The sequence below is a fragment of the Acinonyx jubatus genome, chromosome E3 (genome assembly GCF_027475565.1).
Source record: "Acinonyx jubatus isolate Ajub_Pintada_27869175 chromosome E3, VMU_Ajub_asm_v1.0, whole genome shotgun sequence".
Lineage (NCBI taxonomy): Eukaryota > Metazoa > Chordata > Mammalia > Carnivora > Felidae > Acinonyx > Acinonyx jubatus.
The window spans coordinates 38,647,617-38,891,409 of NC_069398.1; the positions used below are offsets into that span (position 1 = coordinate 38,647,617).

General features: G+C 58.4%; 23 protein-coding genes and 2 long non-coding RNA genes across 77 annotated transcripts in view; 17 read left to right on the top strand and 8 right to left on the bottom strand.

Annotated features, from left to right (window-relative positions):
* The window catches only part of LOC106978723 (serine protease 22), a 23,497-nt gene extending 14,138 nt beyond the window's left edge, over positions 1-9,359 (top strand). The window contains exons 3-10 of the mRNA XM_027043506.2: positions 408-509; positions 2,394-2,609; positions 5,124-5,368; positions 5,888-5,914; positions 6,254-6,425; positions 6,665-6,942; positions 8,097-8,254; positions 8,912-9,359. Coding sequence (XP_026899307.2) covers positions 2,524-2,609; positions 5,124-5,368; positions 5,888-5,914; positions 6,254-6,425; positions 6,665-6,942; positions 8,097-8,254; positions 8,912-9,142 — 1,197 coding nt within the window. The 5' untranslated portion in view covers positions 408-509; positions 2,394-2,523 and the 3' untranslated portion in view covers positions 9,143-9,359. The remainder of the gene's footprint in view (positions 1-407; positions 510-2,393; positions 2,610-5,123; positions 5,369-5,887; positions 5,915-6,253; positions 6,426-6,664; positions 6,943-8,096; positions 8,255-8,911) is intronic.
* Positions 9,360-10,611: 1,252 nt separating this feature from the next.
* Positions 10,612-12,924, top strand: LOC113594941 (uncharacterized). The gene is made up of 3 exons (XR_008294468.1): positions 10,612-10,983; positions 11,545-12,011; positions 12,120-12,924. It is a non-coding gene; the product is annotated as an uncharacterized LOC113594941 (long non-coding RNA).
* A 2,144-nt stretch (positions 12,925-15,068) lies between these two features.
* LOC113594810 (uncharacterized) lies at positions 15,069-18,653 on the top strand. Of its 2 annotated transcripts, XR_003415253.2 has the most exons (4): positions 15,069-15,637; positions 16,346-16,587; positions 17,426-17,638; positions 18,012-18,653. It is a non-coding gene; the product is annotated as an uncharacterized LOC113594810 (long non-coding RNA). The 2 variants fall into 2 exon arrangements; XR_008294587.1 differs by having other exon boundaries at positions 15,069-16,587.
* A 4,014-nt stretch (positions 18,654-22,667) lies between these two features.
* Positions 22,668-32,576, top strand: LOC128313657 (uncharacterized). 2 transcript variants are annotated; one of them, XR_008294657.1, is made up of 3 exons: positions 22,668-23,110; positions 24,833-25,008; positions 30,780-32,576. XR_008294657.1 is itself a non-coding variant. In XM_053213386.1 (2 exons), the coding sequence occupies exon 2, from the start codon at positions 27,091-27,093 to the stop codon at positions 28,234-28,236; it is 1,146 nt and encodes a 381-aa protein (XP_053069361.1). In that variant the 5' UTR covers positions 22,668-23,110; positions 24,833-27,090; the 3' UTR covers positions 28,237-32,576. The 2 variants fall into 2 exon arrangements, 1 of the variants encoding a protein (XP_053069361.1); XM_053213386.1 differs by having other exon boundaries at positions 24,833-32,576.
* ZG16B (zymogen granule protein 16B) lies at positions 24,428-26,531 on the bottom strand. 2 transcript variants are annotated; one of them, XM_053213387.1, is made up of 4 exons: positions 26,055-26,531; positions 25,895-25,974; positions 25,571-25,676; positions 24,428-24,910 (listed from the first exon to the last, which is right to left on the bottom strand). In XM_053213387.1, the coding sequence occupies exons 2-4, from the start codon at positions 25,944-25,946 to the stop codon at positions 24,559-24,561; spliced, it is 510 nt and encodes a 169-aa protein (XP_053069362.1). In that variant the 5' UTR covers positions 25,947-25,974; positions 26,055-26,531; the 3' UTR covers positions 24,428-24,558. The 2 variants fall into 2 exon arrangements, with proteins under 2 accessions (XP_053069362.1, XP_053069363.1); XM_053213388.1 differs by lacking the exon at positions 26,055-26,531 and having other exon boundaries at positions 25,895-26,047.
* Positions 32,577-35,813: 3,237 nt separating the features above from the next.
* LOC106978724 (testisin-like) lies at positions 35,814-40,393 on the bottom strand. Of its 6 annotated transcripts, XM_027043499.2 has the most exons (7): positions 39,877-40,097; positions 39,732-39,761; positions 39,618-39,644; positions 39,254-39,422; positions 38,454-38,737; positions 36,411-36,565; positions 35,814-36,144 (listed from the first exon to the last, which is right to left on the bottom strand). In XM_027043499.2, exons 1-7 carry the CDS (start codon positions 39,941-39,943, stop codon positions 35,908-35,910), a joined length of 969 nt encoding a protein of 322 aa, XP_026899300.1. In that variant the 5' UTR covers positions 39,944-40,097; the 3' UTR covers positions 35,814-35,907. The 6 variants fall into 6 exon arrangements, with proteins under 6 accessions (XP_026899300.1, XP_053069630.1, XP_026899301.1 ...); XM_053213655.1 differs by having other exon boundaries at positions 39,254-39,644; positions 39,877-40,328; XM_027043500.2 differs by having other exon boundaries at positions 39,618-39,761.
* A 2,775-nt stretch (positions 40,394-43,168) lies between these two features.
* LOC113594936 (serine protease 33-like) lies at positions 43,169-48,302 on the bottom strand. The gene is made up of 5 exons (XM_027043498.2): positions 48,131-48,302; positions 47,543-47,705; positions 46,707-46,984; positions 44,983-45,149; positions 43,169-43,814 (listed from the first exon to the last, which is right to left on the bottom strand). Exons 1-5 carry the CDS (start codon positions 48,249-48,251, stop codon positions 43,545-43,547), a joined length of 999 nt encoding a protein of 332 aa, XP_026899299.2. The 5' UTR covers positions 48,252-48,302; the 3' UTR covers positions 43,169-43,544.
* Positions 48,303-52,105: 3,803 nt separating this feature from the next.
* LOC106978725 (testisin-like) lies at positions 52,106-62,193 on the top strand. The gene is given in 10 exon segments (XM_053213293.1): positions 52,106-52,145; positions 52,181-52,429; positions 52,624-52,697; positions 52,699-52,796; positions 52,943-53,066; positions 53,068-53,078; positions 53,667-53,917; positions 53,920-53,946; positions 61,288-61,442; positions 61,866-62,193. Coding segments are annotated over 10 exon segments (1,263 nt in total). The 3' UTR covers positions 62,100-62,193.
* A 148-nt stretch (positions 62,194-62,341) lies between these two features.
* On the top strand, positions 62,342-68,175 carry LOC113594934 (serine protease 33-like). 5 transcript variants are annotated; one of them, XM_053213653.1, is made up of 8 exons: positions 62,342-63,451; positions 63,647-63,826; positions 64,265-64,382; positions 65,604-65,715; positions 66,086-66,112; positions 66,263-66,808; positions 67,004-67,173; positions 67,328-68,175. In XM_053213653.1, the coding sequence occupies exons 4-8, from the start codon at positions 65,667-65,669 to the stop codon at positions 67,484-67,486; spliced, it is 951 nt and encodes a 316-aa protein (XP_053069628.1). In that variant the 5' UTR covers positions 62,342-63,451; positions 63,647-63,826; positions 64,265-64,382; positions 65,604-65,666; the 3' UTR covers positions 67,487-68,175. The 5 variants fall into 5 exon arrangements, with proteins under 5 accessions (XP_053069628.1, XP_053069627.1, XP_053069624.1 ...); XM_053213652.1 differs by having other exon boundaries at positions 63,647-64,382; XM_053213649.1 differs by having other exon boundaries at positions 64,265-65,715.
* Positions 68,176-72,770: 4,595 nt separating this feature from the next.
* Positions 72,771-77,307, top strand: ELOB (elongin B). Of its 2 annotated transcripts, none has more exons than XM_053213658.1 (4): positions 72,771-72,954; positions 73,306-73,440; positions 74,431-74,536; positions 77,138-77,307. In XM_053213658.1, exons 2-4 carry the CDS (start codon positions 73,318-73,320, stop codon positions 77,248-77,250), a joined length of 342 nt encoding a protein of 113 aa, XP_053069633.1. In that variant the 5' UTR covers positions 72,771-72,954; positions 73,306-73,317; the 3' UTR covers positions 77,251-77,307. The 2 variants fall into 2 exon arrangements, with proteins under 2 accessions (XP_053069633.1, XP_026899298.1); XM_027043497.2 differs by lacking the exon at positions 72,771-72,954 and adding an exon at positions 72,969-73,161.
* Positions 77,308-77,812: 505 nt separating this feature from the next.
* Positions 77,813-95,958, bottom strand: SRRM2 (serine/arginine repetitive matrix 2). 10 transcript variants are annotated; one of them, XM_053213645.1, is made up of 15 exons: positions 95,831-95,958; positions 92,285-92,556; positions 91,298-91,405; positions 90,953-91,117; positions 90,703-90,780; positions 90,197-90,259; positions 90,066-90,098; positions 89,826-89,876; positions 89,545-89,637; positions 88,695-88,890; positions 80,909-87,594; positions 79,886-80,173; positions 78,687-78,800; positions 78,458-78,568; positions 77,813-78,373 (listed from the first exon to the last, which is right to left on the bottom strand). In XM_053213645.1, the coding sequence occupies exons 2-15, from the start codon at positions 92,524-92,526 to the stop codon at positions 78,364-78,366; spliced, it is 8,238 nt and encodes a 2,745-aa protein (XP_053069620.1). In that variant the 5' UTR covers positions 92,527-92,556; positions 95,831-95,958; the 3' UTR covers positions 77,813-78,363. The 10 variants fall into 10 exon arrangements, with proteins under 10 accessions (XP_053069620.1, XP_026899292.2, XP_026899291.2 ...); XM_027043491.2 differs by lacking the exon at positions 95,831-95,958 and adding an exon at positions 94,922-95,153 and having other exon boundaries at positions 90,197-90,256; XM_027043490.2 differs by lacking the exon at positions 95,831-95,958 and adding an exon at positions 94,922-95,153 and having other exon boundaries at positions 78,458-78,565.
* Positions 95,629-110,056, top strand: LOC106978773 (uncharacterized). The gene is made up of 5 exons (XM_053213294.1): positions 95,629-95,647; positions 95,721-96,239; positions 102,134-102,278; positions 102,792-102,929; positions 108,685-110,056. The coding sequence occupies exons 1-5, from the start codon at positions 95,629-95,631 to the stop codon at positions 108,704-108,706; spliced, it is 843 nt and encodes a 280-aa protein (XP_053069269.1). The 3' UTR covers positions 108,707-110,056.
* Positions 110,057-122,627: 12,571 nt separating this feature from the next.
* On the top strand, positions 122,628-132,840 carry FLYWCH2 (FLYWCH family member 2). Of its 2 annotated transcripts, none has more exons than XM_053213885.1 (3): positions 122,628-122,763; positions 129,519-129,956; positions 131,612-132,840. In XM_053213885.1, exons 2-3 carry the CDS (start codon positions 129,626-129,628, stop codon positions 131,713-131,715), a joined length of 435 nt encoding a protein of 144 aa, XP_053069860.1. In that variant the 5' UTR covers positions 122,628-122,763; positions 129,519-129,625; the 3' UTR covers positions 131,716-132,840. The 2 variants fall into 2 exon arrangements, with proteins under 2 accessions (XP_053069860.1, XP_026899289.1); XM_027043488.2 differs by lacking the exon at positions 122,628-122,763 and adding an exon at positions 123,499-123,638.
* On the top strand, positions 123,516-164,774 carry FLYWCH1 (FLYWCH-type zinc finger 1). 10 transcript variants are annotated; one of them, XR_008294776.1, is made up of 12 exons: positions 139,005-139,278; positions 141,003-141,119; positions 150,520-150,627; positions 151,381-151,821; positions 152,093-152,554; positions 153,631-154,056; positions 154,188-154,451; positions 158,232-158,495; positions 159,479-159,751; positions 161,175-161,239; positions 163,683-163,815; positions 164,338-164,774. XR_008294776.1 is itself a non-coding variant. In XM_053213881.1 (11 exons), exons 2-11 carry the CDS (start codon positions 141,086-141,088, stop codon positions 163,688-163,690), a joined length of 2,370 nt encoding a protein of 789 aa, XP_053069856.1. In that variant the 5' UTR covers positions 139,004-139,278; positions 141,003-141,085; the 3' UTR covers positions 163,691-164,774. The 10 variants fall into 10 exon arrangements, 9 of the variants coding, with proteins under 9 accessions (XP_026899285.1, XP_053069859.1, XP_026899286.1 ...); XM_053213881.1 differs by having other exon boundaries at positions 139,004-139,278; positions 159,479-159,776; positions 163,683-164,774; XM_053213883.1 differs by having other exon boundaries at positions 163,683-164,774.
* Positions 164,775-171,888: 7,114 nt separating this feature from the next.
* On the top strand, positions 171,889-176,516 carry KREMEN2 (kringle containing transmembrane protein 2). Its single transcript, XM_053213125.1, has 8 exons — positions 171,889-172,409; positions 172,650-172,824; positions 173,835-173,926; positions 174,027-174,151; positions 174,349-174,502; positions 174,866-175,387; positions 175,469-175,547; positions 175,788-176,516. Exons 1-8 carry the CDS (start codon positions 172,313-172,315, stop codon positions 175,996-175,998), a joined length of 1,455 nt encoding a protein of 484 aa, XP_053069100.1. The 5' UTR covers positions 171,889-172,312; the 3' UTR covers positions 175,999-176,516.
* An 837-nt stretch (positions 176,517-177,353) lies between these two features.
* PAQR4 (progestin and adipoQ receptor family member 4) lies at positions 177,354-180,904 on the top strand. Of its 2 annotated transcripts, none has more exons than XM_027043475.2 (3): positions 177,354-177,870; positions 179,252-179,473; positions 179,636-180,904. In XM_027043475.2, the coding sequence occupies exons 1-3, from the start codon at positions 177,705-177,707 to the stop codon at positions 180,067-180,069; spliced, it is 822 nt and encodes a 273-aa protein (XP_026899276.1). In that variant the 5' UTR covers positions 177,354-177,704; the 3' UTR covers positions 180,070-180,904. The 2 variants fall into 2 exon arrangements, with proteins under 2 accessions (XP_026899276.1, XP_026899277.1); XM_027043476.2 differs by having other exon boundaries at positions 177,731-177,870; positions 179,178-179,473.
* A 17-nt stretch (positions 180,905-180,921) lies between these two features.
* On the bottom strand, positions 180,922-189,970 carry PKMYT1 (protein kinase, membrane associated tyrosine/threonine 1). 5 transcript variants are annotated; one of them, XM_027043435.2, is made up of 10 exons: positions 189,800-189,966; positions 189,350-189,497; positions 184,765-185,269; positions 183,467-183,960; positions 182,697-182,803; positions 182,410-182,582; positions 182,167-182,324; positions 181,835-181,955; positions 181,253-181,351; positions 180,922-181,169 (listed from the first exon to the last, which is right to left on the bottom strand). In XM_027043435.2, the coding sequence occupies exons 3-10, from the start codon at positions 185,113-185,115 to the stop codon at positions 181,149-181,151; spliced, it is 1,524 nt and encodes a 507-aa protein (XP_026899236.1). In that variant the 5' UTR covers positions 185,116-185,269; positions 189,350-189,497; positions 189,800-189,966; the 3' UTR covers positions 180,922-181,148. The 5 variants fall into 5 exon arrangements, with proteins under 5 accessions (XP_026899236.1, XP_026899233.2, XP_053069098.1 ...); XM_027043432.2 differs by having other exon boundaries at positions 181,835-181,950; positions 189,358-189,497; positions 189,800-189,934; XM_053213123.1 differs by having other exon boundaries at positions 189,358-189,497; positions 189,800-189,934.
* A 768-nt stretch (positions 189,971-190,738) lies between these two features.
* On the top strand, positions 190,739-198,430 carry LOC128313638 (elastin-like). Its single transcript, XM_053213295.1, has 10 exons — positions 190,739-192,068; positions 192,900-193,582; positions 196,339-196,368; positions 197,032-197,067; positions 197,398-197,430; positions 197,515-197,556; positions 197,593-197,610; positions 197,909-197,941; positions 198,048-198,101; positions 198,312-198,430. Exons 2-10 carry the CDS (start codon positions 193,420-193,422, stop codon positions 198,428-198,430), a joined length of 528 nt encoding a protein of 175 aa, XP_053069270.1. The 5' UTR covers positions 190,739-192,068; positions 192,900-193,419.
* LOC106978728 (elastin-like) lies at positions 198,139-206,146 on the top strand. Of its 7 annotated transcripts, XM_027043472.2 has the most exons (28): positions 198,148-198,552; positions 198,639-198,671; positions 198,756-198,797; positions 199,115-199,174; positions 199,890-199,919; positions 199,994-200,026; positions 200,114-200,149; positions 200,353-200,382; positions 200,466-200,498; positions 201,119-201,154; positions 201,507-201,536; positions 201,629-201,661; positions 202,421-202,456; positions 202,627-202,659; positions 202,744-202,779; positions 202,863-202,895; positions 203,007-203,042; positions 203,359-203,490; positions 203,764-203,808; positions 204,114-204,155; positions 204,270-204,302; positions 204,731-204,790; positions 204,870-204,899; positions 204,978-205,037; positions 205,171-205,284; positions 205,551-205,595; positions 205,695-205,748; positions 205,977-206,146. In XM_027043472.2, exons 3-28 carry the CDS (start codon positions 198,776-198,778, stop codon positions 206,000-206,002), a joined length of 1,158 nt encoding a protein of 385 aa, XP_026899273.2. In that variant the 5' UTR covers positions 198,148-198,552; positions 198,639-198,671; positions 198,756-198,775; the 3' UTR covers positions 206,003-206,146. The 7 variants fall into 7 exon arrangements, with proteins under 7 accessions (XP_053069103.1, XP_026899273.2, XP_053069102.1 ...); XM_053213128.1 differs by lacking the exon at positions 204,270-204,302 and having other exon boundaries at positions 198,139-198,552; XM_053213127.1 differs by lacking the exon at positions 200,466-200,498 and having other exon boundaries at positions 198,149-198,552.
* Positions 206,147-212,974: 6,828 nt separating this feature from the next.
* CLDN9 (claudin 9) lies at positions 212,975-217,989 on the top strand. Its single transcript, XM_015076498.3, has one exon. It carries the CDS (start codon positions 216,821-216,823, stop codon positions 217,472-217,474), a length of 654 nt encoding a protein of 217 aa, XP_014931984.2. The 5' UTR covers positions 212,975-216,820; the 3' UTR covers positions 217,475-217,989.
* Positions 217,990-218,199: 210 nt separating this feature from the next.
* CLDN6 (claudin 6) lies at positions 218,200-221,801 on the bottom strand. 6 transcript variants are annotated; one of them, XM_053213327.1, is made up of 3 exons: positions 219,757-221,112; positions 219,389-219,504; positions 218,200-219,256 (listed from the first exon to the last, which is right to left on the bottom strand). In XM_053213327.1, the coding sequence occupies exons 1-3, from the start codon at positions 219,818-219,820 to the stop codon at positions 218,816-218,818; spliced, it is 621 nt and encodes a 206-aa protein (XP_053069302.1). In that variant the 5' UTR covers positions 219,821-221,112; the 3' UTR covers positions 218,200-218,815. The 6 variants fall into 6 exon arrangements, with proteins under 6 accessions (XP_053069302.1, XP_014931986.1, XP_053069301.1 ...); XM_015076500.3 differs by having other exon boundaries at positions 219,350-219,504; positions 219,757-221,111; XM_053213326.1 differs by lacking the exon at positions 219,757-221,112 and adding an exon at positions 221,497-221,801 and having other exon boundaries at positions 218,200-219,504.
* Positions 221,802-221,895: 94 nt separating this feature from the next.
* On the top strand, positions 221,896-224,046 carry TNFRSF12A (TNF receptor superfamily member 12A). The gene is made up of 4 exons (XM_027043428.2): positions 221,896-222,056; positions 222,833-222,937; positions 223,183-223,317; positions 223,403-224,046. The coding sequence occupies exons 1-4, from the start codon at positions 221,963-221,965 to the stop codon at positions 223,456-223,458; spliced, it is 390 nt and encodes a 129-aa protein (XP_026899229.1). The 5' UTR covers positions 221,896-221,962; the 3' UTR covers positions 223,459-224,046.
* A 244-nt stretch (positions 224,047-224,290) lies between these two features.
* On the bottom strand, positions 224,291-225,626 carry HCFC1R1 (host cell factor C1 regulator 1). 3 transcript variants are annotated; one of them, XM_015076507.3, is made up of 4 exons: positions 225,494-225,625; positions 225,137-225,193; positions 224,898-225,023; positions 224,291-224,668 (listed from the first exon to the last, which is right to left on the bottom strand). In XM_015076507.3, exons 1-4 carry the CDS (start codon positions 225,586-225,588, stop codon positions 224,533-224,535), a joined length of 414 nt encoding a protein of 137 aa, XP_014931993.1. In that variant the 5' UTR covers positions 225,589-225,625; the 3' UTR covers positions 224,291-224,532. The 3 variants fall into 3 exon arrangements, with proteins under 3 accessions (XP_014931993.1, XP_014931994.1, XP_014931992.1); XM_015076508.3 differs by lacking the exon at positions 225,137-225,193 and having other exon boundaries at positions 225,494-225,626; XM_015076506.3 differs by lacking the exon at positions 225,137-225,193 and having other exon boundaries at positions 224,898-225,086; positions 225,494-225,624.
* A 262-nt stretch (positions 225,627-225,888) lies between these two features.
* THOC6 (THO complex subunit 6) lies at positions 225,889-228,927 on the top strand. Of its 2 annotated transcripts, none has more exons than XM_027043426.2 (13): positions 225,889-226,030; positions 226,819-226,934; positions 227,040-227,104; positions 227,197-227,300; positions 227,381-227,418; positions 227,502-227,550; positions 227,674-227,745; positions 227,837-227,939; positions 228,041-228,090; positions 228,179-228,241; positions 228,342-228,452; positions 228,539-228,673; positions 228,758-228,927. In XM_027043426.2, exons 1-13 carry the CDS (start codon positions 225,992-225,994, stop codon positions 228,836-228,838), a joined length of 1,026 nt encoding a protein of 341 aa, XP_026899227.1. In that variant the 5' UTR covers positions 225,889-225,991; the 3' UTR covers positions 228,839-228,927. The 2 variants fall into 2 exon arrangements, with proteins under 2 accessions (XP_026899227.1, XP_026899226.1); XM_027043425.2 differs by having other exon boundaries at positions 226,020-226,160.
* A 35-nt stretch (positions 228,928-228,962) lies between these two features.
* Positions 228,963-236,469, bottom strand: BICDL2 (BICD family like cargo adaptor 2). Of its 2 annotated transcripts, XM_027043423.2 has the most exons (10): positions 236,331-236,469; positions 234,713-235,008; positions 232,224-232,439; positions 231,998-232,114; positions 231,775-231,921; positions 230,727-230,918; positions 230,475-230,624; positions 229,886-230,016; positions 229,538-229,658; positions 228,963-229,452 (listed from the first exon to the last, which is right to left on the bottom strand). In XM_027043423.2, the coding sequence occupies exons 2-10, from the start codon at positions 234,992-234,994 to the stop codon at positions 229,291-229,293; spliced, it is 1,518 nt and encodes a 505-aa protein (XP_026899224.1). In that variant the 5' UTR covers positions 234,995-235,008; positions 236,331-236,469; the 3' UTR covers positions 228,963-229,290. The 2 variants fall into 2 exon arrangements, with proteins under 2 accessions (XP_026899224.1, XP_026899225.1); XM_027043424.2 differs by lacking the exons at positions 234,713-235,008; positions 236,331-236,469 and adding an exon at positions 232,659-234,673.
* Positions 236,470-243,793: the final 7,324 nt, after the last annotated feature.

Below are 243,793 nucleotides of genomic sequence, written 5' to 3' on the forward strand. Positions count from 1 at the left end.
GAGCTCCCCTCTGCTTCCTGGTGGCGGAGAAGTGCCCAGCCCTTCCCGGCTGGTCTCGGTCTCGGTGTCGTGGTCAGAACAGGTTCCAGTGGGTCCCGGGTGGGAGGGGGAGGGATGCCGGAGTGCTGGGGAGTCCAGCTCTATTATGAGCTGGTCAGGTGGTGGATGACGCTCAGGGACATGCAGGGCAGAACTTCACAGTGGGCCGTCCGGGGGTGGGGGAAGGCCTGTTTTGTGGCCTTTGGTGGTATGTCCATTGTCCCGTCGTGCACGGCTGGTCTCAGGACACTGCTGTGATGTGAGCTCTTGCAAACTTCCCACCAGCTTCACCATCAGCTCCTGCTAGCCAGTCGGAGCCCTTGGTAACACATCCCCGTGGTAAACGTGCAATTGTTTTTTTTAAATAGGCTCCGTGTTCAACGTGAGACTTGAACTCGGGACCCTGAGATCAAGAGTCGCACGCTCTACAGACTGAGCCAGCCAGGCGCCCCAAACATGCTATTTTAAAGGTAAGCAGGCAAAGCAGAGGGGGTTCCAAGTTTACCTGTGACCAACTCTTACTCACTAGGCCAAGTTCTTGTGCATGGAGAAGGGGGGCAGTAGAGGGGTTTTCCACCAACCAGAGAAGCCGTGTGTAGCCTGGGAAGTTGGGAGTGGAGGTGAGGGGTTCTGGCCCCTAGGGTGGGCCGTCCAGTGACGTTTCTGCAGGAGGACTGACCACCTTCCTCCCCGGAGAGTCCCAGCCCAGGCCGATGGGTTATTTTTCCATGAGAACCATAGGAGTCAATAGGGGAAAACGGGATCAGCTCTAAGAAATCCAGCGTACGGCCAGCTTTTCTGAAGGAGGGATAGGTTGTGGATAAATCCGGACTGAGGAGGCTGTGAGGAAAATGTGGGGCCCGGGGTGTGGGAGCTGGGCTCGGGTGAGGTGGGGCTCCGAGTGGGACCTGGGACCTGAGACGGGGTTGGAGCCACTTTGGACCTGAGTCTCCAAGAGGCAGGGAGCCCTGTGTGAGAGCTAGGAGAGTTCGGGAGTGTGATTAGACCAGGGGAAGGGCATCCCCAGTGATGAAGCCGCGGTCAGTGAGCAGTGTCCTCGAGTGTCCCCAGGGCCTCATTAGTGCCCAGAAGACCTCGCCCGCAGACCAGCACAGCCTGACGCTGCTCACGGGGCCCTGGGCGCCTCGCGACCACCAGCCCTTCAACCCGAGCAGCCCTTGCTCCCTCGGTCGGTGGTGGCAGGCAAGGCGGGGCCGACCAGTGCTCCTCACAGATGGATAAACTGAGGCCGGGCTTGGAGGAAGGAGCCCGTGTTCGGCCGGCCCCTTGGGGCGCTCCGCTGGCTCGCGTGAGGGCGGCTGGCACAGCCGGCCCACGGCCGGGGAGACCGGGGCACGGGCGGTGTCGCAGGATGGGCTCGGGTGGGCGGAGCCACATGCAGCTGGGGGGCCACTCCGACCCGGGGGCCCACGGGTGCCGCCACTTCCGGCGTTCACGAAAGAGGACATTCAGATTTTCTCCCCCGTTCTTTCATGTGGAGAATATGCCCGATTTGCCGTGGTGACCATCCCGAAGCGCCCACATGGGTCCGAGGCGTTGACCACCTGCTTCAGCTGCACACCTTTCCAGCTTCCCCGAGCACTCTGCCCCCGCCCCCACCCCCACTTCCTGTCTCTGGGCTTGCACTTGAGGGACCTCGTGGAAGTGGAACCCTGCAGTATCTATCCCTTTGCGCCTGGCCCTTCACCGAGTGTGACGTCCGCCAGCTCAGCCGCGCTGTAGCCGGTGTGGAAGCAGGTGTGCAGCAGTCCGTCCTTCCTGTGGCTGAATGGCGTGTCTCACTGGGTGGAGGGACCACGGCTTGCTTATCCCTTCGCCCACTGATGGACATTTGGCTGTTTCCTCTCTGCGGCTCCCGTGCCTAGTGCTGCCGTGAACGTGCGTGCCGGTCCTGCTTGGGCGGGCACCCGGGGGCAGGCCAGGTGCCACCCGGCACCCGCCGTGAGAGCTGTCAGCCCCCTCCCCACACCCCCCGGGGCACCTGGTGGTCCGGCGGCCTCTGCCCCTGTGCCCATGAGCTGGTTGATCCCTGGCCCTGGAACGGCCTCCCCACTTCTCCTGCCCCCATTTCGTCCCCTGCACAGGGAGGCCCACTGGGTGGGGTCGGTCCCCGTGCCTGTCCTCTGCCCCAGCTCGGATCTGCTGTCCCACCCGGCAGACCCTTTGCTCGCACCTTCCCCGGGGCCAGAATGACCTCTGACTACACCTGGAAGACTCAGCTGGAGAGACCGCCATCCTCCCTGCCCCCGTCCCCCTCCCGGTTTGGTTTCCCTGTGACTGTATCATCCGTCAGACTAAACGACTGATGGATGGTGTTTCTCTCTCTCCTCCAGCGTCCCCAGCGTGCGGGCAGGGGCGGTCTCCGGTCTGCTCGCCGCTGTGTCTCCAGCATGCCCAGGTGTGAAATGGCGTTGGTGTGCCACTTCGGGCTGAGCCCCGCCAGCCCCAGCTGCCACTCGTGCGATGCGTCCTCAGCCCTCTCCGTCCTGCACAGCTCGCTGCAAATCATCGGTGGCCCTGCGATGGTGTGACAGGCACCGGGTGGCAGGGTGGGTGGCAGGTTGGGCACCTGGTGCCCAGGCGAGGACATGCCCAGCCGGCACTGCTGGTATGGCTGCAGCATCCAGTAGGCGCTCCGTAAATGTCTCCAATGGATGTCAAGTCACGCCGGGGCCCCCACTCTCTGGGAACTGGGGAGCCGGTCTCTGGGGCCCTTGCTGAGCCCTGGTGCCCGACAGCCTTCACTGCCTTCTCAGGTCTTCCTGTGGCTCCTACCGGGTCCTTCTCCTGGAGGCCCTCTACCTGGCCACCCTTTTTGGGGACCAGTGACATCTCAGGACACGTGTCTGTCCCTCGGGTGACCTCGGCAGTGGCCCAGTTCTCAGGAAACGTAATAGGACACTGGGGAGGCTGCATTCTGGGACAGCTGGTCCCTGGCACAATCCTCCCGACACCTTGCCACGCTTGTTTATTCATTCAGCAAACACCCACTGAGACCCGGAGTGCACCAGGGCCATCCTAGATCCCCAGGGTGTGCTGGGCCACCTGACACTGCCCCTCCCCTCGGGGCGGGGGGGGGGGGTCACAGCTCCCAGCACCCAGCCTCTTGTGGCCCTCCAGGGGCCCTGCCCGCCTCCGTGCTTCCCCACACCCCCTCCCCCGTGCTGAGACTCCTTCACCATCATCACTTGCTCACCTGCCTCCCACCCCTGGGGAGATGCCTGCTGCCCAAGGGTAGGACCTGTGTCTTATCCGTGGTGCCCCAGTGCCCAGCATGGGATCTGACATACAGCCATGGCCCAATAAATGCTTGTCGAGTGAGCCGGGGAGGCCAACCACCTTAGTTTCGGGAAGGCAGCGGTTTGGGGGAGCCTGGGGGAGCCTGGAGTAGAGACAGCCCAGGGTGGTGAGCAGGCGGCGGGGTGGGGGGGCACCCACAGAGCCTGCCCTTCACCTTTGCTGCTTGGCATGGGTGTTCTCCGGCAGCTCCCTGCCCCCGGTCCTGGGACAGAATAATGCATCAGCTGGGGGCTGTTCGGGGCTCCTGCACCCCCATCCTTGGCTTGTATTGGGGCCGGATGGGACAGGGGGCTCGCCCTGATGAGAGGGGGCGTCTGGCTGTAGTTTAGCCCCGAGTTGCCTCCTGCCCTTCTAGCCGAAGCCGGAAGGGGGCAGTAAAACACACCAGCGATCCCTTGTGGCTCCGGGGAGGTGGTCGGCTGCAGGCTCCTGCCACCTCTCAAAGCCCCAGGGTCTGAGCGGGGACAGCACAGGGGTCACCCCTACCCCCAGGCTGTGGGGGAGGAGCATGTTGGCCAAGCCGGGGCGCTCCAGAAAGGCTGAGGCGGTCTGCCCAGCAGGGTGCGCCAAGTGTCTGCTTGGAGGGCCCCCAGCTCCTGCCAGCACCCTGTCCTGCGCCCCAGCCTGGCTTCCTCTCTTCTCTGAGCCCCCCTGCCCGCCCCTGCCCGCGTCTGCACGCCTCTCCACTGCTCCCACTTGCCCTCCGGGTCTCCGCTTTCTGGGCGGTCTTCACCTGCAGCCCCGCCAGGGTCAGGTGCCTCCCCGGGCCCTTGAGGCCCCAGCCCACACCCCTCCGCTCCTAGGACCCTGGGTGAAAACCATCCATCCCCTGGATCAAGATCCCTCGGGATCTGCTGGGTCCGGTTCAGTCTCCCGCCTTCAGATTGGGGTTCAAATCCGGCTCTACGTGTCACCACGAGCCTGCTCGCCCCCAGCCTCAGTTTCCTCAGCTTCAGACCGGGGACAGTGAGGGAATTTGAGGAGGAGGGTGTGGCGAGGCGGGGCACCTGGTACACTCTCCTCCCGCTGTGTCTCCCACCCCTTCCCGGTGCGAGGTTTGTTGATCGTGTGAATGAGAGGACGAATACGCAGTGGGTCTAGGACCGGAATCCGTCTGCCCTCCTGGGGGTGGGGGACCCCGGGGCAGCACCCACCCGGGCTCCCTGCTCCTGCATAGCCCAGCTGCCCTTTGACCCTTAGGCGTGCAGGGGGCCGGGCCGGGCTGTGGGAGACGGTACCCCAGCCCTTCCCAGGCAGCCACGTCAGTCGGCCACCTGGGCACCTGCCTGGGTTTCCCCGAAGTCCAGGTGAGGGGTGAGTTGTTGGGCACCCGAGTGACAGGACCCACATGACAGGTGGCCACTGGGGGCCTGATTCATGGCTTTCTGGGAAGTGGGTTAACGGAATCCCAGGGCCCAGGGCCTGGTCAGGCCTCCTGGCTGAGTCACAGTGGCCCCTGGAGGAAGGAGCCGTTACTGAGCCTCTGGGCAGCCCCGTGTTCCCAAGGCCCCGGGACCTCCCCATGACCCCACACCCTAAGTCTTCCCTTCCCCACACAAACTGGGGACCATCCCAGTCAGTGTCAAGGCCACTGGCCTGCACCACTGGGCCTGGGTCCTGCTCCTCCAGAGGCCAGATTCTGGGCCCACAGCTGGAGCCCAGGTCCTGGGCCCCCAAACCAGTCCACTGCTGGTGGGGGGTGGTAGGGATCTCAGCCAGAGCCCCCACCTGGGCCCCCTTAACGGCCCATTTCCTCCCCACAGTCCCGCCCCACCTGTGACCTACAGCCTGGGGTGGCCAGACCGAGCCACTCACTCACTCGGGGGACTGGTCCAACGGCATTCCACCTCCCGGGATAAAACCTGGGGTGACCTGTGGGGAGCTCTGCACACAGCTCTCCCAGCCGCGCCCGCGCCCCCACCGGCCATGGTGGTTTCCAGAATTCCCCCGGCCCTGGGTGGAGGCTGTCTCGGGATCCTAACCCCCCTTCTGCTTCTGGCTTCTGCAGGTGAGTCCTGAGGCCCCTCTGCGCCTCCCTCCTCTGTCCCCCAGGGCCACCCCCTCCCCTCCCCCTACTCAGCACTGGCCCTCCGGGCCCTGCCGGGACCCATCTCCCCCTCCCCCTCGTGCTCGCCTGCTCTCAGCCACGTCCGGTGGCTGCCAGCAGAGGACTGCACGGAGGCTGCAGTCCACCGCCTCCTCTTCCCTCCCGGCTCTTGGGACCATGAGTGTCGTTACAGGCCTCGGGCTCGGGGGTTGAGAGGGTCTCGGGCCGGGGCAGGTGTGCGCTCCCCCTCTCTCACCCGCCCCCACCCCCACCCCGTGAGAGGTGTCAGGCAGGTGGGATGGAGTCCTGGCTCAGGTTGCCCGACAGGAAGCTGGTGGGAGGTTAGGGCCCCGGCTTAGGGCCGAGCCTGAGGCTTCCGTCAGCCCTGCCCAGGCTCCGGGAAATGCCCCGCCCTGGAGAGACACCCCGGGCACCCGCGCTCCTCTCTGCTGGCCTGACCCTTCCTTCTCTTGCCCTCAGCCTCCCTCCGTGCTGCCAGGATACCTGGTGAGTTGGGGGGGCCCTGGGGGAGGGCTTGAGGGGAGGGGCTGCATCTGGGTCTGTCTGTGGGGTAAGCAGATCAGAAGGGGGCGGTGGGGCCAGAGGGGAGTCCAGCGGGAGAGGAAGGCAGGCACCAAGGAAGGCCCAGGAGGCAGAGCAGAGACTCTGACTCGGAGGGGAGGGGCCCAGGCAGCGGGGGGAGCACCAGCAGATGAGGGGAGACGGGTGGCCAGCTCGTGGGGAGGGAGAGGAAGAGAAGGGCCGGGGAACGAATGGTGTGGGGCGTGGGCAGGGTAGGATCGTTGTGCCCCTTGGATGACAGAAAATGTGACCCTCGTCCGCCAGCACCCCCAGCTTGTGGGAAGCCCCAGCGGCTGAACCGGATCGTGGGCGGCGAGGACAGCACTGATGCCGAGTGGCCCTGGGTCGTGAGCATCCAGAAGAACGGAACCCACCACTGTGCAGGCTCCCTGCTCACCAGCCACTGGGTGGTCACTGCTGCCCACTGCTTCAAGGGGTGTGCACGACCGGTCCCCTCCACTTGATGCCCCAGGTTTCCTGCCCCGGACCTGGGCTCCCCACTCGGCACCAGCCCCCGGGTCTTTGTCTGGCCTTGGGGCCTCTCATAGAGGAGAGCGAGCCTGCTTCTGTTTCAGGGCCTTCAAACGCATGTGGTCCCCCAGACACTCCCTGCCTGACCCTTCCCCACCACCCCTGGTTCCTGGCTGACCCCACCCCCTTTCCTGTTTCCCCCAGCAACCTGAACAAGCCGTCCCAATTCTCTGTGCTGCTGGGGGCCTGGCAGCTGGAGAGCCCTGGCCCCAGGTCCCAGCAGGTGGGTATCGCCTGGGTGCAGTCCCACCCCGTGTATTCCTGTAAAGAGGGCTCCCGTGCAGACATCGCCCTGGTGCGTCTGGAGCACGCCATCCACTTCTCTGAGCGAATCCTGCCCATCTGCCTGCCTGACTCCTCCGTCCGTCTCCCTCCGAACACCCGCTGCTGGATTGCAGGCTGGGGAAGTATCCGTGATGGAGGTGCGGCTTTTCCCCTGCCACGTGGCCAGGGGGTGGATGGGGACAGAGGGTGGCAGACGCTCAGAGACACAGGTACAGTGGGCAGCAGAGGTTGGAGCCAGAGGCATAGCAGAAGGAAAAAGACAGACTCTTCTTGTTACGACAGGGACGGAAGAAAAAGCGAGCCGCGATCCAGAGGTGTGAAGTCCCAGAAACCTAGGTGGACAATTTTAGGTCCTTTCTAGTTAAAGAGTATCTTGGCTATGTTCTGAGGGAACAACAGCCAGATCAACGAGGCTATTAAGTGATCTAGGAAAGGCTGGAAGGAGGCCTGTATGGGGCCTGGCTGAGTACATGAATGTAAAACAGCCCTGAGATTCCAAAGTGGGAACAGGCACCCCCTGGTGGCAGCATGCCATAATTGCAGGCAAAATTCCCAGAAGGAAGTAGGCTCCATAATTGGACAATATAATTGTCAGACCAAGTCTGGAGGTCTGGAAAACATCATCTAGAGACACAAGGCAGATAAAGTAAGAGGCAGAGAAGCAGAAAAAGGTAGGTGGGTAGATAGATAATGGGGGTGATAGAATAGAAAGATAATGAGTAAGCAAAAAGTGTCAGAAAAATGGGATTTTAACCAGATTCCAAAAGAAATCAAGGGAAATGACACCAGGTGTCTGGCAATCCCACTGAGTCTGAGGTTGCAGACAGCCTCCCCATCGTCATCCTGCAGGGCTCTTTTGAGAACTGGAGTTATGAGCTGGGGAGGGCCTACAGACCAACCCTAGGGCCTGCAGTCCCCCTAGGGTGTGGGGGATTCCTCGAGTTCCAGTAACGTTCAACATTAGGGGATCATTCACTGCACCCTTCCTCTGTGGCAGTCCACTTCCTCTGCTGGAGACAGTAGTGCTTGGGGCAGGACAAACCGGGACCAGCAGTTCTAACCGTTTTGTGGGCATCAGGGGACTCGTTAAAGATTCAGAGCCTCACGCGGCTCGTTCACGTTCGGACCCAGTAGGTCCAGAGGTGCGCACTGTCAGAATTTGGGTTTTCCGCAGGCATTTGGGGGTCTGACGGAGTTGATCCATTAACCTTTGAGACTTGCCTCTGAGGGAGAACGGAGGGGCAGCAAAGAGAGGGCTTTCCAAGCCTGACCCTGTCCTCCCTGCCCCCAGTGCCCCTGCCCCACCCCCAGACCCTGCAGAAACTGGAGGTTCCCATCATAGACTCGGAAGTCTGCAGCCGCCTCTACTGGCGGGGCGCTGGGCAGGGAGCCATCACCGAGGACATGCTGTGCGCTGGCTATCTGGAGGGGCGGCGGGACGCCTGTCTGGTGAGCACCTGAGTTTTCCCACTTTTGTCCCGCTGAGCTCCGCCGCTGCCCGCCCCCCCCCATCAGCTGAGACCTGTAAGTGCCCCTAGACACCTGCAGAACCTGGCCTCTGCTTGGCGCAGTCATCCGTCTGTTCGGCCACGCGGCCACGCACCAAATGTGTACTGAGCATCTTGGGCGGGCCAGACCCCACTCTCTGGGAGCCTGCCTTCTCCTCAGGGGCTTCCCATGCCCTGGTCCCCACCGGCTCCATCCCCATGGTGGAGGGCGGCAGGCTGGTAGAATGGTAGCACCCAGGCTTGGACGCTGGAGGGTCCTGGTTGCAATTCCTAGTCTGCTGCCCACGGATGCCAGTCTGGGCAAGCCAGGGCTTCCCTCTGAGCCTCGGTTTCCTCATCTGTAAGGCAAGCAACGGTACTCCCTGGCTTGGGGGCTGTGAGGGACAAGGTCTGGCACAAAGTGCTTCTCACCAGAAGCGAGCCTGAAGGCCTGTCCAGCTTAGCCCTCCCGGCCCCGGTGGAGTCGCAGTACCATGGGGCGTGTGTGTGCCCCCTTGACTCTCACCCCAGGGAGCCGTCCGTCCCCCCATTGTGTAAGGTCCTGGGCTCTGCCCAGCCCTGACCCGCGTGGGTCCCTAACTTTCCCCCCTCTCCGCAGGGTGACTCCGGGGGCCCCCTGATGTGCCAGGTCGAGGGCACCTGGCTGCTGGCGGGCATCATCAGCTGGGGCGAGGGCTGTGCCGAGCGCAACCGGCCCGGCGTCTACATCAGCCTGGCCGCCCACCGCTCCTGGGTGATGAGGCTCGTGCAAGGGGTGCAGCTCCGCGGGCACTCACAGGGGAGGGGGCCCGCAGGGGAAGGCGCGCCCTCCCCGAGGGGCCCGCGTTAGGGACCTGGGGAGACGCGGCGGCCACGCCGTTGTAAGTAAGCCATCTGCCTCCGGGGGGCGCCCGCGTGCCGGCACCGAGCGGCCTCGCAGCCCGCCCGCCAGCGCGAGCGCCTCTGTGTGTATGTATATACATGTTAATAATTTTTACAGTTATTTGTACCCCGCCCTCATATCTTATTTATTCCTCCAATTTCAATAAATTATTTATTCCCCCGTTGCTGTTTTCCTAGATATGACATTGGGAAGCAGGGTACGCTTGGGGTTAAAATGGGGGCAGGTCGGGATGAGTTTGGTCGCCTGGCCAGGGACCCAGGTGTCCTGTCCACCTGCGTTTCAGTGTTCTGAGCCCTGGCCTTTGCACTTCCTTTCTGTGCCCCCCTGCGACCAGGAAGAAAGGAGGCAGGAGGCCAGTGGACCGGCTCTGCCAGTGGAAAGGGGGCGGTCCAGGCCCCCAACCTGCCAGTTGTGTTTCCAAAACGGGGCTAGCTGGGAGAAGCCCGCCCCTATGAGAGTGGGATGTCCCCTCCCTCCCCTCAGAACCAGGCCTCCCGGATTTGGGGCCTCTACACCCCCAGGAGCTGGCTCCGGAGTGACTCAATGCCGATTCTGTGAGTCCTCCAACAAAGAAGGGAGGCAAACAATGAGAGAGCAGGTCCCCAGGCCCTGCTACACCTCGGGCTTGAGTCACCTGGCCTGTGCCTACAGCAGGTGGGACCAAGTCCCAGGCTACAAAGGGATCTGCCCACTTCCCCGCTGGCTAACACCCCCTTCCTCCAGGACTGCCCTCCCCCCCCCCCCCTTCTGCAGCCCAGGCCCTAGCCTCCTGGACCAGCCCCCCATCCCACCCCCGGCCCCACATCTGGAGCCTGACCCAGCCCACCTGGGATTCCCTGCAGTGAGTGAGATATGCGGACCCGGGCTCTGTGGTTGACCTGAGACTGTGAATTTCACATAGTTCACACAGAGAGATTCATTCTAGGGCGCCTGGGTGGCTCAGTCCGTCAAGCGTCCGAATTCGGCTCAGGTCATGATCTCACGGTTGATGAGTTCAGGCCCTGCATCAGGCTCTCTGCTGTCAGCACAGAGCCCCCTTCCTATCCTCTGCCCCTCCCCCGCCTCAAAAATAAACGTTAGAAGAAAAACATTAATTCTAGAGCGAAGAGGTCCAGTCCTGCTATAGGAGAGATGATGGCGCTCTGCTTTCACCGTGTCTCCAACTGGAAACGCGACGTGAGTCTTCGAGAAGGCAGCGGCGGGCAGCGCAGGGTTTTGGCTTGCCTGCTGTTTGGTACCCTCGCACCCTTTGCTGGGAGGACATCTGCTCCTGTAGTTTGGTCGCCCTTCTGTCATGACCAGATCGCAGCGGATGTGGGGGGATTGGTTTGATTAAAAACCAAACACTGAACGGGCCTCCTGCCTGCCTGGGAACCAGCATTTTCCTTCTGCCGGTTCCCACATCACAGGACTCAGGTGAGTGCTGAATCCACATCCCGGCCCTCCCCCCATGTCGCCCTGCGCCTGCCCCTCCCCCTGCCCTCAGCTCTCACCTTCTGCCCCATCCCCACCCCCTCCCCCTCCCCCAATCCGCCCCCTGTTCCTCGCCCCCAGGTTCTGCCCCTGCTCCTTCCCCCATTGCTTCCCCTCCCTCCTCTGCCCCTTCCTGCCAACGGCTCTCTGCCCCTCAGTTTCTCCCCTGCCTGTGCATCTTTCACCCTGCCCTCTGCCCCCGTTCAGTGGTCAGAGGGTCACCCTCACGTGTCATCCGACAGAAGCCGCACGGAGGAGACGCCTAGAAACACCTGCCGGGGTGGAGGAGCGGCCTCACAGGTGGCAGGACACTCGTGAGGGTGGGCTCTTGGGGGCTGAGCGATCAGCCTCCAGGCACCCGCACCCCCCCCCCCAGCCCAAAGGCACCTGCCAGCCTCCGGGAGGAGCCCGAGGGCAGGCCGGGCCCTGGCGTGGGGAACCACACGAGGCTGCCTGCTGCAGCACGTCCGGTGACCCCCTCCCTAATCAGGATGGGGGGTCCCGGAGCTGCAAATGTAGCCCCGCGCCAGCACGGTCCACACCAGGATCGCAGCGAAGCCCCTCGGCCCAGAAACACACCCCAAATCTGCGCCACTCTGGGTGGGGGAGAACCCACTGCTTTGTCTGCACTGGCACTGCCTGCCTCTGGGGGCCACAGACCGAGACCCTTGCAGCTGTCCCCTGAAGGGGACGTCCCAGGGGCCGGTGGCAAGGGGCCGGCACACCCACGTGCCCAGTGGACAGGTGTCTCCACCAGCTTTACCTCCCTCGTGGGACAGACCTTTGCAGAGCTCCCTTACCTCCCCAAGGGCAGAGGCGGGGCCGTCTGGCCACGGTGACAAATGTCATTCCAGCGGGAACTGTCTTCCCTGCAGGCTGTGAGGTCCCAGCAGCGCGTTCCTCCACATGCTCTGTCCTCAGACCTTTAACCCTTGAGGAGACGTCCACCCCCACCCCCACCCCCCCGAACCTCACAGCTCTGCCCTGGCGTCCAGAACAAGCTGGCCAACACACACACACCCCGCGACTTGCTGCCATGGCCAACGCCCCTCCCTGGTGCCCCCCACCTTAGAGACCGGAAGAGTCAGGCACCTGCTTCCACCAGCTCCCACAAGGTCACAAGTGCCCGTGGGACTGAGTGTTGGCCCGGGAGAGGGAAGCAGATGTCCGATGTTTTCTTGGGGAGACTGTCTTTTTCCCGATAAAAGGGACATACTCAGCTGGCATCCTTTCCCCTCTTCTTTCTTCTTCTAGTCTTGGATGTACATGTGATGCTTAAGAGCCAGCAGCCACTTTAGCACCACAAGGCTAAAAGCTGCTGTTATTTTTATAAAAAACGTAGGTATGCATTTTATGTCTTCTCCTCCCTCCCTTTTTTTAATTCATTTTTATTGTATTTTACAATTGTATTATTGCATCTTATTAACGTGTGGGTTACGGTCTTTTTAAGGTTCCCAGACCCAATTCCAGCGTGGGAGGAGGGGTCCCCACAATGAACACTAGACGATCCCCAGATACGAGAGTGCCCAGAATTCTCTGTCCTGACACCGTCCACCCAGGGACAGCGACAGGGGCCACGGGTTAGGGGTTCAGCCCCACACGATCACCCCGCCCCCCAGTGCTCCCAACCACAGGCCACAGAGAGGAGGGTCCTCCTCCACGGGCTCTTCCAGTTGGTTAGAGCGGCTCCCAGAAGTCAGGGAAACGTGCACGTTTACCACCTTTTGGATGGATACGACCCTGTGCGCACGCAGGGTGGAGGGGCCGCCTGAGAGCCACCGGGAGAGAAGCCACCCCCCCCCCCCCCCCCGTCATCTCCGACTCCCAGCAGCCAGAACTGAGACGACAGGAGTGTTTGTCACCCTGTCCGTGGGGTTTGTGACAGCAGCATCAGTGGGAGGCGACCGGAGGCTCTAAGACACACTGCCCTGGATGGTTTGACCTGCATTTCTTCCCCACCTGCTCGCCCGTGCTCGGGACGGTCTTGGGCAACGCCTGTCGTGATGTAATTATTGTTAAATAGAAAATCGCAAGCCCCAAATGGCGTCACTTAGGTCAAGTCTCCCACCTGGAGTCTGGGCCCTGACCTGGGTGCACTTTCCAGCCTGTCCCGGAAACGAAACGAGGCCTGGTCGGCGCCAGTGAGGGCCTCTGCGCCCGGGCCTCGCCACCCACCTCAGACCCCCGCCCTGCCCCTACCTAAGGGAAAGCGGCCTTGCCCGCCGCCATCTTTTCTTTTCTTTTGACGTTAACTCCTTGCCCACCCTCTCCTTCTTGTAAAAAAAACCTCCATTTTGTGCCACTCGGAGCTCCCCGCTGCCCGATCCTTGAATCGCTTAATAAAGCCCAACCGATCTTCAAATTTACTCGGTTGGATTTTGTTCCTTAACGTTATCGATACTCTCACAAGCGTCCCAAGAGTTGGGTGAGTGATGTAGCCCGCCCAACAGTGACTCCACTAACCCAAGGGCCCCGGCCCCTCGAAGCCGCCTGATTTCTAATCTCTAGCTGCTCAGCCCGCGGTCGCCATGGACACCAGCTGGCTATTTCGGACTGGATCTCCCAGCTCTGGCCAGCAGCACGCCCGCCACCTGCCCCGCTCCCTGCCGATAACACAGGGACAGCCCACAGGAGCTGGCCGTGTCTCAGAAGCTGGCTCAGATTTGGGGCATGTGCGAACCCTCTGTGTCACAGTAAACTCCCTCGACCTTTTTGAGGCAAAGGGGACCTGCTTTCAGTCCACTTAGCCCACCGTGTCCCCCGGGTGCCTCCCCTCCTTAGAGGTGGCTGGAACATTCTATGGACAAAGGCTGAGAGGCCCGTCCAGGTTCAATGCCAAGAGCTCAGGGCTGACTGCAGCCGTCAGCCCTGGGCAGAGGGAGCGGACGGTGAGGGGCAGACCCCTCAATCCCGCGGCATCTGTCCGTTAGGGGACAGACCAGCCCCGGGCAGCCTCTAGTTAACGCCTCGGGCAAGCTGACAGCAGCCTGCCGTCCAGAAGGCTTCCCTCCTCAGTCACACACACCCGGGATGCTCTGGAATGTCCCCTTGCCCTGCGGAGTGGCCCTCAGAGCCCCGCTGTCCCTCCCCGCCCCCACCCGTCTGCCTTCCCGGGGAAGGGGCTGCTGGGCCCTTCAGAGTCTGGCTCTCCTGGGGACGTCCTCTCTCACTAATCACCTCCCTGTGCTCTTGTGCTCAATTCTCCAGCTCCTCAGTCCACACGAGAACCCTTCCAGAAGGCAGTGAGGAGGAGACACAAAGGATTCAAAGCAAACAAAATCCCTCAATTACCTGGAGCGTTTGTGCTTAACATGTGACAGTAACCACGATTCCCCCGCGAGCCAACCACCTGGGAGCCTCAACTCCACCCACCAGGCCCAAGGCCTCACCTCCCAGCCATGACCACCGCCCGGGGGTGCGGCGTGTGCGCACGTGTCCCTCACGTCCACCCGTGTCTGTGCGTGTGCACACCTGCGTGCGTGCTATTTGGAGCCCCTTAGAGGGAAGGAGCCTGAGCCAACAGCCAAGCGCGCAGGAAGGTTCTCCCGGCCGAACTTGACTGCAGCACAGACACAGGCCCCTTTGTCTTCTCTTTCTCTGGCCCCCAGAGGCGGTGTGTGGAGAGCTGTAGAAGCCTGACCTTTCTGATTATACAACCCCGCCCCTGCCCCCCACCGACTGCAGCAGACAAAGGAGGTTCTCATGTGCCTGGTGGGGGTGGGGGTTCCTGGTGCCTAGGGTGGGGGTGGAGGGTCCTGGTGCCTGGGGTGGGGGTGGAGGGTCCTGGTGCCTGGAGGAGGGGGGGTCCTGGTGCCTGGGGTGGAGGTGGAGGGTCCTGGTGCCTGGGGGAGGGGGGGTCCTGGTGCCTGGGGGAGGGGGGGTCCTGGTGCCTGGGGTGGGGGTGGAGGGTCCTGGTGCCTGGGGGAGGGGGGGGTCCTGGTGCCTGGGGGAGGGGGGGTCCTGGTGCCTGGGGTGGGGGTGGAGGGTCCTGGTGCCTGGGGGAGGGGGGGTCCTGGTGCCTGGGGGAGGGGGGGTCCTGGTGCCTGGGGTGGGGGTGGAGGGTCCTGGTGCCTGGGGGAGGGGGGGTCCTGGTGCCTGGGGGAGGGGGGGTCCTGGTGCCTGGGGTGGGGGTGGAGGGTCCTGGTGCCTGGGGGAGGGGGGGTCCTGGTGCCTGGGGGAGGGGGGGTCCTGGTGCCTGGGGTGGGGGTGGAGGGTCCTGGTGCCTGGGGGAGGGGGGGTCCTGGTGCCTGGGGGAGGGGGGGTCCTGGTGCCTGGGGTGGGGGTGGAGGGTCCTGGTGCCTGGGGGAGGGGGGGTCCTGGTACCTGGGGTGACCAGGTGGGGGGGCACTGGTGCCTGGGGGTGGGGGAGTGGGAGTGGGTCCCGGTGCCTGGGGGGGGTGGCATGGAGGGGCACTCCATACCTCCTGAACACCTAGCCGCCCTGCCCATCCAGAGGCACAGCTGAACGTCTTTCCAGGGCACCTGCCAGCCACGCCCGGTCAGTCCGTGTACCTGGTGGGCCTCTGGCAGGCTCCGGGACTAGTGACGCCTCCGAGGGGCGAGTCAGGGCCAGGAGCTGCACAGCTCAGTGTCGTATAAGGAGGAACAATTCGGGGCCAACACACGTCTGTCCGGGGCTGAGCAGCTACGCCGATGAGGAAGTGGTTACAATTTACTCAGATGTTCCTGAAGGCTGACAGCTGGACTTCTGCCCAAAGGCCCGAGTGCTTGGCGACCATGAGAAGCGGGCACCGAGCACAGGATAAACGGTCCCTTCTTCCACCTGGACCCCGGGCTCCGGTCCCGCGCGGCCTTCGTCTCTGGACTCGTCGGAGTCCCTGGGAAGGGACTCCCGGGGACAAGCGTCTCTCCCAGCCCGCAGGAGAACCCCGTGCCGCGTGGTGCTGAGGCGCCGGGCACTTGGGGCGCGGGGACACCCGGAAAATGGGAGAGTAACACCACCAGCAGGTGTGCACGAGGGTGTGGAAAGGTGTCTGCCCTGCCCCTCCCCCCACGCCCTGCGTCCTCAGCTCAAACAGGATCCTCTGCAAACACCTGGTTCTGTGTCCCCAAAGGCACCTTCTGCAGCTGGGTGTCCGCTTTATCAAGCTTAAACCCTTTTATACCCCTAAATGCATTTTATTTTTATTTTGTAAGGTTCATGATTTTTTTAGTAATCTCTACACCCGATGTGGGTCTCAAACCCATGACTCCAAGATTAAGAGTCACACGCTCCTCTGGCTGAGCCGGCCAGGTGCCCCTGCCTAAATGCATTTTAAAATGCTGCAAATAGAGGGGTGCCTGGGTGGCTTGTTCAGTTGAGCATCCGACTTTGGCTCGGGTCATGATCTCGTGGTCTGTGGGTTCGAGCCCCGCGTCGGGCTGTGTGCCGACAGCTCAGAGCCTGGAACCTGCTTCGGATTCTGTGTCCCCCTCTGTCTCTGCCCCTCCCCCACTTGCACTCTATCTTCCTCTCTCCCTCTGAAAACTCAACGTTAAAAAATGTTTTAATTTCCTACAAACAAAATCCTCTATACGGACTCATTTGCGTCTGGCTTCTTCCATCCGGTGTTAGGATTTTGAGGTTCATCCGTGTTACTTGAACTTGACTAGTTTGTCCCTGTTTCATCGCTGAGCAGTATTTCATTTTATTTACACTTGGTGCTGTCTCTCCAGGTCCGAGCCGACGAACATTTGGGGGCTGTGTCAGCGCTGCTGTGGACAAAGTGGACAATCGTGCACAAATCTTAGTGTACGTAGAAGTTTCCAGTCCCCTCGGTCACCACCTAGCGGCGGCATGGAGGACGCACGCGGGAGGCATGTATCCGAGTTCATGAGGGACAAGACGGCTTTCCCGAGTGGCGGTGCCGGCCTGCATTCCCGCCCGCAGCGCGGGAGCTGGTGTCTTGGTGTGTCAGGTGAGGAGGGGGTCCGGTGACTCGCGGACACCTCATTCCCGGGGCTCCAGCGGCCCTGCCTGGGCTCACCTGCAGGCGCACAGAGACCACAGACAAGTGCAAACCGCTGTGAGGCTGGTCCCTGGTTCTGTAGGCGCTGGATTTCTCCGAGGCCTTCATTTTCTCATTGGAGGTTTCGAATGTCCCTGCTGCTGTGACATAAAGGTCCTCGGACAAAGAGACGAGAAACATTTCAGGGGCGCCTGGGGGCTCAGTCGGTTAAGCGTCCTACGCTTGATGTCGGCTCAGGTCATGAGCTCAGGGTTTGTGGTTTCAAGCCCTGCGTGGTCCCACTCTGCCCTGGCAGTGTGGAGCCTACTTGGGATTCTCTCTCTGTCTCTCTCTGCCCCTCCTCCGCTCATGCTCGCTCGCTCTCTCACTCTCTCAAAATAAATAAATAACCTTAAAAAAGTTTTTTTTAACGTCGATTCATTTCCGAGAGGCAGGGCCTGAGCAGGGGAGGGGCAGACAGAGAGGGAGACACAGAATCCCAAGCAGTTTCTAGGTCCTGAGCGGTCAGTACAGAGCCTGATGCGGGGCTCGAACTCACAAATTCTGAGATCAAGGCCTGAGGCAAGTCGGACACTCAACCCAACGAGCCACCCAGGCTCCACACTGAGCCTGCTTGGGGATTGTCTCTCTCTCCCCCTCTCTCTGCCCCCTCCCCCACTTTTGCACATGCACACTCTCTCTTTCTCTCTCTCTCTCTCTCTCTCTCGAACTTAGATATTCTTAAAAAGAAAAAATGATACAAAATAAACCGGCTTCAGTCGTAAATTTTATGTGTATTTTACCACAGTAAAAATACCTGCCAACCTCGTACAGCATGTGAACTGATGTGGATGACATCACAGAACGCCTCCTCTGCTGGAAAGCCCCAGAGACACGGGGGGCTGGGGGCAGAGAGCGGGAGCACAGAGAAAATGCCCCTTGCCCAAAGGCGTGGCGGGGTCCGGGCACAGGCCTCCAGGGAGATGGACCCCACTCTGGACCCCCATCCGACTCCCGTGGGGTGAGAGGGAGACCTGAGGGCTACAGGGCACACCCAAGCAACTTGTCCGTGGTCCTCAACCTTGGCCTTCTGCAGTTTGGGGCCAGAGAGGTCTTTGTTCGTGTGTGGATGGGAGGGCCGTGCTGCGCATCGTAGGATATTTAGCGAGTTCCCTGGCCTCCATCCCCTCGATGTCCGTAACGCTCACCCAGTTGTGACAACCCCTTGTCTCCCCACACGCCAAAGGTCGCCTGGGGGCACCGCCAACCCCACTTGGGAACCACTGCTCTAAACCAAGGGGGTTGGTCCTACCCTGGAAAACCTGTGACCCCGTTAACAGCGCTGACAGAGAAATCCCTCCGGCCAGCTGGTTGTCTTGGGTGGGTCTCCGCAGGCTCCTGATGGACACGAGGCCCTGGAAACGCCGAGCGAGGCCCCTCGCTGAGGACTCTGACCTCCGGCCGGTTGGGACAGACCGGCTGGGGGGTTTCTGGCTTCCTCGTTTATGGACGCAGGCTCCGGGCTCTGTCTAGGCCGGGGCTTATGTTGGCCGACACGGACTCCTGCTCCACCGCGGGTAAGGCCCACGCTATCCCTTCCCCTCCCTGGGTCCAAGCTTGCTCATCTGTAAAATGGGGCAGCTGCCGCTTACTCTCAGCAGGACCAAACGATGAAGGAAGTCGGGCCTCCTGCTCCCGCCCACCCCGCCCTGCAGTCCCTGCACTCAGCCAGACCTGCTCCTGGCCCTCCCTCCCTCCTTCCAGGAAGCCGGAAGGGCAGCCAAACCCACAGAGGAGTTCGCAGCCTCTGGCTCAGGCTCGGCCCTGTGGAACCAACAGCCCTTTGTCTCCTCCTGGGGACCTTTCCAGAGAGGACTTAGCCCTTTGTCTGCCCCAAGGCCACCTCCGCCCCCTCCCCTGGCATCACAACAGCCCTAGGAGTCTCTCCGGGCCTCTCCAGGCTGCCCCTCACCCCTGCAACATCCCTCAGCAGGGAGCGCCATGGGCCCTGAGCTCTGGGTGGCGGCTGCGGTGGGGAGGGGACGTGTCGGATGGGGGCTGGTTGGCAGTGCACGGGGCGCAGGCTGGGAGAACTGGGTCAGGGAAGGGGCAGAGGCTGGCTGGGGGAGATGGGAGCCAGGGCCGGGTATCCCTCCTCTGGCATCTCCTCGGTGGGGGGGGGGGGGGGGGGGGAGGGGGGGAGGGGGTGGCGGCAAAGGGCAAAAGTGGCCGCGAGGGGCTGCTCAGGACTTGTCCCGGGATTGAGTTCGGCCTTGGCCACTAACTCCCTGAGTGACCTCGCGCAAAACACGTCCAAGCCTGTGTCTTCAGCTGTAAAATAAGAATAAAGCAGAGATTCGATGTCATGAGGCCTGGCCCGCGGGAAGGCTCCAGCAGCAGGTGTTCGTAGGAGACCTCGGATGGGGCAGCGGGAGCGGAACTTTTTTGTTTTTTCTTTTTCAAGTAAGCTTCATGCCCAACGCGGGGCTTGAACTCACCATCCTGAAATCCAGACCTGAGCTGAGGTGGGTGGGTGGGTGGGCATCTCTCGCCACCCCTCGTTGGCTCTCCCCACGTCCCGCGGGCCCGGCCTGGGCTGCGGGGCGCACCTGTCTGGGGGCTGCGGCCAGGAACTCGAAACCTGAGTGGCCTGTGCTCTTCCCAGGAGGCCCTGCTGTGGAGTCACTTTTAGAGACTGTACCACAAGCCCTGGGGAAGACAGTGGGGTCATTGCTGACAGGTCGTCGAGTCTCTGAGCTCAAGGCTCAAGGCCACAGGACTATGGGAACAGAGCCCCACGGTCCCCCCGGGAGCCACTTAGGGAACAGACCCAGGGCAGTCGCCTCCAAGGCCCGAGACTGCACACCTTCCCTGCACGCGCTCCGGTAAACGCCGGATGCGCGTTCGGTCCGTGTCTGGAGGCTCCTTGTCTTTTCCTTCCGCGCTTCAACATTCTCTGGTGTTCCCCTGCCCCGGCGAACGCGAAATAAAGACTACGAGCAGGTTGCTGCTGCCGCCGTTTCGCTGGCGGAGGCAGCCCTGCACGTCCGCTCGGCCTAAGTGTCTGAGAACTCTGTCTGCGGGGCGCGTCTACACCCCACGCGGAGAGTTGCCGGCTTCTTGCGAGAGCCCGTCCAGAGGCGGAGGCTTCGGGACCCCTTGAGGTGGACGCATATGGGCAGCGCCTGGGTCTGAGGGGGCGAGCTGGGGGCCCAGACCAGGCCGAGCGGGTACAGGAGGCGCTGGGGACTGGCGGGACCCGGCTCGGCCTTGGGAGGTGAGGCCGGAGGGGAAGGGGGGGGCACGAATGACCCGCCTGGAGGCTGACCCGGAGAGGGGAAGAGAGGGGCCCCCGGGAAATGGAGTCTCTTCCAAGCGCTGCATCCCTTGGGTGCCCAGCGTACAAGAAAAGGCAGGGCCCCTCGATGAAAACTTCTAAGGGGCGCCTGGTGGCTCACTCGGTCGAGGGTCTGACTTGATTTTGGATCGGGTCATGATCCCAGGGTGGTGTGGGATCGAGCCCTGCGTTGGGCTCTGTGCTAAGCATGGAGACTGCTTGGGATTCTCCCTCTCTCTCTCTCCCTCTGCCCCTCACCCCTGCTCACTCTCTGTCTAAAAAAAAAAAAAAAAAAAAAATGTGTTAACAATTTCAGGATGCGCCCGTCAGAGCTCCCTGCTAGGCAGAGGCCCTTCTGTGTGGCCCTACAGGTGGCACGCCCGTGACACAGTTCTGGTGCTGTCTTCACGTGGAGTCCCTGAAGCCTGGAGGGAAAGGCTCCCCTCAGGTGCCCTTACCCAACCTCCAGGACCCCTCCCGCCTGACCTCTCCTCCCCAGAGCCTCCCTGAAACCACGCTGTCATTCCCAGACTTCTCGAAGCTCCTCTCCGGTCCTGCCTGCAGCACCCGAAGTGTCTCGGGTTAGGGTTGCCACATCCAGTAAAAGACACCCTGTTACATTTTTTTATCTTTTTCTTTAATGTTTATTTATTTTTCAGAGAGAAGGAGAGGGCAAGCAGGGAAGGGGCAGAGAGAGAGGGAGGCAGAGGGTCTGAAGCAGGCTCTCCTCTGATAGCACAGAGCCCGATGTAGGGCTCGAACTCACAAACGTTGAGATCGTGAGCTGAGCTGAAGTCGGATGCTTAGCCGACTGAGCCACCCAGGCGCCCCTAAACTTTTAAATGTATATTTTTGAGACAGACTGTGAGTGGGGGAAGGGCAGAGAGGGTGGGGGGGACACAGGATCCAAAGCAGGCTCTGCACTGACAGCAGAAAGCCTGACATGGGGCTCGAACTTAAGAACCGTGAGATCATGACCTGAGCCAAAGTTGGAGGCTCAAACTGAGCCACCAGGTGGCCCCACCCAGTTAAATTTGAATTTGAGATGAACAATGAAAAAAATTTTTAGTATAAGTATACCCCGTGCAGTGTTTGGGATATACTTATACTTAAAAAAAAAAACAATATTTAGGACATAGTTATACGTTTATCTATTTAAAAAAAATTTTTTTAATGTTTATTTTTGAGAGAGACAGAGAGAGCATGAGCAGGGGAGGGGGAGAGAGAGGGAGACACAGAATTGGAAGCAGGCTCCAGGCTCCAAGCTGTTAGCATAGAGCCCGACATGGGGCTCAAACTCACAAACTGTGAGATCGTGACCCGAGTCAAAGTTGGACGCTTAACTGACTGAGCCGCCCAGGCGCCCCTGGGACGTAGTTATACTTTTAAAAACTCAATGTTTGATATATACTTTGGTAAAAAGTTATTTGTTGTTTATCTGAAATTCAGATTTAACTGAGTGGCCTGCATTTTATCTGGGAGCCCGCCCTGAGATGTGTCCTGGGATTCGAGAGCAGGAGTCAGCTGAGGTAAGGAACAGTCTAGAGCTTGGCCGGACGACCATCGGGCCATCCCTCTTGCCTCTTTTCTGCTGTTCACCGGTCTCCCTCTCCCACCCGAGAGGTTCAGACCCTCCGGGGACACGGCTGCCACATGCTCCCAGTCCTACTCATGACAACACCAGCCGCCTGCAGAGCCCGACTGGCCCATCTCTGGCCCTGAGAACGAGTGGCCCAGCTGGGGCCAAGGCGCACCTCTGGTCCATTGGTATTAGGTGAGGGGGGACAGGTCAGAGGGTCCCAGTGGGGCTGCCTCGGCCTCAGTCCAGTAGACTGGAGGAGGGGGCCCAGAGAGGGGTAGTAGTGAGCTGGGCAGACCCTGGAGAAGCTGCAGCCCCAGGAGGAGCTTCCCCCAACACTTAAAGGGTCTTTTTTCCACCAGGAGAGCAGAAGGTCATGGCCCAGAACATGCTGAGCCCCAAGTGGGCCTGCTGGGACCCACGGGAAGAGACTCAGAGGCGGCTGTGGGTCTCAGCCCCACATGAGCGGCCCCTGGGGCCCGAGTCTCTGGACACTGAAGGGGAGGGTATATCCCAAAGAGGCCTCTGCATCTTTTCGGAGGGAGCAGGCCTGAGCTGGGGTCTGAGGACAGGTGAACAGAGCACCTGTCCCGGGGACGGAAGTGCACGTGGGGAATCAGGCGAAGCCCCAGAAGCTGGAGGTTTGTTATACGGGGAAAGAACCGGCCCCTCCCGAGGGATGAAGCCGGCTACCTGTCCAACGCGGACAGTGGGTAGACGGCAGGAAGGACTTCCTAGGCGAGGGGCCTTTGGAGCCGGGAGGGAGGGGTGCACGGAGGCCGGGTGTGGGGAGAGGGCCAGGGAGCCAGCCTCCCTCCGGCCTCCAGCAGAAGCAGCCCACGGTGAGGAGGAGCCGTCGAGGCCACATGGGGTGGAGCCATCTGCCAGCCCACGCAGGGTCTGCTGCCTCGCGGAACCCACCTCGCGTGGGGACCGGTCCAGGGGTCCCCCACCTTGACCAGGCAGCCGACGACCCCGCCCGGGGGGGTGGGGGGAGACCCGCTCAGGGAGGCCACCTGCTGGGTTCTGAGAGGGGCCTGGGTCCCCTGCGGCGGAGACCCAGTGACCCCGGTGCTGGTGGCAAAAGGCGAGGCCGGAGCAAGCCGGAGTGCACGTTAAATAAAGGTTCACACACGCGCGCGCGAACCCGCATGGGCCTTGTCACTAAGGGGAGGGGGCCTGGGGCGCGCGCAGCTCCCACGCCCCAGCTCTGGCCCCTCTGCGGTGTCTGTGCGAGGACCGCACCGTGGTGACCCCGAGGTCCTGAGAACAGGTGCGGCATCGCCACAGCGCGGGTGTGCCGGCTGCCCAGGGCGCGCGCGGGGTTCGCCGCGAGAACCACGTGGGACTTCTGGCCAACTGCTCACAAATAAGGACCATCTGGGCCACGGACCGGGCTTTGCAATCAGTGGGCACACCTGCCCCTGAGCTGGCCCCTGCCCCCCGCCCCGTCCTGCTCCCTCGCTTCCCGAATCTAGTCACAAGGCGGTGACCGCCGTGGACCTGGGCGCTGTGTCTTCAAGCCAACACGGTCCCGTTTCTGACCGTCCTGGTTGCCATACCAGGAGCCCTGGGAGGTAAGGTGCCCCCCTGAAGCAGCCAGCCCCAAGAAAGGCCTCCGAGAAAGGGGTCAAGAGTCTCCTGCCGAAAACAGATTTCCCTTGTAGAAATCCACCGGCAAGCAATTAACTATGCAACGGGCCCGCCCCTGGGCGGCATGGAGCAGGGGCCGGGGTGGGAAGGGAAGGCCCCCCGCCCCCACCGTGGCTTTTCCACGCAGCCGGAAGAGTGTCCTGCAAAGTCACCCCCGGTGCTTGTCAAAATGTGTGCGTACCGTCAATGTGAGGGGTTCGGTCAATACCTGTGCTCTCACTGCCGACAGATTAAATGGCAAGACTGAAAACAGCCACAGTTTTCAAGCGGTGAGGGGTGTCAGTTTCAAGATATCTGGACAATGGTGATTGATATAGCAAGGTCACGGGGAACACTGTCTTCAGCTGTCTCTGGCCCTGGCCCTTGCCCGTGCTGGTCCCTCAGGCTGGACCGCCTGCTCCCCTTGTCTCTACAGGGCCGGGCCTCACTCAGCCTCTGGGCTCAGATGTTGCCTCCTTCAGGAAGGCTTCCCGGAAGCACACCCCCATCACTCAGCCTCTAGGCAGGTGCCTATGCACGAGGTTCTGCATGTGTCCCCACAAGCGCAGATGCCACAACCACTGCCACCACCTGTTTCTGCCTCTGTCCCCCCACAGGGGACCCTTCAGCTGGAGACACCGAGTCTCTCCTCTTTTTAAAAAAAAAAAATGTTTATTTTTGAGTGAGAGAGAGAGAGAGAGTAAGTGGGGGAGGGGAAGAGAGGGAGACACAGAATCTGAAGCAGGCTCCAGGCTCCGAGCTGTCAGCACAGACCCCGATGAGGGACTTGAACTCACGAACCGTGAGATCATGTCCTGAGCTGAAGTCTGTCGCTCAACTGACTGAGCCACCCAGGCGCCCCTCTCCTTTTCTTACCCCTGAGTGGCCAGGGGAGCCCAGCATGGACGAGGCCTTGGCCAATGTGTGCCGAATGAGTGAATGACCGACTTCCCTGAGGCCCGGTGCGCACTCAGAGAAAACTGGAATTGAACTCAGGCCATCGGAGGCCAGCTGGATGGGCCTTGGGTAGGGACGGGGTGGGGGGGCGTCCTTGGAGCCCAGACTCCTCCGAGACTGAGGATCTTTGAAGTCCAAGGGCTGCACAGGAAGGGCCTTCGTTCTCGGCAGAATCACCAGGGCCCGAGATGTCAGACCCACCTCTGTCCTCACCTCGCACCCCCGGCCCGGAGGCCTCACACCCCACCAGCTCGGAAAGCTTTGGTCACACCCCGGGACCCAAGGACCACACCTGGAGGCACCATTCTTGCAGAAGCTTTATTTATTCGTGGATTGAAATTTGGGGTCCAGGCTCAGCTACCTCAGTGCCGTCAGCCCAGCACGAGCCACGTTGACCCAGGTTGACCCAAGCCCCATCCCTGAGACCCAGGAACACTCATTTATCTGATGAGGTACTGTTGTTTTGCTGGATCGTGTCCCAGAACTCTAGAGGATAATCCCACGCAAAGCAGAGGCCCGTGATGCCTAAAAGCTTGCACTGGCCACAGATTCCTGTGAGCACTTTCTCGAACTGGTCGGGGTAGACGACAAAGTTCATGCCATCGTCCTTCCCGAATGTGGCATAGCGCCCTGTATCTGTGTGTAGGTTCAGGGACCGGAAATACATTTTGTAGGAACCACTTATCCCTATGATGCGCTCTCCTGGATAGAGGATGAATTCCTGTGGAGTTCCGGATGACGGACAACCAGACATGGTGGTCCAGGAGGGTCCATATCGCACCTGGATACTGGGAGACAGGGAAGCGTTGGAGGGCCAGACCTAGGCTGAATCAGCACTCCCCAGGTGCTCTATCGCCTGGCAAGGGCAGCAGCCCTGTCCCTACAGGTACGTGTCCCCACGCACGTGGATTTGGGCTCCTGACACATACATAGGTCCCGGTCTCAGACCCCTGCCCTGATGCTTTCGGGCTCTGTGATCTTGGGCTCATCACCCGGCCTCTCTGGGCCTGTGTCCTCACCTGCAAAGTGGGAGTGGTTCGGGGGGTGGGGGGGGAAGTCCCTGAGACCGTTGGTAAGGGGAGCTTGGAACACAGTGCCACTCGGGCGGTGCCCCCTGCTGTCACTGCTCACAGTGGGGAGCTGTCCCCGGGCCCAGCTTGCACCTTCTGAGCCCCAGATACTGAGCAGACCAGGTCACAGGTCAGAGAAGCAGGTGACTCCCTCACTCCCCTGGGAGAGTTCCACCAGCTCTGCCCATCGGGGCGTCCCTGACCCCCCACGCCTCCTCCCCCCTGCCCTGCCCACACTCTGTCCCCTACGGTGCTGGCCGCCCTCCCCAGGACTGTACGTGCAGACGCAGCGAAGGCACAAGGGGAAAAGGTGCTAAGCCCTCTTCCCAGGGTCCCGAGGCCGTGGTGATAGGGCTTCGTGGCCCTGCTCCTACTCACCTCTTCAGTATGCCCAAGGAACCTACGGCCACCCGGATTCCGGTGATTTCGTATTCATGGTCTCTGGGTGTGCTGAAGTATTTGCCTCCTCCGCTCCCGTACATCTCTAGATGGATGAAGGGACGGGGTCAGGGAGAGGAGAAACCCAGACGCTAATATGTGGCTCATCCCTGCCCCGGACCGGGTGCCGCCGTGCAGGGACACGGCAGGGTCCTGAGACTAGAGTCAGTCTGCGGTCAGGGCCGGGCCCAGACCCGGGGCCTCCCGGAGCACGCAGGCGAGGGTGGCCGCTGGGACCAGAGGGCGCACACCCGCCAGACTTACGCGCTGCCAAGCAGGTGCTCCACAGGAGGGTGAGTGTCAGCCTCAGCAGCATGGCTTCTGGAAGGTGAGTCCCAAGGCCCCTGGAGAGAAGAGAAGGACTCGGAGAGGAGCCCCATCCGGCCCGGCCAGGCCCCGTCGAGGGGCGCAAACACAGCCTTACCTGGCGGGGAGAGTCCTGTGGCCCAGTCCCGGTCCTGCGGAGTCTTGCTCCTGGACACTCCGCCTGGCCCTATATACCCTCCCCGTCCCTGTGGGCCTCCGTCCAGAAGGAAGGAACAAGGGCCACCGGGGGGAAGAAGGAGCTGGGCGGTGGGGGCTCTTCCTGGGGGAATCCCAGAGCCATTCTGCAGGAGCCTTCCGGACACGCTGTGTTTATTGTCTCGGCCCCACGGCCTACACAAACAAGATGGGACAGTGACAGGTTTTGTCTGTCGCTTCTGGGTCTCTCTCCCCAGCACGTAGACTAGAGCTGCACTTCAGACGTGGGGCGCTTTGCTGAGAGCCCTCCCCAGCTGGGCCAGAAAGGTGTCCACCCCATGGGGGAGCTGCCCTCTGGAAGCCCACAGAAGCTCCCTGGGGCCCGGGCGTCCCTGCGTGGTGCACAACCCGGCTCAGGACCTTATCCAGGCCCGCGTGGAGCCTGCGGTCCCCTGGGCTTCCCCGGGCTCAGGCTGAGCTCCCTGTGACCCTCGGAGAGCTGGGCTGTGTGCCTGGTGCCAGGTGGGAGAGACCCCAGGGGCTGGCCCTCCACGGCCTGTCACCTGGCAAACAGCGCCAGTGTTTGCTTTGTGCAGGGAACGTGTGTGGCTGGGACGGGCTGGCCTCAAGGGGCCTCAGGCGGACCGGACGGCAGAGGTGACGGACTCAGGCACGGATCGGGGAGAGGGGGGTTCTCCAGGCCAGTGCCCCCAACGGCCGCTGGGGTCAGGCCGGGGTCAGGCTTAGCCGGGAGGTGACGGTACTTGTCCGGGGCTGGGGTTCTGAGGCCCCTGCTGCTGCCACCGGTCCAGGCTCCCTGTGACGGGTTGGAGCTGAGGCCATCAGGGCCTCCACCCTTCGAGAAAAACCACCGGGTCGCGGTCATCAACTCGGGAGGGGGCGCTGGAGCCACACGGCGTCCAAATCTCAGCTTCCCTGCTTCCTGGCATCCCGTCCGGGGACCTCCCGTCACCCGAGTGCCGCGATTGTGCCATCTGATGTCTGTGCAGGGGCCCAAAGACTCACGCGTACCGCCAGGCGTACGGGGTGGTTCTTGGCCGCCTCCTTTGAAATTGCAGAATATCAGGAAAAACACGCTGGTGCCTTTGGTGACGAATGACAGACGGGACAGTGTCGTCAGCGGTGGAGTTCTACACGGGCACGAAGAAGGCATGGGGCCGCTCCCGCGGCACTGCTCCTCGGCCCCAGGAACCAGTCTCGGTAGAAAGCAGGGTGTTGGGGAAGGCTCCAGTAGGTCACAAGAAAAGGGGTGCGAAGAATGGCCTCGCGTGTGCGCTGACCCGCTCTGGAAGGGCCGCTCACCTCACTGGGATCGCTGGGATGGTGGTACTGGAGGGTGGGGGGGGGGGGGCCCGTCTACCCGGCACCTCCTGCAATTACAGCAGGTGTCTGGGCCAGGGGTTCGCGGACTGAGGCCCGAAGGCCCCATCCAGCACGCCCGCCCCGCCTGTTTTAGCGCGGCCCATGAGCTAGAGCGCTTTCTCCGTTTTGAAATACTTAGAAAACCATTGAAACGAAGAGTAGCACGCGAAAATTCTACGGCATTCCAGTGCCGTTGCCCGCAGATAACGTTAGGAGCACACAGCCAAGGCCATTCATTTGTGTATCGTCTGGGGCTGCTGTCACCCCACAGCAGCAGAGCCGAGCAGTTGCGACAGAGACTTTGTGACCCGGAAAACCTAACACGTGCGATCTCGGGCCCTTCACCCACAAAGTCAGCCGATCCCGGGTGGGTCCCCGTTGCCCGCCCTGGAGCAGAGGCAGCCTCGTCCACAGCCATTCCCAACCCGCCTTCGGAGCCCCTCTCTGCTCTGGCCTTGGCCCTTCCTTGCGGCCCTGCACCCGTCTCCCTCGGGAGGCCCCTTGGGGCTCAGGCCCCTGCTGACTCAGGTTGGGAGGTAAGGGCTCCCCGACCCGTCCTCCCAATGCTCTCGCCGCTCCCAGGGGCAGTCAGGCCCACAGACGGGGCAGGCGTGGGGCGGAGGGCACGGGCAGCTGAGCCCGTCCACAGGCCCCCAGAACCTGCAGGGGGGGGGGGCCGGGGGCGCAATAGGCCCGGGCGCCCGGCAGGCACAGCTCTGGAGGAAAGGCCTGGCGGCCACACAAAGGGGACTCTGTTCTGATCCTGCCACAGCCGCTGGGCGCTGTCGAAGGTTTTGCTGCCAATTCACGTGCCAGGCTGGCTGGGCTTCGCGCCCAGAGGAGGGTCCGTGTGGACCGGAACTCCGGGAAGCACCACCTGGGGTGGGGGCTGGGAGAAGAGCCGGCCGCTGCCCAGACGACGGGGGTGACAGCACGGGCCCGAAAGCGCACGCAAGGTGCGCGTTCAGAGTGCGTGAACGTGCGCTCACATACGGATGCGTCCTCCCCACGCACCGGGGTTTGCACACGGCCCGCACACACACACACACACACACACACACTCGTGCACACGTCTTTCAGAAGGTCAGCCCTGCCCCCTCAGCTACCTGCCCAGCGCGGCCCTGGGGAGACTGAACACACGCCCTTTGTCCCTGGGGGTGGGGGCATTTGCAAGGCCGTGACCTCAGCCTGCCAGGAGCGGGACACGGGGACTTCTTGCAGCAGGGGTGGGAGGTTGAGTCCGATCTCCCGGCCCTCTGGTGCGGGGCCGGGGGGCACCGCTCTGTGCCCGCAGCCTGAGGCACAGAGGACGAGAAGGCCTCAATGCCCGCTGATGCCACGCTCCGAGCTGAGCATTTTTCTCCACTCTGCCCGGAGAAGCTGAGCGCTTTTGGTGGAACGCCGGGACACCCGAGCGCACGTTTTGTCTCCTCTTTTATGGGATTAAAATCGCGCTAGTGCGAGTGTAGAAACAAAGACGGACCATCCCCAAGCGTCAACTCCAGGGGGGGCAGGACATCCAGGCTCCGATTCCCCGAGGCCGTCCTGGCACACGTGTGCGTGACCCGGTGCATCGGTCGGCTGCGGCTGCTGTGACAAACAGCACGTCACCTCCCTCGGGCCTCGCCTCCAAGGGCCATCGCGCTGAGGGTGAAGGCTTCCGCACATGAATGGGGACACGCACACGCAGTCCACAGCCCTGGTCGCCGTGTACCCGAGACTCCCCTGGGGCTGGCACCCCTCCCCCACTGCTCTCCTGACCTCCTCCCAGGGCCCTTCCCGCTGATGGCACCGCTGACCTTGTGGGCTCAGCACGCTGCCGGCCCCGGGACGTCGCTGCTGCCCGAGCTTCCGACCCGCCCACGTTCTGAGCCTGCTCTCTGCTGCCTGTGTGCCGCCACTCCGGGCCTCCGTCTCTTGCTCTGTGGACGGGCCCCTAACGGATGCCCCTGCGTGAGGTCGTGAGGCAGAAGAGGACAGTGTGCGGGTCTCAGCAATCTGTCTGTGTTCCTGAGGACGCGGTCAGATGGCGCCCCCTGTCCCTTTCGGTATCAGGTGCCGGGGCCCCATCCAACTGGTTTTTGAATCACGCGCTCGGCTCCTTCCCCAGGATGGTCGAGCCCTCCCTGTGTGGGCTGCCGAGGGCAGGAGCCCCGTGGGGGCGTCTCTGGGCTGGGGGGCCGCCTCCCGATAGCGAGCGGACGCCATCCACACCGCACCCACGGGAGGGCCCGGAGCTTCCCAAGACCATGGCTCTCCACCAAGGACAGGGGGTCCGAGTGGACCCGGGCAAGCTAGAGTCTTCCAAGTATAAAGTCAGCAGACATTCTCTCCAACGTTTTACTACGCAAATATTGGAGCCTGTTACAAAGTGGAAAGATTTTCACAGCCGACGCCTGACCTACTCACACTCGGCCAATTACCATGTTATTGTTTTTGCCCCGTCGTGTCAGTGGATGTCCGTGTGACCGGCCGGCCACCCCGCCGCGGGGTCCCGTTCTGGATGCACTGAAACATGACAACCTCAGCTGCAGACCAGCGCCCCTCCTCTCAGACACCACATCACGCGTGTCACGAAGGAGACCTTGTATGGTGCTACCCCCCCCCCACTTTGAAGTACGGTTTTCATGCAAGGGAATCACAGATCTGGAAGTGTCTATTCATGGGGTTGCGACAGACGCACGTAGCCCTCTCAGCCAGGCCTCTTTCCGGCCACAGAGCGCGCCGTCGCCCCGGAAAGCTCCCTCCTGCTGTTCCCCACCTGTCCTCTCGCCACCGGGCAAGCCCGGCCACAGCAGACATTCTTGACCTCGTGCCGGTGTAGGCGCATCGAGGGGACTATCCACTGTTTAGGGAAAAGAATGGGTGATGAAATTAATCTGACCAGGAGCTCCCATGGTAGGTTGAGTTCATTTAAATACGCACCAGTACATACCTGTGGGAACCCTGGTCCCAGTGTGAATACAAAGTCACAAAAGTTAACAACCTTTGCACCAACGAGGACGTGAGGAACAAGATCGGGAGGGACAACACCGGCTTCCCGAGTGTCCTAACAAATGACCACGTCTGGTGGCTCAAGACAACAGAAATGGATCCTGTCCCGGCGCCGGGGGCCGGGGGCCGGCATGCAGGCACCTGCTGGCCGCCGCGCGCAGCCCAAAGTCTCTGCAGAACGTTCCCTGCTTCTCCCAGTTGGTGGCGGGCGCCTCTTGGCTCCTAGCTGCACCCCCCGAGCTCATCTCTCCCCCCGCCCCACGGGTGCCGTTCCCCCGTGTGTGACTTCTCTTTTTCTCTCTCCTGACAGCTCTTAAACTGCTTTCTACCCAAGATAATCCCAAGATCTCTACCTTGATCACGTCTGCAAAGAAAGGCCCTGTTCCCGATACGGTCACATCCGTTGTCCTGAGCGGACATATCCTTTTGGGGGGCCACAATCTAACCCGTTACAGGGCATCAACCGGTCAGCCTGAGGCCTACCTGGGAGCCTCTCCTGAACCCCAGACCCACTGCCCCCGACGTGCAAGTGGCCAGAACCCCACCCCCAGGCCCCCTGAGGCCCTGGCCCCCATCCACCCAACTCCATCTGCCTCTCTCCGGTGAGAGGCCCCTGCCGTACAGCTGGGGCGCAACTCTCTCAGAGAATCATTCTCTTTGTAAACATCTTGCTGTTCTCTGGAGTCTGGAGGTGTCTGGGGGGAGCAGGCACGTGTGTGTCCAGGTCCCCGCCCGGCCCCACCCTACCTATGCTTCCTCCTGCCTGCCCTCGAACCTGCCTTTCCAAACAGACTTCTGGAACAGTGTTCGATCAGAAAAACGGCTATTTCCAGAGGGTGGGGTTTAGGACCTTTTTCGACTTCTCCCCTGTCCTTTGTATGGCTTTGATTTCTTTGGGTAAGACTGGACCGCTCCTACAAAAACAAAATGATGACATTTTTAAAAATTGGGATGCTTTTTTTTTTTAACCTATAAGCTTACCAAGGCCATAGAAGTGGAAGCCCTCAGCGTCAAAAACACTGTAGGAAATAGGCCCCTCTTACTGTGTTGGAGTCTTTCTCGTGGTTTAGAAACCTTTGAAAACAGGAAGCCTGTGTGACCAAAGCACCCATGGAAAAGTTAGCCTAAGAAATGATTAGGAGGGTGCACCGAGATTTATAAAGATTTACATGGAGGTGCTGTTCTATTTTTTTTTTAACCTCACGTATTTATTTCAGGGAGAGAGATAGTGGGGAAGGGGCAGAAAGAGGGAGAGAAAATCCCAGGCGGGCTCTGCCCGGACACTGCTGATGCAGGGCTCGAACTCAGGAACCATGAGGTCACGGCCAGAGCCGCAATCAAGAGTTGGACGCTCAACGGACTGAGCCACTCAAGCGCCCCAGAGCTCTTTTCACAAACAAGTCTGGTTCCGCAATCACAGAGCCACTTGGCCCGTGATGGTAAACGGCCGTCCCGGCAGCGCAGCGGCGTTTGTCAGGCGGGAACCAGCAGCCCCGGGCAGCGTGTGACACATCTTCAAGCTCCCGACCGACCGCGGCTCCTGCACAGGAAACCAGCCTGCTCTGTGGGCAGACGCTCTGCGTGCGAGGCTTTGCACCTGGCCTTCAGACCGGGGCAGGGACAGACCTCCTGGGGGCGGAGAGAAGGGGTCCGACACAGAGGCTGCTCAGGCTGGACACGGAATGGGGCACACGGCAACGGGAGGCAGGGGGCCAGGGTCCTCCTCCCACGGAAACAAGTGTGTGCAAACTGTGTTTCAGGCACCTGAGGTCCCCTGCACCCCTGCATTTCCGTGGGCCTGCTCGGTGAGCAAACATCCAACGAGGAAGCAGCACTCGGTGCCCTTCCGTCCCCTGCAGGGAGCGCCAGGCGGTGTGGACGGGGCGGCCGCAGCTCGCCAGGTGCCCCCTTGTGGCAGAGAGGGCACACGGCGGAGACAGGAGCTGAAAGACCAGAAGCCACCTGATCCCGGGATCCTACAGGAGGGGGCAGAGGGCGGGACTGCCAGAACCCAGCTGGGCCCAGAGACACGGGGCAGCTTCTCACACGTCTCTGGTGAATCTCCCCAGTCGAGGGTTCCACGGGAACCCTCAGTTCACTTCGGGAACACTGCCCACTGCAAATCCTCGTGCAGGTTTCTTTCTTTCTTTAATGTTTATTTATTTACTGGGGGGGGGGGGGGGGGCGCGGCATCCAAGGGGGAGGAGCAGGAAGGGAGAGAGAATCCCAAGCAAGCTCCATGCTGTCAGTGCAGAGCTGGACACGGGGTTCGAACCCACGAACCATGAGATCATGACCTGAGCCCAAATCAAGAGTCAGACGCTTAACCGGGTGAGCCTGTCAGGAGCCCCGACTCCGGAGTATGGCCGGAGTCGCAAAAGATGAGTCCGCAAACAAAAATGCAGTTAGGCGAAGGTCCTCATGCTCGAGCGGGAATGAGGCCCGGACTCCAGAATGAAGCTTCTTTTTATCAGGATAATTGCTAAAAACTACGTGCGTCATGTCAGCTCCGCAAGCGTGTGAATCAATCTAATGGTTTAGCTTTTCAAGGCTGGGTTCCGAGTTCATTGGTTTCTATGACACTAGGGAGGGTCAGGTGTGAAGGAGGGTCCGGCCCTGGACAACGTTAACGGCTCTAGGGGCTCCTTACCGGCCGCGGGGCGTTCAGCTGTGTAAACATGTCCTAAGGCCTTGCGCCTTCTCCAGCCCTTCCCTTTGGGAGTCTTTTCCTTTGATGCTTCTCTCCTGCCTCTCCCACACCCTCTCACAGATTTCTGATGCGTTTTACCCCCATCAGAGTCCTAGAAAGGTCCTACGACAAGCAAACAAAGTTCACTCTCCCAGAAGTCTGTGGGCACGGGATCGCTTTACAAACAACGTCTATTAACAGCCTTTGGAAACAAGAGTCCGTGGAAAACGCGTGAGAAGCCACAGCTGCGGGGCACGTGGCGCAGAGGAGGCCCGTGGCCAGGGTCTCACGCGGGGGCCTCTCGCGCTGGGAGCTGGCGTCCTCGGGCCACCCGGTGCTGATGGGGAGGAGGCTGGTGGTGACAGGTGACGACGATGACAGCTGATGCCTGGCGTTGTCCTCACTGCTTCACTCACTAGCCCGGTTCACTCCCCCGGCGGTGCGGGGGGGGAGCGCAGGTGTGAAGGCACTGGGTGCCGTTCTCACCCCCGCCGCCGGGCACAGAGCGGCCGCGAGACAAACGCCGCCTCCGGCCACCGCGCGGCTACGAGCTGGAGCACACACCGGCTGATTTGGGACCTTGGGTTTGCTGCCCTCACCCCTGGCGCTCCTGATTGTCCTTCGTCGCTTTCCAGGACGAAGACACGTGACTTCCACGCCCCATTTCCACTGCCTTCCACCTCTTAAGTCTTTCTTGCGTCCCTTCTGTCGCACAATCTCCTCACGTGGCCTCACTCCACTCTCTCTTCTGACCGCTTCCGGTTTAAGGACCTTGTGATGACACTGGTCCCACCTGGGCCATCCGGGATGACCTCCCCATGTCCCGTCCTTGGCTCATCTGCAGTGTCTTTCACCACGAAAGTGACATCCTCAGTTTCCAGAGACGGGGATGCAGACAAGCAGGGGCTCTGTGTTCTTGGCCACGACAGGTACGTTCCTCGGGGAGGAAGGCGGGCGACCACCGGGGAGCCTTCCTGTCTGAGAAGGACGTCGTGCTGCCCCTCCTCATTTGTTCGCTGGGTCTAGAGTTCAAAAACCTAAATAACTCTTTCTCAGATCTCGGAGACCCCACGGCACCTCCTGCGAGTGCCGCGCTCCAGAATCCCGACACCGTCGCACGGTCGCAAGCGGCAGCCCTGACGTTTGTCCTTAAAAAGCGGTGCAGGAACAGCGGTTTGGTTGCAAGCAGGTGACCTGAGTCTGCATCTGTGGAGTCCCTTCCGTAAGCCTGAGGAAACGTCACTTGTCCACACACCATCTCAGGAGAGCGAGGGCAGTGGACTCTGTGGAGTGAACCGGGGACCCAGAGCTGCCCCGTGGTGACCCCGGGGCCCAGCGTGGACGGTCCCCCAGGGCTCACTCCCACCCCGGCCCGGACACGTCCAGCATCACCTGCACCGCAGGACGGGGAGGCGGGCGGCCACGGCCAGACCTCCCGGAGCCTGTCACTGATTCCCGGAGGGGTCACGGAGTGTCTCCACCACGAAGGCGCGTGGCTGCACCATCGTTGCTGGGCCACCACAGGCTTTAGGACCGCCCACCGAAGGACCGCAAAGCTAGCGACCCACTGAGAGGTGGCACGAAGGACCGTAAGGTGCGTGACGAGCAGGATGACAGAGCGGAAGGAGCGACGTCACAAGGGAGGTCCGGAGGAAGAGCAGGCGGCCACCAGGCAAAGGAGGGAACATTCTAGACAAAGGGAACAGCATCTGCAAGGACCCCGAGGCAGACAAGAGCTGGTCTCACGGGTGCCATGTGCCAGTGTGAGTGGAGGGGTGAGGGGTGGTGGGAGGCGGCCAGGTCCCTGCAGGGGTGGGGGGCCCAGCCTGGCCACGGGCCCAGGAGCAGCGGGGAGCCACAGTGAGTTTCCAGTGTCTGCTTGCCTTGCCGCCTGTGGACTCGAACCCCTCCCGCCACGATGGAGGGAGGGAGGGAGGGAGGGAGGGAGGAAGAAGAAACAGCAAGACCCACCAGAGGCCGTGGTGGCCCCGAGTGAGTCGGCAGGGAGGGGAGGGGGGCTCTCCGCCTGGTGGGAAGACTTCGGTCTGGTGCGCCCACTCTCCCTATTTGGGGAACCAGGGCCCCCTTCCAGCCTTCCTCCCGGGATGTCGGGTGAGCAAGGGGGTTTGCTTTGAGGGGAGGCCGAGCCGTGCCCCTGCGGCTTCTCTGCTCCAGCAGGACTCTGCCTCTGCTGCCCTCGGTGGGAACCCCCTCATTTGGGCAAACGCCATCGGGCTGCTTCCCTCCCTGCCTCGGTTTCCCTGCTCCTCACTGGGGCCTCCCGGCGTCACCTCCCAAGTAAACTTCCCGCACCCCAGTCCTGGTCCCGGGTCGGCCTTTCGGGGACAGAGGTAGGACCGGGAGCGTCTGGCGTCTGGGTGGAGGGTCGCACCGGCATGAGCACCGGGGGGCTCGGGATGCTCCCCCCGCTGCACCCCGCTCCGGTCTTCCTGGCCCCCAGCGACCCGGGGGTGACTGACGTCCTCCCGTAAACTATCTTTCTGATTGAACCAACCAGAGAGGGCTTTGTCACCCAAACCCGAATGGCGCAGACAGCTAGAGCGAGATTTAGGAGTGAAGGACTGGATCCCGGGGGGGACCGTGAGGGTATCCAAGGAGACACCCGAGGCCACAGAATGCTCTGCGAGGCATCGATTCCAACACGCTAAGGAGTTTATTAGAAAAGGGACAAGGTGGGGGACGGGGCCTGGCTCAGCAGATGGCCCCAGCTCTCAGGACTCCGTTGGGCTCAGGCCGGCTGCGGGAGCCCGGCCCAGAGCACAGCGAGGGGCAGGAGCAGCCGAGAGGGCTCCAGCCTGTGAGTGCTGCCGCGGGCCACCAGCATCCGGATCCAGTTGAAGTGCCTACTGACATTGGTGTAGACCCCGGGCCGGTTGGGTCTACCGCAGCCCGATCCCCAGCTCACGATGCCAACCTGAATCCACACACCTCTCTTTTCGCAGGCCAAGGGCCCACCGGAGTCACCCTGGGGAACGGCGCGGGTGAGCCAGGCCTGGCGGCGAGTGGGCGGGGGGCTCCCAAGGGCCGGTGGAGACGGGAGGGACAGCAGGAGGGGCTGTGGAGCCGGGCAGACCGGGTGCACATCCTACCCCCCACCCCGGAAGTAAACAAGCCTCAGTTTCTGCATCTGTGAAGTGGGGCACTGGTCTCTACCCACTGGGATTGACACACGGACCAAATGAGGCGCGGGCCGCCCTCGGGCTTGGGGCTGGGGTGGAGAGGGACACTCACGAAGCAGGCATCCTTGCCTCCTTGGGAATCGCCAGCGCACACCATGTCCCCCCAGATGTCGTAGCGGACCAGGGGCTGTGTGTACAGGTAGTTACACATGGTGGTGTTGATGATGCCGACCTGTACTTCCTGGAGGAGGTAGGGGGCTGGCAGCACTGCCCAGGGGTCGAGGGGACAAGGAAAGACGGCACCCTGAGCCTCTCTTCTGCCATCTGCTTGGGAGAGATGGCACAGGCCACGGGGGAGGGGGGAGGGACGAGGGTCCCTCCCCTGGGGCCAGCAGCACCCGGCACGTCGTGGGGGATGGACCCGCTGCCGCAGCTCATCGCCGAGGCCCGGCTTCCCTGCGGGCGCGTGCGAATGGCAAGCGGCCCCCGAGCCGGTGGGGAGGGGCCGACACAGGCGAGCAGGGTTACGGTCACTGTGGTCCAGCTGCCCGTCAGGTGCTTCCAGGCCTTTCTTGGGGCCCCCGTGGCCCTCCGAGGGCGCGGCCTGATGGGGACCCACTCTCAGGTAAGGAAAGACTCGGCGGGGAGGGCTGCCCCTCCCACCCCCAGCAAAGCGCCGGGGAGGCGTCAGAGCCCGTCGTGAACCCAAATCTGTCCAATTCCGAGCCACCAGCTGATCCGTCCGAGGACGTCACGAGGATACCACGGTTAACGTGTAGGTGGAGCCTCTGGTCCGCCAGGCACTCTGCTGAGCCCTCAGGTAGGAACCTCTTTAAATTTCAGAACCACGCTCTGTGCTGGGAACCGTTTCACCTTGTTCTGCAGATGAGGAGGCCCAGGCACAGGGGGAGGAGATGCCTGGCCTGGGGTCTCCCAACCGGAAGGAGGGAGAGCTAAGCCTCCCAGCAGGCAAGGGGGGTGGCGGCCAGAGTCACCTGCTACCTTCTAGTACGAGTCGGGAGCCTGGGGCCGGCCCTGACTACCTGTCAGCCTCGGGCCAGGGAGTCTGGTGGCTGGGTCCCTTGGTTCACACCCACTCAGCCCTTTGGGCCGGGAGGGATCTGCAGGGGGAGCAGGGGGGAGCAGGGGGACACTCTCTCCAGTCCCTTGTAAGGAAGGGACAGGACCCCAACTCTAAAGGAAGGCAGGACCAGCGCAGGTTTCTCTCTCCGCCCTGCCAATCCCCGATGTGTGACCTCGAGGACACGTTGTTCTCTCGGTCAGTGAGCCCCGGCTTCTCCACTGACTCCTTCTGGGACCTTACGGCCACTTCTGTAAGTCTCTCCCTTTCCTCATTGATAAAGCAGGTATAAAAATGGCCCTGCCTCATTCGCAGGTAAGGCCCAGAAGAGAGACCTCACCCTGCTCGGTCCTCAGGGTCCAGAGCCTAGAACAGTGCCGGCACGAGGCGCGCCCTCGAGGAACCTTCTCTGCCATCACTGCTGAGGGAGGGGTGCTGCCGGAAGGGGCCAGGCCAGGGAGGAGCATAGGAGCCAGGCCCTGTGTGTGGCGCTCAGGACCCAGGGCACCTCGGGGCAGAGGTGCACGGGTGACGCTTCAGGCTGGCCCAAGGACCGCCCCCCACAGATTTAGTGGGGAGTCAGAGAAAGGAAATACTTTGACGTTGCAAAGACAGACAACAGGCTCAGGACTCCAGGCAAGGAGACAGGGTGGCAAGGCAGGTAGGTGCAGAAGGTATGGAAAAGCCAAAGCGGGGAGGCGGGATGGCTGGGGGCTGGGTGAGCACCCGTGCTGAGCGGAAAGAACACACACAAAACCACTGAGGCCTTTCTAACGCGACCTCCGCCAACCCCGACACCCTTGCAGGCTGGGTGCGGAGCGCGGGCCTGGGCCCAGCTGGCCTCCCTCTCACTGTGGCTTCGGGCTCACAGTCTCTGGAAGGCAGAGGGAACGGGGTGTGGGGACAGGAGGTCCTGCCCTGGCGGGGGGGGGGGGAGGCACTGCTGGGCAGCCCCAGGAGGGACCCAGCTGCACAGAGACCCAGGTGGGGGCTGCTGAAGCCGCTGTGGACGGAACAGACGGCGGAGCCCGCAGCCCCCCCCCCGCCCCACCCCCCACCTGCCCCCAGCCTCACCTTGATCTTCTCCGATGTGCCCCCAGCCCGTCACCCAGCAGTCAGTCTGGTTCTGGAACTCCGAGGAAGAGGCCGCAACACAGACGGGGTGGATGTACTTATTGTAGGTGACGGAGGAGGACAGCTTCAGCAGGGCGATGTCAGAGGATGAAGCCCCCAGATACATGGGGTTCAAAATGATCTCCTCCACCTGGTACCGGTTGTAGTAGGCCTCCAGATTCCAGATAGACGGTGAGGCAGACAGCTCGCCAAACTGCACGGACCACTCAAAGGGATCAGTGTGCCTGGCAGGGGAGGAGCGGGCGGTCAGGGGTCTTTACAGGAGGGAGGGGCCCTGAGCCCACCTGAGGTCTTAGGGCCTGGGGGCAGCAGCGTGCCTCCGCCTGAGGTGTGGTCACCTCAGCCAGGGGGCCGCCTCCCACAGCCGTCCTAAAAAGGAATGAATCGATGCAGGGGATCAGACACTTCCCGTCACCACTGTTGCCGCAGGCCAGGCTCTGTGCCCAGAGCTCACCCACCTCGGTCCGCCCCCGTGGTGCACCTGCACCGGGGGAGGTGGGAGGAGGAGGGGGCGGCTGGTGCTGCCATCCGGGGAGAAGAGAAGACAGAAAAGAACACGACACAAAAGGGCACGGGAATGCTGTAAAGAACGTTCTGGAAAAAACGGAACCGGGTTTTCTCACGTGGCTGCAGCGGGGCCCGGGGCTCGGGAGCATAAGAGAGCTGAATCCGCAGGCGTCAGGCCCGGAGGACGCGTCCCCCCAACCCCGATTCGGAGGGCCGCCCGCCCCCAGACTCACTTTTCAAAGCAGTGCGCGGCCGACAGCACCCAGCGGCGGTTGAGCAGGCTGGCGCCGCAGTGGTGGGCGCCCCACAAGCGCAGACTGCCCTGCCACGGCCAGCGCCCCAGCTCCGAGTCCTTGCCGCCCACCACGCGCGTCGTCGAAACGGTTCGGCGGCCGCAGGGCCCTGGGACGGACACGCGGGCACGCGGCTGAGCCGCACGACCCCGGCCGCCCCACCGGCCCGCGCGAACCAACGCGAGGGGCCCCTGGGAAAACGCGCGCGTCGGGGCCGCGCCGCCCAGGGACCGGGGGACCTCGCGCCCCTCCCCACGTGGCGCGCGGGCGCCGCCCCTCCCACCCCCCGGGGCCCGGCAGTTACACGTGAGCAACGACGAGTTCTCGAAACCTGGGCGGGGAGAGGAAAAGATGAGGCGCCCCTTGCGCTCCGGCTCAGGTGCCCTGCGCGGGGAGGCGCGCGTCCCGGGCGCCTTACCTGGAAACAGCTGGTCCAGATCCTGAACGTCTGGGGGGCCCGGAGGGGGGATGGCGAGCGGCCAGGTGAGCTCCCCGCGGTCTGCACGCGCCCCGGCCGTCCCCCACCACCCCTGGGGCGGCCCGCAGCCCCCGCCTCAGCTCACCCTGTCCCCGGAGCCCCGCTCGCACCAACAGCTGCGCCAGCAGCAGCGCCCGGACGCGCGCGCCCATGGCCGCCTCTGCCGCGTCGCGGCGCCCCCTCTGCTTCCGCCCGCTCGGGGCGCCACCCCGGGGGGGGGGTGGGGCAGGGAACGCCCGCGACGCTGCCCCCCCCCCCGCCCCAGCGGGACCGGTCCGGGTCCGAGGGCTTCGAGCTGGGTACCCCAACCACACCGTGCCCCCAAACGGTTCTTGTCTGCAGCCCTGGGATCCCGGCTGCCCGGCTCGTTGCCCCCCTTCCTCCACCCAGCGCTTCTTCGGGGAAGGGCCAAGGCCGGTCCCCACCAGGACCCCCGTGAGAGCAAGTCCTCACCGAAAGCCCGCTGGGGACCTGGCGGTATTGGGCAGAGCCAGGAGGAGAAGATTCGTGTTTTCCCCTCTTGGAGAAGACTCGGGGAAGTGATGGTCTCTGGTCTCTTCCCCACCTGAGCCCACAGGCAGGCTAGTCCCTGCCAAGCCTGGCTGCCCCCTGGTGGCAGGCTCCCGCCCCCCCATTCCTCTCCTCCTCCTCCCCACCTCCCCCTCTCCCCCCTTCCCCACCTCCTCCAATTTAAATCTTGGAAGTTGAAACCCCTTTCACAAACTTTCTTTCCTGCCGAGGTCCTTGGGGGAACAAAATGGCCCAAATGAGAGAGGCACCCCTAGGCTATCCGTCTCCCAGTGTCCCCGTAACCAGTGACTCTCCTAAGCGAGGTTCTGGGAGGCTGTGCCTTCCTGGTGCCCCCGTCTGTGTCCTAAGCACTACCGGGGTGTGGTGGGATCCACAAAATGATGAGTTTCCCAGCACTGGCTTCTGGGGTCCCTCCGGTCAGGGGAGCCAGCCTGGACTAGGTGTCCCCCCTGTGGGAGCCCCGCTCCAGGGCCTGGCCCCACAACACGCTCAGCTGGGCCTGGGTGGTGAGCGCCCAAGGGATCGGGAGCAGGTGGCACAGGCGAGAGGGTTCCCCGCGGTGTCCTGGATCCAGGGCACCCTGAGAGAGACGCTGGTGACACCCAGGGTGCCGGGTGACACGAAACCTCCTCCAGAGGGTGAAGCTGGCCTGTCGGCACACCTCCTTGACTTCACACACTGGGGTGTCTCCCGCAAGTCAGCTGCAGAGTGGGGGCTGCGGGCATGGGCTCCGGCAGATGGGCTCAGGGACAGGACGGGACCGGGTCCCTGGCACGGGGGCGGAGTTCCCTAAACGGTTCCCCTCTGTGGCCCTTGGCACCACAGCACTTGTAACTGGCCAATCTCCTGTGAGCTCCCTGCGGTTGGGGCCAAGTGTGGCACATGGCCCGAGTCACAGGGCCGGCGACTGCCTTCTGGTGCCTTACAGGGACCCCAGGCAGTCCCTTGTCCACTGCACCCCGAGGGATGGCTGCGGCCCCAGGTCTTGCCAAAACCATCCCGGCTCTCCCAGTGCGCGACAGCCCCGCCCCTCGCCGGTCCCCTCCCCTAGTGAACCCCGGGCTGGCTCCAGCCTGGGGTCGCCTCTCCCTGCAGACTCCTGTCCCAGGTCCCAGAGAGTTGCACGGCAGGCTCCCTCACGGCGGGGCTCGGGGCTTGGTGCTAACGTCACCCCTCAGCGAAGCTTCTCTGCTGGCTTCCCGTCTACAGCGAGCTTGCTGCCTCCTCCCCCTCGGAGGGCTGTTTCACTACAAGCCGCACTTCCTTCCCAGCCGTTTGAAGCATCCACGGCCATCTGGTTTGTCGCGTGTGCATCTGCCCATTGGCTGCGTCCCGGGCCCATGAGGGGCAGTCTGGGTGTCTGTGGAACCTAAGGGGTGATGGAGCAGTAAAGGGAGGGGTGGAAGGAGACAAGGTAGACGGAGAAGAGGGGATGCAGGTTGGCGGAGCCTCTCCCAGGGTGGAGAGGGTCCCTGTTGTCGCCGTCCTAGAGGGACCTCCGGGTCTCTTGGCCCAGGAGGAGTGCTGCGTGGGGGGGGGGGGCGCCAGGGGGAGGCCAGTGGCCCCGGAGTGGCCCCTCCACGTTCCGTGGCGGATGTCTGCCCTTTGGGATACAGAGGCAGGTGTGCAAAGCCCAGGGGGGTCCTGGAGGTCCCTGTCGTCCTCTCCTTCTCCCTATCCTTGCTGCCTCGCCTCCCCCCCACTCCCCCAGGCGCCGGCCCCAGAAGCAGCCTGGAGAAGGCGGGCGGCGGCAGCCGGAGTCCACGTCTGTGGTCACACGTGCAGGAGGGGCTCGCACTCGCCCCTGGCGTGCCTGGCGGGCCACCCAGCACGCTGTTCCAGCCGGCACGCGGCCGTGGGTGCGTGGTGAGCGCAGCGATGACCTCGGTGGTGAGCCCGTGGCTCTGGTGTGGATGCCGGATGCTACTGGGGATCCAGCTCGGGCTCCGTTCCCCCAGGGCCGGCTGCCAGGCGGGAGGCCCGCTCTTCTGCCTGGGGCTCGGGGCTCGGGGCCATCCTTGGCCACAGGCCCCCCATGCCACCCAGCTGTGGCCATCCCGGCTGGGCCCCGGGGCTGGGGCTGGGAGTACCTCCCTGGCTCTCTGGCCATCAGGAGACAACCCTGACGGAGACATACAGGCCCTGTGCGTCCAGAGAAGGCTCCAGATGGGGCTGCGGGGCTCAGAGGAGCAAGGACAGGGGATGCTGCGGAGGAAGCCCTGGAGGGGCGGGGTGGGGGGGGCCAGAGGGGGAAGGGTTCTCAGCATGCTGCCTGCGGGGAGGGAGCCCCTGCCGGAGGTGACCCCTCGGCGGGCTGCCCGTGGGCCGGGGTGGGGACGCCCGGGACGGAGGCTGAGGGTCCCGCTGAAAGGGGCCCAGCCTGCGCTCGTCTCCTCCCATCCCCTGCCCTGGTCGTAGACTGCAGGGGCGTCCAGTCACTCGCACCCCGGCCTCAGGTCCCAGCCCTGTGTCACCTCCTCCAGCTGCCGGCTCACACGTGGCCCCTGGAGAGACAGGCTGGGGAAGGAGGGCGAGAGCCGGGCAGAGAGCTCAGCCTGGCTCTGATGTTCATACTTGGGGTGATGTGGATGCACCCCCAGCCCTGCCATGACCCCACTGTGCCTGGGGATGGGGCTGCTAGAGCGAGCGGGCTTGGGCAAGCCCTGGAGCTTGAAGTCCTCGGTTTCCCTGTCTGAGGAAAGTGGGAACATTAGTAACGCGGACCTCTGAGGCCTGCCGTGAGCTTGTGGTGACACCCTGGGGGTAAAGCTCCCACAAAAAGGAAGTGCATTAAAATACACCCTTCTGGGGCCCCCGAGGCACGGGGCGGGTCACCCATCCTTCTACCGGCTTGTCTTTATTGCCTCTCACATCGACAGGCCTGCAAAGGCACCAACCCAGCACGGGGCGGGGGGGGCAGGGGGGGCTGCGAACCCCAGTTCCGAGAGCCCCAGAGACCCACCACAGGAGCCCCCGGGCGTGGGTGCACCCTGGGACTCAGATGTGACTGGTGGGTGAGGAGTGGGGAAACCGGGCTCTGTCCCCAGGGGCTCACAGGCTGGCAGGGCGGGCAAGGGAAGCTCGAAGCCCATGGGGGATGCTCGAAAGGTGGGGCCGGGCCGTGGGCCGCGGGGTCTGAAGTCGGGGAGATGTGGGTAGGGGGTGGCTTCCTGAGGGACAGAGGCCAGAGAGGGTCCCTGAGGACAGAGGGTGGGTGGCCGGTCAGGCGAGGCCCAGGGAGACGAGCGTGTCCCCCAGCAGATATAGAACCAGCAACATGGCAGGGAAGAAGATCCCGGCAGGGATCGGAGAGAAGTTTCTGGCGTCCGGTGCTGAGCCCTGGATGGTGTTGACAATCCACGCAGTGTAGATGCTGACGTTGATGTACACCCCCGGCCTTTTCGGGAGGGCGCAGTCATGTCCCCAGCTCACTACGCCTGCCTGGGTCCAGACTCCGCCAATGTCGCAGACCAGAGGCCCTCCGGAGTCACCCTAGAGAGGAAGAGGAGTCCAGAAGGGTAGGGCCAGAGGGGCTGGGCTGCTCCCGGGAGGAAGTTCCCAGGGGCCTCCCCAGGCCCACCAACCTCCCTTCCCCACTGCCGGCTAGGTCTAGTGCACGGAGGGTCGGTGGGCTGGGTGTTTCTGGAAGGCAGCAGGGGTCTGGGAATTAGGGGTCAAACCCCTGGCGGATGGAACACCACATTCTCTAAAGAAAACTGCATTTCAGAGAAGGGGCTCTGAGGAGCACTTCTGTGCCGCTAACAAAGTTGCTTGGTTTTTGACGAAAAAGTCTGTGATAATACTAAGGGGGCACGTGAGATAAAGTGTGTTTTGCTTATAAAAGCAGACAAGGAGGGGGCGCCTGGGTGGCTCAGTCGGTGAAGCGTCCGACTTTGGCTCAGGTCACGATCTGGCAGTTTGTGAGTTCTAGCCCCGCGTGGGGCTCTGTGCTGACAGCTCAGAGCCCGGATTCTATGTCCCCCTCTCTCTCTGCCCTCCCCGACTTGTGCTCGTGCTCTCTCTCTCTCAAAATAAATAAACAGTAAAAAAAAAAATTAATAAAAAAAAGCAGACAAGGAAAGACCAAAGCAACCCAGACCAGAAGCGATGTTGCCCCTGAGGACAAGTTGCTCAAAGGCCCCCGAGTGTTATTTTTTTTGGAGAGGGAAAAGACATTTCTGGCCCAAAAAGAAAAGGCTTTAGGGAGAGAAAATACAGTCACGATTTGTTTAAGCGTGTTTGCAAGTATTTCACGTTCTGATAATATTGGTGGGATATTTAAAGCGAGACCCGGTCCAGGAACATTTTTTTTTTTTTCCTTTTCAAATTGCCCTCGGTGTGTATGTATTTGAGAGAGAGAGAACGAGCACGAGCAGGGGAGGAGCAGGGGGCGGGGAGGGGGGAGGAGAGAGATAGAGAGGGAGAGGTAGAATCCCAAGCAGGTTCCACGATGTCAGCGCAGAGCCCGATGCGGGGCTCGATCCCACGACTCTGGGATCATGACCTGAGCTGAAATCAAGAGTCGGACACTCAACCCACTGAGTCCCCCGGGTACCTGACCCTGGTATTTCAAACGACGTTGCCCTCCTCCGCCCTGGGAGTCCTCGGGGGTGATGGGGAGTGGGAGACCCCGGCCCCCGCAGGGGGGTGGCTTGCTCACCCCGCAGGCGTCCTTCTGGCCACTCTCGAAGCCGGCGCAGAGCATGTCCTGGAGGATGACGGGCCCCGGGCTGACGGTGCCGGAATTCTCCAGATAGTAGTGGTTACAAGTCTGGGTGTCAATGAGGGGCAGGTACAGCTCCTGCAGGGTGAAGGGTGGAGGGAGCGCTGCGGGGCAGGGGGGGGGGGAGCAGAGCAGAGCTCAGAAGGGAGGTGACCGCCTCCTGGCTCTCAGCCACTGCTTGTCATTTCTGCCTGTCACTCTTCTGCTTCTCGAGGAGCGGGGACCTGCGTTTGTGTCCGGGAAAGCCTGGCAGGAAGAGCCGCTGCCCCCCTCCCTCTGGCAGCGCATGTCAGGGGTGTGGAGCCCTCCCCGGCGGCATTGGCCTCCCTCCCCGGGCCCGGGGAGCGGGGTAAGCCGGACGCACTGTGGGGTGCAGGGCAAGAGCCAAGACCCTGGCCAGAGAGTGTGGTCAAGTCGCTTCCACAAAATGACCCTTCTCTTCTTGGCCCCCTAACGCTCAGGTCAAAAGCAGGTTGAGTGTGGCCTCTGAAAAATTCATGTCTGGGGCGCCTGGGTGGCTCAGCAGGTCGAGCGCCCGACTCGACCTCGGGTCAGGTCACGATCTCGTGGGGACGGTGCGGAGCCTGCTTGGGATGCTCTCTCTCTCTCTCTGCCTCTCCCCCACTTAGGCGCGCTCTTCCGCTCTGTCTCTCGATACGTAAATAAACTTAAAATTCGTGTCCGCGCAGCACCTCAGAAGGTGACCTTCTGCGGAAATAAGGGCTTTGCAGATCGATCAGTTGAGATGAAGTCATGCGGGATCAAGGTGAGACAGAAAAGGAGAGCCCACAGAGCAGAGGCTGTGGGAAGGTGGAGGCGGGTCCCCGGGGGATGTGGCCATGAGCCAAGGAACCCCAAGCACGTCCCGGAACCACCAGAAGCTGGAAGGAGCGGGAAGGCTCCTTCCCTGGAGCCTTCAGAGGAAGCCCGGCCCTGCCAGCATCTTGACGTCAGACCGTGGCCTCCTGAACTGTGAGAGAACAACATTTCTGTTGTTTTAAGCCCCCCCCCCCCGCTCCGGTTTGTGGTAGTCTGTTATGGCGGCCAAGGACAAGGTGACATTACAGCATGGCACTGACGGTGGTGATGGCTGCTGGCCCGCCGCATATCGAGAATTCACTCTTGCCCAGCCCTGCCGGGAGCTCCCGAAATGCATCACTCCGTGTAACCCTCACGTTAACCCCGCGAGGTTAGCCCTGGAAGCTCTACTTGTCCAAGGGGGGGAAGCCACAGCCCAGCGGGGCTGGTGGAGGTCACCCAGCCACGACTGAGGCCAGGCGAGCAGGCCTTGGGTCCCAAGCCACGAGGGCAGGGGTCGTGTGTAAATTCTGCAGACATATAAGGGGCACCGGCACTGGGCAGTCAGAATGTTCCGGGCCCCAGCCTGGCCAGCATTCCAGAGCTCTGCCGGGGCCTGGCGTTAGTCCTTTGGTTACGGTGTGCTGGGAGGGCAGACCGGGGAGCCTGACGGAGGGTCTGGGGCGGCAGGCTGCTCATTCATGGCAGCATTTCATTGGCTCCCCTCTGCCGTGTGCAGGCTCCACGTTCGTCCTGCATGAGTGTGGTGGTGGGTGCGGCCAGCCCTGGGGAGGGGGGAGGCCCTAGGCCCCGTCAGCATTGGTCCCCACCCAACACCTGCCACACGCTCGGGGTGTCCTTACGTAGATTTGTGGCGACGTTCCCCCAGCCGGTGACCCAACACCAGGTGCCGTGACCCAGAGAGTCTCCGGGTTTGGGGAGGCAGACTGGAAGGATGAGGTCAGTGAAGGTGACAGGTGTGGCCAGCCGCACGAGGGCGACGTCGGCTCTGTTGTTCTCTTCCCAGTACTCGGGATGCTTGATGAACTGGGCCACCGCGCGGAGCTCCTGGGGCTCCCCGGCCTGGGGGTAGGAGGAGATGGAACCCAGCAGCACGAAGTAGGCGGACAGGGGCTGCTTCCTGGAGATGGGAGAGTCGGGGTGGGGGGGTGAGGGCTGTGCCAGGGTCCCATGGGCGGGGACCGGGGACGATCTTGATTTGAGGGTCCTGATGCTACAGATAGACGGCTTTGCGAGCTGTGCGCGTGCCAGAAATGAGAAGTGCCCCGCCCAATCCTGGGACCACCCCTGCCGGACAACCACGCCCCCCTCTGGCGACTGTACCCCAGGCCCAGGAGGTGGTCACCTGCCCAAATGCTGCCCAGCTGGTGAGCGGTGCACTTGAGGCCTTGGCCTCTCAAGGGATGTTTCCGTGTGGGGGCCTTTGGTTTCTGGGAAGCGAATCATTTCTTGGCGGGTGGACAATGGGAGGGCCGGATGGTCTCTCTCCTCCCTCCCTCCCCCCCACCCCCGCCAGTGCCCAGCCTTGAGAACAGGGACCATCCTGGGTGGATAAGTGACGACCCTCCTCCGCCTGTCTCCAGATGGGCAGAAGGCTGTGGTTCACACGGAGAAGGGAGGGGGAAGGGCAGGTCCCGGCCACCCCGGCACACGCCTGTGCCCCCCCAAAGATACTCACTGGTCGAAGCAGTGGGCTGCAGTCAGCACCCAGGCCTCGGTGATCAGGGAGCCCCCGCACACGTGCTGTCCGTGCTCCCTCAGGCTGACCTGCCACGGCCACTGGCCCGGCTGGGCATTCTGCCCCGACACGATGCGGCCTGACACGTGTGGGCGTCCGCACACTGCGGGGTGAGTCCATGGGCCACTTATGCGTGGTCCCCTCTGGGCTCCCCTGGCCCTGCAGACCTGCCCTCACGTATCCCTGCTGCTCGGGGGTTGGCACCCGGTCCCTTCTCCTCAGGCCCCACGAGGTGCAATTCTTTGTGACGTAGGACCCCGTGCTCCAGGGGAGGACTCGGGGCGGTGCCCCGCAGCTGAGCTGGGGGAAGCGGGAGCTGGAGCCCTAAATGGCTTAGCCACGCTCGGCTCCTCCTGGGACAGCCCGAACGTGGCTCGGTGCGGGTGGACGCTGAGGTCTGGGGTGGCTCCCCCTCCCCGCGTCTGGGCTCCTTGGAGGACCTGCCCCGCACAGGCTGTAAGGCGCAGGGCGGGGATCACACATCGGCTGCACCTGCCCCTCCTCTCGGCACCCCGATATTTGTCCTACCTGAATCCAGGCCTGTCGCGCTGGCGTTCACCAGGGAGAAGTTGGGTGGGAGAGCAGGGGGGCTCCCCTGCAGAGCCACAGAGAGGAGGGAGAGCAGGCTGGCGGCGAGGGCCGGCGACATGGTATGTCCCAGCCACCACTTCCGCGGCTGGCTCTTGGGGTCAGAGTCCTCAGACACTCGGTGGGGGGGGGAGAGTAGATGGCTGCAGCCAAGCCCAGGTTCTGGGCTTGTCCTGGGGTGTGGCTGACTCCTCTGCACCTTGCCCTTGGGGCTCGGCTCCGCACTGCTCCTGGGCACAGGGTCCTTGGCCTCCGCTCCCCCACCCTGGCCTCACTGGCCTCGTGGCACCAACCACGCCACCACTTACGGGGCACTTCCTGGGTGCGGGCCTGTATCACCCGTGTCATATTCCTCCCGACTCATTCGCCAGGCGCTATTATGATCTCCCTATGCGGCAGAGGAAGTGGGACTCCCGTGGTGTAATGACTCACCGGAGGCCGTACAGGTGACAAAACCACATACCTCTGTGCTCTGTGCTGGGGCGTCTCGTAAGTACCCTGAGAAGGGGAGGCGGGGGAGAGGAACCGCAGACCCGAGGTCACACCCCAGTCTGCCCCCTCGGGCTTCGTGTTCACCCCGGGACTCTGAAGGGCCCGAGGTGGGGCCAAGATGCCTGCAGAGTGAGAGGGGCCCGTGATCCACGGGGGTAGAGCAGCGAGGAGACGCCCCTGGTATCTCTCCCTGACCGCAAACAGCAAGCGCCTGGATGGCCGCTGCGCTCCCCTCGCCTCACCTCTGTAAAGCCCCGTGGGTGGCCGTGGCCGAGAAAGCAGAGCTGACCAGCCTAGGGCGCCGGGCAGGGAGGGATGCAGGACACTTTCCCTGGTGGCTAAGTTTTCTCCTTCTCTCCACAAGCAGCCGTCCTTTCTGAGGCCCCCGCGCCACCTGGCCTACGCGCACCTCCCTCTCCAGAGGGCTCATTCCCCCTGAGGGGCCATGGTGGGGCTCTGAGCAGCCCCAAATACCTGATTTAGGTCAAAATCATGTTCAGTGAACGCTTTGGCGTTACTGCCTTTCCCACCTACCTGATCTCTTGATTTCTGAGGGGAGAAATGTGAATTTCCTAGTATCTGGAGTATTAAGAACTTAAAAAAAATTTTTTTTTTTTTTTTTTTTTTTGCTTGATGTATTTCAAAGCTCTGTTATTGGGGGCATAAGGATTCGTGACTCATGTCTTTTCAGTGGCTTGTGACGTGTCAATGTAAAAATTTCTGTGTTTCATTCCTTTTCCCCCCAAAGTTTATTTATGGGTTTATCAAGCCCATGAACAGTGAGTGAGATCATGACCTGAGCGGAAACCAAGAGTTGGACGTTTAACCAGCTGAGCCGCCCGGGTGCCCCCCCTCCCCCGCCACCCCGTATTTCATTCTTAAGTCTTGGGTTCATTTTCATCTCGTGGGCAATTTTGTCACCAATTTTGTCACAATAAATATATATATATTTATATTAAAAAATTGGAATTTACGTGCTAGAATACTCGTACAATAGGAAAGCGCTTCTGTTAACAGTATTATCGATTTTTCTGCTTGCAGAAGAAGCTTAATATGACTCCCCTGATGCCTTACGAGGATCAAGGCACATCCTGCCTGCTTGAGATTTTTTTTTTCTTTAGTTTCGTCCCAGAAATTCCGTTTGAGAACCCCTAGGTTATCAGAATTATGTAAGAGCCAGAGTAAAGCTGATTTAAGGACGTCACAAGGGGACTTATCATCATCACAATGAGTGTTGCTTAAAACCCACACCCACTCAATAACCCTTTTTGTGTTCACAGGTCACTGGTCAACTGCTGAGTGTGAGACTGAGGAGGTAAAACACACACAGCCTTGTGCTGGGGTTGGAATGTTTGTGTCCCCTCCGCCCCCCCCCCCAAGTTCATATATGAGAATCCGTATGTTGAAGCCCCAGGTGATGTGTTTAGAGGTGGGACCTTTGCAAAGCAATTAGGACCGAAGGGTGGAGCCCTCATGAGTGGGATCAGTGCCCTTATAAGGCCACGTGAGGACACAGGGCAATGGCAGCAGCTGTGAACCAGGAAGGGGCCCTTCCCAGACACCTTGACCTCAAACTTCCAGCCCAGGAACTGTGAGAAATAAATATTCGTTGTTTATGAGCCACCCACCCACTTTATGGTATTTTGTCAGCCAGCAAAGCATTTGACTCAGAAATGATGTCACATCCCTCCTCTTCTATGTCGGCTCGTCCCATTCCTCGTGTCTGCCGAGCTCGTGGTGGGAACTCGGTCTCCCCGTGGACTTACATAAGCTAGGCCAGTTCACAGTCCCGGACAGATGCCTGGGACATCTGGTGCCAACATCAGGACACCAGTCTGCTGCCGGGGAGTCTAGAACTTGGCCTTCTCTTTGTCGTTTCTCAACCCTCGATTTTATTTTACTTAACACACTTCTTGGTTTGTATTCATTTTTTTATGTTTTATTTATTTTTGAGAGAGACAGAGAGAGAGAGCGCGAGCAGGGGAGGGGCAGAGAGAGAAGGAGACACGGAATCCGAAGCAGGCTCCAGGCTCCGAGCTGTCAGCACAGAGCCCGACGCGGGGCTCGAACCCATGAACCGTGAGCTGAAGTCAGACGCTCAACCGACTGAGCCACCCAGGCGCCCCTTTTCCTGCCTAACTCTTGTTTAGTGTTTGTGAACACTCTCGCAAGAGCTTTCGAAGCATACCAGTTGGTGTCCTCCAAGCTGTCCACTGCTCCGTGTATTTATTCCCTCCGTTTTCCTCGAAGCCGGTCCCTGTATTCAAACAGATCGTTCTGGTGCGTGTGTGGATCTTCCTCCAGTGTTGCTTTATCCTTAGTGGCCGTGCAGTGACAACAGGTTAAGTGAACAGGCCTAGGATGAACCGACCCTCGACCAGCTCCTAGGAAATCACCTCTGAGTCTTTGCAAAGTCTTGCTTGGAAAGAGCATCTTTGTAGACCGGGAGCCTTGGGCCACTCCAGATACTTGATGCTAATAGCACAGTTGATGGGACCGCCTCGGGCCACACTGCGTCACTTGGACCACAGGAGGTGCCCTAGTCTGAGGACTAGGGTTAGCCACGTGGGCTGTCCACCCTGCCTCTGTCACGGAACCCCAAGGATAAAAACTCCAGACACCCAGGCTCACATGAGCTTCCCCGGCTGGCACCCCTTCATGTCCGTTGTCACGCGTCATTGCTGGGAGAATTAAGCTCTGCCCATCTGACTCCATTGCTAAGGGGAAGCTGGAAGCTTCCACCTGGTCTCTCCTAGACTCTGTCCTCCACACCTTGTACCACTGCAGTGAACCATCACCATGGAAATGACAGCGTCTCTAGGTCCTGTGAGTCCTTGTAGTGGATCAGTACTCTGAGGGCGGTCCTGGGGGCCCCAGTTCAGTTGTTCACTCACATCTATAACTCAAAAGACAACTTGATGACTTTGGTGCCCTGCACCAGTGCCCGAGGACGAGGCAGACTGTCTGTAGGCTCTGTGGGGCTGAGTGGGGCCAGCTGGGAGCAGCAGGGAGGCTGGGAGGCCTCCAGGTGGCCCACATCAGGCCATTTCACTCGGGCTCCTGGAAAGGACCGTGGCTTTTAGCAGCAGCCCAATACCGCCAGGCCCCCAGCGGGCGCTCGGTGAGGACTTGCTCTCACGGGGGTCCTGGTGGGGACCGGCCTTGGCCCTTCCCCGAAGAAGCGCTGGGTGGAGGAAGGGGGGCAACGAGCCGGGCAGCCGGGATCCCAGGGCTGCAGACAAGAACCGTTTGGGGGCACGGTGTGGTTGGGGTACCCAGCTCGAAGCCCTCGGACCCGGACCGGTCCCGCTCGGGGCGGGGAGGGACAGCGTCGCGGGCGTTCCCTGCCCCCACCCCCCCCTCCCCGGGGGCGCCCCGAGCGGGCGGAAGCAGAGGGGGCGCCGCGACGCGGCAGAGGTGGCCATGGGCGCGCGTCCGGGCGCTGCTGCTGGCGCAGCTGTTGGTGCGAGCGGGGCTCCGGGGACAGAGTGAGCTGAGGCGGGGGCTGCGGGCCGCCCCAGGGGTGGTGGGGGACGGCCGGGGCGCGTGCAGACCGCGGGGAGCTCACCTGGCCGCCCGCCATCCCCCCTCCGGGCCCCCCAGACGTTCAGGATCTGGACCAGCTGTTTCCAGGTAAGGCGCCCGGGACGCGCGCCTCCCCGCGCAGGGCACCTGAGCCGGAGCGCAAGGGGCGCCTCATCTTTTCCTCTCCCCGCCCAGGTTTCGAGAACTCGTCGTTGCTCACGTGTAACTGCCGGGCCCCCGGGGTGGGAGGGGCGGCGCCCGCGCGCCACGTGGGGAGGGGCGCGAGGTCCCCCGGTCCCTGGGCGGCGCGGCCCCCACGCGCGCGTTTTCCCAGGGGCCCCTCGCGTTGGTTCGCGCGGGCCGGTGGGGCGGCCGGGGTCGTGCGGCTCAGCCGCGTGCCCGCGTGTCCGTCCCAGGGCCCTGCGGCCGCCGAACCGTTTCGACGACGCGCGTGGTGGGCGGCAAGGACTCGGAGCTGGGGCGCTGGCCGTGCGTGGCAGGGCAGTCTGCGCTTGTGGGGCGCCCACCACTGCGGCGCCAGCCTGCTCAACCGCCGCTGGGTGCTGTCGGCCGCGCACTGCTTTGAAAAGTGAGTCTGGGGGCGGGCGGCCCTCCGAATCGGGGTTGGGGGGACGCGTCCTCCGGGCCTGACGCCTGCGGATTCAGCTCTCTTATGCTCCCGAGCCCCGGGCCCCGCTTCAGCCACGTGAGAAAACCCGGTTCCGTTTTTTCCAGAACGTTCTTTACAGCATTCCCGTGCCCTTTTGTGTCGTGTTCTTTTCTGTCTTCTCTTCTCCCCGGATGGCAGCACCAGCCGCCCCCTCCTCCTCCCACCTCCCCCGGTGCAGGTGCACCACGGGGGCGGACCGAGGTGGGCGAGCTCTGGGCACAGAGCCTGGCCTGCCAGGACCGTGGGCTCGGGGAAGCTATTTTGACCGCACCTGCCTCGTCCTGTGCATCTGTTCTTTTTTTTTTAAGTTTTAGAGCGAGAGCGCGCGCAAGCACAATGGGGGGAGGAACAGAGAGAGGGAGAGAGAGAGAATCCCAAGCAGGCTCCAAGTTGAGTCTGCCCGATGCGGGCTTCAAACCCACAAACCTTGAGATCGTGACCTGAGCCGAAATCAAGAGCTGGACACTCAGGCTGAGCCACCAGGGTGCCCTGTTCATTCTTCTTTTAGGATTGCTGTGGGAGGTGACAGGCCGGTTGAGTGACCAGCCAGATCCGACCTCAGGGAAAGGCCCTTCCTGCCCATCCCCACATCCCCCGGTCCCCGGGTTCTGGGATCTTGGCCCATCTTCTCTGGGCTGCCATCATTTCTACACTGGGCGCAGTGGCCCGTGAGAGGAAGTGCTAACCGTGTCCAGGATGAGCCCTAGCAGCACCCCTGCGGCCCCGCCTCAGGGAATGTCTCCCCTCCCTCCTCTGAGGACCCTTGCCTGCTCTCTCCTCCCTCGCCAGACACAAAGATCCCTTGAAGTGGACGGCTCAGTTTGGTGAGCTGTCCTCCAGGCCAACTTTCTGGAAACTGTGGACCTTCTACCATCGGTACAGGGTGAAGGATATCGTCGTGTATCCCCAGTTCAGTGGGACTTCACTCAAGGACATCGCCCTGCTGAAGCTGTCCTCCTCCGTCACCTACAATAAGTACATCCAGCCCATCTGTGTTGTGGCCTCTTCCTCTGAGTTCCAGAACAAGGCTGACTGCTGGGTGACTGGGGGCACATCAAAGAAGGTCAAGGTGAGGCTGGGGGCAGGTGGGGGGTGGGGCAGGGGGGCTGTGGGCTCCACCATCTGTTCCGTCCACAGCGGCTTCAGCAGCCCCCACCTGGGTCTCTGTGCAGCTGGGTCCCTCCTGGGGGCTGCCCAGCAGTGCCTGCCCCCCCCCCCCGCCAGGGCAGGACCTCCTGTCCCCACACCCCGTTCCCTCTGCCTTCCAGAGACTGTGAGCCCGAAGCCACAGTGAGAGGGAGGCCAGCTGGGCCCAGGCCCGCGCTTCCCACCCGGCCTGCAGGGGTGTGGAAATTTCTGGGGTGGGCTCCTCAGAAAGGCCTTGAGTATGTGGGGTTTTTTAAATTGAGATTTAACTCACCTAAAATTCACCATTTTCAAGCATACAGTTCAGTGGTGTTGAGTGTAATCACGGCTGTGCAACCATCACCATCGTCTAGCTCCAGAACATTTTTACCATCTCAGACTGAAACCTCGTACTTCCTAGCCTTTACTCCCAATACCCCGTTTTCCCCTGGCAATCACCCATCTGCTTTCTGTCTCGGGATTTCCGGACTGTGGACATTTCATAGAAATAGAGTCCCACAACGTGTGGTTTTCTGTCCCTGACTCCTTCACTCAGCATATTCAAGGTTCGTGTGTGGTCTAACACGTACCTGTACCCCGTTCTTTGAGGTTTAGTTCACGTAATGTTAATCATTTTATTCCTTTTTTTAAAAAGTTTTTACAGTTTTATTTATTTTGAGAGCGAGCGAGTGAGAGCATGAGCGGGGGAGAGACAGAGAGAGGGAGAGAGACCCCCAAGAAGGCTCCACACCGTCAGTGCCGAGCCAAATGTGGGGCTCGAACCCACGACCATGAGATTGTGACCCAAGCCAAAATCAGGAGTTGGACATGTAACTGACTGAGCTGCCTAGGTGCCCCTAAATTAATCATTTTATTATTTTTTTAAATTAATCATTTTCAAGTATACAATCCCGTGACATTTAAGTTAATATGTTCACGGTGTATAACCATGAACTCCATCAAGTTCCAAAACATTTTCATCCCTCCCAGAGGAAATCCGACAGTCACTGACCAGTCACTCCCCCTTACCCTCTCCTTCCGGCCCTTTGGCAGCCACTAAGAAGCCTTTTGTGTTGATGGATATACCCATTCTGGATTTTTCAGGTAAATGGATTCATACGTTATGTGACCTTCTGTGTTTGGCCTTTTTCACGTAGCGTGGTGCTTTAGAGATTCATGGGTGTTCTAGTATGTATCAGAGTTTTCTTCCTTTTTATGGATGAATAATAGTTCATCCTATGGATAGACCACAATGTATTCATCCATTCTTCCATTGGTGGACTTTTGTGTTGTTTCTGCCTTTTGGATACTGTGAATAGAGCTGTTATGAACATTCATATACAAATTTTTATTTGAACACCTCTTTTCAGTTCTTTTGTGTATATATCTAGGAGTGCAATTGCAGAATCACGTGGTAATTCTATGTTTAACGTTTTTTAAAATTTATTTTCAGAGAGAGAGCAATCGGAAGGGCAGAGAGGGAGAGAGAGAATCCTCAGCAGGCTCTGCACTGTTCGCACAGAGCCCGATGCAGGGCTCAATCTCATGAACCGTGAGATCACGACCTGAGCTGAAATCAAAAGTCGCACACTTAACCGACTCAGCCACTCAGGCGCCCCTGCCCATTTTTAATTTGAGTTGTCTTTGTTGTTGAGTTGTAATAGTTCTTTATGTATTCTAAATACTAAACCCTCATCAGATGCACAATTTGCAAATATCTTCTCCCATTGTGTAGCTCTCTTTGCTGCACTTTCTTGCTAGTATCTTTTGATGCACAAAATTTGCAAAATTTTGATCAACCTCAAATTATTTTTCTTTCGTTGCTTGTGCTTTTGATGTCAGGTCTAAGAAACCAGTGTCAGATTCAAGATCATGAAGATTTACTTGCATGTTCTTGCAGAGTTTTATAGTTTTAGCTCTTATATTTATGTGTCTGATCCATTTTGAGTTGATTTTCGTACATGGTGTGAGGTAGGGGTCCAACTTCATTATTTTGCCTTTAGATACCCAGTTGCTCCAGCACTGTTTGTCACAGAGACTCCTCTCCCCAATTGAATTGTCTCAGCATCCTTACTGATTGACTGTAGATGTGTGGGCTTATTTCTAGACTCTGAATGGTACTCCATTGGTGTGTATGTTCATCCTTGTAGCAGGACCTCATTGTCTGATACCTGTAACTTTATAATATATTGAAATCAGGAAGTGTGAGTCTTCTAACTTTGTTCTACTTGTTCAGTAGTGTTTTAGTTATTTGGGCCTGTTGATACTCCATATAAATTTTAGGGCCAATTTGTCAATTTCTGCTAAGAAGAGCATTGGGGTTTGGAAAGGGATTGCATTGAATTTGTAGGTTGCTTTGGGGAAGCATTGCCACCTTCATTATATTATATCTCCAATCCATAAATAAGGGATATATTTCCATGTATTCAGGTCTTCCGTTTCTTTCAGCAGTGTTTTGTAGTTTTTGTTAATAAGTCTTTGATCGCCTCAATTAAGTTTATTCCTATTTTCTTATTTTTGATGCGTTGTAAATGAAACTTCTTTTTTTTTTAATGTTTGTTTATTTATTTTTAAGAGCGAGAGAGAGCACAAGCAGAGGGTGGGGAGAGAGAGAGGGGGAGACACAGAATCTGAAGCAGGTTCTGGGCTCTCAGCTGTCAGCATAGAGCCCGACACGGAACTCGGCCCCACGAACTGTGAGATCGTGACCTGAGCCAAAGGCCAAAGTCAGACGCTCAACCAGTGGAGCCACCCAAGTGCCCCAGTAGAATAACAGACTTTTGTAGTTTGATCTTGGGTCCTGTAATTTTGCTGACTTCATTTATTAACCCTAGCCCTCTTTAAATGTATTCATTATGATTTCATGTATACACACACACACACACACACACACACACACATATATGTACGTATGTATGTAGATATGGATGATCATGTCATGTATGCATAGAGATAGTTTTACGTCTTCTTTTCCAATTTGGATGTGTTTTATTTTTCTTGCCTAATTGCCCTGATGGGAACTTCCAGAAAAATCTTAAATAAAATGGCAAAAACTGGCATCATCATCTTGTCCCTGTTCTCGGGGAAAGCTTCCCGCCTGTCCCCATTCAGTGTGATGTCCGCTGTGGGTTTTTCACATCTAGTGTTTATCGTGTTGAAAAAGTGCCTTCTATTCCTACCTAGCTTATTGAATGTTTCTCTAATGAAGGAATTTGGATTTTGTCAACTGCTTTACCAGCATCTGCTAAGAGGAGCCTGTGGGTTTTTTTCCTTCATTCTATTAATGTCTGTAGTACATTATACTGATTGGTTTTTGTATGTTGAACCGCGCTTGCATTCATGGGATAAATCTCACTTGCTCGTGGTATACAGTTCTTTTGCTATGCTGCTAGGTTCCGTTTGCTAGCGTTTTGTTGAGAATGTTTGCATATGTGTATTTTTTGTATATATACCTTTTGCATATATATATATATATATATATATATATATATATATATATACACACACACACACATACATATTATTATTACTATTATTGCACTAAGGATATTGGTCTGTTGTTTCTTTTTCTTGCGATGTCCTTGTCCGGGATTTGGTGCCCCCATAATGCTGGTCCCATGGAATGAGTTAGGAAGTATTCCTTCTTCTCCGACTTTTTGGAAGAGTTTAAGAAGGATTGGTGTTCATTTCTTCAGAGGTTTGGTAGAATTCGCCACTGAAGCCATATGGCCTAAGGCTTTTCTTCATTGTGAGGTCCCTGACTACAGATTTCATCTCTTATTGGTGTGTTCAGACTTTCTGTTTCTTCCTGAGTGAGTTTTGGTAGTTTGTGTTATCTAAGATTTTGTCCATTTCATCCGCCTGATCTAATTTGGGGTATAGCTGTTTCCCTTATAGTCCTCATTATTGCTATAAAGTCTGTAGTTATGTCCCCACTTTCATAATCAGTTTTGTTGATCTTTCAAAGAACCAAGTTTTGGTTTATCTGTTGATTTTCTCTATTTTTCTATTCCCTACCTTGATTTCCTCTATTCTCTATTATTTCTTTCTTTTACTTTTTTTTTAAATTTTTTTTAACGTTTTATTTATTTTTGAGACATGGAGAGATAAGAGCATGAACAGGGGAGGGTCAGAGAGAGGGAGACACAGAATCTGAAACAGGCTCCAGGCTCTGAGCTGTCAGCCCAGAGCCCGACGCGGGGCTCGAACTCACGGACCGTGAGATCATGACCTGAGCCGAAGTCGGCTGCTTAACCGACTGAGCCACCCAGGCACCCCTCCTTCTACTTTTGAACTCAGCTTGCTTCTAGTCCCTTAAGCCATAAATCAGGGTATTGGTTTGAGATTTTTCTCCTGTATTATTGTGGACATTTCCAGCAATACGTTTATTCCCTTCTGAGAACTGCCTGCACTGAATCCCACAAGTTTTGCTGTGTCATGTGTTCATTTTCATTCGTCTCAAAGTGTTTTGAATTTTTCTTTCATCCATTGGTAAAGAATATGTTGTTGAATTTCCACATATTTACAAATTTTTCAGTCTGTCTTCTTTTATGGTTTCTAACCTCAGTCCATTTGGAGAAAATGTTTTGTATGATTTCAGTCTTTTCTAGTTTATTGCACCTTATTGTGTGGCCTGACATACCGTCTATCCTGGAGAGTGTTCATGTGTACCTGAGACGGGTGTGGATTCTACTGTTGGGGTAGGTGGTTCTGTAAACTTCTGTTAGGTCTAGTTAATTTATAGTGTTATTCAGGTCTTCTGTTTTCTTGTTCATCTTTCTGATTCTATTCATGATTTTTTTAAATGTTTATTTTAGGGAGACAGAACACAAGCAGGGGAGGAGCAGAGAGAGAGGGAGACACGGAATCTGAGGTGGACTCCAGGCTCCGAGCTGTCAACATGAAGCCCAATGTGGGGCTCGAACTCAGGAAACCGTGAGATAGTGACCTGAGCCGAAGTCAAACATTCAACCAACTGAGCCACCCAAGTGCCCTTGATACTATTCATTATTAAAAGTTGGGTATTGAGGGGCACCTGGGTGGCTCAGTCGGTTGAGCGTCCAGCTTCGGCTCAGGTCATGATCTCACAGCTTGTGAGTTTGAGCCCCGCATCGGGCTCTGTGCTGACAGCTCGGAGCCTGGAGCCTGCTTTGGATTCTGTGTCTCCCTCTCTCTGCCCCTCCCCTGCTTGCTCTCTGTCTGTCTGCCTCTCTCTCTCTCTCTCTCTCAAGACTAAATAATAAAACATTAAAAAAATAATAAAATCTTTTTTTAAATTGTGTTTAGAGAAAAAGAGTGCGAGCAGGGAAAGAGGCAGAGGGAGAGAGAGGGAGAATCTTAAGCAGGCTCCACGTTCAGTGTGGAGCCCAAAGTGGGGCTCGATCCCACGACCATGGGGTTGTGACCTGAGCCGAAATGAAGTCTGACACTCAACCACACAACCGACTGAACCACCCAGGGGACCCTGGATTCTCTATTTTTAATTCATGCTAATTTCTGCCTTTTAATTGCAATTTAATCCATTTAATTCATTTCCATTAAAATTAACTACTGATAAGTAAGGATTTACTTCTACCATTATTCTATTTCTTCTCTATATCTTGTCACATCTTTCAATATCTATATCTGTACTTTATATCCTTTTTATTTCCTTTTTTTGTGTTTCATTGATTTTTATTAGTGGTCTGTGTTGATTACCTTCCCATTTCGCGTTCTGTGTATTTTCTTAGTGGTTGACCTGGGGATTACGATTAACAACTTAAATTTATTGTTTAAAATTTTTTTTAAAACTTGATTTTTTTTTAAGTTGAGAGAGTGAGTGCGAAAGTCGGGGAGAGGGGCAGAGGGAGAGAGAGAGAGAGAGAGAGAGAGAATATGTTAAGCAGGCTTCACGTTCAACACAGAGCCTGACGTGGGGCTCGATCCCACGACCCTGGGACCATGACCTGAGCCAAAATCAACAAACGCTTCACCAACTGAGCCAGCCAGATGCCCCAACAAGTTAAGTTTATAACAATCTATGTCGGATTAATAGCAACTTAGCTTCAGTAGGACACAAAAATTCCGTTCCTTACGCAGCTCTTTCCTCAGAGATTTAGAATTGTTGTATGCACGTGTCTTAAATTATAAAGGAAGGGAAAGACGTGATAAACCAAAGCCATAATAGTCCTGGCTCTCCTATTTACCCCTGTGGTCACCTTTACCAGCGCCCTCTCTTCCTATGAACGGACACTGGCCAGGGTCCTGAAGACCTCCCTTCCTCCCTTTTCTGTTTCTAGTAAGGCAGGTCTGCTAGGGACGAACCTTCTTGGCGTTTGTTTATCTGAGAATCTGTTCATCGCCGCCTCATTTTCTGAAGGACAGCCTGATAGAGAATTCTGATACAGATACAGAATTCTCGGTCGCCTGTTTGATTCTTTCGACCCTTTGAATGTGTCATCCCACAGCCCCCCCCCCCCCCCCCCGCCTCCAGGGTATCTGAGAAGAATGTGGCTGTTAATCTTGGTGGGGATCTTTGATGTGACACGCATGCAGCTTCTCTCTTGCTGTCTACCGGAGTCTCCCCTTCGATACTTTGATGAAAATGTATCTCCGGGTAGATCTCTTTGTGTTTATCCTGCTCGGGAATTGCTCAGCGTCCTCAAGACAGGGATTCATACCTTTTGTCAAATCTGGGGCATTTTCGGGGCGCCTGGGTGGCTCAGTCGGTGAAGCGTCCGGCTTCGGCTCAGGTCATGATCTCGTGGCCCGTGAGGTCAAGCCCCGCGTGGGGCTCTGCACTGACAGCTCAGAGCCTGGAGCCTGCTTCGGATTCTGTGTGTGTGTCTCTCCCTCTGCGCCTCCCCTGCTTGCGCTCTCTCTCTGTCTCTGTCTCTAAATAAACATGAAGAAAAACTCTGGAGCGTTTTCAGCCTGGATGCTGCAGATGAAGTATGTTAATCCTCCACCGTGTCGGTGTCAGCCCTGCCCCCTGAGCGTGCTGTGGCTGAGGGACCTCCCCGGTGGCCCAGCTAGGGGCTGCCATCTTCATTCTCCAGATGGGGACACTGAGTTTCAGGGAGAAGCGGTGACCGCCCGCCCATCCCTTGGGTCCTTCTGTGACATCGTTCATCGCCCATAATGTGAAGGGTGCTGGGCTGGGGGCAGAGGCGTCATCGAGAGCGATGTCCCGGACCCTGTGGGGGCCCCGGGGAGCCCACCCCCCCTCCACGCTCCCCCTGTCCCAGATGGCAGGGGAGGGGCCGCAGCTGTCCTCTTCCTCTCTCTCACCCTCAATCCCTGGCATTTCTGCCGCCTCCTTACCGTCTCCAGGAAGCACAGGTGTCCACCATAAACAACTCCAGGTGCGACTTCCTGTTCCGACGTCCCAGTTTCCTCAGTTACGACCCGGATGACATGATTTGTGCTGGCTCTGAGAATGGCCAACGTGACGCCTGCAAAGTGAGTACGCCTGCCCCCACCAGGGCCTTGCTGGACCCGGGCACCACCCCTCCCCACCTTGGGCCTGGGAGCAACCCCCCTGGTGCCCACCAACCCACCCGAGTTTATTCATGAGAAAACAACCATGGGCCTTATTGCTCCAGCTTGTACAACAAGCATTAATTGTTTTGCCTTCATTGTATCACCTTTGATTCTCACCTGACCCCTGGGGGGGGGAGGGAAAGGGGCAATTTGAGACCGATGCCCACTCTGCAGATGCAGAAACTGAGGCTCGTTTGCTTCCGGGGTGGGGAGTAGGATGTGCACCCGGTCTGCCCGGCTCCACAGCCCCTCCTGCTGTCGCCACAGCTGTCCCTGCCTCTCCGCCAGCCCCTCACCTGCCCCCTGCCCCGCCAGGCCTGGCTCACCCGCGCTGCTCCCCAGGGTGACTCCGGTGGCCCCTTGGCCTGTGAAAAGAGAGGTCTGTGGATTCAGGTTGGAATCGTGAGCTGGGGATCGGGCTGCGGTAGCCCCAACTGGCCCGGGGTGTACATCAACGTCAGTGTGTATTTCGACTGGATCCAGACGCTGACGGCCCGCGGCGCCCCCAGGCCAGTCCCCTCTCGGCTGCTCCTGCCCCTCGCTGTGCTCTGGGCCGGGCTCCCGCAGCTGGCCTGAGCCCAACGGAGTCCTGAGAGCTGGGGCCATCTGCTGAGCCAGGCCCCGTCCCCCACCTTGTCCCTTTTCTAATAAACTCTTTAGCGTGTTGGAATCGATGCCTCGCAGAGCATTCTGTGGCCCCGGGTGGCTCCCTGGACACCCTCACGGTCCCCCCGGGATCCAGTCCTTCACTCCTAAATCTCGCTCCAGCTGTCTGCGCCATTCAGGTTTGGGTGACGAACCACGGAGCCCTCTCTGGTTGGTTCAATCAGAAAGATAGTTCATGGGAGGACGTCAGTCACCCCAGGATCGCTGGGGGCCAAGAAGACCGGAGCGGGGTGCAGCGGGGGGAGCATCCCGAGCCCCCCGGTGCTCATGCCGGTGCGACCCTCCACCCAGACGCCAGACGCTCCCGGTCCTACCTCTGTCCCCGAAAGGCCGACCCGGGACCAGGACTGGGGTGCGGGAAGTTTACTTGGGAGGTGACGCCGGGAGGCCCCAGTGAGGAGTAGGGAAACCGAGGCAGGGAGGGAAGCAGCCAGATGACGTTTGCCCAAATGAGGGGATTCCCGCTGAGGGCAGCGGAAGCGGAGTCCTGCTGGAGCCGAGAAGCCAGAGGAGTACGGCTCAGCATCTCCCCCTGGAGGACAAGGACACCGGGCGTGGGCTTCTCTCCAAGCTGGAGCACCCCTGGTGAGGCCGGGTGGAGGGGGGCAGCCTCGGCCTGGCCTAGGCCCCAGGCCAGCAGGGCAGCCTCCGGGACACCTTGGAACTGCTGAGGCACATTCCCCCCCTCGGCTCCCCACCCCCTGCCCCCAGCTGTGGAGAGACAAGTAGAGGAGTGGGAGGGGGGCCCTCACCACCTCTGTCCCACCTCTGACAGCCTCGAGGTTTATAGGGCGACACGTTCAGGCTTCATGCGCTGTGGCGGCCCTTGAGGCTGGAACTCCCCTTCTCCCTCTTCACAGTGAGGAAACTGAGGCCCCGGGAGGTGGCGGGACTGAGTCACCCCCCTCACCAGAGTTTTTGTCCGCCTCTCACTGCACACGGACCTGCCGGGCCCTACACGGAGGGGCCAGCAGATCCCTGGGTGGCGAGTCCCCAGCCGTCTCCTGGGCATGCCGTGGGGTCTCCTACAGCGTCCGTCCATTTCCACTTCCACAACCCACCCTCCGAGGAGCTGGAACCTGAGGGCGCCTCCTGTCCCCTGCTCCGAGGCCCTCCAAGCTGGCCCCAAGAGGATCACCCACCACCCTTGGTGTCCCACATGTCGCTGGAGGATGGCACTCTTCTGTGCCCTGCACCGGCTGCCCTGCAGCACCGCTCCGCGGGACCCCCTGGCAGGGCCGGGATGGCCCCTCCAGCAGCAGGTAGACTCCTTCCGCTTCCGGGGCCCGGGGCCTGCGTGAGTGGCTGCGTAGGACCACTGGCCCCCGCCTGAGCCGTGTCGCCCACAGGGTCGCGTTTGGAGCCACCTCCCCAGAGGCTCGGAAGGATCCCCGCAGTTGCCACAGCACGCCCCCTCCCCATGCCCGGCTCACCCCTACACCTCCGCCTCTCCCCAGGCTGATAAGGACAACCTCTGGTTGTTACATCAACGTGACGTGGGGACTCTGGCTGCGGCCACCCCAAGCAGCTTGGGATCTGCTGTGACATCACGCACGCGAACCGGATCCTGAAGAGCCGGCCGCCGGCTGGTCTCCCCGGGGCCGCCCCCCGCCCCCCCCTCCTCCTCCTGCCACCAGGTACAGAGGGTGGGGCTGGACATTTGTCACACGAGTCCTGTGCTGCAGGCAGTGGGCTGGGCACTGCCACCGTGACGCGCCCGCGCAGGGCGACAGGCTGTGGAACGTATCTTCTCTTCTCCCTTGATGGACTGTGGTCTTGGGCCATCAGGAGCTGTTTATAGAGTTGTGGTTTTTTGTTTCCATCCTTGGCATTTAGAGACCTTGTAAGCAACAGAATCCCCTAGAACTAGCATGAGTGCAGGAAAGTCATGTCAGAGGCAGAAAAGGCAGTTGGGAGAAGGGCAGGGACTCCCGGACTAGGAGCTCCAACACCGCAGGGCACTCTTTCTCAGTGTGGGAGGTTCCAGGCTCTCAGGCCAGCTGAGAGTCCTCGCCTGTGACCATGGCCATGGCTGCCCCACCCTCAGGCCTCCAATGGGTCTTCTCTCTTTCCAGGGTAAAAGTCCCAGGGAGAGATTCTGGTTGGGTCCGGGTCACGTGTCACCGGGACAGTGGCCCCAGATTGGGTCGTTCGTCCTCTCCTGAGACTGGGGGCAGGTCTGTGCCAGAGAAGGTAGCGTGGACTCAGCTGTGAGTCAGGTCCCCTCCCCGGGCAAGCACATGACATTTCCCCAGGGGCCATTTTTGCCGTGGGACTGAAGGGTGAGGGCTGAAGGGGACGTGGGCCCAGCAGAGGTCTGTGCCTCAGTTTCTCAGTCTGACACAAGGGTTGGGTTTGGGGGCCCTTTCCAGGGGTTCTACTGGCTATTCGGCCGGTTTTGGCCCCTCCCTGCACGAGCCAGCTTCTCAGAATGAGTGTTGTCATCTGTGCCCTCCACCCCGTGCCCCTAGTTTCCAACAGGCAGGGAGCCAGGTCCCCTGCGGGACAGGCTTCCAGCCTTTCGGCCACAGCTCCGCCATCAAGTTTGGCGCCCGCCCCCAGACATGGCTGTGTGTCCCCGGGGTTCACTCTCCCAGCAGCCTCACTGCCCTGGCCACACCAAATCCAAGAGTGGACTGTGTCCCAAGGTCAAGTCGGCTTCTGCTTCTGGTCAAGCAAGAAAGAGTGCTGGCCAGCCCCGAGGCAGCCATTTCCCACTTTGAGTGCAGGGCAGAGTCTGGCTGGGGCTCCTCGTGGGCCGCTCCCGGATTTCTGGACAGAACAGTCGAGTCAGCTGCTCCCGTGACCGGCACTGTAAGGAGCTGGGAGCTGGGATCAGATTCACAGATGAGCGGGCAAGGATTCTCCAGAGCTTCCTGGCCTGACCGCAGCTCTCCGCTCCTGGCTTTGCCCGGCCCTCAGCAAGCTGTCAGCACCGCGGCCCAAGCCGGGCGTCCTTTGACAAACCCAGGTGTCCCTTTCCTACCACCTCACAAGCGCTGCTCAAAGCATCTTTGTTCGAGGCGGGACTGGTGAAGCCGCAGCCCCGCCCTGGCCTCCTTAATCACCCCCTGGCCAGGCCCACACACCCCCAGTCCCTTTAAGCCCCCAGGTCCTGCCCCTGCCCAGTCAGCAGGGAGGGCACCGGCCATGCAGGTAAGAGCAGAGTTCAGGGGCAGCCGGCAGGTCATGGAAATAGGTCAGGGGGCAGGGGCCAGGCTCCAGGGCTCCTGTGGAGGCCGGGGGGGGGGGCCCAAAGCTTGCAGGGGTTGGAGGACAGTCATGGTCCCTGGGGTGCGGGGACAGGGAGGTGCACAGGACCTGTGCCCCTGGGATACGTCCAGGGCCAACCAGGGGCTGAGGGAACACAGCGGGCCTCTGGGGCCTGGGGCTAGGACCCTCCTCTCCTTGCAGGCACCGCCCGGAGTCCAGACCCTGAGCGGTGTCACCCTTCCCTGGCCCAGCTCTGAAGACAGAATGAGGGGGGCCTCCCGCCTCCAGCTTTTGCCGCTACTGTTGCTGCTAGGTGGGTGTGGGGCAGGGGCTGGGGGCTGTTCCCAGTGTCCCGTGTTACCCCTCCCCGGCCTGGTTCCCCTAGAGCACTTTGGGGTTCCTAATCTCGGCTTCAAAGGTCCAGGTTCTCTCCGTCACTGACCTTGGGCTCTCCGAGCTCACATGTGCCCATCTGCGTAAGGGGTACAAGTCCCCCCGCCTCACAGTGCTCTGGGGAGGGTTAAGTCGGGTAACCTGTTGATTGCACAAAAGCCTGGCACCAGGTCGGTGCCACAAATATGTTTCATCCTCCTTCCTAGTCTCTGACCTCCCTCCCTCTCCCTCTCTCCCTGTTATCTGACACCAAATTCATAATCCGGTCCCTTCCCTGCTTCCTCCCCCAGGAGCTCCTGGGACACCGGACTCTGCAGGTAAGGAAGCCTCCGGGCCCCTGGCGCCACCCCTTCCCTAACCTTGGCCCTGCGCCTCTCCCATCGCACGATCCCACGTGCCTGCCAGCGCCCCACCCCCCCCCCCCCCCGGTCTTCCGCCCACCCTCGCGCCCTGCTTGTCCCCTGCAGCCTGTGGGCAGCCCCAGGTGTCCAGTCGGATCGTGGGGGGCCGGGACGCTCGGGACGGACAGTGGCCGTGGCAGGCGAGCATCCAGCACCGCGGGGCGCACGTGTGCGGGGGCTCGCTCATCGCCCCACAGTGGGTGCTGACGGCGGCGCACTGCTTCCCGAGGTCAGCGGGGTGTGGGGGCGCCGCCAGGCCGGCTCCGGGGGATGCGGCGGCCCGGGGTGCCGCGGGGACCGGGGAGGGGCCGCCGTCCGCAGCGCCGCCTCTGTCCCGCAGGCGGGTGCTGCCGTCGGAGTACCGCGTGCGCCTTGGGGCGCTGCGCCTGGGTCCCGCCTCACACCGCGCGCTCTCAGCACCCGTGCGCAGGGTGCTGCTGCCCCCGGACTACTCGGAGGGTGACGGCCGTGGCGACCTGGCGCTGCTGCAGCTGAGCCGCCCGGTGCCCCTGAGCGCCCGCATCCAGCCCGTCTGTCTGCCCGAGCCCGGGGCCCGCCCGCCGCTTGGAACGCCCTGCTGGGTCACTGGCTGGGGCAGCCTCCACCCCGGAGGTGAGGCAGCGGGGGGGAGGGACAGGGGATCCTCCTCCACCTCCCTCTGACCGGGAGCCCCCACTCTCCCAATCCGGGACCCAGCGAGACCTCCAGGGACCCAGACCTCCTCCCGGTCAGACAGGCAGGTCCCACCACTCCTGCTTCCTGCCTCGCCCTTTCCCCGCTCCTATAGTCCCCCTTCCTCCCCCCCAGTGCCACTCCCAGAGTGGCGACCTCTGCAGGGAGTAAGGGTGCCGCTGCTGGACGCGCGCACCTGTGACCGCCTCTACCACGTGGGCACCAGTGTGCCCAGAGCGGAGCACATAGTGCTGCCCGGGAACCTGTGTGCCGGCTACGTCGAGGGCCACAAAGATGCCTGCCAGGTGCGGGAAGCTGCCTGGAGCCCCTGGAACCCGGCTCCCGTCCCAGCTCCCTAGAACCCAAGACCCAGGGGCTGTACCTCCTGGCCCCCAACCCCCAGAAATGCCATCCCAGATCTTCAGAGGGCTGAGATCTAAGCCCGACTTTCTCCTGCAGGGTGACTCTGGGGGACCCCTGACCTGTGTGACGTCTGGGCGCTGGGTCCTGGTGGGTGTGGTGAGCTGGGGCAAGGGCTGTGCGCTGCCCAACCGTCCAGGTGTCTACACCAATGTGGCCACTTACAGCCCCTGGATTCGGGCTCGCCTCAGCCTCTAATGCAGTGAGCTGGAGCCAGAGGCTGGGGTCCCTCTGAGGACCTGCACGTTCCCTCCCACCTTGCCCCTTCCCACTTAAGGCTCATAAGCCTTAGAAAGCTGCGGGGCCATCCGTCTCTCCATCCCCTGCCTCCTCCTTGGAGCTCACCAAACCCTAGCCGCCAGCCCTCCTCCTGGAGCCTCCCCTGCGTCCCAGGGTCTCACACTCCTCCTTCCCCGTCCTGCTCACTTTTACCCTTCTCTGCTCCAGTCAGGGGCCTGGGCACCCAGAGGCGGGCAAGCCAGCTGGTGCCCGGTCTGGCCCGTGTGCCTGCCTTTTTCTGGAGGAAGTCAGGGAAATTCAAAGTGTGAGAGGGATTCGGCCCCAGACAGATGATTCTCCATTGCTGGCTTTGAACATGGAGGAGCTGCTGGCGAGGAGCCACAGGAGAGCGGCCTCCAGGAGCGGAGGGCAGCCCCCGGCGGCGGACAGCCAGCAGGGGGCACCTCCGTGCCCCGACTGCAAGGAAGGGAAGCTGGCCGACAACCTGAATGAGCTTGGGACCCAGTTCTCCCCACAGCCTCCAGAGGAGCGCCCCCCCCCCCGCCCCGCCCATCCCGCATCAGCGTACCCACCAGACCAGGCCCTTGAACCCAGCGGAGCCCACCCAGACCTCTGGCCTGCAGAGTTATGACTTAATAAATTTGTGTTGGTTCAGGCCGCCATGTTGCTGGTCTTTGACTACGCAGCAACAGAAAACATACAGATCGTGCCCTGTTGCATTGGGTCTGGGTGGGCGCGCCATGTACTCTGAAAGGCTCAGGGGCCTCGGCACCTGGCATCATGCCCTCTGGGCCGGGAGCCCCCAGGCAGGCCTGGCCAGAACTCCTGCTGTGCCTGATTGGTTCCGTTGTTGTAACCATACTTGGGGGGAGGGTCTGGGGCTGTGTCCTCCCCGTGGCAGGGGCCCACAGACCCAGGACCCCCCCCCCCACCTGCATCTGGCCCTTTGCAGCTCCCTGCCCACCCTTGTGTGCCTGGGACCTGGGTCCAGTCCCCTCCCTGCCATCTCCTCATTCCCAGGCCAAAGACCATCCATCCCAATAGATACAGCTCAGTTTCTAGAACTGCAGAAGGAACAAGAAATGGAACAAACCCTGGAAACCCCAAAGCCTAATCGTTGGAGCTACGAGGGCCAGTGGAGGAATGGGATGGGGGAGGCCATCATCAAAGGTGCAGCCTGGTGGGGCAGGCCTGAGCCACGCAGGGCAGGCCCTCCACCTGGGGTAGAGCTTCACCGCCCTTGGAGGGTGGTTATCGGGGAGCAGGGCGTCCGGAATGGGGCTTGTCTGTGGACATGTCAGCAAGGGGACCCTGGTGACCGCTGCTGGGTGATGCCGGCCATCCTCGGTGGCTCCCTCCGTCTGGAGCCAGCTAAGGGGCCTTCCCCAGGACGCCTCCCAAGACACTGAGGTGGGAACAAGCCAGGGGCCGGGAGCCAGTCTGCTTCAGCCTGGGACTTGCTGTGACTCGAGTAAAGGGTCCGCATTCAGAGAGCCCTGTGTTTCTGAAGCATGAACTGGGAGCTAAACATGGGAGTCCGGAAGCCAGAGAAACAGGATCTGGGAGTGGAAGGGAAGGTCAGGGAACGAGAAGAGGTCAGCTACTCCTCATCAAGCCCTTACGAGATGCCATGCAGAGAGCTTTGCTGCACCGTCTCATGGGATCCTCACCTGACACCCATTTGCCAGATGAGAAAGCTAAGGCCCAAAGGCACGTGGCTGGTAGATGGCAGAGTGGGATTCCAACCCAGGTGGTCTGATTGTGGAGGCAGCTGGAACGGCAGGGGCGGGGTCACAATTGCCTCTCCACGTGCTGCCCCCTAGCACGGGCTCTGGCCCCTTCCGGCCGCACCAGCTCCATGAGGCTGGGCAGGCGGCAGGTCTCGGCGCAGCCGACTCAGGGGCACCGGGCCCTGTGCTGGAGCATCCCGTCTGTCTGCAAGGTCAGTGGGGGCGTGGGGGTAACCTGGCCCTGCATCAGCCACAGCTGCCTGACCTACCAGGTGACAGGCTGGGAGGCTGTGCAGCCCGGAGGGGAGCACCCGGGGCGGCAAGGGTGGTCCTGGGAAGTCTCAAGCATGGGGGACGCTGCGCTCCTGTCTAAGGCAGGCGCTTCCTGGCTGTCCGCCAACTCTAGTTGGGGATGTTGCAAGCAGACGGCCCAGCCTCCCCCAAGAGTTCCGACTTGGCCTCGGTTTCCCCTCTGTCCTCTGAATTGCTACCACCCACCATGTCGGGCTGCTGGGAGGGCTAAGAGGACGGCTGAGGCCCCCGCCCTTCTGCCCACTGAGCCTGCATGCTGTGCTTTGCACGAGCGCGCTCTTGCTCGCTCTAGGGACACCCGGGAGGTGCCCTCGTTTTCAAGTTCACGCGTGGGGAGACAGGCCCAGAGAGGTTAAGCAGCGCGAGCCCGTAGCCAGTAAGCGGTGAAGCTAGGTTGCAGCTGGGCAACTGACTCAGGCCCCACACTCGGTTGTGCGTCTTGCCTTGTGGCCAGGACAGTAGTTGTGAAACACTCTACAAATGGGAGGCACGCTTCGTAACTACCGGTGATGACAATTACTAATCAACGTTTAACACAAAAAGGAGGGGAAGGCCCACTAGGTCGAGACCCCGCCAGCTTAGTCTGGAGGCCAGAGAAGGGTCCCTGTCTTGAGCGTTGGGTGGTTGAGGTGAGGGGGCCGAAAGGGCCCAGACAGCCTTCCTGTGCAGAGAACCAAGAGCAGTGGGCCGGCCAGCTCACCCACCATCTTGAGGTTCTGGTGCCGTCCATCATGGCCCCAGTGAGGCCGCAGAGCGGGGGCTGGAGGTCAGCCCCCACTCCCCCTCAAGCCCCTCCTGAGCCCACTCCCACGGCAGGAGACATCCTTGCAAGGCCTACAGTCCACCCCCTACAACCGACCCACCAGGTCTGCGGCACCGTGGGGTTCACAGACACACCCAGAGGGGAAGGGCTCATGACGGGCAAGGCCCCTGCCCTACTCGCCACCTCCCCTAGGCCGGGTGACCTCTGACAGCAGAGACCGCCAGAATCGGACACCAGTCATTACCCAAACCCTTGCGCTGTGCCGTGTGAGTTGGCTCATTAATGCTCCCAATGCCTTATGGAATTCAGCTGTGTGTCCGTCCCCTTCGCAGATGGGACAACGGGTGGAGGCTCAGCGCCGTGCCAGAGATCACAGTTAACGAGCTGATATTTGACCCAGGTGGTCTGCCCGAGGGTGGGTGGAGACAGGCGTGAGCCTCGGAGGGAGGGAGTGTGGGCCCACTCAGGGGGACTCCCGGTAGGCATCCTGAGCTGTGACACCAGCAGGGGCAAAGCCAACAAGGCAGGTGTGTACGTGGCAACAGGGCTGAGAGTCAGGACAATATGCCCAGGTGCAGCTGGGTCACAACATCCTAGGTGGAAAGGAGGCCCCTCCTTTCCCCACACCCTGGGCTCCTTTTTTTTTTTTTTTTAAACATTTATTTTTGAGAGGGACAAAGAATCCCAAGCAGGCTCCAGACTCAGAGCTGTCAGCACCGAGCCCGACGTGAGGCTCGAACCCACAAACCACAAGATCATGACCTGAGCCAAAGTTGGACGCTTGCCGCCTGAGCCACCCAGGCGCCCCTTTGGACTCCATCTTTAACTGGCACATTCTGGGAGGTCTGCTGGATGCCTCTGAGAGCGTGACTGGCCTCCCACGGTCCGTCCACATCCCTTCCCTGCCCCATGCTCTCCCTCTTCAGCAGTACAGGATCTAAAGCCTCCAAATCTCTGTGCACAAAGATGCTGAGGTTAAGATGGAAATCTCTGACCTGAGCCGAGGACCCACCACGTCAGTTACTTGTCCACAGCCTCCGGACTCAGGTGATGAAGTCAAGGTCAGCCAGGGGCTGGGGAGCTAGCAGGGAGCAGGGCCTGCCTAGGCTCAGAGAGGGAAGAGTCACAGGAGGGGAAAGGACCTGAGGCGGCTCCAGAGAGCCAGGGGCTAGAACTCAAAATGACAATAATTATGTTCAGTGTTAGAAACCTCTGTTGAGTACCAATTCTTGATGAAAATGTACACACTTGACAAACAGCCATTCCTCGCATCTTAAAGAAGAGGACATTAGACTTTCGCGAGTTTTATCACCCAAAGCTGCAGTCAGCGCCGAGAGCAAGGATTTGAATCCCTCGTGGCCTGAGGCCAGAGCCTGCGTGTGAAAAATTAGTAAACGGAAACCTCGTTTAGTCGGGAGGCCAGCAGAGGGAGTTCTCAGCATCGCAACCCAAGCTGGGACCTCGCAGGTGGGTGCTCTTCCCCAACCCGACGGGGAAGGTTTCCTCCTCTCTTGGCAACGGCTCCGCCAATGAGAGGCTCTCACAGCCCAGCCAATGAAAAGCCAGTATACTTAGACCTCCCACTGTATGCCAATGAACTTTGCTTACGACAGCCCTGTTGCTCCTTGATGACAGTCTCCTTGGTCTCCGCGCTTGCCTATAGCCTTGCTGAAGCTTGCTTGTTGTGGATTGCAACTGTCTGGTATCCCCGGATAAGCCCAGTTTTGCTGGTGAAATAACTCATTTTTTATTTCCTAAGGTTAACAGTTGTCAGTCACCAGCTTGATTCAGGGCCAAGGCAGCAGCACCTTCAGATTCTGCCCCCTCTCGAGAATTCTCAAATTGCAGCCCCGCAACTGCACAGCTGTTTGGCATCCGAGGCCTTCCACCTGCTCACGGGCCGCCCTGAGCCTGACGCGTCCTCAGGGACCCAGTTGAGGCGCTCTCCCTCCAAGGGGCTGGTTACGCCAGAGAAAAAAGCCTCATTTTTTCTCGCTCTAGTGTAACTGCAATCTGGGGCAAGGCAGGACAGTGTCCCAACACCCGGGGAAGTACGGTGTAGGCGTCGGTAGCGCAGCCCCGTAGAAGGGCAGCCGGCCAGGGAAATCAAGCCTACAGGCCCTCCCAGAGCCCAAGTGGACCTAGGTCCCTGGGTCGGGGGGGGGGGGGGTCTCCTCTTTCCTCCGTCCCTGGAGCGAACCATCTTGCACCGTGCCTTGCTTTTCCCCGGAAGTTCGCCGGGCCCCTCCCTAACCCAGGGAGCAGCTTCCTGGGGTCCTTCCAGGCCCGGCCCAGGATGGGCGGGGAAAATGGGGACAGCCCACCCATAGAGGTAGCCGGAAGGTCCAGAATTATCACCTCCTCAGGATGGACGGCAGGAGGCGCTCGCCCTCACACGGTAGCCCAGGTCGCGCTGAGACGCAAAAGTCCTGCCGCCCCGATGACCAGGATGCACAACATTCGCTGACTATTCCTGGGATGGGGGGATACGCTACGCTCGCCAAGTCATTCCCCAACGTCCCCCAAAGAGGGCTGAGCCTGCGCCCAGACTGCTCCCTGACTGCGACAGGGGCGCCTCGGCCTTGCCACTCCCAAGATGGCGCCCCTACCTGCCGCTTCAGGTCTCTGCCCCACTCTCCAAGCCACGGCGCCGAGATGGCGGCCGGACGCGCGGTCTGACCGAGCCGCCGGCGCATCACTTAAAATGGCGGCCGCTGGGCGGGGCGGCCGGGCGCGAGGCACGCTGGGGCGGGCGCGCGGGTTGCCGGGAACGGGGCGGAGCGCGGCCGCGCCGGCGCGTCGAGGGGGGACAGGCAGCCGCCGCGATGGTGAGCGGGCGCGGGGGGAGGGGCGCCGGGCCGGGCCGGGGCCGACGGGGGCGACGGGGGCGCCGGGCTGGGGGCGGCGGGCCGCATGGGGCGGGGGGTGGGGAGGACTGGGCTCTGCGTTCACGCCGGCCCTCCGCCCCCCAGGACGTGTTCCTCATGATCAGGCGCCACAAGACCACCATCTTCACGGACGCCAAGGAGTCGAGCACCGTGTTCGAGCTGAAGCGCATCGTCGAGGGCATCCTCAAGCGGCCGCCCGACGAGCAGCGGCTGTACAAGGTGCGGCCGCGGGCGGGCTTTGGGCGGGGGCCGGGCTGGCGCTGCGCGGCGGCCGCGTCGTTGTTGTCAACAGTGGCCGGAACTCCCCCGCGTGGAGGCGAGGCGGCCTCGGGGGCGCGCGGGCTCCTGACAGCCCTGCTGTGCGTCCAGGAAACTGAGGCTGGGGAGGCGGCCACTTAGCCCAAGGTCGGATTTGAACTCCTTTGCCCTTAATCCTCCGCAGGCCCATCAGAATCGCACCCCTTCACCTTCTCTCCTTAATTACAGACAGTTGGAGGGTGTCACGATGAGTAAAGTCCTCGCCCAACCACTGTATTACTTCCCAGCTTTCTGTGGATGCTCTAAAAGCTCCTCCTCCCCACCGCCTTTAGAAACCAACTGCAGAATTACTCAGCTCCGGTGGCTTGGGGTTCTCGTTGGGGGAATGCGTTGTATTGGTCCCTGATTCGGGTGTCCGCAGCATGGGGTCCCCCACCTAAGTGCGTTGATGAGATTCTGGCTGGAAAGGAGGAAGCTGGCCTTTCACTCCAGACTTTTCTCCCTGCTACCTGTGCTTCTTCACATACTGTGTTCCGTGCTTTCTGTGTGTCTTTCGCTCAGTGAAACCTCCTGGCTGCCCTACAAGGTGGGAATTTCAGTAATTCCCATCTTACAGCTAAACTTCACATCAAAAAGATGAAACGCTTTGTCCCAGGTGGCAGAGCTGGGATTCAAATCAGTCAGACTGTGGACAGACTGCGTCACTGACTTGAAATTAGATTTTCCTGCAGTTTGGGGTGAAAAAAAAAAAAAAAAGATTCCAGAGCCCTAACCCTGGGAGGTTCGGATTTGGAAAGTCTTGGGCGTAGCCCTGGAAACTGTGTTTGACACACTTGGGTAGTCCTGGCCCGTATTTGGGTCTGTCTTCCCTGAATCCTAAGATCCAGGAAAGTCTCTGGGACTTGCCCGTCCTGGGGCCTCTTGTAACACCTTGCCCACCTCTCTCCCCAGGATGACCAACTTCTGGACGATGGCAAGACACTGGGAGAGTGTGGCTTCACCAGTCAGACGGCACGGCCGCAGGCCCCAGCCACCGTGGGGCTGGCCTTCCGGGCAGGTGAGTGGGGCTGTCAGGCAGGGTGGAACAGACGAAGGGGTCGCTGGGGAGCCTGCTCTTGGCTCCTCTCCGCCTCCAGGGCATTGTGTTCCCCAGTCCACAAAGTGTAGGTGGTATCTTGTGATAGTGTGTGTGTTTCTCCACAAAGGGAAAAAAAAAAGAAAACGAGACGCTTGTAGAAATTGAAGTCTACTTCGCGGGGGATTCTAATGTCTATCCCTAGTCATGTTTACAGAGGTCTTACTGAGTATTGGGCCGTCTGCTCTGCATTTTATCTCCGTTCCATTTAAAACACTCCTTAGCCTGCGAGGTAAGCACTGCTATCCTCACTTTGGAGACGTGGACACTTGGGCTTGCCGGCTGTCAAGATTCAGATGCTGACTGCCAGGACCTTTGTAGGACATCACTTAGACCCCCAGCATCTCTGTGCATGCCACACTTGTGCCCACTTTCAGGTTGAGTAACTGAGCCCAGGGAGGTTAGGTCACTTGCTGGGACTGCCAGATCCAGAGTTCGTGTCTAGCCCTTGCCTGCCCCAGAGACTGTGCTTTGTGATCGACCACATCACCCCCTGCCTGATGTTTAGAAACCTGAGGGAGTGGCTCACTCCCCTCCAGTATACCTCCTTGCCCCAAGAGAGGTTTGAATTTTATTCTGTCTCTGGAAACATGAACGAAAGTTCTACGTGGTATGTTTTCACGACTGTGTACCTGGGGCTGTGTGGATGGCTGGCCGGCCCACTGCTCTTGGTTCTCTGCACAGGAAGGCTTTGTTGATAAGTAATTATTTTTCTGGCTTCTTGTGAGAAAACTAGCAAGGGGTGCAGAGGGAGTCCAGCAGTGTGCCACTTGCCAGTTTCGTAAGGATCCCTGTGCCAGGCCTCAGCAGCCATGTCCTCGGGTGGCTGCTTCATGCCCCCCCGCCCCCCTGCCGACTGGAGCTCCTGTCTCCATAGAGGGGTGCGACACATAGCCAGTCTCACAGGCAGCCTGAGCCCCCATGCACCACAGGCCTTGGCCTGTGAGTGCTTAGCAGATGGAAGTCTTAGGGGCCTTTCTGTGGGTTCCCTCTGACCCTCACAGCGATGCTGAGGCAGGTACGGGGCTGGTCCAGACCTCTCCCATTCTGCTTCTGAAGCCAAGGCTGGACTGCCTTCTGGAAGTAGCAGTCCTTCTCTTACTGAACAAAGGCATTTTTGTGTAGGCTTGCAGACACTCTTGGAAGATGTTGATAGACCTATTTTTTGATGGAAGAATCACAACAGAGGGAGTGTCCCTCCGGCCCCGACTCTAGTTTATGGCGTTGAATGTGGGGGTGCCTAGACCCTGGGTGGCACCCCCTCCCCAGGCAGGGGATCGTTGTCTTGACAGAGTAAACAGTATGGACTGAAGCGGCTGTTCTTTGCTTCTCCCACGGACTACTTTTGTTGCGGAAGTACACTTGTGGGTGCCTAGTTGTGTCCTCGTTTAGCTCTTGTGATGACAAGACGATTCTTTCCAACTGGCTACTCAGTGAGGGAAAGGAGTGTTGAATAGCATCATCCAGACCATTTCCAAAAAATGGGAGAGGTGACGAAAGCAAGAATTGTCTGTCACTGCAGACTTAAGGCTTGGGGGGAGTTCGTTGCTACGCTGGGCCGGGTGTCTTCAGCACTGCTCACGTTTGGGGCTGGAGAATTCGGAATGGTGCCGTGCACTCCAAGGTGTTGAGCATCTCTGGCCACTACCAGAGATGGTCATATACCCACTCTCCCAAGGTGTCCGTTGCTAGGCTTGGCCGGCTTTCCCGAGGGGCCTAACAGGTTAAGAACCCTGAGCCAGGTGGAGAGAATAGCGTCCCTGTTAGAAGAAAGTGCAGGAGAGAAGTTACAAAACGGGACTTGTCTGCTCTGCGCTGAGGTGACAGCAGAAACAAGACGGGAGCCCTTCTGCAGCCGCTGTTCTCTAGTTGGGGGAAAGCATCTGGTCAAAGGGAACAGGACTGTTTGTGGCTGGTGGTAGGTGAATGCTCCTGAAGCAACACACAGGCATTGGGCTGCGGGGACTGTTTTTATAGAAGGGCTGGGGAAGTTTTCTCTGAGGGGATGTTGGGGGTGATCTGGATGGCAGGCTAGGGGCCAGCAAATGTGAAGCTCCTAAAACAGGAAGGAAGAGCTTGATACGGGAACACAAGAGCCAGACAAACGTGACGACTTGAGATTTTATTCGGCGTGTGACGGGATGCCGTTGGAAGGTTTGAGGCAGGGAAAGAACCGGCTGGCTCAAGCTTAAAAATCAGTGCTTGGTGTACAGGAGGTGTGAACGGAACAGTGAGTTGGGGCTGATTGAGGGGAGACAAGTAGGTGGACAGAGGCCAGCCCACAGGCTCACCCTTAGGGGCACAGGGTGAGGAGGACCCCACGGATGGCTGGGCTAGATGGAGGGGGTCAGGTTGCTGGTAGGGGTGGGAGGCATCCCAGTAGGATCACAGAGTCCAGGCAGTTAGGCAGGCCGGCCAGGACGAGGGAGACTCACTTGGCAGAGGTGGGAATTGGTTCGGAGGTCCCCCAGAAGCCGGGTGGCTGCTCCCTCCAGCTCTCCCCACCACTCCCCTGTCCACCAGATGACGCTTTCGAGGCCCTGCGGATCGAGCCCTTCTCCAGTCCGCCCGAGCTGCCCGATGTGATGAAGCCACAGGACTCAGGAAGCAGCGCCAATGAACAAGCAGTGCAGTGAGAGGGCTCCTGGCCCGCCCCCGGTGCCCCCCCCCCCCCCAATAAAAGAGATTTGGGCGTCTGCCTGGTTGCTGCCTTTTTCTGCGCACCCTCTCCTGACTCAGGCATCACCTTCCCTGGGACGGGGTCTGCTCCCCTGCAAGGTTCCTCCTCAGCCCCGTGTACTTGCAAGGCTGGCCGTGGCTGTGGGACCGACCCCCAAGCTCCTTGGGTCCCTGCTGTCACACCCACTCGAGCCTGCCCCTCCGGCTGGGGGCAGAGAACCGGGAGGAACCCAGAGCCCCAGGCCAGCCTTCTGCTCAGCCTGGGGACAGAGGTTCCTTCTAGGACTTCCAGCAAGCAGGCTCACTCAGGCTCTGGCGCAGCCTCTGGGCTGAGGGGCAGAGGCCAAAATGTCAGCCAGAGCCAGTGTGGTTCCACGGGGAACCCATCACCTACAGCCAGCCACCTTACCTGAGTCCTCTAAGGCTTTGGGGGCGGCGGGGGGGGGGGGGGGGGCATTCAAAGTGGAAATACTGCTCACTCTCCACCTTCCACCCCTAATAAATAATCTACAGACCCAATTCCTGCATTTCTCATTTTTATTTGACAGAAAAAGTTGCTCTTGCTGTACAGATTTTAAAAAACCAAAATGCCTTTAAGAAACGTGAAGAAAAGTTGGGGGAGGGGCCACAACCTCACTTGGGGGACAGTAGGGGCCAACTAATTTCAACTCGTGCCCCTTCCTTCCAGGAACACCTCACACAAGTTCCCAAGTTCCAACTCCCCCAGAACTTAGGGTTACAGGGGGGCACTGACGCCTCCCAGCCCTTTCTAACTCAAGACCAGGGTGTCCCCAACTGTATCCTCCCCTCCCACAACTCCCATTCTCATTCCCACCCACCCCAAAACTCCCAAAACGTGAACCAGGAAAAACTCACAGAGATTAACATTTCACAGGAACAAAGAAAAAGGGGGGGGGGGGGGGAGCAGGAAGGAGGAAGAGTCCTCCCCCAGGAGGCTGCCAGGGTTCGGGGGTGGGGGGCAGACAAGGACCCCTCCCCACTGCTGGGTAAAGGGGGCACTCCCTGCAGCTCCAGAACTTGGGGTGTGGTGGGATTCCCCCCACAGAGATTCAAGGAGACCTGAAACAGAGGAGACAGAGATCAGTGCCTAGGCCCCAGCCAGCCCCAGAGGTCCCCAGGCACAAGAGCTTGACAAGGACGCACCTGGACGAGCGGTGCCGCACGGGGCGGGGGCTGGGTGTCTCCCTCCTGCGCTTGTGGCCAGGGGAGCGGCTGTCCCCACGCTGGCCTCGGCGGGAACCCCGCTCGCTGCTACTGCAACAACAGAGGACAGTCAGCCCACGTGCAAAGCAACACCAACCTCTGGCAACTTCGAGCCTCAAAGCCGCTCAGAGTGGTGGTGACCAGGCTGGCCACTGACGGGAGGCCTTACCTCTGCTGGTCCCGTGGCGAGGGCTGAGGCGAAGGGCGGCGGCGCTCCGCAGGCGAGTAGCTGAGGGACCGAGAATCTCGGAGGGAATCTATTGGCTTCCGGGGACTACGGGACCTAGGGAGCAGAGGAAGTTCCCATAGCACCACGCTCTTCCAAACCCACCAGCCGGCACTCAGGACCACCCCCCAGGTCCTGACCACCAGACCTCATACCACACAGGGCCAGCCTCAGACCCACCTTTGTCTGCTCACTCACCCATCCGCCCGCACACCATCCACCGAGTGCCCCACTGGGCAGGGCACGGGGTGCAGCGGGGGATGCAAAGAGAAAGACAGTCCCTGCCCTTGGAGGGGCTCAGTCTGGTGGTGAAGGGAGGCCAAGGGAGGCCCGCTCGGCCCCGTGTATGGGAAGCAGCCCCACAAGGACCGATATACGTGGGTCTGGGGACCCGGGGGGAAGGGACACAGGGCGGGGAAAGGGGGGGGGGAGGGTAGTCTTCTCGAAGGTGCTGTTTGAGCGGAGTCTTGCAGAACGAGGAGTTCACCAGGCGGACAAGGGAATTCCAGGCAGAAGGAACAGCATGTCCAAAGGCATGGGGTTCTCCTTAGACTGCAAGGCGCTGGGTATGGCTGGAGCACAGGGCATGTGTGGGGGCGGGCAGGAGAGGAGAACACAGGGCAGGCAAGGCCAGTTGGTGAAGAGCCTCACACGCCATTCCCGCAGAGGTGGGGCTTTATCCTGCAGGCCACAGGGCGTCCCGGAAGGATTTGTGGAGTGGAGGGAAGTAACCAGATGTGCGTTTTAGAAAGATCCCTCTGGCTACGTGTGGAAGAGAATGGCGTGGAGGCAGGGAGACAGGGAAGAGGCTGTGGACAGAGTCGGGAGAAGATGACGGTGGCCAGACCAGAGCCCTGGCGGGAGCAACGGGGAGATTTAAAATCTAGAATCCCTGGGACGTGGGAGCAGGAAACAGGCTGCATGTCAGGGGAAGGGAGAGGAACGAACCTAGGACTCCACAATTCTGACTGGAGCACCCACACTTGGACCCTTTGCCGGAACAGGGCACAGCACAGGTGGTAGGGAGAGAGCCCAACTCCTCCCACACAACCAGACACCACAGTCCACCAGAGACTCCCGGCAGGGATCTCACGCCCAGGGTCACACCCCGCCCCTTCCAGCTCCGGCAAGGCCGCACTCACCTCCGCTCGCCGGGGGGTGGCTTCTTGGGGCTTGCAGGTTTGGGCAAGGCCTGAGGGCCAGGCTTAGCGGGGGAGGGGGATGAAGAAGTAGAGGAGGAAGAGGAGGAGGAAGAGGAGGAGGAGGAGGAGGAGGAGGAAGAGGAGGAGGAAGACGAGGAAGAGGAGGAAGAGGAGGAGGAGGAGCTGGAACTGGAGCTACTGGAGCGCCTCTTCCGCTTGGCCGGGGTCGGCTCCGGAGGACGTCCCTCTCGAACAGCCTCCTTGGGGGCTGGGGTGGGGCTGGGGACCCTGTGGGAGAAGCAGAGCGTCAGGAGGAGACACGCCGCCCCAGCCCCGACCCTACCTTCCTTGGCCTGGAGGAACGGCAGTGGGGGAGGGGTGCCGGAGAAAGGCCCCAGGAGCCCTCGGAGCTGAGAGCCGGCGAGCGCATTCTCTGGAGAGCAGTGGCCCGAGACGCCCCGACCTCTGCTAACACAAGCAACAGGCCGGGCCCGCAGCACAAGGGATCAAGGCTAAACCTCAAGAATGTCCCTGATGGAGGAGGACTAAGGCCCCTGGGCTCAGGTGTGGAAGCCGAGCTGGGCGGTCTCCTTCCCGGGAGAGCCGCGGCTTGGGGAGGCCCCTGCGAGCGGGTTGGCTGGGGGAGGGGCCGTCCTGCCTGGAGGCAGGGAGAAGGATGGGATGACCTCTGAAGATCCTTCCAGCCCAGGGAGTTCCTCTTGAGGTCTAACTGCCATCCCTCCTGCTGTAAAATTAAGTCCATTTCCTCTAGTTCTGTCCTCTGTAGAGACGGAAAACTTATCATTATCCTCTAGAGAATGAACCTTAGGAGACTTTTACCTGTCCCATTCCTCCCCCCGGTGCCCCCACCCCAGCATTCTCTTCTACCCCAGCTTAAGGGTCAAGGTCCCATACCTCTTTCAAAAAGCCAAGAGCCTCTGGACAGAACTTCTCCCTCCCCACCCCCACCCACCCCCCCCAAACCGGCCCCACCCAACGGTTCTGCAAGTCAAGCCCCCTCACCTCTTCAGCGCTACCTCAGGTTGAGCAGGAAGGCTAGAGCCCTCCGAGTCGCTAGAACTGGAACCGGAGGAAGAGGAGGAGGAAGAGGACGATGACGAGGATGAAGAGGAGGAGCTGGATGAGGAGGAGGAGGAGGAACTCCGCCGCTCCTTTGCCGGCTGCAGGGTGGCCAATGCAGAAGGCTGCTGGGCCCCCGTGGAGGCTGGTGTTTCCCCACCCTCAGGGTGGGACACCCCAGGGACAGGGCCAGAGAGCATGCCGTTGTGGTCACCAGCAGAGGATGTGGTCTTTGCCACCGTCCCAGAGGAGAGGGACTGAGACCCTGCTACAGGGGTGGTCTGGGCAAGCAAAGCTCGGGACTGGTCAGAAAAAGCAGATGGCACAGGGGACCTAGCTCGATCCTGAGCTGGAGGAAGAACACACTGGGAGGAAGCCTGGACCATTCTAGAAGCAGGAGAGGGAGCCCGCTCAGAGGTCATTCTAGACTGGCTGAGGGCAGATGGTGGGGTTCTGGAGCCTGGGCCTCCTGGTGGGGTTCTGGATCTGGCTCGGTCAAGAAGTGGCGGTGAGGTTCTACCACTAACACGTTCGTAAGCAGTGAGGGGCACCCGGGGGCTGGTAAGGTTTGCACCAGACAAGGCTGGAGCCATTCTAGCACTGGTGAGGCTTGCAGGTGCCATGGCTGGAGGGGTTCTGGAGCTGGCAATATTCACAGGAGCTGTAGCATGTGCAGATCTAGGACCCACCAGGTTTGCAGGGGCTGCAGCCTGGGCTGTTCTGGAGCTGGAGGGATAGTTTGCAGCGGTCGGGGGAGTGCCAGAGCCGGTGAGACTCAGAGCTGCCAAGGCAGCTGGGGTTCTGGCTCCTGCTAGATTCACAGCTGGGGCTGTAGGGGTGCGAGGGTCAGCGAGGTTCACAGCAGAAGGTGCCACTGCTGTTCTGGGGCTGGCCAAGTTCATGGCTGCTGCTGCAGCTGGCGTTCTGGAGTCAGCCAGGTTCACTGCTGTTGGTATGGCAGGTGTCCTGGCACCGGCCAGATTCATCGCTGCTGCAGAAGCTGCAGGAATCCTGCTGGCAAGACTGGCAGCTGGGGCCGTTCTGAGACTCATGAGAGGCACTGGAGCTGGGACCTGGGACATTCTTGCAGCAAGGCCAGCAGCAGACATGGATGGAGGTGGCCGAGCAGTGCCAAGACTGATGGCTGTCAGGGCAAGTGCGATTCTAGACTGTGCGTGATTTTCTGGCACAGATGTTCTCGGGTGATCAGGAATTCGGGGACCTGGACCATCCATCATGGAGCCACCAGCTTGCTGCAGGACAGACATAGGTGTTCTAGAGCTGCCAAGGGGTTCCAGCATTCCAGGTGATCGACAGCGGTCCAGAGGAGTTGGTGACATGCTAGGACGACTGAAACAGCTCATTCTGGAGCTATTGAGCGCTACCGGAGGGGTCCGAGAACCAGAATGATTTCTCGTTGCCGGAGGAGTAGCAGAACGTGAGCGATCAGAACTACTTCCAGATGCAGAACGTCTTCGGATGGCGGGAGGAGATCTCGTTAAGGACCGTTTGCCCCGAGTTGTTCGTGGAGTACGGGATCTGGAACGGCGACGGATAGCAAGGGGAGAGCGACTTCGAGAACGCTTGCGTGGCAACAATGGGGTCCGAGATCTAGAGCGACGCCGAATAGCAGGAGGTGTTCGGGAACGAGATCGGCGGCGTGTCACCGGAGAGGTTCGAGAGCGGGACCTCCTTCGAGTTACCGGAGATGTGCGAGATCGAGATCTCCTACGGGTGACTGGAGACGTTCTGGATCTCGATCTTCTGCGAGCGATAGGGGAAGTTCTGCTTCGAGATCGCCTCCTGGTCACTGGTGGAGTCCTAGATCTGGACCTTCTTCGAGTCACCGGTGGAGTTCTAGAACGGGAGCGCCGGCGTGTTGGGGTTCTGGATCTTGAACGACGGCGGGTTACTGGTGGTGTTCTAGACCTGGATCGCCTTCGACTCACTGGCGATGCTCTGGATCGAGATCTTCGTCGAGTCACTGATGTCCTGGACCTTGATCGTCTCCGACTGACTGGTGAAGTTCGAGACCTGGACCTACGGCGGCTGACCAAAGGTGTCCTGGACCTGGACCGCCGGTGAGTGGCTGGAGAGGCCCGAGACCGTGAGCGTTTCCATGGAGCTGGTGATGTACGAGAGCGGGACCGCTTCCGACTGGCTGGGGGTGTCCGAGAACGGCCTCTTCGGCGTCGGGAAGAAGTTCGGGAACTCTCCTGCCGGGCAGGTGACCTTGAGTGGTAACCAGAGCCTCCCCTCCGCCGACGAGTGACCCGAGACCTCGACCGGCTCCGCTGTCTTCTCCGCGAAGTTGACTGAGAAGATCCAGACCTATCTCGACGTCGAGTTGTTCTGGTTTTCTCTCTCCTTGAGCGGGAACGGGATCGCTGAAGCCCACGAGGCTTTGGTGAAGGAGAACGGCCTCTCCTTGAAGTTGTCTTAGCACGGGGGGATGAAGCTGAGCGCCGCCGGCGTGAGGATCTTGACTTTTCAGCTGGCTCTGGGGAAGACACTGAAGGACTTCTTCGACGTCTCGGGGGGGTTCTAGAACGGGTCTCTGGTGAGGACGATGCAGAGCGGCTTCTACGAGACAGCCTGGCCTTCCTAGTCAGCTCAGGAGACGATCTAGAGCTGCGACGGCGAGGTGGAGTGCGGGACTTGGTCTTGGGCTCTGGTGATGACCTAGAGCTTCTTCTAGCAGTTCTGGACTTGGGTGGGTGTTCTGGAGAGGACTCTGAACTGCTGCTTCCGTCAGGGGAAGGGCCTCTGCCTTTGCTTGATGAACCTGACCTGCTTCGTCTGGGAAGAGCTCGAAGGGCAGGAGCCTTGGGTTCAGGAGAAGAATCAGAACCGCTCTGTGCCCTGGGTGCCACTCTCAGCTTATCTTTAACTTCAGGGGATGAGCCAGACCTACTACGGCGAGGAGACGGTCGGGCTTTGCTATCAACCTCTGGAGACGACCCAGACCGACTCCTTTCTCTAAGTGGTACTCGTGTCTTCGCTTTGGAATCTGGAGAAGAGTCTGATTCACTTCTTTCTTGAGGGGACGCACTGGGCTTCCCATCAAGTTCTTGAGAAGACCCAGATCGACTTCTCTGTCCAAGAGGAGTCCTAGCCATGGTCTTCTGTTCAACTGACGACTCTGACCCACTTCGTTCTCTCTGGGGGGTAAGACACTTGTTGTTGAGCTCTGGAGATGATGGAGAACGACTCCTTGGCCTAGGAGTCTGGGGCAAAGCTTTTGGTTCTGGAGAAGAATCACATTCACTTCTCCCCCTAGACGGTGTTCTAGGTATATCTTTCATTCCAGGAGAGGACCCAGATAAGCTGTGCCTCGAGGGAGTCCCAGACCCATCTCTAAGTCCTGGAGAAGACCCAGACCTGCTTCTCCTTGAGGGGGTTCTGGGTAAACCGTCTTTCAGTTCAGGAGATGCAGAGCTACTTCTTTCCCTCGATGGTGTTCTGGGTACAGCATCGAGCACTGGTGAAGAAACACTCTGATTTGAAGACATTCCTGCTTTTTCCACTGCATCTGGCGATAACTCAGAACTGCTGCGTCTGGAGGACCTTGTGGATTGTTCTTTCATGTCTACAAATGGATCTGTCTCCAGCTGATTAGGAAAAGATCCATTCAAATCTTCTTTAACCTCAGGAGAAAATCCAGCATTCATTTCTGCAACAGGGCCTGAGTTTCTAAATTCTAAAGGTGATCCAAAGCTATTCTCCCTCGGGGAGGAATTAGACAGCTCTTTATGCTCTGGAGAAAAACGTGGCCCACTCCAAGTTGAGGCCACTGCAGGGACTTCTGCTTCCAAAGAAGTCTGTGACTGGCTTTGGTCAAGAGTCAAAGACACAGGTCTTTCTTCTATTTCAGGTGAGGATTCAAAATTACCTCCAGCCATTTCTTTAAGTTCTGAAGACAAATGAGAGAGGACCTGGTTTGAGGATTCTTCAGATTTCTCGACCTCCATTAATTCCTCATCTTGGCTTGGCTTAGCTGACGTACTTTGGTCTTTTGTATCTGGGGATGACCCAACACCACCTCTTTCCCTTGATGGGATTTTAGGTGTCTCTCTGAGTACTGGTGAGGACTCAGATTTATCCTGCACTGGGAAAGGACTAGATTTGTCTCTTGGTCCAGGAGATGACACAGTAGTATCTTCCTGAAGGAGTAAGCCTGTTTTCTCTTTTGACTCAGAAGGCTCCAATCTACTCTGCCCCAAAAGAGATTTAGAGTCCATGGCAGGATATGGGAAAGAGTCAGACTGAGACTTGCTCTGCTCAGGAGACATTCCAGATTTTAGCCTAGGACTTGACAATTCACTTCTGTCTGGTCTTGTTGGAGATCTGGGGGTCAGCTCAGTGATTGGAGATGAGGACCTGGACCGGCCACCCTTAAGAGGTGTGTGAGATTTGCTCTGCAGAGACGGAGACTCAGGGTGACTCCGTTTCATGTCTGGACTTGAAGTATCAGATCTAGGGTCTGGTGAAGTCTGTGATTGTCCTTTCTGTTGCAGAGAAGAGACAAAATACATTTCTCCTGGTGGTGTGGCAGACTTTACTCCTGGACAGAGAGAGAAGGATCCAGAACTTTGTGCTGGTAAGTCTTTAGACTTCTCTTGGGAACATGGGGACTTAGATCCACAAAGACTGTGCCCTGATGGAGTATGGGGCTTAACTTTAGGGCATGGTGAAGTAGACCCTGAGTGACTTTGTCTTGGTGGTGTTCCAGGTTTCACTTTGGTATCTGGTGAAGAGGACCTAGAACGGCTATGTCTTTGCAACAATCTAGATTCCATCTTGGAGCAAGGAGACTCTGATCTGCTTTGCCTTGGCGGTGTTTTAGAGGTTACCCTACTAGGACTTGGAGAAGAGGAGCCAGAATGACTTTGGACTGGCGACATTACTGCCTTCACTTTGGGCTGTGGAGATGACGATCCCGAGCGGCAACCTCTTGGAGGGGTGCTAGATTTCACTCTAGGAGGAGAGGACCCAGAGCAGCTATGTCTTGAAGGGGTCATAGACTTCACCTCAGGGTCAGGTGATGATTCTGAACGGCTCTGTATTTGTGGTGTCGCAGACTGTTCATTTGCCTGGGGACTTGTTACAGACCCTTGCCTTGGTGGTGTTCCAGACTTCACTTTAGGTTGAGGAGAGGAACTGGAACAACTCTGTCTTGAAGGTGTTTTAGATTTCTGGTTAGAAGGAGGAGAAGAACCAGAACGACTTCGCCTTGGTGGTGTTCTAGATTTAGCTTTCGGCTGGGATGATCCAGAGCGACTGCGCCTTGGTGGTGTCCGAGACTTTTGTTTAGGACACGGAGAGGATCCCGAAAGGCTTCGCCTCAAAGACAAGCGAGATTTTGCTTTGGACCGCGGTGAAGAGAGAGACCTGCTCCGTCTTGAAGAAACTCGAGATTTTTTCATTTCTGGGCTTGAGTTGGACCTGCTCCTCCTCTGCGATGCTCTGGATTTGTTCTTCCGCTCTGATGACGAACCAGACCTGCCTCTTCTTTGTGGTGTTCTAGAATGAGATCTTCCTCGTCTAACTAGACTTCTACTACGAGATCTTCGTCTTGCTGGTGTCCTAGACCGAGATCGTCCTCGTCTTACGGGTGTCCTAGACCGAGATCGTCCTCGTCTTGCCGGTGTCCTAGACCGAGACCTCCCTCTCCTGGCTGGTGTTCTAGAGCGTGACCGACGTCTGGCTGGAGTTCTAGAGCGTGACCTGCCACTTCTCCTGGCTGGTGATCTGCTACGAGACCTCCGTCGTACTGGCGATCGGGTCCTAGATCTGCGCCTAGCAGGTGTCCTAGAGCGAGACCTGCCTCTCCGGGCTGGTGTCCTAGAGCGGGACCTACGCCTGGCAGGTGTTCTGGATCGTGATCTCCGCCTGGCAGGCGTTCTAGAGCGAGATCTAGCCCGGCGGGCTGGCGTTCTAGAACGAGATCTGCCCCTAGCGGCTGGGGATCTAGAATGAGACCTGCCTCGCCTTGCCGATCTAGACCTGCCTCTTCTCTGGGTATTTCTGCTTCTAGACCAGCCTGGTCGCTGAGGAGACCTAGAGCGACCACGTCGCTGGGGGCTTCTGGACCGTCCCCACCTCTGTGCAGACCGGGACCTACGCCACTGAGGGGACCGGGACCTAGAATGACCTCTTTTGGTAGGGGTTCGAGACCGAGATCGCCCCCTCTTAGTGGTGGTAGGGCTACGGGACCTCCCCACTCTTCGAGAAGGGGTATGAGAATGTGACTTATCCCGCTTTGCTCGGCCATGTGAGCGACTCTTGGATGCGGGAGAAGAAGAAATCTCTCGGCGGGACCCAGGAGCTGGTGCAGGTTTAGGACTTTCAGGGGAAGAGCTGGCATGTCGAGAAACTTTGGTAGGTTGAGGGGATGGTGGGCAGCTCTCTGAAGACGACTGGGGAGGTTTCTCAGGAGACTTAGGTGGTGAACGGCCCCGGGTTGGGGAAGCCTCAGATGGGGGGTTCACTGGCTCCTGACTTAAGGTGGTTGTTGAAAGGGGTTGTGGGGAGCCGCCATGTTGCTCAGCAAGGAGCGGAGTGGGAGCAGGTGGTTCTGGGCCTGTGCTGCTCCTTTCCGGAGAGGGGCTAGGTCGAATTGCAGATTTCTAAGAGTGGAAAAGAAAGCACGGATAGGAACATAAGCACCAAAACTTCCCATCAACCTAAACACCAAAACTTCCTATCACCCATAAGAGCCTAACATCCTTGCCAATGAAATTTTTCCTCTACACACCCCATTACAACACCAACTGGTCCTTTACCTCACCACAGGTAGTCATTAACAAAAGATCACATAAAAAGACAACTGGGACAACATGAACAGGCTATCTTATCACTTTAAGTCTCATAACCTAGAAAAAAAACACAACACAAACAACACACTATGTTTTACGATAACCCTAACAAAATACCACGGCAACAGAAAAAAAGTGCATACTTTTACTAAACGGAAAAACAAAGCAGTTTCCCGAAGCATGAGACATCTGACTTCACCCTTGAAAAACACTAAGATTATGGTGCAAAGGCAAAGATTTGCAATTATGATTTATGTAAATAGAACTACAGATAAGTACAGAAAAAGAAAACGAAACCAAGTTTGAAAAGCTTTAAATATAAGACAAATAAATGAAATTAAAACAGAAATTAAGTTCTTGAGGTAATCTAACTTGTACTTTAGAAAAGTAACTCTGGAGGACACAGAAAACGGGACTAAAAAAGCTAAGCGTTTAACGAAGACCAATTACACTGTAATAGCTAAAGCAGTAAAACATCACAATTAGGGCTTCAATCAGAATAGCAACCATAAAATGACAAGTACTGAAAAGACCATTCCAGAGTAGTGTTTTCAAATTGCAGGCCACAATCCAGTGGATTGACAACTTTTAGTTAGCTACAACCAGCATTTAACAAAAATAAACTCTATAGACAAATCTCAAAATGCTAAAAGTGATTTAAAAATACTTTCCTCAAATTGAATGTAAAAGCATAAACAGGATAGTGACGTAAAACCTACAAATAACCGGCGAAGTTTGAAAATGTTAACTCTAGAATTTGCACATGCAAAAAAGACCTTAATAAAATGAAAACTGCATTACGAAAAGAACCGAATTCACTTCTTTAAACCAGTTTACTTCCCTCTTTCACTTCAAACACCCATCCTAACCCTCCAACCCAAAAACATGCATTAACTCAAGACGTAACCTACCTCCTTATCTTTGTCTTTGTCCTCATGAGGACTGCTAGGCTGCTTTGTAGATGGCTCTGGGCTGCTAGGCTGCCCTGTGTTGGTGGTACCTTGTTCCTTAGAAGGTGCATCTCCCTCCCCTCGACGCCCTGAAACAGGGGAAGGACTTCGCCCAGTCAAGGTAATTGTATGGGTCTTTGCTGCCGCACTTCGAGACCTGAGGAAGGTAATTGAGGGCAGGGGAGAGGAAAGAAATCAGCTCAGGGGAGAAGAGGGAACCCCCTCCCAGCTCCCATCCACCTTTCCTGACTATACAAACCCTCTTCCAAGAAGCCTTCTCTTACACACAAGACTCAAGTCACTCATGGAAATTCAAGTCCACTTCACTTTGGTCCTTTTCTTCCCAACAGTCCCCAAAAGCGTTCTCCCTCTACCCCTTTATCCACCTCCCCCAACCTCCCCAAACCCTCCACCCTGCCCATTCCCTACCCACTTCATTCACAACTCACCTCTGAGCCCACCTCCTTCAGGAAGCCTTCCCCGATTAAGGAAGCCAGGGTAAGGATTCCTTCCTCCCCCAGACACCACGAACAAACCACCACCCCCCCTATTCTGGCAGTCCATATACATCAGAACAAAACAAAAAATAACAAAATAAACAAAAACAAAAACAAAAACAAAAAAAAAAAAGAGAAGGGGAAATGTATATGTCTGTCCATCCTGTTGCTTTAGCCTGTCAGCTCCTAGAGGGCAGGGACCGTGTCTTCCGAATGGTCTGTGCAGCGCCTAGCACACCGTGGGCGCTCAATAAATATTAAATTGATTAACCCACAAGTCCCTCTCCCTCCCTTCCTCCTGGACCACCCCTTACCGACTGCGGGAAGTATCAGAAGAGGAAGCAGAGTCAGCAGACGTTGAACGGTGGGCCCGGCGGCTCTTGGGGGCTGGTGTTGTACTACGAGACCTGAAGGAAGGCCACCACCACAGCTCAGGGTGCTATTACGCTTACACTGGATTTTCCTCGTCGGTCCCTCAACCTTCCACCATCAGTCAAGGACACAACTGATTCTCCCCTTTACCCCGCCAGGTAGACTTCACCTAACCTACTGCCTAATAAGCAAATTACCCTCCAATTCACACAAACTCACTCACCGCTTCCGCTTCTTGTCCTTAGATTTACGTTTGCTCTTTGGAGTGGGAGACCTGACAATGGAAATTCAAAATAATCATCTTAAAAAAAAAAATCCAAAATCAAATAAAAAAAATGACAGAACTATTGACAGAAGATCAAGGAACTGAGCTTTACTCTAAGAAACCCCTCCAGAACAGGCAAGGCCAGAAGGGCTCACCGTTCCATGTCACTGTGTCCCCAATGTCCCGAGGAGCTCTTACCTATGCTTCCGTTTTTTGGATTCAGATTCTGACCTGTTGGAGGGGAGGGGGGGGAAAACAACGCATAAACCAATACCTATGCCTGGACTCCTCAAACCTCTCCAGTCACTTCATGTACTCCCACCTCATACCTGTGCTTCTTCTTCTTAGAACTCTTCTTCCTCTCTCGTCGAGGAGAGCTGCTCTCTGACCTGCTAAAGATGGGTTCAGAAACAAAGTCATTCTCCTGGGTTCCTTCTCTGACCCCCCCACTTACAATCCACCCCCAAAAAAGGCTTCTAAATCAACAAACACAAACATCACCAATGTCTCAGACCTAAGCCCAGGACTTATTACTCTCCAGGAAGCAGAAATACCTCTTCCATAAAGCAACAAACCTCAAAACGAAAAGCCCAGTAATTCAAGAAGTTGCTTAGTTAGTTCTTAGTTGGCAAAGCTGCAGAATCAAACCTTCCCCAATGAATAAACTTAATACATTCCTTCCCGTGACTGAAATCTGAATGGTAACTCCCTCTTCCCTGATGTATCTCGCAACTCTCTCCTGCTTCCCAAAATAATTCTCTATTTCCAGAAGGGGGGGGGGGGGGACGACAAGACCGGTCGTCTGCTTATCAAAGTGACATCCCAACTAACTTACCGTCCTCTATCTTTCTTCTTTTTCTTCTTCTTTTGCTTTGGGGTTGGTGAGCGAGAACTGCTGGACTCCCGGACAAGGCTGGAGAAAGATGAAAAGAAGCAGGATGAGTGCTAAGATGAATTTTCTCAGACATTTCAACTTCAAAACAACAAAATCTGAACACTTTGGGAAGGAACAGTCCCCCTCATCCCTAAATAGAGCAGAGCGCTTAGAAGAAAAGCAGCTGACATGCTTTCTTGACCTTGAGTACCTGTAAGGTTTGGGAGGCTCTGGAGCTGGTTGTTTAGCTTCTCGAGCACGACGCTGAGGATCAAAAGAGCTGCCATCTACATAGGAATCACTGATACCAAAGGCAGCACGGAGTCGCTCATTCTTTTTCTCATTCAGTTCTGCCAACTGGTGAGTCTCAGTTACCCTGGGGGGAAAAAGGCAATGGTTAGAAGGGAAGAGAAAAGATCAGGGTTGCTCACACCACCGGAGGCAGCCAAATGAGACTGGGAAGAAACTGGGAGAAAGAGCAGGGAGGAAGCTGAAGAGGAGAAAACAGCAGAAGCAGTGCAGTCCAGAGGAAATAAGAGACAATGAAAACACTCACGCTGGCCTCTGCCCTGGGGTCTCTTCCTTTCCCCCAGGGTTCACATCCTTCTCCAGCAACATGAGTCGAAAGGTAGCCACTTTTTCCTGAATTTGCTGTTCCTCGTACCTGAAGAACAAATCCCTTCAAGGTTAAAGCCTGACTAGGCACTTAACCCAGTCCCAAGTTAAAGTTTCCTTATTCCCAGGAGGATCCCTTCCCTTTCCATGCACACATAAAACTTTTCACTCACTGTCACCCAAAGGGCCCTTCTCTTAAATCTTTCTGATCTTTCAGTGTTCTTTCTTCCCTCCATTTACTATAGCCTCTAGAACAGTGGATTTTAAACAGGCTAAACTCCAGGGGCTAAAAGAGGAAAGCTAAGCAGGCAAAGTTCCAGGTGCTCCTCCTCGACTTCAACAACAGGTATTTCCTGAGATTCCAAAATAAAGTGCATTGTATAAAAAGGGTGCCACTGCTGAAGTTTGAAAACCACTGCTCTAAAAGGTTTTCTCACTGTACTCCTTTTCCAAAATTTCACTTCCCTACCCAACCCATGATCCCCTCTTATCCAGATTAGTATTTCAATTCCTGTTTTCTTGCCTTCACTACCTTCCAAGGCCTCAATCCTTAAATCCATTTACCTTCCTCTTCTCTACCAATGACAACACCTGTCAGCTTCTACTCCAGCTCTTTTCTTGCCGGGTACCTGCTTTCCCACCTCTCCCCTTAAAGCACCTTTTTGTTTTTCAATGGCTTCCCTCTTTCCCCAAGCGTCTTCATCCTAATAATTCAAATTCCCTCAGGCTTTCTCTTGGTACAGACTTTCCTCATCTCCCACCTTGAGCTGTCCCTTAACTCCTCTCAATCTGCTAGCTCCTTTACCTCCTCCCCTCCTGCAACTCCTCTCCAGGCCTCTTCAACAAGCCCTCAACTCCCTACATCCCACCTAATTCCCCCAGCTCTGCACTCACTCAGTGCTTGGCTCTCCCCCAGCCCTCCCCTCACCCCTGCTCTTCCATCATCTCCTCCAGCTCGAGGCATCGCAGCTCCACGCGCCGCTTGCGCTCGTGGTCCAGGATGTCAGGATTAGGCCGCTTCACCAGGGCAGCCTCCAGGCGCCGCAGTTCCTCCTCTCCCTTGTAGTCAGGCCGCTCACCCCGGCGGCCTCGCACCAGGGACAGGTTGCGCTGGACGTAGCCGTTGGTGCCGCTGCCCCGGGGCGTCGGCAGCCCGATCCCGTTGTACATGGCCCCGTGCCCGGGGGGGCACCACCGCTCCTGGGGGGGAGCGGGGAAACACGGGTCAGGGCCCTGACCCCAAACTAACCACTTGCCACCACCCAAATCCCTGTTCTTCACCCCTATTTCAACAGGAAGCTCCAACTAAACTCCTTTATCTGCATAATCCTCCTGGTCTTCTAACAAAAACCCTTCCTTCCCTTCCCCTTCCCATACTCTCTTTCCACTCAATCCTACCCCAGCTCTTACAGCCTTTTCCCTCAAAGGCTAAGAGCCACTTCCATTTCTGTTTGCACCTAGATGTTCGTGTTCCACCCTAAGAAAATAAGAAACCTATTTCTCTCGAATTTTTCCACACTCTTTATTCTCATTTGGCTCCCATAAGCACCAATGTCTCCACCCACTAATCTACTTTCCGACATCTGGCAACTGACTGACTGAGGCCCCCAAACAGGGCACGACCACCACTACCACAAATCTGTGGTACCTACGGGCCCACAGTCCAAATCCAAAAATTCTTTTCAGAACTGACCTAAGAACTTCAGACTACCACGTCACAAACGCAAAACAGACTAAACAACCCCTACATACTTAACACGTGGACTGGATGGTTTCTGACATAAACCAAGAATCCCATGCAGCCTCACACTCAAGAATAAAAGCCAGCATGCATATCAGAAACACAAGAACCTTGGCTACATAATCTTCTTGTACTTTACCTCCCCGAGGAGAGGCCATTTCCCTGATTTCAAATATTTATAAGCTATCAACTACCTTGCCTGGTATCTTGCTCCTTTAATTTCCTTCCCAATAGGATTTCTCACGTATTCGGCAGCTCACCCAAGTCTCATTAGCTCCCCTTAAACATCACCTGTTTGCAGCTCAATGCTCTGATCAAACCTCCTCTGCTCCAACTGTTCCCATTGCCCTCTTCTACATTCCTTGCCCTAAACTTACTCAGAACACCCCCCCCTTCACAGCCCTTCACTAAGGCAAAACTGTCAACTTTCCCTACCAATTCCCTGTTATCTTGTGTTTCTCTTCCAGACCTGCCTTATCTCTCCCATGTTCTCCTCGTGCCTCCTACACCAAGGTTCTATCCTCTCGACCTGTCCCAACCCCAGCATGGCTCTGAAAAGCCCTCAACCCCCTCGATTTTTCTGGTTAGGTTTCTTAGCTACACATTTCTTATTCTTTTCTCCTACTACATATACATTATTTCTTCCTCCATCTCACCTCGTCCGCGACAGCTTCACAGAGCACAAACATGTGAGGGAAAACTACCCCCCTCAAAAACCCCAAGGAACAAGTGAAGAGATTAGTGAAAAATAAGCAAAGGTAGATAAACACGGATACAAAGGAAGCCTACGTTTTTAAAATTCCAGAAGAAACAGCATATCAGTACCTGAAGGATATAGTAAGACAAAATTTTAAGTATGGGGAGATTGAGAATGGAAGGAAAATTGCCCAATTCCAGGACTGCTTGTACCTCTATCCCCCAACTCTAAAGGTTGGGTCCCTGCCCAACCCCAGGAGCAGACTCCAGAGGACTGAAAAATCAGAAAACCACACTAAGGTACAGGAGTGACAAATGAAGCTCAATCTAGGAAAAGCAAGTAAAAATGCACAAAAAAAATGAAAATTTTCGTTACAGCACTAGAAATGAGTTTCTTTACCTTCCAACACTCACTTTCATTTTCTCAAATACCAATCCTCCCCACTCTAAACCTAGGTCCTTCTTTGCCTCTCTAAATCCCACCCTAGTTTCTGCCTTCCTTGCAGAATGCTTCCAGCGTGCAATTAATTCTTCAGCTTAACCATTCACCCACACTTCCATACCACCTCACACAAAAGTCCTCCCACTCCCTTAAGAGGGCAAACCAGCAGCTGCTAAAGAAAGGACATTAAGTCACAACTAATTGGAGAACTTTAAAAAACAAGTCCTCCCCCTCCCCCCTCCCCCCAAGCAGCCCACAGCATCTGAGGCAGTGCTCAGAACACCAAAAGGAAAAAGCGAAGGGGGAACATCAACACACACAGAAGTCACCCGAAACAGCTAACTTCGTAAAACAAACATTCTCAACTAGGGTCCACAGACTGTGAGAACACAAAAGTTATCCAAGATAAAAATCACAAAGCGAAAATCGACTGCAAGACAAAAACATTTTTCCTTTCACTGGGCAATTTATCACGACGCCACACAAAGAGAGACAAGACAATCCTCAATTCAAGACGGAAAACACGCAAGAAACGAAACGCACCAGAAGAGAGGCGGTGGGCGTGCAGGAAAAACGGACACGAGCCAGCCCAGCAAGCTCAGCGACGAGCTGATTCGGGAGCTGGGCCAACGCCACCGAACCCAGGACAATTTCACGTACTGGTTCAAGAAAAGACCGAAACTCACACACTTAAGAGAAAAGACAACGAAACGCTCGTTTTGAATTCTGGGGCCAGACGACATCTTAGCCCAGCGGGAGTGGACACGAAGGCTCAGAAGAGACGGGGGCCAGATAAAGCCTGAAGCGGAGCCCGGCGTTTCCTTCCCCAGGCAGCGCTCCACCGGCCCCGCGAAGCTTTAACTTTGGAGAAGACAATGAAGGAGTGGGGGGCCGGGGGGGGGCACCTACACTCCCTCGTATACCTGGGCCGAGCACGTCATCTTTACGTTAAAACAAAACAAGACAACCGTAGCGCTTGCGTCTCCCTACCGCTTCAAGGCCGCCAGCGACGGGCGCGAACTACCTACGTCTCCAGGGCACCCAGTTCCAGGCCTCCCCTGCGCCGGCTGGGCGGCCAAGGCCTATTTTCGGCCTTGAGGGGTGGGGGAGGGGGCTGCGCGGCGCCCGGGAGTCTGGGAGGCTCCGCGCCGGCCCGCAGGCCCCCGGGAGGGACGGAGAAGCCGAAGGCCTGAGAGGCTCGGGGGGAGGGCCCCAGGAACGCGCCACGGCCACGGCCGCCGCCTCCCCGCCGAGAAAACGTCGAAAGGGGTAGCTGCGGGAGGCCCTCCTCGGCCGCACGCGTGGGGGTGGTGAGAAGCCGAGGCGCGCGCTCCCCCCTCCTCGTCGCGAGCGCGCGCGAGCCCGAGAGCCCTCGGCGGCGCGGGCCGTTGCCATGGGGGAGGGGAAGGCAGGTAAAAGCCCGCGCGCGACGGGAACCGAAGGGAAGGGGGAGGGGAGGCGGGCGAGCGAGGGCGTCCGCGTGAGCTAGGGGCGGCGAGCGCGCGTGCGCGCGGCGGCCTGGACCGTTCTCCGCGCGCTTTGGCCTCGCGCCGGGGCCGCCGCCCCTCCCCCACCCGGCTCGCGCGCTCCCTCACCCTCTCACCCGCCGCCGCCGCCGCCTCCGCCCGCCGCCTCCGAGGGGGAGAGGTGCTGCCGCTGCTCACGCTCCCGAGTCCCTCGGGGCCAGGGGCTGCCGCCTCGCCTCGCCGGTCCGCCTGCCTCAGCCGACACAGACGCCTCGTCGCTTCCTCAGGGGCCGCAGCGGGCTCCGACTGCGCCACTCGCACCCCGCCTGGGCCGCGCTGCACGTCAGCACGACCGACGAAGCGCGTCAGCACGCACCCGCGCGCGTCGCAGGGCCCGCCGGGAACCGTAGTACGTCCCGCGGCACTTTGCGCAGGCGCCGAGGCCACTTCGGGAAGTGTAGTTTCTTAAGACCCAAGGGAGGTTCAACGCAGCTGCCAGGGAACTACGAATCCCTGCGGCCAGTGCGAGGAAGGGCGGGTGAGAGGACCAGAGGGGGCCACGTATTCGGAGTATTTCCGCCGGGGGGGGAGGCGGGGCATGGGGGCCTAGCGCCACATCGAGGGACGCTAGCGCGCTCCTCGCCCTCCCACTTTCTAACCAGAGCATTCTGGGAGTTGCAGTTCGTGCGTGCCGCGGAACCCGTATGTGGCTTCGGCCCGAGGCACGGCCGCCATTTTGTCTCCCCATGTTTGGAGTTGAGGGTCCGAGCCCAGCGACCTAACTGCTTTCCTGTGGCCACGGGCCTCGCGCGGCGAGCCCGCGGCAGCGTCGCACCCGGCCTTCCGCACCCGGGAGAAGCCCCCGCAGACCCTAGGCGGCGGGTACACTCCTAACTTCAGAGCCCGGCGTCAGGCCCAGGGCCTGAGGCAAAAGCCACGGCAGCTGGCCGAGGGGGTTGGCAGCTTCCACCGCTGCAGATAGTGCTGAACCGGGCCGGCTGGCTGCCTTGGGGGATACTTTTCGTACTAGTTCCTCCGGGTAAGGCGGCCGGGCACCGATGCCGTTTTCTACAGAACCCGGGACACGTTAAACGTAGCAGGGCAACAACGTTACAAACACCCCCAAATTCTTCACCCCTCTGCAGAGTGCCTCCTGTTACCTTTTTAAAGTCCGCGTTTGCAACCCGAGGAGGAGTCCCGCTCTCCCAGCACAGCTGAAAGCCGCTGAGCCTCTCAGACCACCACCTGCTAGTCGACCTTGGGCTCGCCCTTGGCCGCGCCCCTACCTCGGTTGGGGGGGGGGGGGGGGCGTCTCGCACCCTCACGAGGTCCCGTAATCAACTGCCGCCCCTTTGACTTTGGGGCTTTGTATTTGATTTTACCAAATACCCGTCTCAGGAGCTGGACCAGGAAGCCCGCGGTTTCGGGCGGGAGCGGTGGCCCTGGGCGCTGTTCTAAACCCGCTGCCTGGAACCCGGCACCTGTGGGTAATGCTCCCGTGAGCAAAAGCACCTCTGAGTAGCCTAGGGAACAGTCTTTCTGGGCCCGAGCTGGTGTTTCTGAAGTTGAGGGTGTAGGGTGGTGGTATCTTAAAACCCACCGCTTCCCCTGAGACTCGTTCCTACCATAATTATCCTTCCCTGTATTTACCTACTGTTTGGGGCCAAGTTCTGCATTTGACGCTCATGACAACCCCATGGGTGAGGGTTCTCCTCCTTTTCCAGTGGGAAGAACGGTGAATTCCCTGACATCCACAGTACAGATTTCAAAATCAGGAAGATAAGATTGACACACTACGTAATTTACAGGCCTTGTTGAAACGTTGTCCATTGTTCCAACAAATCCTTGATAGCAACAGGTTTTCAAAACCATGTATCCATTGCATTCAGTTGTCGTGTCTTTTTTAGACTAATCTGGAACAGTTCCTAATTCTTCGTTTGTAACTCATGACATTGTCACTTTTGGAGAGTACAGGCCATTTATTTTGCAGAATGTGCCGCAAGTTGGGTCTGTCTGATGTTTCATCATGTTTAGATTCAGGTTCCGCGCTTTGGGTGGGAAAAACATGGAAATGAATGCTGTGTCCTCAGTACCCAATATGAAGAGGGACATTCTTCCCAAGAGTTCCATTACTGCCAACGCTGACTTTGATTCATGTGTTGAAGAAGTGGTCAATGTGGTTTCTCTGCTGTAAAATTTCTAGTTTTCCCCTGGTAGTTTTCAAAAAGGAAAAAGAAGAAGTATCTGGTGGAAACAGAGAAAAATGTGTCCACAAACCAAGATAAGGGTTGTAGGCATACTTAGACTTCATGTGGCATCATTACTTCTGGGCCTTCTTGGAAAACAAAGCTGGGAAATGGATAAGATGTGCACACCCCCGAGTTTACGTCTCTAATTCCAACCTAATGCTGCAGGGTTTTTCTCTCCTCTCCTCCTCCTCCCCCGACCCCCCCCTCCCATCCCCCCACCGGTGTTTGTAACTATTCTCCAGCCCTCAGAACTTGGCTCCCGATTCACCCATCGATTGATTGATTTGTTCAATTTCCTAGAATTCCAAAAAGTAGCTTCAGATTTGTTCATCTATGTCTGGAGCGGTGGGGAGCCTACCGATTAGAGTGAAATATTTGTGTGGAGTTCTTTTTGCCTTTAGCTTGGGGGCATATGCTCTGAATACTATATTCAAAAGTTGCTTATGTTACTGTTTTTTTCCTCACCCTTGAGTGTGTGTGTGTTATTCATTTGAAATAATGCTTTTGATTCATTTGTTTCTGTATGTATTACATTTTAGGACTTTTCCTCCCTTGAAGATTCCTCTTCCTTGAAGGTTTGATCTATTTTCTTTTCTTCGAGTACTCGAAGCGATAACTTGATTCCAAAAGGCGGTACCAAAAGGTACGTTCAGAGCAATGGCTTCTCTCTCATTCCCTCCCCACCCCGTGCAGTTCCTGCCAACTAACCTTCTGGAATCAATCTCAGTCCTCTTAGGTTTTTCTTTCCTAGGTTACTCTTTGCTCAGGTGAGGAGGCAAATGTGTATTTTCTTAATTCCCCTTCTTTCCTATGCAAAGTTGCACGCTCTAGATACTTTTTCACACTTCCTGTTGTTCACTTAGCAATATGGCCTGGAAATCATTCCACATCAACTTACAGAGATCTGTGGGTGGACTTCGATTCAATCACTCATTTATGTATGAGCATCTAAATTGTTTCTAATATTTTATCGTTACACACCCAGCTGCCGTGAGTAACCAAGTCAGAGGTATTTTTGTATTGTTGAGGGTGTACCTACAAGAGAAATTTCTAGAAGCAGGATTGCTAAGGCGAAAGGTAAAGGCATGGAGTTTTGTTGGTAATGACAGATTCCTCCCACAAGCAAAATATGAGAAGGCCTGCTTTCCCGCAGCCTCGCCAACAGAGTGGGTTGCTGTATTTCCCAATTTCTGCTAACCTGGTAAGTGAGAGGTGGAATTCAGTGTAGTGGCAAAATGCACACACCCTGAAATGTACCCTTTTAACTATTCACAGGCCGTTCAGTAGCGTTAAGTATATTCACAGTGTTTTGCCACCATCACCACCATCCCTTTCCAGACCCTTTTCATCACCCGAACTGTCCCCGTGAACAATAACTCCTTCTTCCTCCTTCTCCCAGCCCAGTAACCTTTACTCTGTTTTCTGTGTCTATAAATTTGCCTCTTCTAGGTCCCCTATGCGTGGAATCACACACTCTCTCTCCTTTTATGCCTGGCTTATTGCACTGAACGCAACGTTTTCGAGGTTTCTGTATGTAGTAGCATGTGTCAGAGCTTCCTTCTCTTTCACGGTCGAATCTATTCCGTTGAATGTACATTCCCACCTTTTGTTTGTCCGTTCGTTCACTGGTGGACGTTTGAGTTTCCACGTTTGGGCTGTTGTGAACGATGCTACTGTGAATGTTGGCGTACAGCTTTCTGTGTACACGTCTGCTTTTATTTCTCAGGTGTGCACCCAGGATTAGAATTGCCGGGTCATCTGTAATTCCATGTTTAAGCTATTTGAGGAAGCGCCACGCTGTGTTCCCCTGGGGCCACACCATTTTGCGTCCCCACCAGCGGTGCGCGAGCGTTCGTTCCTCCACGGCCTCGCCAGCACTTGTCTGTCCCTGTGACTTCAGCGATGCTGGCGGGTGTGAAGTGCAATCTCGTATCTTTTTTTTTTAATTTAAGTTTATTCACTTATTTTGAGACACACAGAGAGAGGCAAGTGGAGAGGGAAATAGAGACAATCCCAAGCAGGCTCCTCAGTGTCAGCAAAGAGCCCAACATGGGGCTCGAACCCACATACCGTGAGATCATAACCTGGGCTGAAATCAAGAGTCAGATGGCCAACCGACTGAGCCACCCAGGCGCCCCTTGTTGTATCTTTGATTAGCCTTTCTCTGATGACATTGAGCCTCTTGTCATGTGTTTTTTGTTCATTTGAGGATCTTCCTTGGAGGATTGTCTATTTGGGTCCTTCGTCCATTTTTTTATTGGGTTGGTTTTCTTGTTCCTGAGTTACAAGAGTTCTCTATATATTATTGGTATCAATTACTTATCAGATATCTGATTTGTGACTATATTCTCCCATTCTGTGGGTTGATTTTTGTGTTTTGGTAGTGTCCTTTCTATGCATGAAGTTTTAAAAATTTTTTTAATGTTTTATTTTTGAGAGACATAGCACGAGTGGGGGAGAGGTAAAGAGAGAGGGGGACACAGAATTCTAAGCAGGCTCCAGGCTCTGAGCTGTCAGCACAGAGTTCGACCTGGGGCTCGAACCCATGGACCGTGATATCGTGACCTGAGCCGTAGTCGGATGCTCAACCAACTGAGCCACCCAGGTGCCCCTGAAGGTTTTTAACTTTAATGAAATCCAGTTTATGCCAGTGTGGCTTTAGGTGACATGTCACTCATCATGAGTGAGCTTGAACATTGCAGTCTTCTTTTATGGAAATTTACAACGTGGCTAAACTAGCAGGATGCACAAAGCCATACATCCTGAAATGTGTGTGTTAGGTTTATGGTCCACCCTTTGCAAAGTGGCACAGTTAGGCGTATGTGACAATTAGAAAACTGGACCGTAGCAGGAAGGCACAAACTCCCGTTCCACCGATTCTTTAGTTTTAGGACTCCTTCAGAGAGGAGTCGCTCTTGGTCATGCTGGGAGGCAATACCCGGCTCATAGAGGTTTTCTCATGGTTCTTCCTCCCGAAACTGCTTCTCTTGTCATTCCCTCTGGGTAAGTAGCCCCTTCATCCAAGCCAGAAAGCCAGCAGCCTGGAGTCTTACTGACTTGGCTTGCACAGCTTTCCCAGCATGCTGCCCTCTGTCCTTCCCACCGCTGATGCCCACAGGCGGGCCTGGACTCCAGCAATGCCTCCTCTTTAGGCTCCCGGCCTCCAGGCTTCCCCTCCAGCTTTCGGGGGTCCTCCAGAGGGATTTTTAAATTTTCCTTTCAAATTTTGTGTCCCACGTGTAGTGGGTTGACTAGTGTCCCCCGCCCCAAACTTCATGTCCATTCAAAACCTCAGAATGTAACCTTATTTGGAATAAGGGACTTTGCAGATGTAGTTAAGGGTCTCCAGACAAAATTATCGTGCATTTAGGGTAGACCCGAAATCCAGTGACCGGTGTCATCCTAAGTAGAAGAGACAGATGCTGGGAGAAGGCCATGAGAAGATGAAGGCAGAGATTGGGGGGTGTGGTCACAAGCTAAGGAGTGCCAGCAGCCGCCAAAAGCTGGGAAAGGCAGAGAAGCCGCCTCTGGAGGAGCAAAGCCCCGCAACACCTTGATTTAGGACTTGTGGCTTCTAGACTGGGCAAGAATGAATCCATGCTGTTGTAGGCCTCCCAGTGTGGGGCAGTGTGTTATGGCGGCTTCAGGACACTGATACATATCTGTCAGCCACTGTCACTGGAGGACACATGAGAAAACACAGATAAACAGAAACGAGCACAGGCAGTTCCATCCTCCAGAGACGGATACTGTTTAACACTTCAGCGTCTAGCTTGTTAGAGTAATAGTCCTTAAATGCAACCTTCTAAAATGCTTAAGGGGCACCTGGGTGGCTCAGTCAGTTGAGTGTCCAACCCTCAGTTTCAGCTCAGGTCATGATCTTACGGTTCAAGAGATCGAGCCCCACGTCGGGCTCTGCACAGACAGCACCTAACCTGATTGGGAGTCTCTCTTTCCCCCTCTCTCTGCCCTTCCCCTCCCCGTGCACTTTTCTCTCTCTCTCTCAAAATAAGTAAATAAGCGTGGGGAAAAAATAAATAAATAAAATGCTTAAAACTTTCCCAATGCTTTCAGGATAAAACCTGAAACTGCTTGCTAGAGCCTCCCAGACCAGCCTTTTTTGTAGCTGCTTTTCCATCCACTCTAAGAATCAGCTTGCACCCTGCCTCTGCTTGTTCTCCAGGTGGACAGGCCTGGGCTGTGCCTTCAGCCTCCTGTTTCGTGGCCTTGTCGCAGCGCCGTGGATGCACCCTTTCCTCTGGAGCTGAGGCCGCTGGGCCAGCGGAGCCTGAGAGGTGGAAACAATGTCGGTGGCCGCTGGGACAGGGGTGAGTGGGGCCACTCGCATTTCCACCCCTTGAGTCCTGGACCTGGGGCCCTGGAGCTCCTGTTCCAGCCGTGCAGGACACAAACAAATAGGCACCTACCAATCAGAAGTGGCCAAGGAGGGTGTGAACAGGTGGGGAGGGGGGATGTCTGGAAAAGAATCACACCCTGTCCTCCAGAGGGGCACCAGACCCCAGCAGAAGGCTAGCTCCCGGGGCTGATACAGTGCCCCCAACCACTTGGGAGGGTCTCCGGTGTCTCCTTTTGGCCTGGAGGCCTCAGCTGCAGCCCAGCTCGTCCCACAGGCCCGCAAGCACCTTCCTGGCCAGGCCTTGTAGCTTCCAGGCCCCGGCTGGGCTGTGTGGCCTGGCCAGCACTAGCAGCCTCAGCACAGGACGGGCAGGCCAGGCTCTCGGCAAGCAGAGTGTTTGCCTGAGCAGCCTCCCAGCGGCACGGGGGCCCCAAAGATGCCTCAGATCCAAGCCCCTGGACTGTGACTCTGTTCCTGTGCCCAGGACCGGGAGAAGTAAGACACTAGAAAGGAACCTGGTGAGGAAAGGCCACAGGGACCGTCCTGGTCTACAGCGTTTGGGAGCATTGCCTCCTTGGCCGCACACCACACAGCAGCCTTCGTGCAGCACGTCCTGGCCCAGGTCAGTATGTTCCCCCACCCCCGACTCCTTCTTGGGGTGGATGCTCTCTATGATTCAGAAATTTCTACAGCTTTAAAAGCAGTAACTTTATTTTCTTAGGATTGTTTTATGAAAATTCAGATGAATTATGACTACCAGGCTTGGCATCTTTTTATTTAAAAACACTGGGAAAAACAAGAAAACCACTGAAAAGTAAAAGATCAACCCATGAAATCCCGTCACTTAAAAATTACAAAATCAGGGGTGCCTGGGTGGCTTAGTCACTCACGCATCCGACTCTTGATCTCTGCTCAGGTCATGATCTCACAGATCATGAGTTCAAGCCCCACATCAGGCTCCATGCGATCAGCACAGAGCCTGCTTGGGATTCCCTCTCTCTCTGCCCCTTCCCCACTTGTTCTCTCTCTCTCTCTCTCTCTCTCTCTCTCTCTCAAAAATAAATAAACTTATAAAAAATTATAAAATTAGGGGTGCCTACGTGGCCCAGTCAGTTAAGTGTCCAACACTTGGTGTCACCTCAGGTCATGAGTTCAAGCCCCACGTTGGGCTCCACCCTAGGCCCGAACCCTACTTAAAAAAGAATTATAAAATTAGAGGGGTACCTGGCTAGCTCAGTTAGTAGAGCATGTGACTCTTGATCTCAGGGTTGTGGGTGTAGAGATTACTTAAAAATAAAAGAAACCTTACAAAAGAGGCATGTATGTGTGTGTGTATATGTGTATATCTGTCTAGATAGTTAACTATAGTTTGTATATGCATATCATATATATAGTACTATATATATATATCATATATATGTAGAACTATATATATCATATATATATATCCTATATATAGAACTATATATATGACTATAATATATGGAACTATACATAGAACTATATATATAAACATAGATTATATGTATAATATATGTAATATATATATACTATATAGTATACATACAGTATAGTAATATATACATACTATATAGTATATATATAGTATATTATATATGTATATAGTCGTAGACTCTAAGTCTAAAGTTCTCTTTTGGCCAGCAAAAGAGCAGACGCAGGATTCAAACGAGAGATGGCTAACGTCTGGGAAAAAGACAAGAGCCCCGAATAAGAGCCCTTGCCCCATATTTATTCAGATCAGAAGGCTTGCAAACGTGATGGGTGTGTACAGACAATGGGTGTGTTCACACATGGGTGTGAACGTTAACTTGTGGACATGAGCGAAAAGGGGTTTTTTAAAGATATACGGTGTTTGGGGTTTGGGTCAATAGAAAACAAAATCAGGGCACCGGTCAGATGGGTAGATGGTTGTTAACAGCAGACAGGAGGCTCTGTGCCTGTTTATCTTTGCCAGCCTAGGGGAGGTGACAGATAGGGGGAATAACCTCAGGGTTAATAAGGCACCTTTTCTTTGGTTAACCATCTCCGCTCTGGGCTGCTTTGCCTGCAGCACAGTGATCCAAAGTCCAATTCACCATTTACCTAACCTGGCCCTATTCTCCTATAAAAGCAGCTTTCTGTTATAGTAGTAAATTTGGGGTGCTTTCACCCTGAATATCTAATCTTGTTATTCCTGTGTATTGGGCACCTTTGTGCCATTTCTATTTCAGGCCTTTGCCTCTCTCTCTCTATTTTGGGGGCTCTGCACCCCCTCTCTATTTTGGGGTGCATTGCATCTCCCTAATCCTGGCACCTTTGTACTTCCCTATTCTCGGAGTATCTTTGCACCCCCCTTGGAGTGCTAATCTGGTTTACCCAAACTCAGGTGTGGGCATTTTATGACTTTGTATTTCTTTATGCCTTGTTAACCCATTGGTTTAAGCCCGGGGGATTCCTAAGCTTATCTCCACAACGTAAATATATAGATAGATATGGATACGGATACGGATATGGATATGGATATAGTAAGAAAATGTAAAGTGGTCTCCCCCCACCTGGCATCACCTTAGCCCTGCACTGCGGAGCCCCAGAGCCACACGGGGAGCTGCTTGCTGGAGGGTCGCCTACAGGCTGAAGGTCCAGCAGAGACATTCTTACAAATACAGTGTTGGTGCAATTTCGTAATACAAAAAGATGGTGAAAACCTAAATGCTTCTGGAGTGTAGGCCCTGAACGTTGTGTTTGGTTTGGTAATGCAGGTGCCTGACTTAATTTGATTGGCCAAGCATCCGTTTCAAAGAGGCATCCACTGGAAAATAAAAAAAAAAAAATGTGTGTGTGTGTATATATATATATATATCTGGCTTTCTCAAACACATTGCCAGCCACACTAAAGAGCCAGGCCACCTCCCCCAGCTGGGGCTCCTTTGTCCTAAAGTGTTTGGTCGATTTCAGTAACTGACCACTTGGGCCCTTGTCCACCCCCACAGCTTTAAATTCCTACTCTTACTTTTTTTTTTTTAAGTTTATTTATTTGAGAAAGAAAGAGTGTAAAAAAAAAGAGAGAGAAAGAAAGAGCATGATCAGGGGAGAGGCAGAGAGAGAGGGAAAGAGAGAGAATCCCAGGCAGGCTCTGAGCTGTCAGCACAGAGCCCGATGCAGGGCTCGAACTCGTGAACTGTGAGGCCATGGCCTGAGCCAAACAGAGATGCTCAACCAACTGAGCCCCCCAGGCATCCCTCCTGCTCTTATGTTTTAAATTTAGCAATAAAGAGTGAGCTCATGAAACCCTAGGCCCCCACCCTGGACCCCAACCAGAGCAGAACCCTAGGCCTGCGAGCCTGCCCTCCCATGCTCGGGCTCTCTGTCCCTGCTTCCCAGAGACCTCACTGCCTGGCCCCAGGTATGTTGTATAATTTTCTGGTCCTGACGTAATAAGCCTTTTATTATTATTTTTTTTCATAGTTTCCTGATGGTTATTGCCAAAGGGTGTCTTGCAGTCATAGTAAGAGCCACAGGGCTGGGCCAGTTGGGACACCGGTGACTGAGAGGCTCCGACCACACACAGAGCGGCCAGTGTCGCCGGCAGGGTTGCGTGACTGCCCTTGTGGTTAGCTGAGGGGAGCGCGGCTTGCTCACTCACCCCTACCTGACTCGGGAACACAGCCTGGGGAAGCAGCACTGCTCACGGGCAGCCTCACACGCTGCTCTGCGCTTCTGCGTGTCGCCTCTGTTGTGTGTTGCCTGCAGTATCTGACCCAAGAGGTCACAGCCGCCATAATTATCCGCGGGCCTCCCTGGAGCGGTGTGATCGAGGCCATGCGGTCTAATCATCTCGTTAGACCACTAATTATAAAGGCCTTAGTTGGCTATTAATGTGTGTGAGGGTTCTGCACCTCTCAAGGCCAAGGGGAACGGAGGCGGGCAGATTGGATCGCCAGGCTGGCGTCCCTGCCCGCGGAGAGGCTCTGGGCTGAAGGCCCAAGGAAAAGATGCCCGTGGGAGAGCGGGACAGGAGACATATGCCAGTGACCACTGAGTCAGCGGGTCGTGCCCTAACCACGTGTCCTCACCCAGAGGAGTCAAATAGCCTCGTAACCAGAAACCTGTGATGCCACCAGAGGGAAAATACAACGAAGGCCACGGTCTCTCTGTCACTGCTTCACTCACTGCTGTCACTATTCATCCCCTGATGTGGGTCCTATTCCTGGTATGATACCACTACAAAAATTAACGGACAGATGTGAATGCTCTGGACCTCTGGTGCCAGCACATCCTAATATACCAGCTCCTCGATAGGTGCAAACCCCGCAGAAGCTTCCAGGCATCGTTCAGTGCCGTGCATGCCAGCATGCCAAGCCTTGGTGTAGCAGCCCAGAGGCCTGGGGCTTTTCCCAAAGAGCCTGCACATAGCATGCCAGTGGAGGCAGACCCCGATCCCGGGGAGGTCTCTTGGGACGCCCTGGAAAGGAGAGTGGCCTACAAGGAGGTCTCACGGTGACACCATCCAAAATGTTCTGGCTTCCCTGCCACCAAGGGAAACGCTGACAGGGTTATCAAGGCCTCTCGGGAGGAGACAGAGGGAAAGGGAAGGCGAAGGACCCCGGAGCCACGGAGACTCCTACCTGGGCCTCCGCCTCTTCACCGGGATATTTATTGCCTGGCACCGTGCCCGTGCCGAGATCTCTGCCAAGGCCCACAGGCAACAGCAAACATCGAGATGAGGCCCGTCTCCTGTGCAAATTTGGCATGGTCCGATGGGTTTATAGTTTCTATGCCGTGGCAACCAAACGATCCCCTCTTTATTGCCAACCCACGAGAGGCCCCATTTTTTTAATGCACTAGTTTTAATGTTCACTAGTAGTATTGACTAGTACTATTTTATTTTTAATTTTTATTTTAGAGAGAGAGTGCACAAGCAGGGAGGAGGGGCAGAGAGAGAGACCATCTTAAGCAGACTCCATGCTCAGCGCGGAGCCAGACACGGGGCTCCGTCCCACTCCCCTGGGATCGTGACCTGAGCCAAACTCGAGAGTCAGATGCTCACCGACTGAGCCCCCCGGGTGCCCCTCAGGAGACCCCATTGGACTCTGAGTCCAAAGAATTACTCTTCACAGGGCACTCCCCGTAATTATGGGTTGACGCCTCTGCAGTTTAATTGGAAAAAATTGCCTTATGAGGAAATGTTATGTTTTTAGGAATTAAGAAATATCATACATTTGGCAACCTAGAGAATGCTGTGTAGCAGTTCACAATTGCTTACTTCTTAGTTTTCACTAGAAAATAAGTTTTGTAAAGATTAATCATTCTAATTAATATACATAATTTAAACTACTAGAAATAATAAGTAAAAAGAAAGTAATTTTGTCCCATTTTTAATAATCTCTACACCCAACATGGGGCTCGAACTTATGACCCCGAGACCGAGAGTCTCATGCTCCACTGACCAACCCAGCCTGGCTTCCCCAAAGTAATTTTGTCCTAAAGTGAAGCTGATTATTTCAAAATGAAAAAGGAGAAAACCAGAATCACTATTATAAGCGCTATAAAAATAGGCTTGGAGGGGGCAGGGGCACCTGGGTGACTGAGTTGATAAAGCGTCAGACTTGAGCTCAGGTCATGATCTCACAATTTATGGGTTCAAGCCCGGCATCGGACTCTGCGCTGACAGCTCAGAGCCCAGAGCCTGCTTTGCATTCTGTGTCTCCCTCTCTGCCCCTTCCCTGCTCATGCACGCTCGCTCTCTCTTTCTCAAAAATAAACAAACATTAAAAATTCTTTTAATTTCAACTAGTCTTACTTGATACGTTATATTAATGGGAAGCATTTTCAAATAAGAGATAATGCTGTAACTTCTTTCTTAATATCCTTGTATGGATATACGTTATTAACATAAGTGTTCCAGAAATTATCTGAAGCTGCAAAAAATCTGATACGTAATATTATCAGTCATTATCCCAGTTATCACCTTAAAATGTTGTGTGTCCCCAAAATAACCAGATTTCCGTGTGAGCTGCGTTGTAATAAACTTCCATCAGCTCTCTAACCATGTCCATCTTCAAGTCTTTTGTCATTTACAGACAGTTACTGCTGTACTCTGATGCTTTTGGAAAACTGTTTCGTCTGCATAGAAATTCATAGCAAGGACGGACAGGTGCTTTAGAATACAGGTTTCTGAGAACTCTCAGATCGCATCGCTCAACTGCGAAAGAATTTACAGAACTTGAAAGCAAAACCAGATTTGTAAAACCTGCTGACAAAAGGGCAGGATCAACAAGGATTAATTTCAGGGGACGGACGGACCCGATGAGGATCCTTACACGTTTTTATGACTTCTGTTTGAAACGTTGCTGGTTCTTTACTCTCTTGTTCTCCAGATTCAAGGAAACTTTGTCTTAAACCAGCTATGACTCACGGCAGGCTGTGAAGTCTACCTTTGTAAACAAAGATAAAGCAGCTACGTTTTCTCCCTACCTCATCCCTCCAGACTCTGGAAACTCCCAGTAAGTATGCTTATATTTTCATAGCAACGCATTTGTGTAAGTCCAATAAGAATCTGTTCTCCTTGCGACAGGACACTATTGGAAACACTGGTCATACTACCAAGGCTTTGGCTAGAATATCATATCTGAGAACGACGCGCATAGACTGAGATATGACCAGACAGCGCTAAGGAACAAAGAGTGACTGTATGGAACCAACCCTTGGAAAAATCAGCCTGATAACCTTGCCGGGGTTCCCAACAGCCTTATCGTGTGAGTCAGGAAGATTGCCTCCTGACAGGCCCAGGAACCTCACGAAGAGGGACTGCCCCCCAAATTTATAGGTATTCTAGGTAAGATCGGACAGGGAGGTGTTGGCTTGGCTTCTTAGCCTGGAGAGGCTTTTCAGAGTTCCATCTGAGATTCCTTTTGAAAAGTTCCAGGAAAGCAGACTTGAAAGAGCCTGGATGGTCAGTCCCTATTCTTGCTGCACTCACATAAACAAGAGAGCCGAGTTTATTGCAACTAGACTGAATTTGCAAACAAAATAGCCTTGCTACGGTTGTCCTTGCCACAGATCGGAGCGATTACAGAGAGAACAGGTCTGCTTCAGTAACACACCTTCACAGGTATATTCTAGCACCGCGGATTATCTTTGATGTTTGTCTTCACCTAGGCTAGATCCTGAATTCTAGTTTCTTCCAGTAGCCGGCTACAACTCCAAACTTCCAGCATTTCTCCCGCCCTCTGACCTGGGATCCTTGAGACCTAAAACCGCCCATCCCACAACCGGGCAGGCCCAAGTGGGGCGACTCGATCCAAACTTCGGAGGGACCACCACAGCAGCTCGCGGGGGGACAGTCTTCGTGCCTGTTGCCGGTGGGCCCCTCAGGACGGTCACCAGAGACGTTCACGCCACAGACCAGGCACGGCTGCCAGATTGCCGCTGCCCGCCCTCCCCTCACCCGAGGACATTTTGAGCCCTAGATGTACCCTAGTTATCCCCTCCACGTGGCGGCACTCAGAGCTCAGGAACGGCGTTGTCGTCGGCCCCAGTCTTTAACCTCCGTTGCGTCATGTGACGCCGTCACAAGACGTAGGGTGAGTATAGGCCAATGAGGCATTCTGAGAGAGAGGGGCCAGTTTCATACAGGCCTTGTTATGCTTTGAACTACTATTGTTCTATCATGTGTAATGCAGATATTATAATGTTTTTTTATTTTAAGACCCTTGCTTATTTTTTAATATGAAGTTTATTGTCAAATTATGTTATTACTGTCATTATAATTGTTTTATTCTATTACAGTTGTTTTATTATTAGTTATTGTTAATTTCTTACCGTGCCCGACTTACGAATTTTATCGGAAGCATCTATGCATAGGAAAAGCATGGTATACGTAGGGTTTGCTATTGTCTCCAGTTTCAGGCATCTACGGGGGGGTCTTGGAATGTACCCCCATAGCTGGGGGGTGGGGGCTGGAGGCCTGACCTTGGGAGTCCGCCTGCGTCAGCACCTCCTGAAATGAGACACGACTCTGACCTGACCTGACCTGTCCTCAGGACGAAGACCGGTTGGATGAGATATGGAGCAACCTGCCAGCTCCGGACAGGTTCACACCCACTGACGTCAGGTACAGGCCACTTGCAGGCCACCAGCTTGAACGAGGGAAGCCTGAGTGAGGAAGGAGGGCCCACAGTGACCCCCGACTGAAGACAGACCGGCGCATTAGGCGATCCACCTCGAAATATCCGTAAGCCCTAGCTGACCAGTGGATTACTTACACCCAGATCCAGGTGCCAAAAAGGAAAATCCCGCATGTTCCTGTCCCTCCTCGCCTTCCCCCTTTCCTGCAGCCCCCCTCCCCCCTCCTGGCTACTGGCAGCGTCTCTGCAGCCTTTCCCACTGCTCCCCTGCAGTGCATGCAGGAAACTTCTATGTCCTTTTTCCACCTCAGGTGAATTCTTTGACGGCCTCTTCTGCAGGCCCCCACCGGATCGGGTTGCCCCCGACACTAGATGGCCCAAGACGTTAAAATATTTCGTGGCGTTACCCAAATCCTTGAACAGATTCCCTGAGCTGGCCCCTGAGATGACCGACCTATTTTCCTAGCTGGACCCTTCAAGTCTGGGACGACGGCTACAAACTAGATTCCAGACTCTCCTCCCACCTCAATATTTATAGGATTTTTTACCGTAATCCTGTTGAGAAGTGCACTTTCTGGATGACAGTGTGCCCTGTCCCTGCTTTTGGCATATTAGCTCCCCAGGTAGTTCACATCCTCTGATGGAGGCATCAACGGGGTGGGTGCAGCGTAAGCCCCCCCCCCCCCCGCCGTGGTTTCCTTTCTCTTTTTTCTGACTCAGGTGCCCATCTTGAACTTTGATCGCCAAGGCGTCCATTTCAAAGAAGGCTATCTCACAAGAACACATTGCCAGCCACCCTAGGAAAAGGGCCAGGCCACCTCCCCACTCTGCTGTTTTAGAGAGTTCGGTGGACTTCTATAGCTGACCATTTGGGCCACTTTTTTTTCTCTCTCTCTTCCGAAGCCTTAGATTCCTGTTCTTATGTTTTGTGGTTTTTTTTTAATTTTTTTTTCAACATTTATTTATTTTTGGGACAGAGAGAGACAGAGCATGAACGGGGGAGGGGCAGAGAGAGAGGGAGACGCAGAATCGGAAACAGGTTCCAGGCTCTGAGCCATCAGCCCAGAGCCTGACGCAGGGCTCGAACTCACGGACCGCGAGATCGTGACCTGGCTGAAGTCGGACGCTTAACCGACTGTGCCACCCAGGTGTCCCCTGTTCTTATGGTTTAAATTCAGCAATAAAGAGTGAGCCTGCAAAACCCTGGGCCCGCATCCCTGATCCCAATAAAAGCAGAACCCCAGGCCTGTCCGTGAGTGGGCTCTTGTGCACTCTCTCTCTCGCTCTCTCTCCTCTCTCTCCTCTCTCTTCCTCTCTCCCCGCCCCCAACCCCAGCTACCTCACTGTGTGGCTCCAGGGTTGCTGTAGAACCTCCAGGTCTTGCAAATAACAAATGATGGTCGTTGCAAAAGGGCATTTCAGTCCCTGCCCTCCCAGGCACAGTGTCACCTCCTCCAGGACGTCTCCCAGGACCAAAGGCTCCAGCTGCAAGCTCCCAAGGAAAGGGTCTTTGGCCAAAAACATTGGCTGCAGAGATTATAATGAGTACGGGGTGGGGGCTGCAGACTGGGGGGCAGGACTGGACGCCGGCCGGACCTGAGGCTGTATTTACACAGTGAGCTCAGAACTGCCTTCGGCACCACCCCTGCTCTCCCAGCTGCACCGGGGCTAGCTCTCTGGCTCTCTCCCTCACCCTCGGATGGAATCCTTACTCGTCTCACAAACTAGGAACCTTTAAACTGCTTTTATTTCAGAGCAGGTGGAGAAATGAAACGAAATCAGGACCGCGATGACCTCAGAAAAGTGTCACATGGGTTCAGCAAAACCATAGCTTCTCCAATAAGCCTCAGGAGGGAGGAGGGAGGAATGCCCACTCGCGAGTGGGTCTGCTTCCAGGTCTGGTGGAGCCAGAGCCTGCGGGAGCCTGTGGGGTGAGGGCTGGACTTCCTTCCAGGATGAGGGCACAGGGACTGGCAGGGAACCGGCTCCATCGAGATGTGGGGTCCCACAGCGCGTCTGTGGTCAGGACAGGACAGCCAGCTTAGCCAAGGGAGGCCGAGGTGGGATAGGGAAACGTTCCACGTGCAGACATCAGACCTTCCTTCTGAAGGGGCGACAGGGAACAAAAGGTGAGGACCAGGGGCATCTGGGATGTCCAGGAATGCGTGCCTTTGAATTGGCTGGGGGTGGGGGGAGTTGGGCAGGGAATGGCAGTGGGTTAAGCTGCTCCTTTCTGCACCCAGCAGTCCTGGAGTGGCCCGGCCCCCCCCACCCCCCTTCAGCCTGCCCTCTGTGGGTCCTGCTGGGCACCCCAAGGTGGGGGAGGGGTATCAGGGTGATGAGAAACCAGATGAAACTGGTGAACAGGGAAGAGGGGTCAGGGGGCCACTGGTGTGTGTCCTCAGATGACCCAGGGACAGAGAAGAGGGGGCCATGGGCCAGGCCTCGGGCTGCACAGTGTGGGGTACAGAAGGCGGGGGGGCCAGGCTGGCAGCCACTGGAGGTTTTCAGAGGACAGTTTCCCCAGATTGGTCAGGGGGACAGGAAGCTGACCCCAGGAGAATGGTCTCCATCCCTGGGCAGGACCGCCACGGGGGGAGGCCAGGCCGGAAGGTGGCCCTCCACTCAGCTGCTGCCTGCTGCCGAGGCCTCGGCCCCAGCGGAGCAAAGATGTGGGCTGGATGGAGAGGAGCCTGTGGTGGTTCCTGGTGTATTTGGGCCCAGGGGGGCGGTGAGGGGCCCGCGGCTGGGAGCCTAGGAGGCGGTGGGTCCCCCGCAAAGAGTCCTGTGGGGGGTGTGAACATCCCCAGGCCTGCAGAGGCAACTTGCAAGCCAGAGGCCAGGTGGGTCGTGGGACCTCCACAGACACCCCCCCACACACAGGGACCGGCCCGCGGCAGCCCGGTGGGCTCCGGGACAGTCGGCACCCTGGTCTCTTGTCCCGGTTACCCCTTCGGGATGTAAGGTTGACACGTGGCCCTGGCGGGTCCCAGGGGTCTGGGAGAGTCGAGTGTGTAGGAAGAAAGACGACGTGGGGTGTCCTCCCCACAGGGCTGAGCTCTGGTACCTTTGGGATAAGGTGACAGGAGAAGTGCCCCAAATGGTCGCCAGCGTGAGACCCAAGAGCTGCCCCTCTCGCTCAGCCAGGCCTGGCCACATCCAGCCACCCGCTAGGGGACAGGAACCAGGACCCCAGTCATTCCCCCTGTTCGCTCGGTGCACCCACGATGGCCAAAGGCTCCAGGAGCCTATGGGGAGGGCACTGCTTCCCCCTGGTCTGGGACCGAGGACACCTGGGAGGGGCATTGACGGTCACAGGCCAGGCGTCCTCAGGTGACCCGAGGGTCCCCTTGGCTTCTAACGCCTGCCGGGGGTTGCCTGGCCGGAGCCGTGCTGGGGGAGTCAGAGGGACCCTGTCCCTGGAGCCCCGAACCCCTCTGCCGCATGCCCAGCTTGCCCTCTGAGGACCTCCACTGTCCACCTGTTTCCTGCCACCCGCCTTAGGGATGGACTGTGCCGTCCCCATGGCCTGTGGGAGTCGGGGCTGAGAGGGCCCGAGTCACCACCGTGAGGCCACCAGCTGGTCCCTGCAGAGGGTGGAGCAGGGCCAGCCTCTGCCTTGGAGCCCACTCTTCCCGAAGAGCTCTGTGCGACAGGCTACCTCAAGCATCCCTGACTTTTCTCTGGTTCCCGTCTGCGTCACCCTAGGACTCTGAGCCCCGCGGTCCCTCCCCGTCTCCATCCTGTAGGCTCGGCCTGGGCTCGCTGTGCCCCAGCCGCAGGGCCTGCGGTGTGTTTCCTGCCGTGGGTGCCGTCGTTTCTTTCACAGCTCACCACCGTCCCCTGGCACAGGGCAGGGCAGGCCTGGGATCAGTGCCCGGGGGGCCCCACGGGCCTGCTGGCGTAGGCTGGGGAGTACGTGACCTGGCGGACTGGGGTAGCTTGGGGGAGGCACAGGTCAGGTCAGGAGAAGATGGGGCCCGTCGTTGGCCTGAGGCCCGGAGGCCCCTCCCAACCGGCCACCCCACCCTCTCCCCGTGGGGGTCTGGGCCCTGCCTGACCCCCTTGCCTTGCGGACGAAACAAACAAGAGCCTCGAAAGGTGTTGACAGGAATGCTCTCTAAGCCACCCCCACCCCCAGCAGAAGGGGAGGGTCCCCTTCCTCAGGGCAGGAATGCTGTGAGGCAGCATGCTAGACATGCTTTTACGTCTTGGGTCTGAACAAAGTCAACTTTAGGGCAACACAAAAGCCACCGAACACACATTTATTGAGTGCTTACTAAGCGCCTAACCCCTTCCCACAGCTGGGCTCTGAGTCCCAGGAGACCCGCTGCTTCAGGGGACAATTTCTGACAGCGGGGCCTCAGGTCACCCACACACTTCTGTTCCACTTGGCCGCAGATCAGGGCATCCCACGGCCCCCCGCTTGGGTTCGTTAATTTGCCAGAAGGGCTCACAGAACCCAGGCAAACGGTTTACTTGTTAGATCTCCGGTTTATGCTCAAGGCTGTACCACAGGAACACCGGCCGGGGAGACGCACGGGGAGAGGTGGGGGGGGGGGGGGAGGAGAGAGACACCCCCCCCCACTTCTGGGTGTGCCACCCTCTGCACAGCTCCCTGTGCGTACCTGCCCGAATCCTGTGGTCCAGGGACTGTCCCGTGCACGGGACACATCCTTATCTCAGTCCCCAGCCCTTCCCACCTCCCCAGAGGAGGGCTGCGAGTTCCAAGTTGCTAATGAAGCCTTGGCCTTTCTATCTGGTGACCAGCCCTCATCCTGAAGCTCTCCAGAAGCCCACCTAGAGTCACCACGTTAGAACAAAAGACACGGGGCGCCTGGTGGCTCAGTCGGTTAAGCGTCAGACTCCGGCTCAGGTCATGATCTCGAGGTTCATGAGTCTGAGCACCTCGACGGGCTCTGTGCTGACAGGTCAGAGCCTGGAGCCGGCTTTGGATTCTGTGTCTCCCTCTCTCTGCCCCTCCCCTGCTCACGCTCTGTCTCTGTCTCAAAAATAAATACACATTAAAAAAAAAAAAAAAGACATTTCTGCCACCCAGGAAATTCCAGGGGATTTGAGTCCTGTGTCAGGATCCAAGGTCAAAGACCAAATATTAGAGCGAGCACCCCTATCACTCAGGAAATCACAGAGGTTTGGGGAGCTCTGTCTTAGGAACCATGGGCAGAGACCATGTATTTTTTACTGTGTCACAGGGTCTCACAGCCCCGGAACCCCTCAGCCTGGTGACTAAGTGAGGTCCTTGAGCGTCCCCCTTCCTGTTGCCCTTGACCTGAAAGGGACCTTCAGCATGGACAAGGCACCAAACCCGGTAACCTCGTTTCTAGCCTTCACCGCCTCCATCATTTTCAGTTTCTAAGCCCCCACCCCCACTTCACACACACACACACACACACACACACACACACAGCACTACTAGCTTCGGGATGAAACCCAGCCCTCCAGATGCAGACCTGGCTGATCCAAGGACTCCCTTGCTGAGCCCCCTGCACCTGCCAGGCGGGGTGACGTCCAGCCCTCGGTCTGTGGAGCCCGCCACTGCCCTGTCTCCTCTGCCGCGTCCGTGTATCTGATGGAGACTGGCAGGTGGACAGAGGCAGCGGAAAGCTTCACGGGGAAAGAGGCCGCCGGCTGGAGGCTGTGGACCCAGAGAAGCTGGGAGTGACTGACCGGAAGCGGTGCCCTGTGCGTCTGGACCGGGCAGAGCAGGGTTTCCCTGTGGTCCTGAGTTAGATGCAGGGGCAGAAGATAGAGACGCTTCGGTCGCCGGCTGGGTCCTGACCATCTGGGCAGACAGCTGCACATGGGTGCTTGGGCTTCTCGAGGGGACAGTGGCTGCAGGACAGTGGCCAGAGCCGTCATGTGGGCCGGCCACTCTCCTTTCTGACTTTCCTCCTCTCCAAAGCTACATGCCCACCCCTGCCACCCTGTGCCCAGGACATGCCCAAGCACATGGCAGGGACCCGCAGGGACAGGGGAGGTACACAAGGAATGAAAATGCCATACAGAAGGCCGCTAAGTCACCTCTGGGCTCTGGCCCCAGCAGCCGGCTGCATGGTTTTCTAGAACACTTGATTACGCCCTGCCCCAGAACAATCACCTATAAGCCTGAGAAAGAGAAGAACTACACTCAAAGTCCAGGGCAAAAATATGCAAACTGCTTCAGCTCAGGCCAGGGGCAGCCGAGGAAAGGGATATGAGGTGGAGTGGACACGGGTCCCTGCGGGCAGGGTGGGAGCGGGAGGAGGGACAGAAGGTGGAGGCAGGGGCCAGGCTGGGGGCAAGAGCAGACCTGGGTGTGTCCGGGGAGACAGATGTGGGCATCCAGCTGTGCCTGGGGGTGGGGGGGCAGGTTTCCACTTTCCATTGCTGTTTTGTGAAGATGCTCCTCTGGGGACCCGAGGAAGCAGAGGGGCGTGTGCTGACTTTGGCCTGGGTCACCTCCCTCTGGCCTGCGCAGGCCCACTCTCTCTCATCGCCCCCCTGCCCACCCTCCTGCCCCCCAGGGACCCTGCTGCCTGTCTCCCCAGTGCCCCTCTGCACCACTCCCCAGAGATGAATCCGTAATAAATTATCAGCCATGACTGCTATGAGGGTGCTGGGCACCCCAAGGACCACACAGGAGTCTCCACCTGCAGCCATGGGACCAAAGGGCATGCGCTGGGCTCCCCCGGAGCACTAGTTCAAATCCCAGTTCCGCGACTTACCATGTGACCTCGGGCAAGTTACTTAACCTCTCTGGGCCTGTCTGTACAATAGGAATCAGAACACAGCTCCCTCAAGGGCTGGCAGAAAGGTGAAATGAGTTACCAGAGGGGCTCCTGGGTGGCTCCATCCATTAAGCGTCTAACTCTTGATTTCAACTCAGGTCATGATCTCACTGTTGGTGAGATTGAGCCCAGCTTGGGGGACTGTGCTGTCAGTGCAGAGACTGCTTGGGATTCTCTATCTGTCTGCCCCTCCCCTACTCGCTCTCTGTCTCTTTCTCTCTCTCTCTCAAAAATAACTAAACATTAAAAAAAAAAAAGATGAAATAAGGGGCACCTGGGTGGCTCAGTCCATTAAGTAACCCACTGTTTTTTTTTTTTTCTGCTCAGGTCTGATCTCACAGTTTGTGGGTTCAAGCCCCACATCAGGCTCGGTGCTGATGCGGAGCCTGTGTGGGACATGAGATCTCTCTCTCCCTCTCTCTGTGACCCTCTGCCGCTCTCTCTCTATCTTTGTCTCTCAAAATAACTAAACATTAAATAGAAAACAAAAAGAGGTACTGTATGTGCCTTAATATAAAATAAGAAATCAGCAGAGGGGCGCCTGGGTGATGCAGTCGGTTAAGCGGCCGACCTCGGCTCAGGTCATGATCTCCCGGTCCGTGAGTTCGAGCCCCGCGTCAGGCTCTGGGCTGATGGCTCGGAGCCTGGAGCCTGTTTCCGATTCTGTGTCTCCCTCTCTCTCTGCCCCTCCCCCGTTCATGCTCTGTCTCTCTCTGTCCCAAAAATAAATAAACGTTGAAAAAAAAAATTTTTTTTAAATAAAAAAAAAAAGAAATCAGCAGAAACCAAGCAGTGCCTGGCGCCTTCCCTGTCTCCCCTCATGACTTGGTCCACCCACCCCATCACCTGATCCACCCACCCCATCCCCACCGAGCTACAATGGCATCGTGTCCTTCCGTCCCAGAACACAGGCTCCAGAAAGGGCAGAGATCTGTGTCTGTTTGGTTCCCTCTTCTTTCCTCGGTGCCCGGCCCAAGCAGGCGCTCCATAAATACAGTGAATGAGTAAATCAATGAATGAAGGAGGTTGGAGTAGTTACCTATTGCTACATAACAAATTACCACAAAATTAGAGGCGTAGCACAAGATAAATTTATTATCTTGCAATTCCGTGGCCCAGGTGGGCAGGAGGCATGGGGAACGGTTTTCTGTTCGGGTGGAAGGTTTGGGAAATAGACTGTAGTGAGGGCTGAACAGCATCGTGAACGTGAGCAGTGCCCCTGAAACATACACTGAAATACTGCTGAAATGCTCCAAAGGATTCTCCTTAATTGTGTGTGTGTAGGTCTTAGCAGTTTAACAGACAGATGAAATCATCATCTGGTAAACGTTTCACATAGAAGAGAAATTTACAAAGCAAACTGTAAAGTAAAAGCCGTCTTTCTCTCCTGTTGGCCCCAATTATATTCCTCACTGCCGGTGGCTTGGACCTTGTTCCTCCAACGTTTACAGACTATGGACAATCCAATGTGGGCGTATTAGTCCCCTGGAGTCGCTGTCACGAAGGATCACAAACTGTGCGACTTAACAACATTTTATTCTCTCACAGTTCTAGAATTCAAAGTCCCTCCGCGGGCTCTAGGGGAGGCTCCCATCTGGCCTGGCCGCTTCCACACGCTGGAGGCTCCTGGCACGCGTTGGCTGGCGGGTGCATCGGGCCAGTCTCTGCCTGCATTGTCGCACAGCCCCACTGTGTGTCTGTGTCCCCATCTCCCTTTCTGGCCCCCCCCAAGGCCCTGCGCTGTCAGTGCAGAGCCCACCTCGGGGCTCGAACTCACAAACCACGAGATCACGACCTGAGCCGAAATCAAGAGTCAGACGCTTAAGCGACTGAATCACCCAGGCGCGCCCTCAGCCCAGTTTTCCCTAATGTTACAGACTAACATAGTCAATATAATTAACCATTGGAATGAACATTGATATAATCTCTTTAACTAAACTTCCAAACTCCCAGCTCTCAAACTTACTAAAACGTCACCAGATTTCCCACTGATGTCCTTCTCTGGTCCAGGATCTAGTGCACATTACCAAGGTATTTATTTGTGCTGTCTCCTCGGCCTCTGCTAACCAGTGACAACCAACTAGATTATGTTTACAAGCATTGTCATTTCTTTTTTTTTTTTCTATTGTCGTTGAGAGAGAAAAACAGAGTGTGTGCAGCAAGGGACAGAGAGGGGCAGAGAGAGGGGGGCAGAGAGAGAGGGCAGAAAGAGAGAGAGAGAGACACAGAATCAGAAGCAGGCTTCAGGATCTGAGTGGTCACCACAGAGCCCAAGGCTGGGTTCGAACCTGTGAACCGTGAAATCATGACCTAACCCAAAGTCGGATGCTTAGCTCACTGAGCCACCCAGGTGCTCCTCAAGCGTTGTAATTTAAGTCATCTGTGTATTAAATCTTACGACCCAGGGGAGCCTGGGGGGCTCAGTCGCTTAAGCATCCGACTTCAGCTCAGGTCATGATCTCATGTTTTGTGAGTTTGAGCCCTGTATCGGGCTCTGTGCTGACAGCTCAGAGCCTGGAGCCTGCTTCGGATTCTGTGTCTTCCTCTCTCTCTGTCCTCTCCCGCTCACTCTATGTCTCTCTCTCTCAAAATAAATAAAGGACAACGTTAAAAAAATATATATGAACCAGGAAATTGAATGATGTGTGGCCTTGTCTGCCAGCTTGCACATCAACAATAGCTTGGCTTCAATTCCAAGCTACTACTAAAAAAAAAAAAAAAAAAAAAAGGATCCAAGCTATATTTAAGCCAACATTGAAACTGAATACTTTGGGAATGAGAACCATCTCGTGGGAATATGTGTGCCTGAGCTCAAGGCACATTTGTAATTTGATTTTCTACAGCCGCTGGGGTGCACATACCTTCCTGCCTATGTAAAGACAGTGACTTTTTCAGCACTTGTAACAGCCGATCGAAAATTGTACATACAGTGGAGCCAGTACCCCTGAGTTCAATGAGTTCAATGAGGATCATACAAAATATACCAGTGACCTGTTTAAACTGATTTTAGTGTGAAATAGGTAATGAAAATATGCACAAAATGCATGTCTAAAGTCAAGGAACAAAAAATATTTAGGGACACCTGAGTGGCTCAGTCGGTTAAGCATCTGACTTTGGCTCAGGTCATGATCTCACAGTTGGTGGGTTCGAGCCCTGCATCAGGCTCTGTGCTGACAGCTCAGAGCCTGGAGCCTGCTTCGGATTCTGTGTCTCTTCACTCTCTGCCTCCCTGCCCCCTCACACTCTGCCTCTCTCAAAAATAAACATTAAAAAAAATTTTTTTAAAGATATTCCCTATGTTATACTTTTCATCTTCGCGGCTTGTAACTGGGAGTTTGTACCTCTTAATCTCCTTTATTTCATCCATTTCCCCATCCACCTCCCCAGTACAAACCATGTTTGAGGGAGCAATTTTATTTTACTTTATTTTTTTTTTACTGTTTATTTTTGAGAGAGAGAGAGACAGAGAGAGAGAGTGTGAGAGGGGGAGGGGAGAGAGAGAGGGAGAGGGAGACACATAATCAGAAACCTGTTGCAGGCTCTGAGCTGTTAGCACACAATCAGATGCCGGGCTCGAACTCACTAAATGTGAGATCATGACCTGAGCGGAAGTTGGAGGCTTAACCGACTGAGCCCCGCCAGGCACCTGCAGAGGGAGTAATTTTAATAAAGCTGCCACTTTCTTGATTGTTCATTTCTTCTTTTAGTTTACTTTTTATTTGAGAGAGGGAGGGGCGAGGGGTAGAGCGTGGGAGAGAGAGAGAGAGAGAGAGACAGAGACAGAGAGAGAATCTTAAGCAGGCTCCACACTCAGCAGGAGCCAGACTCAGGCTCCATCCCACCAGGACCCTGGGCTCATGACCTCAGCAAAATCAACAGTTGGATGCTTAACCGACTGAACCACGCACAGGCTTTCATTTCATGTTAAATTGACATTTAAATCACATGCCATAAAATGCACCATTTTTTAATTTTGGGATGTTTATTCTTGAGAGAGAGAGAGCGTGCAAGCAGGGACGGGCGGAGCCAGAGGGGGGACAGAGGATTCAAAACCGGCGCCCTGCTGCCAGCAGAGGGCCCCACGCCTCGCTGGAACTCACCAACCCAGAGATCATGACCTGAGCTGAAGTCGGAAGCTTAACCAACTGAACCACCAGGGGCCCCCAAATGCACCATTTTAGAGTGGACAATTCTGGGCGCTTTAGTATATTTACAAGGTCGTGCAACCATCACCACTCCTTAATTCCAGAACATTTGCATCACACCAGAAAGATACTCCACACCCATTAAAAGTCCACATCTCCTTTCAAGCCTCCCCTAACCCCTCCTGGCACCCACTAATCTCCTTTCTGTCTGGATGGGTTTGCCTATTGTGGACATTTCCTGCGAATGGAACCATACAATGTTTGTCCTTTTGTGTCTGGCAGCTTCTGGGGCCGAATGATGCTGCATCGTGGGCATAGAGAACACTGGCCTATCCGCTCATCCCCTGATGAACACTTGCGTCACTTCACATTCGTTTCACTGTTACAAATAATTCAAAAAAGCCTTGTGGCTAAACCCGTGTCACCTCAGGGTAGGCCAAGGAGTGACAGTGCGATGAAACAACGACAACTAACTCAGACGCCTAAAGAGAAACCGGGGTAGGATGAAGACCAAACGAAACAGGCCCGCGCCCTCGCGCACGCGACTCAGTGACCCGGGTCTGAGGCGGCCGGCGGCCGGGAGGGGGCGCGCGCGGCTCGGCGGCTCGGGTCCCGGCGCCTCCCCCGCGTGGGGGACACAGCACCCGCTCTCACCCGCCTTCTGCAGGGGTGGGCGCCGGCGATCCCGCGGGGAGGGTTCCCCTGGAGGCACCTGCAGCGCCCCCCATCCCGTTGCATTTCCCCATTACAAGCACCGCCCGGAACCGCCCACGCAACTCCTTGTTCGTACCCCCCGCTTCTCGCCGGGTCCCCCAGACACCCGAGCACGGGTCTCTGTGGATTCGGGTCCCGGAGACGTCCGGGGTGGAGAACAGGGAGGGGAGCGCGCGGAGAGGGGCAGGGAGGCGGAGGACGGGCGGGTCCCACGCGACCTGCACCTGCACCTGCCGGGAGCCGGGAGTGGGGGAGGGGACCACTTCCAGCAGCAGCTTTAGAGCGACGGGAGGGAGGCGCAGGGGAGCGGGTGTCAGCGCCGCGTGGGGTTTTCTAGAGAGGAGCAGCGTCTTCCCTCTGCCAAGGCTGAGGCCGCGCGGCCGGAAGACGGGGCTGCGACCCGGCGAAGGAGAGCGGGCGGACGGAGGGGTCTCCGCGGGGCTGGGGAGGGTCGCGGTGAGCCGAGGGCCCGGGGCGCCGTGCGGGAGTGGAGGCGGGGGCGTCCCGCGCCTGGGCCACGTGAGGGGCCTGGGGCCGCTCCGGGCGTCACTCGCCAAGTGTCTCGGAAAGCAGCGCCCCGGCCCGCAGCTCCCCGCTGTGATCCGGGACCCCACCGCACAGGGTGGTCGGAGAAGGACAAGCGTCCAGGGGCTGTGGGCTGGGTCGGGCGGCTGGACCGAAAGGTAAGGGGGGGACCAGCGGGCGAAGCAGTGACGGAGGGGCGAGGGAGGAGGGGCGGGAGAGGCCGGGAGGAGGAGCTGGTGGGCGAGGGAGGAGGAGTCGGTGAGCGAGGGAGGGGCGGGTGCGGGGGGGAGGGATTGAGGGGCGAGGGAGGAGGGGCCGGCGGGCGAGGGAAGGGCGGGTGCGGGAGGGGGCGACGGAGGGACGGAGGGGCGAGGGAGGAGGGGTCCGTGGGTCAGGGAGAGCGGCCTGTGCAGGAGGGAGGGGTCAAGCGGAGAGGGAGGAGGGGCCGGTGGGCGGGGGAGGAGGGGCCGGCGGTGAGGATGCTGCCTCGTCGAGGAAGCAGGGTTGAGCTGAGCCAGTGGTTTCAGTGAGCATAGAGAACAGCCTCGGGTCGCTCAGGCAAGTGTCAGGCGCGAACGAGGCCTTTAATCGAAAGCTCTGGTTTCTTCCGCCGCTAGCGGGCTTCAAACCCCGGGGGATGTCCTGGGGTCTCAGTTAAACCCACACTCCGGTGCTGGGAGAGCCCCGCCCAGAGCTTGATTCTAGGCCTTAGGACCGCCGGCGCTCCGCCCCCGGGCGCTGTCGCCCAATCCCGGGCTGGTCCCGTCCCCTTCGCTAGTCGTAGCCCCGCCCCGCCCCCGCGCCGATTGGTCAGGCCTCCAGTTCGGCTCCGCGAGGCAAAGACCCGGAGCAGTGAATTTCGCCCAAGGATTGCCCCCGCCCGGCCCTGCTGCGCATGCTCGTTCCGTGACCCCAGCTTGAGGTGACGGTCCGAACCGAGGCGGGGGCCCCAAGCAGGAGGCTGCAGGACCTGCCGCGGCTCCTTCGTCGGAGAGGGAGGTCTCCGCTGCCGCCGCCGCCCGACCGGTGCCCGGTGAGGACGGGCCCCAGTGGGCTGGGGAGGGTCCCGGGTCCCACGCGTGGCCGGGCCCCTCCCGGGGGTCCCCAGGGCTGCTGCTGCTGGGAGCGGGGGTCCCCTGGTTCTGCGTCCCGGTGCTCAGGCCGCCTCCTGTCCTTCACCCCACACTCGCCTCTTTTTTCCTGGTCCTCCTTCCCCCTCAACCCACCCGACCCCGGAATGAGCCCTGACACCCCAAGTCAAGGATCCTCACGTTGGTCTGCTTTTCCTTGACCACACCCAGTACTGCCCCCCCCCTCCCCGCAGCCATCCTCAGCCTTGTCCCACTCTGTTGGAGTTGTGACATATTGAGGGGGGGTAGACACCCCGCGGGCTCAGAGATGGGGTGGTTGCAATAATGGGAGGGGAGGGGAGGAGGGGCTATTTGGGTGCAGCAGAGACAGGTCTGACGACAAATTACAGTGTGTAAGGAGAAGTAAAAGTAAGATTCCGAGCCATGGCGATTAGGGGGAGGAGGCGTCATTGCCTGAAATTGCCACCATGGGGAAGCCCTTCCCTGTGTATCCACAGAAGCAGTCCTCGGTCTAGTCTTTTTGGATCGTTGCTGTCTTGGAAATCTCCCTGTCAGGATGTGTACTTGCACACCCATGTGGGCCCTTCATGCTACCAGCACCTAATCGCAGTCCCCCATGAGCCCCAGGGTGCAAGCGGTCAGTATCACCTGGACTTTTGAAAACAGCTTAGCCTTGCCTACCTGCTCTTTAGAACCTCTGCTAAATTTGCCACTATTCCCAGCGCACACGTGAAAGCAGCCCGGAGCGGGAAGGCATTTGTCCGAGGTTGATGGTATTTTTTTCCCACACGCGTGGAGGTAATTCTATTGAGCCCTGGTTGAGCCCCCATCAGTCGCTGGGCAGTGTTCGTATGGTGCCTTTCAGAACCTCGGGAACAAGGGATTGGACCTTGTATTAGTTACCTATTGCTGTCGCAACAAATTACAACAGATCTAGTGGCTTTTTTGTTAATTTTTTTAATGTTTATTTATTTTTGAGACAGAGAGAGACAGAGCATGAACGGGGGAGGGTCAGAGAGAGAGGGAGACACAGAATCTGAAGCAGGCTCCAGGCTCTGAGCTGTCAGCACAGAGCCCGACGCGGGGCTTGAACTCACGGACCGTGAGATCATGACCTGAGCCGAAGTCAGACGCCCAACCGACTGAGCCACCCAGGCGCCCCCAGATCTAGTGGCTTTAAACAACACAGCTTTGTAACAGTCTTACTGTTTGGAGGTCAGAAGTCTGACATGGGTTCTGGGTCTCCTCCGTGCAGACCAATGTCATGACAGCGGGTTAGGATGAGCGAGTGACTGGAGGTCAATGACAATATCAAACCACCAGATTTCAGAGTTAGAGGGAGGGTGTAAAGTGAGTGAACTATTAAGTCCTTTGCTCTTTTTTAACTCATTTCTGCTTCACTTTTAACAATTCTGTTGCTTCAATGAACTTTCATGGAGTGAAATTTAACTTTCAAAAAATATGTGTTAGGCTTAAAATAGCTGCCTCTCTAGTCTTCCCTCCACATCGAGGAAAGAAATTGCTAGAAGGTTAAGGATGACTCCAGAAAAGAGGCTGATCCAGCCGGCAGGACATGACCACCCCTGTTCATGGAGACACCGAACACCAGTTCAACCTATGAACTAGAAATTACAGACTTCTGAAGTGAAAGGCCCATGGCACCGTCCATGTCTCTCCAAGTGTCAAAGACAAATGGGGTACTGGTAAAAAGTGTAGATTCTCGGGCCCCCCTCCAGCCCCTTTGAGTGGGGGTTGGGACCCAGAACTGTGGGTTTGTCACAAGAACCCCAGGCGCTTCTTAGGTATAGTGAAACTGGGGCACTACTGGTTGTAGACTTAATTTCCCTTTTTCCTAATATATAACATTTTTAGGAGATCGTTCATATACGATGCAGTTCACTCGCTCACAGTGTACAATTCAGTGGCTTTTAGTGTATTCAGAAAGTTGTTTAACCATGGCCACAGTCCATTTTAGAACATTTCCATCACCCCAGAGACCATCCCCACCAGCAAACAACGCCTCCTCATTCTCTCACTGTCCTCCTTCCCACCCCTAGCCCACCACACATCTGTGTCCGTGGATGGATTTTTCTACTCTATAGATTTTCCAGTCGCTAGGTCATTTTATTTTATTTAATTTTTTAATTTAAATTCATTTAAAATTTTTTATTTAGGCTCCCCACATGGAGCCCAATGCAGGGCTTGAACTCATGACCTTGAGATCAAGACCTGAGCTGGGGGGCACCTGGGTGGCTCAGTCGGTTGAGCGACCGACTTTGACTCAGGTCATGATCTCACAGTTGGTGACATTGAGCCCCGCACTGGGCTCTCTGCTGGCAGTGTGGAACCTGCTTCAGATTCTCTGTTTCCCTCTCTCGCTGCCCCTACCCTGCTCACAGCCTGTCTCTCTAAAAAATAAATAAACATTGGGGCGCCTGGGTGGCTCAGTCGGTTGAGCGTCCGACTTCGGCTCAGGTCATGATCTCGCGGTCCGTGGGTTCGTGCCCCGCGTCCAGCTCTGTGCTGACAGCTCAGAGCCTGGAGCCTGTTTCAGATTCTGTGTCTCCCTCTTTCTCTGACCCTCCCCTGTTCATGCTCTCTGTCTCAGAAATAAATAAATGTTAAAAAAAATTAAATAAATAAACAAAAAAAAACAAAAAACAAAAACAAAAAAACAGAAGACCTGCGCTGAGATCAAGAGTCAGATGCTTGGGGCTCCTGGATGGCTCAGTCTGTTAAGCATCCCACTCTTTTTGTTTTGTTTTGTTTTTACATTTTTAAAAATTCATTTTTGATAGAGACAGAGCACAAGTGGGGTAGGGGCAGGTAGCTGTCAGCACAGAGCCTGACACGGGGCTCAAACCCATGGACCGTGAGATCATGACCTGAGCTGAAGTCAGAGGCTTAACCGACTGAGCCACCCAGGCGCTCCTGTAACACGTTTTTTTTTTTTTTTAATGTTTATTTATTTTTGAGACAGAGAGAGACAGAGCATGAATGGAGGAGGGGCAGAGAGAGAGGGAGACACAGAATTGGAAGCAGGCTCCAGGCTCTGAGCCATCAGCCCAGAGCCTGATGCGGGGCTCGAACTCACGAACCGTGAGATCGTGACCTGAGCTGAAGTCGGACGCTCAACCGACTGAGCCACCCAGGCGCCCCTGTAACACGTTTTTTAAATTGACAAATAACATTCATTGTACGCAGATGACATGTTTTATTTCTCCATTCATCTATTGATGGGTGTTTGAGTTGTTTCCACTTCTTGATGACTATGAATAACACTGCTGTGAACGTTCAGTACGAGTTTTTATGCGGACATTTGTCTCCACTTCCCTCAGGCACGTACTTCGCGTGGAGTTGCCGGGTCACGTGGGAACTCTGTGCTTAACCTTTGGAGGAGGTGCCAGAATGCCCACATGGCTCTGCTGGTGGCGTCCCCGCCAGCGGTGGAGGGGGCTCCCAGTTTCTCCCCCTGCTCACCCACACGTGTCATGATCTGCTTTTTGTGTGTGTGCCTTCTATTTTTTCCATCCTAGTGGTGGAAAGGAGTATCCCGTGGTGGATTCGTTCCGTGTTTTCCTCCTGACCAGTGACGCCAAGCATCTCATAGGCTTACTCGCCATTTGCCTCTCTTCTTTGGAGAAAGGCTTATTCAGAGCCTTTGCCCATCTTTAAATTGGGTTATTTGCCTTTTTGCTACTGAGTTGTAAGAGTTCTTTGTAAATTCTGGATACAATTCCTTCAGCAGAGATGTGATTTGCAACAATTCTTTCCCCCTCTCTGGGTGGTCGTCCAACTTCCTTGATGGCGTCCTGTAAGGCACGAAAGTTTTACATTTTGATGAAGTCCATTTTATCTGTTTGTTCTATTTTTTTTAAGTTAATTTGTTTATTTTGAGAGAGAGAGAGCAAGGGAGGGACAGAGAGAGGGAGAGAGAGAATCCCATGCAGACAGCACAGAGCCTGACGCGGGGCTCAATCCCATGAACTGTGAGATCATGACCTGAGAAATCAAGAAATCAAGAAGTCAGATGCTCAACGTACTGAGCCACCCAGGTGCCCCTTCTATCTTTTTTTTTTTTTTTAAGAGTATTTTAGGGTTAATTTTTGTATACGCTGTGAGGAAGGGGTCCACCCCTGTGGGGTTTCATCCGCACACCAGGGGGAGCCGGGGAACCACAGAGGTGGGCTGGCTCCAGAGGGACGCGCCCTGAAACCAATCAGTGTGTGGGGACAGGAGCGCCTGTGGCGGGGCTTCCCCCCCCCCCCCCGCGACCTTTCTCTGCCAGAGCTGCCCTCCCAGGGGAGGCGTTGGTGGTGTCCTTTCTGAAGCCCGTCCCCACGTTCCTCCAGGACTGCAGTGTCACCCTGCGGGACAGCACGGGCAGGGCAGGGGCGGGACTGTACTGGAGGAGCGGAGGCCTGCGCGTCCCAGGGCTGAACCGGGGGCAGGAGGGAGAAGCAGACACTGATCCCAGGGGTACCTGCGGTCAGGTGACCCGTTACCAGGCAGATTGCCCTGAGGGACCGGGATGGAACTTGTAGGGAGCAAGGCACCCCAACCCCTCTTTGGCATCACACCTCTGACTCCTCTCATGGATGGGGTCTTGGGACACTTTGGAATACTGGCCCTGGTGCCGTCGCGTCATATGTATTGGGAGGGGTCCCAGGAAACAGAACTGCAACCCTGGTGGGATAAACGGGGCGGGGCAGGGGCGTGGGCAGGGAGGTGTCTGTGATCCTTGCCATCGCCTGGGTCCTGAGATGGGGAGGTGAGATGTCTGCTAAGGATGCGGTCTTCTTTCTGTGCTAACACTGTAAACGGAGAAAGACCCCGCCATCTACCCACGCGGTCACCCCGGCAGGCAAAACGGCCACTGCACCTGAGCTGATGCACCGGGGCCCTGTTTCCAGGCCAGCCCTGCCCTGCCGTCGGCCCCTGTGATACGGCTTTTCTGCTTCTCCAGCCGGAGTCTGGGGAGCCCTCAGTGACTGTGGATTCCGCAGACGCCTCTGCAGCCCTGTCCCCTCCCCCAGCTGAGGCAGCACCACCACTGGCTCAGGCTCAAGGTCGCTGCCCTCCTGGGGCCCTGGCATCTCCTGAGCGCCGGTTGGTCCAGGGCCTCCCGCCCGGGATGGGGGACGGATCCAGTTGGGAGTCCAGAGAGCCCTGGCCCCCGTCTCCCTGGGACACGGTGTCGGGATGAGGGCCACTGGGCATTCTGAGAGGGTCTGTGACCCGAGCCCATGTCCCAAGTGCTGGCCTCCGATGCTTGGTGCTCAGGAAGGCCGGGATGTTACCCTGGCTGAGGCATACCAGGTACTGTGTGGGGACGGGCTCCAGATCTGCCTCGACCAGACTCCCGGCTCTGCACGTCATGGCCGTGTTGGCCGTCCTGGAATGCCTCAGTGTCCTCATCTGTAAATCGGGTCAATAAGAATGATCGACTTTCATAACACGGGGCCAAGTGAAATGGGGACACCCGTGAAACCACATCACAGCCTGCTCAGCACCCACGGGCCTCTGTTCGTACGAGCTCACGGTACTCTGTGCCTCAGGGGTCCCGACAGGCCCCGAGAGCCCTGCATTTGGCACATTTTTCAGGTGGGAAAGTGGAGTTTGGGTAGGTGAGGTGACAGACCCAAGGCTGCCCAAGAGAGGGAGAGGCCCAGGTTCTCCAGCTCCGTGCGGGCCCCTCCCCAGCTTTTCAGCCCCGGGGGTCTCGAGGCAGCCCCGTCTGCCTCGACCTCCACCCCAGATCCATTTTCCTGAGCCCCCGGCCCAGGGGTGCCTCCACTGATGGATTTTGCCTCCTTCCTTAGGACGGAGCCCCTGGACTGCCAGGTTGCTTACCCGGGAGGAGGAGGAAGAGGAGAAATCCGTCTGCTGGGGCCTGAGCGTGGCCTGGGGGACCGACCATCGTCCCAGGATGCCCCTGCCCGAGCCCAGCGAGCAGGAGGGTGAGAGTGTGAAGGCTGGCCAGGAGCCGTCCCCCGAGTCCTCTGAGCCAGGGACCGATGTCGTCCCCGCAGCCCCCAGGAAGCCCAGGAAGTTCTCCAAACTGGTCCTGCTGACAGCCTCTAAGGACAGTGCCAAGGTGGCAGGGGCCAAGCGCAAAGGAGTCCACTGCATCATGTCCCTGGGGGTGCCGGGCCCCGCCACCCTCGCTAAAGCCCTCCTCAAGATCCATCCTGAGGCTCAGAGGGCCATTGAGGCGCCCCCCCAGGAGCCTGAGCAGAAACGCAGCAAGCTGGACACAGGTGAGGCCCTGGTCCCGAGCTCAGAGTGAGCAAGACCTCCCCGGGGCCGGAAGTCCCGTGACCACCTGGGAGCCTGGGGGACGGCTGGGCGTGGCCGGCTCTGGAGAGCGTGCACGTTTCTGTGCATGTGTGTGTGTCCTGTCCACGTCTCTGTGTGAATCTTGCATGTATGTGGACGTCCATGCACGTTGTGCTTGTCTAAGGTTCTGCGTATGTGTGGATTTGCCTGGGAGGGTAAATTTGTGTGTCCCTCCGGGTATATTTGTGTGCGTCTTTGTGTGTCTGTGTCCTGGGCCTATTTCTGTCCATATCTGCTCTTAGGTGTTTGTGTCTGGGGGCTGGGGGCACACGTTTCTGTGCCAGAGTCTATTTGAGGCCCCGGGCAGAACCCCCACCACCCACCCAGCTTAGTACAGGTGACCCTGGAACGTGGGTGCCTTCTCTGAGCGTGGAATCCTGAGAGACGCTCAAGGGAAGGGTTGCCCAGTGGCTGGGGAAGAGATGAGCCGGGGCCAATTGGAGGGTGGTCTGCTGTGTCCGGAGAAGACGGGGACGAGCCACGGTGGCTGGCCTCCACTTGCTGCCTATGAACAGGTGCCACCCCTGCCCCGGAGCGCGCCCAGATCTTTGGCCTGTCAGCCAGTCCTGGGAAGGGGAGGAGGCTCCTGGTTAGCTGGGCAGTGCAGGGAACCCCACTCACTGATGGAAATTTAGGAATGAGTGGCCCGAATGCGTAGGGGAGGGACCCCACTGCTTCCCCTGGAGCTGAGATGCCAGTGTACCTGTGACAGGGGCATCCCCCGCAACAGGCCTGGAGTTTCAGGGGACCCAAGGGACACCTCAGCTCGCATTGCCTGCTGGACGGGGGCTGAACTCAGGAGTTAGGGGACCCCACCCCCCGGAGCTTGGAGGCCCCTCTGTGGCGTGTCCAGCTCACCCTTGCGTGTTTCCACCAGCCAGTCCCGTCCCAAGGACTCCCCCCATGTCTATCTGCTCTCCAGAGGGGGGAGAGTGCCATCCCCATGACCTGTGAAGAGGCAGGGCTTAGGGAGCTAAATCTTGAGGCCACCAGCTGGTCACTGAAGAGGATGGGCAGGGAGAATCTGGCTCAGAGCCTGTCACTGAGCTGGGTGGTCCCTTACACCTATATGAGACCCCTGCCCACTCCTCAGATCTGCCTGGGCTCTGGGACCTTGTGGCCCCCACCCCACACAGCCCCTTGGTGACAGTTAGAACAAAGCCACCCTTCCTCAGATGGAGGGCTGGAGAGCAGAGCAAGGGCTATGTCTCAGGCTCCCCTAGTCAGGCACTCTTGGGCAGTGAACAACCCCCTCAACCTGCCACCCTGTGTTTTCTACACCTGGGCCACAGACTTCTCCATCTCTTAGCCCATCCCAGGCTGGGCGGTGGGGACAGTAGTGGGTTCCTGGAGCTCAGCCCTGATTTGGCCTGAAGTTCCCCGGAAATGACTCTAACAGCCTTTGTGGCCCTGGGCTGGTGGCCTTGGGGAGCATGTCTCTGGAATCAGCAATGATTTCTGTAAGTCAGCCAGTGGCACCTCCAGAACATCCCCTGGCTGGGCTGAGAGATTCAGGCTCCGGGTTGTCCCCTCCCTTTTCCTGTGACACCAGCCTGACTCACTCTATCTCTTCTAGATGGAAAAGAAGCTGGAAGGTTGGCAGGGCAACCTGCCCCCAGCACGGAGGTGGTCGGGGAGGAGTCCACCGCAGACGCCATCGTGCCCGGCACGGTCCTGTAACCCTGACAAGCGCGGGTGCGCCCTTACTGGGTCAGTGAACTTGGCTGTGACCTCTGCCTGGGACCCAGTTGCCAACTGATTTTCATTCTCAAACACCATGTAATTTTTTTCAAATCAAGCATACATTACTTTTGTAAGCAGAAAGAAACCCAAAAACAATAAAAGAAGCTATAAGCCAGGTCCCATTATGGACAGGTTTTAAAACCTTCCATGATTTCGGGTCCTTTGAGACCCAACTGGGACCCCACCAGCCCTCCTCTGGTCCTTCCCCAGGGGCTGCCTGGCCTGGGCAGTCTCCCAGACCCCCTGGCCCCTCAGCCTGGGGACAATGACTAGGTGGGGTCTTTGAGCATTCTCCTTCCTGCTGCTCTTGGCCTGAAAGGGAGCAGTGGGACCCCCTGCTCTGAGCCCCAGGGAAGCCCATCCAGCCCTTTCCTGACCGTCCCTCCAGGACTTGTTCCCAGAAGGCCTCAGCCTGCTCCTCCTGGACCATCAGGAGGCTAGCCTCTTCCAGGGAGCCACACGGACTGACAGCTTTCCTCCACCCCGCATGGGGGACCTGTGTTCGTGGCTACCCAGGGTTCTGCTGAGGAAGGGGTGGGCCTGCGGGATGGGGGGGGGTGGACCCCGACAGAAGTGTATGACGGCCCCATTGTCCTTCTGGGTGTTTCGGAGCTCAGATTCCCGGGGACCTCAGCCCCTCCCCCGGCACCTTGGGTGCCACACCCCCCGGAGGAGGAAGTGAAGGAACGCACGGGTACCCCCCTGCAAGCGGAAGTCAGGGTTCCCCGGAGGCCCCCCCCCCACAGGAGAGGCTTCAGCCTCGCGTTGCTTCCCCACACGTGGTCCTCATTTTTTTGAAAACTGCCATTGGGCAAAGGACACAGATCATTTCTAAAGAGTTGAGTCTAGAGGCCTTATGTTTTTAAACCTCATTTTCCCAAACGTAACCTGGGTCTGCCGACCCCTCCGAGGAAAAGTGAGTTACTCCGCGAGTCCCCTTGTGCAGCTCCATTTCGCTCCCCTCCTTTTACAGCTGGTTGTTTGTAACATTCATGTTCTGGAAGCGTCGTTTTTAAAGTTCCTTTGTCTTGGCTCTGTGTCTAAATAGATCTCCGTTCCTCACCACGGTTTTTCTTTTCTGAGGTTACGCGTCACCCCCTGGGTGTGTGAGGTCACAAGGACACCAGAGGTGTTGGGGGGGGGGGGTAGCACCTGGGAAGCAGGGCGGGCAGGGGGCGTGAGGAGAGGGGGCAGGCAAGGTGTGGCTTGGTCTGCTCCGCGCTGTACCCGCCCGGACGATGGAGAGGACGGACCCGGCCGTGCACCGGGCAGGGTTGCCGGTAGGCGTCCACTCCCCCGGCGCTGGTGTGTCCCCGTCAGCCCTCCTGCCGCTGCCTTGGATGCCGCGGGCGGGGCCAGGTGCTAAGGGGTCCCCTGCGAGGGGGGCCTGGTGGACTCCTGAGTGCGCCTCCCCCTTGTGGCCCGTCGTGCTGGGTGCCGGTCATCTGTGTGCAGGGTAGTTGGTCCCACGGGCGGGAAGCCACCGCCCAGCCCAGCCGGGAGCCCACATACCCGGTCCAGCCCTGTCAAGGTCGTCTTCGCGTATTTACTTTGAAACCTTTCAAATTCGCACAGGAGCAGCATGGGCAACACCAGCTTCACCCTCTCCCCACCCTGTTCCTGCCCCCTGACCTTCTCCCCTTGCTTCTCCCTTCTGCCACTTTCTTGACCCTTCACTTCTTGAGGACCTTAATGTCCGGCCCTGGGATCTAGCGGTGAACGGGTCACAGTCTGGGCCTCCCTGCCCTGAGTTTGACGGGAAACTCAGAACTCCCTGGCAATGAGTCCGTGAAAACTGGGGCTGAGGCCGGACCAGGAGTAGGCCCGGTGCTCCTCGGATATGAGGGGGGGAGGGGGGAGATATGACTGGGGGGGTATATGATATGACAGGGGCGCGAGCCCACACTGCTCAGGGAGGGAACCCTGAGGAAGCCCCATGGAGGGAGCCAGTGGGCCAGGACGGAGCAGGGCAAGAAGGCCAGCAAGGTGGGAATGGTGGGCAGTGGCTCAGGATCTGGGGACCCGAAGGCCACAGGGAGGATTCCAGGCTCCTCATCGGGAGCCGGGGGCAGGGGAAGGATTTATGCAGAGGAGGGACACGGCCAGCAGGCCAGCATCGTCGTACAAAGCCCATGGGCACCATGAGGGGAACGGGCTGGAAGTGTCCAAACTGCACTGTCCCAGCGCTCTCCACCACCACCTGGGGGAGAGGAGACACAGGGGAAATGGGGAGTGCGGGCAGGAGGCTGAGACTGGCTCAGTGACAGGCTGTCCCACCTGGGAAGGACAGCGCCACCTACCAGGAGGAGAATCCTTGCGTTGCTGTGAAAAGAGTCCTTCCCTCGAGTGTTAGACCGGGAAATCCTCAGAGGTAACACACCGATACCAACTCTCCGTCTCTGCGCTCCGGACGGGTGGGCATTAATTATAATGAGGATCAAGACTGAAGAATATGACTATACACTTCCTTAAAAAAATAAGTGGGGGGGGGGGGCGCCAAGCGGGGAAAAAAAAGATAATTCATGGTGATTAAATACATACTGATTATGAGGAAATATTACAAATATCTTCAGTAATTCCACCATCTAGAGAGATGTCTAATATTTTTTGTATTCAGAAAATTGGGATGATGCAGTTCACATTTTTTCTTGATATATTGCAAACTCTCCCACACCGGCTTACCGGCTACAGCATACCACCGCAAGCGACGGGACGTCCTTTATCCCACCGGGCCGGTGCCGCCCAGTCGCGTCCAGCCTGTCGACAATCCTTAAGTAGCCCCGGGTTTTCCCGGGACGAAGCTCTAAAAGGGAGATTGCTGCTCCCGGGGAGGACCGACAACTATCGTCCTCCCCACGGCCTGTTTGGGCCCCCGCTCAGAGGCGTCCGTGCCGACCGACACCGGGGCTGTCACCGAGAAAATGATAATAATAATAGCGACAGCAGCAGCGACACGGTCCGCTTCTCCCCTGTGAGCGCAGCCTCTGCGCGCTCGCGCGGGCGGAGGGCAGGTTCCAGCCCGCCCACACCCGGGGCTGAGGCGGCTGGCGGCCGGGAGGGGGCGCGCGCGGCTCGGCGGCTCGGGTCCCGGCGCCTCCCCCGCGTGGGGACACAGCACCCGCTCTCACCCGCCTTCTGCAGGGGTGGGCGCCGGCGATCCCGCGGGGAGGGTTCCCCTGGAGGCACCTGCAGCGCCCCCCATCCCGTTGCATTTCCCCATTACAAGCACCGCCCGGAACCGCCCACGCAACTCCTTGTTCGTACCCCCCGCTTCTCGCCGGGTCCCCCAGACACCCGAGCACGGGTCTCTGTGGATTCGGGTCCCGGAGACGTCCGGGGTGGAGAACAGGGAGGGGAGCGCGCGGAGAGGGGCAGGGAGGCGGAGGACGGGCGGGTCCCACGCGACCTGCACCTGCACCTGCCGGGAGCCGGGAGTGGGGGAGGGGACCACTTCCAGCAGCAGCTTTAGAGCGACGGGAGGGAGGCGCAGGGGAGCGGGTGTCAGCGCCGCGTGGGGTTTTCTAGAGAGGAGCAGCGTCTTCCCTCTGCCAAGGCTGAGGCCGCGCGGCCGGAAGACGGGGCTGCGACCCGGCGAAGGAGAGCGGGCGGACGGAGGGGTCTCCGCGGGGCTGGGGAGGGTCGCGGTGAGCCGAGGGCCCGGGGCGCCGTGCGGGAGTGGAGGCGGGGGCGTCCCCGCGCCTGGGCCACGTGAGGGGCCTGGGGCCGCTCCGGGCGTCACTCGCCAAGTGTCTCGGAAAGCAGCGCCCCGGCCCGCAGCTCCCCGCTGTGATCCGGGACCCCACCGCACAGGGTGGTCGGAGAAGGACAAGCGTCCAGGGGCTGTGGGCTGGGTCGGGCGGCTGGACCGAAAGGTAAGGGGGGGACCAGCGGGCGAAGCAGTGACGGAGGGGCGAGGGAGGAGGGGCGGGAGAGGCCGGGAGGAGGAGCTGGTGGGCGAGGGAGGAGGAGTCGGTGAGCGAGGGAGGGGCGGGTGCGGGGGGGAGGGATTGAGGGGCGAGGGAGGAGGGGCCGGCGGGCGAGGGAAGGGCGGGTGCGGGAGGGGGCGACGGAGGGACGGAGGGGCGAGGGAGGAGGGGTCCGTGGGTCAGGGAGAGCGGCCTGTGCAGGAGGGAGGGGTCAAGCGGAGAGGGAGGAGGGGCCGGTGGGCGGGGGAGGAGGAGTCAGTGAGCGAGGGAGGGGCGGGTGCGGGGGGGAGGGATCGAGGGGCGAGGGAGGAGGGGCCGGCGGGCGGGGGAGGAGGAGTCAGTGAGCGAGGGAGGGGCGGGTGCGGGGGGGAGGGATCGAGGGGCGAGGGAGGCCAGAATGAATGCCAAAGGGTTAATGAATTTTTCTGTCATTGTATGTTGGCATAATTTCACACCTACAGGAAAGCGGCAAGGGTGCAAAAGCATTCCTATATGCTCTTCACCCAGATTTCCCAAAAGTTAGGAATGAAACCAGCCACACACAGCGGCAGTATTGATAACAGCGAAATTTAGAAATTCAGTGTCCACCAAGAAAATAACTAAATTGTGTAGCTAATCATATGTAAAATAAGCCTACAATATAGGCGGTGTTTGCACTACAGAGTTAAGTGGAAAGGCAGCGACATGAAAATAATTGCTATGGAGTGTTTTCTCACGGATGCAAAATTTAAAACATTCATTTTCAAAAGAGTGGAAGGAAAGATAACAACTGAAAACTCAAGGGACCCAGAACCGCCAAACTCATCCTGAAAAAGAACAAAGCTGGAGAACTCACAGTCTCGGGTTTCAAGACTTACTACGAAAGAACAACAAGACAATATGGTACTGGTGTAAACAGAGCCATAAACCAGTGAAGTAAAATTGAGAGTCCAGAAATAAACCCTCAAATTTATGGTCAACTAATTTTCACCAAGAGTGCCAAAATAACTAAGTGGGGGGAACAATAGTCTTTTTTTCCACAAATGGTACCGGGGCAGGGGAAGGGGGAGGGGGGAGGGCTGGGTGGCTTCGTCTGTTGGGCATCTGATTCTTGGTTTCAGCTCGGGTCATGATTTCTGGGCCACGGGTTTGAGCCCTGCATTGCGGGCTCTGCGCTGACAGTGTGGAGCCTGCTTGGGATTCTCTCCCTCTCCCTCTGCCCCACTCCCACTTTCTCTCTCTCTAAAATTAAAAGAAAAAAGAGCCTTTAATGCTTCAAAGCACATCATCTCTCAACTGTGGGCAGTCAAGTGAGGACAACCTACAAAACAGGACAAAGTTTTTGCAAATCACATATCTGAATGGGACCTGTATACCTAGACTATATAAAGAATTCTTAGGCTCAATAATGAAATGACAACCCAACTTTAAATTGGCAAAGATCTGATAGACATTTCTCCAAAGAAGCTATGCAAATGACAAGCATGTGAGAAAAGGCTCCACATCGTCCATCATCAGGAACATGCAAATCAAAACCACGAGATACATTTCATTTCTACTAGCATGGCTCTGCTCAGAAAGACAGATCGATAACAAGCATTGCCGAGGATAGACAGAAATTGAAATCCTCATCCACTGCTGGTGGGAATGTGAAATGGGGCAGCCACTGTGGAAAACGGTCTGGCAATTCCTCAAATGGTTAAACAAAGAGTTACCACATGACCCAGCCATTCCATTCCTAGGTGGACACCCCAAAGAACTGAAGGCGTATGTCCACACAGAAACTTGTACATAAATGCTCATGGCGGCGGTAGGCATAGGAGCCCAGAAGTGGAAACTACCCAAATGGCCATCAACGGATTAATGGATAAAAACAGAAATAACCCCCCAACACGGATGAATGGATATACAAATTGTAATCTGCGTACGCGGCACAATATTATTTGCCCATGAAAAAAAGCAAAACGCTTCCACAAGCTGCAATGAGGATGAACTTTGAAAACACTATACTAACTGAAAGAAGCCAGACCAAAAAACGCCACATATCGGATGATTCCATTTATATGAATGTCTAAAATAGGCAAACTACAGACAGAAAGCAGATGAATAGTTACCGACGTGCAGGGGCAGGGGAGCGGGGCAGAGAATGGGGGATTTCACAGCGATTGCTACAGGTTTCTTTCTGGAGTAAATGTTCTAAAATTGATTGTGGTGATGTGTGCACATCTTTGTGAATATACTAAAAACCACTGGAATTGTACACTTTAAATGGGTGAACTGCATTGTATGAGAATCATATCTCAATAAAGCCATTATCAAAAATGAAACAATAGTAAACCATTTATGTGTTAACTTTTTTTATGAGAAATGACTGTATTTAACCAAACAAAGAAATACAGTGAGAGGAGTGGAATTGTATTTGCAGTTTTGCAAATCTCTTTAAAATAAGCCTAAGGTAAGACTAGAGATTCTCACATGTGCGTTGGCAATCAACCTGTTACATCAGTCACGTCGCCTTCTTTGCAATATTCCACAGGGACCTCCAGGAACGCCCAGACTACACTTTGAGAACCATTTCTCTACTGTAAAATTTGTATTTCCCCGTTTGTAATTAATAACTACCTTTGGGGTTATGTAAATACTCTTTCCTGGTTAAACTTTCACTCTCCAGTTTTAGCGGCCATTGAGGATTTTTGCTCAAATCGGATACTAATTAGGATGGTTGCCAAATGCTGATTTTCTGCATCATCCCTTCTGCATTTTTTACTTGGCCTTCTACTCTAAGAATGAGCTTTTCCTTCTCCCCATTTACTTATCTACATCAGTATCGACTCGTGGATTCTTATTTTATTCAAAGTCATAATCCGTTATTATCATTATTTACTACTGTGGTTTGAATCTCAAACTGCCCCAGCTTTGGCGTGGGGTCTTGGAAGTTTTCAATGAGGTGCGTAAGAAATGTCCTTCTGCTGGCTAGAGAAAGTGACAGGTCTAATACAATATTTAAACAAATGCTCCCGCTTAGCGAGCACGGAGTCAAACCGTGGTGGAGGCCCCGGGGGTCTCAATAAAGCCCTCCAACTCACTCACGTGTTCGAGAGCCCCCGCGCAGAATCTCTAGTGCAAGCAGCGGGTCCGACCGACGCTCCGCCCCCGGGCGCCGCCGCCCAATCCTAGGATTGCCCCGCCCCTTTCGCCAAACCTCGCCCTGTATCCCGGCGCCGATTGGTCAGGCCGCCAGCTCGGCGCGGCTCACGGAAGAGCCGGAGAAGCGGAATTTGTCCACGGAATGGGGCCGTCCCGGCCAGGGGCCCTGCGGCGCATGCGCGCTGGGAGCCCGTTTGGGCGTTCCAAGAGGTCGGCTCTCCTGCGGGGAGGCGCGCGCTCCTGGCCAGCGGCGCGGCGCGCCGGCACGAGGCTCGCTCCCGAGAGGGCAGGTGGGGGCGGGGAGCGGGCGCTCGGGTTGTGGTGGCCGGAGGGGCCTGGGCCGCGAGGTCGACGCCTATGGTTCCGGCGGTCGAGGCCAAAGGACCCACCGCGGCTTGGTCGCCGGAGAGGGAGGGGTGCGCTGCCGCCGCCGCCCGGCCGGTGCCCGGTGAGCACGGGCCCCAGCGGGCCGGGAGGGTCGCGGGTCCCACGGCGTGGCCGCGCCCCCAGCCAGGCCTCCCCGGGTGTCCCTCGGCTTCTGATACTGGGAGGGGGTGGTCACCCGGCTCTGCGTCCTGGCGCTCAGGCCGCCTCCTTGTCCTTCACCCGAGACTCGCCTCTTTTCTCCAGGCTCCTCCTTTCCCCCAACCCACCCGGCCCGGGGACTGTGCCCTGAAACCCCCAGTCACCCCACGTTCGCCCGCCCCCCACCCCCGGCGGTGTCCGCCCCACCGGTGCTGACCCGTGCTGGCACCCCAGCCCTGTCTTTTCTGTGGTGTTCTGTAGGTCCCCGTGACCTTGCACTTTTTGCTATTAACACCCCAGCTTCCCCTCTGCTTATGTAGATTACCTGTGGTGACTTTCAAACTTTTTTTTGACTCACCCTACACTAAGAAATCTGTTTTACATGCGAAACTTGTGCTGTAGATGTAGATTACTGAAAGATAAGTTTAAAGGGAGAAAGTCCCCCAACCTCTCCCGATTCATCCGGATCTACTCTACCTTTGTTCTAATTCTATTCTGTTCTTCCCATTCCAAAAGGCTATTGTTAACCCATTAAATTGATTTTAGGACCTACTGGTTCTGACCAGTTTTAAACCCTTGCTGTAAGCCATCAGTCTTTGGTTTCCTTTACTTCTTCCCTTTGGGGGATGCTGACTGAGTTCCAATAATCAGATAATCACGAGTAACCTTCAATCCTAAAGAAAGGGTATGTTTTTAATATTTTGACATTTCTGCTTCTCAGGGCCAAAATCACTTCAAGGACTTGACTTGAATTATCTAGTTGGATGCCATCAGGCTTATCTTGTTCTTCCAAAAGCTCTGTGGGACTTGGGGAAGAGATAGTGTTTATCTGGATTGTGGGGTGTTTATACGGAGAGGGAGACGATTTTTTACTGGACAGAGAAATAATTAAAGTTCACCTTTAGGAAGATTAACTGGTTGGTACTGCGTAGGGAGAATGGGACTGGCTGGATGCCGGATGAGAGGGCTGTTAAGGAGTGGGTGGGGATCAAAGCCGTGCAGTGTTGTTCAGTGGGAGGGCGATAGAAGGTGTCATGACCAGGTATACATGACATGTGAGGATACATCAGTTCTGATAGGGAAGGAGTAAAAATAGCTAAGATTCTGGGGTGCCTGGCTCAGTCGGTGGAGCGTGTGACTCTTGACCTCCAGGTTGTGAGTTCCAGCCCCACATTGGGCATAGAGATTACTTAAATAAACAAACGAACAAACAAAAAGCTAAGATTCTGGTCTGGTGACTGAAGGACTTGGGCTGAGAGGACCAGGAGCTAGAATCTTTCTTTCCATGCCCTCTGCGTCTCTAAGGTGGTCTGAAGCAGTGGCTCCCCTAGGCCATTCAGCAATCTTAATCGCTAGGGGCGGGGCCACTGGTACCCTCATCGCCTTCTGGAAGGGACACCTGTATGCACACACAGAGACCATGCATATTTCATAGGAAGGTCTCGAGTCAGTCAATGAACACCTCTAACCCTCATGGTTCCCTAGCGTATGTGGGAGGGGAGCGGCAGTTGGAGTCACCCAGAAGCTTTTTCAAACATCAGGGCCCCGGAGCCTGACAAAGAACTCTTTGTTCTCGTGAGATGACTTTACGGTTTATAGAAGAATTTCACATGCAGTGTCTGATTTGCCACTTTTCCTGTTTCACAGGGAAAATCAGCCCAGAGAATTGATGGGATTTGCCCCAGGTCTCCCACCCGGCAAGCCAGCCCTAAGGACCCGGGTACTGGCGCATGGGGACGGTGGCTCTCCCTCTCGTGTGTAAAGGTAATTCTGTTGATCCACTGTCAGCTGCCGGGTGAGGGTCAGCCTTTCGGGACCTTACCGCTTAGGGCTTGCCTCAGAGGCACGTCGCAGCCTGTAACACCGTGTGTCTCTTGGGTGCTAGGTTTACACTGACCCCCAGTGCACAGCAATATCAAAGCAGGCAGCTTGAGTATTGCATTCGAATTGCCCTGTACCTTGCTTCTGGTGGGTGGCGGGGAGAGGAAATAAGAGAGCGATGAATCGTAAACCATGAAGCTTTCCAACTTTCCATTTACATCTGCCCGATTTAAAAATACTCCAGTCATTCAATAAACCTTCAGCAAGTAAAAATTGAATATAACAACATGAACACGTTAGGGGCTCAATATTTACCTCAAAGCAATAGCCATCCTGAGTTAAAAAATATATTTAAATCCACCCGGAATAAATATACACATGTATAATAAAAGTTTCCTAAAATAACACCCAGTTATACTGCATGCAGTGCAGATTGATATTTCACATGTAATTTTAAAAACTGACCGGAACAAACAAAAATAATAATAAAATAAATAAATAATAATAAATTAATTAAAAACTGACCGGAACCAGAGGTTAAAGGACCAATGACCTGAGCAATTAGAAAGCAGAGTCTTGGGGATGCCTGGGTGGCTCAGTCAGTTGAGTGTCCGTCTTCAGCTCAGGTCATGATCTCACAGCTTGTGGGTTCGAGTCCTGCATCGGGCTGTCTGCTAACAGCTCAAAGCCTGGAACCTGCTTTGGATTCTGTGTCTCCCTCTGTTTCTGCCCCTCCCCTGCTCACACTCTCTCTCTTTCTCAAAAATAAATATTAAAAAAAAATTTTTAGCAGTCTTAAACCAAAACAAAGGCAATAAAGCTGTTTGACACAGATGTGAAGTGAACACATATGGAAACTTATACTTAACTCATTAACCAACAAACCAGAAAGACCTAACAACCAGTGTGCAAGAGATTCCAAAGAAGATTCTAGAAGCCGCATCGTCTTCCACTGAAGCACAAAGCTTCTTTGCAGTCTCATAACCTCGATGAAAGATACTTCTAATCTTAAAATAAGGCCGGTCTCCTTAGATTTGGCCTGATTGTTCGCGCAGGTACAGTGTGTTGATTCACCATAAAGGCCTTCTTGAGTTTGCTTTGTTGGCAGCCTTCATAAGGAATCTCAGATGGGATTTGTAAAAATCTGGTATTTGCTATCTCATGGTATAAAAGCTATGCTCAAGAAGCTGTCTCCACCAGATTTCATCCATACTGCTTGTAAGTTTGAGCAAAGTCTTGTCTGTATTCTTGAGGTCCCCCAAATCCCCTAAGGCATCTGACACTTGTTAAATTGTTGAAGGATCATTTCAGGAAAGATAAAATCATGACTCTCCCACTGCTATAAAATAAACAAATATTAGTGATTTTATTTAATGCATTAATGAAGGAACATGCACAACGTGACGGATTAAATGAGATAATGTATATAAAATGCTTAATAAGGAGCCCGGCACAAAAACGAAATAAAACAACAAAACAAAAAAACCTTCAAATCCTTCTTAGGTTGGCCACCTGTTTCTCAAGGGCATGTATTCAAGTGTTTCTCAAAAGCAGGAGTCCGTGGTCCACCAGTGCTGGAGCCTCATGGGATACTAGTTAAAAATCCAGATTCTAGAATCACTTTCCAGACCCTCCGTCAGCATTTTGGATGGAAATCCAAGCATTCGCATTTTAATCAGGTGCCCTGGGGAATTCTTACGAAGACCAGAATTACACATACAAATAATTGTAATAAAACTTGCGTGAAGGGGCACCTGACTGGCTCAGTCGGAAAAGCATGCAACTCTTGATCTCAAGGTTGTGAGTTCAAGCCCCACGTTGGGTGTAGAGATTACTTAAGAATAAATACTAAAAAAAAAAAAAAAAAAAAAAATGCATGAAAACTATACTTAGCCTTATTATATCAATGGACTCTTTCTTTTGTATTTCATTTTTTATGCGTTGATCTTAAGGAGGGTTTCTCATCCTTGGTTCTGTTGGCATTTTAGACCAGATGCCTTTTATTTTTAATTTTTTTTTTTGCTTTATTTATTTTTGAGAGAGAGACAGAGTGTGAGCAGGCGAGGGGCAGAGAGGAAGGGAGACACAGAATCTGAAGCAGGCTCCAGGCTCCGAGCTGTCAGCACAGAGCCAGATGCAGGACTCGAACCCATGAAGCACGAGATCATGACCTGAGCCGAAGTTGGACACTTAACCAACTGAGTCACCCCGGTGCCCCGTAGACCAGATGCTTCTTTAAGCGGGTGTTGGAGAGGCCACTCTGAGCACTGGTGGATGTTGAACAGCATCCTTGGCCCCTACCCGCTAGATGCTAGTAGCGTGCCCTGCTTCCCAGTCGTGACAACCAAAAGTGTCCCTGGACATTGCCAAGTGTTGCCTGGGAATCACCCTGATTGACAGCCACCAATCCTAACCCACTATATTGATCTTATGGTCAGAATCCTCCACTTGCAAAAGGCTGTTTTCACTTATTTTAAGAGGTTCAGCCCTGAGGGCAGACACAGCAGTCTCGAGCGGTGACTCTGTCTTTGTTGGCCTTGCTCTTGGCCACAGGGACCGAAGACGAATGAACCCTTAATTCCTCCTCCGAGATAGGGAAGAATAGCGCACTCTGACAAGGTTATCTGGAAGAGGAAATCGTGCGTGCAGAGCCCTTCAGGGAGTGCCAGGCACACAGCTGTGTTTGGTAAATATTAAATGGTGAAATCACAGTCCTTCAGACTCTCGGAGGATGTGTCAGTCAGAATGCAGACGGGAGAACAGAAGCCACTGTAAGATTTCAGCTGGGAATTTCCGTGCGGTCCCTGGTGGTGGAGGAGATGAGGGGCCGAACCGGAAACTGAGCAGCCCAGACGCTAGCAGTGGCTGGATGCGGCCGACACAGCAGGCTGAGCGCCCAGGGCCCCAGGGAGACCCTGTGAAACCGAAGCCGGAGCAGACAGCACCGGTGGAGCCCCGCCCGGCAGGTGGTTTCTGGAACGCCCTCCGGTGTCCCGCAGTGCCTCCCACTGGCCAGATCAGCGGGAGGGCACTGTGACAAACCTTGAAAGAGCTGGTTTGTAGGGACACATCAGTGCCTCGGACAACTTACTCTGAAGGCCTGACCGCAGCTCTGAGCCTCAGCTTCCTCTGTAACAAGCGCTTCTTACCTCAAGCCTCAGCCGCTCAGGGCAAGAAGAGGCACCCCATTAGCGCGGCACCAGCTGGGCCTGGGTTTGAGTCTCGGCCGAGCCGTGTCATCCTGGACCGCTCGCTGAAGGCCCCAGAAGCAGAGCGGGGAAGAGTGATGGTGACCCTCGGCAGAGAGATTGCTGGGTTACTGTACTGAACATGTGGGCCGATGCCAGAGGAGTTCTGTTCCCGACTCAGGTCCCAGGTCCCAAGTCCCAGGACCAACAACAAGGCTCTGGGCGGAAGGGTGTCTCCCCTGTCTCTTCTACCCTCTGACCCTCATCCTCTCTCACCCTTCCACCGGGAGGTTTCCGTCACTTGTTTTCTCTGTCATCTCCCATGTTGTCTATAAGTTGAAAATTGGGTTTTCAAGAATGTTTTAAATTTAGGCTTTTAAAAGATTGCAAAGGGGCGCCTGGGTGGCTCAGTCGGCTAAGCGTCCGACTTCGGCTCGGGTCATGACCTCGCCGTCCGTGAGTTCGAGCCCCGCGTCGGGCTCTGTGCTGACAGCTCAGAGCCTGGAGCCTGTTTCAGATTCTGTGTCTCCCTCTCTCTCTGACCCTCCCCCGTTCATGCTGTGTCTCTCTCTGTCTCAAAAGTAAATAAACGTTAAAAAAAAAAATTAAAAAAAAAAAGATTGCAAAGATAGTACGATGAATTCCTATGTACCCGTCACCCAGTCTCTCTGATTGTCAGCATCTTACCTGATGCCGTTCTGTTAACCTGACTCTGATTTCTCCAGCTTGTTCCCAGCATCCTTTTCCTGTTCCGGCATCCCATGATGCATTTAGCCATGATCTCCTCAGTCCCCTCCAGTCTGTGACAGGTCCTCAGCCTGCCCCCGTCCTTGATGACCTCAGCCGTTTTCAAGTGTCCTGGTCAGTTGTTTTGTAGACCGTCCCTCTATGTGGCTTGTCCGATTAAAGTGGGGTGTGTGTTTGGGGCAGAAATATCACAGAGACGATGTTGTGTCAAGGAGGTCATGGTGTCGATGTGTCTTTTGGCCGGTGAAGTTGACCTCGATCGCTTAGGGGGGTGTGTTACCATCATCAAGTTACCATCTTACCCTTTGTAGTTAATAAACATCTTGGAGGGAATGTCTGAGCCTATGTAGGTCCCACAGGGATTTTACTCTCCTTGATTTTATTCATTTCTACGTTCTGTCGTTTTTGTTAACTCTTTAATTTCTTGTGTGACATGTCACGGGAGAGTTATGGAGTTGAAGAAAAAATTACCAAGCGAGATGTCTCCCGTTTCCCCACGGTACAAAGCATTCATGCACATTGTACACAATTTTAGGAAAACGAAAGAAATGTAAGGAGAAAATAAATCACTATACTTACTACTTTTAACATTTTTAGATATCTCTTCCTAGTTATTTAAGGTTTTTTTTTTTTTAAGTCATGAATACATAAAGTTAGTCCGTAATTGGTGGCTGGGAGCAGAGCTGGGAAGAGGCAAGAGAGGGGCTGTGGGGGCCGAGGGACAGAGGCCACAGCAGTGTCCCAGTCATACTTTGGCTTGTTTTTTGGAAAAAGCTCAGAAAAGATAGTATTTTCAGAATTTGTTAACCACATCTGCTTTCTAACTAAAGTTTTGTAAATACAAACATTTTTGGAAAGCTTTACTTATTTTTGCTACAGGGAAAAACTCCCAGATACTGCTTTGGAAACATTTGGATCAGACATTTAATTTTTACCAGTAACTTCGTTTTAAGGAGCAACATCGCCATCTTGTGGCCTTCCGGAGCATTGCCGCTGAGGGTTTTGATTTGTGTTCACGCCTGCTCTGGGCCTACATTACATGGCGATTTCAGCCTTTACAAGCAAGCGCTCTATCAGATCTGCAGGTAGGGGCCCCCCCCCACTGTAAAGTGGGGTGAAATAGCAAACAACATGTTGAACGCAATGTGTATGCCACTGAAAACAAAATGTCTGTTAAGAGCACTAACCCAAGAATGAAGATAGCTGTGCATTTGAGTGGCAGGATTATGGGTGATTTACTAGTATTACATTCTTAAGATTTAAAAAGTATTTGTATATTGTTTTACAATAGAATATTAGCAACTTCCAAAATATCCCAGATATAATCCATGCTGGGGCATCTGCATGGCTCAGTCGATTGAGCGTCTGACTTTGGCTCAGGTCATGGTCTCATGGTTCGAGCCCCACATCAGGTTCACTGCTGTCCATGTGGAGTCTGCTTCAGATCCTCTGTCCCTCTCTGTCCCCCTACCCTGCTTGTGCTTTCTCTCTCAAAAATACATAAAAACATTAAAATACAATATGTGTGTGTGTGTGTGTGTGTGTGTGTGTGTGTGTGTGTAATCCATGCCACCCCTCTTCTCTGATGAGGAAACCAAGCCCTGGAGTGAAAAGCCTGCTAATGGGGTAGAAAACTGTTTTGGGGGCACCTGACTGGCTCAGTCAGAAGAACGTGAGACTCGACCTCTGGGTAGTGAGTTTCAGCCCCGCTACTAAAAAGTAGAGATTACTTTTTTAAAAAAACAAACTTTTTCATCCAAGTGGTCCTGGAGACCTGAGTCCCTATAAGGATTTTTAAAAATAGTTTTACTGAGCTGTGAATTACATACCATACAATTCCCCTATCCGAACTGTATAATTCACTGTTTCCACGGCATTCACAGAGTTGTATAACCGTCACCACAATCAATTTGACATTTTCAGTACCCCGATAAGAAGCTCCACACCCCTTAGCATCACTTCCTGATCTCCCCTTCCCTTCCCCCAGTCCTATGCAACCACTTGTCTACCTTCTGTCTCAGTGGCTTTGCCCGTTCTGAACATTTCATATAAATGGAATCCTACACTGTGCTTTCTTTTGTGTCTGGCTTCTCTCCCTGAGCGTGATGTTCTCAAGGTTCACCCACACGGCAACAGGTGTCAGTGCTTCCTTCCTTTTTATTGCTGAATGAATTCTATTGTGTGGACGGACCACCTATAGGCCAGGGCAGGTGGTTTGTTGGGAGAATGCGGTTAATGGGCTGACCAAGCCGGCACTCATCCTGCACGATGGCCAAAGAGGAGGAGAGTGGTGTCTGGACGTGTCAGCCTCCTGACAGCCAGGCTGAGAAGGGTCGAGTGTGGGCCGTTCTTACAAAGTTGAACTGTTGACGGAAGGAGGGCTTTAGGACACAGGAGACCACAGAATCTTGGTGGTCCCCCATGGGAAGAAGAACCACGGTGGGGGCGGGGTGGCAAGAGGCTTGGCAACTAGACACAGCAGGATGTAAGAAGTGGGGAAAGGGCCCCCAGGAGCATGGGGGGTATGCCAAGGGAACTGGGTGGGGAATCCGGATAACGTATGTATGCCCTCTTTATCCAGTTAGCAAGGAGTGACAAGAGCTTACGAAGATACCCATCCTCAGTGGATAAACTGAAACAGATATAATCGTAAAATTCTAGATGGTGGAGAAATAACTTTAGTTAGTCTGAAATCTGCCTGTTTTGGAGAGCCGCATTCACTAGGGACGTTAGGTAAATGCAGCATCACTACCTGTACTTTGTTACGCGCGCGTGTGTGTATGCGTGTGTTTGGTAAAATATGTATAACAAAAATTTACAATTTGAGTCATTCTAAGTGCACAGCTGGGTGCCATTAAACACTTTCACATTGTCTGCCACCAGCACCACCCACCCCCAGAACTTTGCCCCCAATCTCCCTCTCCCTCCCCCCCAGCCCCTGCAACCACCACCTGACTCTGTCTTTGGATTTGGCAACAGCAGCTACATCCTAGAAGTGGGAATCATACGGCATTTGTGGTTTTTTGTGATGGTCTTATTTTATGTTATGTACTTTTAATTTTTTTAATCATTTTAAGGTTTATTTATTTTTGAGAGAGACAGACACACACACACACAGAATCCAAAACAGGCTCCGGGCTCTGAGCTGTCAACACAGAGCCTGATGCAGGGTTCAAACGCACCAACTGGGAGATCATGACCTGAGCTGAAGTCGGCTGCTTAACTGACTGAGCCACCCAGGCGCCCCTACGTGCTTTTTAAATACGTAACTCTCATTGCCGTCCTTTGTACTTAATATTTCTGTTCTTTTCACTGAATTACCAGCCCTGAGGGATTTAAAATCTGTGTAGCATGGCACCTGAACTTCAAAAGCACTTTGTTGTGTATTGCACAACCTTTAATGTTCCAACCATCAAAAAGCCAAACCCGCTATGTTCAGTCACTTGCCAAGAATATCAGTTACTGCTGAGTAACAAACAACCCCGATCTCACTGACTTAAAATAGCAGTTTATTACCGATCGATGTTCCCTCAGCTGGCTGGGCCGTTCCTCTTGGTTTCTTCTGGCTCCTTCATGTGGCTAAACACAGCTGCGGGGTTTGCTGGACTGGACCGTACAAGATGGTTTCCTCTGTGCCTGGCAGTGCTTCCAACCCCCCCAGCGTCTGGCCTCTCACACCACTTCCTAGCCTGGCAGTCTCAGGGCCATGTCTTATGAGGGTGAGGACTTCCATACCACTACCGCAGGCTTCTGCCACACTCAGCAAGTGGCCAATCTGGGCTGGAGCCCATCCAGATGAGCGACCACCTTGCAGAGGGACCTGCATACTTTATAGGAAGATTTGTGGTCACTATAAACGATGGGTGTTCCAAGGCCCTCTAGTGGTTGAGATTGGTAAGTGTCAGTCCAATCTAAATTCTAGGTCATTGCCAAATTCATGCTTTTCTGCAGAGGATAGTCAACCATAGTGTATGGAACTTTTTCCATATCCTTTGAGGGATCTTGGAAGTCTTTTTTAAATTTTTAAAAAAATGTTTATTTTTGAGAAAGAGAGAGTACGAGCAGGGGGAGGGGCAGAGAGAGAAGGAGACAGCAGGATCCTGCTGTCAGCACAAAGCCTGATGAGCTCGAACGCAGGAACCCTGAGATCATGACCTCAGCCAAAGTCGGAGGCTTAATTGACTGAGCCACCCAGGCGTCCCTTGGAAGCCTTTTAAGCAGAACTTTTAGTTAAGGGGATCGCACTGTTTTCTGACTCGGCGTACCCGTGACTCTAGTACGCTCTGGGGAATGTAGGGGCTCTTAGTCATGACAACGCCCTCTGGTCCGGAGGAGGCGGGCTTTGGCGCCTGGTGGTCTGACACTGAGGCCGCTGGAGTCCCCTCCTGCCCCGCGCGTGTTGGGGGATCGATGGCTGGTCCTGTAGGAGTGTGCGTGCTGTGTGGACAGTGGCCACGCCGCTTGGGGGAGGGGGCCCGAGTTGTCTGAGGCCTCCCGTGGAGGGGAAGGCCGCCCCCCCCCCCCCCCGCCGGCGCCGTGGCTCCGCCAGGTGGAGGCCACGGGCACTGCCAGAGTGTGCCCGCAGGCAGGCGGGGTGCAGGGACCCCGAGCGCGAGCCAGGGGTGGGCTGTCAGCGGAGGGACCGGCGCCGGGGCCAATCCGCGAGGGGGGCGGGGCGACCCCGGGGGTGGGGCCTCCCGCCATCCCTTTTTCCTGCTCAGAGCACATCTGCATGGAGGCGCTGATCGCGTCTCACTGCTGCTGGTCCCCAGGCCCCTCCGGATCCCTGGCCCACCACATCGCCGTGTGGGACGGGATGGGCAGGGCAGGACCACACGGGAGGAGCGGGGGTTGTCTCGTCCGGGAGAAAGACTTGGGAGGGAGGGCAGCCGGGACTCCCAATTAGCTGCCCCGTTACCTGGAAGATTTCCTTGAGTCTCGAGCCCCCCCCCCCCCCCCCCCCCCCGCCAACCTGGGATGGGCTTCCTTTCTTCCTTGGGATGGACAGCCGTGTGTGCGGAGAGTTTACGGGGGGTGGGGGGTTCGGCACGCTGCTCCCCTCTGCACCTTAAGCCTTGGCTGTGTCTCAGCGGGGACACTGGGGCCCTGCCCTTGGGAAGCTGAATGTGGGACTCAAACCAGGGAAATTCAGAGCAGGAATGGGGAACCAGAGGGAATTCGAACTGGCAGAACTTGGACATGAGGGTGACAGCTCACAGATGGGGAGCTGAAATGTGCAGGAATGCTGTAGTCTTGAATGTGGGTGATTGAGGGGTGGGAGAGACCCGCCACTCACCCACCACCAGTCCCCCCAGAAAGCAAAAAATTCCACCCTACGCAGGTACCCCAGGGCCCCAGCTCCAGGCTAGCTCTACCCCCATAATACGTTTTTTTTTCTGCTTCTCCAGAATCTCCAGTATCCGGGGAGCCCTCTGCGACTGTGGATTCTCCAGACGCCTCTGCAGCCCTGTCCCCCCCCCCAGCTGAGGCAGCACCACCACCGGCTCAGGCACAAGGTCGCTGCCCTCCTGGGGCCCTGGCATCTCCTGAGCGCCGGGTGGTCCAGGGCCTCCCGCCCGGGATGGGGGACGGATCCAGTTGGGAGTCCAGAGAGCCCTGGCCCCCCTCTCCCTGGGACACGGTGTCGGGATGAGGGCCACTGGGCATTCTGAGAGGGTCTGTGACCCGAGCCCATGTCCCAAGTGCTGGCCTCCGATGCTTGGTGCTCAGGAAGGCCGGGATGTTACCCTGGCTGAGGCATACCAGGTACTGTGTGGGGACGGTCTCCGGATCCCCCTGGACCAGACTCCCGGCTCTGCACGTCATGGCCGTGTTGGCCGTCCTGGAATGCCTCAGTGTCCTCATCTGTAAATCGGGTCAATAAGAATGATCGACTTTCATAACACGGGGCCAAGTGAAATGGGGACACCCGTGAAACCACATCACAGCCTGCTCAGCACCCACGGGCCTCTGTTCGTACGAGCTCACGGTACTCTGTGCCTCAGGGGTCCCGACAGGCCCCGAGAGCCCTGCATTTGGCACATTTTTCAGGTGGGAAAGTGGAGTTTGGGTAGGCGAGGTGACAGACCCAAGGCTGCCCAAGAGAGGGAGAGGCCCAGGTTCTCCAGCTCCGTGCGGGCCCCTCCCCAGCTTTTCAGCCCCGGGGGTCCCAAGGCAGCCCCGTCTGCCTCGACCTCCACCCCAGATCCATTTTCCTGAGCCCCCGGCCCAGGGGTGCCTCCACTGATGGATTTTGCCTCCTTCCTTAGGACGGAGCCCCTGGACTGCCAGGTTGCCTACCCGGGAGGAGGAGGAAGAGGAGAAATCCGTCTGCTGGGGCCTGAGCGTGGCCTGGGGGACCGACCATCGTCCCAGGATGCCCCTGCCCGAGCCCAGCGAGCAGGAGGGTGAGAGTGTGAAGGCTGGCCAGGAGCCGACCCCGGAGTCCCCTGAGCCAGGGACAGATGTCGTCCCCGCCGCCCCCACGAAGCCCAAAGAGTTCTCCAAACTGGTCCTGCTGGCAGCCTCCACAGAGAATGTGGATGAGGTGGACTCCCAGCCCAAAGGAGGGCACTGTGTCATGTCCCTGGAGTTGTCTGGCCCTGACACGCTAGCCAGGACCCCCCAGATCCTGTCAGTGGAGGAGCAAGCGGGCACAGTCCAGCCAACCCCCCAGGTCCCTGAGCATAAACGCAGCAAGCCAGACACAGGTGAGTTCCAGGCCTGCTGCCCCTGGCCCAGCCACCTTGTGGCCCCGCATGCTCAGACACAGGCCCTGTGTACCCCCTTTCCGGGGGGCGGCCCTGGGGTCCCATCCCTCCTCTGAGCTAGGCATCCTCATGTCTCATCACGACTCTGTCTCAGGCTGATGTGACGATCTCAGGGGGCCATCCCTGTGCATCCGCCATCGCTCCCATCCATGCCCTTGGCCTCGAGCCTTGCTCTGCACCAGCTAACCCAGCCCCCCTCCCCTGCCCTCAGCAGCCCTCACGCCCCTGGAGTTCCTGAGGACCCCTTTCGGGGGCCGCCTCCTGGTGCTCGAGTGCTTCCTGTACAAGCAGGAGAAGGCCGTGGGGGACAAGGTGTACTGGAAGTGCCGCGAGCACTCTGAGCTGGGCTGCCGGGGCCGGGCCATCACCCGGGGCCCACGGGCCACAGTGATGCGCAGCCACTGCCACCCGCCTGATGAGGAGGGCCTGGAGGCCCGGCGCCAGAGACAGAAGCTGCCCAGCCCAGCCCTGCCTGAAGGCCTGGGGGGTCCGGAGGGCCCCGGGGGCCAAGTGGAGGAGCCACTGGAAGGGGTGGGCCCGTGGCTGTGCCCTGAGGAGCCGGAGCCCGCCCCTGGCTTGGTGCTGAGCAGGCCGGCCGCAGAGGAGGATGAGGGCCTACGAGCCCTGTCGCTGCTGAGCTTGCCCCCCAAGAAACGGCCGACGCTGGGGACCGGTGAGTGCCTCACAGCTGGGCTCCCCTCTGGGGCGGGCGGGAACCCCCAGGCCCTTCCCTGTGCCCAGATGGAAGTGTGGGGTCCCTCTTGGTTTTCTAATGTGCTCAAAGTCAAGATGAGTAAAAAATATAAACATGTCCCCCAAATCATTGAGCCCGTGGGATAGAACTAGTGCTCCAGAACCAGGGGTCCCAGGGCCTTCTGGAACTTTCTGATTCAGCAGGGTCTGGTGTGAGGCTAGAAGCCTGAGTTTTAACAGGCCCAGGTGGTGCTGGTAACCCATGAGTTTAGGGAAGGTCGGCCTAGGGGAGAATGCTGAACTTTGGGCCGGGTTCAAGTCCCAGCCCCCACCTCGTGTAGCCTGGTGACTTCAGAACACGTTCTGAACTTCTGGAGTTTCAGGAGCTTCATCGGGGCTGGGTGACGGCTCAGGTTAGGGGCGATTAGGTGTGTGATGTGTGGGAAGTGCTCAGCACCGGTCCGTGTGTGCTGGTCGGCCCCGGAGGCCTTCTGCGTGGTTTTTACCACCAGTAAGTGGGAGGTGGGCTCCATCCCAAACGCTGGCTCCCTCCTGACCCAGATTCAAGGATGCGAGGAGTTAGGGCAGCTGCTGTGCTGGTGCCGAGGGCCGGCAGGGACCAGGCGGGGCAGGGAAGACGCGTTTTTCACTGTGTGTCTTTTGCCACCATTTGTATTTTATGGCACGTGCACGTGTTATTCAAAAATTAGATAAAAATTTCACACAAACCCTAAAAAAAGGTATGGCCGTGAGTGACTGAGTACCTAGGCTAGGAAGTCAAAGCCGGCTCACTCCTTCCCGGGTGCGTGACCTTGGACGTGACGTGTAAACACCGAGAGCCGTGGCCACCGCGCTGACCTCCAGGAGAGGAACTCAGTCTCTTCCCCGGGTCACTGGGTGGGGGGTCAGTGGGAGTACACCCGTGGCCCACGCATGCCCGGCTCAGGGGAAGCTGCAATAAAGGTCAGCATCGAGGAGAAGGCGCTTGCACCCCCCGCCCTGCACCTCCTGGGCCTGCGCTCCTCGGTGCCCTGACTGCCCAGACTCCTCCTCCAGGAGAACCCCGGCCCCTGGAGTTCCTGAGGACTTGCTACGGGGGCCAGTTCCTGGTGCACCAGTGCTTCCTGTACAAGCGAGAGAAGGCCGTGGGCGACAAGGTGTACTGGACGTGCCGGGACCACGCTCTGCACGGCTGCCGCAGCCGGGCCATCACCCAGGGCCAGCGGGTGACTGTGATGCGTGGCCACTGCCACCCGCCGGACGTGGAGGGCCTGGAGGCCCGGCGGCAGCAGGAGAAGGCCATGGAGACGCTGCAGGCCCGGCCGGGCGGGCCCGGAGGCCAAGTGGACGAGCTGCTGTCCCGCGGTGGGCCCGGGCCCCTGACTCTCAGCAGAGCCCGGCCTAGAAAGCGCGCAAAGGCCCTTCCGGCCCAGCCCCCAGCCCTGCAGGGCGCCTCCGCCGGGGACCAGGAGGATGACCTGGGTGAGTCTTTCACACCTGGCCCACAGCTGGGCCCCCTCCAGCCGTGCTTCCTCGGGTCTGGGGAAGTAGGAGGGACCCCAAGACCCTGAACTCCCACCTCCCTCCCCCACCCTCCTCCCGTGTCTCCCCAGGAGGCCCCGAGTTCCTGAGGACCCCTCTGGGGGGCAGCTTCCTGGTGTACGAGTCCTTCCTGTACAGGCGGGAGAAGGCGGCCGGGGAGAAGGTGTACTGGACGTGCCGGGACCAGGCCCGCATGGGCTGCCGCAGCCGCGCCATCACCCAGGGCCGGCGGGTGACTGTGATGCGCGGCCACTGCCACCCTCCTGACCTTGGGGGCCTGGAGGCCCTGAGGCAGCGGGAGAAGCGCCCTGGTGCGGCCCAGCGGGGGAGCCCAGGTAGGACAGACTGTGGCCAGTGGGCCTTGGGGACAGGCAAGGGACCCAGCCAGCCAGTCTTTCCCTCTGACCCCCCCCCCGCCCCCCGCCGCCGTGTCCCCCAGCGAGCACCCTCCTGTTCTCACTGGAACACTCTGGAAGTAGTTACAGCCAGTTCCTGCCCCTCTGCGGCCTGCTGGGTCCAGCGCCAAAATCTCTGCAGCACCTGATAAGCCCCGGCTCCCCTCCTCTTCCTCCGCCTCCTCCTCCTCCTTTTTTAAAAAAATTTGCAAGATTTACAGAGAAGCTAACCACAAGCTGGCTGCTCGTTTTCACAGTGTGAGTGGCTGACACCGTGCCTGCACTGAGCACGTCCTACAGACCAGGTGGTTTACGGGTAGGAGGTGACATTTCTTCCCTCCTCCTGTGGTTCTCCAGAAACATCATGGTCCTTAAGGGACCCGTGACGAGGGTCAGAGCCCTGCTCTTTTCATCTTTGTCCACCTGGTGTTCTGTCCCTCTGGTCGGAATTCCTCTCGTCCTCTTGCTAAGAAGAGCACTGTGGCCCAGTCTGGTCTACCCATGGGCTCCCGGTCTGTGTCCCGGGGTCGCCTGCCTGTCTTCAAGGGCCCCCGGTCCTATGGTTTTCTGAGTCATCAGCGTTGCCTTTAGAGTCTTCCTGGCACCAGGGCACCTGGGTGGCTCAGTCGCTTAAGTGTCCAACTTCGGCTTGAATCATGATCTCAGGGTCTGTAGGTTCGAGCCCCATGTCAGGCTTTGTGCTGACAGCTCAGAACTGGAGCCTGCTTCAGATTCTGTGTCTCCCTCTCTCTCTGCTCCTCTCCCGCTCATGCTCTGTCTGTCTCCCTCTCTCAAAAATAAATAATAAGCATTAAAAAAAATAGAGTCTTCTTGGCCCCAAAGTTCTCTCAAACTAGAAAGCTCTGATTTTATTTCGTTTTTAGAAAGTTTAAAAAAAAATTTTTTTTTAACATTTATTTATTATTGAGAGATGGAGAGACACAGAGCATGAGCAGGGGAGGGGCTGAGAGGTGGAGAGACACAGAATCTGAAGCAGGCTCCAGATTCTGAGCTGTCAGCACAGAGCCCGACACGGGGCTTGAACTCACAGACCGCAAGATCATGACCTGAGCCGAAGTCGGACGCTTAACTGACTAAGCCACCCAGGTGTCCCTGATTTTGTTTCCTTCGGATTCTCCCTTTGTATTCTATTTCCATGTGAGTGGATACAGGGGGAAGACGTTCCAAGTCGCAAGGCAGCCCCTGCCCCGTCCTCACCCCCTACTCCCGCCCCAAATAACCAGCCCCTCATAGAGTGTCTGCTGCCCAATATCTAGTCTGTGCCTCTGCTTTTATCAGCTGGGTTTTTCTGTTTTGTTTGTTTGGTTTTTTTTTTTTCATTTTTTTAGTGCTTATTTATTTCTGAGAGAGAGACAGAGAGAGAGCAGGGGAGGGGCAGAGAGAGGGAGACACGGATTCGGGAGCAGGCTCCAGGCTCCCAGCTGTCAGCACAGAGGCCACCGCGGGGCTCGAACCCACGGACTGTGAGATCATGATCTGAGCCAAAGTCAGATGCTTAACTGAGCCACTCAGGCGCCCCACCCGGTTTTTAAGTCTCTCGGCCTGCTGACCAGGGAGGAAAGGAGGGACCCCGCGCGCTGCCCCACCCTCCCAGTGCCTCTGCGGTGGCTTGTCTGCAGTTCAGTAGGAGGTCGGTCACCGGCTGCAGGGTGCCCGGTCCTTCTTCCGAGGCCGTTTTCTCCGCCGTCGGGCAGCCGCTCTACTTGTTGGCCTCGTCTTCTGTGTCCTCACACACGCGGTGGCCAGGCAGTGGGCGGCTCCAGGCTGGGCTCCGGTCCTCCCAGGGGCCCCTCCTGCTCTTGCTTGCCCGACCCCCTCGTCTCGCTGCGGAGTCCCTCCTAGACGCTCCCCGAGCCACAGCGGGAGGGGCCGGGGGCCACGCTCACAGACCGCGCGCTCCTGGTGACGCCTGATGGGGGCTGGTGGAGCTCCTGGTTCAAAGTCACTCTCTGTGGCTGTCTGGCCCCCGTTCTCAATCCCGTCCTATGCATGTGCTGCATCTTTGCTGACGTTTTGGGGTCGTGTCTCCATCCCTGGGATATCTGGCTGCACTGAGGGCCTTGGGGGCCGGAAACTCAGTTCCCTCTCCCAGAGTGACTTTGTCCTGCTCTTTCGTGACTTTCTGCTCCCTGCCCGTTTCCCTCCGTTGTGCCTGTTGGTCAGCTGTCCATCATCCCGGCCTGACTGCCTGGGACATTCCCTCCATTTTGTCTCCCAGCCTTTCCTTCTCATGTCTGCGTTTCTGCTCTCGTGCCTGGACATCTCTGCACCCCATCCTCTCGGGACGACAGGCCTGTCTCCTGCCTCTGGCGACGGCCTTGTTTTCCCCGAGCGCCTTTTCTCTGTGTGTCTGCTTCGGTCTCTTCCTTCTGGGTAAAGCTTCTCTCCAGTATCTGGTGATCCTTGCCCCGCTGCTCATGTTCAAGGCAAGGCTGCGAGCTCTGTACGTGGTGCTGACGGGGGGCCTGCGGTCAGGCAGCTGCGGCCGTGAGTGGCCACTCTGGCCCGAGAGCCCAGGGCTCGCCTCTGTGGGGCTGCAGGTTAGGTTTGCCGGTGCCCATGGCAGGGGCCGCCCCCTGGGCGGGGTTCTGGGAGCTGGCAGGGACAGCTGGGCGGGAAGTGCCAGCCTGCAGGACAGACTTCCCCCACCTCCGCCCCGGGCCTGGCTCCCTGGGCTCTTTGCTCCCCACACAACTAACCCCCCTTTGGAGGGACCCCGCATCCCCCGCACCTTGAGCTTGGCCCCTGGGCTCTCGGGTCCTCAGTGGCTGGCTTCCCCTCTGGGCTCTGTGACCACTCGCCTGCTCTCCCCACCTCTGACGTTCTGGGTGCATCTCTGCCCTGCCACCCCCGCTGCTCCAGACCTGGAGCAAAAGACTCTGTCACTTCGGTGCACGTTGTCACAGGCCGTGTCATATGCCCATTCCACCGCCCGCCGCGGTCTCCGGAACGCATTCACCCCCCATGGCTTCCGCAGCCACGACAGACTCCCCAGTGTGTCTCCAGCTCCACTGTGGTCCCCGCGTGCCCAGAGGAAGTTCTCAGGGTGGAAGGCACAGCCACCCTCGGTCCTCACCCTCAACACTCCAAGACGGTGCCTCTGAATACGTGGCCTCGGTCAGCTAGTCCTTGCTTTCTCCTACCGCCCCCAGGTCACATCCCCGCCCAGCTCGGGGAGTTGCTGCCGCTTCAGCCCCCGAGCCTCCCCGCTGCACACAGATTCACCCTGACTGCCATTTCACTCCCGAGCCGCTTGTCCCCACAGGGCCCGTGCCTGTTCCTCCCACTCCGCGAGGACCGCACTGCCGTGCACCCCACCCCCCCTCGCCTGCCCACGGGAACCGAGTTTAAGTAGTGGTGGCAGAGAGCGGCCTCCTTCCTGCAGGCCCCCCCCCCCAGGTGGGGAGACAGTTTCTGCCTTCAGGGCCTTTGCCTCACCCATCTCCTGCCTCCCTTCACGCCCCCCGCCCCCAGACCGGGACTAGGCTGGGTCTGGCGGAGGGGGCTGCCTCCTGGGCTCCAGGGCTGGCTCCTCTCCCTGGGGGATGTGGGTGCTGAGCAGAGGGGTGCTGGCGGATCTCACTCCAGGAGCCCTGCTGCTCCGGCTTTGAGCACAGGGGCCCCGTCACCTCGCTGCTGGACCCCAGGACCTGGCTCCAGGCTCTCCCTCCCCCCACCACCTCTCTGGTCTCTCCCCAGGAGGCCCCGAGTTCCTGAGGACCCCTCTGGGGGGCAGCTTCCTGGTGTACGAGTCCTTCCTGTACAGGCGGGAGAAGGCGGCCGGGGAGAAGGTGTACTGGACGTGCCGGGACCAGGCCCGCATGGGCTGCCGCAGCCGCGCCATCACCCAGGGCCAGCGGGTGATGGTGATGCGCAGACACTGTCACCCGCCCGACCTGGGGGGCCTGGAGGCCCTGAGGCAGCGGGAGCAGATCCCCAGCCCAGCCCAGAGGGAAGGCTCAGGTGCGGGTGCGAGGGTGTGGGGGGTGAACGGGCTCTGCGCCCCGGTCTCCCTGCTGCCTGCGCCCCCCGCCCACCCCCCTCCCCCCGCCGCAGCGCCAGTGCCAGGCTAGAGGTTGTCTGGGATGTTCTGTCCACCGCCCGTGCCTGGCGCGGCCTAGCTGCCCACGGTGCGGGCTCCCTCAGGGCTGGCGGGCTACATCTGGGCTCCTCGCTCATGGCTGGGCTGGTCTGGGGTTGGCTGCTGGCGAGAGAACCCACTCGGCTGCGGAGGGAGGGGTGAGGCCGGCGCTACCAGCTCCAGGAAGCGCTTAGCTCCATTTGGGGGGAGGTGCGCCTGGACGTGGGACCCTCCGACTCCCCTCCCTGGGTCTCCCGTGTCTGTTTCCTACCTCCTCTTTCACTGCTCACCCTGCCCACCCACCCCCCAGTTCTCTCTGGCTACCCAAACCCTAACATTGCATGACTTTTCAATCAGGGCTTCAAAAGCCTCTAGAGAGAGTTGATTGGTTGCCAGCTGGCCGAGGGAGGGTGCACAGGGAGCCAGGAGGTTCCTGGTGAGTGGCCCAAACCGGCTGTGGGCCTCGCTCCATGTTCCAGCCTAGCCTCCGCCCTGGTGTGTGTGCCAGCAAGTGTGGAGTCCGGGCCGGGTCAGGAGAGGCCTCAGGAAAGCTCTGGGTTTGGGCGGCTGCAGGGCCAGCACCAACACCCCCCTCCCCACCCCCGGGAAGCAGCAAGGCCCTGGGAAGGAGACTGCCAGTCCGAGCTCGAGGGTGTCAAGCCGGGGGCCCTGGGCTAGCAGCCCGAACTTCGGTCCTTGGGCCCCATGGCACAGGCAGGTGTGGAGGCGGAGAGCAGAGTGGGTCGTGCGGCAGGATTGCGGTGGGGCGGGCCGGTGGGACACAGGAAAGAGCCTCTGTCCCTGGCACACAGGCTCTCTGCCCTGCTTCCGAAGTGCCCCGCTCACGCTGTCCCCTTCCTTCCAGGAACGCTGCAGCCTCTGGAGTTCCTGCGGACTTCGCTCGGGGGCCGGTTCCTGGTGTACGAGTCCTTCCTCTACCGGAAGGAGAAGGCGGCCGGGGACAAGGTGTACTGGATGTGCCGGGACCAGGCCCGGCTGGGCTGCCGCAGCCGCGCCATCACCCAGGGCCAGCTGGTGACGGTGATGCGTAGCCACTGCCACCTGCCTGACCTGGCGGGCCTGGAGGCCCTGAGGCAGCGGGAGCGGCGCCCCGGCGCGGCCCAGCAGGAGGACCCAGGTGGAGACAGGGCTGGGGGTCAGAGGTGGGAGTACCAACGAGCCGTGGGCATCTCGTGGCTGCCAGCCCAAGGTTAAGACACCTCAGGGCATTGGCGCCATCTGGACCTTCGCGCCCTGGCCTTTCTACCTTTCCAGAATCTTCTACCTCTTCTGTCCACTGGCTCCTTCTCCTAAACCTGAAAACACCCCCAGATCTGTCCCATCCTCAAGAACAACTCCCCTTCTCATTCATTCTGTCTCCTTTCTTTTATTCTAAGAGGTCTTCACTTGTTACAGGGCAGTGTTTTGTGAAAATCTGATGAAAAAATAGCACTCCAGAAGAATGTACTAATGTCTGTGTGCGCGCACACACGCACGTGTGCACACACACGTTCGTAAGGCTTGTCGATAATTAATTTTATTGAATTGAAAATGGGTCCCCTTCACATAAACAGAATATAAAACCAGTCTTTAAGAGGCATTTTTGTGTTTTATGTTAATTCACGTAACTAATAAGGGCCACAGGAAGCCTCGGGGGCCCAGTCAGTTAAGCGTCCGGCTCTTGATTTTGGTTCAGGTCATGATCTCAAATTGGTGGGATTGGGCCCCAAGTCGGGTTTGGGCTCTGCGATGACTGCACGGAGCCTGCTTGGGACCCTCTCTCTCTCTCTCTCTCTCTCTCTCTCTTTCTCTCTCTGCGCCCCTCCCCACTTGCACTCGCTTGCTCTTTCCCTCTCGAAATAAATAAACTTAAAAAAATAAGGGCCACGTTTTATCAAATACAAAAATGATTCCAGGTTGTATAAAACAGCCCAAAGAAATTTGATTTCTGTTCAAAGACAAAACAAAAACAGAAGGAGACTTCTGAGAGAAAGCCGCCAGTTGGCGGCAACAGGAAGTAGAATTCGTGGCGCTCCTGTGGTGCCGCAGAGGGCACCTCACTTTGTTTTGCACGTTTTTATTTGTTGCTTTATTTTGAGAGAGAGCGTGAGCCCGCGTGGGCAGGGGAGGGGCAGAGAGAGAGAGGGACGGAGGGGAGCCCACGCAGGCTCCACGCGGTCGGCGCAGGGCCCGATGCAGGGCTCAGAGGCACGAACCCTGAGATCCTGACCGGGGCCGAAACCAAGAGTCGGCCGCTCGACCGACTGAGCCCCCCCAGGCGGAGGGCCCCTCGCTTTTGACGCCTGGTTCAGTCCCAATCTGCTCGATGGAGGGGCTGACCGCTGACCCTCAGGATCCCGACCAGTTCCCTTCACCAGGCGCGGGAGTTTGGGGCGTCAGGAAACCAGAATTCCCCGCGACGGCCCACATCAGGGTCTCTCCTCCCGGATTCCTTTATCCTCGAGGCCTCGAGGTCATCATCGCAAAGTGCGCGCCTCGGGCTCTCGCCGCCTCAAGGAGAGAAGAATTACTAAACCATGTTTTCCATTCTCTTCCCTCAGAAAACACGAAACTTCCGCCAGAAGTGCAGCTGCGTGTCCAGAGCGTCCCTGCGGAAACCCAGCAGGTGTGCGGGTAACGGTGTCCGTTGTCTGACGTCGCACCACAGATCGCCCGAAACGTGGTGGCTTCTGGCGACGGAGAGTCACCGTCTCCCACAGCTTCTGTGGGCAGGATTTCCTGAGTGGTTGGGCCGGTGGTTCTGGCCCGGGGTCTCTTGTGAGGTTGGAGAAGGTGTCAGCCGGGGCCGCGGTGACGCGAAGGCCGGCGGGGGCTGGAGAGCCGCTTCCAAAGCGACTCATTCAGTCAGCACGGCCGTGGGCTGCTGGCCTCAGCTCCTCCCCGCACGGACCGCTCCTCAGAGCTGCTCTGGTGTCCTCACACCCGATGGCTGTCTCCCCACGAGCGCCCCGAGGGAGGGAGCCGAGCGAGAAGGCCCGCAGTCCTCCCACGCGCACGCGGGGCTCGGTCGGGCGGACCGCGTCTCGCCCCTGACCCAAGGCCCCAGAATTCTACGAGGACTGGGTTCACACCAGCTGTGTTATCGGTCACAGTGCGACAAAGCCAGAAGTCGGGACGCGGAGAAAGTTGGGGACCTCATAAATGTGACAGACAACACGCTCCTGAACAACCGATGACTCGGGGGGAGAAATCCCGAGGACAGTGGAAAATAGCCCGAAATGAACAAAATGGGGCATCGCCAGATGCGCGGCCGCAGCAGAGCCCTGCTGACGGGGAGCCTGGGGCTGTGAGTTCCTGGATTAAGAAATGAGATGTCAACGCGTTAACTTAAACTTCCACGCGAAGACCCTGGCGAAACACGAACGAGGCAGTCCTGCAGCGAGAGGGGGAGACGATAGGGAATGGAAATTCACGACATAGAAAAAAGTCGGTTCTTTGGAAGGATCATCAAAATTGATAAACCTGTAGCTCCATTACCCCCAAAATTGGCTTTTAAGGATAGGGAAGACTCGGGGGCACCTGGCTGGCTCAGAGGAGTGTGGGAGTCTTGTTCTCAGGGTCATGAGTTCGAGCCCCACATTGTACGTAGATCTTACTTTAAAAAAAAGAAACAACTTTAGGGGCGCCTGGGTGGCTCAGTTAAATGTCTGGCCTCGGCTCAGGTCATAATCTCGAGGTTCATGGGTTCGAGCCCTCCGTCGTGCTCGACAGCTGTCCTGCTGACAGCTTGGAGCCTGGAGCCTGCCTCGGATTCTGTGTCTCCCTCTCTCTCTGCCCCTCCCCCTCCTCATGCTTTGTCTCTCTGTCTCTCTCAAAAATAAACATTAAAAAATGAAATCTTTAAAAATCAAATAAGGATAGGGAAGATTCCAATTCCTAAAATCAAGAATGAGAGACACTACTACCTACATCACAGGGAAACACACACACACACACATATACACACACAGAAGGATTGTAAGGGAAGCTATGAGGCCAGCCAATCCAGTAACTCAGATGAAGTGAATGCATTTCTAGAGAGGCAAGTACCAAGTCTGGCTCGTGAAGAACTACGAAAATCCGAACAGGCCTGTAACAGGTAAAGAGGCTGAATTAGAAGTTCTAAAACTTCCCGTCAAGGAAAGCGCGGGCCCGGAGGTCACTGGTGGCCTCTACCTACCAAACACTAAACGAAGAATTAACACCCGTCCTTCACAGACTCTTCCTCAAGGTAGAAAAGGAGGAACAGGACCTTTAGGGAGAGTGGGGGTGCCCTCGAAGTGGCCGTGGTCCTGGGCGCACGGCTGTGGGGACACTGCGCCTGTCGTGCTCCAAGCTCAGGGCGGACACGGTGGAGTGAGAACAGCAGCTCAAAACTCGCTGAAAAAAAACAGGAAGGAAGCCGTGGTGACTTTCCGACCAACACCACACCCTGTCCCTCTTGCTTCACTCTGTTCCTCCACCGCACGGAGCCCATGCTCGAGGGGAGGGCATCGGGCTCCCGCACCTGAGAGGAGGGATAGCAGAGAACTCGTGATTTCCAAACCCTTCACGGTGATACAAGAGAACTTCTTGTTTCTTGACAGAGAATCTTGCAAAGGCCACATGCAGAGCCCCGGGGACTCCGGAGGCGGGGGTGGGACTTCTCAGGAGAGTGGGTGGTTCCTCCCGGACAGGCTGGCGTAGAAAGCCAGAGAATTCCCAAATTGTAGGTTAAAGGAAACGGTACAGGGCACCTGGGTGGCTCAGTCAGTTAAGTGTCTGGGTTCGGCCCAGGTCGTGATCTCACAGTCCGTGGGTTCGAGCCCCACGTCGGGCTCTGCGCTGACAGCTCAGCGCCTGGAGCTGCTTCAGCTTCTGTGTCTCCCTCTCTGCCCCTCCCCCACTCACGCTCTCACTCTGTCTCTCTCAAAAATAAACGTTAAGAAATTAAAGGAAATGGCACAATGCGTGTATGTGTACGTGTGTAACAAGGTCTAGTCCATGGCGATCTCTAGGGAGAAGGAAACTAGGGTCTGCTTCTGCCGTGTTTGGATGTTTGTAACGAACGTGTGTTTCTTTGTAATCAGGAAGGTGAACTGTACGAAACCGCCCAGTGAGGAGCAGTGTGGCCCATCCCCTCCCGACGGGAGCACGGGGACCTCGTGCTGCCAGCATCACGGATGCTCCGAGCCCACCCAGGACCCTGGCGTTTCCCACCCGGTTAGATTTTGCTTCACAAAGACTCTTCCACTCCACAGCACGGTGGCCTTCTCACTTCTTCACGGGGCCTCCCAAGAGGAAAATTCTGATGGTGTCTTCGAGCGGGCACACGGGAGCTGGCGGCCCGCACACATGGGTGACTCGGGGAGAGCCCCCGCCCCCCCCATGGAAGACCTGGAGAAGCATCTTTTCACGGAGACACCTCTCCCCCGCTCCGCCGCCCCGAGCCGCGCACACCCGTCCACTTTCAGAGCACGTGACTTTGCCAAGGCCTTTCCAGTCCGGTGCGGCCCTGCTTGGCCAGGGCGCGTTTGGAGAAGTTCCTGCTGCTTTGGGCTCAGCTGTCCCGCGTAGCTCCGGCCTCCCCCGGTGTTCTCTGGGCAGGGTCCACGTGGGCCTTTGCGCCCCTCGGCCACCTGCCACTGGGCCGCAGCCCCCCCCCCCCCCCCGCCTGGTAACAGCAGCCCCACCGCACTCCCCCTGCACGCGCCGTCGACTTTCTCTCCCTCGCTGTCTTCCCAGGGTCCATGATCCCCGTGGCGGGCGTCCCTGCCGGCGGTGGGAGCCAGCCCGGATGTCCACGGGAAGGTGGCCCCGGACAGCCACGACCGGGCCCGCGGTGTGTGGGTTGCCCACGTCCGTGTGATGCAGGAGACGCAGACTCAAATGGCAGTGGAGGCCCACCCCTTCTGTCCGCCGGCGCAGGGGAGCTGGCCTGGCAGGTCCGAGAAGCAGGCGGCGGCGGCCGGGAGCCCCGGAGACACCTGCCGGGCCGTCCGGACAGCGAGGTTCCTTGTCTCCACGCTGTGACTGCAGAGCGAGCACGGGGCCACAGACTCCCTCTCTCCCGCCAAGCCGGCCATGCAGCCTGCTGTCCGGCTACAGGACAGCGACAGCTTGGGACCCCACTGTCCCTCTGCTTACAGATTTCCCGCCAATAAACCCTATTTTATATCTCACCTTGTGGAACTGGTATGTGCGTCCCCATCCCCTCGGCGACAACAGCTGGCCACCAGGAAGCCGCACACTCTGTGTCTCAGCGCCACCTGGTCGGGAGTGATGGAGTTAGGTTGGCACCCCAGAAGAGACCCCCACGTAGGTCACCTGGCCCACGTGTCAGCTGGACCCAGAGCGGGGGGCTGGGGTCCTCTGGAGCAGCGGCTGAGGGGTCTGCTCCAAGCCTGCAGGGAAGAGAGGCCTTGATTCTCTGCCGCAGCCTCTCACCCCGGCCCTGCCTCGTTCCGTAAACTGAGACAAGCTTAAAATGGAAACGGCTTCCCCAAGGACAGAGCGACTTAGACCCCCAATTTAGACCCTGGCTACCTTCCCAGGCGAGTAAGTGGCCTATCAACTGACCCAGCTACCAGCTTCGTGGGGCCCTGGCCTGCCAGCCTGCCAGCGGTCAAGCGGTCCAGGGACATAACAGTCCACCTCCCAGGCCGGGGGCAGGTGTCCTCCGCACTTGACAGCCCTCAGCACTGCCCAGGGGCTGTGTTCTGCCTTGGCCGTGAAACATGGGGCCCTGAGACAATGAACTGCCCACGGCCAAGGCCAAAGACAGCCCCGTGGGAACAGACACGACACCCCAAACCCAGATCCACCTTTGGGTCACAAATATGCACGCCCACGGGAGGTGGCCACACCTAGCGGGAGGCACCGGGTCGAGTTTGTGCCGCCGTCAGTCTCTGCCCAGCCCCGCCGTGGACGGGGAACCTCACACAGGCGCCAGGGGCTCCCCAAGAAGTGCTGAGTCGCGACAGCCACTGCCACCCGCGAAGCCCGCAGGATCTCCTGGCTCCGCAGCCTCCACCACCGGCCGCGTCTCTGCAGGACGGTGGCTTCCTCAGTCCCCATCCCATGGCCCTCAGCGTGGCTGGGCTCCAGGGTGCAGCGCACGGAGGCGCCGGGAGGGACTTCGCTTCTCTCCGGACACTCACGCCGACGGGGGCCCGTGAGCACCTCCTCTCTGCACCTGCTTGGACTGCACGGGTCGGATGGAAGTTCCGTGTCGCTCGCACTGGGGTCTCCCAGATGGACAGGAATTCTGACACTGCCATCTCTTGGGGCAGCCCCATAGCTGCTCAGAGCTCCAGAGGCCTCCCCCCCATGAGTCCACTCCCTCCGCAGTTCGAGAGCCACAGGGCGTCACCTGCCCTCTCCCGTCACATGGTCCCAGAGCAGAGGGCACAGGGCCAGGCCGGTCCGTGGATGGAGACGGGTCCACGGGGCGGGGCCCCCTCCTGCCCCGCTCCTGCTCATTTCCCCCAGGAGACCCTATTTTATGACGTGCGCACCACACGGAGCGGGGCGACAGTGTGCCTCTGTGCCCCTTTGTGTGACAGAGAGCAGCAATTGTGAAATTATGTTTCAATGATGACCTTTTTTTTTTAAGTTCGCTAGGAAGAACAAAACTATCAACAAGGAACACAAATTTTTAAAAAGGGGAGCAGTGGCCGGCCATAGGTGCTCCGGCCCCCCGTTCCTGTCCCCCAGGGCTGTAAGGTGAGCGTCACCGAAATACTCTCATGGGTCCACTCCCCTTGGCCCCAGCCCAGCCTCTGGTACCCATGTCCTTCCTGCAGGACGGTGGCTCCAAGGACTTCCTCGTGCCTAAAAGGCAGGAGATGCTTCTCAGAGCTCACCCTCGGGCACTGACTGCCCGCCCCCCCGCCCCTCCCTGGGACACCTCCCCTCAGTCCCCTGCCTACCTCCCTGCAGCCGGTCCCAGGCTCCCTGGAGGGTCCCTCTGCCCCCACCCGACCTATAAGCTAGGTGGTCGGTGTTTCCGGGGACCGGACCTCGGCCCTTTTCTGCCCAGCCGCTTTGAGGGTCCACAATTGGTCCCCCTGCAGCACCAGCTGACCCTTTTTCTGGGACCTGTATGCCCCGCTGCCTCCGTGGCCATGGCCCTGGGTAACCCATGAGCACCAGGCACAGGCAGCAGAGGGGAGCTGTTGTCCCCCTCGTCGGATGGTTCCACCCCAGAAGGAGAAACCCAGAGCTGTCCTCGATGTCCCCGTCCCTATGTCCTGCCCACCAGTGGCACCCTGCCCACGCACCCTGCAATTCACCCCCTCAACGTGTATGACTCAGTGGCTCCTAGTATATTCACCAGTCTAATTCCAGAGTATTCGTCCCCCTGAACGGAAACCCCAGACCCCTTAGCATCATTCACTCTTCTTGTTTCTGTCGCTACGCGCTAAGCCCCATGCAGTTCCTCTCTCTGGCGCTGGGAGGTTCTGAGGCATCCAGGCGACTGGGCCATGCAGGCCGCCATAACAAATACCGAGCAATCAACATTTATTCCTCGAGGTTCTGGAGGCGAGAGGCCGGAGATCAGAGTGTGACCTTGCTGTGTCCTCACACGGGCTGGGGTGGGGGCTGACTAGCTAACCCCCCGGCCTCCAAGGGCACCGGTCCGTCGTCGTAAGGCTACGCTCCCCCTCCTCGTACCATCGCCTGTCATTGGGTTTCAGCATGTGACTGTTGGAGGGACGCGTTCACCCCTCAGCCCCAGGTAAGGCACTCGTAGAGTCCAGACGGCTCTCTAGCTGGTCCTCGCGTTGACGGACAGCCTCGTTCCAAGCCCGCTGAGTCACCGAGAGCCCCGGCCGCTTGCCTGCAGGACCACGGCAGCCTCCAGCTTCGCCTGTTTGCAACCCATCCCCGTGACAGCCAGGGGCTTTTCTAGAATGCAATCCCACCGTGCAACACCTGCCTCAGGTGTTTGCTCCCTGGTGTCCACATCGAGTAGGACTGCCTGGTTCAAGGACCAAAAGCCAGAGGTACCAGTGGTGGCGATGGGGAGGTGGGGGGCGGGGGGTCCTCTGGAGACCAACCAACGACAGGGCAGCCCGTGGCCTTAGGCTGCACCCTCAGCACAGCTCTGCAGAGCCCAGAGCCTCCTGGCTGCCGACCCCACTGTCCCCCTGAGGGCTCTGAGGACACTAGAAGGGCCCCTCCGCTTTGGAAATAAGGCCCTGGCTTGAGCCTTGGGCTCTAGTGTCTCACCCCCGACGCTTTGGAGAAAGGAGTATTTGCCTAGCACATAGCAAGTGCACAGAAAATACTTATTAAAGATGTGACTGAGGGCACCTGGGTGGCTCAGTCGGTTAGGCGGCCGACTTCGGCTCAGGTCATGATCTCACGGTCCGTGAGTTCGAGCCCCACGTCGGGCTCTGGGCTGACGGCTCAGCGCCTGGAGCCTGCTTCAGATTCTGTGTCTCCCTCTCTCTCTGCCCCTCCCCTGCTCACGCTGTCTCTCTCTGAGTCAAAAATAAATAAAAACATTTTTAAAAAATTGAAAAAGAAAAAAAGATAAAGACGTGACTGAGTAAGAGAGGAGGGTTGGGCCCGTGGGGACCCCATCAGGGTCCTGCTCAGGTCCATCCACACCGTGGAATATCACGCGGCCTTTAAAAGGAGGGAAATCATGTGCCGTGACACGGCTGAACCTGGGGGACGTTATGTGAAGTGGAACAAGCCAGTCACAAAAGGTCAAGTACTGTGTGATCCCACTTATATGGAATATTTACAGTCAGAAATCATAGAAACCGAAACTAGAAAGGTAGCTTCCAGGAGGGTGGGGGCTGGGAAGGGGGAGCTTCAGTGCTGCAAGACGAAGAGGTCCCAGGGCCATTGCACAGTGATGTGAATATACTTAACACTATTGAACTGTTCGCTTTTTAAAACTTTTTTGTAACATTTATTCATTTTTGACAGACAAAGAGAGAGACAGAGTGTGACTGGGGGAGGGGAGGGGAGAGAGGGAGACACAGAACCGGAAGCAGCTCCAGTCTCCGAGCCGTCAGTCCAGAGCCCGACGCGGGGCTCGAACCCACGAACCGCGAGATCATGACCTGAGCTGAAGTTGACACTCAACCGAGCGAGCCACCCAGGCGCCCTGAACTGTTCACTTGGAAAGAGCGAAGAATGTAAACTCAACGTTAGGTGTTATTTCCCACTGAAAAAAGGAGAATGAGGGGCGCCTGGGTGGGTCAGTCGGTTGAGCGTCCGACTTCGGCTCAGGTGACGATCTCACGGCTCAGTCTGCGAGTTTGAGCCCCGCATCAGGCTCTCTGCTGTCAGCGTGGAGCCATCTTCAGATCCTATGTCCCCCCACCCCGTCCCTCCCCCGCTTGTGCTCTCTCTCCCCAAAATAAAAATAAACATTAACAAAAGAAGAAGAGCAATAAGCACATGCCAAGAGCCAGAAGGTGCTCGCCGTAAATGCTCCCCACCAAAGACTCCGGCTGCCAGAGGGGTGTGGAGGGTAAGCGCGGGGGGCTGGACGTCAGGCTGGAGTGTGATTTGACGGCAGTGGCCCAGACTCTGGCAGAGGCCGCACGGATGGGAAAGGGACGAGAGACAATCAAGAGACGCCACGAGTGCACTTGTGCTCTCCCCGCCCCCCAGTTCACGGCTCGGATCCAACCCCCAGCACCACAGAACATGATCCCATGAGCAAACAGGTCACTGCGGAGGTGATCAGTCAAGGTGCGGTCACACTGGCATGGGCCGGGCACAGACATCTGGACCCAGACCCCCACACGCGGGGAGAGCGCCGGGCAAAGATGGAGGCCGAGGTGGACGTGATGATTCTAGAAGCCGAGGAACACTGAGGATGACAACTGACATCCAGCATCCAGTCGAGAGGCATCGGACAAACGCCCACTCACGGCTCCCAGAAGGAACAGGCTCTGCTGATGGCTGAGTCCCAGGGTCCCAGCCTGCAGACCTCGAGGCAACACATCTCTGCTGTTAAAGCGCCCAGTCTGTGGGCCTTTGTCCAGACGCCCCAGGAACCGGCTGGGGGCAGGAGGGTGTATCGGTGGAGGGGAGGTTGTGCGGGTCCGTATAACCAGCAAACCTCCAATCTCAGCGGCTACACGGCTGATGTTTGTTTACCTCTCCCGCCTCCTGACGCTTCCGGTTAGTGGGCACCTTCCACAGGGTCCCTCAGGAATCCAGCTCCTTCCACCCTGCCCCAGGCCCCTGGCATCTCCCGCGTCTGGTTGCTGAAGGGAGGAGAGACAGCCCCGCAGGGGCCCACGCGTGCGCTTTCCAAACCTGGAGATCTTGTTAAATACAGGTTCTGATGAAGGAGGCTGGGGGTGGAGCCTGAGAATCTGCATTTCTAACGAGCTGCTCTGTGGTGCTAATACTGCTGGCCCCGCCCCCCCCCCCCCCCCCCGCTTTGCCTTATAAGAGGCACCACTCCTGCCCACGCCCCATCTGCCTGAACTCCCCCCCAAGAGTCGAATGCAGGGGACACGGGGAAATGAAGTTCAGCTGTTTGCACAGGAGCTGGAGGAACCAGGATCAGTAAACACAGGTGGAGGACCTGAGTAGGCAGGAGGTGGCCCAGCCCTCCCACAGCAGAAGCGCTGTTGGTTTTGGACCGACTAAGTCCTGACCGAGACTCTGGGGGCCTTCAGCCTCTCTGAGCTCCTTGCAAGTGACAGGGTGAAGGTCAAGGTCTTCTTCAGTTGGGGTGCTGTGAGCCACCCAGGACTGGAGCTGGCAATGAGGACACTGCCCCTCATCTCAGGGCCGGGGGGCCTGGAACCGAGCCCCCCTCCTTGTCATCCAGGATCCCCTGTGCGGGAGACAGGGGCCCCCTCGGGAGGTGAGAGTCCCTAGGACAGTAGTCTGGACGGACAGCTTGGCCGGCCCTGCCAGGGAAGGGCCCACCTCCTACTCTACTCCCCCTACTGTCCCCTCCCTGACCCCACCTAGGCCTTTCCTGGGCCGCCTGTGGCCCTGAAGGTGAGGCTCCCCATGCACCTCCATGGCCCAGGCCGTGGCCCAGGCCTGCAGAGTTGGGAGGACCCCAACAGGCCCCAGCAGCACTGCCCCTCTCCCTACCACGCTTGGAGGAGAAGGGGGCCAGGCCAAAGGGTGGCGACCCGCCGCTCCCTGGTTGGGGGGTGGGGGGGCTTAGATTCTCTGTGCGCAGCTAGCACACGCGGGTGAGACTCCCACCCCGGTGCTCCACGGGGCCTGGAAAGTGGGAGGCGAGCCTTGGCCAGCCTGGCTGCCGAGAGGGCTTCCCTCAGGAGGCGAACCCCGCGACGGCTTCGAGTCTCAGCAAGCCCACCTCCTTCCAACGTTCACTCCTTGGGCTGCCCGCCCTAGGATCCCAGAGCCTCATCGTGGGGCGCTAACCGCTAGGTCTCCGCCGGTCGCGTCACCGCCTCCCGCACCTTGGCCTTGCTAGAATCCGCCCCGAGCCACCCTGTCTGCGGGGCGGGGACTGGTCCGTCCCGGCTGAACGGCCTGGTGAGGGCCCGGGGAGAGGTGGGGAGGCTGGATTGAGGGGCGAGGGAGGTGGGCGGGGCGGGGCCGCTCGGGCCCGGCCACCACCCCCCTCCGCCCCGGCCCCCGCCCCCGCCCTCCCACGCACCTGCGCTGGCCTCCCCCCAAGCCCTGGGGGCAGCCGGCGGGCGGCGCTGGGAGATCAGAGGATTCGCAGGAGTTGGGCCCGGGGAGGGGGCGGGGAATTTCCCCCCACGCCTGCCCGGGCCTGCTCCCCTCCCCCTCCCCCGCCAGGTTGGGGTTGCGGGGGGGGAGGGGGGCTCCGCTGGGGGAATTCCGCCGCGCTGCGAGGGCTCTGGCGAGCCTGGGCTGGGGGTCCTACGGAAAGAAGGGGGAAGAGAGGAGGGGACAGGCTGGGACCGGGGGCGCAGCTGCCTTCCTCTCCAGACACCAGCTGCCCCTGCCTGTCCGGGATTGAGCGTCCACCATCCCCTCGGGTGCGGGCGCCGGGAGTGGCACTTCCTCCGTCCGGCCGGAGCCATTCGGTACTTGGGAGAGGGGCGTGTTTCACCGCCACCGGGGTCCCTCTGTCCACCAGCCTGGCCCTTCCTCCTCCACACACCCCTAGAACCTGCACGGACTTTGAGAGGGGGAGGGGAGAGGAGAAGCGTGCTGGGACACCGAGGGTCCCGGGGCAGTGTGTTGGGAGTTGGGGGGGGGGGGGGTTGGCGTGGGAGGCGTCTGGACCTGCTGCCTCCGCTCCAGTCTTGGGCGGGGCTTCCCGGCCTCGGGGGGATGGGGTGGGGAGGGAGGGACCCAAGGGGGAGGGACCCACAGAGGGACGCGAGGGGGCAGGAGCCAGTGCGTTAGAGACCTGAGCGAGGGAGAGCAGGGCGCCGCGGGAGAGGGCGGGTGTGGACGCGAGGGCAAGCCCCCCCCCCCCACACACCCGCCGCCCCAGCACTAAGAGGCAGTGACGGAGACCGCCCCTGGCCAGAGAACCCCGGGGACAGCCAGAGGGGACACGGGGGCAAAGAGACGCCTCCTGGGGCAGAAACCCTGGAGGCAAATACTCGCGGGAGAGAGCTCACCGCTCCAGACGGAGAGCGCCGCCCAGAGCGGGGCGCGAACAGGCTGTCAGAGGACAACGCCCCCCAGGTCGCCTGGAAGACCCCGGAGCGACCCCGGGGGTGGCGTGGGCCGTGTGCGGGCCAGGGCAACCTCTCTTGGGCTGGGGGCGATGGAGACACGGGCCCCGCAGGGCCTCCTGCTTCTCCTGCTCTTCCTCCCGCCGCTGCCGCCCCGCGGGGCCTCTGCGGGGAGCCTGCACAGCCCAGGTGAGTCCCGCCCCCGCGACTGGACCGTGGTCACCGGTCTCTCCTCTGCCTCCGTGCCTAGGAGCCGGTCCCGAAGCGGAGGAGGGGGCAGAGCAGGTGGCGGGAGGAGCTGAGCCTCGGGGCCCCGCAGGCGCCGGGGGCGCGGACGGGGGAGCCGGGCGGGAGTTAGAGTTGGGGGGGGGGGCGGTGAAAATGCGGGAGAAGGTCGGGACCTCCCCAGCCTCCGCGGTCGCCTCGCAGGCCTGTCCGAGTGCTTCCAGGTGAATGGCGCCGACTACCGCGGCCACCAGAACCGCACGGGTCCGCGCGGGGCCGGCCGCCCGTGCCTCTTCTGGGACCAGACGCAGCAGCACAGCTACAGCAGCGCCAGCGACCCCCAGGGCCGGTGGGGGCTGGGCCCGCACAACTTCTGCCGGTGAGGGGCGGGGCCTGCGCTGGGCCCGGGACTGGGCGCACTATTGCAGGCGTCCGCCCCGGGCAGGGCCTCGGTGTGGGTGGGAGGGAGGTCTTGGCTGGGCGGATGCGAGGGCCACCCCGAGGGCCTGGGAGCAGAGCCTAGGCGAGGGACCAGGCCTAGCCCGTTCTGGGGACGGGGCTGGCCGCTCAGGACATTTTCGGGACATTTAGGTGCCCAAACGCTGCAGAGCCTAGGGTCAGGCCTGGGCATTCAAGGAGACTGTGTAGGCGGGACCCAGTCAGAGGGCGAGCCCTGGGGTGGAGGGTCCAGCCCCTGCAGTACAACTTCTACTCTTGGTGACAGAGGGATTGGGGGGGTGGCGTTCAAAGCCACAACTGCTGTCTGGAGCCGCAGGGACCCAGCGAAGCGAGAGGACACCACGAAGCTCAGGGCTCACCACTTTTGCTTTAAAGCAGGGTTGCAAGCCAAGGGAGGTGGCCGAGGCCCAAGGCAGGGTTGGGGACGAACACTGCAGGTGGCTTCAAAGTCCTTATGTATAAGGTCACGTCTTAGCAAAATCTGAAGCCCCAAATATGCCCTCAGCACCCCTCCTTTAAAAAAATAGTTTATTAATTTATTTGTTTGAGAGAGAGCGAGCGAGCAGGGGAAGGGAAGAGCGAGAGGGAGCCAGAATCCTAAGCAGGCTGCACGCTATCAGCACAGAGCCCCACTTGGGGTTCGGACTCAAAAACTGTATCATGACCTGAGCTGAAACCAAAGATCGGTCCCTTAACCGACTGAGCCACCCCACCCAGGTGCCCCTTAAGGACTTCCCACCATCCCCTCCAGAGTCGACAGCCACAAACAGGTGGGCCAAGCCAGAATCTATCTGTGTGACAGTGACAACGGAGAGGAACACACAAACCAGATCTAACACACACGGTGGCCATTCTGCGGAAAGGCTGTGGGGTGGGGCCTGGGGCTTGCAGCCCTCGGGGTGGATCCAGAGACTTCTCCCCCACCGGCAGGAACCCCGACGGTGACGTGCAGCCGTGGTGCTACGTAGCGGAGACAGAGGAGGGCATCTATTGGCGCTACTGCGACATCCCCACGTGTCACAGTGAGTGGGCCGGGCTGGACAAGGGTGGGAAGGCTGGGCTGCCTGGGTAGAGTTCTCTTTTGGAGGCACCGGACAAAGCCGGACTCTGCTGCCCCCTCAGTGCCCGGGTACCTGGGCTGCTTCGTGGATTCGGGGGCACCCCCGGCCCTCAGCGGCCCCAGCGGGACCTCAACGAAGCTCACGGTCCAGGTGTGCCTTCGCTTCTGCCGCATGAAGGGCTACCAGGTACTGCCCCCTCCCCCCTCCGGCTCAGAACAGTGACCCCTGACCTAGACGTCAGGACCCAAATCAACTCCCACTCTGACGTCAAACCCTGACGCTGATTTTGGAGTCTCCTGCCCGATTCCCACTTATGACCCTGACCCTAGAATCCACCCCTACCCCAACCCCTGCCTCTTGGGTCACCCAGTCTGTGCCCCCAGCTGGCGGGCGTGGAGGCTGGCTACGCCTGCTTCTGTGGCTCTGAGAGCGACCTGGACCGGGGACGCCCGGCCCCAGCTACCGACTGCGACCAGATTTGCTTCGGCCACCCGGGCCAGCTGTGCGGCGGCGATGGGCGTCTGGGCATCTACGAAGGTGAGGAGTGGGCGGGGAAGGGGGGCCTGGGCGGTGAGGGGAGAGGGTCTGGGTGGGTCTCGGGGTGCCACGCCCCGGTAGGGGGCGGAATCTGGGAGGGGGAAGCCGTACGCTGGGGGCGGGGCCCGAGAAGGGGAGTGGGGTGGAGGGCAGGCTCCGCCCCTGGGGGGGGTCAGGGGCGGGGCGTGGAGTTGGGGGCGGGACGTGAGGAGGGGATTCGCGGGTCGCGGAAGGAGTAGGACCCGGCTCGAGGGGGCGGTGGGGCAGGTCTGGGGTCGCGGCCCAGCGGGGAGGGGCAGGCGGCCCACCCCGTGAAGGAAGAGCCCGCGGGCCTCGGGGTCCTGACCACCGGCCCGCCCACAGTGTCCGTGGGCTCCTGCCAGGGGAACTGGACGGCTCCGCAGGGCGTCATCTACTCCCCGGACTTCCCGGACGAGTACGGGCCGGACCGGAACTGCAGCTGGGCGCTGAGCCCGCCGGGCGCCGCGCTGGAGCTCACCTTCCGCCTCTTCGAGCTGGCCGACCCGCGCGACCGGCTGGAGCTGCGGGACGCCGCCTCGGGCAGCCTGCTCCGCGCCTTCGACGGCGCCCGCCCGCCGCCGCCCGGCCCCCTGCGCCTGCGCGCCGCCGCGCTGCTGCTCTCCTTCCGCAGCGACGCGCGCGGCCACGCGCAGGGCTTCGCGCTCACCTACCGCGGTGAGAGCCCGCCTCGTCGCCCTGCGCCCGCTGCCCCGCCACCCTGCCTCACACTTCTCTCCGCAGGGCTGCAGGACGCTGCCGACGACCGCGCGCCCCAGGGCTCGGCCCAGACCCCCGCAGCGTCCCCTGACTGGGCCAACGTGAGCTGCAGCCCCCGGCCTGGGGCTCCGGAGGCCGCGACGGGGGGTGAGGCGGGCACGCGTGGCGGGAAGCAGTTTGGGGAGCAGCTCCTCCCAAACCCTGCCTTACGACACCGTGTGCCCGCAGCCCGGGTCTTCTCGACAGTGACGGCCGTCTCAGTGCTGCTGCTGCTGCTGCTGTCGCTGCTGCGCCTGCTGCGCCGACGGTGCGCCCGCTGGGGCAGGGCCTGAGGGCGGACGCAGCTGGGCGCCTGACGCCTCGGTGCCCAGGGGGTCCTGGTGGGAAGCTGGGGCTTTCAAGGGGAACGCGGCTGGGAGGCAATCCCGGGTTCTTGAGGGACAAGGGCTTGCGTCCACACAGGGAATCGCGCGCAGGATCGCAGGCGGAGCAGGACGCTGGAGGTAAGATTGGTTGGGGGTTCAGCTGACATCTGCTCCCTCTCTAGGAGCTGTCTACTGGCCCCGGGAAAAGGGCCCCCCGCGTTGGGGCCTTCCCGGGGCCCCGGGAGAAGCTGGGCTGTGTGGTACCGCCGGCCTCGAGGGGTGGCCCTGCCCTGTCCCCCTGGGGACCCTCAGGCTGAGGTTCTAGCCGCGAGTTACCGGCCCCTGAGCGCCTCCAGCCAGAGTTCCCTGCGTTCGCTCATCTCTGCTCTCTGACTCGGGATCCCTAGGGTCCACTGGACCCTCTGCCAGTGGAATGGACATCTCAGACTCCATGCCGCACTCTACGTTGACCTTCCGCCCCTGTAAGGACAGCTCGGTCTCTGATCATCTCCTGGAGGCCAGACATTGGACAAGAAGCCTCTGGTGCTATTACTGAGAACTTGGTCTGACCCTCGAAGGTCCAGATGGTTGAGGCCAAAGGGCAAGAGGAATCTGGCTCCCCTTCCTCATAAACCTTAATACCGGGGTCTCTGACTTCAGGTTGCTTTTAGAACTTCTTGGGGTGGTTCTGGACTGCTGCCCTAAGTGAAATGTGAGAGGTCAAGAAAAGTAGTCAAAAGGCCAGCCATAGATTCTGAATAAAGGACCTATTTTGGTACAGGGCTCTCTGCAAGTTCTTGCGTGACAAAAAGAGTTGTGTTAATGAGCCAAAGTTGGGTGTATCCATGCAAAGTAAGGTCGGTCCAAGCCTAGAGTGCTTTGGAGCTGCCGGGAAAGTTTAGGACCGAGGAACGGCGGAGGCGGAAGGATGGGTGGACGGGGTCATGGAGAAGGGGAGGAGGGGAAGAGGAGGAGGAGGAGGAGGAGGAGGAGGAGGAGGAGGAGGAGGAGGAGGAAGCGGTTGTGGGCGGGGTTAAGCCGGAAAAGGGATGCATTCCTGGACCCGCCTTAGAATGAACTCGGGCAGGGACGGACCTTTCTCCCGTGACCTCCTGCCCTATCTTCCCCTACATTTCCTGTCTTTTCTGGGTGGAACCGAAGGTGCCTCGCAGTGGGCGACAACAGGGAGAGTTTGACCGAGCTCAGGCTACAAGAAACCCGGCCTGAAGGGCAGGGCATCGCGCGAGGGCGCTCGGCGCGTCAGACACACGTGTGAGGCCTGGCCACTCAGCGTGGCTTGCTGCGCTGTGGCCGAGTCTGGCCGGCGGAGATCACCCCCCTGGCTGGAGTGGGGACGCGCAGACTCTAGACCTGACTGGTCCGAAGGTCCGGGACCGCCAGCACCTTGGACAGAGCCCGGGTGAGGGGTGGGGCTTGGTGGCGACGAGGGTGAGTGCCCAAGGGTGCGTCGACCTAGGGGGTCGCGCAGAAAGCCCGGGCGCGTACGGCAGACTCTAGGCGCCGGGGTCCCTCCAGCAGAGCCACTGGGACCCAGAACGTCGGATCCCAAGCCCACAGCTACCCCATGCAAATGAGGCTGGGAGCGCATATATTATGGTAATCACACTAAAGTCTGGGCGGGCGTGGGTGGGGCTTCCCCGCCAGCCTCGCCCATTGGCCCTCGCAGCGTCGACGTCACGAGTACCGCGCGCGAAACGCCGGCGGGATGGCGGGGGCGAGCTGCTGGGGCGGAGCCTGGCGTCCCCACCAGCGTCCGGCCGCGCCCGTCCTCCCGGCTGCGAAGGGACGACTGACCGCTGCCGCCTCCGCGAGCTGTCCCTGCGGCGCACCTTCCCCAGCGGGACCGGTCTCACTGCGCCCGGGCGCCCCGCGAGTCCCCAGCCTCTGCCCCAGCGTGGGGGCGCCAGGCCCGCGCGTGCGCAGCGCGGGAGGGGCGCGGGCCGGGACCCCCGCCCGGCGCGTGCGCGGACGCAGCGCTGGGCGGCGGGCGGGCACCGGGATGAGTCTCGGCGCGCCGTGGCAGCACTGAGGAAGCCGGGGGCCGGGAGGAGCGCGGGCCGCCCGCGCCGGGCCGGGCCATGGCGTTCCTGGCCGGGCCGCGCCTGCTGGACTGGGCCAGCTCGCCACCGCACCTGCAGTTCAACAAGTTCGTGCTGACGGGCTACCGGCCGGCCAGCAGCGGCTCGGGCTGTCTACGCAGCCTCTTCTACTTGCACAACGAGCTGGGCAACATCTACACGCACGGTGAGCCGCGCCCCGCATCCCACACCCGCGGTAGCCCTGCCCGCGCCGGGCCGGGGCCGGAAGGCCGAGGAGCGCCCCAGTGCTCAGGTCCCGGTCTGCCTGGGCCCTGGCACGGCCAGGAGCCGTGGTGACAAAGCTGCCATTGTCCCAGACGGAACTGTCCTTCCGCTCTCCGGGCGGGGGCCCCCGGGCAGGCGAAGGAAGCAGCATAGGGGACCAAGTCCGCTTAATCCCTCTGAGCCCCGGGGAGGAGTCTGGTGTCCGACCCCCTTCATAATCCCTGTGTCTGGGGCACCTCCCCCGCCAGCACTGGTCCAGGAGAAGGGGTGTTGACTTCGATTAGGAGAGGAAAAGAAACCAGGCCCCAGCCCCTCCCCACGCATTTGCCCTGCCACCCTCGGCCTGGAGCAGCCCAGCCACACGGGGCTCCGCCTGGTGGCGGCTCCTTCCTTCCTCCACCCCCCCTCCCCCCCCCCCCCCCCCCCCCCCGCCCCAGGCTCGGGGCCCCTCCTCCGCGGCCCTGCTCTGCTGACACAGCCCTGCCCGTCCTTGGGCTGCCCCGGCCAGGAGAGGGGCCCCGAACAGGCTGGGCCCAACCTGGGTGCCTGCCTTACCGGGGGACTGTGGCCTGGCCAGACCTTGCCGAGCGTGCAGCCACAGCCCCAGTCCGCTGTGCCAGTCTTTGACCCTGTGAGGGCGATGCCAGAGTGCCTAGGGAAGGGTGTAGGAATCACCCTGGTTGGGACTGAGAGAAATGGAGTGCAGGCAGCGTTGCCTGGGGAGCTGGAACAAGCTCCTCTCAGCCCCTCTCCCCTGCCTGGCTTTGCTTCTTTCCGGAAGACAGAAAGGCCCAAAGCCTCCTCATTTGGTCACTTACAGAGAAGACACAGGGGTTGAGAGAAGCAAGCTAAGTGGCCCTGGGATCTGGTACCATTGCCCACATGTTCTATTTAGAATTCCGCTTGAGGCCATGCCTCCTTCTGGGTTCTGCCAACACAACAGAGTTTAGGGGATTGGGGCTCCTGCTCTCTGGGGAGGTAACGTGGCCTAGGGGTGAGAGCAACTTGGAGTTAAGAGTGCCCAGGTTCTATTCTGCTCCCACCCCTTCCTTGCCGGGGTCACCTGGGGCAGTGACTCGGTTTCTTCACCTGGAAGCGTGGACTGGATCATGGTGTCTACTCCCCCGGCGTCTTGAGAGCTCTGCCAAGTCACTGAAGTCACTGAAGGCGCGGGGCCTGCCTCTGTCAGATAGTGTGCTAATAGCATTGTCAAGATCTGTCTTGCCTCATCCCTTGTGTTATCTCTAGACTGCAGACTCCCTGAGGACAGGACCTGTCCTCTGGCTGAAGCTGTGTGATGGATCATTGTCTCCCTCTCCCAGGGCTGGCCCTCCTAGGCTTCCTGGTACTGCTGCCGATGACCATGCCTTGGGGGCAGCTGGGCAAGGATGGCTGGCTGTGGGGCACACACTGTGTGGCCTGCCTGGCCCCGCCCACAGGCTCTGTGCTCTATCATCTCTTCATGTGCCACCAAGGGGGCAGCCCTGTGTATACTCGGCTCCTTGCCCTGGATATGTGTGGGGTCTGCCTTGTCAACACCCTCGGTGAGCTAACGGACGGGGCGGGTAGGCTTGAAGGATGGGCGCTGGAGGGGGGGAGCGGGGAGGGGTGGGAAGAGGCAGGGGACACTCACAGGAGCCCTGGGTGGAAAGGGCAGGCAGTCTCCTGGACTGACATGCCTTCTCCTGTATCTCTCCTCCGTGCAGGGGCTCTGCCCATCATCCACTGCACCCTGGCCTGTAGGCCCTGGCTGCGCCCAGCCGCCCTGGTGGGCTACACCGTGCTGTCGGGCGTGGCTGGCTGGCGGGCCCTCACCGCTCCCTCCACCGGCGCCCGGCTCCGCGCCTTCGGTTGGCAGGCTGCCGCCCGCCTCCTGGTGTTCGGGGCCCGAGGAGTGGGGCTGGGCTCTGGGGCTCCGGGCTCCCTGCCCTGCTACCTGCGTATGGACGCACTGGCACTGCTCGGGGGGCTGGTGAACGTGGCCCGCCTGCCGGAGCGCTGGGGACCCGGCCGCTTTGATTACTGGGGCAACTCGCACCAGATCATGCACCTGCTCAGCGTGGGCTCCATCCTCCAGCTGCACGCGGGCGTCGTGCCCGACCTGCTCTGGGCCGCCCGCCACGCCTGCCCCCCGGACTGAGCCACCTGGCGCCCACTATGCCGGCCTCTCTACGGTCTTCTAGGACCAAGAGTATCATGCTTCGCTCCTTCTGCTGGTGTGCAAGGGGCTGACTCCCCGGATGCTTCCAGCAAACGGGACTTGCCAGCTGGGAGCCTCATCTGTTTGTCCGTTCTTCCCTGTGGACGAGGACCAGCCTCTTCTACCCACACCTCGGAGCTCAGCTTCCCCTCCTTGCCTTCTTTCGGGGTACTGTGGAGGCTAGAAGGAAACCTTTCCTTCCTGGACCTCAGTTTATCTTCTGTGACCTATGAGGGTATGGCCAGAGGGACTCTGGGGTCACGTCTTAGCTGTGACAGAATTCTACCGGCCCAGAGCTGTCATTCCACCCTGCCCCACACATAAGGTACCTCATGGGTGCCTTGCCCGGCCCTCAGCCCTATTTCCTGACCTGTGTCTGCTCTGCGTGCCAGCCCTCCCAGCAGCCTGAGGCTCACCTTCGCCTTCTCCTTTCTGTCCAGAGACTGTGGAGTGAGGGGTTTGGACCACAAGAGCAGCCTCTTATCCCAGGACCAAGGGGTAGGAGGGGGGCTGCAGCTGCTGCATCCGAGCACAGAGACATGACGACCTGAGTGGGCTGAGGGCTCGCCCTCCACCCTGACTGCCATACTCTGATGGCTCTATCAACACGCTGGGGACGTGCCTGCTCAGGCAGTCTCTGCTCCACACAGAGCATGCTCCTATCTCCAGTGTGCTGGCCTGGGGCCCTGCATCAGGGCTCAGCCACGGCCCATCCCAGGGCCGCAGACCCTGGGCAGCATCAATAAATGGGGCAGGAAGAGCCATTGCCACACAAGCAAGCTTGGGTGCTCCCAAGATTCAAATACCTTTTATTAGACATGGCAGGCAGAAGGAACCCCTGGAGTTGCCAGAGGGACCCCAGCCTCCAGGAGGAATGGGGAGGGGGTGGTGGCTAAAAGGTTAAAAACACCAAGGCTGGCCTGTGGGCTCACGCTGGGCCCAGTGAGTCCTCAAACAGGCTGAGGAGGTTCCGAGGTTCAAAGGAGGGGAAGGAGCCCCGAGGGGGCTCAGAGTCAATGTCACTTAGGTCCAGGGCCTCCCTGGGGTGAGGGGAAGAGAGACAAATGACACTCAGGATCTGAAAGCCACCACCTCCCACCCGCTGGACTCTGGGCCTGCTCACCTCAGTGTGTACCTGCTCCGGGGGGCAGGGGAGCCACTGCGGGGGGTGGAGGTGTTCCCGACAGCCCTGGCCAGGACAGCCTCTGGAGAGAGCGAGAGCCTGCACAGGTGGGCCAGACAAGTAAGGTGTCGGGGGTGGGGAGTATATGGGGAGGGGGCCACAGCAAGGTCAACCCTTGCCCTGTGCAGACCCCAGGCTCCTGACATGGGCAGGGGCTCCAGTCGGGGGCAGTGAGAGCATGGTGCCCTTTCACAACTTTTAAAGGCCATCTGACCACTCAAAGGCCACCTCTGTTCCTTTTTAGAACATGTGGGTTTTGACAGCTGGCTAACAAATGAACTTCTGACAAAGGAAGCCTATCTGGTACCTCGTGTCTGCTATAAAGTGTCCCCATGGCGATGGGTGACATTTCCTTAAAAAGGGGTTAATGGCGTGATTCCTCCTGAGGACTGTGCCCCAAGCGGTTTCTTAATTACAGCCTCTCACTTGGCCGCCAGGTACCTAGGACCAAGGAATTTCCCAGGGCTCGGGCTCCCCAGGCTCTGGGGACTGTGTTCCCGGAGAGGACGGACAGCACCTCACCTGTGGGCACCGCAGCCCTACCGTGGCGGCGGCCGTGGCCCTCGCGCTGCTCCCTCGTGAGGCAGCGCCCCAGGCGTGAGGTTGCCGGTTCTGCTCTGCTCTGCGTGGTCCCTGCACTGAGCTTGGAGGAGACCGCCGCATTCAAGCTGGGCCAGGCTGCACCCCCACTGGCCTTGGCTCCCTTCCCAGGGTATGATGGCGGGGGGTGGGGGGGTGGGCAGGGGGCAGGCTTGGGGGAGGGGTCCTGTTCACCACGAATCCTCACGGGGCTGCGGCCTGGCCGTGCTGACTGCCCCTTTCCCCCACCCCCGGCGTCCTCAGCTCTCACCCACCCTATGCTGTCGTCATCCCAGTTGCTGGAGAGGCTGCTGTCCAGGAGGAGGCTGCAGGGTGGCGAGCCGGGCGGGGTGGCTGGTGGGCTCTGGGGCTGCAGCCATCTGGTGGGGCGAGCCAGCCCGTGCCAGAGCCAGCACAGCAGGGCAAGCAGGGCCTGAGGGGACAGGGACCAGGGAGGCAGGGCAGGCCCTGGGGCCGGGGAGCGCGGCTGGGCACCCTGTCACAGTCACCCACCTTACCTGCCACAGGGCCCACCCTCGACTGAGGGCCTCGGCGGCCATATACCACAGAACGTTCCAAGGCTGAGGCTGCCTGAGCATGGGCAGGGCCAGCAGGGACTCGGCTGTGGCCCGCAGCTTGGGGTCAGGTTCCAGCATCATGGTGAGGACAGAACGCAGCTCAGAAGACAGGCCTGTGCACAGGGCGGGGCCGTGTCAGGGGTGACAGCTCTGAGCCCAGGGGCCCCAGACGTGAGCCCGGCCTCCCTGGGGCCGCACGTTCCTTCCCGTCCTTGCCCTCCACTTACCAGCAGTGAACTCCGGGGGCAGATAGCCCTGGCGCAGCTGCTGCCAGCCCTCCCCACCATGGGGCAGCTCCATGTTGCATGCCACTTCCAGGATGGTGAGGCCCAGACTGGGAAGGGTGGGGGCAGTGACAGAAGAGGGGCAGGGTTGGCCCTGGGGCCCAGACCCCAGAGCTCCAGGCTGCCCAAGAAGAGGGTGGAAAAGGGCTGCCGTCTTCCACCACGAGCCGGGGAAGTGGGGAGGGAGGGGCTGGGGGTCCCGGAAAGGCCCATATTACGGAGCCCCCTCACCACCTGGTGAGTCCTCCTGGCACCCGTCACTGGACAGGCACTGCGGGTGCTGACGTCACTACCATCGTTCTGCTGCCAAGGCTGGATACGGCCGTTAGAGGCAGAGCGGCGGTCACCCCCCTGGACGACGGAACCCACTGCCCAGGCCAGCCCTAGCTTCCCCACTTGCTAAGTGGACTCTGTGCCAGTCCTTCGGCCCCACTGTGTCCATCCCCTGTAAATGGAGCAATTGTCTCTGCTGTGGGGGGGGAGGTGAGGAAATGGGGGATCCATGTAGAGTGGCCAGAGGGTCCGCTGCCCAGAGGCTGTCTCTGCAGAACCCCTCAAGTGCAGGACGGGCCTCCACCCCCTCCGGGCAGGACGTCCCGGCCCGAGGCCGAGTCTTCCTGACTTGGGGCTAGGGTGGCGTTTCCCTCCCTCTGCCGACTGCACATCCCCCGCCCCCCAACCCCGCCAAGAGCCTCCCGCCTCCTGGCCCTCACCTGAACACATCCGCCGCTGTCCCATAGGAGCCCTGTAGCAGCTCAGGGGCCATGTAGCGGGGGTCTCCCTCCTGGGCCTCACCAGTTCCAGATGCACCCAGCTCTACCAGCAGCCCAAAGTCACCCAGCTTGCAGCGGCCCCGGGGCCCCAGGAAGATGTTGGCGGGCTTGACGTCAAGGTGGACCAGGCCTTGGCCGTGCAGGTGAGCCAGGGCAAGCAGGGTATCCCGCAGGTAGCCCCAGACCTGGGCCTCGGGCAGGCCGGTGCCCCAGGCCTCGCAGTGCTGTTGCAGGCTGGGCCCACACAGCTCCGTCTGCAGGTACAGGATGCCGCCCTCCTCCCAGGCTTGCTCCAGCCGCACACAGCGCGGGTGTTGCCCCACCTTCTCGTGGCCACCGACCTCGGCCAGCTTGCGGGCCCGGTCCTTAGGGCCCCGGAAAGGCGACATAGAGCGCTTCACTGCATAGAGCCGGCCGTCTTCCTTAGAGCGCACCTGGAAGGGAGGTGGCACCCACGAGTGGGACAGGAGGCCGGTCTGGCAGACCCTGTTGGGATTTCACACACATGGAAGGTGGAGCACGGCATCCGCCTCAGAGCCCACGTGTGCAGCAGCAAAGCTGGACGGGCCACTCTGAGAGCTCTACGTATTGACCCAAAAGGGCCTCGGGGCACGAGGCTACGTGGAAAAATCTGGCTACACGAACACGTGGCCAGCACGACCCACTGTGCAGAATACAAAAAGAGTCTGTCCGTATCTGGTCAACTCTGTGGAGACGTAGAGAAAAAGATCTGGAAGGAAGGACACCCACCCGAGAAGCACAGTGGTTTCCTCCAGGAAGAACCAGGCTAGGGGCCACGTTATTTGTGCTTTTTAACAACAAAATTGTCTCCAGGTAGTACTTACATAAGGAAGATTACCATTGTAAAGGAAATATAAAGGGGAAATATATTTTAAGGAGAAATAAAAAGCTGGTATGAAGGGTGTAGCGGGAGCACCTGTTGGCCTGAGAGGTGATGGGGCGTGGGGTGTGCGCCACGCAGAGGAGGCTGCTCTGGGGCAGGAGAAAGAGGCAGCCAGGAGCCACTGTGAGGCGTGCCAGGCTCTGCACAAGGGGGGAGTGTTACTGAGGGGTGTGGAGGGCCTAAGTAGGGGGAAGGAGAAAGCAGCCAAATCAGCCCAGGAGAAGCAGGCTCTCAGGGGAGAAAAGGGGAGTGGGCTGCCCAGGACACTGTCCCCTCCAGGCGGAGGTGGGGGGGGGTGACAGTAGCAGGCCTAAGGAATTGTCACCCCACTCACCTTGAAGACCTCTCCATAGGAGCCGTGGCCCAAGCGGCCAAGCCTCTGGAAACTCTGTTGGAAGAAGGACTCTGGCCGGCTCGGGTCATAGGAGGGGCTCTGAAGGGTCTCAGAGGCTTTGCCTTGGAATGTCACCCTCCGGGGCTGGGGCTGGTGCCAGCCCGGGGTCCGAGGAGGGAAGAGGCGGCTGATGGGGACGCTGCCCTTGGCAGGGGGCCGGGGCGGGAGGCTCCGACTGAGCCCTCCAGGCCTCTTGAGGGAGAAGCCAGGTTCTGCGTGGCGGAAGTAGGCTGGGACTGGAACGGGGGTGCCACTCAGGGGCGGGGGGGTGCCCTCTGTGGGCACAGGCATGGCCAGCACAGGAGGCCCTGAGGTGCACAGGACAGAGCAGTGTGTCCGCTCAAACAGTGTCTGGTCTTGTGGCCCCAAAGAGGCTCCGGAAGAGAGGTGCGTCCACTCTGCACACAGGTTCCGCTTTAAACATGGAGGCCACAGGGACGAGCACCTGCGGGGAGAGGCAGAGGACAAGTATACATAGGCCTGCATGCAGTCATCTGTACCTGGGAGGCCAGAGAAGCATAAACCACAAACCCCAAGGCCATGTCCTGGAGACTGCGCAGTCCGGCACAGGTTGGCTGAGAAGGGTTCTGGAGCCAGGGACCCCACAAGTATATCCCTGCCTCATCACAACCAGCTGTTTGGCCTTAGGATACGCACCCTCTTCCAAAATCGTAAGGTGGAAATATTAATGCAGGCCCACCATCCCTTATCTCTAATTCAAAAGTGAAAACAAAGATCTGAAATCCAAGTTTCTCTCCTGTCTTCGTTCTCACAGCTGTGGGGCCAGCACTCACTCAGTAGACCTCCACCACCTGCAGCCACGGAGGGAGGCCCAAGTTCCAGGTGAGCGCAGCGGGGCAAAAGCCCTATCTGGCAGGAGGGCTAGGGACACTGGGGCCCAGCCACTCAAACCCCAGCAGGAGGTCCCCCACCGGGAAAGGCAAGCTGAGAAGGCCGGAGGCTACTGTTCCCACCCTGAGGCAGCAGTGTCACTCAGGCAGGCACCCGTGTCGCTGCCCTCAGCTCCAGAGCTCTGGCCCAGGGATTCAGTCTACAGACAAGCAGGCAATCGAAGAGAAATTCTGAAGCTCTCCCTGAAAAATACACACACACACACACACACACACACACACACACGCTATTTGAAACGATGTGTGGGAAGTTCAAGCCTAAAGACACTCTCAAAGACTCTGGAGGTTTTGATGGTAAGCAAATAGGAGGAAGCTTGGTACCTCCATTAGTGCAACAAGTGCCCCACAGCCCGGCTACTTTCCCAGACAGAACTGGGGACAAGACCCTTACTGGGGTCAAAACAAACCTCAAACACTGAATTCAAAAGCTACCTTGTCAAAGGAGCCCCAAATTAATTAGATCAGTCTGCGGAGCAATCAGTGCCCTAGGCGCTGAGAAAAACAACAGAACGATCAGCCCACAATGGGTGGAGCCCAACAGCTTAAGGACGGGGATGGACAAAGAGAGGCCCGTACAACCACCATCACTCAAAGGTGACCATGCACATGCCCAAGGCTGGGCCCTCTGAGGAGCGGCATCCCAGGCTTCACGCTGCAGGGGAAAGACATCACGACAGTGGCCCAGCCAGTCGCTAAAAAATAAACAAGCAAACGAGTCATAATCCTCCAGGCGGGGAAGAAGCCAGTAAGGCCAGTTGCTATAACATTGTCTAAAATGTCCAGTTTTCAAAAAAAAAAAAAAATACAAGATATCCACAGCCATAGGAAAATGTGACCCCCACGCAGGAGAAAACCAGACAAAAGAAAGTACCTGAGAGGGACCGGATGTGAGATTTAACAAAGACGTCACAGTACTCACTATAAATATGTTCAAAGGACTAAAGGAAGCCACGCTGAAAAGAGTAAGTGAAGCGCGATGATCACATTTCAGCAAATGAAGAACAGTGATACTGAGATAGAAACTATAGAAAGAACCAAAGGGAAGTTGTGGAGTTGAAAGGTGCAAGAGCTAAAATGAAAAGATTCATCAGAGGGGTTCAACAGTACATTTGAAATGGCAGAATGATTCGTGAACCTGGAGATAGATCAAGAGAGATTCTGCAGTCTGAAGAACAGAGAGGAAAAAGAACGAAGAAAAGGGAACCGAGCCTCAGGGAAACGCAGGACACCACTGGGTGCACCAACGTATGTACAAGGTGCAGCAGAGGAAGGAAGGGGAGTAGCAAGAAAAATATGCTAAGACATCATAGATGAAAACTGCCCCAATGTGATTCACAAAAAAACCTCTCTGCCCTAAGAAAAACACATGAACACTGCCAAGGAGCTCCAGGAGCATCAGGGAGGACGAATGGAGAGGCCCACACACAGACACACCGTTTTGAAATGCTGAAAACCCGGGGTGCCTGGGTGGCGCAGTCGGTTAAGTGTCGGACTTCAGCCAGGTCACGATCTCACGGTCCATGAGTTCGAGCCCCGCGTCAGGCTCTGGGCTGATGGCTCAGAGCCTGGAGCCTGTTTCCGATTCTGTGTCTCCCTCTCTCTCTGCCCCTCCCCCATTCATGCTCTGCCTCTCTCTGTCCCAAAAATAAAAAAAATAATAATAATAAAATAAAATAAACGTTAAAATGCTGAAAACCAAAACCAAGGATGCAGTCTTGAAAGCGGTAAGAGAGAAAGGCCTCATCGCTTACAACCTCCCCTAAGATTAACTGCTGACTTCTCAGCAGAAACAATGAAGGCCAGGAGGTAGCGGGTGGCCTATTCAAAGTGTTGGGGGAAACATCTGTCAACCAAGAATCCCATGTCCAACAAAACTATCTTCCAAAACTAAAGGCAAAATAAAGACATTTCCCAGGTAAAAACAGAAAGAATTCACGGCTAGCAGACCTGCTTTGTAAGAAAAACTAAGGGAAGTTCTCAAGACCAAAAGCACGTGATCCCTAACAGTAATCTGAATCGACACGAAGAAGCAAAGCGCTGGTGTGTCATACAAAAGATGGTTAAATACATATCTCCTCTCTTAGCTGATATAAAAAGTAAGTGGACGATAGCATGCAATTGTATACTGAGCACTGAACGTATAGACCTAACACACTTATAAATAAGAGCCCAAAAGAGTTGGGTGGGAACAAAATTACATTGGACTGGAAAGTGACACCAGATGGTAACTCCAGTCGCAGGAACAAATGAAGAGAACCAGAAGTGACAAATAAGAGGGTCGCTGTAACCAACATTATGCATATATACTTGCTTTCCATCCACTCTTCCTTCAGCCGCTTAAAGAAATTAAAGGTGACCTAAATAGGGCGCCTGGGTGGCTCAGTCGCTTAAGCCTCTGACTCTTGGTGTCAGCTCAGGTCATGATCTTATGGTTTGTGGGTTTGAGCTGAGCCCCGCATTGGACTTGGCACTGACCGTGCAGAACTTGCTTGGGATTCTCTCTCTCTCCCTCTCTCTGCACCCCCCCCCCATTCAAAGGTGCTCTCTCTCAAAATAAACTTTTAAAGAAATTTTGAGAAAACCAAATCCCCCAATAAATGCTAACTGTTACATGATAAGTAAAATATAATAATGCTCTGAGCAGTAATTCAAAGAACACACCCAAAGTGCAGTGGTCCTGAGGGTGTGTGTCGGGAGAGAGAGGGCTGTGTGTTGCCATAATGTTATTATAGAAACAAAAACAAGAAAACAAGAGAGGAGTCCAATTTTGAGAGGAAGCCACAGTGTATCAAAAGAAGCAGGGAGTGAATCGGGAACAGACACCTGAGGGGGCGGTCCTCTGAAGTCTGTTGCTGGGGCAGTGAGGGGTAGGGGAGGGACCCCCATCCGACATCCCCTGGGGACCCTTCCTCCGCCGGTATTCACTTCAGGATTCCCATCTCAGGGTTTCTCAAAGTGCAGAACCAGGGTGTCAGCACCCCCTGCTGGTTAGAAGTACAGACTCCAGGCCCAGTCCTAGCATATTTGGAGACACCAGGCACCTGCATTCTTTAAATTTTATTTAAAAAAAAAAAAAAAAATTAATGGAGGGGCACTTGGGTGGCTCAGCCCGTTAAGTGTCTGACTTCAGTTCAGGTCATGACCTCATGGTTCACGAGTTCAAGCCCCCACGTAGGCTCTGTGCTGTCAGCGCAGAGCCCACTTCAGATCTTCTGTCCCCGAAATAAACATTAAAAAATATGTTTATTATTTGGAGAAAGAGAGACAGAGCAGCACGAACAGGGCAGGAGCAGAGGGGGAGACACACAATCCGAAGCAGCTCCAGGTTCCCAGCTGGCAACGCACAGCCTGACAGGTGACTCGAACCCACGAACTGTGAGATCATGACGTGAGTTGAGTCAAAGGCACACACTTAACTGACTGAGACACCCAGGCGCCACTCCAGACACCTGGAGCATCTTAAACCAGTTCTCGGGCGACCCCAATGTCATTTCATTCTAGCACCACCGGCCTGGCCACACAGCTTTGGGGATGATGGGACAGGGGAGGGAGAATCCTGGGTGGCCCTGACCAGGCCAGGCCTGGGTGGCCTCTGGACCTTTCGGGGGCCTCACCCGCTCACTGGGCCGGACACATCGCTGACCACGGTCTGCCGCGCTAGACTGTGAGTTCCTCCGGGACAGGGCCACAGCCGATTCACCTCCGTGGCTGTGGGCAAAGCCTGGCGAACAGCTGAATAGGCCGGCTGCCTCGGGGGAGGGGCTGCAGATGAAAGGTGGGTAGGGCTTTTCCCGGGGAGGGACCGGTATGGGGGGGAGGGCAGGGCGTAGTCACCGAGGAAGGCCGGGAGGGCGGTGGCAGTCACCAGGAACCGCGGGGGCAGTGGGTGGGGCCGCCGCGGGCAGGGCCCGACACTGCGGGACGGGGCGGGGCCGTCGGTGGGGTTGAGGCTGGGGGCTGGGACCGGGAGCGGGTGACGCTGACCGCGGCAGGGGCTGTCAGGGGGCAGGGGCTGCCGGGAGGAAGTGCCGGCCGACGGCCCTCAGGACCCAGTCTGGGCTCACCTTGACGGGTGGGCGGGGCGCGGCCCAGAGAGGTCCCAGATTCCGGATCGGCAGAGGCCGCGGAAGCCCCCGGCGCAGTCAGGCGGTCGGGGGTCTGCAGTCGACGGCTCCCCACGCCCGGCGGGAGGACTCTCGGAGGGGAACGGCCCGTGAACGCGCGCAGAGCCGGCTCGCGCCAAAAATTCCAAACCGGCCTCGAGGCCCCGCCCAGGAACGCCTCTTACCCCGCCCCTCCCCGATGCAGCCCATCAGAGGCTCCCAGGCTCAGAGGCTCCGCCCCCGACGTCCCGGCGTGCGCGTCCCCGTGCCCTCTCCGGCACCTCAGGTCGTGCCCTCTCATTGCGCAGGCGCGACGTCTCGGCGCTAACAAGGGCGGAGGCTGCGACGCGGTGCAATCTCGCCGATGCGGCGTGGCGCGTGGTGTGAGCTGGGGCGTGGAGTTGTCCCGTTCGGGTCCCGGGCTGGGGACACAGCTCCAGACCCCAGTCCTGCACCCACGGCCGTCGCTGAGCTGGCTTAGTTTTCTATATTATAAAAGAGGCGGTCTTTGTAGTTGGCCTCAGAGGCGCCTCAGGAGGGGGTCACTCCGGACGGGACGGGAAGTGCCTGCGCTCTGCGGGTCCCAGCCGCGTGGGGTGCCCTGGGCTCGCTGGCTCCTTCCTGCGTGTCGTGCACCATACCGGGAGGCCGGACATTGTCCCCACCCCCCGGGAAGCCCACCAGGCCGGCCTCGGCCACCTCCGAGGCAGCCCGAAGTATTCTTTGGATTTGAGATTTGAGCTCAACTCCACCCTACCTCCGCCCCTTCCTGGCCGAACGACCTTGGGGACCCACGGGGCCTTTCTGAGCTTCGGATCAGCCACCTGCAAAAACTGAGCTGATGAAGCTTCCCGCACCGAGCTAGAGGTTCACATGGGAGGGATCCCCTTGGAGTTCTTAGCAGGGAGCCCCGGCGGAGCAAGCGCTGGTCCCTAACACTGGCGCGGCTCGGGGGTGCGCCTTCACGGAGGGGACCTTTTATCCGTTTAACAGTGGGGGCGAGGGGAGGAGTCACACTTCCGGGCCACCCTCTCAAGAACGCTCCCCAGCGTGTCGCATCTCCTTTCCCACCTGGTTTCCTTATTATTACACTTAACTTCTATCTGAAATTCTCTCCTCTAGTTATTGGTTTACTTGTTGACCACCCGTCCCCCAGTTTTCTAACAGGTTAGAGTTCCCAGCCCGTTGTGGTGCCTTCAGCGAACGCTCCAGTGTGTGGCCCAGCAAAGGAGGGCCTGGTCCCCCGGATTAGGTCCTTGGACCTAGAGCGTCTCTAGGGGCCGCATCCCCACCCACCTCCGCCCACCCTCCCCTTGAATTTGCATCTCTGGCAGCCACAGCCCCAGTGACTCAGTCTGGACCCTTGTTAAAGGCCCCAAGCTTGTCCCCAGGAGGCCTGGGGAAGCAGGCAGGCCCCTCTCCAGCTGCCAGCCCCTCCTGCAGGAGTCTGGGTCCCAGGGCCTCCTCCAGCTGCCCAGTCTTGAAAGCCTAATGTGCAATGACCTAAAAATAAATATTTCTTTAAATTCGAAAATATACTTCCAATGGATATTTCACTGTATGGAAGGACTATAATATGAAGTACAGATAGTCGCTAAGAGTGTGGGCGGTGAAGTAAGGAAAACGAGGGCTCTACCCTGCTCTGCCACTCAAAAGCTGTGCCATCATAAGCAAGTTGCTTTATGTCTCTGGATGTTTCCCTGCGGAGAGATTAGTTCCTACCTCCTAGGGCAAGAGCACTAAATAAGAAAATGAATGTGAGGGGCACCTGGGTGGCTCAATCAGTTCAGAGTGGATTCTGGCTCAGGTCATGATCTCACGGTTGGTGAGTTTGAGCCCTGTATCTGGCTCCTTGCTGATGGTATGGAGCTTGCTTGGGATTCTGTCTCTCTGCCCCTTCTCTGCTCACTCTCTCTCAAAAATAAACTTAAAAAAAAAAAAAAAAAGAAAATGAATGTGAACTGCCTTGAGTTACAAGGCTGAGCAAGCATACAGTAGGAGCTTACTGTTTCATAATAACAGTAATATTTTGCCAACTGTATAGTATTTTACAGGCTTCACAGCAACTGCCTGGGCCACAAGGAAGTTCCTGGTAGAGAGGGATCGGGCCCCCACACCCGCCCGGGGACCACAAGTTCCCAGACCAAAGAAACTGGCTGGGGCTCCGTTAGAAGAAAGCCCCCAACCCGCTTCCCAGGCGCTGGATTCCAGGCGTCCCACCCACACACAGGTAAGAGCCGGCTTGGGCCCTGCGCCCCCGTGTGTCCCATCGCCGCAACAGCACCGTCACCCAGACTTGCAGGGAAGAGTCACCCCTCACCTAGGAAGCCCCCGCAGGGCCACAGAACAGGAATACCATGACTTAAGAGAAGGAGGGAAATGACGGCCCCAAGTGCAAATGTGGCTACCCTAACGGAGAAGAGATTGTGAGGGGTGCTTCTGGGGAGCTGGCTACGTTCTGTTTCTTGATCTTTGTGCCAGCAGCACTAGCTGAATTTTGTTTAAGTTTATTTATTTATTTCGAGAGAGAGAGAGCATTAGCAGGGGAAAAGAGAGAATCTCAAGCAGGGTCCACACTGTCACCGCAGACCCCGACGCAGGGGCTCCTTCCCACAAGCCGTGAGATCATGAGCCAAAATCGAGATTCCGACACGCGACCCACTAAGCCACTTAAGCGCCCCAGTAGCTGTTTGTTTTGTGGGTATTTGTTATATCATACATTTCTGTCCTCTGCACGCTTCTGTGTGTTTGCCCGACTTCACGCTGGCATAGGCTTTAATAAACTGGCAGGTGAGTGGAGAGGGAGTTCACAGAGGTCAGCTTTGCACCGGGCAAGTGCCTAGAGGTGCCGGGCAGTGCCCTAGAGGCAGCCAACGCAGGGATCCAGGCTAAAGGGCTGTCAGGTGCACGGCCAAGAGGGTGACCTGAGGGGACTTCAGCACAGGTGCAGGTTCAGAAGGCGCCCGCCCTCCCCTCCAGCTGTCCTCCACAAATTCCTACCCCGGCAGGTGCCGCTTTGAGCAGCTGGCTGCGCGTCTATCGACAGGCTTTACCATTTTAGGCGACACACTTCCTGGACCTCTGCCTTGCACTCTCAACACCCAGCTGTCACCTTGCCCTGGCCCCTGGAAGTCGCTCCTCTGCTTGGAAGCTGGACCACCACGTCCCTTCACACTTAGGAGCGAAGGGTACCCGAGGCCCGAGCTCCATCAGGGGCTCTCTCGGTCCCCAAGTGGTCCTTGTGCTTTCAGGCCAGCCTGGCCCGACCTGAGGGAACTGGATGTGCTGGGGTGGGGGTGGCAGCACTGCAGGGGCCAGGGGATGCCCCACCGGGTTCAGCCCTGGCTCTGAGCAGCCTCCAGCTGGCCCAAGGCCCCAGGCTGCCTGGCATTTTCCACCGGCCCATGCCAGCACCCAGGCAGCCTGGCAGCGGCCAGGGGTACCCGCATTCCCTTTGGCAGTAGCCTGTACCTCCTGCACGGCCCCTCCTGGTCTGTGCCTACCTCATCCCGGGCCAAGCTTCCCTGGCACACTATGGGGAGAGCCTTGTGTCTGGGTCTGTGTAGGGGGCCCTTAGCTATATGGGCTCTGAAGCAGACACCCTGGGCCTAGACTGGCATAGGACAGAGAGCGGTGCAGTGTCTGGGGGTGACCTGGCCTGCTGCCCGCCCAACAGTGTGTGGCGTAGCAGAATAGAGGACTGGACCCAAGGAGCCCCGCAGACTGCCCGGCAGCCAGTAAAAGGTCCAGCCCCCAGGACTCTGGGTCACGGCTCTATGCCTCTGTACCAGGCAGGGAGAGTGGGGGCGTGTGGGGTGCTGCGCCGGGGTACTGGGCTGCAGGCACCCAGTGGGAACAGAGGGGCCCTATGTGTGTGTGGGGGGGGGAAAGTGGGTGCCGGGGCGTGGCCATGTGCAGGTGGGAGAACAAAGAGGGAGGTAAGGTACAGGCACATCTCAGTGCGGGGGGCAGTGGGGGGTACTCCAAGTGAGGGTGTATCTCGTAAAAGCCCTGCTGTCCACTATGGCTGGAGCTGGCCCCTGTGTGTGTTGTGATCTCAGAAGCCTTACAGCAAGAAGACCCGTGTCGCCCACTCCCCGTGGTAGCCCCTCTCTAGGTCACCGCCCTGGCTGGCTGTATCCTTAGACAGAGGTGCCAGGAGGGGCGGGCTGGGCAGGGGCCAGACCATCAGACAGGGTGTGGGGCCTTCTGGACTAGGGCCCAGGGGGCCTGAGTCACTGCCGTCCCCAGCCAGCTCAGTGGGGTTCACTCCTGGCACTTCCCGGAGCCGCCTCTCCCGTCTTCCCCTACTTGGGTCCTCACCAAGTCCTCACGAAGGCCTGGGCTCCAGGCTCATCGGCCCACCCCCGAGAAACAGAGCGCTAACTGGCCTCTGGCACCCTTCTTGCGGTCCTGTCCCCATTCCACCTTAAGCAGTGCCCTCCCACCCCCGCCAGCACCCCCCCAGGGGTAGAGTCATTGCTGCTGGAGCTGGCCAGGAGAAAGGGGTGAAGCTGAGAGGGCCTCCTGCAGCGGGTGGGCCCCCACCAGGCTTTCAAGGAACAGTGAGGATTCCTGGACAGGCTCCCTGGGTGTCACCACCTCCTGTAGAAGGGAGGCCGGGCCCGCTCTTGTACGTGCAGCCTCTGTTGGGAGACCATGGGCCACCTCCTGGTATGGTCCCCGAGCCTCCAGGGCTAGACAAGCTCTTCCTGTGGACACGCGGCCTGTTGTCGTCCACTGTACTGTTGGCGTTTCCACAAGCCTCTGGAACACTCTGGTCTCTGCCCCCCGCCCCCGCCCCGCTCTCTGTGTATCACAGTAACTCATCAGAGTCTCCCCTGCCTGCCCCCCCCCCCCATTTCTGGGCCTGGCTTTCCCTCCTCTCTCCGGCTCTATATGGGCTGGGCCTGGGGTGCCTGCCTGCCCCTTGCCAGCTGCTGGGAGGGAATCTGAGCCCCCGAGGTCTGGCGCCGGGGCCCCAACCCTGACGGGTGGAGGAGCCCCAGGGGCCAGGTGGGGGCCTGTCCCGGCTGTCAGCACCCATGATGGATGAGGGGTGGGGCGGGGAGAAGTCGAAGGGTTGGAGTCATGCCACAGAGAGAGGTGGGGGCTGGCCCCCTGGGTTCTGCCAGCAGAGCCTCTGCCACGCACAGCTGGGGGGCCCGGGCGAGACCCCACCCAGCAGGGGTGTTTAAAGGCCTGAAGGGTGGGTGCCATCCTGTCCCACTCGGCATCATGGGCACCTGGGCCTTCCCCGTGGCGCTTTTCCTGCTCTGCCTGACTTCTGAAAGCCTGCAAGGCGGTGAGGGCGGAAGGCGGGCAGCTGAGGTTGCTGAGGTTGCTGAGGTTGGGTTTGGGGGGCCTAGGTACAGCCCTGGGCCAATGCTAGGGCTCCGGAGAGAGGGAGGTCCGGGTGTGAAGTCTGTCCTGGGCAGGGGATGGATGCCTGGGTCCTGCTCCCTCTCCACCTCTGGGGTCCCCACCTGGAGTCAGCACCTCCTTGCTCCCCAGGGCTACCTCCATTGTCTCCAGGCCTAGGGAAAGGTAAGCAGTCCCTCCTGGCACTGGGGTCAAGGAAGAGGGCCTGGTCTCTCCCCCAGGGGTCTGGGAGCCCTCTGGGGGGAGAGCCCCAGATGTTCCCTACCTAGTTCTAAGATCCTGATGTGGGCCCCAAGAGAGCACAGGGTCCCTCCCTGTCTTCATAGCAGACAGTCTCGTCCATGGTCAGCTCAAGTGTGTGGAGCAAAGACACCCCACACCTTTGGAACAGGAATGGGATGGGGCATGAGAACATCCCAGAGGAGGGGTTGGAACTAGGTGTTCAAAGGGGGCAAGCTGTGACAGGGAAGGGGAAGCACATCCTGGCAGTAAGACAGGGCAAAGGCCTGGAGGCAGGGCAGGGGGGAGAAGACAAAGGGGCCCAGGGACAGGGGGGAGGGGGCCAGAGTGTCACAGAAGGGTCTTCACTCCAGGAACCTGTGGGGTCTTAAGGGTGGGAGAAGGGGATCCCTGCTGAGACCAGATGCACCTGAGCTGCAGGAGGGAAAGATTAGGAGGTGGGGCGCCAGGAGGATGAGATTTCCGGGAAGGGAGGCATCCCAGAGACACTCCAGAGTCCGAATGGAGGGTAGAGGCCGACACACCCCTGTGGGAGGCGCAGGGGATCTGCCCCCTCCCTCCATGACCCTGCTGCTGGCTACTCACCTGGCTCTGTCCGTGCCCCTCCTGTGACCAGAGGGGAAACCGAGGCCCAGAGAGGGGTTCCGCTCTTGCAGAGTGGGGGGGCGGCATTCAGGTTCAGACCTTTGCCCCCTCCTAAGTTCACCTCCTTCTCCTCAACCCACAGGCTTAGGAACCCCCAATGGCTACAGATCAGGTAAAGCTGGCTGAGAGGGTGGGCAGGGTGGGAGCAGCTGTGTCCTCTGAACAAGGGTGAGGCACCCCAGCCCTTGGCCCCTCCTGGCCCCCAGGCTCAACTTCTTGTTTCCTCCACTCAGGCTACGGCCCCCCCAGTGGCCTGGGAGCAGGTGAGAGATGGGCAAATGGGATTTGGGGGTTGGGAGAAGCAGCTGCCTCAGAATATGTGGGGACAGTGCTGACCCCCTCCCCGCCCCCCCCCCCACATACACATCCCCCACCCACCCCCACCCCCAGGTAGAGAAGCAAACCAGCGATCCCTTGTGGCAGGTGTAGGTCTCTCCTTTTCCTGCTGCACACATTCCCCTCCCCCCTCAGAATCCACCAAGACGGCTCTGGTGTCCTCTCACCCGTGGACCTGCCCTGGGCACCCCCAGTCTTTCCTCTCCCTGCTTCTTCCCTGTGCTGCCCCTGCTGAGCCCCACTCCGGGGCGAGCAAGCATGGCTCACTGCATGTCCTCTGGGCCTGTGGGAGTGGAAAGAGGGGAGTGGGCTCCAAGGCCCCCTTCCTGTGCCCCAGCGGTCCTGTCCACCCTCTTTGGGATGGACCGACCGGAGCTGAGTTCCCATAGGCCTGCTCAGAATGACCGGCAGGGGGGAGCAGGGGTCCTGGGCGACCCTGAGGAAGGGGATCCGGAGTCCCTCACCTGTGCCCTGGGTCTCCCCTGGCTTCAGTGGGGATGTTCAACCTCAGAAGCTAGGTGGGCCCTGCCCAGCCCCAGCTCTGTCTCCCCACCTTTCTCTCACACCCCTGTCTCCATTCGTCCCTCCAGGATTTGGGAACGGGAATGGCCTGGGAGCCCAGCCAGGTGAGACTGGTGGGCTCTGGGGGTTGGTTTTCTCTGTCTCCCTCCTAGACCTTGGAGGGGAGGGTCAGGATTTTTTAAGGATTGAGGGGGCAGATCGGGAGCCTTCTGACTTGCTGTTTCCGGCTGGGTCTAAGGGCCTCGTACCCCTACGCTGGGTAGACCCCAAACCTCCCCAGTTCATCCCTCCCTCTCCCGATGGGCCCCCCAGCTCAGAATGGCTACAGAACAGGTAGAGGTGGGCCCAGGGTGATGGGGAACTGGGGCCAGGATTCTAGAGGTGCTCCTGAAATGGGATCCGAGACCCTCACTTGATTCCCATCTCCCTCCCAGGCATTGGAGGGGGTGTGAAACCCCAGAAGTCAGGTGAGCCCCCCACCCTGTCTCCCCATCTCTGCCCCCTATTATTCCCTTATTCCTCCCTGACCCCCTCCTGCCCTTTCTCCCCAGGGTTTGGGAACGGAAATGGGCTAGCAGCAGGGGACTTCCCAGGTGCGGTCGCCCAGCCAGGTGTGGTAACCCAGCCAGGTGCGGTGGCCCAGCCAGGTGCGGTGGGAGAAGAGGGATGGGTCTGACATGGGGCTGATGAGGCTGGGTCAGCATCAGGAGTGTCTTCTCCCCGGCTTCCCCAGGGCAGAACTGGTGACTTACTGGAGGTGGAAGGGGACCATAAGAGTTCCTCATGTCTGGCTGGGGGAGGGGAGAAGGGCACCCTTGCTTCACCCCCACCTCAGCTGGGACCCCAAAAGCCCCCCGCCTCACCCCACAGCTCAGCACAGCTATGGAGCCCCAGGAGGAGGCTGGGTCGCTGGGATCCCCTCACCTGCCACATCTTTCTCCCCAGGTTTTGGAGGTGGTGTGAAACCCCAGAAGCCAGGTGAGACACCCCCCGTCCATGCCCACCCTTCTGTCCACCTTGTTCTCTGTCTGGCTCCCTTTGAAGCCCAGTCCCCTCCTTATGCCGTCTGGCTCTGCCTCCCCAGCATATGGAAACGGACTGGTTGCTGGTGCCTTCCCGGGGCTTGGAGCCCAGCCAGGTGAGGACACCCGGAGACGGGGCCCCGGGAGGGAAAGGAGGTGCGGGTAGAACTGGAACCAGGGAACCAGAGGGGGAGAAAGTTGTGGGGAGCGGCTCAGCCTCGGTCTCTCCCCAGGCCTGGTAGGGGGCATGCAACCTCAGCAACCAGGGGAGGGGAGAGTAGCCCTCTCTGCATGTCCCCAGCTCGGGCACCGTGTCTCCCTCTCAGGAGCTGTTCCCCTCATTGGGCTGCTGCTGCCACTCCCGTGGCAAGAGCCATGGTCTCGGGGAGGGCCTTCCCGAATCCCAGGCCCTTCTCAGGGCATGCTTCCTGCAAAGAACAGTTGAGGGACACAGAGGTCCTGGGTGAGGGCAGCATAGGAGGCAGTGAGCCCACCCTCAGCAGCCACACTGGCCCAGCTCCAGCCCTGCCTTCCCTCTCTCCACAGGCCCTGTGGCTCAGGGACCAGGTAGGGGTGGGGGCCAGGAGGATATGGGGGGGTGGTGGTTCAAGGGAGCTCCAGGCTCCTTCACCTGGTCCCTGACCCTTTCTCAGGAGTTGGAGGGGGCGTGAAACCACAAAAGCCAGGTGAGCCGCACCCTGTCCCTATGTCCCAATCTCCTTTCGCCGGGTCTCCCGGCCTCCCCTTACTCCCTCTCTCTTTCTTCCTAGGATTTGGCAATGGGAATGGGATGGGAGTTGGAGCCCAGCCAGGTGAGGGCGCCTGGTCCAAGCTGGGGCATGTCAGGGACTAGAGGGGGCAGAAAATTGATTGCTGGTGGGAGATTGCTGGGGTGATGTCCCCATGTGGCTCCGAATAGATCTTGCAGCTCAGAATGGCTTTGGACGAGGGGTGGCGAGGGGGTGGGGTTGAAGCTGGGAGCCTGGCTGGGCTTCTGGGTCCCTCATCGGCTAGTCTCTTCCCCAGGTTTGGTGGGGGTGGAAAAGCACACAAGCCAGGTGAGCCCCACTGCTTGTCTCCCTGTCAGTCGTCCACATCCTTCTTACTCCCTCTTGCTCTGTCTCCCCAGGATTCGGGAACGGGAATGGGCCGGGAGGCGGCGCCTTCCCAGGAGCAGGAGTGCAACCAGGTGAGGGCCCGGAGCTCCAGGACAGTGGGGGTCCCTGAGGTGACCAGGTGTAGTTATGATTCGGGGCCCTGACCCTAGTTCGGAGGGAGGACGAGGGGCCAGGCAGCCCCCCCCAAGTCTTCCCCATGCCCTGGGGGATGTGGGGGAGTAAAGCCACAGAAGCCACACGAGACCCCCCAGGCCACCGCCTTCCCCAGCCGGTGTGGCAGACCGCCGGGGGTGGGCAGGTGGGGGACAGGCCCCTCCAGAGCCTGGGTCACTCTGGGGGAGGACAGGAAAGGAGCATGAAGGCAACAGAGAGGCCAAGGCGCCCGCCGGGTTTGGCAGGGAGAAGACCGCTGGCTGGGGCCCGCTGAAACGCCTGTGGGTGCTTGAGCTGGGGCCTCCAAGAGGGGACCAGAGAGGGTACAGGCTGTGGAAACAGCTCAGCGGCTGAGGCGGCAGGAGCTGGCACTGAGCCTGCGATTGGTGACAGGAAGCAGTGTCCGAGTCTACCTTCCTGGCTGGTTGACGCACATGGTGGCGGTGATAAGCCAACCAGGTGGCACCCAGGCAGCGGGGGGTGGCGTTCAGGCTCCCCAGGGGGCTGGGCCCCAAGGGCAGGTCAGGGACTCAACGGGGTGGGTATGGTGGTGAATTCAGAGCCACAGGGGCCAGGCTTCAGGGGGAGCCTCAGAAGAGAGGCTGTACCCAGAGCCCTCTTGTTTTCCACCAGGCCCTGCAACTCAAAACGGCTATGGACCAGGTAGGGGCGTCCCAGGGCTCTGGGGACACCCAGAGACGGGGACTGGACCCTCACCTGCTCCCTGTCTCCACCAGGCTTTGGAGGGGGTGTGGAGCCCCAGAAGCCGGGTGAGCCTCGCCCCTGCCTGTCTCTCGCCACCTCCCCCAAACCTAAGCTCCCCTCCCCCATTCACACAGCCCCTATCTGCCCCCCAGGATTCGGGAACGGCAACGGGCTGGCAGCCCAGCCAGGTGAGACTGGTGGGGTCTGGGTGCCCGCGTCTAGGCGTCCTCTCCCCTCCAGGCCTTGCGGAGGCCGGACTGGTAAATAATTGAGGAAGGGCTGAGAGAAAGCCTCCAGGATTCTAGCTTTCTGGCTTGGCTCTGAAGGGGGCACCTTCACCTGTACCTCAGCTGGCCCCAAATCCCCCCAACTCACCCTTCCTCTCCCACAGTCCCAGCGACCCAGAACGGATATGGAGCAGGTAGGAGCGGAGTGGGGAGGACCGTGGGGAGGTCTTGAGATGGGGGCTCCCTCGTCCTTCACCTGCTCCTGTGTCTTCTCCAGGCTTTGGTGGGGGCAGGAAGCCTCAGAAGCCAGGTGATTCCTGCCCTGGTCTTATCTGTATCCATGAACCCCCTGAAGCCAGAGCACCCCCTACTCCCTAAGGATCCTCTCTAGGATCTGGGAATGGCTGGGAGGCAGGGCTTCCAGGGGCCAGGGGCCAGGCTTTACACGGGGGGGGGGGGGGGGGGGGGGGGTTGGGTTCCAAGTGCTGGGGAGATGGAGAGGTGAACTGTGGCCTGGGAGGGGCATGAAACCTCAGAGGCCCCTGTGAGGGGAGAGGTGGCCTCCCAGCCCTAGCCAGCTCTGTCCTGCCTCCTCCTGAGCCCCTCCAAACACTGTCCCTCATCCCCATCCAGCTTTCCTTTCCCCCCACCCCCCCCCATCCCCCCACTTATGACAACAGGAACCCATGGAAGGCAGCCAGGTCTGGGTCCTGAGGGTTGGGAGAAAAAGCAGGAGCTGGGGGTGTGTGGGGACCAAGAGGAGAGGTCTGGTGGGGTCCACATCAGCCTCTGCCTCCCCAGGCCTAAGTGAGGGGGGGCAGTAAGATCCAGAAGCCAGGTGAGCCTCACCCCTCCCTGTTTCTCTCCACCTCCCCCAAACCCTGAGCTCCCCTGCCCCCATTCACACCCCGTGTCCTTCTGTCCCCCCAGGATTCAGGAACGGCAACGGGCTGGGAGGCCAGCCAGGTGAGACTGGTGAGGTCCGGGGAGTGCAATTCTGGGTGTCCTCTCCCACCTCCCTCCGGGCCTTGCAGGGGCAGGGCTGGTGACCATTTCAGAACAGCTGGGGGGACCTCCACCTTAGCCAGCCCAACCCCCACCCTCGGCTCACCCCTCTAGCTCACAAAGACTACAGAGCAGGTGAGGAGAGGAGGGCTTGGGGGGCAGCGCGTCTCTTCACCCAAGCCCCATTCTGGGGGTCCTGCCAGACTCAGAGGGTGGAGCAGACGATCGCATGGAGGTAGCAGAGGAGGAGGCCCCAGGTTTCTGGCTCGTCCCCTGGCCTCCTTCCATACCTGAGCCTCTCCCGTCCACACAGGCCCCGTGGTTCCCATCAGCTACGGACCAGGTAGGGAAGCGGGCGCTGGGGCCGCCAGGGTTGTGGAGGAGAGGCCCAGAGATGGGGAGTCGGCGGCTCACCCGGTCCCATCTCTTCTTCAGGCGTTGGTGAAGGCGGGAAGCCCCAGAAGCCAGGTAAAGCCTTTCTCGGTCCTGGCCCCGTGATACTGTGACTTGTAAGAAGAAATAAGTATTCGATCTCCGGTTCTGGCACAGAGCTCCTAAGAGCGTAGTAATTTCCTAAAGGCCGCAGGAGGTGTTCTTTTGTTATGTTAACGAGCCGCCTAGGGTTGGGGAGCTGGTTGCCAGGGGATCCCACTCCGTGATTGGGTCCCACCTTCGGTCCCATCCTTTGAGCTCCGGGAAGGAGGCCGGGCTGGGGAATGAGAGGCTCTTCCGCGTAACAAAGCCTCCATGAAAACCCAAAAGGCTCGGAGGGGGCGGAAGCCCCTCGGGCGCTCCCGCAGGCCCTGGGCATTTCTTCCCTGCACTGGTCCTGAGTTCTAGCCTTTCTAATAAGCCTGCACTCTGAGAAGTCAAATGTTTTTCAGAGTTCTGTGAGCGGCTCTAGCAAATTAGCCAGACCCAGAGAGCTCGATTTCTAGCCGGTGGGTCAGAGGCACAGGTGACCCCTGGACTGGGGATGGTTCCTGAAGTGGGGGGTGGGGCACTGAGCCCTTAACCTGTGGGCTCTGACGCCGTCTGCTGGCATCTGGGCTGAGAGACACCGTCAGACACCCAGCTGGTGTTGGGAGAGTTGCCTGGCGCCAGAGGTGGGGGGGATCCCAGAAAGAATTGGGACTGGGGTCAGGCCCCCACCCCTCTCTACCCCCAGAAACTGTCTACTCCCCCCACCGCCCCATTCCCCCTCATGACTCACACCCTGTCTCCCAGTTTACAGCAATGGGCTGGGAGCCGGAGTCTTCCCAGGTGAGGGGGCCCAGCCAGGTGAGGGAGGTAGGGGCAGGCCCTGGAGTGCTGGGGGGTGGGGTGGAGACAGGGGAGGACGGGGCACGGGGTCCCGTGGGGCCAAGAGTTGGGTCCTGGAGAAGAGAAGGAGCAGGGTGGGGTCCCCTCATCCTGCTTCTGTCTCTTCCCAGGCCTGGGAAGGGGCATGAGCCCTCTGAAGCTAGGTGAGCCCACCCCTGCCCCTCATGGGCCTTGCCCTGAAGTCTGTGCACCCCAGCCCCTGTCCTCAAGCCTGCTTCTCTTCCCAGGATATGCCCCAGGGCCTGGGTTGCAGCTCCCGGCAGGTGAGTGCAGTGGGGGCCTCAAGAGGGGAGACAGAGCTCCTTCTTAGAAACTTAAGGTCTCAAGTCTCCTGTCTCTCCTGCAGCTCTTGGAGGGGGTGTGAAACCTCAGAAGCCAGGCAAGTGAGAGACCCCCCCCCATGTCTATCCTGCACCTCCTCCTGCCTCCTTCCAGAACCCTCCCCCACCCCACCATTACTGCCCCTCACATCCCTGCTTTTTCTCTCCAGGATATGGCAATGGAATTGGGGTGGGGGCCCAGCCAGGTGAGGCTCCTGGGGTGGGGCTGGGGGTGAAGGGATGTGCACCAGGAGGGAGGTGGGAGGGATGTTGCTGGAAGGCAGAGGGGCTGGGTGGGCCATCAGCAGGTGCCATGTTAGATGTGAGTCACCTTGCCCCCCTAGCACTGCAGGAACAGGGCTTTTTCTGGCCCAGCCAGTGCCCCGCCCGCCCTCCCCCCTCCCGCCCAAGCTGTGTCTGTCCTGGAAGCCGCTGAGGGCTGGTGGCTTGGCCAGGCTGAGGCCAGGAGAGCAGCCTGGGATAGGCGCCAACTTGGGCTCACTGCCCTCCCCCCCCATCTAGGTCCCTGCAATGGGAGGGTCCCTCCACTGCTGCTCCCCAGGCCTCCCACTTCGGGGGTCCCTTCTGACAAAGGGGGCGGCTGGGGCCCCAAATCTCGGCCCCCTCCCCCAGTGCAGAATGGCAAGTTCCCAGGTCAGTGTGGAGTGGGGTCTGGGGGGCAGCAGGGGATACCTGGTCCCAGGAGGGGCTGGGTCTAGCTGGGCTGCCACAAGCCCCTGCCCGTTCTCCAGCTGAGCCTGGGGCTGTCCCAGAGAGCCACCTGAGGGAAAGCCTAGACTGGCCCTGAGACCCCACGGGACCCCCAGTAGGGCAGCCCCGCCCCCAGCCCTTGCACCAAGGGCAGCCTGCAGCCCTCCTGACCCTCCCTGCCCTAAGCTCACTCCTGTCGCTTGGCTTTCTTCCTAGCACCGACTCCGGCCATCCAGTGGGGAATGAAACCTCAGAAAGCAGGTGCGAGTCTGTCACTCCTCCATCATCCTTGTGCCCCCCGTCCCCATGCCACACCAGGGTCACTCCTCCATCATCCTTGTGCCCCAGTCTGCCTCAGCTGTTCAGGCTCCTTAGGGAAAGGAAGTTCCTCCCAGAGTTTACCCTCAGTTTCTCTTGCTGCTTTCTAAGCCCATTTCTCCTGATTCCATTTCCTGTTGATAGGGAGGATCCCTTCCTCCTCTTGAGAACCCATAAGGTCCGTCTTTGACCCCCAGGGCGTTAGGGAAAGTCTGGGCACTCTCCGCTGATCTCTGTTTTCCCCACAGGATACCGGCCCCCGAGCGGCTATGGAGCAGGATCAGAACTGGGTGAGAAGGCCCTTCCGTTTCCTGCCTCTCCTGTCCCTAGCTCGAGACGAGTGGAGTCAAGAGACTTGGCTGACCCCCCCCCCCCAATCTCTATCCCCGTTTCCTCTCCCCCAGGCTTTGGTGGTGGCCTCAAGCCTCAGAAAGTCGGTGAGCGCCTGGTCCCCTGGGTGCAGGCTGCCACTTTCCTTATGGCAAGCCCTCCTTGCTCCTGTCTGTTGCCGCACCTGGCTCTTTCCTGATGTAGCCGGCACACGTTTACTGTGCACTAGGCCGTAATTATGGCCAGAAGCAGGTGCCACCCTGTCTCCGGTGAGGGCAGAGTGGCAGACTGAGGCACAGTCCTGAGGTGGAAAGGGAAGCTGCCCAGAGGGAGGTCAGGAGAAGCTTCTGGAAGGTGGGACACCAGGGGTGGCACAGGGTTAGCCGACTGAGGGTGGGGAGAATGTGTGAGGCCCTCTCTGGGTTGCTTCCGAGTCAGTCTGTGTGTCTGCTGCCCCCTGTCTGTCCATGAGCTGGTCACCCTGGGCCCCTACCCCCACCACTCACCCAGTCTTTCTCCAACTTCTGTCTTGCAGGGTTCGGCTACGGGAATGGTCTGGGAGCTGGGGTCTTCCCTGAGGCCCACCTGCAGCCAGGTGCCTGGGGGTGCTGGGGTGGGGTGGGGAGCACTGGACTCAGGGGCTACTCCTGTCTCTGACCTTCTCCTTCCTCCAGACTTCCCTGGGGCCAATGGCTTTAGGAATGGTGAGTCTGGGGGAGAGTGCAGGCGATGGGGGGAGGGGCAGCCAGGAGCTGGGCAGGAATCACTTGGATCTCTTGCAGGGTTCGGGGAAGCAGCACCAGTCTACCCCAAGGCAGCCGCTCCAGGACCTGAAGGAAATGGTAGGAAATGAGTGCTTTGGGGGTGAACCCTGGCAAGGGCCATGGGGACCACGCCAACCGGGCGGGGGCTTCTGAGGCCCTGGATGTCCTGCTCTGGTGGGGACAGGTACCCACAGCAGCTCTCCTTCTGCAGGTCAGGCTGGGACCCTAAGGGGCTCTTCTTGGCCCTCCGTCCAGCCCTGGGTGCTTGCCCTGAAGCCTGGATATGGGGCTGGAGGCGCATACCCAGGGGTCAGGAGCCAGCCAGGTAATGGCCTATGTGCAAAAGCATTGTGGGGTTGTCCCGGTGGCTGTAGGGAGCTGCGCCCTGGGCCCAGGCCCACCCACATCCCCGGAGAGAGGGAACAGGACAGGAACAGGGTGGGTAGGCAGGAACGGATGGGGTTGGAGGAGAGGCGAGGGGCGAGGGACCCTGAGCATGAACCTGGATGCTAGAACAAGAAGGGGAAGTGACAGACCCCAAGTGAAAGCCACTGGGGACTCAGTGCTCCCACCTTCTGTCCTTCCCCCCAGGCACATATGGACAGCTGAGGCCAGAGCTGGGCCCTGGACCCTTCGGTGAGTGGCAGTATCCCAGGGCCCAGGGTGAAGCCGGGAAGGGCAGGAGGACTTTGAAGTCCTCTGGTGACCTGGTGCCCTGGCTTGTCTGTGCCTTAGGCAGCCCTGAGGTGAAGAGAGGTGGCAGTGGCCTGCTGGGAAATGGCTATGGAGGTGAGAGGCATCACAGTGGCCCTGTCCCCCACTCACCCCGCGCCACCGTTGTGGCCCCTCCAGGCTGCCCTGGGGCTGTCCCAGCCCTTGGGAGGGATGGCAGGCTCTCAGGTCACCTGTAGGTCTGTGCTGAGTGACTGATCTTAGACACCAGAGGAGCGAGAGGGCTCAAGTCGCCTGGGAGGTGAGGAGGGGTCCAGACTTCACCGGGGCCCTGCCTCCTCCCAGGCCACTGTTCTCTTGGAAAATGCTGAGCGCCGAGGCCCTTCCATCACCACCCATCCTGAGTGCCTCAGAACCACAGCCCGATGTGGGTGAGGACGACCAGACCCTGGGGCTTGGCTTCTGGCCTGGGGTCTCCTGCGGGCTGAAAGTATTAATAAAGACCACGTGCTACCGTTTGCCTCTTCGTGCTGTGGTAGGGGGATCGCTGGCTGGGGTGGGGCAGCCCCGGCCGGCACCTCATTCGTCCATCCCACTTCTATCCATCCATCACTTTGTCCCGCTTGAGCGGGGGAGCCACAATCAAATTAGGGGACGTGTGCATTATTTATGTGTAAATTTATAGTCTATTTATTAGTTATTCCACTAAAAATCTTTTTCTTTTTAATTTTTTAAAATGTCTTTATTTTTCATTTTTTGAGAGAGAGAAAGATAGAGTGTGAGCAGGGGAGGGGCAGAGAGAGTGGGAGACAGAATCCAAAGCAGGCTCCAGGCCCTGAGCTGTCAGCCCAGAGCCCGACGCGGGGCTCTAACTCACAAATGGTGAGATCATAACCTGAGCGGAAGTCGGACCCTTACCAACTGTGCCCCCCCCCCCCCGGGGCCCCTCGAAATCTTTTTCTTAAGGCTTTCACTTGCTTTCCAATGGTATTGTACTAATTAACTTTACAATTTGGATGTAAAACTCACTCCCACATTCTTGGATGAATGCTCAAGTTAGATTACGAATTTGCCAGATCTGACTTCTCCCTGAAGATTTAGCATGCCTTCCAAACCTGATGACCTCAATTCCCTTATACACTTCAATTACACACATAATCTCCTTGATCTACAAGATCCAACCACTAAGTTCTTTCTGAGTACTTAAAGGGCTCTTGGAAATGAAGAAATCAGACATTTACCATCTCCGATTCCTGAACGCTTTCAAACATCTTAAAAAGCCAGTTACTGACCCAGTATCAGTATTGGTGATACTGGATTGCCTGTTTTTCTTACCCCACGCGTACAGATCTTCTTGCACAGAAATGCGGACGCCCAGCAGTCTTTTTGCCCGGCTCCAGCGTGGAGGTGGCACAACTGGGGACTGACCCGCTGTTCCGAGCTCCTACTCAGGGGCAGGCCCGTGCCAGAACCATCTCTCTGAGCCTCTGGCTTATGGCCTTTTGCCCTTCCAAGCCCACACCTCTGGCAACCCTCACAGTAATACAAATAAGGCTTAAGGTTGATCAGCTTTTAGGAAATTCTATAAACATCAGAATTCCAGCCTGGTTTTTCTTAGCCAACCTCATTTGATTTGCTCTCTTTGGGAGGCCTAGATTTTTCCTTTTTCACAGGACTACTCATTTAAAAAAAAAATATCCAACTAGGTGTCTCAGTGGGTTAAGCGCCCGACTTCAGGTCATAACCCCACAGCTGGTGAGTTCGAGCCCTGCATCGGGCTCCAAGCTGACAGCATAGAGACTGCCTAGGATTCTCTCTCTCCCCTCTCCCTCTCTCTCTGCCCTTCCCCTGCTCATGCTTTCTCTCTCAAACTAAAATAAAACATCCAAATAGTCTCGTCTTCCTCTGCCCCAAGGTATACACTAAATCACATCTTTTTACCGATGTTAGGAAACCACAAGCTACAGGTGGGGCCACTTAGGCCAAGTCCCCAAAGGGGAGCTTAGTACCTTACCTACCTTACCAACCTCCCTCCGGGAAACGTAGTCTTAGCCAGTCGGGGATTTTCTAGTCCGCACTACTGGGGTAATGTCACATGGGCCTCACCACCCCACCTGAAGGAACATGAGGTAATCTACCTAATTCTCCTCTGCCCCCCTCCTCCCCCTTCCCCTCTAAGAGAAGGTGACCTTGCTGTCACAATCTTTTCTTTAGCTAAACTTTCTTGCCTCACCCTCCTTCCTGTAAAAATCTTCCGTTCTGCCCAACTCCTTGCAGCTCCCTTCTACTTGGTGGATGCGATGCTATCCAATTCACGAATCGCTTAAAGCCAGTTAGAGCTTCAAAATGACTCGGTTGATTTTTTGTTAACAGTAGCAAAGAATTGGAAGCTAACATCTGGGCACAGGGCCCGCCCAGCACACTGTCCTTGAGTGATATCCTGCCTAACTCACCTAGAAATTTAAAAAAAAATTTTTTTAATGTTTATTTTTTTAGAGAGAAAGAGAGGGAGAACACAAGTGGGGGAAGGACGGAGAGAGAGGGAGACACAATCCCCAGCAAGCTCCTGGCTCTGAGCCAGCAGCACAGAGCCCGAGGCAGGGCTCAAACCCACCAACCATGAGATCATGACCTGAGCTGAAGTCGGATGCTTATCTGAATGAGCCACCCAGGGCCCCCAAAATGTTTTTTTCTATATGATTTGCTTTTATTTTTTATTTTGAGAGAGTGAGCTCGAGCGACCGAGGGACAGAGGAAGGGAGAGAGGGAAGGGGGGGGAGAGAGAGAGAGAGGGAGAGGGAGAGAGAGAGAGAGAGAGAGAGAGAGAGAGAGAGAGAGAATCTCAAGCAGGCTCCATGCTCAGCGAAGACCCATGACGCCGAGATCATGACCTGAGCGGAAATGAAGAGTCAGTCACTCAATCAACTGAACCACCCACGCACCTCTCACCTAGAAATGATCTAATATTTTAATAAACGTTTCTATATTCAGTTTTAAAGAGAGTTACCATCCCTTCGTTTCTGATTGTCACCCACCCATCATTCATATCTTAACAATAACGCAAATGCTACATGTCATCAAATTTCGGGTTTTTTTTTTAAGTCTTTAAGCATATTAAATATATTTATTTTGACAGAGAGAGAGAATCCCAAGCAGGCTGCTTTGTTCAGCACAAAGTTCCGCTCAGAACTCCCGTCTCATCGTTGGGGGATATTATGACCTGAGCCAAAATCAAGAGTGAGCCGCTTAAACAACCGAGTCACTAGGCCACCCCTAAATTTTAGTTTTGAATTCTCTTTTCTTTAAGATAATTGAAATCTGCATTGGTCTTGATCCACGTCCAGGCGCGCCTCGTTCCGGGACCGCTAAGTGCAAACCCCGGGAACAGGAGGGCCGCCCTATCGCCTCGTTGGCCGCCACGGGAATGTAGCGACTCGGCCGACGATGAGGCCAGGTGGGGGCGCCAACTGCGCGTGTGCAGCGCCTGGTCTCGGGGCTAGCAGGGGGTGGGGCCAAGGGCACCGCGGGACACCGTGATTGGTTGAGACCGTGGGAGGGCTGAAAGGAGACGCGGACAGGGAGCGCTGCCGCCTCTGATTGGCCGCCACAGCAGCTCGTTCTACCTGGCGGGACGCACGCGAAGGCCGCCAGCGCACTGACCCGTGATTGGCCGGGTCGGCCCCCGCGCGGTGCGTGGCCGCCGTAGGGGAGAGAGGAGGTCGCTGCGCCGCAGCGACGGCCAAGCTGGCGGCGCGGCTCCCCCGCTCCCGCTCGAACCCGCGGCTCGTCCGTGCCCGCGGCCACTCGCGGCTGGGTCGGTCCCGCACGTCGCTGTCGCTGACCCCGCCGCCCGTGCCGTCCCTGCCGCACCCGCCGCTGCCGGGCCTGCCGCCCGGCCTGAGCCCCACGCCGCCGCCGCCGCCGCCCTCGGCGCTCGCCCTGGCGGAGCTGCCGCCTCTGCCCGCGCTTCCGCTGCGGCCCGAGCCGCTGGCACCCTGGGGCCCCGGCGCCCATCTGGTGCTGCCGGAGCTGCCTCCCGAGGCCTGCGTGCCCGCGCCGCCCGCCGCCGCGCTCGCGCTGCAGGACCTGCCGCGCCTACCGGCGCCCGCGCCGCCGCCCGCGCACCTGCCGCTGCCGCCGCTGCCCGAGGCCGCCGTCGCCGCCTCGCCCGGGACTGTAGGCGCGCGCGGCCGCCCGCCCCTGGTCGCTGAGCCGCCCCCGCAACCGCTGCCGCCGCTGCCCGCGCGGCCTTCGCCCTCCAATCTGCTGGCGCCGCCCGCGCCCCGCGCCCCCTGGCTGCTGCCCGCCTTCCCTCCGCCGCCGCCGCGGACGCCGCCGCCGTACCTCTTCCTGTCGCCTCCCTGCTGATGGCCTGGCCCTTGCGAGGCCGTGGACCCCGAGGGGCTGCGGGCGGGTGAGTAGGCCGTCCTGCCTGGACACCGGGGCTGGGCGCCCTCACCGCCTTCGCATCTGGCAGATTGAGAAAGCGCCGGTGAGAGCCTGGACTGGGGAAGCGCGAGGCAGTGTCAGAGGAGAGGCCCAGGTTTGGGGTGGAAGGGGCAAGTCTAAAAATAACTTCGTTTTAAGAATAGGGTCTTTATTCCGTTTTGCCCTACTGCCCTACAGCGAGCCTCTTGCCTGGTTATTTGAGAATGTAACTCATACCTTGTGCAGAGAAGTTGGCTGCTTATCCGGCGCGGTGGGGACAGGGGGCACACGGCGCTTGGCTTGAAATGAAAACAAGACTTCAAAATGTTCTGACTGGGTATGCAAGGTGTTTCATTTTCCCTTATAAAGTGAGGGGTTTGGATGTCATCACTAAGGTCCTGTTCCTTTGCGTGTGTATGGCTTCTGGGAAACTTGCTGCCTTGCAAGCCTTGAGTCCAACTTTCTTTTCTTGTTTTTAATGTTTATTTATCTTTGAGAGACAGAGCATGAGCAGGGGAGGAGCAGAGAGAGGGGGAAACAAAGAAGCCGAAGCAGGCTCCAGGCTCTGAGCTGTCAGCACAGAGCCCGACGCGGGGCTCAAACTCACCAAACATGGGATCGTGACCTGAGCTGAAGTCTGACGCTTAACCCACTGAGCCACCCAGGTGCCCTTTGAGTCAGACTTTGGACTGAAAGAGATCCAAGGATTGTGCAGGTCTGGATGCACCAGAATAGCAGCGGTGCTGATGGACAACCGATACTGGGCCCTGGAGCAGCAGCCTCACATGCAAGGCCTAGGTCATCCCCAGGGATGGGAAGGCTCCCAAGGTGAGTCATGAAAGGAAGCCCCTATTCTGTCCCCGTTTTACTTGCCCTCCCCTCCACCCCCACCCTGCCAGGTTCTCCCCAGGCTGTACAACTCAGAATAAAGTTCCCTTTGTTACTCAGGTGGCTTGGGCTCAGGTAACAGGCAGATGTCCTATCTCATTGGGCTCTTCTACAGCAACTCGAGCGTGGTATCAGGAAGCCAACTTGACCTTGGGCAACCTCTGAGAGCCTGGAACCCACTAGCAAAAAAGACAGTATATGAATTGCTTGTGACTGCTTCAGCAAGCCGCCACTAATTGGATGGCTTAAAATAAAACGAATTTACCAGAAACCCCAAATCAGGGTATTGCAGGGCTGTGCTCCTTCCTCCCAAGGCTCTAGGGGAGGATCCTTCCTTGTGTCTCCAAGCTCCTGGCAGCCCCTGGCGTTCCTTAGCTTGTGGCCACATCCCTCCAGCCTCAGCCTCCGTCTTCACATGGCCTTACCCTGTGTCTGTGTCTCACATCTTCCTCTTTTTCCTCTTTTGACACCTGTCATTGGATGTAGGCCCCATCCTGAATACAGAATGATCTCATCTTGAAGTTTTTAATTTATTTTACTTTAATTACAGCTGCAAAGGCCTTTTCTTTTCTTTCCTTTCCTTTTGTCTTTTTCTTTTTTTCTTTTCTCTTGTTTATTTTTTTAGAGAGAGAGAGAATCCCAAGCAGGCTCTGTGCAGTCAGCACAGAGCATGACACAGGGCTCAATCTCAGGACTGTGAGATCAGATCATGACCAGAACCAAAATCAAGAGTTGGACACTTAACTGACTAAGCCACCCAGTCCCTTTTTCCAGTTAAGGCCAAATGCAGAGGTTCCAGGGCTTAAGACCTGGACATGGTGTGGGGGCCACCATGCATTCTATACCAGTAGTGGCCTGTCGCTGGGGGCTCTGGCCACCTTCAGAGCCGTCTTCCCAGCTTCCCTTATCACTCTATTTAAAACCCTATTTCTTGCTTGAACCTTGCTGTCCCTTGGAGTCCTTGGGCAGGAGCCAAAGTCACTGGTACCTTCATGATGACTCCCCTGCCCTTGTCTTGAATTCTGGCCGTGTTCCCATTCCTGCTGGTTTGCTCTCTTCACATCCTGGAGCTCTCTTCTCCTCTCCACTGAGAATCAGACCAATGGGAGGGACAAGACTGAATGTCCACTCTTTGTAAGAACACAGCAGTGAGGTGAGGGGCAACCCCCTCACCTCTAAACTCCAGACGGATAAAGACTGCTATTTGAAGGCTGACGGTTACGACAGAAATAAAGTTAATTGCTACCCAATCCATGGCGTCTGACCAGGTTTACAAGGGAAACCGCCATGATGCTGTTAACAAAATACTCTAGTCCCAAGTCGGTACCTACAGTGGTCCCCAAGGTGTGTGGGGTGCTCGCTGCCTGGGCAAATTCTTGTAGTGATCCTGGGGGCGGGCAAGGCAGACGTCTCCCTTCGTTTTACAGCCGGGAGGCCCCCCGGAGATCACTGCAGTTGTGACTTGCCCATCGAGGTCTGCCCGGGCTCCGTTAAGCTGCCCACAGCAGGTGATGAACAACTGGTGCCTTCTGTGGCGGGGACAGACACGGTGAAGGTGCCGCCCAGGGTGGACGGTGGCTCCCGGTGTAACCAGATCCAGGTGCGGGTTCTCTGCGGAGACTTCCCGGCGCAGGAGCGGGGAGAGGGAGGGGAGGCAGGGGAGGACCTCGGCAGGGTGTAGGTGGGGTGGTGCATGCGGGTTGCTGTGCTGCCACGGGGAGGCCTGGCTCAGCCCCCCCCCCCCCCCATCCCCACACTGTGCTCTGGGCCAGGGTCTGGATGCCTTCAGGCTGGTCCTGTTTCTCAGGAGTACATGTGGCCAAGTTCTCACTGCCCCCCCATTCCCCCACCTTGTTTCTGGGTCTGTAAAATGGGGGTAGTAACCCAGCAAGACGGATATGCGACCTCGGGCTTCATCTGCCCCTTTTTGGTTCAGTGGCCAGCGGATCTGGCCTTTCTCCTAACAAAGTCTGGGGCCTTGGGCACCTCTGAAGCAGAGGCTGATGCTGTCCTTGGGCCTTGGGCACCTCTGAAGCAGAGGCTGATGCTGTCCTTGGGCCGTACAGCCCCCGTGCCCACCCCCATGCTCTCCTTGGCCCCATGATGGTCCTCTGACCTTTCATTCCCGTCTTTGTCTTCGGGCCACACTTTCCTCCAAAAGCCTGGTGGAGGGGAGGATTGAAGGTAGCCCGCCCCCGCCCTTCCCCCCTCTAAGCCGGCGTGTCTTCCGCCCACCTGAGCGGCCCCGCCAGCCGCCCTCCGGAGAACACAGATAGGGCCCAGTTCTACCACCCACCGAAGCAGCAAGTGGGGCAGGCCACACACCCCCGTGCCTCAGTTTCCCTCCACAGTAGTATATTGGGGCAGTTTTCCCTCCCCCACCTCTTTCCCCGGCGGAGGCAGTGGGGGTGGAGATTCCAGTGGATGTGTTGAAGTGCCTTTGAGATGGTAACCGCGCCGAGGGAGTCCCCACCTCTCCATATCAATGACATTCCGGCCCCAGCTACAGTCCCCGCTGGGCCCCAACTTTAACCCTTTGGTTCTCGGATCCAACCAAGTCCGGGTGGACCTGGGGACCCAAGACCCCGCCTGAGTGAGGGCTGAGGGTGGGAAGCGCTTTCCGGGGTCTCCCCGGCATCGTCCTTGCTGCCCACCCCTCCTGCGGGCGGTTCCCCTGACCACCTCCGGCGTCCTCTCGGCCCCTCCCTGCTCTCGGACAGATCGTCCCACTTTTAACCTCCCCAAAGTCCTTGGGGGGAGGTGCGTTGTCTTCTCAAAGGGGGAAAAGAGTAGACTTAGGTGGGAGGAAGCTGAAGCTTCCCCGGGCCCCCCACCACGGGTCTGGTTCCCATTGGTCTGGAGGTGTCTTCAGCCTCTGAGCACTCACCTCCCATGTGTGTGGGTCTTTGTGCTTGAGTGTTGACGTGTCGAGCCCAAGAAGAATTGGGATCTAAAACAATTAGGGTCCTCAGTGCCACCTCTGGGCACGATATGTGTGCAGCGCTCCCCCCTCCCCCCCCCCCCCCCCCCCCCGCACTGGCCCTGTGACAACATCAGGGGTTTAAAGCTGCCTGTGAAACTGGGGGGTCCTGGAGGCCGGGCCCAACTGCAGGCTCTCGGGCAAACCGGGCTGGGTGGGTCTCACTGTGCCAAGGCTATCTCTGCGCCCAGGGACGGGAAAGACCCCCGGCCAGGCTGCCCAGGACGCAGGCGCTGCGGGAGGGTTGCCGGGCCCCTCCGATACCTGGGCTTGCTGCTGCCTCCTGACACCTGCTGGAACCTGTGTGGCTGGATTCCTTGGGCCCTGAATGCCTGCCTCTATTTGTCCTTCTCAGCCACCCCTCCCCTCCCCTTCTTACCAGTCACCCCTCCCTGCCCACCCTGTGAAATCTAGGGCCCCAGGGCTGGATTAGCTGGACAAACCCCACGATTCCCCAGGCCCATCACAGCCTGCAGGGGGCTCTGACCACTTGCCCCCCCCCCCCCATCCACCATGTCCACCTGGCCACCAAGTCGGCCCCTCACAAGGGAGGAGCACCCCTCCCCACCCCAGCCGGCCGAAAAGCTGAACCTGTGGGGAAGCAAGGGTGTGGAGGAAACTCTAGCCACCAGCGTCTACCTTTCAGACCCACTCATCGGCCCACTTATCGGCGCTGGCCTCAGTCTCCATTTTATTAATGTTTCTTTATTTTTGACAGAGGGAGAGACAGAGCATGAGTGGGGGAGGGGCAGAGAGAGGGGGAGACACAGAATCGAAGCAGGCTCCAGGCTCTGAGCTGTCAGCACAGAGCCCGACCCTGGGCTTGAACCCACAAACCTCAAGATCACGACCTGAGCCGAAGTCAGATGCTTAAGTGACTGAGCCACCCAGGCACCCCTTTCAGTCTCTGTTTTAGAGGGAGGGGCTCTCAAGCTTTTTTGTGTCACTGAGCCTTTTGCAGATCTGATGAAAGTATAAACTTCTAAAAAATGCTAAAACCCATCCCCAGAAGCAGTGCACCCGCTCGAAGTTAAAATCCTTTGTAAACGAAGTCCCACTGAACAGGTGAAGAGGCACCCAGTGCCTGCCACCCCCAGGTGTATGTGGGGGCCTCGCAGGCCTGCCCCCCCCCCCACGTTGGCCCTGCTAGATCCGGCCTGGTCCCAGCACCCCCCCTCCCGGCCTCCGCGGGCAGTCAACGGGTGCCTCCCTGTGGGGCAGACGGGCCAAGGCCCTCAGGAGGAGGTGTGGAGGTGAGAGGCCGTCCCAGGTGAGGGCCCAGCTCTGCCTTGGAGAGTCCTCCCAGCCCCCCAGGAAACGTTATGAAGGAAGGCTCCCCACCCCTGTTCCTCTTCCCTCAGTTCCTAGCAGCCGGGAAGAGGCTTGAGGGAGTTCATGACCACCCCCCCAAAACGAGGGGCTCATGTTTGTGGGTCCCACGAGGTTTCTCACAGGGGTCTTTGTCCTAAGGAGGTTAAGGACCTTGGCCTTCCATAATCTGTCCCTAGTTGGGGGCAGGATTTGAGCTGTAGTCTGACTCCCAGGCTGCCCCCCACGAGAGGAGTCACAGGCACCGAGGAGGTCTTCAGGACGGGTCGTTGTTCCTGGAGACGGTGAGCAGGCTTCGTCCCCTCGCCCTCCTCCGTGGTGTCTCTGACAGAGTGATCACTTGCTCCTCACAGGAAAGAGTGGGGTGTGGGGCTTCACCCCCATCCTGGGCTCCTGTCTCCACTACTCATCCCCCTTCACCCCACAGACCCCTGCATGCCCCTCCCCAACTTCCACAACAGCGCCTTCATCCTTTGCCACTAGAGACCTTCAGCAGCTCGGCTGAGCCCTCAGTTTCAGTGTGGGGGGTGGGAAGGGCACACCTGAGCTGAGGTTGAAGTGGGGGGGGGGTTCTAGGCCGTTGCCTGGGCGATGCCACCTGAGCTGGGCGCCGGCACCTGTTGCCGGGGGAACAGTGCGGGCGGGGCCCCTCCCTTGGGAGCAGCCAGGGCCACTGGGCTGAGACTGGAGACGGATCGGATTCCTGAGAGTCCCCGGCGGGCAGGGGGACAGGGGCGGGGGTGTGCGATACTGGGGGATCTGGGCGTGTTTGCAACGTAGAGTGAAACGGGGTCGCAGGGAGCAAAGACGACAAGAAGGGGTGGCTGGGGGAGGAGTAGGAGGTGGCTCAGGAAGGTCGCCGAGCCTCTGCTTCTCAGTGCAGAGCCTGTTACCCCTCCCCAATCCTTACTCCCCAGCCGGTCCTCAGTCTCCCCTTTCCTTTGTCCCTGTGTTCCCACCGGCCCGGATGTTCTTTCCTCCCCCTGCTCCCGGTCTCCGTCCCGCCTCCCAGGCTCCCCACCCCACCCCCGCCGCCTACTCCCTGTAGCTCAGGCTTCACCGCTCTCAGCTTTGCTGCCCCTCCCCTGCCTCGGCCTCAAAACCCCGCCTGCGTCTGGGAGCCGGCCCGAGTCCCCAGGTGACACCCACAGCGGGTGTGCTGCTCGGCGTGAACCTGTGCCTGCCGGAGGGACAAGGCTCTCTTCAGCCCGAAGGTGGGTCGGGAGGGTCTGTGCAAGCCGGGTCAGACGGGCGGCAGCTGGGACGCCGGGACGTGAGTGCCTGCAGGGTGGCAGGAGCAGCGTCCGCCGGGCATCCGATGGGCAACGGGCCCCTCGAAGGGACACCGCTACTCCGCTGAGCGGGACTGTGAGACTGTGAGATTGACTTGTGCGTGTGAGGGTCAGAGAGGTGCTTTGCAAGAGGCCCACAGATGTGAGGACGGTCCTGGCCGAGGACACAGACTTCCCCACGTTCTGGGCACCGAGACCCCCACCTGGCAGCACCTGACGTACCCCAGTGAGTCAAGCGGGCCGTCTAGGGTTAAGAAGACCTGAGGGGACAGATGGCATCAGCCGGCCTTGAACTCCTGGGCATGACCCTGGCCGTGCTGGGCTGGCTGGGCACCCTGGTGTCCTGTGCCCTGCCCCTGTGGAAGGTGACCGCCTTCATCGGCAACAGCATCGTGGTGGCCCAGGTGGTGTGGGAGGGGCTGTGGATGTCCTGCGTGGTGCAGAGCACGGGCCAGATGCAGTGCAAGGTGTATGACTCCCTGCTGGCGCTGCCCCAGGACCTGCAGGCCGCCCGCGCCCTCTGCGTCATCGCCCTCCTGTTGGCTCTGCTCGGGCTGCTGGTGGCCATCACGGGGGCCCAGTGCACCACCTGCGTGGAGGACGAAGGTGCCAAGGCCCGCATCGTGCTCACCGCAGGGGTCCTCCTCCTCCTCTCGGGCATCCTGGTGCTCATCCCGGTCTGCTGGACCGCGCACGCCATCATCCAGGACTTCTACAACCCCCTGGTGGCCGAGGCCCTCAAGCGGGAGCTGGGGGCCTCCCTCTACGTGGGCTGGGCCGCCGCCGCTCTGCTCATGCTGGGCGGGGGGCTCCTCTGCTGCACGTGCCCCCCACCCCAGATCGACCGGCCCCGAGGACCCAGGCTGGGCTACTCCATCCCCTCCCGCTCAGGTGCGTCCGGGCTGGACAAGAGGGACTACGTATGAGGCGGAGAGCGTCCCCGGAAGCCCGCTGCTCAGAGCCCTGACCTTGTGCCGGATGCCCTGTGGCAACCCTTGCCCCCCGACATCAACCCCTTCCCTTGGCGAAACCCGCTCTCCAGAAGCTCCAGTCAGGTCTGGCTCCAGAGGTGTGGCCAGCTGGCCCGTAAGAGTCCAGACCCTTTTCTGCGGGGGCGGGGGGGCCCACGCCTTCTTGTTTCCTCCACCTAGGCAGAGCGACGCTGGCCTGCCCCCACCTCCCATCACAATCTGTCTTCTTCTGGTCCAGGACTCCGGCTGGCACTCCTCTTCCTGAGGCCACCCCTGCCCCCAGGAGCCTGCCCCTCACCTGAAGGGCAGCAGCTCCTTGGTTCCAAAATGAGGAAGGGATCCCTGCCCTGGCGCGGGTCCCCTCCAGCTGGCCACCACCTGCACCCAGAAGTTCAGGCCCGGAGGCCCAGCCCCTCACCCCACCCTCTACTCCCCCCTGCCAGTAGGGAATAAACAGCATTTGTACCTTGGATTCTTCTGATCTGTGGTCAGGCAGGGAAGACCGGGTGGCCTTCCTGGGACTGTCAGTCCAAGGCCCGCTCCAGGACGTTTCCCGTGGGTACCTTCACTCACCACGCGAGGTGTGAGGGTGAGAAAGATGAGCCACTTGCACCCACCTTCTCCCCCTGCCGGGCTGGCTCTCAACAGCCCCCCAGCAACACCCAAGGCAAGGGACAAAATAAGACGAGCTTTATTTAACAAAAACTGTGGGGGGCGGGAGGGGCGTGACAGAAGCATGCAGGGGCTGAAGGTGAGCCAGAGGGGGGCGGGGGAGGTGGTCTAGGGCACAGCTGGGGCAGGACTCAGGGTAGAGGAGCCAGAGGTCAGAACACTTGGAGGTGGGTGGTTCTTTGGTAACTTAAACCGCCCGCTCTTCTAAGGGCGGGCTACCTGAGGCTCAGGAGCCCCTGGGGGTTCAGAGGACCCACCACTAAGGAGGGACTCTTGGGGACAGGCTGCAAGCATCTGAACAGCAGGCAGCCTTCACGCTGGCCCGCGGCTGCGGGTTGGCCTCCGAGATGGGGATGTCCGGGGTGGAGAAAGATCCAGAAACTGTGAAGCATCACCTCCTTGGCTCCATCATCCAAAGGTGAGACGCACCAGCAGCAGAGCCCAAGAGAGATGCTGAGTTTCTTGGTCGAGTTACCAACTGAGTTTTAAAAATACCACTCCCCCTGCTCCTCCCCCCCAAAAAAGATAAAAAACCACCCAAAGCTGTCTGGATCACCATCTCCACGTCTCCGGCTCAGGAAGTTAGACTCCGCTGTCAAGGGAGTCCCCGCTCCCCTACCGGAATTAGACATAATTCTTAGCGGGGTATTCGGAGGGACCCTGAGAGGTGCCATGTGCGGCAGAGGCGGAGTATCGGGCCATGTAATGGTTTGAGCCCCGGGCCCCCCCCGAGGGGCATGTGCAGCACAGCAGCCCCCCCCCCAGCAATAAAAGACCAGAGGCTGCCCAGCCCAGGTAGAGGGAGGCCCCCAGCTCCCGCTTTTGGGCCTCGGCCACCAAAGGGTTGTAGAAGTCCCGGATGATGGTGTGGGCGGTCCAGCAGACAGGGATAAGGGTCAGGACACCCGAGATGACAAAGATGATCCCAGAGACAAGCACCAGACGGGCCTTGGAGTCCTTGTCCTCCACGCAGGTGGTACACTTGGCTCCCGCGAGGTAGACCAGCAGCCCGAGCAGAGCCAACAGGAGGGCGACGACGCAGAGGGCACGGGCGGCCTGCAGGTCCTGGGGCAGCGCCAGCAGGGAGTCATACACCTTGCACTGCATCTGGCCCGTGCTCTGCACCACGCAGGACATCCACAGCCCCTCCCACACCACCTGGGCCACCACGATGCTGTTGCCGATGAAGGCGGTCACCTTCCACAGGGGCAGGGCACAGGACACCAGGGCGTTCACCCAGCCGAGCAGCGTCAGGATGATCCCCAGGATTTGCAGGCCAGCGGAAGCCATGGCGAGGTTGAGGCTGAGAGGAGCTACGTTGGGGGACGCAAGGAGACTGCTGTTAAGACAGGCAGGTCCAGACCCTTTGTTCCCATGCTAACTCTTCATGCCACATGCCGTGGCCCCTGGGAACACAAACCCTGGGAATCAGTACACCAGGGGCAAAGCACACTCTCTGAGCCTCATTTTCTCGTGGCCAAAACGAACACTTAACGCTTTAGCATCAGTTCCCTCCACCCCTGCCCCCCCACCTCCCACCGGCTTTGGGATTGCCGTTGACTTACAAGAGCGAAAAAGTAAGCAACCCAGTCCTGGCTGTCTCGAGGGCACATGAGACACAAAGCCCATACCAATGCTAGTCCATGGCCCCAGCCACTTTTCCTACATTTTATCAGACAGCAATTTCCAGGCGTTTCCTTAGGGCACACAGATGGTGGGTTGGTGCTAGCCATGAGTTTCAGGCTCAAAAAACTGTCAGTTTCAACATCAGGATTAGAGATCCAAGCTGCCTCCCAACCACCCAGTAGCAGTGTACAAACTCCTCACCCCAGCCCGGTTCCATCCCCCCAGGCAGGTGGTCATGTTTGTGTCTCGGGTGACCCACCCTTCCCCGCCTTGCCTGGCCCAGTTGGCCCAGTCCAGCCTCAGTCAAACCCCAGAGGGGCAGAGGCAGTGAAAACCACAAATACCACCCTCTCACCCAAAAGCGCTTCTTCCCCAGGGCTACCGGCTGCGCCCCGGGCCGGGCTCTTCCGCCCTCCCCTAGGGGTTCCGTCAGCATACCTCCAAGGTGGGGGACATTCTGTTGTGCGTTCTTGCCCCAAATGCCATCCTCTAAGGACTCAACTTCCCTAAGACGACCTGAAACCCTTGGATTCTGCCCAGTGAACCAGCTCCTCCGCCGCAGCCCCGGCCCCCCCTCGCATCCCACTTGGCGTTGTGGCTGGCTGGGGGATCAGTTCTGCTCAGGGTCCTGTTCTGGCTCTCCGTTACCCAAAGTTGCCGCGCACGGTTTGGAGTTGAACTGAGGACCGGCCCCAGCAGTGTGGCCCAAGGACAGACAGACCGTCCACTCCTCATTTGCATCGCCCACGCCCAGCCATACCTGGCCGCGCTCTTCCCAAACCCGCTGTCAGTCCTCCAGGTCTCTGGCCCGGTTAGCGCAGGGGCCACGCCGGCCCAGGCACCCGGCATCTCTCCCCTCCGAGACCCTACCTCTGCCCTCGACCCCTTCTCTTTCCGCACACTGCGGACTCGGCTTGGTCCGAGGGCGCCCACTCCCGCTCTCGACCCCTAGTTCCCTCCTGAGTCCTGCCCGAGGAAGGGTCGCCAGGTCCCAGCCCGGGAGGCGCTCTGCGGGGAGGGTTTAATGGCGGCGGGAGCAGCAGGGTCGGTTCCGGTAGGTGAGGGGGAGGGGAGCCCCGCCCCAGGGAGCGAGCAGGTGGGGGAGGGGCGCCCGGGTTTCGGTGCCTTTGTCCCGGGGGAGGGGGAGGGGCGTTTAACCCTTCCGCGGCTGCAGAGGGACCTGATCTCTGCGGCTTCGGTGCAGATCCCCGGCCAGGAGCTGTGCCCCGGTGGCCGCAGCCAGATCAGCCCGGGTTCTCTACACGCACCCCCACCCACGCCATCTGCACCCCACTCCTCGAGGAGTCTGCCTCTTCCCCTCCAACGCGCGCACTTTCCCCCAGGTTCACCTGCAAAGAAGTCCACTGGGATTCGTAGGAACCGCCGAGTGTGCGGATGGGGGCGGAGGCGGGGGTCTTAAAGAGGCAGTGACGTCACCGGACCACCGCCCCGGGGAGGGGCAGAGACCCCATTCCGGACCTCCGCGGGCGCGCGAATCCCAGCTTCGTCAGTTGGGGTCGCTCGAGCCGGGGGCCGCTGCGCCCGCATCTGGCCCGGGGTGCGGGGACCTCAGCTGGCGAACGTCGGGCCCGCAGCGGGTCGGGGCACAGGGCGTGGAGCCAAACGGAGCGTGGCTCTTGGCTCCGCTACTTACTAGCGCTGTGACCTCGGCAACTCACCTAACCTTCCCAAGCTCCAGTTTCCTACTCGGCCAAAAGGAGGCAAGAAGCCCACGTTTTATTGTGTAACTATGTCCTAAGGTAGAAACTAAAGACATATTATTATCATTATTTTGGTGTTGTTATTATACCCTGGGGACCTTAGGAAAGCCGCAGGTGTCTCTGCGGTGGGCTGTTCCGTGTCCGATTCCGCCAGCACACGTCTCCGGGACTCCAGCTTCCAGAGGGCAGGGCCAGGGCTGCGTCCCTGCGGGGGTCCCAGCCGCTCGCGCCAGGAGGCTGTGTTTGTTGAGCGAATGACTGACCTCAGCGGGCCGGGCGGGGCGGGGCGTCCAGGAGCCGACCGCGCTGGGCGGGCCGAGCCGAGGGGACCGCCCCGGAAGGCGGGGGTGGAGGCGGAGTGGCTGCTGTCCGCCCCGGCCCGCGCGCGGCGGGCACACACGGCCGCGGCCGCCGGACCCGCACCATGGTTTCCGGCCCGCTGCGTCCGCTGCCGCGGCTCCTCGCGCTGGGGCTCGGGCTGGCCCTGCTGGGCGCCGTGGCCGGGGAGCGAGTGCCAGGTACGCCGGGCGCGGGGCCCGGGCTGCGCGGGAGGCCGGGGGGAGCCTCCCGCCGGGGATCGCGGAGCCGGCACCGGGGACCCAGAGAACGGGGCCGATCTGGGCGGTACTAGGCGGACGTGGGGATCCCGGTCAGGTGGTCTCCGGACACCGGGCTTCTGGCCAGGAGAGGTTCATCCCGCTCCGAACTTCATCCTCAGGCCAGGCCTCAGTTCCCCCCCCCCCCACCGTTCAACTGGGGGAGGGGGGAGCGGTGAGGTGGGGTGGGGTGCTTCTGTCCTAAAAAGTCCAGACTCAGAAGTGGAGGGAGAAAGTTTGAGGGCGGGTTGTCTGGTTCGGTGGGAAGGCACGCCCCCAGCCTGTTCAATACGTGTTCTGTCTAGCCCCAGGGACCGAAGAGTCGGGGTGGGGGGATGGTGGTGCCGAGGGCACGGGGGTCTGTACCCCCTATACCATGTGGGGTACCTCCTTCCATCCGGTGACTTCAGTGCCCAGCTATGTGGGGGGAGGGACCGGGGTTCGGCCCCGTGCCCAGGAGTGAGTCACCCGCCGGCTGCGGGGGGGTTGTGTGGGGGGACCTGACCCCCCCCACAAGCGTCCCGCGCTATGCCCCCCTTTCCCCCGCGCTGCCGAGTCCCGGTCGGGTCGTGCGGTCACCTGTGAGGAATGCGAGGGGAGGGCGCCGGTGACTCACGTTATTCGAGCCGACAGACCCTGACCTCAGCCCCCAGAATAGCCGTGCCCCGCCCCAGCCTGACCCGCGGCCCCCTCCCCAGGCACCACCCCCTGCTCTCGCGGCAGCTCCTGGAGCGCGGACCTCGACAAGTGCATGGACTGCGCGTCGTGCCCGGCGCGACCGCACAGCGACTTCTGCCTGGGCTGTGAGTGGGGGGCGGGGCCCGGAGGCGAGCGGACCCCAGACTGGGAGAGAGGATTGCCCGGGCGGAGAGGGGTGCAGTGCTTCAGATCTGAGGAATTAATCGGGAAGCGGGGGTGGGTGGGAGGTGGGTGGGAAAGTGGTGGGTTCAGGGCAGGGGCCAAGGTGGGGTAAAGGCTTGGGGCTCGGACCTAGGGGGCGGGGCTAGTACCGAGAGGGGCGAGGTCTGACTTGGAGTTCCGCCCCCAGGCGCTGCTTCCCCTCCAGCCTCCTTCCCACTACTGTGGCCCATCTTGGGGGGCGCTCTGAGCCTAGCCCTCGTGCTGGGACTGCTTTCTGGCTTCTTGGTCTGGAGACGGTGCCGCAGGAGAGAGAAGTTTACTAGTAAGTGTGCCAGGCCCGCCCGCACACTCCCCATCACTCCTCGACGTCTCCCCTGCCCTTGACCACCCCTCTTCTTATTTTGCAGCCCCCATTGAGGAGACCGGCGGTGAGGGCTGTCCTGGCGTGGCACTGATCCAGTGACAGTGAGAGCCCCTGCCAAGCAGGAGGCCCCACCCACTCATCATTCATCCATCCATCCATCCATCCATCCATTCATTCATTCATTCTGGAGCCAGCCCCTCACCCGACACACAGCCAGAGCCAGACTCTTCCAACCGCAGGGGTGTGGAGGGATGGGGCACTGGTGAATCACCTCCCCGAGGCCTGGGCCCAGGCTTCCGAGGAGGCTTCCAAGGTGTCTGACTGCCCTGGCTCTGGCTCCAGGACAGCAAAGGAGACCCATGCTGGGTCACACCAGACAGCTGACACTGAGGAACCGCAGCATTTGCACAAAGGGTCCCTCCCTCCACCCCCAGGGCCTGAGGGCCAGGCTGACCCGAGGGCCAGACACCACGAGGCCCCACCAACTCAGATGTACTGAAATTCCACCACAGGGTCTCTGCCTGGGGGGTCAGGGACCTGTTGCTAACACTAGGGGGCTGGCCCTCTAGGGGGGCTGGCCCTAAGACACTGTCCCCCCCACCCCCAAAGAGGGGGGGAGTATTTATTTTGGGGAGAGCGTTTGGAGGGGAGGGAGAATTTATTAATAAAAGAATCTATAACTTTAAATGGTTTGGAGAGTGGCACGATCCCCAGCCCGACTTCCCAGAGCTGGAGGGAGGAGTGAGTCAGCCGCGGGGGCGGGGGTGAGGCTCTGACTCACACATTCTCAATGCCTGAGCCCAGCCTGCCAGGACCTGGCCTGGCCCTGACCGTTTTCCAGGGAAGATTTTTGAGAAACCCTAAGCATCCAGCACCCCAGTCTTCCCACCTTCCTTCCCAAAGGCCCCAGGGTTCCAGACTGACGCCTTCAGTTGCTCGGCAATCTTTATTCGGTTCTCCGGAGGGGAATGCCTCCCTTCCCATGCTCTGGTTCCTCCTGCCCCTCCCGGCCCAGGGCTCCGTGGGGTTCAGTGTCCTCCTCTGTTGGGGGTAGGTCCTGTGGCCCAGAGGCCTGGTCTGGAGAATAAGCAGGACAGCTGGTGCCTTAGTGGGGATGCTGGTCTTCTCGGTTTTGGGAAGACGGAAGATAGGCAGGGATCTTCCCACCAGCACTCAGAGCTCCATTATCTCTCCAGCTTGGGTCACAGGGTAGTGGGAGGTGGGGGCATCCCCTAGCCTCAGCAGCCGGAGCGCCTCGGGGATCAGGTTCCCAGGGTAGCGCCAGAGAAGCAGCTCAGAGCAAGGACTCCTGGAAAAGGAAATAGCAGCATGGGGCTGAGGCTGGTCTGGAAGAGCCACCTCCCACCGGGTCCAGGTCCCCAGGAGCTCGTGGGCTGCCAGCACCTTCCAAGGAGCCAAGATGGGAAACAACAGAGGTTGGCTAGAAGCTAAAAATAGCAGGATGAGGCAGGCCTAGAGACTGGCTCCAAAGATCGGGTGTGATCTTCCAGAAGGCCCAGACGGTGGATGGTGCCTACCTTAGTGGGGGCAGAGATGGGAAAGCCATGCGGGGGCTGCAGTAAGGGTGGTCATTGTGTAGGCTGAGTCGAGAGAAGTGGGTGGCCATGTTCTCTTCAGAAAGGAACTGTTTGCGCAGGGGCTCCCTGGGGGGAGACGGGGAGACAGGCAGGCTAGGATACTCACATGAGCAGCAGTCTGATGGGGACCTAAGGTGACAGAGGTCTTGTTGGGAGTCCCTCCCTGTCCCCAAACTCACTGCTCCTCCTCCAGGCGCCGCTTGGTGCTCATGGGCACAGCTCCTTGGAGAGGGGAGCTGGGAAGAAAAGAAAACCAGGTGCACCCCACCCTCTTCGCCCCATCCCCAGGATCTGCTCTCCTGCGCCTGCAGTGTAAGCCAGGAGGCCCCAGCCCACCTCTGTCTCAGCTGACACCTAAGTCACCCCCCTCTCCCAGGCCATCCAGCAGCCTGCTTCAGACCTCTCAGCCCAGTCTCAGCCTATGCCCAAGCCCTGACGACTCGCCCCACCGCTTGTCATCCTGCAGACCACTCCAGAGCCTCCAGCCAAAGGTCCTGAGCCCCTGGGCCTGGCCCACCCAGCGCCCCTACACACACCTCAAGTCCTGGCCTCGGGACGTCCCCGACGCGGCCCGTGGGTCGCGCTGGGCCCGACCTGGGGGGCCTCGCTCCAGGGGCTGCTGTAGGATCATTTGGGTTCGGGGTCCTGCGGGCAGAGGGTGGGATCCGGGCGACAGGGCGGAGCCTCAGAGGGCGTGGTCCAGCACGGGGGGCGTGGCTTTAGGCGCGCGCAGCGGCGAGGTTCTACGCAGGCGCGGAGGACGAGCGACGCGCGGCTGGAAGGCGGGTCTGCTCCGCGGGGTGGGGGAGGGGATCTGGCGTAGCGGGGCTGCGGTGGTCGCCACTTAGTGTTGGCGATCTTCGCGGCGGTCCCTGGGCTCCTGGGGCTCGGGGTAACACGCGGCGGCCGCCTTCGCGCCGGGCCGACGAACCGTGTTGAGGCTGTGCGGCTCCGCGAGGGGCAACCGCTCGCGGGCACGTCCAGACTCGTGAAGCTGCGTCGCGCGGAGCACTCTGGGATTTGTAGTTCTCGCGATGGAGCGAACTGTGCCACACGCAGTACCTCTGGGTCAGGTGAGGCGGGCGTGATGCGCGGTGCCTTCTGGGGTTTGTAGTCCAGGCCCGGCTCGGAAGGGGCAGGCAAGGAGTCATGCCCTCAGCCCTGTTCTGCGCGGGACTCGGACTCAGACCCGCGGGCGGGAAGGTAACCGGGCAACCTTTTAGGCGCCTAACATGAAAGTTCTGGTGGGGGGGGGGGCGCCTGGGTGGCGTAGTCGGTTAAACATCCCACTTCAGCTCAGGTCATGATCTCACGGTTGGTGAGTTCGAGCCCCTCTTGGGGCTCGGAGTTGATAGCTCAGAGCCTGGAGCCTGCTGCGGATTCTGTGTCTCCCTCTGTGCCCTTCCCCTGCTCTCATTCTGTCTCTCTCTCTCTTTCAAAAATAAACAAACATTAAAAAAAAAAAAAGCCAGAGAGTAGGGATCAGAAGTCTGTGTGTTTTTCTGTCTTGGGACAATGGAACCACTTTTTAAGCGCTTTTAATGAGGCAGCGCTGTGCGAAGTTATAGATACGGTAGCTCAGACAGTTGTGACAAAGTCTCCTTGAGCTCCATTTGACAGTTGAGGAACCTTGGAAGCCAGGCTGGGTGCTTGCTCAAGGTACTGGTAGACGTCCCACCTCAACTGCCCACTTCGTCACCCTCTTGAAGCAACCCCTGGGACCCACTTGGTGGGTTGCCTCAAAGGAGGCCTCAGATCCCTGGGCAGTGGGGGGGCCGGACAGGCGGCAGGGGCAGCAGGAAGGAGTTGGAGTCCCCGGCCCAGATGTCCCAGGCAGCCTTCATGCAGCCTCTCTCCACAGATCGAAGTGTTTCAGGCCCTGCAGCGGCTGCACATGACCATTTTCTCCCAGAGTGTCTCACCCTGCGGCAAGTTCCTGGCAGCTGGCAACAATTACGGGCAGATAGCCATCTTCAGGTACTCACCCCTGCTTCCCCCGCCCAGTAGCTCTAGCGCTCGTTCCCCCCTGAGACTGGTGCCCCTGCTTCTGGCTCTCAGGCCCCCCCTCCCCTCTCCCTTCAGTCTGTCTGCCGCTTTGAGCTCCGAGGCCAAAGAGGAAAGTAAGAAGCCCGTGGTGACATTCCAAGGTGGGTGCAGCCATTGAGTGTGGGTTAGGGAACCCCCCGGAATGGAGGAGGGAAACAGGACAGCGTCACTCAAGTTCTGCATTTCCATCTAGCCCATGACGGGCCCGTCTACTGCATGGTCTCCACGGATCGACATCTGCTCAGTGCCGGGGATGGAGAGGTGAAAGCCTGGCTCTGGGCAGAGATCCTCAAGAAGGTAAGGAGTGTGGAGCTGGGGAAAGGCTGGGTTGCCCAGGCCCAGAGAACCTTTGACATACGGTGTTTCCCTCCATGAAGGGCTGTAAGGAGCTCTGGCGACGTCAGCCCCCGTACAGGTGAGCTAGGGCCACGTGGGCAGAAGGCACTTGGGGGTGAAGGTACTGGCTCACCAGAGCTGACCTCGCTTTCTCTCTCGCAGGACCAGCCTAGAAGTGCCTGAGATCAATGCTTTGCTTCTGGTCCCCAAGGTCCGAGCCCTTTGTGACTGGAGCTCTACCCCACGCTGTTCTTGGCCCAGACTTTAAACCTTTTCCCTCTCCCTGTCCCGGGTCTACATTGAACTTGCAATTCCACCCTGCCTTCTTCCACAGGAGAATTCTCTCATTCTGGCAGGGGGAGACTGTCAGCTGCACACCATGGACCTTGAGACGGGGACCTTCACAGTGAGTGGGGCCCTGGAGCTGGGGTGGTCAGGGCTGGATGCTAGCAGGGGCAGTCTTCCTGGATCTCCTGACGCTGGCCCTCTTCCTGCAGCGGGCCCTCCGGGGCCACACAGACTATATCCACTGCCTGGCGCTGCGGGAGCGGAGCCCCGAGGTCCTGTCGGGCGGTGAAGATGGAACCGTGCGACTTTGGGGTTAGTGTCAGGTTGGAGGGAAAGGTGGTGGTGAGGGAGATGGGGGAGGGCAGGGTGTTTCTCAGAGTCTTCCCCCACCCCTCACCCCCCACCCCCCACAGACCTGCGCTCAGCCCAGGAAGTCCAGACCATCGAGGTTTATAAGCACGAGGTGAGGCGTGCCCCATGCCCTGTCCTCCCCTCCGCTTCCTGGGCATCCCACGTGTCTTCATCTCCTTCTCCCTCCTCCTCCCTCCTAGGAGTGCTCCAGGCCCCACAATGGGCGTTGGATCGGCTGTTTGGCTACTGACTCAGACTGGATGGTGAGCAGGGCAAAGTCCAGAATGGGGTGACAATTCCGGGCCCTGCCAGCAGAGGGCCTATGGCTCACGGCGGCTGGGGACACCTCGCCTTTCTGCTCAGGTCTGTGGAGGAGGCCCAGCACTCACCCTCTGGCACCTCCGATCCTCCACACCCACCACCGTTTTCCCCATGCGGGCGCCACAGAAACACGTCACCTTCTACCAGGACCTGGTGAGGCCCTCTGTCTTGCTTCTGCTACCTGTGCCCGGTTCCCCTCTCCAGTCCTGACCCCCGACTCCTCTCTCCGCCCTCCACAGATTCTGTCCGCGGGCCAGGGTCGCTGTGTCAACCAGTGGCAGCTGAGTGGGGAACTCAAGGCCCAGGTGCCTGGCTCCTCCCCAGGGCTGCTCAGCCTCAGTCTCAACCAGCAGCCAGCAGCCCCCGAGTGCAAGGTGGGTCCTGCAGGGGGCTATGCGGGGGCAGGGGGGAAGGGGCATGTGTGTGGACAGGCCAGTCACCCCCGCTCTTGCTTCCAGGTCCTGACAGCCGCAGGTAACAGCTGCCGGGTGGATGTCTTCACCAATCTGGGCTACCGTGCCTTCTCCCTGTCTTTCTGATCTCTGGCAACGCCCCCTCTGTCCCAGGGATCTGGAGTGCTTTTTCTTTTTTCCTTTTTTTTTTTACCAAATAAAATTTCAGGCTATTCTTCCATGCATTTTCATCCCAAGAATAGAGGCCAAGTCAGTGTAATGATTTTTATATATTACTCTGTTTGATCTTGATACATAAATACCCACCCCCATCTCTGCCCTGGAACATGCCAGGCCCAGAGTGTTTAGAAAATATAGACCTGTATAGATACAAGACTCAGCTCTGCCCCACCTGCGCCGCCACCCACCTGGGGCCCCTGACCCCCAAAGCTGGCCCCTGCTCCCAGTGTGACTTTGCCCAGCCTCCCTGAGTGGGGAGGCTACCAGCCCTGTCTGGAAGACGATCGGGGCCCTGTTGCTACATTGGCCAGAAGAGGAAAGAGAGCCAGCGGGCACGCGCTGCCCCCTGGGCCCGGCCGTCAGGTCCTTCGGAAGAGGCTGCTCAGGAAGCCGCCGGCGGGCCCAGGGCCCAGGCGCAGGGAGAAGCGCGGCGCGGCGCGGCGCGGGCCACATTCGGTGGCGCTCAGCTCTTTCTGGCGTTGCGAGCGCAGCTGCTGGCCGATGACCACCTGCATGTCGTCCTGCGGGTAGGGCGGCCGGGTGGGAGGAGCCCGTCAGCGAGCCGGCCCCGCCCCGGGCCCCGCGCCTCCAGGCCCCGCCCCTCACCTGCCAGGCCTCCAGCTCTTGCGTCAGCGCCACCTTCTGGCGGATAGTGCGAAACAGCTCCCGGGAGAGTGAGTCCCGCTCCAGAGAGACGCGGCTGAGCTCTAGGGACAGTTCCAGGGCCCTGCAGGCAAGAGAGGCAGTGAGCGGACCCGAGGATACTGGGGCCTCAGCGAGCAGGGGTGGTGGGGCGCCGCTGGACCCGGACTGGGGTGGGGCCGCGAACACCGAAAACAAAGTCGGAGGGCCCCCGGTGGGTGTGGGAATAATTCTATCACGCGTGGGGGTATCGAAGGCCCAGGGTGCCTTGTAGCCCCACTGGGGCTGTGGTGGATGGTGGTAGAGGCTCACTTGTTCACGGCTTCATCTCGATCCGAGAGGGCGCCCCTAAGGGCCTCCTCGGGGTCCTCGTGTGCCCGCAACTCCTTCTGCCTTTGCAGCTCCTCCCGGAGGGATTGCAACTCGGCCCGCTGCAGCGCCATCTGGGGGCAGGGAAGGGTGAAGAGAGACAGGTAGGCCCCTGACCTCCCAGGTCCCGCTCTTCAGCAGCCAGGGGTTCAGGTCTCTGCGCCCTCCCCTGCCTGCTCCACAAACACTCCGGGCAGCGGTGGGCCGTGCTGGAGATGAATCTTCTGAGCCCCCAGGCTGGTGCGGGATGGGGCGGAGCGGGGCCGGTTGGGTGGTGTAAGCCCGCAGGAAGGATGCTGAGAGAAGCACTGGGAGGTGGGACTAAGCGGGGGATGCGGTCCAAGAAGTCTTCCTGGAGGGGGTGGCTTACAGGCTGGCTCTTGAAGCCTGAGTGCAAGTTTGTTGGGATGCAGATCAATCCAGGTAGAGGGGGATTCGTGGGTAAAGGCCCAGAGGTGTAGATGGGCAACGGAAAGTGGCCTTGGGAGGGACTCTATATCTAGCACCATGCTCCCCCCGCCCCCCAACACACCTCATCCTGCAGCCGGGCCACTTCGGCCTCCTTCTCCTCTAGTATCTCCCCTGAGCTCAGGGATGCTCGCTTCTTGGGAGGCTCCAAGCTCTCCTCCTGGGGCGAAGACTGGTGGCTGAGCGCCTCTTGGATCTCAGGGCACAGGGTGTCCTGTTTGCCAAAGGAATCGGTCGGTGAGGTGTCAGACCTCCTGGAAAAAGGAGGGGGGCAGAGTCTGCATGGAGCGTGGGGGTTAGCAGACCGCGGGCTCACCCGGGCGTCTCGGTGTCCGTCTGCCTTCCGGTCCTGGTCGCTGTCGAGGCTATGGGCAAGTTCCGACTGCAGCGAGGCTCCCGACACGTCGGCGTCCTGCAGACGCGACTCCTCCTCCAGCTCGGACACGCGCCTCTGCAGCCTCCGCAGCGCGCTCAGTGCCTCCCCGGCCTCGGAGCGCGCGCGTTCCAGCTGAGCAGGGACAGAAAGAAGGCGGTCACCGAGGCGCGCCCGGAGCCCTCTTCCCGCAGCCGGCCCACAGGGGGCGCCGGTGCGCCACCGAAAGCCAGGCAGCCCCGCGCGTCGGCGCGCCCCAGCCGCTGGATCCGGATCCCACGCCTGGATCGCTGGGCGGCCTTGGACCGCTCAGTTCTCCTCGGCAGGTACCAATTTCCTCGTCTATAAAGCAGGGCGGGGACAGGCGCCCCGGCTTTAAAGTTTCTCATCACCCTCCCTCCAGCCCCACCCCATCAGGTCACCTCGTAGAGCCCCGCCCCCTCCCCCGACCGGTCTATCTTCTAACTCGTCAGCGCAGTCAACCAATAAAGTTTATTGATCTTTCTCAGCCGCTGCGGTGCTGAGCGCCTCACCCTCAGGGCGGCTCTCTACCATAACCATCCCATCTTACAGACAAGCAAACTGAGGCTGGGCGTCCCACAATAGGAAAAAGGGACCTGGGGCCAAGAGCCTACATTTTTGGATCACAAAGTGTAAACTCCTGAGATCCCAAGTAGCAGGCCACGCTGCCTGTTTTCATTTCCTTTCATCCCTCTCCACTGCCCCAGACCCGGGCCGAGTCCCCATCATCTCTGGCCTCAGTCCCTGCCCTGGCCTCCCAGCTGCCAGGCTCTCCTGCCTTCTAAAAGCGTACCACCCCTGCTCAATACTCTTCCAAGGCTCCCACTTGCCTAGTCTAACGCCCACGCAGTCACGGCCCAGCTTCTGGAGCTCCCGCGGATCCAGCTCTGGGCTCATCTCCCGGGAAGCCCCCGGGCGGTGGCCAGTGCCCCAGCAGGATGGACCCACCCACCCCAGCCCCACTGGTCACCTCCAGGCTATGCTCCCGCCTCTCACGCCGCAGTATCAGCAGCTCCTCGTGGGTTGCCTGTAGCCTGCCCTGGCCCTTGTCCACCTCCTCACGCAGGCCTCGGATCTGGGCCTCCAGGTCCTGCCGTCGGCTCTGCAGCATCTGGTTCTGGGGGAAGACCTCGGCGCTGGAGGGGAGGTGCCCGGCCAGCCCCAGGGAGCCCCCAGCCCCAGCTGGCACTCACCTCCCCCTGCAGACTCTCTAGCCGCGTCCTCAGCTCTGCTCCCGCCAGGACCTGAGACTGGCACTGTCCCCGAAGGCCATCCAGTTCTCTCTGAAGCTCCTGCTCAGTCTGGGAGGCCTGGGGGCAGAAGGGGGGGGGGGCTCAGGTGGCCCAGGCCTTAGCCCCAAGCCCAGGGCCCCTACCCCCCTCCCCCCGCCTGGGTCCGTGGGCTGGGGGGTCCTCCCACCTGGGCCAGCTGCTGGCTCAGCCGGAGGTTCTGCTCCCCGAGTTCGCGGAGGGCCTGCGCACGCTCGCGCCCGCTGTCCTGCTGCTCTGAGCGCTGCTCCCCCAGCTGGGCCCGCAGGGCCTCCACGTCCCCCTCCAGCTCCACCGCCCTGGCTTCCCATTCGGCTCCCCGGGCTGCCAGGCCCCGGCGGAGCTCGTGATTCTCCTGCTGCAGCCGCTGTGGGGGCCGGACAGAGTCAGGTGAGGCCCGAGTGGACACAGAGCCAGGGGCGCATCGGAGCGGGGCTGAGCTGAGACAGGTATGGAGGCAAGAGGGAGAGGCAGGCAGGGTGACAACCAGAGCCTGGGCGGGGAGGGGAGGTGGAGAGGTTCCCAGGCCAGGCTGGAGGAGCCGAGCCGGGCCTGGAGTGCAGTGGGGGTCCCGGTGCCCACTCACCTCTGGCTGCTGCCTGGGCTTCTGGACCTGAGGCCGCAGGCGCCGTTTCTGGCGCCTGAGTCTGGCAGAATTTAAGCCCCGGCCCATGGCCTCGCGAACCAATGTCCCAGGGGCCGTGGAAGTTTGGCCTCTGCTCGGACTCCGCTCAGCCCCTCTCCTCCAGCTCCCTCTAATTAACCCTGGCAGGCCCCGCCTGGGCCCCGTGCCTCTGCGTGCCCTTCCCCAAACCTGTCCAACCAGCAGGGGGACGCTCTTGGCACACCTGGGTGCCCAGCTTGGGGAGGCAGGCAAACTGGGCGGCCGGCCTCTGGTCCCCACTCTCTATAAACTCTCAAAGCAGGAAGGTGATGCTAACCGTACAGCTGCTACAATTATTAGCAGGTGTCCTGCCTGCCAGGTCCTGTGCGAGCATGTTCCTGGCGCTTCTCATTTAACCAACTAGAGGCAGAATTGTTAATGTGCTGATTTTGTCTTTGAGGAACCTGGGGCTCAGAGAGGTGAAACGCCTTGCCCAAGGACACCCAGCAAATTAGTGAGGCAGGGATTCCAACCCAGGCAGCCAAGCTCTTAGCCAAATGCCACGGGGGCAACATGGCTTTAGGATCGAGTCCCCAGCTTCGGGGTCTGGTTGTCCTGGCTGGTGCCCGGCTCTGCTGCTGCTTTGTGGTCAGACAGGTTCCTTCACCTCCCCAAGTTCCGGTCAAGCAGCCATCCGTCCGATATTTGCTGAGCTCCTCCCGTCGTGGGGTCTGGCTGTCTGCGGGGAGTGAGACCACCCAGTTCCCCACCTCCAGCAGCTTAGAGTCTGGAGAGTCACAGGCAAATGGACATGCTCTTGAACTGGGTAATTTCAGAGGGACCGTGAGGGCGCTAAAGGAACCCTGGAGAGGAAGAGTGGGGTAGCCTGGGGGTACAAGTGATGTTTGAACTGGGGTCTAAGGGGCAAGGGGGAAGAGGGCTGCTCCAGGAGCAGCAGGTGCAAAGGCCCCGAGGGAATACGCGCGGGTTACTCAAGAAACCAAAAAGGGGCCCTACGGCAGGAGGGCGGTGCGCCCAGCGAGCTGAGGTCCGGCAGGCCTGCACGTGGGGACTCTCGGGCCCGGGTGAGGACTTTCCGTGTCATCCCAAGTGTGACGGGGAGCTGTCGGGAGATTTGGGGTAAGGACCGAAACGACCCGGTTTGCAACTTGAAGACCCCTCTGGCTGCCCCAGAGTGGAGCATGGAGAATGGGCTCCAGGGGGAAGAGCGGAAGCTGGGGACGCGTGAGGGGGCGGCCGCGGGTCTGGGGCAGAGCGGATGTTGGCCGCGACCAGCTTGGAGGCTGCAGAGATGTCGGGAGGTGGGCGGATTCAGAATCTAGTTGAGAGGAAAGGTCACCAGGGCATGCACACGCAGGAGGAGAGGGGTCGTGCGCGGCTCACGCTCTGGTCCTGACACGGGAAGCTGGGGTGAGGAGCGCAGGGGTCAAGAGTGCCGCTTATGTCGAGATGCCCGTGAGGTGGCCCGGGAAGAGGGGAGGGGCAGAAGCGCCCCAGGCCCGTCTCGGGGCAGTGGTTGGGGCTTTGTGGATGCCGGGGTCAGTGGCGTCCAGGGCGCTCAGTGGGCCCGGTGTGACCCCCCCCCCAAATGAGACTGTGGCTGAGGACAGCCTGGGCAGAGGGAGGAAATGTCCTGCCTCACAGGGTTAGGTGAGAATGGACCAAGACGACGTATGGAAGGTGCTTAGCCCAGAGCCAGGCCGGGAGGGGCTGCCCCTGAGCTGCTGGAGGGGTCGTGCCGTCCCGCTGAGAAGCCGGACCCCAGATTCAGAGACAGCCAGTGGCTCGCCCGGGATCACACAGCCAAGCAGAGGTCTGAACCCAGATCTTGACATGTTCAGAGCCCACGTCCCTCACCACTGGAGAGCCGGGCCAGGAGCACGGGGCTCAGCACTGAACCGTTGTCCCAGAGACAGACCCTTGCCGGGCTTTCCTCCCCCTGCCCGCCTGTCTGCCACCTGCCCACCTGCCTAGAAGCTCCTGCCGTCCACCCCTGCCCCCTGCCGCCGGCTCACTTCCTCACGCTCCGAGTGCTGGGCGCTCAGTGTCTCCAGCTGCCGCTGTAGCTCCTCGTTGCGTTCCAGAAGCATCTTGCCGAGCTCCGCGGCCAGCAGCAAGTCTTTCTCCTTCTGCTGCAGCTGCAAAGCCAGGTCCTCGGGCTCCTCGGGCCCTGGGCCCCCTCCCAGGAATGAGTCCCGCCGCTCCAGCACAAAGGGGAAGAAGCCTTCGTCGCCACTGGGGGAGGCGCCCCCCGAGAGCAGCCCCGACGGGAAGCTTGGCCCTTCCGGGGAGCTCATGGTGCCTTCGGCATCTGTGGGCACAGGTCAGTGGGCACAGGTGGCTGCAGGACGATCTACTCTGCAGCCCGATGGTGCCTGCCCCCTGCAGGTCAAGATCTGGCCTCTCAATCCTGCAGCCGGGGCCTCCCTGGGCCATGAAGGGTTAATGATCTGTGTCTTGGCCACCCAGCTCCGTTACTGTCCCCAGGGTAAACTGAGGCAGGGAGCACAAGGAAGTGAACTGCAGACGTCCTCTGCCCCCAGGTGGCCTTGCCCCCGTGCTCCGGGACCGCAGGTCACCCAGAGTTACTGCCCTCCTCTTCCCAGACCTTAGCTGTTCTGTCTCCCGGCCCCTCACCCGCAGGGAACCTCCTCCCAGAAACCAAGTTCTCAGAGACTCAGGACTCAAGGCTGAGTTCAGCCCCTTCCCCTCCCAAGAATACAGGGCCCTTGGGAATTTATGGCTCCTGACCACTTTGCCCCAAGAAATCCAGCCTCCTCCTCTTCTAGAAGCCCAGGTCCTCAGCAACTTGGGGCTCAGATGCCCTCCCCAGCCCCCAGCCCTCCCACGAGGTAGCCCAGGCCTCGTTCTCCTATCTTCTCGAGATCCATGGTGTCTCGAGTCCCCATGCCCAGACCTGGTGCCCATTGTAGAGTGTTGGCGCGGCTTCCCAGGGCGCGGGGGTCAGGCCAGGGGCAGGGCAAGGTAACAGGTTGTGCCGGCGGACCGCGGACGGAGGCCCTGCCGCTCCAGATTTCTGTTTACTTCCCGGCCCGCCCCTGGGGATGGGAGCCTGGTGGCGCTCTCCTAGGGCGGCCGAGGGCCGGCGGTTCAGGGGCTCTATGCGAAGGCACACCAGGCTTGCCTGGCACCCTCCCCACCTCCAGCCCTCTGGGGGGCCCCACTCCCTACACACACACACACACACACACACACACACACACAAGCACCCCGCCCCTTCCTCTTCTCTCCTCTCCAGGTGTCCAAGCCCAGCCCTACCGCGGAACCCAGTAGTCGCCGTCGTCCCAGCGCAGCGACGACCGGGGACCGGGAGTCTCCGTGACGAGGCCCCTGTGGGCGCGACCCCGCTCTGGAGACCCGGGAGCGTCCCTCCTCCTCCCGCCTCCGCGCATCGAGCTGCTGTCTAGCACGTCGGCCCGGGCGTGTGGGCCGCCCCCCCCCCCCCCGGCTCCTCGACCCCCCGGCCCGAGACGGCCACCTTCCCCCCTTGCCGGCGCCCCCCGCTTGCCGACCCCAGGACTCGGCACCCGCCACCCCCGGCGCCCGTTCGTCCTGGCCCTGTCCTGCCCGAAACTCGAAGGGCGCCCGTGTCCGGCGCCCCTAGGCTCCTACCCGCCGACTCCGGGCTCCCTCCGAGGTCCCCGCGGTCCCGGATCCCCTCTTCCGGAGGCGGCGCCAGGTGCCAGGCCCGCACAGGTGAGGGGGCGGTGCCGCGGGCGGGCCTGGGGCGCCCCCTGGTGGCGGGAATGGCGGGGCGGGGCTGAAGGGGAGTCGCCCCCACCCAGGTAGGTCTGAGGCACCGACCTATCTGGGCCCTGGCAGAAACGACAGGCCCCATTAGTGGAGCACCTGCTGTATGCAGACCCCACGCTGAGCATGGGCGTCCGCTCCTTTCCCCGGACAAACCGCCCTGTGGGATAGGGAATCGCTAAGAATGACAACAGCAAGGACACATCTGACCTACGGAGCACTCTGCTAAGTAAGCTCTTTTATAGGCACAGCTTGCTTACTTTTATGACACCCTAACGAGGCACGAACTCCCATTAGCCCTCTTTTACAGACGAGGAAACTGAGGCTGAGGGATGCTGTAGCTTGCTTGGGTTCACACCGACAGAACTTGAATGTGAACCACAGAAGTGTGACTTCAGGGCGTGTGCTCCTGCCCTGGTTCCCGTGGGGCTGGGAACCTGGGGCTCTCCCTTTCGAGGTTGCACGAGACTCGACCCCACGCTCCAGGCCAGGGCCAAAGGCCTCGGTATGGACACCAGGAGGATCCAGGGCCGGGCCCAGCCCAGTGCAGCCCAGACATGTGGGGGACGCCCCGGCCACGGCCTCGTGTCCGGTCACGAGCCTCCTCAGGTGTCCGGGGCTCCCTGCTCCGCTGTGGCGGAGGCTCCTGGCCTGGGGAGCGGGGACACGCGGGGCGCTGGAAGAGCAGTGGGCTGGGAACTGCTCAACAGCAGGCTTTCTGGGGAAACAGAAAGCCCCAGATGGTTGCACGTGGCACTTTCTGAGGTAGAAGCACTCCCTCTGTGGCTGATGTCCAGCTACCGACATGACATTGTTGAATGTGAAGTTGGGCCGAGATGTGCATTATTGGCGTTTATCAGCTGGTCCCAGCTGCGTCCCACGCCCCTCTGGCTGGCGGCCAGGACTCCTGGGTCCTGGGGACCGGATCCTAAAGAAATCAGAGGAAGGTGGCTTCTGGGAAAACGGGGGCAAGGACTCATGGGAGGCGTGGCCTAGAGGCTGGGACTCCCGAGTCCCAGATTTGGCTTCAGGCCAAATCCCAGATTGGCCACATTTTAGCTGTGCGCACCTGTGTCGTACAGCTGATGAACCTCTGCTGCCCTCGCCTTTCCCATCTGTAAAACGGGGGAGATAAGAGTTCCTAGCTTATAGGGAGGCTTAAATAAGGGTCAAGCGCCAGCACTTCATCCTGCTAGGGGCCCTCTGAGTGGCCGTAGCCGGGCCATAGAAGTGACTCACCACACACGTTCCAGTGTTTTCCTCCTCACGGCCACCCTGACATCATATCCTTCACAGACCAGAAGCCAGCTCAGGGAGGCCCAGTGATCTGCCCGTGCAACTTGACATCATCAGACTTTTAAATTTCTGCCAGTCGGGGGGCACCTGGTCACTCTTTGGACGTTTGCAGGAGCCCCCTGCTTCCTCTGGACCCAGGAATTCTGGCCTCCAGCTGTCCTGATGGACCGGAGGGCTGACTTCACAGGCCCCCCGCTGCCCTCTCCCAGCCTCCCTGCTGATTCCAGCAGGAAAATGGATAGCAGGGACAGAGGGGCCCCAGGGACGCCCTAGCCGGGCTGGGATATAACCAGTTAAGGGAGGGAAAGACAACCCAGCCCTCAAACAAGCCAGTTTCCTGGAGCCTCCAGGCTCACTCTCACCCTAGAACTTTCTCCCCACCTTCCCAACAGCAGGTGGGCCCCTACAGTGCCCAATCTTGGCTCCAGGGTCCCCTCGCAGAGCTGTGGGCGGTCCACGCTGGCGTCCAGAGGCCCGAAGAGTGCCCCCTGCCATAGGTAACCCCGTGGGAACGCCGCGGATCCAGACCAAGGTGCCTCCGGGTTTTTACGACATATACAAAGCCTGTGAACAGTAAGTGGTATTGTTTGGAGCATTTTAAACCTCTGTATAAAATACTGCACACTCAATATGTTTTTCCGCAGCTTGCTTTTTCCGTTTAACCCAATGTTCCCAAGTTTCTTCCCCTCTTAAAAAACAAAAACAAAAAACTCAGGTTCCTTGAAGTAGGTATTTGTTTCCAAAAGCTGCTGTAACAAATTACTGCCAACTGCGTGGTTTAAACAACAAAATTGGGGCGCCTGGGTGGCGCAGTCAGTTAAGCGTCCGACTTCAGCCAGGTCACGATCTCGCGGTCCGTGAGTTCGAGCCCCGCGTCATGCTCTGGGCTGATGGCTCAGAGCCTGGAGCCTGTTTCCGATTCTGTGTCTCCCTCTTTCTCTGCCCCTCCCCCGTTCATGCTCTGTCTCTCTCTGTCCCAAAAATAAATAAACGTTGAAAAAAAAATTTTTAAAAATAAAACAACAACAACAAAATTTAGTGTCTCCTGGTTCTGGGGGCCAGAAGTCCCAAATCAAAGTGGGGAAAGGGTTGGTTCCCAAGGGTTGGTTCCCTGCCGGGGCTCAGAGGACAAAATCTATTCTGGGCCTGTCTATTTGGAAACTCTGTTTGCAAATAGTGGCACATTCCCCGGGGTCTGGAAATTAGGACCTGGACACCTGTTGTCTGGAGACACAATACAAGCCTCCGCAAGGAATAATGTTTACATCATGAAATTCACCCAGGTTAAGTGTTTCATTTGATGAGCCTAAGAAATTTTTTTCCTGAATGTTTATTTTGAGAGAGAGTGACCGAGCGTGAGTGGGGAAGGGGCAGAGAGCGAGAGGGAGACAGGGTCCCTAGGGGGCTCCAGGCTGGCAGCAGAGAGCCCAACTCGGGCTGAAACTCACAAACCGGGAGATCACGACCTGACCTGCAATCAGATGCTTAACGGACCGAACCACCCAGGCATCCCTCATTTGATGAGTTTTTAACAAGTATATGTGGTGCTGTAACTTCTGCCACAGTCCTGGGACAGAGCACTGGCTGAATCCCCAGGGCGCCCCAAGCCCTCGTGCAGTCCCTCTCCCACACCTGGCCCCCGGCAGCCACGGACGCCCTTTGTGTCACTATCATCTTGTCTTTTCCAGAATGCTCTCCACGTGGAATCACGTACAGTGCGTGGTCTCTTGCGCCTGGCTTCTCTGACCTCGCATAATGCTTCTGAGACTCATCCAGGCTGTATGCATCCGCAGAATCGACTCACAATTTTCAAACCGAAGCAAAGTTGCAGGGATAATGCAATGAATGCGCTCCTTGTAGGCTCACAATTGTGAACATTTGCCACGTACGCTTCCTCTCTCACTTACACAAGGCTTGCCCAGCACACATTTTGCTAAACCACTGGCGACCTCGGTTAGGTTTGCATCTCCTGAGGACGCAGACATTCGCCTCCGTAACACGGACCATTATCACCAGTGACGCATTGAACAGTGATAAAACAGATTATGGAATCTTGCCCAATATACAGCTCATGTTTGAATGTTCCCAGGAATGCCCCGGTTAGATGATGTTTTCTTTGATCCAGGATGAAATCAAGGATCACACATGGCATTTAGCTGTCTTTTCTCAGGTGTCCTTTAATCTAAAGTAGCCCGCTTGTTGGGGGCGCCTGGCTAGCCCAGTGGGTAGAGCCTGTGACTCTTTTTTTTTCTCCAAAAAATTTAAATTCCAGTTAGTTAACGTATAGTGTATGACAAGTGCCCTCCTTAATCCCCCTCCCCCAGTTAGCCCATCCCCCTGAGCACGCGATTCTTGATCTTGGAATTGTGAGTTTGAGCCCCACGATGACAGGAGAGATTAGTTACAAATAAAAAAAAAAATCTGAAAAAAAAAAAAACAAAAAACCCACAAAACTCCAGGCAGCTGTTTTCCAGAATGTTTATGAGATTTATCCCTGATGATGCGTCTGGATTTAGTTTGTTAACAGCTGTATGGTATTTCATCCAATGTTTATGCCCCGATTTATTTCTCTCCCATCAGTGAAGGACTTCGTCTCTTGGCGCTTTTTCCGTGTTATAAACAACCTGCTAATGCACATCCTTGTACACAGACCTCCGTGGACACGTGGGTGGGGGTGTCCTGAGTACATAGTGGCCGGGGCTGGGGTCATCAGAAGGCTTCTTCGTTCCCATTTCTGTCACCCTCTGCCTGTGTTTCAGCCGCGCTCTGCCTGCGGCCTGCGTGGATGTCCTCACAGTATGGCTCTCTCAGACTTCGACACGGCAGCTGGCTTCCCCGACACCAGGTTCCCAGAGGCCTGGGCGGAAGCTGCAAGCCTTCTTAAGACTCAGCCTTGAAGGTTGGTGGAGGACCATTGCTTCTACTGTAGAGTTTTTTTATGTGAAGATTGGATCCCATGATGAATTTCACCTGGCTCTCACCTGGCTGCAACTTGACATCATCAAACTTTTAAATTTCTGCCAGTCGGGGGGCCCCTGGGGGGCTCAGTCAGTTGGGCGTCCCCCTTCGGCTCGGGTTGTGATCTCGTGAGTTCGTGAATTCGAGCCCCGCGTCGGGGGGGCCTGGAGCCTGCTTCGGATTCTGTGTCTCCTCTCTCTGCTCCTCCCCCACTCGCACTCTGTCTTTCAAAAATGAATAAACGTTACAAAAAATTAAATTTCTACCAGTCTGATGGCAAAGACGGTGTGAAATATATATACCCCCAGTCGCTGGCACAAAACTCCTAAAACCCTTGTTTTATTTAAAAATTTTAATGCTTATTTGCTTTTGAGAGACACAGAGAGAGAGATAGAGACAGAGCGTGAGCAGGAGAGGGGCAGAGAGAGAGAGAGAAAGAGACACAGACTCCGAAGCAGGCTCCTGGCTCTGAGCTGTCAGCACAGAGGCCGACGCGGGGCTTGAACTCACGGACCGCGAGATCACGACTTGAGCAGAAGTCGGACTCCTAACTGACTGAGCCCCCCAGGCGCCCCCTAAAACTGTTGTAAATAAAGGCGCTAGGGCTTGCGGTTTTCATAACAGCTGGTGTGGGTGAAGTGGGATTTGCTAGAACAGCCCTGAGCCAGAAACATGGTTTGGGAAGAGCCAGGGAGAATGGGCGGGGGCGAGAAGCCTCTGATTCCGGGGGGGCCAGGAGCTCCCTCGAGGTGTGGAGCTGGGCGCCCTCAGTTCCTCAAGGTAACAGTTACCGATGGGAGTTAGGGACTCCGAGAGCGGCTTCACTGGCTGCGGAAGGAAATGCGACCTAGTGAGAAAAAGGCAAAATATTCAATCCCTTGATTATCTGTAACAGTTAAAACGCAGGGGGCGCCGGGGTGGCTCAGTCGGTTGAGTGACTCTTGATTTTTGGCTCAGGTCATGAGCTCAGGGTCGCAGAACTGAGCCCCGTGTGGGGCTCTGTGCTGGGCCAGGAGCCTGCTTGGGATTCGCTCTCTCCCTCTCCCTCTCCCTCTGCTGCCCTCCTCCTCTCTCTCTCTCTCTCTCTCTCTCTCTCTCTCTCTCTCTCAAAAATAAAAACTTTAAAAAAATACTTAAGGTGCAGATAAAAGAGAATGCTGGGCCACACCTTGCTGCTAGACCAGGCTTGGATTTGGATGAGTCCAAGCTTTGGCCACCAGCCTAAAAGCCCCCTCCCCAAGGGAGAAGTTATAAGGCGACCACAGAAGGTACCTCTCAGACCTCTGCTCACCGAGGAGGCCGGTCATCAACGTTGGGGACAGACAAAACCAAGAAGCCACTGAAATCCGGGACCGCAGCGTGAAGGCGTTGTTTCAGTTTTTAGATCACTATCGTCAGCTTCCTGGGGAACCTCACCGGCACGGATTTTGCGAGTGACTAATGTGGGGGCTGGGGCTGGGGCCAGGGCGCGGAGGAACACGTTTGGGTGGAGTCGGGACCCACGGCTCACAGGTGGCCCCACACGATCCCTCAGGAGTAACCCACGGGAGGTTACCCCTGTGGGAAGAGCCGGCCTGGCACACGGGATGGGAGCCCCTGTGAGCAAGGAAAAAGCCCCTGTAGGGTCCAGGTACCCCAAGAAGGAGGGCCGTCTGTTGCCCCTATAAATGCCAAGCGCAGCACCCCGGGTGAAGCAGCCTGTGTGTGTGTGTGTGTGTGTGTGTGTGTGTGTGACCCATGGCACCCGCTCCAAGACGCCTGGACGTTCACCGGCTGATACGCTCGTGCCCTGGGTCACAGTAAATGCTGTGGGTAAAGGACGCCCTTTTGCGTGGGGACCCCCATGTAGCCTCCTGCTGCAAAACCGGAGGGCAGTTTGGGAAGTCTTACTGCGTTTGCTGTCCCGGCTTCCTCTCGGTGTTGACCATTCTTCAGTGGCATTAACGACCGGCCCCAACACCATCCTCCCCAGAACCTTCTCATCTCAAACCGAGCCTCTGTGCCCGTTACACATTGACTCCGCACTTCCTGTGCCTCGGCCCCTGGCATCCACCATCCGCTTTCTGTCTCTGTGGTTTCGACGACACCGAGCGCCTCCCAGAAGTAGAATCTGAGAGCGTTTCTCTGCCATTAGGTCCTTTTCGGGCACACTTGCTGTTGATTTATATCTTTTTTCCTTTGAGTGGGCCATACTTCCCTTTGCCTTGTATGCCTTGTGACTCATTTATTTATTTTTTAGGCAATCTCTATGCCCGGTGCCCAGCATGGGGCTTGGCCTCACGACCCTGAGATCAAGCGTGTCGCGTTCTACCGACTGAACCAGCCAGCCGGCCTTGGGATCTTTCATGGGACACTAGACATTTGAGTCTAATAATGGCCTAGCTCTGGAAACCAGATTCTCCCTTCCGCTTTATTATTGTGTCTGTTGATTGTTCTTTTGTTTTTGTGAATGCTGTGGGCGGTCTCTGTGGGTCTCTGTGCAGGAGCAGCTCTTGGCGCTTTTTTATCCATTCATCCATCGATGGACATTTGGGCTCTTTCCATACTTTGGCTCTTGTCGATAGCGCTGCTATCAACATTGGGGTGCATGTGTCCCTTCGAAACAGCACACCTGTAGCCCTTGGATAAATGCCTAGTAGTGCCATTGCTGGGTCGTAGGGTAGTTCTATTTTTTTTGAGGAACCTCCATACTGTTTTCCAGAGCGGCTGCACCCGCTTGCATTCCCTCCAACAATGCAAAAGAGATCCTCTGTCTCCGCATCCTCGCCACATCTGTTGTTGCCTGAGTCGTTCACGTGAGCCATTCTGACAGGTGTGAGGTGCTATCTCATTGTGGTTTTGATTTGTCTTTCCCTGATGATGAATGATGTGGAGCGTTTCTTCATGTGTCGGTTGGCCATCGGGATGTCTTCTTCGGTGAAGTGTCCGTTCAGTCCTAAGTCTCCAACAGGATTTTGGAATTCCAAAACAGTCCCTTTGGACGGATTCTATCGGCGCCCTTGTGGGGAGACCATTCCCAGTGCTTCCTACTCCACCGTCTTTCCAGAATCTTACCTGATCCAAGGCCTTTG

Excerpts from the sequence above, each read along its gene's own strand:
- LOC106978724 (XM_053213654.1), bottom strand. The coding sequence starts at position 39,943 with ATGGGCGCGCGCGTCCGGGCGCTGCTGCTGGCGCAGCTGTTGGTGCGA. Across the intron at positions 36,566-38,453 it reads GCACATCGGAGAAGATCAAG|TGCTGCCAGCCCCCTACCTC; the intron begins GTGAGGCTGGGG and ends ACCCCTGGGCAG. Across the intron at positions 36,145-36,410 it reads GAGGCAAGGATGCCTGCTTC|GGTGACTCCGGTGGGCCCTT; the intron begins GTGAGTGTCCCT and ends GCCGTTCCCCAG.
- FLYWCH1 (XM_027043483.2), top strand. The coding sequence starts at position 141,086 with ATGGGGACGGTGGCTCTCCCTCTCGTGTGTAAAG. Across the intron at positions 152,555-153,630 it reads ACGGCCGACGCTGGGGACCG|GAGAACCCCGGCCCCTGGAG; the intron begins GTGAGTGCCTCA and ends CTCCTCCTCCAG. Across the intron at positions 154,452-158,231 it reads GGCCCAGCGGGGGAGCCCAG|GAGGCCCCGAGTTCCTGAGG; the intron begins GTAGGACAGACT and ends GTCTCTCCCCAG.
- ZG16B (XM_053213387.1), bottom strand. The coding sequence starts at position 25,946 with ATGCTGCTGAGGCTGACACTCACCCTCCTGTGGAGCACCTGCTTGGCA. Across the intron at positions 25,677-25,894 it reads GAGCACCTGCTTGGCAGCGC|AGATGTACGGGAGCGGAGGA; the intron begins GTAAGTCTGGCG and ends TCATCCATCTAG. Across the intron at positions 24,911-25,570 it reads TCCTTGGGCATACTGAAGAG|TATCCAGGTGCGATATGGAC; the intron begins GTGAGTAGGAGC and ends CCTGTCTCCCAG.
- CLDN6 (XM_015076499.3), bottom strand. The coding sequence starts at position 219,820 with ATGGGCTTTGTGTCTCATGTGCCCTCGAGACAGCCAGGACTGGGTTGC. Across the intron at positions 219,505-219,756 it reads TTGCTTACTTTTTCGCTCTT|CTCCTCTCAGCCTCAACCTC; the intron begins GTAAGTCAACGG and ends CCCCCAACGTAG.
- TNFRSF12A (XM_027043428.2), top strand. The coding sequence starts at position 221,963 with ATGGTTTCCGGCCCGCTGCGTCCGCTGCCGCGGCTCCTCGCGCTGGGG. Across the intron at positions 222,057-222,832 it reads GGCCGGGGAGCGAGTGCCAG|GCACCACCCCCTGCTCTCGC; the intron begins GTACGCCGGGCG and ends CCCCCTCCCCAG. Across the intron at positions 222,938-223,182 it reads CAGCGACTTCTGCCTGGGCT|GCGCTGCTTCCCCTCCAGCC; the intron begins GTGAGTGGGGGG and ends TTCCGCCCCCAG.
- LOC128313638 (XM_053213295.1), top strand. The coding sequence starts at position 193,420 with ATGGGCTCTGAAGCAGACACCCTGGGCCTAGACTGGCATAGGACAGAG. Across the intron at positions 193,583-196,338 it reads TGCCCGGCAGCCAGTAAAAG|GCTACGGCCCCCCCAGTGGC; the intron begins GTCCAGCCCCCA and ends TCCTCCACTCAG. Across the intron at positions 197,068-197,397 it reads TGGCCTGGGAGCCCAGCCAG|GCATTGGAGGGGGTGTGAAA; the intron begins GTGAGACTGGTG and ends TCTCCCTCCCAG.
- THOC6 (XM_027043425.2), top strand. The coding sequence starts at position 226,107 with ATGCCCTCAGCCCTGTTCTGCGCGGGACTCGGACTCAGACCCGCGGGC. Across the intron at positions 227,940-228,040 it reads TGGAACCGTGCGACTTTGGG|ACCTGCGCTCAGCCCAGGAA; the intron begins GTTAGTGTCAGG and ends CACCCCCCACAG. Across the intron at positions 228,453-228,538 it reads TCACCTTCTACCAGGACCTG|ATTCTGTCCGCGGGCCAGGG; the intron begins GTGAGGCCCTCT and ends CGCCCTCCACAG.
- PKMYT1 (XM_053213123.1), bottom strand. Across the intron at positions 183,961-184,764 it reads CCTATGGAGAGGTCTTCAAG|GTGCGCTCTAAGGAAGACGG; the intron begins GTGAGTGGGGTG and ends CCTCCCTTCCAG. Across the intron at positions 182,804-183,466 it reads ACAGCGGCGGATGTGTTCAG|TCTGGGCCTCACCATCCTGG; the intron begins GTGAGGGCCAGG and ends CACCCTTCCCAG.
- LOC113594936 (XM_027043498.2), bottom strand. The coding sequence starts at position 48,251 with ATGTCGCCGGCCCTCGCCGCCAGCCTGCTCTCCCTCCTCTCTGTGGCT. Across the intron at positions 46,985-47,542 it reads GCAGCCCACTGCTTCGACCA|GAAGCAGCCCCTGTCCGCCT; the intron begins GTGAGTATCTTT and ends TCCCATCTCCAG. Across the intron at positions 45,150-46,706 it reads GAACGTCGCCACAAATCTAC|CGCTCCCTCCACCCTTCACC; the intron begins GTAAGGACACCC and ends CCTGCCCCGCAG.
- SRRM2 (XM_027043489.2), bottom strand. The coding sequence starts at position 94,978 with ATGTCGTCTGGCCCCAGAATTCAAAACGAGCGTTTCGTTGTCTTTTCT. Across the intron at positions 90,260-90,702 it reads AAGAAGAAAGATAGAGGACG|CAGGTCAGAGAGCAGCTCTC; the intron begins GTAAGTTAGTTG and ends ACCCATCTTTAG. Across the intron at positions 87,595-88,694 it reads ACAAAGACAAAGATAAGGAG|AAATCTGCAATTCGACCTAG; the intron begins GTAGGTTACGTC and ends TTCCACTCTTAG.
- HCFC1R1 (XM_015076506.3), bottom strand. The coding sequence starts at position 225,588 with ATGATCCTACAGCAGCCCCTGGAGCGAGGCCCCCCAGGTCGGGCCCAG. Across the intron at positions 225,087-225,493 it reads TCCCGAGGCCAGGACTTGAG|GTCCCCATCAGACTGCTGCT; the intron begins GTGTGTGTAGGG and ends CTGTCACCTTAG. Across the intron at positions 224,669-224,897 it reads CCATCTCTGCCCCCACTAAG|GAGTCCTTGCTCTGAGCTGC; the intron begins GTAGGCACCATC and ends TTCCTTTTCCAG.
- CLDN9 (XM_015076498.3), top strand. The coding sequence starts at position 216,821 with ATGGCATCAGCCGGCCTTGAACTCCTGGGCATGACCCTGGCCGTGCTG.
- KREMEN2 (XM_053213125.1), top strand. The coding sequence starts at position 172,313 with ATGGAGACACGGGCCCCGCAGGGCCTCCTGCTTCTCCTGCTCTTCCTC. Across the intron at positions 173,927-174,026 it reads CGACATCCCCACGTGTCACA|TGCCCGGGTACCTGGGCTGC; the intron begins GTGAGTGGGCCG and ends CTGCCCCCTCAG. Across the intron at positions 174,503-174,865 it reads GCGTCTGGGCATCTACGAAG|TGTCCGTGGGCTCCTGCCAG; the intron begins GTGAGGAGTGGG and ends GCCCGCCCACAG.
- FLYWCH2 (XM_053213885.1), top strand. The coding sequence starts at position 129,626 with ATGCCCCTGCCCGAGCCCAGCGAGCAGGAGGGTGAGAGTGTGAAGGCT. Across the intron at positions 129,957-131,611 it reads ACGCAGCAAGCTGGACACAG|ATGGAAAAGAAGCTGGAAGG; the intron begins GTGAGGCCCTGG and ends TATCTCTTCTAG.
- LOC113594934 (XM_053213649.1), top strand. The coding sequence starts at position 65,340 with ATGCAGGTAAGAGCAGAGTTCAGGGGCAGCCGGCAGGTCATGGAAATA. Across the intron at positions 66,113-66,262 it reads TGGGACACCGGACTCTGCAG|CCTGTGGGCAGCCCCAGGTG; the intron begins GTAAGGAAGCCT and ends TGTCCCCTGCAG. Across the intron at positions 67,174-67,327 it reads GCCACAAAGATGCCTGCCAG|GGTGACTCTGGGGGACCCCT; the intron begins GTGCGGGAAGCT and ends TTTCTCCTGCAG.
- ELOB (XM_027043497.2), top strand. Across the intron at positions 73,441-74,430 it reads ACGAGCAGCGGCTGTACAAG|GATGACCAACTTCTGGACGA; the intron begins GTGCGGCCGCGG and ends CTCTCTCCCCAG. Across the intron at positions 74,537-77,137 it reads GGGGCTGGCCTTCCGGGCAG|ATGACGCTTTCGAGGCCCTG; the intron begins GTGAGTGGGGCT and ends CCTGTCCACCAG.
- LOC128313657 (XM_053213386.1), top strand. The coding sequence starts at position 27,091 with ATGTCTGTGCAGGGGCCCAAAGACTCACGCGTACCGCCAGGCGTACGG.
- LOC106978773 (XM_053213294.1), top strand. Across the intron at positions 96,240-102,133 it reads GCCAGTGCGAGGAAGGGCGG|GTGGACAGGCCTGGGCTGTG; the intron begins GTGAGAGGACCA and ends CTTGTTCTCCAG. Across the intron at positions 102,279-102,791 it reads CGGTGGCCGCTGGGACAGGG|GACCGGGAGAAGTAAGACAC; the intron begins GTGAGTGGGGCC and ends TCCTGTGCCCAG.
- BICDL2 (XM_027043423.2), bottom strand. The coding sequence starts at position 234,994 with ATGAGCTCCCCGGAAGGGCCAAGCTTCCCGTCGGGGCTGCTCTCGGGG. Across the intron at positions 231,922-231,997 it reads TAGAGAGTCTGCAGGGGGAG|AACCAGATGCTGCAGAGCCG; the intron begins GTGAGTGCCAGC and ends GTCTTCCCCCAG. Across the intron at positions 230,625-230,726 it reads ACGGACACCGAGACGCCCGG|GACACCCTGTGCCCTGAGAT; the intron begins GTGAGCCCGCGG and ends TTTGGCAAACAG.
- LOC106978728 (XM_027043472.2), top strand. The coding sequence starts at position 198,776 with ATGGGAGTTGGAGCCCAGCCAG. Across the intron at positions 202,896-203,006 it reads TGTGAAACCTCAGAAGCCAG|GATATGGCAATGGAATTGGG; the intron begins GCAAGTGAGAGA and ends TTTTCTCTCCAG. Across the intron at positions 204,156-204,269 it reads TGGAGCAGGATCAGAACTGG|GCTTTGGTGGTGGCCTCAAG; the intron begins GTGAGAAGGCCC and ends CCTCTCCCCCAG.
- PAQR4 (XM_027043475.2), top strand. The coding sequence starts at position 177,705 with ATGGCGTTCCTGGCCGGGCCGCGCCTGCTGGACTGGGCCAGCTCGCCA. Across the intron at positions 177,871-179,251 it reads GGGCAACATCTACACGCACG|GGCTGGCCCTCCTAGGCTTC; the intron begins GTGAGCCGCGCC and ends TCCCTCTCCCAG. Across the intron at positions 179,474-179,635 it reads CTGCCTTGTCAACACCCTCG|GGGCTCTGCCCATCATCCAC; the intron begins GTGAGCTAACGG and ends TCCTCCGTGCAG.